At 35.1% G+C, this 288,358-nt stretch overlaps 7 protein-coding genes, 1 long non-coding RNA gene, 1 other non-coding gene and 1 pseudogene across 12 annotated transcripts; 3 read left to right on the forward strand and 7 right to left on the reverse strand.

Moving 5' to 3' along the window:
- Nucleotides 1-15,491: 15,491 nt before the first annotated feature.
- Nucleotides 15,492-44,410, reverse strand: LOC147073129 (uncharacterized). 2 transcript variants are annotated; one of them, XM_085945236.1, is made up of 13 exons: nucleotides 44,138-44,410; nucleotides 41,524-41,573; nucleotides 36,924-37,011; nucleotides 30,023-30,173; nucleotides 29,338-29,435; nucleotides 28,979-29,140; nucleotides 28,300-28,459; nucleotides 27,486-27,667; nucleotides 27,203-27,389; nucleotides 23,048-23,148; nucleotides 20,035-20,202; nucleotides 18,358-18,520; nucleotides 15,492-16,432 (listed from the first exon to the last, which is right to left on the reverse strand). In XM_085945236.1, exons 2-13 carry the CDS (start codon nucleotides 41,541-41,543, stop codon nucleotides 16,194-16,196), a joined length of 1,719 nt encoding a protein of 572 aa, XP_085801362.1. In that variant the 5' UTR covers nucleotides 41,544-41,573; nucleotides 44,138-44,410; the 3' UTR covers nucleotides 15,492-16,193. The 2 variants fall into 2 exon arrangements, with proteins under 2 accessions (XP_085801362.1, XP_085801363.1); XM_085945237.1 differs by having other exon boundaries at nucleotides 44,134-44,246.
- A 5,189-nt stretch (nucleotides 44,411-49,599) lies between these two features.
- LOC147073130 (uncharacterized) lies at nucleotides 49,600-73,457 on the reverse strand. Its single transcript, XM_085945238.1, has 12 exons — nucleotides 73,315-73,457; nucleotides 65,546-65,633; nucleotides 62,388-62,541; nucleotides 61,743-61,840; nucleotides 60,280-60,441; nucleotides 59,335-59,494; nucleotides 57,826-58,007; nucleotides 57,546-57,732; nucleotides 57,347-57,447; nucleotides 54,793-54,960; nucleotides 51,754-51,916; nucleotides 49,600-49,970 (listed from the first exon to the last, which is right to left on the reverse strand). The coding sequence occupies exons 1-12, from the start codon at nucleotides 73,332-73,334 to the stop codon at nucleotides 49,741-49,743; spliced, it is 1,713 nt and encodes a 570-aa protein (XP_085801364.1). The 5' UTR covers nucleotides 73,335-73,457; the 3' UTR covers nucleotides 49,600-49,740.
- A 4,911-nt stretch (nucleotides 73,458-78,368) lies between these two features.
- On the reverse strand, nucleotides 78,369-99,406 carry LOC147073131 (uncharacterized). Its single transcript, XM_085945243.1, has 12 exons — nucleotides 99,293-99,406; nucleotides 96,522-96,609; nucleotides 95,831-95,984; nucleotides 92,069-92,166; nucleotides 90,177-90,338; nucleotides 87,906-88,065; nucleotides 86,791-86,972; nucleotides 85,210-85,396; nucleotides 84,377-84,477; nucleotides 82,561-82,728; nucleotides 81,857-82,019; nucleotides 78,369-79,667 (listed from the first exon to the last, which is right to left on the reverse strand). The coding sequence occupies exons 1-12, from the start codon at nucleotides 99,310-99,312 to the stop codon at nucleotides 79,462-79,464; spliced, it is 1,689 nt and encodes a 562-aa protein (XP_085801369.1). The 5' UTR covers nucleotides 99,313-99,406; the 3' UTR covers nucleotides 78,369-79,461.
- Nucleotides 99,407-104,713: 5,307 nt separating this feature from the next.
- On the forward strand, nucleotides 104,714-127,263 carry LOC147073132 (uncharacterized). 3 transcript variants are annotated; one of them, XM_085945240.1, is made up of 13 exons: nucleotides 104,714-104,775; nucleotides 106,686-106,730; nucleotides 109,992-110,079; nucleotides 112,554-112,707; nucleotides 113,574-113,668; nucleotides 114,185-114,343; nucleotides 115,522-115,681; nucleotides 117,173-117,354; nucleotides 118,437-118,617; nucleotides 119,267-119,367; nucleotides 120,430-120,597; nucleotides 125,485-125,647; nucleotides 126,301-127,263. In XM_085945240.1, exons 2-13 carry the CDS (start codon nucleotides 106,711-106,713, stop codon nucleotides 126,516-126,518), a joined length of 1,689 nt encoding a protein of 562 aa, XP_085801366.1. In that variant the 5' UTR covers nucleotides 104,714-104,775; nucleotides 106,686-106,710; the 3' UTR covers nucleotides 126,519-127,263. The 3 variants fall into 3 exon arrangements, with proteins under 3 accessions (XP_085801366.1, XP_085801368.1, XP_085801367.1); XM_085945241.1 differs by lacking the exon at nucleotides 104,714-104,775 and adding an exon at nucleotides 104,973-105,065; XM_085945242.1 differs by lacking the exon at nucleotides 106,686-106,730 and having other exon boundaries at nucleotides 104,733-104,775.
- A 9,029-nt stretch (nucleotides 127,264-136,292) lies between these two features.
- LOC147073133 (uncharacterized) lies at nucleotides 136,293-170,110 on the reverse strand. The gene is made up of 16 exons (XM_085945234.1): nucleotides 169,923-170,110; nucleotides 169,238-169,411; nucleotides 168,427-168,580; nucleotides 156,180-156,326; nucleotides 147,591-147,922; nucleotides 146,682-146,937; nucleotides 145,633-145,781; nucleotides 144,514-144,711; nucleotides 143,122-143,271; nucleotides 142,425-142,654; nucleotides 141,410-141,511; nucleotides 141,102-141,259; nucleotides 140,237-140,320; nucleotides 139,463-139,641; nucleotides 138,350-138,499; nucleotides 136,293-138,222 (listed from the first exon to the last, which is right to left on the reverse strand). Exons 1-16 carry the CDS (start codon nucleotides 170,082-170,084, stop codon nucleotides 138,172-138,174), a joined length of 2,676 nt encoding a protein of 891 aa, XP_085801360.1. The 5' UTR covers nucleotides 170,085-170,110; the 3' UTR covers nucleotides 136,293-138,171.
- Nucleotides 170,111-171,972: 1,862 nt separating this feature from the next.
- Nucleotides 171,973-172,573, reverse strand: LOC147073134 (cytochrome P450 9e2 pseudogene; annotated as a pseudogene).
- A 26,858-nt stretch (nucleotides 172,574-199,431) lies between these two features.
- On the forward strand, nucleotides 199,432-209,890 carry LOC147073135 (uncharacterized). The gene is made up of 6 exons (XR_015070456.1): nucleotides 199,432-199,576; nucleotides 201,743-201,912; nucleotides 202,392-202,434; nucleotides 206,969-207,015; nucleotides 207,275-207,463; nucleotides 209,173-209,890. It is a non-coding gene; the product is annotated as an uncharacterized LOC147073135 (long non-coding RNA).
- Nucleotides 209,020-209,104, forward strand: LOC147073136 (small nucleolar RNA snR60/Z15/Z230/Z193/J17). Its single transcript, XR_015070493.1, has one exon. It is a non-coding gene; the product is annotated as a small nucleolar RNA snR60/Z15/Z230/Z193/J17 (small nucleolar RNA).
- Nucleotides 209,891-213,891: 4,001 nt separating the features above from the next.
- LOC147073137 (uncharacterized) lies at nucleotides 213,892-215,030 on the reverse strand. The gene is made up of 2 exons (XM_085945259.1): nucleotides 214,816-215,030; nucleotides 213,892-214,149 (listed from the first exon to the last, which is right to left on the reverse strand). The coding sequence occupies exons 1-2, from the start codon at nucleotides 214,904-214,906 to the stop codon at nucleotides 213,902-213,904; spliced, it is 339 nt and encodes a 112-aa protein (XP_085801385.1). The 5' UTR covers nucleotides 214,907-215,030; the 3' UTR covers nucleotides 213,892-213,901.
- A 2,447-nt stretch (nucleotides 215,031-217,477) lies between these two features.
- Nucleotides 217,478-219,899, reverse strand: LOC147073138 (uncharacterized). Its single transcript, XM_085945251.1, has 2 exons — nucleotides 219,674-219,899; nucleotides 217,478-219,450 (listed from the first exon to the last, which is right to left on the reverse strand). Exons 1-2 carry the CDS (start codon nucleotides 219,851-219,853, stop codon nucleotides 218,545-218,547), a joined length of 1,086 nt encoding a protein of 361 aa, XP_085801377.1. The 5' UTR covers nucleotides 219,854-219,899; the 3' UTR covers nucleotides 217,478-218,544.
- Nucleotides 219,900-288,358: the final 68,459 nt, after the last annotated feature.

Consider the following 288,358-nt stretch of genomic DNA (forward strand, 5'->3'; position numbering starts at 1 on the left):
CAACTGACCATAATATGAGTCAGGAATACTATTCCAGGTATTAAAAATCATCATGTTTTTTTTCTCCAGATGTTTCAAAGCAGACTACTAAACTTGTGCTGTGAAACATGTTCACATTTGTTTTTCTCCAATATGTCCATATCAGCACAGAGATGTGTTCAAATTTAGAGCTCCGTAATTCTTTATCCATAAGCTTTATCTACAATAGAGTTGATAATCTTAATCACCAATTCCATAACTTTGCAAATGTCTGCGCACAAAGCTCTTCTTGGCGAATGATGCCATGGTAAGTAAGTATCTCGTGATTTTTTTCCTATCAAAATAGCAACAACCCTTTTCTTACGCCAGTCATACTTAACTGTTGTTGTTATCTGTTGAATTTGACACAATTTTATCGAGTGGAATATGATGTTTTTTCCATACACTCAATTATAGTATTTGCAATATCCTCTCTACGTGTTTGACATTTGAGTCGCAATAATCCTACAAGTTCTTCTTTAGGACCTGTAGATGGAATAAATCGTACAAAACGTGAAACTTGTGCTGTATAATTTATGTCACAAGACTCGTTAACTGCTATTGATAAAGCTGAAACCAATTTAAGATCTTCGATTTGCTGGTTGGTTATATTGGAAGACATTTTGAATGTTCTATCTATCACTGATTTAGCCCGTACGTGGTCATTTGTGGCAGAGCCACACCCAAGGGGCCAATGAGCTATATGTGGCTCGCAAGCCACGGTTCGCCGACCGCTGTATTAGTCTATGGTACTATATTAAACTGAATGATCTGCTGTATTATATTCTGCATAAAATATTTCTTTAAAAATGAACGAGAAAACCGATTATAGCTCAACAGAACGATAAACATAATCATAAAATAATATTTAATACTAAAATGAATGCACATTTATAATGTTTTTTAAATGGTAAGTTTAACACAATGCTTACGGGCCCTTTTAATTAATTTTGTAATTAACGTGTTATTTTGCATTTGAAAAGTAATTAGCAAAACACAATTTTGTGCGGCCCGTAAGCATTGGGTTAAAATAATTGACTTTAAAAACAAATATTTTGTCTTTAAACACGTATTGATAAATTAAAACACTTATAAATGTAATCAATACATGTTTATTCAAATCATAGATACCAGAGACCATTACACGAGGAATTAATACATTTTTTAGACCATGTACGATCACAATAAGATCAATATGGGCCTCTACAGAGTGAAGGATTGTATTAACAGATTTTGTTTTTACGAGAAATGGTTGTTAGCCACATGCTCATCCTATTAGGTCCATACTCTGACTCCAAACACAAATTTAAAAAACAATATGACGTGTATTTGCCAGACATAGGATTCAAACCTGTAACCCATTATAAGCTAACGCTTAACCCGCTCAGCCATCGTGGGCGTCTGACGTACATACAAAAATATTATTTCCCACAAGTTCTACCAGAGTGCTCCCCAAATGGTATTCCGTGGAACCCCAGGGTTCCACGAGGTATAATGAAGGATTTTTGTATTTTTAAATAAATCCACTTGTCATATTGACTTGTCGGCATTCGTCATCATATTACGAAACAATCATCGCGACCCCCTTTTGTACTAGCCAAGTAACACGTCATATTGGAGAAGTAGCCATTTTTTACTCAGGAAACACACTAAACATAAGTATAAAATAAAATTATACTCATGAATTATCTATTAATTATACCGATCATATTATCACAACAAATTGCATCGCACAGCCATGTGCTATGTGGCTATGCGATGCAGGCGACTTTTTTACTATTAGAGAAAATTTCTGGAGTGTGCCTTCTTCTTTTAGTGGCCGTACTCCAGATATTTGCACCAATTCATGATTGCCAAGGGTCTACCAGTGATCACAAGCCTTGCGTGTCGCAGAATACCGAGAGGAGTGAGCCCAGTCCATTGAGATGGCTGTTCGACAGCAAATCATCAGGATCACGATCCTCAGCTGTGAGATATTGCGGAAAAGAAGGGGTAATATTAAATTAGTATTTTTTTTATGTTTCTGGAGAGGGGGGTCTAAACTCTGTTTGTTTGCGGTAGCTGTTATATAATCCAAATTTCGCCAAAGTCAAAGTAGAATGAGAACAGAGAGTAGTTGTGACTGCTTTGATTCCAAGGTTTGAGAAATTATATCACTAGTATTATTAACCTGAGTGTCAATGTGTGTGTTTAGGGCACCAATAAAATCGTTGTATATGTGCCTAAAAGGGCTGTAAGGGCGTCGGTGACGTCCCTGGGCAAAGTTCCACCCTTAAGCAGACTTGCAGAATGCCATCCTCTTTCATTTTCATTTTAATATTCGATGCATTTTTTTAGATGCGTACTTACCTATCTTATTTGTTTTCGGCTTAAATAAGCAAATACACAAAAAATCTTAAATTAACACACAATCTACTAAAATCTTTTAAAAAATAAGTATTTCCACGAAACCTACTCTAAAAACAGTATTGGTGCTAGGTACGTAAAGGTCTGTGATACTGGCAGTAGTACAAAACTTGCTAAAAACCATGGTTTCCTAACCGGTGGTCCACGAAGATTTTTGGGTGGGCCGCAAAAAGTTTCTGCAGTTCAAAAATAGTTAGTACCTATCCAAGTTTAAGTATATTAAATTTCAATTAATAAATATCTTTCAAAACTCGTGCACCTACCTACAAGGGTTCACAATGAATTAACAAGTCATTTTCGGAATGAAGGACACTATTGTATTATTATAATATATAGTCATAAATCGTTTCATAGGACGGGGGCGTGGTTTACCTAGAAACCCAACATTTGAAGTGGGGTTATATTATATTTTGAAAATTGTTTCAAAAATGGTGTAATTTATTTGGGTGATTTATTATTTTATTCCAATGTTGATGGTCCGCAAAATATTTTTTGATTTTTTTGTGGTCCACGGTCGTAAAAAGTTTAAGAAACAATGCTATAACCTAGTAAAAACTACCTTAACAATATATGATATTGCACACAACAAGTATGTTTTGATTATTTTTTTAACTAAGATGTCGTCGATAATTTCTAATGAAGGGACCTTACGTCTGCTTCATATAAAACCGCCACTGCTCTCAAAAGTTGCAATATTTGGATCTGTTCCTTCATTTGCAGCCTTTTACAATGTTCCACCCCAATGCAGCACATGACCTGCCTACCTCCACGGGACGTCACTGAAGGTCGTCGTGAAATGGAGAAGTTTGAAAATCACTGTTGGATAATTTATTTATTTTATACGAAAAAATCAAATAAGTCAAAAAGATTGGAGTACACGAGTACAAACTTATAATAGAGTTTTTTTGACACTTGATGTCAATAATTGTATAATATTTTATTGTGATTGAATTAGGTAGTACTTAACTGTAGACAATTTGACAGAGATCAAATTAATCTAGATTAGGATTTGAGATTGCAAGAAGAACTTTTGAAAACATAAAACATTTCTTTTGAAATCGAGACATAGATCTGGGCACTCGGTGGAGGATGATTAGATCCTACGTCCAGAGACGAGCCACGGGTGGCTGCCGTCCGGGAATGGGACAACTGGACGCCAGGGCAATTGGACGCCCCATTGTCGTAGACACGTAAACAGAACGTAGACGATAAATTTTAACTAGTTTCTACCTACTACTTAGTAGCTTTAATTCATTTTACTCTTAACAAAATGTTTTTTTATTGCGGATTGAGAATTAACATGCCGAAGGCTTTATATAAAATTAAAAAACTCTTTTTTTCGTTGAAACTTAAACATATGCACGATTAAATTATTATTTACGTGTGCATATTTAAATTCTCACCAACTATTAAATCATATTATAATAATTGAAATATACATAGTAATATTAAATATTATTTTTAAAAGTACGTATATATACCTAACGTCTTTTTATTTTCAAATTGCGTGGCGTTCAGTTGTCCGGCGCCAAATCGTCCTAGACCCCTGCCGTCCGGATGCCAGCTCAAAATCCCCCCACCCCAAATTTAATTAATATTTTTTTGTGGAAATATGACAAGTCAATAATTTACTTATAAAACTGAATTACAATGTCTAAAAACATCGGTAATACCGTGGAAAATGTGGATTTGTTGTGTGTTATAAGACAGCAGTCTGAAATGATTGCCATTTTGTTAAAAAAGGTAGAATCAATTGAAAAAATTCTAACTGATCACCAAATTTATAAAAATAAATCAGTGTCATTTAAAAGTGCAATTAAGCCCAGTGCAATTGTAGTAGACGTACCGTTGCCAGCGACATTGCCTACACCCAATGACATTTATATGGACGAATCATGTGGAAAATAAAATGACACTCACTTTGTGTCGGGTCTGCCGGATGGCGAAATTCATATTTTAATATCGGTATCCTTCGCTCAAATGAACATTCCGCTTGCAAGCGGTCTGGCGACACCGCTGGGTCTGCCCATACAAAATATCGATGCAATTCAATGACAGAACAATTTGACAGAAATGGCCGAACATTTTTACGCAGGCAGCGATGATTTCTCCGTTCCTATAAGGGCTCAACGCACAAATGGTGATTTATAAATTTGGTCCGTATTGTAATGACAGTAAGGTATATATTCGTTCAATTTTTCAAATATGGTAGTACTGTTTGCACCGTACTTCAGCTAATTGATTTGCATGAACGGACTGGTAATATTATTTTCAATTTATTATATGTAATTAAACATATTTTTTGACATCGTTTGTTTAATTTAAAATACTTTTTGTCGCGAAATCGATAAATGTATTGTGAAGTATATATTTTTATAATTGAATCGCTACAAATTAAAAAGTGAAATAATGAAGAAGGGAGAATAGTAGTATTATGTCAATGGATTTAGCGGTTTTATTGTCATTATTATCTCTCATTAAATTTTAGAGTTCCTCGCAAAGCAGAAAGGCGATTACATTGGACATATATACTTAGAGTATTAAGATGCGATCCATGTTGGACACCATCGGATGAATGTGTAATATGTTCTGATCATTTTGATAGAAAACATTTCATCACGACAAGGAATGGACTTCGTCGATTAACAAAAGATAATAATCTCATATCATGTGCTCCATTTACTTTTTATGAATATTTCTATTTACTTTCTGTTGTTTTCTCTGTTTGCTTGCTCTCTGAATTATTAAAACATGCACCTATAATATAACGTTAATCGTGTATTTTTTATAACTTCATTCTTGATTTTATTGTCATTTCTTGTTGTGATTCTATAATATTTAAATAAATAGTAATAGAATTGTTATCATTTTCATGCTGAAATAATATTTTCTCCAATAAACTGATACTGGTTTTGTCATTAAAACATTTTCAACGGATCAATTTTCAGTTTCAAAATATTCTTATTAAACGCCGCTTCAAATTATACCAAATTATTATATTGCAATTCAATAACCATCATAATATGTTATTGTTTAATCTCAACCATCTTAAGCAAAGCAATATGATCAAAACGTGAAAATCTAATTACATATTCGTTGATATTTATTTGTACACTGTATGGTTTGTTAGCGCCGTAGCAAAGAATATTTTGTTTAGACAAACAACTTTTCTCAAAACTACGTAATATTCGTATTTCTTCCATAATTTGCCGCCCCTCATAATGTGGCGCCCCTAAGCAACGTTTGGTCTGCTTATCGTGTATTTTTTATAACTTGTTTCTTGATATTTTTTGTTTTGATTGTTTATGTCATAATAATTAAATTAACGATACCATTGTTATCATTACCATGATTTGATAATATACGGGTATCGTTGTTATAACATTTTCCACGGATCAACTTTCAGTTGAAAATGTCGTAATGATGAAACTGGTATCGCCTGTTTGAAAATAAATGTACGAAGATACATAAGTCAAACATACAATAATAATATATTTTTATAACTTGTTTTTATCTCGAATAAATGGCGTTCAATAAAAATTTAATTGTGTTTGACTATTTTTTTTGTTATATTTATCTACCTCCGTTCTCTTGTATTATTATCATAGGTACCTACTTTCTTCTGTATTCATACTTCGAAACTGTGTTATTAATTGATAAAAGGCATGTATTTATTATACACACAACAAAAAGAATAATAATATAAATAACGAGTTACAAAAATATTTAAAGTTATTAATTAAGGGCAGAATTCCCAGTTTGCGTCTGGAATCGTTTCGCTGAATGCCTGGAAGCGTTTCGCTAAATCTCCGGAAGACGTAAGTAACCCGAGAATTCTAACGCGATGACATTAATACGCCGTTACAATAAAGACTATATTACTCTAAATTCTCGAAGCTTGATATCGTATAATGGAAATGCAACGTCATATGATCACGTGATGTCTACCTATACATCTGTGAATAAGTTTCGTGCACTATTTCTCGTGCTCGCCGATATGAAATGAGTTGTCCATTTAATACGTCATTGCCTACACCGGCAGCGCGTGCACTAGCGAACGAGCGAGCGAACGACACTGTTTGCTTCTCGCTCTCGCCTCCTGTGCCGGCACCGAGATCGACACCGCCACCAACTTATGCGAGGACGACACGGTCGCAATCGAAAATCAAAACAAAAATAGAAAATTATCCTGCACTCGGGGTTATTCCAGCAGTCGCCCCAGAAGAGGACTCCTCATCGTCACACGAGGCCTCACAACCGAAACCAGCTGAAGATTTACCTACGCCTAGGAGTGTTGATGGATGGGCCATCGTTGCACGGAAGCGGCGTGTCGCGGTTCGGGGAAACCTCGCTGGACGAGCGAAAACTGTTGTGAAGCAGTATCACATCTGCCCGCTTCACAGAGATACAACAACGGCTGATGTTTTAACCTATTTAAATAAGTTATGTACCGCTGATTTCACAGTCGTGAAAATTAAATCAAGGGGGGACTACGCATCCTTCAAGGTAAGTATCCCTTCTGATGTCACGGACACTGTTTTGAGGGCGGATAACTGGCCACTTCACTCATTCATAAAAGAATGGGTGTCGAGAGTGGAAACTCCACGGTTGCCGGTTAGCTAAAAATTATGTATTAACACTTATTTTATGACATGTCGTGAACGTTTTGAATTTGTAATTTGTTATGTTCATTATATGTAAAATAAATAAATTTGATTTGATTTAAGTCGCAACAACAAAAATTAGAATATTATTTTACCTATTAAATTAATAATATAACATTCTGACTAATGTAGAGCGTCTAAAATCGATCTATATATATCGAATGAAGCACGGAAGCACAATTTATAACGAATATTTAATGATATGGAAGACAATTAAGTTGCTTTTCATTATAAAGATCATTTTATTGTACCTAATTGAATATCATTTTATTATGTTTTATGCAGGATGTTTCGCACCCATCACACCTCCGCTTTACGCGCCCTGGCTACATCATATGCATACTGGTCTACGCAGTCGAACCCTGAATGTAAAGGGAATGGTCAATTTAATATTATGTACCCTTGGTGATTTAAAAAAGTTGTATTGCAAATAAGGTTTCTGACATCATTTATTTTACAAAGTTTTCAGCGCTTGCAAAGGCCTTTTTTCATCCCTGTATTAATTTATTAACTCTTGCGGCAACCCTGTATTATAAACAATTAAAATTGTATCAGAAAACGTTACTTTGACAGAATAAAATCAATAGTGTATTATATTGGGTAGTTAAACGTTTTGTACTGCCAACCGATCGAAACTATCAAATTACAAAGATACTATCGGAAAATTATAATAGTTATCGTGGGAAATTTTAGCCGTGACACAAACCTTTATGACACGGGTCAAGGACAAACAACGATGTATTCCAACAGATGGCACTAAATAATTATTAATGATTTTTATGGTAGAAAATCCACTAAGAAAGTCAGTGTTTGATGATAAGTAACACTTTAAAATGCTTTAAAAATAAGAATAATTTATCATTTCGGCTATTCATGTGAAAACCACATTATTGATTCTAAAATTCATGCAATATAGAAAACAGAAAATCTTTAATTTATTCGTGTATTATGTGGGAACCAACGTCTATTTAAAAATACCAATATAAATAAATTCACTTACCTTTTTATGAATTCCCAAAACATTCTTATTTCGTCAGCCATTTTCACAATAATATTTTAAGAATCACCAGATATATAATAAATTAAAACTATATTTTTATTGGAGAACACAAAAAAAGTTATTGTGATCTGATACAATTATTTTAACTTTTTTATGTCAAAGTTCTAGATAAATGTTAGCGATTTAAAACTTATTATATCACCATTTTATTACTTCTACAAAAACACAATACAACAGTTTATTTATATATTTGAATTTAATTTATTTTCTAACTGCAATTTAGACAATAATTAAGAAAATTTAAAGCTGAAAAATATTTCCCCGATAGCTTTTTCAAATGGCGTGTATTATTTTGATATCAGCGCCATCGTAAACTCAAAGCGTGGAAATGAATAGAACTAAAAAATTAATTCGCGCATGCGTATTGTGTGTTTTTGTCATCACTTTTCTTTGAAATATTAATTTCGTTTGGCGCAACTGTCAATATGTCAAAACGATAAAAAATCTTATTTACCGTAAGAAAGTAAGTAATAAATTGTATTGCCTAATTATATTGGTCTTATCGATTTTCCATTATTATAACGTACTTGACACCGTATTGACGATATTTTTTCTAAATGTATGTACAAGCATATTTTTAAGCTGAAATTGAAGGAATAAAATTATAATATATGTGCACACCCCAAATAATCTGGACTCTAGACAGATATAGGTACCTAGGAGTTTTATGGTTTTGTTTTTATATAACACTCATTCCGTATTAGGACTTGTGAAGGCAGTTCGATTTTCAAATAGTACGATTGTACATGTGGTTGTATTGGTAGAAATTTCATTATTTATTTTCTTCTGTTGGCAGTCCTGAAAATAAAATGGCGGCTCGCGATCTTGTATGAGGTCTGTTGGTTTGTTTAAATAACCTACATAAGCAATTCTTGGTGTTTTGCGTGATTATTTTAGCTGGCTGCATCAAATTAACGAGGAGTATCTGTCCACATGTATTTATAATTAAATTTTGTATTCAAATGTCTGCTTTGATACGGAAACATGTGAAATACGTAAAACGTCACATTAAAGCTGATTTTTTCCTCTAATCTCAAAAAACCTGACGTACATACTTGGTAGAACAGGGGTAAAAACACACATTTTCACTTTACATCTGGCTTACTGGTTTAAAAAAACATTATATATAGACATAAGTAGGGATTCCAATCCCGGGATCCCGAACTATTTTCGATACCTATGAATCCCGGGATTGGTAAACATAATCCCGAAACTTTCGGGATTGAGTTTTTTTATCAATTTTTATGGAAAATAAAATACTTATAACAGAAAAAAATACTTTTAATAACATACAAATACATTATAACACACCCTTAATAGCACGACACAAATCTGGCTAGCTCACTTGTTAGTGCACGTACCATAGGGTGGTTATTAAATGTTTATAGTTTTTTTTTGGAAATGTATACAATGTGAATTAAAGTCTTAAAGAAAATATTAAAATCTGTTTATTTATTTATTTTGTTATAACACGGTTTTTATCATTTAAAACATTTCAGGGTTTATACATCTAATTTTTAACTTTATATAAAAAGGATTATTTATTTAGGAACTTATTTTTTAATATTCAATTGATAATTTTTACTTATTTAGTTATTAACTGGCACGCCATAAAGGAGCGTGGGTTTTATACTATAATCCTATAGGAGCCGAATCGAACTCAACTATCTTGTTAGAAGAGCGAAATCGAACTACATTACTATCTTATTAGAAGGACAGAATCGAACTGATCACACTACTTCTATTTCGGGAGAGGACCTATTTTTAAAGCCTGTCCCCCTTCAGAGGCACCACCTAATTAGCAGTGCGATCGCGCGTATTATTCCTTAACATTTAATTTGTTATAAAATCTTATTCTAATCTATAAACTAGACAAAATTATTCAAAACATAATTACGGAAGAAAGCTACGCAGAAAGTTAAGTATTTAAGAAGTTATTTCAATTTCCAAATTATAAAAACATATCTCCCGCCGAAAATTGTCTCTTTGTTTAGAATCGGTGTGAGCGGTGCACACACACTATCAAAATAGTCCCGATTCACGCATATCGAGTGATTGACAGAATACGCAGTGCAGTGCGTGTATTATTTTAAATTTACAGATTTTATTTAAACACGTTATTTATTTTAAATTATAAAATGCAGCTACTGAATTTAATTATACAAAACAAAACTACTGAGTTTAATAGTAACCCTCTTCGGTAATTTTGCTATACATATTATTATATTTTAATCCTCGCTTACATTTATTTATCTCAATTCTCATTTACTCCGGCATTCATCTCCTTTATAGTATAACAATTTTACATCTTCCTCACATACCAGTATACATATTTATTATTAAGATATTTCTTTATTTAAAACTTACGTGCTATGTACATACCATATTATTTGAAAACATAATTAAACAATTTAAATATTTACTTAATCTATTGACTCCATACGTCACCTCGCATACTTGTTTCAATTTACCAAATTCTTCCCACCTAGTGTACACCAGTGCATACACAGGGCGAGGACTTAAACTGAAATAGAAAGATAGATTGACGATTTTCCAAGGGATTTTAGTTACGAGTTTTATAAAGCCGCCGGGGTAAAGATTAGGTGACGATGTTTGGGCCATCAAATATATATTATATTATCATAGATATTTAAACGGTATTTTATGTTGGTGTTAATTCGCCCCTAATTTTTGATGCACAAACGTCGATCCCAATCTCACGGCCACGTACTTTGTCCTTTGGACGATCGTCAATACATGTTATGGTACATACATTTACATTTTATTTAGTTATACGATTCAAACTTTAAAGTAACTTAAAAGACTTGTATTAGCCTACAATCCTGATAGGTTATTGGGGAATCTGGTTATATGTTTTTGTTAAGCCGGTTATTTTTTTTGATCAGGCGACCTGTACAAACCGTCAGAATTTAGAAAGTGTAGGCACCAGTTAAAGAGCGGGTGTAGGGATCGGCAAAACAAAATGTCCCCCCTTTCAGCGATTTGTACGTTCACCCTGATTTCTCGGCCATATTCCCGATTCCTCAATAATTCGTTCAGTGTATATTTTAATGCTTACATGTTTAAAACCTTATTTATTAAAATTTTCGTTCAACAATTCTCTTTATTACCATCTTTTTTTTTTTTTTTTTTGTTTACCTTATTACCGTTTCATCTTTACATTTTCGCGTTACTTTTTGTTAGATATGACGTAATTGGTTACGTTGTCAAAAGCGTTAGAACTTACTTTCGTTATTTATTTTATTTAGTTAATTGTTTACTTCTAGTCATCTCCTCAAAACGCCGTTGTGCGGGATTATTGAGTGTGCTAGGTATATTTATTTTATTTTCCAGTCATCCACTCAAGACGTCGTTGTGCGAGATCATTGAGTTTTGCTGGGTATATGTTTTTCGTATTGATGTCTAGAATATCAATCGTTTTTAGTTTTCTTTTTATTTTATTTTATTTCTTTTTGAGCGTCGGTCGCGTCTTTTGTCCACGTCGAGCTCATCTTTTCACTGGGTGAATAAGTGTTGTGTCATGAGGGACTGTACCCGTCGGTACAGTGGTTGTCCTCTGGCGAGAGGCGTCTAAGGCAATTTTCACCTCACTAAGCGGTATATCATCGTCAGTCAATCCTTCTACGTCAGGTACCTTTGTCAAGGAGAGATTATGGTTAGTTGTCCCGGTTTCGAACCCGGTTACCTGCCCCTCTTCCCCACAAGATTCCGAGGACGTTTCTGGAGTCCTGATTCTTTTCCAATTTCTCACTACTTTGTCACTTTTTGACGTCGACGCTTCACATGTCCTTCCAGTTGCATCATCATGTCCCAGGGACAAATCATTTGTAGACTCGTCACGATACGGCGACGCAGGCGGGGAGTGTACAGTTCCCTGCGCCATGTCGTGTCCAGTGGTCGTGTCTCGTCTTGCAACGATGTCCTGAGTATCAGGTACTTCCTGAAGGGATGTGTTCGGTGCTTCCGTGTTATCTTCCTCTTCTTCTTCATCGGTATTGACATGTTCCATTTCTGGCACTCCAATATAGGGCTGTTCCTTTGTGTTAGCGTCTTGGTGTGTACCAATACTATTAATTCTGCAATTTATTTGTTTTAGTATTTCTCCGTTGGACGCATATTTATCATTTATTATTGTTACAATATCCTTAGGGGGTACTTCATCGTATTTTATTTTACTACTTGCTATAAGCATTGTAGATAAACTATTATTATTTTCATTCTTATATTTCACACTTTTATTTCCTACATTACTTACATGTACGCCACTGTCGATTTTCTCAATATGTACCAACACTGCTATTATATTAGATTATAATATTATCTATATCAGATGTCGTTGCATCATTCTAGAATAATGTCAAGCACGTTATGTTATTTTATTATCCTTTTCTTGAAACCAGCCGATGGTAACGTAATTGTTTTATTTTTATATTTAACAGTTATATGGCGTCATATACAAAGACAAATTTAATTGTTCTCGACTTGTAATATTTCGTAAGTCACGCATTTCACGCGATGACCCGCCACTAATATCTAGATGCGTAACATTTGTATGCGTTGATTTATCGAACGATGTCATTTTCGATGTTTTGTTTGTAGTCTTGTTATCTTGAATATTTCCACATTTATTATGGACATAACATTTTTTATATACATCTATTTTATTAGAATTTATTACCTGAAAGGTTTTCAAAGGATTATACTTAAAGTATTTATTCAACTTTGCATAAGGCATTATTATATTCTATGTAGGACAAAGGGAATATTTGTTTACAGTTTCGTAAGGCGTTTCAAAATTTTTACGCGCCATAATATGAGATTGTTTTTCTAATTTTATCAGCCCAGTCTCGGGATTTAAACAATAACTTACTGTTTTTCTGTGGGAATTCTCTCCAACGGCCGCATCGCGGAAGTCACGTACACCATTTTTTTCTGACATTCTACATTCATTCAACCTTTCACACTTATTAATATTTTTATCTTTAAGTAACTTATTATTTAAACAAACGTCGGCGAGCAATGCCTGTGATTTTACATCTCTTTCTTTTGAATTTACATTATTATTTTTAAAATAGGTATTGGCATTGTCCGTCGAAGTATTGTTTCTATTTTCTAATATACCACTTAACTTCACAGGCTTTTTAAGAAAGTTACTATGACACTTTACACTAGTAGACTTTGGAAGAAAGTTCTCAAACGTATCGCCGTCATGTGGGGAGACATCAGCAGCGTCCGGGCTCCTAACCTTGACTGGGAGGCGGTGACCAGGCCCTGCGTCGTCTCCTCATTGTTGTGACTGGTCTTCTCGTCTTGATGCTTCCTGGTTCCTTCTCCAGGCTGGATAGTCGGGGCATGTGTAATTTTCGTGGTACCCGTTCCTGCAGATTTGGCACGGCCGGGTACCACACTCGCAAGGCATTCGAGGTCTGCCACTTAAGAATCCCCTTCCTCCAATCTCCATAAATCCTTCGAAATCGGACCAGCCAGATTGGCCCACTCGTAACTGGTCTCCTTCATTTAGAAGCTCGATGGTCTGATGTCCAGTGATAGCGGAACAGTTCCTAATTTTGAAATAGGAGTCAGCACCTCCTCCTCCAAAAGGTTGGGGTCCTCCGAATTATTTTTGGCCATGGTGCGAGTCTTGGAGCGCGTTAGCATTTATACACATGTATTATTATATTTAAAAAAAATTTTTTTTTTTTAATATTTGCGTTTTACCAGGTCATGGTTCCGGAAGAAGCCATGCACTTCCTCAGCCTGCACGTTCTGGGCGCCAAAATAACACACCCTTAATAGCACGACACAAATCTGGCTAGCTCACTTGTTAGTGCACGTACCATAGGGTGGTTATTAAATGTTTATAGTTTTTTTTTGGAAATGTATACAATGTGAATTAAAGTCTTAAAGAAAATATTAAAATCTGTTTATTTATTTATTTTGTTATAACACGGTTTTTATCATTTAAAACATTTCAGGGTTTATACATCTAATTTTTAACTTTATATAAAAAGGATTATTTATTTAGGAACTTATTTTTTAATATTCAATTGATAATTTTTACTTATTTAGTTATTAACTGGCACGCCATAAAGGAGCGTGGGTTTTATACTATAATCCTATAGGAGCCGAATCGAACTCAACTATCTTGTTAGAAGAGCGAAATCGAACTACATTACTATCTTATTAGAAGGACAGAATCGAACTGATCACACTACTTCTATTTCGGGAGAGGACCTATTTTTAAAGCCTGTCCCCCTTCAGAGGCACCACCTAATTAGCAGTGCGATCGCGCGTATTATTCCTTAACATTTAATTTGTTATAAAATCTTATTCTAATCTATAAACTAGACAAAATTATTCAAAACATAATTACGGAAGAAAGCTACGCAGAAAGTTAAGTATTTAAGAAGTTATTTCAATTTCCAAATTATAAAAACATATCTCCCGCCGAAAATTGTCTCTTTGTTTAGAATCGGTGTGAGCGGTGCACACACACTATCAAAATAGTCCCGATTCACGCATATCGAGTGATTGACAGAATACGCAGTGCAGTGCGTGTATTATTTTAAATTTACAGATTTTATTTAAACACGTTATTTATTTTAAATTATAAAATGCAGCTACTGAATTTAATTATACAAAACAAAACTACTGAGTTTAATAGTAACCCTCTTCGGTAATTTTGCTATACATATTATTATATTTTAATCCTCGCTTACATTTATTTATCTCAATTCTCATTTACTCCGGCATTCATCTCCTTTATAGTATAACAATTTTACATCTTCCTCACATACCAGTATACATATTTATTATTAAGATATTTCTTTATTTAAAACTTACGTGCTATGTACATACCATATTATTTGAAAACATAATTAAACAATTTAAATATTTACTTAATCTATTGACTCCATACGTCACCTCGCATACTTGTTTCAATTTACCAAATTCTTCCCACCTAGTGTACACCAGTGCATACACAGGGCGAGGACTTAAACTGAAATAGAAAGATAGATTGACGATTTTCCAAGGGATTTTAGTTACGAGTTTTATAAAGCCGCCGGGGTAAAGATTAGGTGACGATGTTTGGGCCATCAAATATATATTATATTATCATAGATATTTAAACGGTATTTTATGTTGGTGTTAATTAGAAATAAACTAAGTTTGATTAAGATTTATTACCCATGTGTTGCCAATTCATTTTATTTTTTCAAATAAATTAATAAAAATGAGGAAGATTGGAAAAACAATACTTCGCACTTTTAACAAAGTGAATCCACCATGTTTTTTAATGCTTTTGTCATTTTTTTTATTTTAATTGAACTTGTATTTTATTATTACTTATCTATTCATAAATAAACAAAACTGTTTTACTTTCACATTACTATTTATACATATTACAATATTATTTACTCCATTTAACCTATGTATTTCCAAGATTGAACGTACACAATATTAACAATAATTGTCTTAAATCGTATAAATTACACTGAATTTATTTTTGACCGATTTTATCAACGTTGTTTGTATATATAGAAATTTTATATTAATTATTGAAAAAAAATGCCAATCCCGGGACCAGTCCCGGGATCCCGTGATCGTCAAATCGTAGTCCTGAAATTCCGGGATCAAGATTTTGGCTCGGGATTGGATTCACTAGACATAAGTAATAATATCATCTAGGTGCGTAATTATTATTGGTTAATATGATTATTCCTTTTAATAAAGTTGAAGAATAACATTGAAGAATATCTAATTATGTTAGACAATCTTTTTTTTAAATTAGATAGGTAACTACTTCACTGTTTTATTGGGAGGTCACATAAAAACTTTTATATACTTATATAATATTTAATCAGTTACAAAAAGATGGCAAAATTTTCTTTTTACGTAGCCTCTTGCAAATTCTCATGGAACATGGTTAAGAACCATTCCTCTAACTGTCAATAGTCAATTGATTTTGATATGGTCTAATAATTATAAAATTAATACATAAATGGTATCCGCGCAATTCGTGGTCAACGTCCCTTTCGTGGTATCACTTCGACGCTAGTTTCATTCATCTTATTGGCTATCCAATCAGTGTATTTGGCCACATCGGTGTAGACTGTATAATATTTAGGATCGCAGATATTAGCGCCGGTTTTTTTGACAGATACAGAAACAATTCCTCTCAAGAACCTGGTGATTTCATGGTCAGCCTGGGTAATGGGCAGCATCAGACCTCCGCCACTGTCTCCGTTGCAGACTCCACTTCCTAAAAACATAATATGTTACAACACTAATAATTGTTACCAGATATGCCTCCCTTAGTACATCATCGTGATAAATGTAGGTAGTAAACTGTTTTCCATGAATATGGTATTTTATTCTGCGGAGAAAAATAAATGGTAATCTGATAGTGTCAAGTCAGAGAATATGGTACACGTACGTATATATCTTGACTTCCATTTAACACCAGTTCTGTTTTCTTCATCAGTTTTTGGAATGTCTTATGTCGGCAGATTTCTAGCATTATTGTTATGAAAAAGGACACTTATTGTATCGGCTAGGGTTGGCATATTTTCTTCAATTCATTGTCAAATCTGCCAATTTTATTGTCCCGAACTCCCACTATCAGATTTCCATCATATCTTGATTTATTCTCATTATTTCAAATATTAAAGCGCCACAAAATTTAGGAAATACCCTACTTAATACGAAATAAAAACTATTATATCGACTGTAGAAAGGCAAAAGGTTTTAACCCAGAGTTTTTTCAAAATGTGTTTTATTGGATAATAACATTCTACACGACTAGATGCACGATGTGTTCAAATGATTTAAGCTGAAAATGTGTTATGTAAAAACGAATAAAATGAATTGGGAAAAGGGACTTAACGGTCATTTTATTGGTTTTTCTTTAATACCTTGATTTTTTTAATATCAGATTATGAAAATAAAACATAAAATTATTACTTCAAGTTGATCTATATTTTATACGATGACTTTGAACGAAAATGTTTTTGTGCCTTCTGTAAAATTTGATCTGTGTGAGTTAAATCCTTTTGCCCTTTAACAATCGATATATTATATTATTAAAAAAATATATTACACTCCAGGTACATTATCATATTACAGCTTGTCGAAAAAGTAAGTAAGATGACTTATTTTTTTTGAGATTGAAGACAAGTGTTTCTTTACCTAATACGCACCCATTGCATCAAACAAAGCACTGATAAAAGAAGGTTCAAATGACCACCAACATAAATTTATTTACTCTAAGTCTAGCTAGAATGATCTTTCAAAAAATACATTTTTCGTAATTATTAACAGTCCACAGAATGCATACTGTTTTTACAACGTTTTTCTTAGCTCGTATCCTTATTTGCCCGGTACAAATCTTGCAATCGATTTTTAACTAACTTCCCGACTAGCTAGACACGTGAAACATTTAGAATATATCAGAACACGATTCCAATGAATTTTTTAAATACTTTTAGCCATCTTTAAGCAGAATTGAATTTCAGTTAATACTGTTTTGTATGGAAAGTTATTTCAGAAAAATCCGTAAAAAGTAAAAGACTATTATTGGTTGCTATGTGGGTCCTAGCAACTAAATTATTAATATCAATATCGACGTACGTTACTATGGAAATCAATATGAAGTGTCAAAATGACATTACAATATATTTATTCAGTATTTCTATCAAGTACAATTTTTTTTGATTGTTTAAGCTAGTCAAGTCAAGTTTATATGATTCAACAGAAAATTTAAAAACTTTGTATATAAAAAGTTCTTTTTATCTTGTAATTATTATGTATTTTATGAGAAGGTAGTGGTGACTATTTTAATTGAGGAATATTTTGGTTATACGTTTTATAAATTTTACAAACGTGTTGATCTCATTTCATACATAAATTAAAAGATATACTTAATTTATATTTTTTTAAATGTATACAAAATAAAACTATCCGGAAAATTAGCTTCCACTTGCAATCAAAGTATAGTGCACCATAAGTCAGAAAAAATATATTTGAGTAACCATTTCAGACGACTATTATTCTACTGTACATCTTAATTTAGATGTCCGATTCGGGCGTGGCGTAGGCTATTGGGTCAAATCATACAATGCTAGTAGAGTGGGTACATTTTTTAGTTCAGATATTTAACTTAAAAGTGAATAAACAAAACTTTCTTACCGTTCACATTCGGATTTCCAGCGCAGAATGTTTTGTCGTGGAGAAACGTCGTATAAAAGTTTCCATTCGACTGAATACAAATTAAGTCATTTATTACCGGAATGACAGCAACTGTGAGCGTGGGTGACAGGGTTCCATTTTCATTGTAACCCCAACCTACAACCTAAAAGCAAAAGTACACGGTAAAATATGTCTACAAACTATAATAAGATTTTGTGTTGTTTTATTACAACATTTTTATCCGATCTTAACATAACATTCTGATTAATGAGAGTTTTATAGTGTTTCATATGATGTTTGTTTAGTATACCAGGATTCGCTAAGATTCTTCAATGTCTATTTAATTGGGATTGTATTATATTACTGATTTAACTAGTTAAACGATCCTAAATAATAAATTAAGTATTTATAAGTAGGAAAGAAACGATGTGCCTCGGGGGTAGACAAACCATACATTGCTTATTTGCTGCAGATAAAGGAAGGAAAAGTAATAATAATACTATTTTTTACAGTATAAGTATTTCGTAAAAATAATATTTTTCGCCTGCAGCGCTGAAATACATTGCCTATCTCTAAGTATTTGGTATTAGTAGGTATCAGACATCTAGAGATTGTTATTGCGTGTGTCCGTGAAAGGTAGATAAGTATACAAGGTAGGTAGTATATATTAAAAAAACGCGACTTTAATACTTTCGGAAAATTTTCGAGCTCCCCGAACGAAGGATTTTGCTGAAATTGCCGGAAGCCCTGACGTTTTATACATTGAAACGTTAGGTTAGTATTAATTTTATTGAATACACGAAATAAAATAGGAACTATGTGCCAAATATTAAAAAAGTGTTATCCGACAAAAACGTCGTAAACACGTAAAATTCAATAATTGATTATTTTTTTATAATATGAATTCGAATACCATTAACATATAATGTAAAATGGAAATAATGATTAGTGTTCAATTAAAGCAAGTAACATTGCGATTTGGGAAAAACACTAAGTATGTAATTGATAAGTTACCTAAAATATGGGCTAAGTGCCACCTGAATTCCTCTTGGTAGGTACTCATTTCAACAAAAAGGCATGGCACATATTTCCAACATCATCTTTGAAATGTATAACTTTTTTGGATATTTGGCACATAGTTCCTATTTTATTTCATGTAATCAATTTATATATTATTTTATATTAGATGAATACGAATAGCAGTATTTATCCGTTTAAAGTTTTATATACCTACGTATTTAAGGAGCACTGACCTTACTTTGAGTGTTATATATATATTTTTTTAAATCAGTAGCAGTTGTCATTTATACCATTTTTTTGAAAATTTCACAATGTATAACACAGTTAAATCAGCGATCGAAATGAACCGGAGCGTACCGGAGCGCCGTTCCGATTCCTGAAATCGGTAAAATCATCGATCCGTCTCGTGGAAAAAATATGTTGACCGTAGATTGTATAGTAGTAGATTGTATAGATTGTATATTGTAGAATATGTTGACCGTAGATTGAGAGAGTTGAAGGTAGATAGCCCATAAAAACAAAAATATAACACACTTAAATTATAAAATATACATAAATTTAGATAACTATGTAAATATTTTCAAAAAACTGTCGAGCGCTCCGGTTCGTAAACTTTTTCATTTCGAATGCTGATGTTAAATTGTATCATGTGCTTACATTTCCAACCCTATCATATATGCTTTGCTTATTGGTATCCGTCTCATCCCATATACATATCGGCTGGATATATTCATTGTAGACAACGTCTTCAGCCAGCTTCATAAGAGCAATGTCGTTTCGAAGTGTGGTCCAATCCATGTCCTCGTGACGTATAATTTTTGATATCTAGAAAATTATAAAATTTATATAATGGAGCATAACATTACGATTGAAAACGCGGTAATTATTAGTATGCCATTGCAAGTCATAGCAGCTCATGTCTTTACAAAAGATATGAATGCAGATTGTACAGTGATTTCACGCAATGGCGAAGGGTATACGTAGGCTGTGAAGATCTATCATAAAATGTAGTACACACTAAACTTTGTCACTCATTCTTTTTTGTTTTTATTTAACCAAGTATTCAATTTGGAGATGGTGCTGGGTATTTTTTTTAAATTCAATTAAACCCTGCCTCAGTGACGTCCCGTGGGGGTAGGCAGATTGAGCGTCGCTTGGAGGCGGCAGTTACTCGAAGGGCGGTAAATCGAAGAAAATCATTTGGAATATATAGAAATAGCTACATAAACGTAGTAATAACGAAAATATATTTCTATTAAAAAAAAGCTCACTGGTTTTGTCGGGTTCGCGATATCTAGTTTACTTCCGTTGCCCTTCGACGTCCTTGGTGGCCAGAAACGACACGTGCAGATTTGCGAATAATTAGTCTGATATTTTGTTTGTAATGTATCCTTAGTCCTTACAACAAATTTCTTAGATATTGTACTCATGCAAGGATGATAAGAAATGAGGCATCATTTTGGCGTAGCCTAGGGGCAGCAGTTTATCTAGAGACGTCACTGCCCTGCCTAAACCAAACCATAATAGGTTGTAGAGATCCGACAAAAATAGGGTACATTTTATCAGTCATACTTATTCTTTTTCATTGATTTAAATTGCCGATGGTAGGTATAGGTTCATGTTAGCCCAGATCAAACCATAATAGATAAAAATATTCTTCCATCTAAAATTATGTATGATACCTACGTGGTATAATAATAGATATTTTATAGATAAACCAATATTTTTTGTCTATTATGGCTTAATTTACGCAGGGTTTATTTGAATTTTAAAAACTGACCAATAGGCACTATCTGCAATTTGAATTCTTAGTTCAATAAAAACAAATAATTATGACTGAAAAAGTTTAGTGTGCACTATTCATGTGGGATCTCAAGAGCCTAACTCCACCCTTCGCCACTGGGGTTCTGTATTAGTTTAAATTCCCTGGTAAATTATTTATCAGTATTTCTGTATAGAATTATTTCATCTGCTTATTTACTACACTTATGAATGCCATATCGAAAGAAAAATGATCAATACTTACTTATCGATACATATGTACTTATTGAACTGTTAACCATAAGGAAACCACAGGCCTAATTGGAAATAAACTAATTAGTCATTAATGATGCCTCTTCCGATATATTTTAAGCACAGAACAGATAATAAATAGAATACCGATAGGCTATGTTCAATAGGGAATGGGACAACTGGACTCCGGACAATTGGATGCCACACTGTCGTAGACACGTATACAGAACGTAGACCAGGTATTTTAATCCGTTTCTATCTACTATCTACTACACAATAGCTTTACTTCATTTTACTCTTAACATAATGTATTCTTTATTGCGGATTGAGAATTACCATGCCTAAGGCGTTATATAAAATAAAAAAACTCTTTGTTCGTTAGAACTTAAACACATGCACGATTAAATCATTATTTACGTCTGCATATTTACATTCTCATCAACTATTAAATCATAATATAATCATTTAAATATAAATAATAATATTAAATATTTTTTTTAAAGTACCTATAAATACCTAACGTCCATTTATTTTCGAATTCCGTGGCGTCCAGTTGTCCCGGTGCCAAATCGTCCTAGACCCGTTCAATACGTCACATATTGATGCAGGGTTTTGAATGTGTGAGTGTCTTACGAAAATAAAACATGCATTATGCACGTGCAATAGTGTGTATAATACACCAATAAATGAGCGTATATGCATAAAACGAGAGTAGTTTTCAGTATTCGACGTATAACGTATTCTTGACACGTGTTTAAATTTATTCCGTATTCTTGCTTACTCGAGATCAGTTGCCTGCATCGGCTTACCCGTTAGGTAATTCAGTTCCCATTATTTCCGAGTTCCCTGATTTTAAGCAATTCACTGAAGCAGCGTGCCAGCTGCTAACTGACGATGTAACATGTTATATGACAATGGGAGTCTGCTGACAGCGATCGTAATTTTATTGTCAGTACCGGCCGGAACGTAGAAACTTGTAACGCTGTATGTCTTAGCCCTTAGATAAAGTGCATATTTATACTATAAAATGACAAAAACACCCGTAAGTGACGAAGCCCACCAAAAGCGGCGCTCGGGGCGCTCACTACGAAGTAGGCCCCCTCCCACCGCGCATTAACCTTCACCTATGTAATAAGGGGCACGAGAAGCACAAAATAATTATTATTATCAGCGTCTCTCATAACAAAGCAATAAAAATATTATTATATTTCTCAGCGTCTTGTAATTCAGATTCACGATGACGTAATTCTAACAGCGAAATATCGGACACCCAGCAACTAAACAATGAGTTCACTGTTATTAAATAATGCCTACTCGCCCGTCTATCGACAACGTGTCCAGAAGCGGATAAAATAAAACGGCGCGCGCCCCTTTTGCTTGACGTGTTCAATGGGCTTTGTCATATTTAACAACGCAGTATTTTCGTTAATTCGTCCCGCTGAGAAGCCAAACAATGCGTGAATCATGGGGCGAGCGGACACAGTGCTTCGTCAAAACCAATGTGCGCTGCCATATTTGATTACGTTGTATTTTCGATGATTCACATTGAATATGCGCGAGCGCCCCGCACGCCCGATTCTATGTGCACGGCGCCTAAGAAACTGTTTGTAAACTACTGTCAATATTAAAAAAAAAAAAAAAAAACAATCAAACAAACCTCTAATTCCTTTTGACCTTCCTCGAATAGATTACGATTATGTTTCCCCAAGGCAATCAAAAATGTTTCAGGTTTCAAGTCTCGTCCAACACAATGGCCAGCTGGAGAAAATTATGGTATTATAAATAAATAAATAAATTATTAGGTACATATAAACATTGTGTGCACATTTGGCCAAGCTTCTTAAACTGGAGGGCGAAATCGGCTACGTTAAGGTTTTTCCAGGAAGCCGCAGAATATTTCAGAAACACACCCTCTCTATTCGCTCTTATGTTACACCATAAATTATTTACTAGACATCAATGAAGTGTTCCGTAAGTAGAAAGCAGAAATAATGAATGGAGAAAAAACTTACTTATAATTAGTTTTATTGTTTAAAAAAGTCGCATGCGGCGCAAATACATTTAACGTTAATGTGTCCATAAAAAATAGTATTCGGTCATTGTTTATTGATTGTTTAGAACTTTTGTCTCGTTTTATTTATCGGCAAGTGAAGAGTTTCAATAAGATAATTTACGCACTAAATAAATATTGGGAATCCTTGAATTTTTGGTGAAGTTTGTTAATTTTTGCCGTACATTTTTAAACATATATTTCATTAGTTATTTTTCCGTATTATTTAAATATGTTAATGTTAACCGAAAACAGGTTAACTTAATATTTACATAATATACTTTACATAGGTATAAGGTTTGTAAGTATATCATAAATGTAAGGGGCGCATTTTTGTTATTGCTTGGGGCGCTAAAATGCCTTGGTACGCCCCTACCTACACATTTCAAGGTATTTTTAATGAATTATATAATTGACATAATAAATAATTAACAAAATTATAAGGTGACAAACGGTTGAGTTCTGGCCTCAATGAAGTATGCTGATGCCAATAAGCCTACTTCTATAAAATGCTGAGTTGCTACCCATTCACGAACCGACAAATCCTATATCTGGCCTCCCCGCGGCGTCACCCGGGCAATGTGGTAAGACAATGCAGTCAATCCATAGCTGACAGAGAAGGGTGAAAGGCGAATATCTGGCGCCTAAAAACGAGAGACCTTTGGCTATGGGATGGAAACCCAGACAGAAAACCGCACACCAACCTGTCTGGACAGCGTTGTGTGCTATGTCCGAAAACTCCCCGATGAAAACCAACAACAATAAATCTCGGCCCTTATTCTCCGGAGGCCAACCTGATACTGATCACGGCAGCAATCAGCAAAGGAAGGCAGAGGGTGCTAACAATCCCCGGAGCAACGGTAACGGCTGCCTACTGATGACCATAGCCACGTATAACGCCAGAACACTATCCAGCAACGCTAAACTTGAGGAACTTCAGCAAGAACTCAGCGGAATCCACTGGGACGTCGTCGGCCTCAGCGAAGTAAAGATGTAAACGTAAAGATGAAGCTATCATCAACTTACACAGCGGACATGTGCTCTGCTATAAAGGAACTACAAGTGGACGCACTAGCGGTGTCGGATTTATTATTCATAAAGCATGGAAAGACCGCATAGTGGAATTCGAGTGTTTATCTGATAGGGTGGCAAGTCTGATCATCCAAATCAATAGCAGATACCAACTTCGTCTAATACAAGTGTATGCTCCTACACAAGCCTACCGTGATGAAGATGTGGAGGACCTTTACGAAGACATAGATAAATTAAAAAAACAAGCCTAATTGCCACCATAACATCATAATGGGTGACTTTAATGCGCGGATCGGCTCCTACCATCGCGACGATATAGCTGTCGGGCGCTTTGGATACGGCTAGAGGGACACAAGGGGCGACATGCTGGTCGAGTTTGCCGAGAGAAATAACCTCCATGTCATGAACTCCTTCTTCAAAAAGAAGCCTCCTCGCAAATGGACGTGGAGGAGCCCAGCAGGAGGAACCAGTGAAATTGATTACATTCTCACCAACAAAAAGTATATTTTTCAAGACTGCACCGTACTCAACAGATTCAATACAGGCAGTGACCATCGCATAGTGAGATGCAAGATAAGATTTAACACTGATCTCGAAAGATCCAGACTGCTGAAGAAGCCCAAGGGTATTATACACTTGAGAAGCAAAGTCGAATTTCAGACTGAACTGATAAATAGACTTAAATCTTTCCAGGCTGAAAATGATCCTTACTCCCTCTCAAATCCAGAAAATATAACGCGCATAATACTAAAATCTGCAGAACAACCAGACAAAGTCGCATCAGAGCCTGCACCCCCAAAAAAGCTTTTAACCGATACGTTAAATCTAATGAAACAGCGAAGGGAAACAAAGAGTCATATTCAAGTATCAAAAGATCCCGAATAGTCTACTCTTTGCAAAACTCTCCGTAAAAACATACGTGAAGACCTCCGTAGATTTAATATGACGCTGATACAGGCTACTGTGGAAGCAGGGAGAAGTCTGAACAAAAATAAACAACGGTTGGGGATAGGGAGAAGGCAAATCACAGCACTAAAAGCGAAGGACGGCACTACTGTTTTGCGAACCTGGGATGATTTATTGAACAGAGTGGTGGAATTCTACAGTTTGCTCTATAATGACGAAAATGGAAAAAATGCGACTAGTTCAAACCATCTGAGGAGCGATGATGAGGAAAACTGTATTCTTGAAATCACTACCTACGAGGTAGAGCATGCAATAAGAGGCATGAAAAATGGAAAATCTCCAGGAGAAGATGGGCTTACGATCGATATTCTCAAGAGAGCCGGATAGACGGTGAACGAAGTGCTAGCACGGCTGTTCACAACCTGACTGCGCGAAGAAAATGTCCCAGAGGCGTGGAAAAGTGCCTCGATCATCATCATCCATAAAAAGGGATATCAGGTAGACCTGAAAAATTATCAGCCAATCAGCTTATTGCCAATTCTGTACAAAGTCTTTACAAAAATACTCTCCAACCGCCTAGAAACTGCTCTAGATGAGAATCAACCGAGAGAGGAAGCTGGGTTCAGAAGAGGCTATAGCACGATGGACCACATCCAAGTCGTCAAAGAAGTTATAGAACGGTATCAAGAATACAGACTGCCACTATACCTTGGTTTCATTGATTATGAGAAAGCATTTGATTCAATAAAAAAATCTTCTATTATAGACGCCCTTAGCAACCAAGGAATTTCCAGACGCTATATAAACATATTGAACAGTATATACAGTGATGCCACAGCATGCGTGAAACTCCACAAGCGGTCGTGTAAATTCCCCATTAACAAAGGTGTCCGGCAAGGTGTTACCATTTCACCTAAACTATTCACCGCTACTCTTGAGGACATATTTAGGAAACTTGATTGAGAGGAAAAAGGTGTTCCAATTAATGGGGCGCACCTCAGCTACCTGCGCTTTGCAGATGATATAGTTATACTTTCACAAGACCTGAAAGACCTCCAAGATAGAATGCAAGAACTCGCGGATGTCAGTCAAACGGTCAGCCTAAACATAAACGTCTCAAAGACAAAAGTGATGAGGAACTGTTATGATGTTGTGAGATGTTGTAAGAGACCCTGCGATTATCTGTATTAATGGCACCCAACTCGAGCAATTCAGCAGCTACGTCTATCTCAGACAGCAGGTGTCCATAGACGGAAGCATGCACGATGAAATTTCTCGAAGAACAAAGCTAGGATGGAGTGCTTTCGGACGTCTGAACAATATCTTCAAAAGTGACCTAACATTGTGTCTTAAGCGTAGGGTGTTCGACCAATGTATGCTACCCGTGCTCACGTATGGCTGCGAGACGTGGACCCTCAACACGAGAGATGTCCAAAGGCTAAGAGTCGCACAGCGAGACATGGAGAGGTGTATGTTGGGCATCACGCGAAAGGACCGTAAGAGAAACGAATGGGTTAGGAAGCAGACAGGAGTACGCGATGTAATAGATATTGCCAAACAGCTGAAATGGAGATGGGCAGGGCACATTGCTCGCCGAAAGGACGGCCGCTGGATAAATGCCGTCATCCAGTAGTACCCAAGGGGCACAAAACGGTCACAGGGTCGCCCTAAAAGCCGCTGGATTGACGAACTGGTAAAGTTCGACGGAAATACGTGGCAGCGAACGACACAGGATCGAGAGAGTTGGAAGAATCTTGGGAAGGCCTTCATCCAACAGTGGATTGACCCCGGCTGATGATGATGATATAATTCAAGATCTCTCACCTGTCAATATAAATCTTTGAGATATAAGTGATCCACCGCACTGATATAAGTTCGGACCATCTCCTACAGTAGACTTTCGATAGATGGCTGCATGCCATGGCCAGTCACCACGGAGTGCTTCAGTTCCTTGAGTTATCAGTGCTGTGTGTGAAACTACTCGTCTTCCGCATCCAGATTCAACCGAAGACTGAAATCATCAGATAATGGTGATGTGAAACTGGGGTTGCTAAAAAAGAGAATATACATTTTCTGTTATGCTTATATAATTCTGGTATATACTCACTTTGAAATGAGACTCAATCCATGTTCTGTCCTTCGCAATATCGAAAGCTGGTAAATAGTCAGGACCGTTACAGAACCAAGTTCTTTGACTTTGGATTGCACGCAGGTACCAGACGACGGACCCATCATCGGCTAGTCTAGGCATCATCATAGCTGACCCAATGGAATGGCAATCTTTTGGATCTGGAAAATCATATAAGTTACAATGCAACATTGAACAGTACCGACTGTCACCCGTTAAACTTTAAACGATGTGTAAAATGTTTAATATGTCAATGTGTATTTTTTAAATTTCTACTGATAATTAAACTTTCCGCCTAACCTACTATCAAACAGTACTAGTTTGAGGTACGTGGAGGTCTGTGGCGCTGACAGGCTTAGAGGCACCCTTGTGAAAGATTTGCCTCTGCAATAAACCGCCATTAGAATATATATTAAAATGGGCATTATAATACAACAATAGTTATGTCGTCAGGGTTTTTTATGCTTCGATTACTTTTTTAAACTAACATGTCAATACTTCTAATGAAGCGACCGCATCGTCTCTGCTCTTTAAAAATTGTAATATTTTATATTCCTTTCTTCATTAGTTGCCCTTTGTGATGTACCGCCTCCATGCAACGCATGACCTGCCTACCCCCACGGGACGTCACTGACTCTGACAGTAATGACGTCAGCCATTTTGTCGTTGCCAGTGACATAATATTGTGATGTTTACATTTTTTTTCGACATTCGTTATTAGGCGATCACCGGGTAAATAGCTTATAAGGGGTTTGGGACATGTCATGCATCGGGCTCTAAGTGATTTACCCACCTCGTAGATATGCATAGCAGAGCTGTGTACCAAAAAAACTATCCCAATACTGTTCCTCTTTTGTGGCAGCACACTTGTCCATTGGCACAATTCTCACAGGGGCCTGGTAAATTCTTAATCCGTCTATCTTATAAATGTTTTCATGGTCTGTACCGAGCATCTGAAATTTAAAAAAAAAAACAAATTTAAATGTCGTTAAACAAAACATAGCAAGGAGTGCCATTCTCAAATCATTATCCAAGGAAAGATCAACATTAAAAAAGGCAGATGACAGTGCAATAGGGGATGACATGATAAGAAGAAAGTCGGAAATGACAGTTGTCTAGACTTTAGAGACCTCGAATCTATGTAGTGGTTACAAGGGCGCTCAAACTTTTTCCAAATTTTCAAGTTAAAATAGTAATGTTAAACCATTACACTCAAAACATAGTTTAATATAACTTCATGCTATCTGCCGTATAATAACCAGTAACCACTAATGTATGTGTGTCATATAAACGATACAAATACCAACTCGTGTTTTCCTTCAACACTACCCATACAATATCACAATATGTCACTAAAAAAGCAACCGTCTGAATATAAAATAATAACGGGAGTAGTTGACAAACAAATAATAACAACTACTCCCTTATATATCCACCGAACAGATTTGTATTCCCAGGAGACAAATCCTTACCATTCCAACGTGATTAGCAATTTGATTGCTCCATTGGTCGTGTTGCTCCCATAAGCAGATGGGTTGAACCTCAGCACTGATAATGACCGGTCTCGAGAGTCTCATCAACGAAACTGATCGCCATGTATTATAAGATTCGCCACGGAAGTCAATGTTTGTAACCTGGAATGAAAATGATTCATTGATTAAATGTTACGACCTTTCTAACATTATTTTATTTTATTTTAATTATTATTATATCCAGTACTTGCTGCGGAGTGTACCTACCTAATAATAAAACAATACATTGATATTAATTACTATAATGTTACTACATAAAATGTATTCTATAATATATATTTTTAATTAGGTTTATTTACCGATATGTTTTGGAATGTTGGTAGGGCAGGAATAGAAAATGCAACAAATAAGTGTTCTTCTAGTACAACTTCCGGGAGATGTTTTATGCAAAAAACAGCTGAAACACGAAGTAAATAATAAATTAATACAAGTTCATAATAACATCGGTTTGCTGCTAACCATCCATCGTTTGTCGTAAGGCCTAATTACATTGGGAGACGCGCAGATCTAACCAGATCCAACGATCCACGCCGACCGTCGTGACTACCGTCTTTACACTATAAGCAATTACACGCAACGATTCGATCGCGTTGGCCCTTGCTTTTAACTGGTTTAAAACATAGTGTTGCTATTATTAAAAATATGGATTGACCAAAAACTATTATTTCGTAAGATTGGTGGCTACACCGAACAGTTTTCCTGCGCAATTTTACGTCAAAACTCAGCTGTCAAACCTAGCGCGCGCGTGTTCGGATATTTTCATACGTTCTCGGCAATCTTCACTCGCTAATGAATGGATCGTGACAGACGGAAATAGAATTTGTTCCAATTTGCTCGCGATCGCTCATGATCCCGGAAAACCATTTTGGCAATCGTCGCAGACGATCGGGCCAGACGCAATCTACCAATGTAATTTGAGCTTATTATTGGTTCAGTTATTGTTAGTAACCGTAGATTTAAGGTATACAACCTTAATATACTTACTGGATATAGCCACTTGGGGATGAATAAGGATGGCATTACATCTTGTATTGAAGCTATCGTATTGGACCAAACCCAACCATGGCCAAGCTCCCCAGCTTTGCAATCGAAACTCTGGGGAGTATATCTTTGATCTACCGCATTCTGTAGGTAGCTAGAAACAAAAATGGAATACCAATAATAATATGTACCTAAGCCTGTGCAGCTACTGGCGTATGCGGATGATATCGACATCATTGCCATATCAGAATTGGCACTGATAAAGCCATTCACAGCACTAGAAGCCTCTGCCAAAAGAATGGGTTTACAAATAAATGAGGCAAAAACTAAATACATGCCTGTCTATGTCACACCACGAGAAGTCGCACCAAAGTTAGATATTGGCGCATACAAGTTTGATACGGTCGACAGTTTCATATACCTTGGATCTCTTGTAACTCGACATAATGATATTACAGAAGAAATCAACAAGAGAATCATGTCTACGAATAAATGCTACTTTATTAACTTTATTTACTTTACTTTGTTAAGACATTTTAAGTCCCGCATACTATCTCTCCGAACTAAAAGCACTCTTTACAAGACACTTGTAAAGCCAGTGCTCACCTACGCATCGGAAACCTGGATATTAACTCTGCGAAATGAACGAGCCATGAACATCTTTGAAAGAAAAAATCTCCGCCGTATATATGGACCGATCAGGGACGGCACCAATTGGAGGAGAAGATATAATGCTAAGCTCTACGGGCTGTACGAAGATTGCAGCGCAGTTCAATCAGTTAAGATTGGGAGACTGCGATGGCTAGGTCATGTGCACTGTATGAATGACAATGAACCGGCAAAGAGAGTGATGTCCAGCAATCCAATAGGACGTAGAAGAAGAGGGAGGCCAAAGATTCGCTGGTTGGATGGAGCTGCCAGTGACTGCCGTATTCTGGGTGTACCAAATTGGAAAGCGGCCATACTGGATAGGAACAGGTGGAGGAAACTGTTGGAGGAGGCCAGGACCCACACCGGGTTATCGCGCACCTGATGATGATGACCTAAGAGTCAGTTTATCGCATTCGTATGTCCAAAATGAACCCTTTCGGGAAAAAATTATTTAGATTTTTCAGCCAATTATTGATGTTTATTAACTTTCAAGGAATTTCATGTTGTGTTTGAAGATTGGACTCGCAAGATGACGTTTTGAAAGAAACGATGCGTTAGATACAAAATCTGTACCTCATTTTATGAAAAATCATTCATATATAACAACACCGTATCAGCATTTCTTGTCAACACTCGCTGACTGGCACACACTCGCTGACTGGCACTCGCCGCAACCAGTCGCACGTCAAGCGCTCCTGACCGCTCCGTGTGAACTACCTACTTATTCCGACTCGACCGATATTCGCCTCGATCAAGCTGCGATCGCACCATTCTGCAAGCAGCGCTACCAACAAAAAAGAAAAAATCAGCCCGATAAGCCGCTCACACAGCGACTCTACAAAAAGACCATCACTACCAGTGAAGCACCTACCTACCAAGACCAAACACCAGCAGCGAGTTATCACTCACATACATACCATGGATCAAACCAATACCGACATCAAGGCGGAGCTGCGCAAGCTGTCCAGCATAAAAGCGCCACTGCTTCATGAATACCTACCGCTTCATATCTTGTTGCTGACTGCGTTTCAAGAGCATGCGCTGGCAATCTCGAAAGCCCAAGCCTCCGCTCCCGCTCAAGCTGACGACCACAAAACGAACGACGATGATGAGGACCTAAAAGCCCTCAGGGAAATGGCCCTCAAATCAAAAGCGCCAAAATTCCCTTGCAAGGACACACAGACCCAATCTCACCGGTCGGCAGAGAGGAATGCTGACTTTAAACCAAAGAAGGCACCCTCGCTGCCGCCCGCCAAGAAGGAAGCCTACAAGATCCCAGCCCTCCGCAAATCATCAGCTCCGACACCTATGGAAGACAAAATTCTAAAGGTCGTCGTCAGAGGTATCCCGCCACATGTCAGAACAGATGACATCACAGATGACCTCCTCAAACAAGGACTGCCGATAATCACATCGACACGCATGACTCAAGGGCCGAGCAATTATCCAATGCCGCTCGTCCTCGTCAAGCTCTTATCTACCGACAAAGGGCTGAAAATATTTACAACCCGACGTGTGCTGCAGACAAGGGTGACAATTGAAACACCCCGACGCAATTACCCGGACAGACAATGCGCGCGCAGTCAGAATTACAAACACCTGACACGCGACTGCCCAGCCCTACCGAGCCACCAAACCAAGAAAGACCAAGCAGCCCTCACTGCCAAATCTCATCCCAGACCAAAAATCCATTGGAATCAAACCACCCAGACTCCAAGTAAGCCAGACATACTAAAACCATCAGAGGATATCAACCAGACTCAACATCAGTCGACCATCGCCGCTGATCTGGCCAACAAGAAGATGAAAATCTCCCTCGACGAACTACTTGCCAAAGCCAAACAGACTATACAAAAAACCGAAGAGATCTACGAGCGGAACACTCTACGAGAAACCGCCACCAAAAACTCGGAAACCCAAACTAACATAGCAGAGACACCGGAAACGGAAACTCACGTTGCTCCAATAACTGAAGTAACCGAGAGCCCGGATATTGAAACCAGCACAGACGTAATCCGGAAACTACTTAAACAACTAGAAAACCTCCAGGCCACATCCGCACCGGTAAATGAATCAAGCGAGACACCGGAAACGGAACTCAATGAGACTTCAGAAACCGCAACATCTGAAACCCAGGAACCCGAACCCGAAGAAACCTCGGAACCTGAACAGACAAAGACCCCAGAATCGGATGTCGAAGAGATCCCGGAAACTGAAACATCGAATCCCCCGGATTTTGACTCAGATCCCCCGGATTTCGACTACGAAAAATTCTACAAGGAGGAAAGGATCGCACAAGCCAAAAGACTCAGGGAATCGGAATCCGAAAACGATTTTGAAAGACAGATCCGAGCAGCCACCGACGACCTGATACAACACAAAACAAATCACGATGAGGAATACCTGAGACACATTCTCATATATGCAGAAGAAACCAAGGCCGAATTAGGCCCCGAAGACTCTTACTCAGATACAAGAAAATATTTCTTCATGAACGACTATCAAACAGCAGCGATTAACCGTCTACAAGAACTCGGCAAAAACCCGGACGCTACACCAAATCAGAAGACAAAAAAAAACAGAAGAAAGAACAATCGCCGATAAAATGATCACAGATGACTCACCAAATCAAAAGAGAAAATCAAAGGAGAACAATCGCCAATAAACCTGCTACTCACCAAACGAAACAACGACGGACCCCCTTCCCAAAGCCACCATAAACCAAACGGCGGCAAACACATGATGCACGAAAACAGACGATGCAAAGAATGAAAAGGAGGAGCGAGCATCGGCAATCGACGGACGGCCGAAAGGAAAATGTGCTAGCTTTTTTAATCCACAAGAGATAAACATAATCGAGACCACAAATTGGGCCTCGGTCCGGTCGCGAAGCCACCGAGGCCCAAAGAACTCAACAACGGTATTAAAAACAAATACCTCAAGGCAATCTGAGAGACAGTAACTAGAGATAACGGGGATGACTCCCATTGAGTCGGCGCCCCAGTAAAATAATTGCCATTACCCCAAGCATTTCTTGTCAGATCATTTTTGAATAGGCAAAATTCGCATCTTTTTCGAGACCGCAAATTAATAGCATAAAACTTTTAAATTAAAAAATTAATAGAATGAAACGTAATCGTCTTATCTGCATTAATTTTATGACTTATTTTATTAGTTGTAAAACATAAAATTCTTATTCAATGTATGTTGTTGTAAAAACAATGATAATAATTTATTATGACATATTTTTGTGAATGACAGTAAAGTTGTATATTACATCGCCATGTTCGATCCTAGAGACTCATTTAGACGAGTCACTGGGGATGATCATTCGCAGGAAATTGAATCCAGGCGTTCAACTTTTGTTTACACGTGTCACCGAAAGTGAAATACCTACTAAATTCATTCTAAACTGGCGTCAAGTGAAATTGCGGTGCAGGTTGTAATTATATATTGTTAAGTGATTATTTGTTAAATGAATGCATAAATTTCATCGAGAGAAAGCGGAGTAGGAAAGTGAGGTGTTGGTGGATACAACTATGGGTAATGCGATGTAATATCTTGTGACCATGATGACAATACTCAGGGATGCAGTGCGCGTGCGTGGCGTGGGTTCGCATGTGCAGCAGAATGGAATCATCCGTAGTGATCAAAAAGTAGAACCAGCTGAACTCAATTCACTTTTGATTCCGGATGATCACTTTCGATGATTCTTTGATGAATGTGCAATTATACGGGTCACTGGGGATGATTAGTTCGTGATGATCGTCAAAAGTGAATCATGTAAACGGGTTTTAAGATAATTTTAATATTAAGCTCGTGTGGAAGTTTTATTAATAGATTGTTTTGTTTTTACGAGAAATAGATGTTAGTCATTTTCTCTACCTATGAGGTTCATATTCTGAGTCCAACACACACTAAAAAAACCCACAGACGAATTTTCCAGATCCAGTTGATCTCGAGACATACTACATTATAAGCATGCATTAGGTACTAATAAGTACCCACCACCACCCGTCATATATGCACAACCGTGGATATGCACGGCCGCTTTCTATGACGCTTTAAACGTGTCTGAAAGAAGTGATTTTAAGTGCTCATTCCGTCCCGAGACGGAGCCGCACGGGACTGGTGCTGCAACCATGCACCGTAGTGCTTAAAGAAGAAAGTTAAGAAAGAAAATTTTTGTTTTTTGGACTGGCTCTGCTGTCCGCTGACGTTAAGCGCTTTGTGTACCCGCATACTGAGTGTCACGAATTGAAATGGATGAGTCTACAGAAGAGTTGGGACTATCCCGCTCCCCATACGACGCTGCAAATTTCTCAAATGCCGCAAAGTTGGCCTCGGTTGCTACCAGATCTCCATGACCAATTGGGCCCGTGTGAGGACGGACCCTGGCAAACAGCTCCGCTCGTTCGAATTCCATAAGCGGGCAATCCCAGAGGATGTGTTCAACATCTTGGTGGTCATGCCCGCAGGTACAACCCGGCCCATCTACTATCAAGCCAAACTCGTGGAGTCTGGCGGCGAAGTTGCCATGGCCGGTGAGGAACTGGCTAATCCAGTGCGAAGGTTGGAGTCTTCTAGTTTGGTGCCTGCAGAATACGTCTGGAAAAAACGGTAAGTGTGCCGCCCCTTGAGGGAGGCGGTCCACCTCGCCTGCCATGCCGCAAATGCGGTCTTGTACACAATGTCACTTACAGTCTTCCTGTAAGGAACGTCCTCGGATCTCTGCGGTGGTGTCAGATGGACACCGGCGAGTGTTTTGCTGATCCCCCTCAAGAGGAGGGTGATCGATCCTCTGACTTGGACGTGCAGATCGAGGGGTAGCACCCCCGCGAGTACGGCAAGCGCGTCAGTAGAAGTTGTGCGGTAGGCTTTGGTAAGCGAGATCAGCGCAAGTCGCTGCCCGCTTAGTAGTGCGCGTCTCACGAGAGTTAAGGAGTTTACTCGGGAATGCCAAATGCTGGAGGCGTAACCGGCAATTCCCATGAAAATTGCGCCGTATGCAACCTTAAGGGCTCTAGGCTTAAGTCCCCAATTGCTGCCTGCCATTCGGGCCATTCTCTGATAGGCCGAATTGGCCTTAGAGACGGCCGTCTTGGCGTGGTGAACGAAAGACAGCTTGTCATCAAGAATTACTCCCAGATACGTAACCCTTTCGGAGAAACGCACTGAGGTCTGGCCAAAACGAACCGTGGATTATTATTATTATATCTGTCCTAAGTATTTATCTATATGGCTGTAACGCAGCGCAGCACACACACAAGGCCATACACCAGAACATTCGCATTCTTCTTATTCTTCTTCGATGGCGCTACAGCTCAAGTCTAGCCCTGGCATCCACCACTGCCGTCCTCCAGCCGGAACGGTCCTCCGCACGTCGTTTCCAGTTCATGATTTTTAGCAGCTGGATGGCATCTTTTGTAATGTTGTCATCCCATCGTGTGCATGGGCTTTCCCACTGGCTTTTTCCCCCTGGGTTTCCTTCGAGAATCTTCTTCGGTATCCGTGACTCAGACATGCGCTGGACATGTCCTGCCCAGTTCAGCCTCTGGAGTTTTATGGAGGTGGAGAATTTTGAATCTTGGTATAAGCGGTATAGTTCCATGTTCTACCTAATTCTCCTCTCCCCACCATCATTCATGGGTCCGTATATCCGCCTCAGGATCTTTCTCTCAAAGCAATCCACCATTTCAGCTGCTTTCACATTTAGCGTCCATGAGTCGCACCCGTATGCAACGATTGTGCGTATGACGGTTTTATAGAGCTGAGCCTTAGTTTTTCTGTGGACATTTCTGAATTTGAATATGGGCAGCAATAAGAAGTACGATTTATTTGCAGCGGTTATACGGGCTTTTCCAGTTCCTCATTCTCTTTTGTAACATTGGAACCCAGGTATGTGAACCGGCTGACAACCTCAAATTGCATTCGCATTCTACTGCATAGTAATAATGATTTTCTCATGCGACTGTCACTCAGTATAAAACTCACGTAAAATTCACCGGCATTCTCGAAATTGATACAAACTAATCTATATTGGTATTCAAATCGACGCGTTCTTTAGTTATAAATATTGTTATTGTTAGCTATTTTTGTTTTGACAGATGGCGTTGTCACATGATTATTTTTACTAGTCTATAATAATAATTGTATATCTCTGCGATTTATTATATTTAGTTTTTATGAACACATGCAAACAATAAATATTGTATTATCTCACACACATGCAAACATACCTGTATTATCTTACCTTTGAATTTATGGAAAATGAGGATTTATGCCATGCATTTGTATTTGATATTACCAATAACGTACATAAAATGAACGTATGCCATAATCTGTAAAATAAAAATACAAAAGATTAATTAATTTATATAGAAAGAAGAGTAATATGTAATTAAATTATATTATAAAGTCGTCATACGAAAGATCAAAATATGTTCGATGAGAATTTCTATTTTTTCTGACTCAAATGACTTAATCAGTGAGAACGAGACATGAATTTTAATAGACGCAAAGACCTATATTCAAATTTAAGTGACTCGTTTCCATGACTAATAAACATAATTAATATACATCTCCAAACTATCCACGCTGCACCATGCCCGGTACCTATTACACAGGCGTATCACGAGCCCTACTAGTTTTTTTATGCCCGTGAATGATTCAGGGGCAGTTACCCAAGACTGCAGTCACCACGCACTTAAATGTGCTTTAATTGAGTTTGCATGACTTTGGAAAAAATTAAGAGTAAGTACACGTCATGGGATGAAATAATACAAGTTACTGAGATTTTTATATAATATTTTTGTGACATTTTGTCCGGCTATAGGAAAAAACCTGTTCGAACGGTTCGACACATAATATTATTCTGAATTGCAATTAATAGCTGAATGTATGATATTATCTCCAATATCAAGCACTTTGCAAATAATATAATTATGTAGGTGTGTATATTTTTTCAATAGACACAGTGTAATTGAACGTATGTAGCAATATCAATGACATTAATATGGACGAAGCATCTAGAAAATAAAATGACACTCACTTTGTGTCGGGTCTGCCGGATGGCGAAATTCATATTTTAATATCGGTATCCTACGCTCAAATGAACATTCTGCTTGCAAGCGGTCTGGCGACACCGCTGGGTCTGCCCATACAAAATTTCTGACTGTCAAGTTTCGACTCCACCGTTATTATTGTGTTACAAAATGCCAATGTGCCTAGTTACAAATTGTAAAAAAATCTACTAAACACTCAAAGAAAGATGGGATATCACTTTGCATGTGTTAGTATTATTTATTATTTATAAAATGCCATTTTAAGCTATTGATGAATGTTTATTCGATGCAATTGAATGACAGGAACCATTGGACAGTCAGTCGCCTGTGATTCGCTGGGCTCACTTGCGTCTAATCTCCGAGAAGTCGTAAGTAACCGAGAATCTGTTTCTAACGCAATGAGTCATGACACTAATACGCCATTACAATAAAGGTTATATTACTATAAATTCTCGAAGCTTGTATCGCATAATGGAAACGGATACGTCAATGGTCACGTGACATCTACCTATACAACTGTCAATGACTTTCATGCACAATTTCTCGTGCGCGCCGGGTATGAAGTGAGTCGTCCATTTAATATGTCATTGAGCAATATAATCAATTATGTTTATATAAATGTACGTGTGCTATGTATGTGTGAGTTATATGTAGTAATTAGCTAACAGGCGCGCACACAAGGGGGGTTTTTGTGTCCATTTAAATTTTAAAACGTAGCACCTAAAAACCAACCCGCCCAGTTAGTACCATACCCGAGCGTATCACGAGGCCCTATGTTTGGTGTGAAGTTTTCTTCGCCTGAGAATGTCTCACGAATAGATACTTAAGACTGAGGTCGTCACGCACTCAAAGTGTGGTTTAACTGAGTTTACAAAGACTGTCTAATGAAATGTGCCTATGGGAGAGACAAGCTTAATGGTGAGTTAACCAAAATGATTCTAATTAATAAATATATGGAACAAATAAAAAGAAAGATAAAACAATACAGACATACAAAACTTTTTCTTTCTCTTCGACAGCAGTGACCACTGGAAGACCCGTGGCACTCATGAATAATCATCTGGTGCATCCAATATCGATGTAATCGATTCAATCATATAGTGCATTATATATTTTAGGCAAAATAATGGAGACTGTACAAATGGGTACAAACAATCCGAAATATTATAATCGTAAGTGATAAAAGTGCGGAGTATCTGGGTATGATAGTCCACGGTAGAAACGATGAGAAGCTATAAGTAGTTGGCGGAGACAGGGTCTAGGACGATTTGGCGCCGGGACAACTGGGCGCTACGCAATCGAATTAAATTCGAAAATAAATAGACGTTGGTGAATAATAGGTATTTTTACAACGTTTTTATTAGCTCGTATTCTTATTTGTCCGGTACAAATCTTGCAATCGATTTTTAACTAACTTCCCGACTAGAGACATTTTAAACTTTTAGAATATATCAGAACACGATGCCAATGCATTTTTAAAATACTTTTAGCCATCTTTAAGTAGAATTGAATTCATTTTCAGTTAATTCTGTTTTGTATGAAAAGTTATTTCGGAAGAAATCCGTAATCCAATCCACTATTATTGGTTGCTGGGGTTCTGGGTTCATAGCAACTAAATTATTAATATATACGTGCGTTACTATGGAAATTAAAATGACATTTCAGTATTATTTTTATGAAGTACAATTTTTTTTTGATCGTTTAAGCTAGCAAGTCAAGTTTATATTATTCAACAGAAAATTTAAAAACGTTGTGTATAAAAAAGTCTTTTTATCTTGTAATTATTTTAAATATAAATTTAATACTTATATATTATTAAATACTTGATGAGAATTTAAATATTCACACTTAAATAATGATTTGTTCCAACGAGTTTTATTTTTATATGAATTCTAAATCCGCAATAAAAAACATAACGTTAAGAGCAAAATGAATTAAAACTACTAAGCTGTAGATAGAAACGTCTTACACTGCCTTGTATATTTTCTGTATCAGATCGTAACGAACGTATATTTGTTTGATTAATGAACGTTATTTCATTCAACAGTTCTGCGAATAAATGCTACTTTGGTCTGTTAAGACATTTTAAGTCCCGCTTACTATCTCGTCGAACTAAAAGCACTCTTTACAAAACACTTGTAAAGCCAGTGCTCACCTACGCATCGGAAACCTGGACATTAACTCTGCGAAATGAACGAGCCCTGAACATCTTTGAAAGAAAAATTCTCCGCCGTATATATGGACCGATCAGAGATGGCACCAATTGGAGGAGAAGATATAATGCTGAGCTCTACGGACTGTACGAAGATTGCAGCGCAGTTCAATCAATTAAAATTGGGAGACTGCGATGGCTAGGTCATGTGCACCGTATGAATGACAATGAACCGGCAAAGAGAATGATGTCCAGCAATCCAATAGGACATAGAAGAAGAGGGAGGCCAAAGATTCGCTGGTTAGATGGAGCTGCCAGTGACTGCCGTATTCTGGGGGTACCAAATTGGAAAGCGGCCACACTGGATAAGGACAGGTGGAGGGAGCTGTTGGAGGAGGCCAGGACCCACACCGGGTTGTCGCGCCCCTGATGATGATGATGATTTCATTCAACAGTGCGGTGCCCATTTGTCCTGCCGTCCAGTGGTCCCAGTGCCACGGCGACAATTTGGAAGTAAAAGTGGCACCAGTTAGATTTTTTTGACCCCACAATTTAAAATCTTTCTATCTCTCTAAATAAAAAAAATTTCTGTGTGCGCGCCTGATAGCTGAGTGTTTCACAACCATAGTGAACCAAGTCCATTCTGGTTATTTTTGAGTAAGCTAGGTTCGAATATAATACTTGAGTAGGTAAGGTTCTGTAAGGGTATGATTACAATTCTGAGTACATTTATTTTGAGTAAGTAACCTTTGGCTGCTACGATGTTATGCAAAATCCGGTCGAGATTTGCTACCAATAATTGTCGATAAATTAAAGTATTGTATTATTTTTAGACACCTTACCACTCTAATTGATTCTGCGAAATCGGAATATTATGAAAACACGTTTCGTAATTAATTTATCGTTTTGAATAGATAATGAGGCAATTAGATATCCCGAGCTGCATCTACTGTTAAAAGTAAATTAAACTGTTTTTATATAGCACAAATCCACTTTACTTTAAACACTGAGCTGAGTAAAAGACTTTCCCATTGGTTCAAATCCATAAAATAAAATAAAACATTGTCCTTCCACCAAGAATTTGACCGTAAACAAATTTTTATATTGTAAACTGAAAATTGTATTTATTTTTATTATAAAAAGGGTGATGCCATGAAAAAAAATACAATCGTTATAAGTTCTAAACTTACCCAGTCACAAAACATATATGAATCGGGTTATATTACACAACAATAAAACTAAATAGATAAAACAATGTTTCGTACCACTTGTGCAGTAGTATGTTCCCAAATTAACTTAACATTTCAGGCATCAAAAGCAAAACGACGATCGTTGTTAGCATTTCTGGCCATTATCAAAAACAACGATATATCATTGCGTAGCATTCTAAGGGTTAAGTTATTATGTAAGGGTAATCAATAATCATACCCTTACAGAATAATAAAATACTCAAATATTATGTTTGAACCTAGCTTACTCAAAAATAACCAGAATGGATTTGGTTCACTATGGTTGTGAATCACTCAACTCATAGTAGTTTATTGAAAATAAATAAGTTACATCCAAGTTACATCATTCTTTATATTATAGTATGCTATTAATAGTAATTGTTATTATTGTAATGAAAAAATAATTACCTTGTTATTGATTGCTTCATTTCACGAGGAATCAGCTTTGTATAGGTACTCTGTTAGTGATAAAATTAATACGAATAAATTAATTTCTTTATTATGTTTGTTTTCCTTAATACTGTATCGGGTTTTACTAATTATATGTCGAAGATAACCCTTCTCAAAACTATTTACGGTTCATAATTTTAACTTTATACAAACTATATAAATATACAAACGGTCAGCATAATTAATTTAAGTATTACGTTTGTATATTTTTAATATTTATCAATTTGTTTATAAGTGGCACACATATTTATCTTAGAATTAAATTAAGATTTTTTTTTATTACACAATATAGATAAACATATTACAAAATGCGCATAAAATAAACGAATCACTTTATTTTTATATGACTTAAATGGAATAATATCGACAGTAGAAAGAAAAAAGGTTTAACCTTCAGTTTTTTCAAAATAGGTTTTATTGGATAATAACATTGCACATGACTGTGTAGCTAAGCTACAAATACCCAATTATTATGCAAATTTAGCTCGCAATTAACAGAAAAAGAACCTAGTGAAGTGGGAAAAAAGTTTAAACATCATTTTTGTTGGTATTTATTTCATTTAATTCAATAAATAATACCAAATTGGGGACTTAAAACCAAATTATTAATTAGCATGTACTTCAAATTTATGTCTATTTTATACCTATCTGAATTTTTAACGGCAACCGTAACAAAAGCGTTTTTGTATTTGTTTGGGTTAAGTCCTTTTTCCTTTTAATATTCGATATGGAACATTAGTTAGTGCTTTCCAACCTTATTTTTCCCATCACAGCACATTTTTCAAACTATAAAAACTTTGCGCCACACCGAAGAATAATTATGTTGGTATCTATCGCATTAACATAATATTATGGGCACTAGGCTCTAAACGTCTAGACTAGTCTAGCTAGAGGAATGAATTTAGTCTGTTCATAATATATAATATATGTTGTTGTAGGGTAGCTACCAGTGACGTGTGATGAGTGTTTATTTAACGGCCCATATTCCCAACGAACCTAGGTCAAAATGGAGATTTTATGGTATTTTCAAAGCATTAACCTGAACATTCCTTGAACGTTGTAGATAATCTATTTATATAATTTTGAAGCCTTATTGTCATTTATATTTATTTTAAACAATTATTGATGACTGCATAAAGTATTTTTATTATATAAAATAGTATTCTTTTAAACCTATCAATCTAATGTTTTAGAATATAGTTATATTTCAGTACATCCATGTGTAGTGGTGTGAAGATTTTTTACATTTATTAATTTTTAAACGCATTTATAAAACCATTAGTATAATTTATGTCGACATTATTACAGTGAAATATTTACGATAAAAAAATATATTGATAATCTCTGTGATCCCAAATTTGACAAGAATTAGGCATTTTATTATTCAAAAAATGGGCAAGATTACCACATTTGAAGATAATTCTAAAGATACTGATTATAAGCTATGTCTTTGATCATTAAAATGTCCTACGAATAATGATTGTTTTATAATAATTATTGACCTAAGAATAAGGTAGTATTTTTTGGAAATACGCCATTTCTATTGGCATTTCCCAGTGGTTAGGCTACAACATACGGCCGTAGTCGTAATTGACAAATGATAAATGAAGTAGGGAGTAAGATCGTATTAACGCGCGTGTTTGAACATGTAGCGAACCGAAAAAAAATCGTTTTAGAAAACATTAGACATGTAGATATAGAAACTATTGAAATAGAGAGAGAGAGACTCATTGGCATTGAATAATAAATTTATAATATTACAAAATATTTTACCTGTTTTTGTGCGTTTAAATATATTGGTACCCATTAGATTAATATGCACTTAATATACATAATCAACGAACCAATAATTACCTACTACATATTTTGTTACACGAATTATTCAAACTCATTGAAAATATAAAATAAATAATTATATCTGTCTAATTCTTGATAATAAAATAACAAAAGCAATGTATCATTTCATATCATCATCAATGTTCATTGCCGACTCAAGTAGAAAGCCGACACATTCACAACGACTGGTCCTACTTTTTCCGCCCCTCCCGTTGTTGTCTATGTATTAACTGTCATTGCCTGTCATTGTTCTATGGAGTGCTCATACTGACGCGTCTGTCGTGTTCACACAGGGAATGGTTTGATTTGAATAGATAAGTTACATGATAAATAATACACTAGCATTAACACACCTTCTACAGATGTAATGCAATCAATGCTACATATTTTTTGGAAATTGATATCACCACCGGTTTTTGTGTGAAGGACTATTCTGACTTTGACAGCTGATGAATAACAGGAATGTATATAATTTATTAATAACACTGATAGTTAATATATTTGATTTGAGATTTTTTTATAATTCAATTTGAAACGAGAAAGGGCGAATCAATGTGTCAAGCAATCTGGGATCTGATTTTGACAGCTGAAAAGTGGACCACTCATTACTTGTGCAAAAAGTTATGCTCAGGCATTATTAATCTAAAGATGGCGGTGATTAGTTCCATAATAGTAATTAATGTTTTTATATGGCACGAAAAATAAAGAAAAATAAAAGAACGTCACACGTACCCACCCAAATAATGTTATCTATTGCACTACCTGTTAATAGATATTATGTCAAACGCACTTGTAAATCAAAATATAACTCAGGTTATATTTTCACCTGTCACAATATACCCACACATATATTATATTTCGTGGTTTGGATGAAATAATTTTTATCTAAGCACAACAATTTAAACTAGAAGTGATATTATTAAATTTAAATATTGATAAAATGCAACATCGTGAATTATTATTTATCTTGCACGGTCATGTCCGCTAGTGGGAACAGACTTTTAAGACTGAAGAAGTTTCTATGACTCAGTGTGATTTATTTGTTGTTTTTCCTTAACGGCCCACGTGCTCGTCGTAGGTCAAAATTGAGTTTTTATTGTATTTCCAAACCATGATCCTGGACACTCCTTAAACGTTGTAGATAATCTATTTATATAATTTTGAAGCCTTATTATCCTTTATAGTTATTTTAAACATTTTATGACTGAATAAAGTATTTTTGTTACATAAAATAGTATTCTTTTAATCCTCTCGCTCTAATGTAGAACATAGTCATATTTCGGAACATAACTGTGCAGTGGTGTTAAGATTTTTTACGTTCATTAATTTTTAAACGCATTTATGAAACCATTAGTATAATTTATTACGAGATAATTTATTTAAAATATTCACGATAAAAAATTATATTGATAATCTCTGTGATCCCAAATTTGACAAGAATTAGGCATTTTATTATTCAAAAAATCGGCAAGATTAACACATTTGAAGATGATTCTAAAGATACTTATTATAAGCTATGTCTTTGACCATTCAAGTGTGATAAACATCTTATGAATAATGATTGCTTTATAATAATTATTGACTTAAGAATAAGGTAGTGTTTTTTTGAAATACGCCATTTCTTTTGTCATTCCCTAGTGGTTAAGCTACAACATACGGCCGTAGCCATAAATTGACAAACTATAATTAAAGTAGGGAGTAAAATGATGTTAACGCGCGTGTTTGAACATGTACCTAACCGAATTTTTTTTTATTTTTTTTAAACGTGTCCCCCCTTAAGGTGATACATCAGTGAAACGGCAAATAATTTTCAACTATAGGCATGACGAAATTTTGGACTCGCTCGCATTCTGAGAGAGAACGTGGAGCTGGAAACACGTCACTTTGTTTCGAGATGGCGACGGGCGTATTAATTCTTAAATCGTGTAAAGATGACTAAAAACGTTACCCATTTACTTTAAAAAGAAAACAAGTCAATGAATATACTATTATTATTACGAATATAATAATAAACATAACATAAAAACGACGCATGTTGAACTTTTATGACAAATTATATTTCGTTCGGCTTCCGTCATTTGCACCCGCGACCCGCATTCCGCGCATCGCCTAGCCACGATCTTTTTAGACCGTGCCTCAACTGAGGTACAGCCTTAAGGCTATCCCGACCATGTCCGATCCTAATATGATCATATGGGCCTCCACAGAGTGGAGGTTTGTATTAACAGATTTTATTTTTACGAGAAATGGATGTCAACCACTTGCTCAACCTATTAGGTCCATACCCTGACTCACGCACAAATTGAAAAACAATATGTGTACTTGCCAGATTCGATTCGAACCTAGGACCCACGGCTTGATAGTCCAACGCTGAAGCCGCGCGGCCACCGTGGGTGGGTGTAAGGCTATACATGGTCTAAAAAGATCGTAACTAGGCGATGCGCGGATTGTGCAAACGACAAGTAACAAAACATAATTTGTCTTAAAAATTCAACATGCGTCAATTTAATGTTATGTTTATGATTATTTAAGTAATAATTATAATATTCATTGACATGTTTTGTTTTTCGAGTAAATACGTAACGTTTTTAGTCATCTTTACACGATTTAAGAATTAATTGCTCACAGGTCGACTATCGCCGTCCGATTGGCAACGCTTGCGAAATTACGTTCCACCTATTGCTGAAAATTATTTGCCGTTTCACTGAAGTATCCTCTTAATGCCGGGTCCACACTGGCAATATGTCGCCGGCAACCTCGTTAAATTTTACGATAATTATCATAATTTCTTAAGAAATTTTGCGATAATTATCATACTTATCGTAAATTTTAACGAGGTTGCCGGCGACATGTTGCCAGTGTGGACCCGACATAAGAGTCCACAAAACGACGAATTGAAAGAATAATAGATATTTCATTATATAAAATGACCTTCATTAGGTCGCTATCGATGCATATTCAAAAAGTAAATATCAGGGAACTCAGAATAATAACGGGAGCTGAAATACCTAACGGATGTGGAGTAGAGTATATGTTTCATAACTTTGCGCTTCGGCTCTAGGATGGAAATGATGTAGGTAATATATTCTAAAAATATCGTTTTACAAATATTATCTATTGATGCATTACTACATATTATATTAATAAAAGAAAATAGTATTTGATCTAATTTTATGGGAGGTAATCAGGCAAAGAGGCTTAAAGTAAAGAGTGCAAAAAATGCAAAGTTATAAAACGTATACTCTAACAGGCAACCGATATCGATTGTGTAAGAAAATGGGAAATGCTTAAACGCGTGTCGAGAATACGGTAGTCCTTCATTCTGACAACTGCTCTCGGTTTATGCACTGACACTCATTCAGTACTGCTGTATTTGAAGGTTGCAACATACACTATTGCACGTCTATAATGTGTGGTTCATTTTCGTAGGACACTCACACATTCAAGACCCTGCGTCAAAATGTAGTGTATTGGGGTATAGCCTATCGGAATTCCATTAATCAATCTATTCTATGGTAAATATAGTCAATGGGGGTATACCAAAAGATATGTTGTATTTGCAAAGATGGCGCGATTTGACTCGCGCGTAAAAACTCGCGCGCATTCCAGGTGCATGTGACTTCATTGAACCGTTCACATTTAATCGCCGCGTGTCACTTCTCGCGCGCTGTCAAGGTCGAGGTGACTTCATTGAGCCGTCCAAATGCTCCAACACAAGCGGCTTGTCAGACGCGTCGATCGTGAAAAGGATGATGTTCGATCGCATCATAGGCCCATAAAAATTGGGTCATGAAAATATAAAAACCATGTACGTTTAGCTGTATGATTTAATCATTAACCATTGTTATTTATATTTTCTTAAGTGCTTTAAACAGATGCAGTGACGTCCCGTGGGGGTAGGCAGAATGAGCGTCGCTTGGGGGCGGCAGTTACTCGAAAGGCGGCAAATCGAAGAAAATCATTTGGGACATATAGAAATAGCTACCTAAACTTAGTAATAACGAAAATATCTTTCCATTAAAAAATTCAGCTCGCTGGTTTTGTCGGGTCCGCGATATCTAGTTTACTTCCTTTGCCTTTCGACGTCCTTGGTGAGCGGAAGCGACACGTACAGATTTGCGAATAATTTTATGTTATTGATATTTTATTAGTAATGTGTCCGTACAACACATTTCTTAGATATTGGACTCATGCAAGGATGATATAAAAAAAGGGGGCGGCATTTTATCTAGGGACGTCACTGAACCGATGAGTAGTCTATTTTCTGAAGTAGACTTATTAAAAATTTCACTACTGGTACTACTAACATAAATTCCTCAAATCTAGAAGAAAACTCTTCTATGAGAATATCCAATATAATGATGTATAAATAGAGTTTTTAGTACAGTTCGGTTATGAGGAATGCAGCGGAAAATATGGAGACTAATTTTTATAATATTTCACTTCTATACTATTGCGAAGCGCGCTTGGCTATCTCTTGAAAAAATGAAATAAAAGGGTCAAATCATAATGTTGAAATTTGAGGAAAATTTATTTAGAAACTATAATTTTGTTGTTAAACTTGTCTATTTGGTTAAAATAAATCAATGCAAGGACCACTAATGCATCTATTGATTATTTAAAAAGACAACGTGAAGGCATTCATAAAAAAATAGAGTTTTGGAAAATAAAAATTACAAAAAAAAAATAAGTTCGCCATGTTTCCACTTTTAAATGATTTCTGCGCCAGATATATTAAAGCAAACCAAAATTTATTTACTGAGTTCTTGGTTTAGTTTGCTAATGCACTTTCCACATTATTTTATTAATAGTAAAATGGAGAATGTATGGTATTTTCAGAGCATAATCCTGGACATTCCTTAAACGTTGTAGATAATCTATTTATATAATTTTAAAGCCTTATTATCCTTTATATTTATTTTTAACATTTGATGAGACTGCATAAAGTATTTTTATTACATAAAATAGTATTCTTTTAAACCTCTAGATCTAATGTTTTAGAATAATGTTTTGTGCAGTGGTGTTAAGATTTTTTATATTTATTAATTTTTAAACGCATTTATAAAACCATAAGTAAAATTTATGTTAACATTATATAGTGAAATATTTACGATAACAAATTACATTTTATAATCTCTGTGATCCCAAATTTGTCAAGAATTAGGCATTTTATTATTTTTAAAAAATAGGCACAATTAACACATTTTAAGATAATTCTAAAGATACTGATTATAAGCTATGTCTTTGACCGTTCAAATATGATAAAGATTCTACGAATAATGATTGTTTTATAATAATTATTGACCTAATAATAAGGTAGTATTTTTTTTAAATACACCATTTCTTTGGCATTTCCCAGTGGTAAAGCTACAACATACGGCCGTAGCCATAAATTGAATTATTAAATTGAATAAATTAACGGATGATACAATGATACATACAGACCTTTCAGTCACGTCGCTTTGTTTGCACAGGTCGGTCGGCGCTCAGGCTTGCCTCGTTTATTGTATCACGAATTTTTATAAGTCGCAACTAAAATGCCCCCATGAAAAAAACTAGAACTCTAGCTGAGAAACTGAAAATAATTCAAGACGTCGAAAAAAATCCAGGAGAAAAATGAGTTTTTTTGTTTACATATATCCCGCATTTATCGTAGGGCCCCTTGAAAATCGTAGAATCGGAGTTTCACTGTAAATATATTGTGTCCTCGCCGGAATTGAACCCAGAGCTCCCGGATGGAAGGCCAGCGTCTTACACACTGTACTACGAGAGTCGCCTTAGGAACCATTAAAAACAGTTGAAATTGAAGTTGAATTCTGAAATTCAAATCGCTAAAAAATATGTCCTTAATAAAATAACATAATAAAATGTGGCTTGTAGAAATAGGGGAAATGAAAGATCGATATTTAAAAAATATAATTATGTAAGAAAACTTTGATCTATTCATCTGCATGCACCAGGTAAATCCACCCCGAACTATTCATATTATTTATTTCTTTATTCAAATTATTTGATACATATTGTTTGTATTACATTCTTTTTTATTCAATTTAATAAGTATAACACACAAGATTTAAGAATTCAAAATTCGTTGTTGGCATACATAATTTGGAACTATTACACCCCAGAAATAAGTATAACTATTAGAAAAAAAGCCAGATAGGAAGCGCATAGGATTACAATGATTATAGGCGTGGGTTCAGGACTATTTCGGTACAAACATTTTAAATATTATGTTCTCAAATAGTTGCATACGGATCTGAGATTGTTCTATATTACGTATATTATGTTATTTACTATTACATATTATTATGCATTACAATTTTAAATTAAACTTTATTAATTCAAGTCGGTATTAACACTTGTTTCATTCATTTTATTGGCTATCCAATCGGTGTATTTGGCCACGTCGGTGTATATTGTATAGTGTTTAGGATCGCAGATGTTGGCGCCGACTTTTTTGACGGAGACGGAAACGATTCCTCGTAAGAACCAGGAGATTTCGTGGTCGCCCTGAGTGATGGGCAGCGTCAGACCTCCGCCACTGTCTCCGTTGCAAACTCCACTTCCTAAAAATAAATATTGTCACTCAAAATCGTAGTAGATTAAAAGATGTTTTGAACGGCCATTGAGCAGAATTTGAAAAGGCCGCTAATGGGCTGGTTAATGAAGTTTGAAATAGTTATGAGCCAGATTATAGTGATAGTCTCCTTAAATAAAAATTAATTTACCATGCCATATCAAAACATGCACTCTGTGGAAGTCCATAATATGATCTTATTAGAATCGAGACACGGTCTAATAATAATAATTCAAACTCTGATACTGACTGTATCCGATACTGAAGAACATATATGTCCCTGCACAGAGTAGACTGAATAGAGGTTTGTATTAACAGATATTATCAAACTCTACGGCTAAGCCAACATAATCAACAGTCGTTGCATTTGTTCCTACCCTCCATACCCCGCGCAGGCGTACCCCGCCAGATGGTTTCTACATTTCCTATGTCAGAAGTGTTGACAGGCGTGCGGAGAGGTCAAACACAACGACTGGTGGTTTGTGTCGGAGGATAGATTAGGGCGGGCCAATATGATGGTATGTACAATGTGTGGGCTCTTGTTCAAAGCGTACAGCTCGTTATTGTATCTTCGCCGTAACTGTGTGTCATTGATGGGTCCGAAGGGACTACGCAGCACGTTTCATTCAAATGAGCCCAGCACAATATGATAAATCAACGGTACTAGGACTACTAGGTAAAGAATAATAAACATATAATTTAATATTAATGCATTATCGAGGTAGTCAATCCACGCGGCATGTTCCCTCTGGTTTCACCCACCTCTCACAATTCTTAGGTTGTATCTGATATATATGTTTGTTAAAGTTGGCCCTATCGCACATCTAAGCTCGTCTCGACTGGAACACGTCGAATATGTCGATGTAATTTTGTTGGTATTTACAATAAAACATGTAACCTAATGTACCTCCGCACACTGCTCGAATGCGACATATTAGTTTGAATAAAGCAGCTGCTTTCGCAACCAACAAGTTCGCAGGTGTATTTATTCCAAAATCTTGGACTGGCACATGTGCAGAAGTGACTTTTTCAATCGGCGACGTGACGTCACTTATGGTTTCACCTATGCGCAGTTTCATTGAAATAAGACTACAATTTACAGATAGTATTGGTTAGTTTTTATAATTCAATTAAACCCTGCGACAACCAAGCCATAATAGATAATAGTCAAAAAATACTCGTCTATCTATAATATATCTAAAATTATGCAATTAAATCATACATAACTTTGAATATTTTATACTTTGAATGATATTTTTATCTATTATAGTGTAGTTTAGGCAAGGTTTAATGAATTTAAAAAATGAGTCAACAATATAATATGTATTATTAATCCAACGAAAATAAATAATTATGGATAAAAAAGTGTGCACAATTTTTTCGTATCGCCCAAAATATACCTAAACTATTATGGTTTGGTTTAGGCAGGTTTTAAAAACTAACCAATACCATCTGTAAGTTGTGGTCTTAGTTCAATGAAAACAAATACTTATGACTAACAAAGTTTAATGTGGACTATTTATGTCGAATCTTAACAGCCTACCTCCACCCTTCGCTACTGGTATATTGTGCCCAATTTTGATTTATGACTTTATCCCAGACGAGACGATTTTCATTGTACGATAGGGCTTAATCAGTTCTATTGATCAGTTCCGTGTCAAAAATTCTGATAAGCATATTGATTCGAAAAAAAACAATATGGAGAGTCACATAACCCACTGTGTCATTGCCTTATTTGATGTCGGGCATAGATAACTATATAGCCTTCTTACCGTCTCCATTTGGATTTCCAGCACAGAATGTTTTATCGTGGAGGAAAGTGTTATAAAAATTTGGATTTGACTGTATGCAAATTAAGTCATTTGTTATTGGAATATCTGCAACTGCGAGTGTCGGTGACAAAGTGCCATTTTCATTGTAACCCCAACCAACAACCTGAAAGTAAATAATTACAAGATAAAAAGAACTTTTTATATACAACATTTTTAAATTGTCTGTTAAATTATTATGCTCAATATGCTCAATATGCTCAAACTTGTACTTGATATGAAGTAAATAAAAAACAAACAAACAAATATAGTATACTGAAATGTCATTTTGATTACCATAGTAACGAACGTATTAATAATTTAGTTGCTAGGACCACCCCCTTAGCAACCAATAACAGTGGATTATATTACGGATTTCTTCCGAAATAACTTATCATACAAAACAGAATTAACTGAAAATGAATTCAATTATACTTAAAGATGGCTAAGTATTAAAAAAATGCATTGGCATCGTGTTCTGATATATTCTAAAAGTTAAAAATGTCTAGCTAGTCGCGAAGTTAGTTAAAAATCGATTGCAAGATTTGTACTGGATAAAAAACCACCGGACAAACAAGAATACGAGCTAATAAAAACGTTGTAAATACTGCATTAAATACCCTGTGATACTAATAAAAGTGTCACCCCTTAGAGAAATACAGTCGGAATCGTTATTGAGCTGACTCATAGAGATTTGAGCATGGTTGCCTACGAGGCATAGCATATATAAATATTTTTGGTCCAGTTGTAGATATTGTCAGACGGAATTCATGAAGCAGATAATATTATGCAGAGTGAAAGGGAGAGTATTTATTATTGTATATGCTTTAACTAAACTTGTAGATACTCAAATATTTTGGAAAATAAATTACACTGCTTCTCTATGCATACATCCATTGTTGTCAATATTTCGCCGAAGGAGAACCCAGCAAGACGATATCAGCCATTACTCACAATCAAGAGGGAGAAACTTAAGCTCTCACATCCCAGTGTGTCTATTCTATGCTTATCGACCGCTAAAGTGATAAAGTGAAAAATATTATCAAACTTAGGGTAGGTTTGTATCAAAATATTAGCACTTATTGTAACAATTACACGAAGCCGGTTTTTATTGTTGCAATAAGTGTTATATTTTAACAGCACATATCTTGCTGCTGTTAAAATATCGCACTTATTGCAACAATAAAAACCGGCTTCGTGTAATTGTTACAATAAGTGCTAATATTTTGATACAAACCTACCCTAAGTTTGATACTATTTATCAATTTAGTGTTCGATAAGTATAGAATAGACCCACAGGAGTGCGGTTGTCAAATTTCATTTAAAAAATGAGCTAATCTTTTTTATTGGCTACTACTACAGTAAAATCTGATAATGCTGCCTTTTCAAAGTAATTAACATAGAATTATAATTGTTGCTTTTCACTGCAATAGCAATTTATAGGTTGGTTAATTTATAAAATAGAAACACTTCCGGTTTTGGTATTCACGACTCGCTCGAATAAATAACCAGATGAACTTGTCAAAGAATTAGTTCATTTCAGGTATGTATCATATTTGACAACTAGATAACCACACTTAACACAATAAATGGATCCCGATAGTGTAAGGAGCTTAGTTTCAAAATAGAGGACCTGTATGATCAAAAGGGTCAGAGCTAATCAGGCTTGGCTAATTGGCTGTAAGATTGTGAGCAGTGTTGCCATCTTTTCAAAGTGGAATTATAGTACAGAGCCTCCAAAATTATAGTAGACGGGGGAAAAATATAGTACGCATTGTCGTCTGTTGAAAATGTATAGATTTTTTGTTTCTCAGAAAAAAATAACGGAGAATTTGAGAAACTCTGAGACCCCTTTTTATTTAGGTACCTCTTCCGACCAAAAATGCTTACCGAAGAATTCAAGAAATTTCATTTTCAACCAAAGTCAAGGCAGTATAATGTTTGAGGCTTTACGGTTGTTTTTTAACGTAGTATATTATTGGGTTTTCACCGTGTCTCCTTCTTCCTTCTTTACTCGACGTTTCGGGCTCGTTGCAGAGGCCATTATCAAGAGATATGTTTTATGATTAAATGTAGTGTAGGTGTGTGAATGTAAACGTTGCTCTAAGAATGTCAAAAGGAATCCGATTATCTAAGAGCAAACGTGTCTCAGAGTAATCTGTCAATCATTACGACCGGGGATACCGGCTCGAATATTAGATTTTGCTGATAGTGCCGGAAGCCATGACATGTAGGTGGACGTTGTTTTATAAATTCTTAAAATCGGGTCTGCTTAACTCACCCGGTGTACTTCCTTGTACCTATCTAATTTATATATTTTTTGTATTTACACATTTCTACTGTTTAATAACTTATTTCTATACGGAGTCGAGTCGTGGACCCTGAAGGCAAGAGAACGGAAGGCAATTGATGCCTTTTAGATGTGGTGTTGGCGCCGAATGCTTCGCATTTCTTGGACGGAGCACAGGACGAACCAGTCAATCATCGAGATACTGAAGATAAAAGAACGCCTCTCGACGATATGTCTGAGAAGAATTCTGCAGTTTTTTGGACAGATTGTCAGGCGCAGACCGGACAACCTGAAAAGACTGGTAGTTTTTGGTAGCCTCCAGGGAAGGCGAAGCAGAGGAAGAGCGTCTGCGCGATGGAGCGACCAAGTGAAAGAGCTGACTGGGGGCACCATCCATTCTGCCCTGAGAGAAGCGGAAGATCGAGAAGTCTTGGTCGCTCAAAGGATGGCGAAATTTAAATGTGGTCACGATCCTCAGCCATGAGTGCACGACCAAGAAGAAGAGAATAACTTAAGACTGATCTATTTCTTTGTTTCTAAATGTCATGTTGTGAACGTCTTAAACTTATAATTTGTAATGTCCACAATATGTTAAAAATAAATAAATTGATATTGAATACATGCCGCTAGTGGTAAAGGACATGGTATTTTGAGCATATTTCAACATATTATATGTCGCTAGACCTTACTATAAAAGTTTACAATCTACTTACATTTCCAACGCGATCAAATACGCTCTCCTTATTTTTATCAGTCTCATCCCATATACAAATTGGTTGAATATAATCGTTGTAGACAACGTTTTCGGCCATTTTCATAAGCGCAATGTCGTTTCGAAGTGTGGTCCAATCCATGTCCTCGTGACGTATAATTTGTGATACCTACAATACGACGTAATTTTAAAATTAGCAGTGTTTTATTGATTGTAACTAAGCATTAACCTATGTTATATTAAATAATAATATAGAAGTTTGAAATGGATTACCTTTAGATATACAGTCGAACTTGGTTATTACGAGGAAGATGGGACCGACCATTGCCGACTCAAGTAGAAAGCCGATACATTCACAACGACTGGACCTAATTTTTCCGCCCCTCCCGTTGTTGTCTATGGATGACCTGTCATTGTTCTATAGAGTGCTTATACTGACGCGTCGGTTGTGTTCACACAGGGAATGGTTTGATTTGGATAGATGAGTTACATGATAAATAATAGACTAGCATTAACACACCTTCTACAAATGTAATGCATAGATCAATACTACATATTTAAGTCGATATTACCACCGGTTTTTGTGTGAATGACTAGTCTGACGTTGACAGCTTATGAATAACAGGAATGTATATTATTTATAAATAACACTGGTAGTTCATATATTTGATTTGAGATTTTTTTATAATTCAATTTGAAACGAGAAAGGGCGAATCGATACGTCAAGCAATCTGGGATCTGATTTTGACAGCTGAACAGTGGACCACTCGTTGCTTGTGCAAAAAATTATGCTCAGACTTTATTAATCTAAAGATGGCTCTGGACCGACTGAATTTGCTCGTTATAAGCATTACTCGTTATATCGTTATATACAATTTTTTGCGCCACGTTCTATTTAAGCATAGAACATAAAATAATCTGAAAACCATCGCAAAAATCCCCGAAACAAGCATGGCTTTCATAAACTACAAAATAAGTTGTTTATTTTAATGAAGTGCTCAGCTGCCGGCGCTGGTAGGTACCTACTGACTTCAAAAAGCTTGGATTTTTTACAATTTTTGCAATTTCAATCATATGCACTTTTTCAATGTTGTCGGCGAAAACACCAATTAGGTACTTAGACACTTAACTAGTGTCATAAACGTAATCCGATCCCGGCGGCATCGGACTAGTTAACTGCCCGGTCGGATTTAATTGCTTAGGGTCGAAAATGCTGTTTTTAAACAATCGACACATCAACAGTTTTGCTCGGTACACCCGAAAAGTAGTTCGTTATAAAAGTGAATAAATGTATGGAGAAAATCATAAAGTAAAATGTCAACGAATGTTTCCTCATTACATCCGATGTCTCGCTATTACCGTGATCGTAATAACCAAGTTCGACTGTATTATTCATATTATGGTCTCCTAACAGTTAATAGCTTAATGTCCATTGTCCTGTTCATGTGCCCCAAAACACAGCAGTAGGAGTGTTCCAAAAGAAAGAATTATTGATACCTCTCATCCCTTGTTACTAAACATAGCAGTAGAGTGATAAAGTACTACTTCTACTACTAAAGAGAACGAGAGGGGGCAGTGTGGTAGTATCAAATTACCAAGATGGTTAGAAAACATTTTGAGAACACAAAGTTAACTAAACATATCTTGTTTATTTTTACATAACAAATCATAATATGATCTACGACAGAATATTCTTTTACTCACTTGCCCTGGCCACGTTACGAAATTTTTCCAACTCTGTAATCGGGAAAGTATGTTATTGAATTGCAGTAATCGAATCCACGTTTAAAGAGAAAGCACGTCTCCCCTTTTTGAAGATACGTTACTGCCGACACTTTGAAACACATTTGAACTTTTGGCGGCACATCTTCACTTGGTGATAGTATTTACACTAATTATTAATATATAGTTTTCAAATACATATTAGTTGATCAATTAACTGTAGGTACCAACTTCAAAGGTAAATTTTTAACTGGATGCCACCATGGCTTCGCTGGCAGGCTCTTTAAACTAGGTATTGTTACCCGTTCAACATGTCCATGTGGCGGAGAAATACATGATGCAAACCACATCCTCTCGAAATGTCCTAAAATGTGTATGGAAAGGGTAGAGCTGCTCAAGTCGGTTCAACCAGCTGTTGGGCCTATTGGCCGTCCGACCTGGTCGCCACATGGGCCAATTTTATTGCATTTAGAAAATTTTCGGCGTCATACTGCCAACGTGAAGATCTCTTCACTTAGAATGTTTGGCAATTTTTTATTATCTATAATTTGTTACTTACTACAATTTTTAATATTGTCTCTACGTGCTCATCTCTTCCATGGGTAACTTAACTAAAAGTCATGTAAATACAGTCAAAGCACATTTGAGCACATGACGACCTTAGTCTTGGGTAACTGCTCCTGAGACATTCCCAGTCATAAAAAAAATGATGCTTCTCATCCAAACATACGGTTCCGTGATACGCCCGATTAAGACCGGGTCTGGTTTGGTGGGGCCATTATCTTCAATGTAGATAACTTTATTAAAACTATCCATACTTAAAAATGACAAACCTGCATCTCCTTTTGTCCTGCTTCGAACAAATCACGATTATGTTTCCCTAAGACAATCAAAAATCTTTCAGCCTCCAAGTCTTGTCCAACGCAATGACCAGCTGGGGAAAAGTAACAAAATTTTAAATATATATAATTATGAAGATGGACAGACATTTCAAGACTGTTGTCATACATTAGGGAATTCAAAATCGTGCACCTGTTAATATAAATCTCTGGGATATAAGAGATCCACCACACTGGTATAAGTTCTGTCCATCAGCCCCAGCTGGCTTTCGATAAATAGCGGCGTGCCATGGCCAGTCACCACGGAGTGCTTCAGTTCCTCGAGTTACCAGTGCTGTATGTGCCACTACTCTTCTTCCACACCCAGATTCAACAGATGACTGTAAAGACAAAATATTTACCAATCGAGCTATCATTAGTCTTTATAATAATATTTTAATTTACGTTTTGTGGAATGGGTGAAAGATACTGACTTTAAAATGAGACTCGATCCAATCCCTGTTCCTCGCAGTATCGAATGCTGGTAAATAGTCAGGACCAGTACAGTACCAAGTTCTTTGACTTTGGAGTGCACGCAGGTACCATATGACAGATCCATCTTCGGCCAGTCTAGGCATCATCATAGGTGACCCAAGAGAATGGCATTCTTTTGGACCTGGGAAGTCATAAAACTTCAAGTTGGTATTATATTATTATTAACATATTATTCTTGCAAACCGTGCATGGAGGGAGTTCACAATTCACTACCTATCTAATTCAATAATTAGATAGTGAATTCTAATATATATAAATATTTAAAATGCAGCATACTTTTGTATGTGAATTACGAAAATGACTGACATGTGAATACATCGCATGTATTGAACGCGATAATAAAATTTTAAAGCGATAGTTTCGTAATGACTCATTAAATAATAATAAATCACAATATATTATGGTATTTATTTTACATAATTAATTAATCATCAGAGGGTCTATTTCATACACAAAGCGGCTATCGACGGCTAAAGTGATAAATATTATCACTTTATCATGTATATCTATTGAGGCGGTTAATTATTACAATAAGTTAAGTCTAAACTTAGTCCCTAAGACACGCGCCTATTTTTAAGAGGCCATTATCGGCAACTTAAATTTTGTCGCCTACAGTATCCAAGCATAATAATACGCCATATAGCAGGTAACAGATCTATGGGAAAAGAGCAGTGGCCAAGAATGAAACCATTTATGATACAGTCAAGACAGGATTAACTAAGTCAAGCTAAATTAATAACTCTGTATGGTGTTTATGGCCAAATTAATCCTAATGGTTGTGCATCGCGTTCTAATGAATAATGACGATTTTTTAATCTGGGAAGTACGCACTAAGCTCAACATTTTTTATGAACGGTAACCATCATGCCCAATAAATATCACTATTTTACTGTTAAACGTAATGCCAAGATCCCTTACAGGCAATATTTGACAACGGCTGTGTGTTTATATCATTTTCGACCACGTTTTGCTGATGACCATTAGATTCATCGTATCCGGAAATTTTTACGTAAACAGTTCACCGCAGGACATTTATTCGTGCGCCGCAGTACGTGAAACATGAGTTCGTGTAACATTTAATCAAATGACGAGTTCTTCGTTGAACATTTCACCGTGGAGTATATTTGTACATATGCTACAACATGTGGAGATGTCTTTACTAGGTTAGGTTAGGTCAGGTCAGGTTAGGTTAGGTTAGGGTTAATCTAATTGGAACAGTTCTATTTGCAACCTATAGCCGCATTTTGTAAGATACCTACAAATGTATTCCACGGTGAAATGTTCAACGAAGAACTCTTCATTTGATGAAATGTTATTCGAACTCATGGTTCACGTACTGCGGCGCACGAATAAGTGTCCCACGATGAACTGCATACGTACAACTTACATGTAACCTAGATTCATACCGACTTGTGAAACTTTCCATCACCATAATGTTGATTACCCACCTCGTAGATAGGAAAAGCAGAGCTGTGTGGCAAACAATTTCTCCCTGAATTTTTCTTCGATTGAAGCTTGACACTTGTCTATCGGCACAATTCTCACTGGGGCCTGGTAAATTCGCAATCCATCTGTCTTATAAAGGCTCTCGTGGTCAGTGCCGATCATCTAAAATTAAAAGGATTTTTTGGTTAAACTTACGAACGTAACATCACGGCGCTTTTAACAGTAGACTGTATAATTTGAAGGTGATAGTGGCTTACGGAAAACCGCAAAAGCAATACAATTAATTACAAGATAAAAAGAACTTTTTATATACCACTTTTTTAAATTTTCTGTTGAATCATATAAACTTGACAATTCTATTATACATTAATAATTAAGGACAAATAAGGCAATTGTCAACTAATCATTTTTTTGCTATTTTGCAACAAACAAACAAATATAGAATACTGAAATGTCATTTTGATTTCCATAGTAACGCATGTATATATTAATAATTTAGTTGCTAGGACCACCCCCTTAGCAACCAATAATAGTGAATTGGATTACGGATTTCTTCCGAAATAACTTTTCATACAAAACAGAATTAACTGAAAATGAATTCAATTCTGCTTAAAGACTAAACGTATTAAAATAATGCGTTGGCATCGTGTTCTGATGTATTCTAAAAGTTTCAAATGTCTAGATAGTCAGGAAGTTAGTTAAAAATCGATTGCAAGATTTGTACTGGATAAACAAGAATACGAGCTAAGAAAAACGTGGTAAAAAATATGAAGTGTGATAGAAACAGATAAAATAATAATAGTTGTGTGGTTTTGCCTTCCAGCGGTCGATTTAATTGAAATTAAAAAAATATATTATCATAATCATTAAACTTTATTCTACTTATTATCATCTTATTATGAGATGGGTCTTTAATTTGACATATTGATTTTGGAGAAACTCCTTACCATTCCGATGTGATTGGAAATCTGATCGCTCCAATTTTGATGTTGTTCCCACAAACAGATTGGTGTAACTTCAGCACTGATTATAGCCGGCCTAGAGAGCCTCATCAAAGAAATGGATGACCATGTATTGTAAGATTCTCCAAGAAAGTCGATGTTTGTAACCTGAAATGAAAATGATTTATTACGTACGTACATTTATCTAGAATTATGAAGGATAACGAGTCAGAACTGGGTCAACTGTCGCATTCACAGAAAATATTTTCAGTGGAGGCAAAAACGAAATTCTGCGGGTGATTTCTTTCCGTTCTCACAATATTGTGAATGAATATTATATCTGATCATAATAATACCTATATAATACTATGTTTATTTGTCTACCTCTGCTTCGATTGTATTTTTGTTTATTTCACACACAAACAATATTATTATAAAATAAGCTTTATAGCTACAAAGTTGAAATGCGATCGCCAAAAGCTACATCGATGTAGGCGCGAAAATTGCCTCTACGTTGCTTTTTAATAAGTAGGGTTTGGCAAGTCGCCACCCGGACAGTGAAAGGAGTGAGTTCGAATCCCATCCGATCATTGTTTTATTTGATTTCTTCTGATAACCCCTGACAATAACTATAAACAATGGTTGTATCTTACCCGTGATCTAAATATTATTACAAAGTTGACAAGAACTATCTATTTCTTAACGTAATTTAAAACATCTCTAATAGCTTAGTTTCTTATATACGTGCACTCACGCACGTGAAACTAGAATCCCAATATGTCCAACTTGTTTGTATGAATGTATTTAAATGTATACTTTTGATTTCTTTTATTTTGTTAACTGTCAATTCATGGTGGAACTGCATTGTATTGTTGTTTAATTTAATAAAACGCAATTTTTTTTTTGTAGTACATACTTATTCCACTTTTAATCAATAAATTAAGACCGGTTTCCGTCCGTCTCAGAGGGACATTTTCAACTGAATACATTTTTTTAAAAACAATATTTATCAAACAAAATCCAAAGCGACAGAAATAATATAACAATAGGTACATAAATTATCCGTCCAATAATACCTTCCCAATAACAAATTAATTTAAAATTAATGAGGTTGGACATTAATATTTCATACTACATAAGGGGCACTAAACAAATTATTATAAAATATTAACAAAACACAAAATATGAAACAATCAACACTTACAATAACATTTATATCAACAAATATGTATGATTAGTCAAAATTTACAATAAAAATATATAATAAATAAATATTGATAAATAATAATAGACAAATATTGTTTTTAAAAAATGTATTCAGCTGAAAATGTCCCCCTGAGGCGGACGAAACCGTTCCTAATTTATTAAATAAAAGTGGTAAATTTTATTAAATTAAACAACAATAATTAAACTTTTGAGGTTTTTCAAAATTATATAAGTATTTGTTTTACAATAATATATTCACTTACCGATATGTTTTGAAAAGATGGCAGAGCAGGTGAAGAGAATGCAATAAATAAATGATCTTCTAATATGACATCCGGGATATATTTTATGCAAAAAACAGCTGGAAGACAAAGTAAAAATATTATGGCAAATCCTCCATCTACTAGAGGCACCTAGCGGAAAAATACAAAGCTTGCATTTGAGAATTTGCAATTTAAAGTGTATTAATTAATAAATGTGTTTCTGAAACATTAAACTTACAATTTTAAAAATGTAATAAAATGTGAAGTCGTTAAAGGACCCCATCTTATTATTACATCAGAGCTCGAAATGTATTGTTTTACGAACCAGAGCGCTCGATAATTTTCCGAAAATATTAACATAGGTAAGTATTATTATCTAATTATATGTATCTTTTATAAAAAGTAGGTGTTATCGGTCAAACGGTCAAAATATTTTTTCCACGAGGCGGAGCGATAATTTTGGGGATTTCATGAACCGGAACGGCGCTCCGGTACGCTTCGGTCCATTTCAATCCCTGAATTACACATTATAATGTCATGGTCGTGCTTATTATTAAAATTTAGTTTATTAAGTTTTCCCTAATGTACTTTAAAGATTTTTGACTAATTCATAATTTAACTTAGATATTCTGGCATACTACTTACTAGATATAGCTGCTTGGGGATGAATAAGCACGGCATTACATCTTGACATCCCGATGCCATCGTATTGGATCAGACCTAACCATGGCCATGCTCCCCAGCTTTGCAATCGTAACTCTGGAGAATAACTCTTTGACCGGCCACATTCTGTGGGGAGCTGGAAATAAAAAATAGAATTGGACACGTTTGTTAATATTAATAGCATAAACGTTTTGATTTATGCAACAGCAACTCCAAAAGAAAATTGGTTTATCGCCGTTATGGAATATAATATTGATTGTGCCACGCGCTGTGTGACAAGTCACAGTGTCTTGTTAAAAATACGCATTCTCCGTGTGCACATCGTCCAGTTGATGCCACAATAAGTTGCTTTTCACGGAGTGACACCGTTCGCCATGTTTCGTATTTTTAGGGATGCATTGGTACGGCCGCGTTACTAATACTTGAGTTCGTTAGCCAATACGTCAGTCCAGTGACGTCCCGTGGGGGTAGGCAGATCGATCGTCGCTTGGGGGCGGCAGTTACTCGAAGGGCGGCACATCGAGGAAAATCATTTGGAATATATAGAAATAGCTAGGTACCTTAACTCATTTAGTGCTGACAACGCGACTGGCGCGCTTGCATTAGTTGGCCATTAGATATAATTAGCATGATATTTAAATGTGGTAATTAATTAGTAATTATCTGGTCAGCAGTAAATGTGTTAACGAAAATATTTTTTTTATTAACAAATTCTGCTCACTGGTTTTTTCGGGTTCGCGATATCTGGTTTACTGCCATTGCCCTTCGACGTCCTTGATGACCAAAAACGACACGGGTAGATTATTTGCGAATAATTAGTCTAATATTTTGTATGTAATGGATCCATAGAGCACATTTATTATATACTGCACTCATGAAAGGGTGATAAAAACACTGTATAAAAAATGGGGTGGCATTTTGGCGCTGCCTAGGGGCGGCATTTTATCTAGGGACGTCACTGCGTCAGTCAGTGGTGACATATTGTATCGTGAAGCTACGCTTTAAGTGACTGGGACACGTACTCGCGATGCTGATCGAAAATGAGCGCCCATAGGGTGAGAACAGGTTTTTATGAAAATTATACAAAAGCACATAATAATACTCGAAAACACCCACCGTAGCCTAATAATATAATGTTTTATTTTTTCAAGAGATTGTAAATAATTGTCATCATTGAATTATCATCTCAGGACGCGCACATGGATAAATTATATGGGGGTCCTTAATATTTTGATGAGGAAGCATCAACTATTCCTAGTTTTATTTCCTTAGCCAGCTCACGTGAAAGTCGTTTTCAAAATAATAATCAATCATAAAGAACCCCGGGTCCGGGTGGACTCTTCGTAACATTTGATTCATATTGAATCACTCACGATCTACCGCAGGAGTGAGAGAAAGAGGTGAATCCTGCGCTTTATACCAAGGAGTAGTTTTCTTTATCATCGCACAGTAGGCTATTTGTTCAAAAAGGGAATAGTTTGACCATTAATACGATGAGTGCCCAAAAGAAAACCAAGAATGGGAAATTGAGCAGTTCTTTGTAATGGTGAAAGACAGCTGGTGTTGATGTTCAATTATTGTCCTCAGCCAAATATAATATGTTTGTTTAGTTGAAGAATGTCAATATTTGTGGTGAAAAATGTTATCGGGGGGTGCATTTTGAAAACATATCCATAATAATTTGTTATTGATTTTTGGGGTAGTGGAAGGTTCGGAGTTTAAAGACAAGTATAACGTGGCGCTGACTTCCGTGTTTACCTCGCCTTCTAGGTACATATAGCTTCTCGCCGCTTCAACAATGGACCCCTCGCAATTTTCCGATTACATTTCCTATACCCAGACAGTTTGAGTCTAAAAATAAATACATGACATGAATCCGAATATGAATATGTACGAGTAGCGTAACGTGGCATGAAAAGGTGCATGTGAGACATAACGCAGAAAGATCCCAAAAGAAATCAATGTATAAGTAATCAGACAATAGTATGCAATGTTATAGAGGTCAATAAGAAGATTAAATGGCAATAGACTGAACATGTCACTCGGCGAGTGGAAAAACGCTGGAAAAATGCTATCATACAGTGGTACCCTTGAGGCACTAAACGTCCACTAAGCGCCCTAATACCCACTGGACAGACGAACTGATAAAGTTCTGTGGACGTACAAGGCAGCGAAGTACTAAGGACTGTGAGAAGTGAAAAGAGATGCACCAAGCAGTTGATCAAGGCCGGCTGATGATGATGTCATCAAAATATATAATTTATCTCGATTGAATGCCCTATGGCCTATGAAATGATATCATTATTATGTCATGTTATCAACCAACGCCAACTTTGTGGCATTTAAAAAATTTGCTGCATCATATGGAGGACGGAACAATTCCGATCCCTCCTTAGATTCATCATTTTCAACTCCTGACTCCTCCGTTTCGGCAGAGTTTTAGTACACGGGAACAGAGGACACTTCATGTCATTAAATATAAATGACGGCAGAGCAAGTCAAGATTCTTTTTATTTTCTAAGAATCTTTCTTTAAGCACTCAGGTGCATCGTTGCTACATCAGTCCCTTGCAGCTTCGTTTCGAGACAAGTGTGGCACTAAAATCTTTTCATTCTGATACGTTTATATCGTCATGGAAGGCGGCCGTGCACAATAATATATTATACTAATAATAATATACGTGGCGGGTGGAGATGGTTACATGTAAATTGTACGTATGCAGTTCATCGTGAGACACTTATTCGTGCGCCGCAGTACGTGAAACGTGAGTTCGTATAACATTTTATCAAATGACGAGTTCTTCGTTGAACATTTCACCGTGGAATACATTTGTACGTATGTTACAAAATGCGGCGATAGTTTGCAAATAGTATTGTTCCAATTAGATTAACCCTAACCTAGTAAAGACATCTCCACATGTTGTAGCATGCGTACAAATATACTCCACGGTGAAATGTTCAACGAAGAACTCGTCATTTGATTAAATGTTACACGAACTCATGTTTCACGTACTGCTGCGCACGAATAAGTGTCCTGCGGTGAACTGTGTACGTACAAATTTCCGGATACGGGTGGAGATGGGGTAACTCAAATCATTGGCGAAGATTTTAACTGGTTACATAATGATGTAATTTTCTTACCTTAGAATTTATTGAAAAGGATGACTTATACCATGCATTTGTATTTGATATTATTAATATCGTAAATAATATGTAAAAACACCACAATCTGAAAGAAATACATAAATAAATTTTTAATTATTTTAGAAACAACGGATAATTATTATAATAATACTGCTTATAAAATAATATTATTGACCAAAACGTAGATGACGTGTTCAACCCTTATAGCAAGAATAATAATAAGAGGATTTTGTCTGAGTATATTATGTACACAACAGCTATCTAATATATAAAAATTAATATTTGTGTGTTTGTGTGTTTGTTTGTTCGTATTTAATGCGCAGCCATAACGTTCATCCGATTGCGATAAAACTTTGTAAACTTATTGCTTGCACTTGCGGGAAGAGTATAGGCTATACTAATATATAAAAATGAATGTCTGTCTGTCTGTATGTCTGTCTGTCTGTGTGTCTGTCCCGTATGCGTTCCTATACCATTCATCCGATTGCAATGAAATTTTGGTAAGTGGTTGTATGCATACCCATAAAGGTTTCTAAATTAGAAAAATCATCATCTTCTTCTTCTTCTTCATTCTATCTTCTTTTATTCGTATGGTTCCTATACCATTCATCCGATTGCAATGAAATTTTGGCAAGTGGTTGTATGCACACCCATGAAGGTTTCTAAATTAGAAAAATCATCATTTTCTTCTTCTTCTTCATTCTATCTTCTTTTATTCGTATGGTCCCTATACCATTTATCCGATTGCAATGAAACCTTCATCAATTGTTGTGGTAACACCCGCAATGGTTTTTGAATTAGTACAACCATCTTCTTCTTCTTCTTCTTCTTTTTCTTCTATTCTATATTCTTCTATTCGTATGCGTTCCTATTCCATTCATCCGATTGCAATAAAATTTTCGTCAGTAATTGTGCCAACACCCGCAAAGGTTTCTGAATTAGTACAACTATCTTCTTCTTCTTCTTCTTCATCATTCTATCTTCTTTTATTCGTATGGTCCCTATACCATTCATCCGATTGCAATGAAACCTTTGTCAGTTGTTGTGGTAACACCCGCAATGGTTTTTTAATTAGTACAACCATCTTCTTCTTCTTCTTCTTCTATTCTATATTCTTCTATTCGTATGCGTTCCTATTCCATTCATCCGATTGCAATAAAATTTTCGTTAGTAATTGTGCCTACACCCGCGAAGGTTTCTGAATTAGTACAACCATCTTCTTCTTCTTCTTCTTCATTCTATCTTCTTTTATTCGTATGGTCCCTATACCATTTATCCGATTGCGATGAAACCTTTGTCAGTTGTTGTGGTAACACCCGCAATGGTTTTTGAATTAGTACAACTATCTTCTTCTTCTTCTTCTATTCTATATTCTTCTATTCGTATGCGTTTCTATTCCATTCATCCGATTGCAACAAATTTTTCGTCAGTAATTGTGCCAACACCCGCGAAGGTTTCTGAATTGGTACAACCATCTTCTTCTTCTATTCTATCTTCTATTCGTATGCGTTCCTATACCATTCATCCGATTGCAATGAAATTTTGATCAACTGTTGTGCTCACGCCGCAAAGGTCTCTGAATTGTTACAACTATTTTCTTTTTCTTCTATTCTATCTTCTTCTATTTGTATGCGTTCTTATACTATTCATCCGATTGCGATGAAATTTTGACCAGTCGTTGTGAGCACGCCCGCGAAGAGTTCTGAATTAGTACAACCATCTTCTTCTTCTTCTATTCGTATGCGTTCCTATACCATTCATCCGATTGCAATGAAACTTTGGTGAGTTGTTGTGCCCTTGCCCGCAAAGGTTTCTGAATTACTACAATCATCTTTTTATTCTTCTATTTGTATGCGTTCTTATGCCATTCATCCGATTGTGATGAAATTTTGACCAGTTGTTGTGCGCAAGCCCGCGAAGGTTTTTGAATTAGTACAACCATCTTCTTCTTCTTCTATTCGTATGCGTTCCTATACCATTAATCCGATTGCAATGAAACTTTGGTGAGTTGTCATGCGCATGCCCACGAAGGTTTCTGAATTAGAAAATCATCTTCTTCTACTATTCGTATGAGTTCCTATACCATTCATCCGATTGCGATGAAACTTTTGTCAGTTGTGTGCGGTTTCTAAATTATTATTATATAACATACAAAGTTTGTTGTTTGTTTGTTCCATCCAATTTTGATTTTTTTTTTACTACATATTTATAACATTAATAACGTTTTCATATTTTGGATTCGATTTTAATTTAGTGTTCTTATCTTTGACCTTTACTCCTATTATAATTATTTTCATATTGCCATATTGTATTACACAGATATTTTAATATTAAAGAAATAATTACCTCTTATTATTTTTCAAATATCTAAGATAAATATAACCACGAACCGACCCCGTGCGAAGCCGGGTACTTCAGCAAGTATTCTATATAATGTTAATAAATTACTATCAACATGAAGCACAAAAGAACCTCAATTATCCGGACCGATTGGGGATGAAAATTCTCCAAATAATGATAAATTCGAATACCGTAAAACGTTTTTGGGTTGTCACCATGGTGTTCTTTCCCCATGGGGCCCAGCGTGGCAGGTCGATCAGATAAGTGAAATAAACACATATCACGAATTTGCTCTCATAGTTAAAAAAATCGCTTGCGGCGCAATTTTACTTCAAAAATATGTGGTTATGCGTTAAAATTTTCGATTATTGTGTGTCGATTCAAAGATAAGTACAAAAAACAGCTAAAAATACACTGAGTACCCTTAATTTTAGTTCGAAAGCTATTTATAAAACGCTACTGTGGACTCCTTGTGTCCTTAGTGCCTTTAATAATAGTGATAAGTAGGAGGGTCCGTCAAAGATCCTGGCCTAGGGGCCCGCTTCACGATGTGGGGACCATGGGTGTGTTATTTTAGGTCTACGAATGCGAACACCGCTCTAAATGTGTTGAATAGGGATCCCGTTTCGCTGAGAACAAACATTGTTCAGAGTAACAAATGGGTGATAAGTGTGCTGTGAGTTGCAACGATCAGAGATACCGGATATCGGATTTTGCTACAAGTACCGGAAACAATGACGTTTTTAAACGTGGTACATCGTACCGATTAACTTTGTCAGGCTATCTTTGAATTTTGATGGCCTTCTTTATTTACGAAGCATCTTTGACCCACAATTGAACTGAAGATACTAATATCGCTTATTTGCTGCAACAATCAGCGCTCGGAATGGACAGGAACGCACCGGAGCGCCGTTGTGGTTCGTGGAATTCCAAAATATACCGTTCCGGCTCGTGGATTCATTCAAAATTGCGTTGCGGTTCGTTAGATTGAGATAATTATACATGAATGTATCTTTTAAAGTTTTTCTCAAAATTAAAAATTAACGAAGTTATGTTATGCCGGGCGTGCAAGGGTTAAAAATAAAAATTATGACATCCCTAAATTTCTGTCAACCTTCTTATTTTGTGACGATATGTCCATGCCTAAATGCATTGTCTAAATAACAAGAAACAACCAGCTGCAAGCGTAAATTACTTTATTACCCAAAAAAATGTGGCTTGCTGACACTATTTGAAAACTCTTAAAAAATAAAGTATTTATTGTTTAATAATTTCTAAAGGACGAAACATTTCAAATCGCAATACAATCTTGCCTTTGACTATTACGCATTGTTCATTTACTTACCTACTAATTTATTATATTATTTTATTTTGGAGTGACAAAAATTATTACTTCGCCATTTATTTTCGGGTGAATGAATTGTGTTTTCGGTGGTTAAATAAATTAATATAAAAAAGGTTTGATAATTTGACTCGTGCAATCCGCTATAATATTCCTATTAGTTGTCTTTTAAAATATGTTGTATTATTTAAGATATAAATACGTTTCTAAACAAAATTGTTTATATTATTAGTTTGGTGTTTTTTTTTGCTACATTCTAGTAAGTTTTGTGTTTTAATTTTAACTGTGTGTTTAACTTGATTTTTTAATAAAAAATTGTTCTCCTAAAAGTTGGTCAAAAATGTCATCAGGCGAAACGTGTTAACCGAAACTATTGAAAAATATTTTGTCGCAGGTAACGTAACGCTGGCCACATACCTACACAATTTGATCATTTAAAAATGATATTGAGTGGTTATTTATAAAAATAATGAAGGTATAATAAAGTAGTAGGTAATTCGTGTAAATCTGCTAAAACCACATGACATTAGGAATTCACTCCAATAACCATTGAAGTGGCAACAGATGGTATTTATTCATCTCAACAATTGACTTTTGTTAAAAAAAGTTTATGACGTGTCGTAAACCCCTATTTTTACGATGTTTACATTTGTTTTGTAATTTACATTATTGTTGAATTGCGACTATAGTACAATAAATCTTGTGAAATAACTACTACATTCATTCATCTATTTGCCATAGGTCATGATGAGTATACTTTTTTGTAAGTGAATTTTGTTGCTTCTGGTAAGTTTTGTGTTTTAATTTTAACTTTGTGTTGAACATATTTTTTAATAACAATTTGTTCTCTTAAAAGTTGGTTAAAATTCTCAGCAGGCGATACGAATACCTTTATAATTATCGTCGGTGTATTGTAAAAAGGGCGAATTAACCAAAATACTATTTTACAGGAGGAGGATTTTTAACCTTTGACATTTATTTATTAATTACCTGTGGATGAATACTGTCCTTATAATAGGCTTTATAATATAATATTTTAAAAAGTCTATTATGTTAAATTCGCTTTTTATTCGTAACACTAGGTGGATAATCACCCTTACAATTATCGTTTTTAATAAGTACTTTCCTGTGGGATACAAATTCGCCATTTTTACATAATTATATTATTACATAATATATACCTATATACTATTGTCGCTGGTATCCAAACTGATTTAAGATAATTCTGGCCACACGCACAATTTGATAATTTTGTGGATATTTATAAAAATAATGAAGGCTTAATTACATAGTAGGTACTTCGTGTAAATCTGCTAAAACATTAGGAATTCTTTCCGGTGGACAATACAGTGGCAACATCTGTTCTGTGATTCTATAATTATTATCATCTCAACAACTTGACTCGTGTTAAAAAAATATTTATGATAAGTCGTAAACCCCAATTTTTACAATAAATAATGAATGAAGTTTTCTACAAAAATGTGTTTGGGCCATTGACGGTTTGGGCAGAAAAAATATTGAATAGCCTTCTGCAGAGTTTATTTATTTGGGACGTTCCTATTGTATTATAATTATTATTACATGCATTATAGCTTGTGACTTTAAAAATAATAGAAATAATACATAGGTAGTGTGTAGAGAACTTTTACTTAATTTTTGTTTGTAAATTTGTTTAAAAAAAAAATAGGAATATCTTTCAATAAACTATCTAGATTAGTATAAATAATAGATATAATAGATAAATAATAGACAATCATAATATCTGTATTGTATGTAGGTACCTATTATCATTTCCATGGCAATAATAATGTGAGTAGGGAAGGACAAACAACATAGATTGAATCGTTTAGAATAAGTAGGTACTAACAAATTAGGTATTTATGTGTCCAGTGCGGACATCTAATTATTTTAGGTGGTGTTAGTCATAGATTATTAAATAAATACGGTGGTAGATGTATATTACAATAATGGTAACCAAAGCATCACCATTGTAACATAACATGCATACAATACAATATTAGTCCTTATAATGTTGAATATATTAGGTACTAATTAATGACAATTTTATATTATTTTATAAGAATCGCGCTTAGCAACCTGAGTTTCACCTTCCGTCATGTTTTATCTTATATAAATGAAAATGACACACCATTGGTAATTTAATTACAAATAATGATATGTTTACGTTGTTTGGATGACTTGAAACTTGTATTAGATGTAGGTACGGCCTTATGCCCCCTTATAGTGGAGAAGGTTCAAAATAAATCTTTGAGAATCCTTTAAAGCTGTGTGGATAGTGGATACTATCCATGGTTTTATCCGATTGATTTCTCAAGACGTATGCTTACATACTGTATTCTGAAAGTTAAAAGAGAACTAGGTATTTAGGCTACGTACTTTTTTCCAACTTATATCGACCCAGTACAAATGAGAACTCATTATTGGTACTTAGTATTGATTTTATTATATATTATTTTTTAACTTTTTTGATAATCTAAGTTGTTTGTTCTGCCAAGGTGCAATAATTACTAATGATAATTGGGCAGGAAATAACTATGTTCAACCAAATCGCTTCGGATAATCGTATATTCCACCTGCGTGAGAACGAGTTTATGTGAACGTTGTTTTATAAATTCTTGGCATAGGTAGGCACTTACTGTTTTTTCTAATACTATTTCTTTATTTTTTAAACACTATTTTAATACTATTTCTTGATGTTTGATATTCTGTGCTCGTATTTAAATGGAATTCGTAAAATTTTCTATAAGTACGTAAATAAAATTTTAATTTGAATCTATAAGGCACTTATGTGGATATGTTGTTTGTTATGACTAATTAATTAAAAACTTATCTATCTCAAATGAGACAGTAATATAAGTTATAATCAGTGACGAGTGGTGGTAGAGGTAGAGGTATCATGCACTGGTTATAGTGGTAGATAAAGTAAGAATAAAGAATAATACAATTTTTGACGGTATACTTTGTTAAAACAATGTTATTTCGCCTGCGGCGCTGACAATCCTTACCAACCTGCCCAATATAGATCCACGTAAGAAGTTTAAAGTTTATTGTTGCATTTTTATATATCAAAAGTACGTACGTAAAGAAAGGATTAGCATAAGTACTTAGTTTCGGAAAATTATACAGCGTTCCTGTTCGTGAAATTTTCCATTTCGAGCACTGGCAACAATGAATAACACAGAAACATGCATTACAAAAGAACGATTCCTAGATGTACTTTTTACTGGTAGAAGGTCATATCTGAGCTTCTAAAACTCGCCACGAGAGGGCAGATGTGTCACTATTTTGTCTTGTCAGTTTTTCCCAATGCTTGTTGCAACACTAGTGTTGCCAACCATACTATAATTATATTATTTGTACTATAATTTTCGGCTGCGTACTATGTACGATATAAAACAGGTATAGTACGCCCAAAATACTATAATTTTGAATATCGGAAAAAATTTGTAAAAATTACTCAAAATTCTATATTTTAGTTCGATAAGTTAGTACCATAATTTCGCAATATAAGAAGATTTGGAGAACTTGGAAAAAAAATGCTCGAAAAACGTAAAAAAATCCCTTGACTTTGACTTAAAATAAAATTTCTTGAATTCTTCGGTAAGCATTTTCAGTGGCAAGAAGTAGTTACCTTAATAAAAAGGGGTCTCTGAGAAACAAAAAACCTATACATTTTCAACAGATGACAACGCGTAGTATACTTTTCCCCCAAATACTATAATTTTGAAGTCTCTGTACTATAATTCCACTTTTAAAAGATGGCAACACTGCAACACCGTCTTATCTCAGTTCAGTAAAAGTATATTAGTCTATGGTTCAGAGTTTACACTTGTCGTTGATTGAAATGTCAACATTTTACTCTACCAATGTGCCAGTATGGTTTTCTTACATCATTTATTGTTAGTATTTGTTAGTATTTTGGTTCAAAACATTTAAACTCGTTTTCTGAACAATTACTAATTGTGGGTTACCTATGTCATTGTTGCAGCAAATGAGTGTTATGTAGATAGATGCCCATATGCTTGATTGTTAAGGAAAATAATGATATAAAATAAATGATTACCTTGTGAGTGAATGCATCATTAAAATTATTCTCAATTGCTTTTTAAGAATAATAACGAATTCTCTCTCTCTCTCTCTCTCAATAGTATTTATTAAACCAACAATCTAGCACAGGTCCGTCAGTAAGAACAGATATTTAAAACTGAGCGTCATGATTATCTGAATTGGCATAACTGTGTTTAAATTTAATATTTACTTCAATATTCGAAGATCAGTAGGGAAAAAATGGTGGGGAAATCTAGAAAAATTAGTACCTCTACAACAAAAATATAATATACAATCCAGTGCTGAAAATGTAATGTATTATAAACCGGTTTTTCGTATCGGTTATATCATGTTTAATCAAGTATTATGTCACTGCAGGAAAGATAATGTTTTATATTATAAAATGAATTGGTATTTATATACATATAAAAATTCTTTTACGACACATCTAAGTATTGTAATTATTATAGGCAATATTGTGTGGTGGGGTAAAGATGAAGCTTCGCGGCATGGGAAAGGGATAGTTGGCCAAATCCTAAGTTATGCCTAATTGAATAGAAGGGATTGAATTTTTTAATGATGGAACTGTAAGGAGCGGGGAGGATTTCCAAAGGCTTAATAATTATACCAGCAGAGTCGAAGACCCAGCCAGATTCAACGATCGTCGTGAGCAATAATCGTTGACTTTAAATTAAATAATTACAAGATAAAAAGAACTTTTTATAAACTTACCACGTTTTTAAATTTTCTGTTGAATCATATAAACTTGACAATTGTATGTATTAATAATTTAAGACAAATAAGGCAATTGTCAACAAATCATTTGTTTTCTATTTTGCAACAAACAAACAAACAAACAAACAAACAAAATAATCAAATATAGAATACTGAAATGTCATTTTGATTTCCATAGTAACGCACGTATGTGTTAATAATTTAGTTGCTAGGCCCACCTCCTTAGCAACCAATAATAGTGGTATGGATTACGGATTTCTTCCGAAATAACTTTTCATACAAAACAGAATTAACTGAAAATGAATTCAATTCTACTTAAAGATGACTAAAAGTATTAAAATAATGCATTGGCATCGTGTTCTGATATAATATTCTAAAAGTTTCAAATGTCTAGCTAGTCGGGAAGTTAGTTATTAATCGATTGCAAGATTTGTACCGGATAAACAACCACCGGACAAACAAGAGTACGAGCTAAGAAAAACGTGGTAAAATTACCCTGAACGATTCAGCTACCAACTCAATTTTTGATTTGATTTGATTGGGTGACAAAATTTAAAGGTGATCAGTGATCACGATCCTCAGCCAAGAGGATACGACCAAGAAGAATAAATAATTTAATAGTTGCCTTGTGATTATTCGCACATAGTTATTGACATGAAAATGAAATTCCATAATATTGTGAATCTAAGATGGCGTCTCTTATTATGTAAAATGTCAACTGTGTTTATAATAAATAATATAACAACTAACAAGACGTAGGTATTTTAATACTGGTATTCTTTCGGGTTTTCATCTATAATCGATAGGTACTCAAAATGGTTTTGATTTGTCGGAAACAAGTAAATGACATTAAAAACTATTCAGTTAATGAATTATTGCTGACTAAAATATAACATTTTGTCAGATTTCCAGGTTTTTCATTCTATGCGCACATCGGTTTACATTTATAATATTTACTTTAAGACTGAGCTGAACAGGAACAAGGTCATTCATAGTTCATTCAGAGAGTAATCTCAGCGTTGAAAGGACGTCATTTTAATTCAGTCTAACCTCAAAAACCTCTAACCATCGGGGATTTATTTTAAGAAACGCAATAATTATTAATTACAATTCTCGGTCAAATGAATAATCATTATTATTATTATTATTATTATTACCTTCAAACATAACATGTATGCGACGTAACCTGAAGCCGGCCAAACGAATATAGGGCTGTCAAAATAATATCAATCTAATTTTACGTTTTAAAGAGTTACAAATTTTAAGTTAAAAATAGCTTACTGTACAGATGGAATAATTACATACTTCCAATCGCCAAACGGCATACAACATTCATCTAAAATAATTGAGAAAAGACTAGCTGATTATGTTATGTTATTTTTGTATTGTTCTTATTTTTTTGCTTATCAAAATATTTCACATATTATCTGATGATGTGTATTTTGGATATATCGTAATATGTATCTGGTCTCACTAAAATTGCTATTAAGTTGATATAACATAGGAAAATCTGTAAATCATTAAAATGTTAATTTCGTTATAGTTTTTAATTAAACCGGTGCAATTACATATTAGATTTAAACACTGTTGTACTGTGTGACTTTTATAATATCAGATAGCCTTACGCGAGATGGGCAAGATAAAAAATAAAACTGTAGGATGTCAGCAGAAGAGGAAACAAACCCCAGCTCATTGGATAACCGAATGGTAAGCAACTGTATATATTATAATTTTCCACCAAATTGCACACAATTAAAAACAATTTATCATAAAAACAAGTAAGACGTCTTCGACAGCCCTGGGTGATTCGATTCTGCGTCTTGCTCGCTGCGATCCGCTAGCTTTGAATAAAAAATAATCTGTGGGTGACCACGTTAATAATCATTTTTTATAAGTATAAATTATTTCTTGCATTGGCTTTACTTACCAACAAAATACAATAATTATTGTACCTACCAACTAAAAGTAAAGTTGCGTTACTTGTTTGTAAAAGTGTCAGACTAAATTTATTTAAACCAATCGGGTAAGTAATAAAAAGTCACTTTCTTTTTATAATAAATTATATTCCACGTTTTTTTTTAAATATGCATTAGAATTAAACAATATGTACCTATTTTTTTAATAATTATGTAATAGATCTTACACATTCAAAATAAATACTATTCATTAATAATGTTTTTGGATAGCACATGAAATAAAAATGTAGGTAGATATGTACGAGGGTGGGTCAATAATTCCTTAGAAAAAAGCATTAAAACAGGTTTTATTTTTGTATTTTTTTTTTATTTCTCAACATAATTTCCTTGGAGCTCAATACACTTGCTTAGACGTTTCTCAATTTTTTTTAAACCGTCAGAAAAATAAGTTTTCGGAAGGTCCTCAAAATAAGCATTTGTCCGATCGATGACTTCTTCATTTGAAAAAAAACGTTGTCCACTTAGCCATTTTTTTAAGTTTGGGAAAAGGAAAAAGTCACTGGGGGCTAAATCTGGCGAATACGGTGGGTGGTCGACCAATTCGAACTTCAATTCTTCAATTTTAGCCATTGATCGTAAACATGTGTGAACACAGGCATTGTCCTGATGAAAGAGGATTTTTTTCCTGTTTAAATGAGGCCGTTTTTCTTCAATTTTGTTTTTTAGCTGGTCCAATAAAGATGCATAATAATCCCCTGTTATTGTTTTTCCTTTTTCCAAATAGTCAACGAAAATAATTTCACGTGCATCCCAAAATACAGTAGCCATAACCTTACCAGCTGATTTTACGGTTTTCGCCTTCTTTGGACATGGTTTGCCTTCGCAATCCACTGCTTTGACTGTTCTTTCGTCTAGGGAGTATAGTGGTGTATCCATGTTTCATCTACAGTCACAAAGCGACGAAAAAATTCATCCGGATTGCGTTGCATGAGCGACAACAGGGCTTTAGAGGCCACCACCCTACTGCGTTTATTGTCGACTGTGAGCAAACGCGGCACCCATCTTGCAGAAATATTTTTCATGCCCAATTTGTCATGTAAAATAGAAATGACGCTACCTTTTGAGATCCCTGTAACCTCAATTATCTCACTCAACTTTAATCTTCGGTCACTTAACACCATATCGTGGATTTTATTGATCATTTCTGGTGTAGTCACCTCTACAGGACGTCCTGAGCGTGGTTCATCCTTTGTTGATGTACGACCACGTTTAAATTCATTTAACCAGTTATAAATAGTTGCAAGTGAAGGAGCAGATATGCCGTGAACTAAATCCAACTCATTTTTATTTCCTTTGCTGTTAACCCTTTTATATTAAAATGTTTAATAACAACTCTAAACTCAATTTTCTCCATTTTCCATTTTTCCATTTTCCACAAGCAAATTTTTTTTTTAAATGTACGAGAAACACACAACAACCCGACCAATCTGATTGAAACTTCGCAGCATACTGAATCGGTAGTGCCGCTGCATGAAAACAAACCGCTTGTAGTACTAGTCGCGCCACCTGTCGGCTTTTCTAAGGACTTATTGACCCACCCTCGTATTTCAACATCCTTCGTATGTTTAGTTCTCGGACAATTTCAGGTTAAAACGTTATTAATATATTATTAAGTTTATATCGTGGCTATCCATCATATTGGTTGCAATTACTTGCCACCAAACAGCTGATTAACAAATTGAATTTAGTAACATTTACGTATATTAGAAGATATCATTTGTAGGTCACCCCATTCTTTATTCACTTGGACAGTGTTTATGATTTAAATTTAATTAAGATAACATTATTTACTTTAGACCAAAGCATTGTCGGCGACCTTTGAATATTACCAGTAGAGCAACAATTCCGGACCACATGTAAAAAAATCATATTTTCAATTCTCAAGGGCAATTCTGTAGAGCGTCCCCTTCGTTAACCGTTAAGGGCCACATGCTCAGCGTAGGTCAAAATAGAGCTTTTATGATATTTTCAGAGCATAACCCTGGACATTCCTTAAACGTTGTAGATAATCTATTTATATAATTTTGAAGCCTTATTATCCTTTATATTTATTTTAAACATTTGATGACTACATAAAGTATTTTTATTAAATAAAATAGTATTCTTTTAAACCTCTCGATTTAATGTTTTAAAATATAATCATATTTCAGTACGTCCATGTGCAGTGGTGATAAGATTTTTTAGATCTATTAATTTTAAAACGTATTTACAAAACCATTAGTAAAATTAATCTTAACATTATATAGTGACATATTTACGATAAAAAAATATATTTTATAATCTTTAAACTTTTTTTTAAACGGTACATGTTCAAACACGCGCGTTAACATCATCTTACTCCCTACTTCTTTAATCTTTTGTCAATTTATGGCTACCGCCGTATGTTGTAGCTTAACCACTGGGAAATGCCAATAGAAATGGCGTATTTCAAAAAAATACTACATTATTCCTAGGTCAATAATTATTATAAAGCAAACATTATTCGTAGGATGTTTATCACACTTAAATGGTCAAAGACATAGCTTATGATCAGTATCTTTAGAATTATCTTCAAATGTGTTAATCGTGCCCATTTTTGAATAATAAAATGCCTAATTCTTGTCAAATTTGGGATCAAAAAGATTATAAAATATAATTTTTTATCGGAAATATTATGTCACTATATAATGTTAACATTAATTTTACTAATGGTTTTGTAAATGCGTTTAAAAATTAATAAATCTAAAAAATCTTAACACCACTGCACATGGACGTACTGAAATATTACTATATTCTAAAACATTAAAGCGAGAGGTTTAAAAGAATACTATTTTATGTAATAAAAATACTTTATGCAGTCATAAAATGTTTAAAATAAATATAAAGGATAATAAGGCTTCAAAATTATATAAATAGATTATCTACAACGTTTAACGAATGTCCATGGTTATGCTCTGAAAATACCATAAAAACTCCATTTTGACCTACGCTGAGCATGTGGGCCGTTAATCAGTCAGTAAACAACGAAATAGTGGTACGTGATATTCTATGCATCTCGACCTTAAACGGAAATAATTGCATATTCCTATACCCAATACAATATTATTATACACGTGCGATAGTAGTCATAACTCAATAATTAATAATTAAGGTGAATACTCCACTTAGCAGAGGCACCTAGCGGCAAAATACGAAACTTGCAATTTGAGACATATATAATATTGTGATATAAATAAAAAGGATTTCCAATGACAAACATTTTAATTTTTTATAAATATCGTTGTTTTTTGAAGAAATATAAAAATTTATTATTTTAATACGGAGGGTTTAGAGAGGGGGGGAGAGTTTGGGATAGAGATACCTGGAAAACGATTATGCAGTCAGTCAATCTATGTTCATAACATCTTTATAATAAATGTATTTAATTATGTAGGTAATTTTACGTGTTCATTAGAATTATGAATATTACAATTTTAATTCTCAATCTTATTGGCTATCCAGTCAGTGTATTTGGCCACATCCGTGTATACTGCATAATGTTTGGGATCACAGATGCTGGCGCCGGGTTTTTTGATGGCGACAGAAACGATTCCTCGTAAGAACCAGGTGATTTCGTGATCGGCCTGAGTGATGGGCAGCGTGAGACCCCCACCACTGTCTCCGTTACAGACTCCTTTTCCTAAAAAATACACAAGCCAGTGTTACCAGATCTATGACTGCTTAAAAGCCTTAAGGCTATACTTCAGCTGAGGCATGGTCTAAAATATCGTGACTACGCGACGCGCAGATTGTGCAAACGACGCATGACGAACAAAACATAATTTGTCATAAAAATTCAACATGTGTCCATTTAATGTTATGTTTATTGTTCTATTAGTAACAATAATAATATATTGATGGATATGTTTTATTTATCAAGTAAATGGGTAACGTTTTTAGTCATCTTTACACGATTTAAGAATTAATACCCCCGTCGCCATCACAAAACAAATTGACGTGGTCACAGCTCGACGTTCTCTCTCCGAATGCCAGCGAGTCCAAAATTTCGTCGCGCCTATAGTTGAAAATTATTTGCCGTTTCACTGATGTATCGTCTTAAGGCTATACTTCAGCTGAGGCATGGTCTAAAAAGATCGTGACTACGCGACGCGCCGATTGTGCAAGCGACGCATGACGAACAAAACATAATTTGTCATAAAAATTCAACATGCGTCCATTTAATGTTATGTTTATTGTTATTTAAGTAATAATAATTATATATTCATTGACATGTTTTGTTTTTTTTTTTTGAGTAAATAAGTAACGTTTTTTAGTCATCTTTACACGATTTGAGAATTAATTCCTCCGACGCCATCACAAAACAAATTGACGTGCTCACAGGTCAACCATCGCTCTCCGATTGGCAACGCGTGCGAAATTACGTGTCACCTATTATTGAAAACTATTTGCCGTTTCACCGAAGTATGCTCTTAAAAGGTTATTAGATGTTACAACACAAAAGTGTATCTCATTAATAATATAATTTATTTGCATCAAACCCTCCACAACATCCCTGACCAGCACTCAGTACCCAGTTTTCATTAGGCATATCATGAGCAGCGTTGCCGACTGAGCGTTTTAATTGTAAGATCTAACCATTTTATAATAAGCATTTGCTTGCAAAATTTTCATCTGGCGTATAGCGTTAAGTGTAGCATTTTTCGACACCGCAAACAGCTTCAAACTTCTCATAACAAAGCTAGAATATTTTACCAGATTTGATTTAAAACCAACATGCTGGTCTTTTGTACGTAATATTTTAAAAATTAAATCAATGTTATCTACATACAAAATAATGACTAAATTGGCTTTTATCATTATAAATTATTAATGGCTTATTTTATTAGTTTATGGAATTCTACTCCGTATCGTGTCTCTCCAAAGAGATTGGACGGTGCTCAAAGAGAGAACATAATACCATCATTTACGTATGAATACATACGAAGCAGTATGAAACGGGAAAAGACAGTTGGTATTACTGTAAACTATCAACATGCTACCAACTTCTCGATAGCGTACATCATCTCGTATAGCAAACATGGCGGATGTTTTGTGCCAATTCTCCAAAAAGGTTTGATTTTTTATAATATTCGTCAAGTCAAAACCATGGTCTCTTGCAGTGCAATAGGATACCAAACTTTTCACAGGTATTTATAATAATAATATTTCAAAATAATATGTGTTTTTTGTATTGCCATTAAAAATAAAATACTTCCAGTTACATTATTCTTTCTTACCCACAATCCTAATAAAGTTTTTATTGCGGGAACTTTTGCTAATGAAAATACGCTTATCATAAATTGGTTGCAAGCTGAGTATTGATTGAAAAAAATACTCAGCGGAACGTTTTAATCTCCGAGTACGGCCCATTTGCGGCAAAGTGTACCTAATTTCATTATGATGGCATTTGGCCTACAAAAAGTGCTTCAAACTGACATTAAGTGTGTGCTCTCTCTGTGGGCACCGTCCAATCTCTTCATGTCTTTCAGTTCTTGTAAAAACAATGTTAATAATTATGACACATTTTTTTGAAATCCTAGATACTTTTTGAATTTTGAAAAAGTCTACCATTTTTTCCCATCTAGTTTATTTTCTTACCCTATCTGACATTTTTTTTATACACTGACACACGTGATATGAAGAAAAATAATCTCTGACGACAGATGTTGTGTCGACAAGCGGCGTATTATAATAATAATTAATCTGAAGGCAAATAAAAATTAAAGGAAATCACATCAGATCCTCATCTCGCATAATGGATTTCTGACTTCGTGGATAAACGGCCTAAGAAAATGATTAAATGATGGACAGTGAGCAAAGCCTTCTTACCGTCTCCATTTGGATTTCCAGCGCAGAATGTTTTGTCGTGGAGGAAGGTGCTAAAAAAATTGGCATTTGACTGAATGCAGATTAAGTCATTTGTGATTGGAATATCAGCAATTGAGAGTGTCGGCGATAGAGTGCCATTTTCATTGTAACCCCATCCTACAACCTAAAAACAATCAAAAAAATCGTTTACATAATATGTAGAATATACACCCTGAATAATTAATGCGCGAATTCCCCATCAGAAGACAAGTATAAGACAAAATTCGAAATACATAGAAAACAAAATACTTAGTAATGTTTTCTGATTACATTTTTGGATTTTTTTTTAAAACTTTCCATTATAATACATTCCTACTTTACTACATATACGACAGATGTCGAATTAAATTATTTTTATAAAATAAACTGATTACGACTGAGGAACGCCCCCAAGCGAATAATTTCATTTTACGCTCCCGTGGTGTACGGATCTGTCAATTAACGTAATTTGAAGCTTTAAATAATAAAAATACGTCTAACATCGTCAGGAGTTATATTCAAATTATTATTAGTAAACTTTTGGTTTATTGCAAAGAAGAAAAAGAGTCGCATCTAAAAAGAGAACCGATACATTGCTGTTCACTTTCCAATGACATTTTATATATTATATCGCATGGTCTGTACCTAATGAATAACGAGGTCTAATTAATACATAATTTGCTTACATTTCCAACACGATCAAATACGCTCTCCTTCCTTGTATCCGTCTCATCCCATATACAAATCGGTTGAATATATTCATTATACACAACGTCTTCGGCCAGCTTCATAAGCGCAATGTCATTTCGAAGTGTGGTCCAATCCATATCCTCGTGACGTATAATTTGTGAAACCTATAAAATGACATAATCTTTCAATGCATCATAATATTATGTCGATCCCTAACACAAAACACATGTAACTTAATGTACCTCAGTACATAGCTCGAATGTGACATTTTAATTTGAATAAAACGGCCATTATTAACAAATTTCACTCGACATGGGGCGCAGGGTAAAAAATGTCTCATCGGCACGTATGCAGAAGCTATTTATTCATTTGGGCTAACCGCGTGACGTCACTGACCCGGCATGTCCTCGCTTGCGCGCACGGAAGACAGTTGCAACATTGCGCCTAATTTTGTTTTATGACTAAATCCCAGTCGGGACTATTTTCAATATGCAAACCTGGCTACAGGACGTACGTCATCATGTATCGATATTGCGATATTGTCGACATGAGCACTTCAGGACCACACAGCGGCACAATATTTAGCCACCAAATTAAGTAGATATGCCCGTTTCACACTGGACACCGGTGTCTAGACACTGAAGTGTCCAGCCACTCGACTATCTAATGTAGCTAAAAGTACATGGCCACGTTTTTGCACGAGTCTCATTTTTCATTCTATTATTATTTATATAAACGCCTCAGTCGCTGATGATTTAACGGATATTTTCGCGTCCAAAATTAGAAATACAAACAATACAGACATAAAAAACTGGCTAATATATGGCTGTAATAAAAAAAAGTGTTTGTGGCGCGAAACACTGGTCTCTCCGTTTGAACGTGGCCATTCATTTATGTGTAAATGCAGCGTCTCGAGACACTGGTGTATGGACACCGGTTTCTCTTCTGAAACGGACCCAAGTGCAGTTGTGCGCAAAATTTGAATCATACCACAAAATCATTTTGTCAGTTTGCAGATAATTTTATTGGGCTTTTTGTTTTGCCTGTGACCAATGCGAAGTGTACTCATATTGAGTTAATAATATCTAGCAGGAGAAGTGGTATATGTCAACAAAATTCCGAAATGAGTTAAGTACGTACCTAAATGTATGTCTAAAATTTAATCCATCTATTCACGAGAACAACAATATAAGTCATGAAAAAAAAATGCTTATACCCGTTTTCGTTATTTTTAATGTGAAAAATATACAGAACAGCGTCATGTGACTTATACCTCTACTCCCAATTCGCTTTGGCGTATAATTAATACTGCGGTGCTGTTAGAATCGGTGACATATACCCTAACTAAGAGGTTAGACAGTGCCTATAAAGAGAGCATAAAAATGCCAGTCTGATGCACTTTTGTCAACCAAAACTCTATTACAACGAAATTAGTTACACTTGGCCCATTCTCTTGCTGAGCGACGTAATATTTTTGCCGGTAAAATCATAAATTATGAGTGATATTTCAACACGTATATCCATTGCATTTCATTTAGGCTTCGTCATCGCTAAATCTTGGATTGTAACGACTCCAAAAACCGTAAATCGGATAAGGAGTTTGTTTTTATTTTCCCATGAAATTTTGGTCTCCTGATTGGAGTTAAATAATCAATGTTTAATGATATTGACACACCAACTGCAAAATATGACTGTGTTTTCAAAAGAGAAACATTTTCTTGTCAGTAATTTTTCAGCTGGTGTGTTTCAACCATTAAACAGTCTACATCCTTGAATTCGATAATATTATAATAATATTTTAATGAAACAAACCTCCATTTCTTTTTGTCCTGTCTCGAATAGATCACGATTATGTTTCCCTAACATAATTAAAAATTGTTCAGGCTTCGTGTCTCGTCCAACACAATGACCAGCTGTGGAAAAAATAATAACCGTAAGTATTATAATCACGAGGCATATAAAAATGCAGAGACTGCGCTGAATCGGCCGCGTGCATAGAATACCGGAGGATATGTAGGCGAGGCGGGCTATGTACGCAACCCTGATGACAAGAGAAAACCTGGATGGCCGAAATTGAAATGGTTGAACTGTGCCACGGGAGATTAAAAATACTAGGTCAAAATAATTGGAAAGTGTCAGCGCTGGATCGTTCAGGATGGATCAAGTTTTTGAAGGAGGCCAAGACCCACCAATGGCTGTAGTGCCATAAATGACGATGATGATTGTAATTATTATTAAAAAATACAGCGCTCGAAATGGAAAAGTTTACGAACCGGAGCGCTCGACAAATTTTCTGAAGATATTTACATAGTCATCAAATCGTATGTGTATTTTATAAAAATAAGTGTGTCAGATTTTCTGTCTATGGCCTATCTAACTCAGACGGTCAAAATATTTTTTCCACGAGACGGAGCGATAATTTTACAAAATCACGAGCCGGCACGGCGCTCCGGTGCGTTCCGTTCCATTTCGATCCCTGAAAAATATATATATCCTTGTACCCGGTTGAAAAGAACAGTCGTAATCATGCACTACTGAGTATTGATGTACGGCACGGCGGTGTCTCAGGTTTTAATACTCAGTCCATGATTTTCAAAGTTCACTGATGTGTAAATACGGGCATTTGTATTTAAAAGGTCTCTAACCTGTCAATATGAATCTCTGAGATATAAGTGATCCACCGCACTGGTATACGTTCTGTCCATCTCTTCCAGTTGGCTTTTTATAAATGGCTGCATGCCATGGCCAGTCACCGCGGAGTGCTTCAGTTCCTCGAATTATCAGTGATGTATGTGCCACTACCCGTCTTCCGCACCCAGATTCAACCGATGACTGCAAATATATGACAGAGCTCAATTTGCACTGAAATGCATCAGCGGAAACATATGGTAATCCTCGGCCGAACTGTCGCCGGTCGTCATCGTCATAGTCGTGAAAAATAGAAATTATTCTACTTTGGGCACGACTCCAGAGAACAATACAAAGTGACATTTCACGATCAGTACGATCGGGGTGAAAATCTGTCCGTTAGTGCAATTTGAACTTAATAGAATTAGGGTTGCATAGTAGGGGAATATTAGTGGGAATATTAGTACATTATTTTCTTCTGGTTACATGTAAATTGTACATATTAAGCCGGGTACTCATTAGCGAGCCGTAACTGTGACCGTTGCAGATACTTTAACCAGTATGGACGCCAAATAATTAGTTCGCGAGCCTAATAAATAATTATTTCGCATCTAGGGTTGGTTACAGTATATGGAACAGTTACAGTTACGGCTCGCTAATGAGTACCCGGCCTAACATTTCGCTGTATTATTACAGTTCACAGTGGGCAGTCGTACTAGAAAGATATGGCCGAATAACACTGATATCAACAAATAACGCGTTGTTTGTTGAGCATTGGAGACAGTAATGTTTCAATTTTATTAGATTCAATAAGAAAATTATTTTAAACTAATTGTTAGTCAATATCTGATAATAACGCTGTCATTATTATTAGTACACAGGTGCACCTTGATACTTACGAGCGCATACATGCTTACCTACTTTTAAACAGCGCTCGAAATGGGAAAGTTTACGAACCGGAGCGCTCGAATTTCTTTGAAGAAGTTAACAATAGTAAGTTTTTTTAAAATTATTAATTACCATGTGGTTACATGGTAGGTGGTGTTCTTACAAGGTGGTTGTTAGTAATTTTGAACAATCACGAACACCCAGGCTTTGAGAAAAACACATAAATATTGTGTCCTCGGAACTCTCGGGCGGAAGGCCAGTTCCTTACTCACTGCACTACAAGAGCTGCCACCAATAGTAAGTAATCAAATTTTATAAACGTATTTTATAAAAATAGGTGTGTCAGATTTTTTTGTTATATGGCGTACCTATCTAGTTTTGAGGGTCAAATTATTTTTTTCACGAGCCGGAGTGATAATTTTACCGATTTCACGAACCGGAACGGCGCTCCCGTGCGCTCTGGTCCATTTCGAACCCTACTTTTGAATCATTCAGAACTTTAGAGAAATATATAAGTCTTTTCCTTGTATTCCGGTAGTTTTTATTAGGTACTTACGTATAAGTGTTTTTTTTATTTAAACATGAATTTGATCTCAATGCCATACGACCATCGGTTTCCGATACAGAGCTCACGGTAAACTGTGACACGGCGAAATGCATTCGTACAAATTTCCGGATTCGTTTTTTTTGTATGGGTATAAGATACTGACTTTAAAATGAGATTCGATCCAAGTCCTGTCTCTCGCAATATCGAACGCTGTTAAATAGTCAGGACCGTTACAGAACCAAATTCTCTGACTTTGAAGTGCACGCAGATACCAGACGAAGGATCCGTCTTCAGCTAGTCTAGGCATCATCATAGCTGACCCAAGAGAATGGCAGTCTTTCGGATCTGGAAAATGAGAAGAGTTAAATTATTCTAATAGTAGTATTGTACGTAACATATTTCAGAAAAGGTACGAAGTGAATTAACCTAACCTAACCCAACCTAACCTAACTAATACCCATTTTCATACAGTATGTAACGCATGTCGATTTTCTTTCCGAGATAACGAAAAGTAAAACGTCTACTAATTCATTACCGAGCAATGCCTCTAAAACGCGAAATATGTTATGGTGCATGTCGCGGACTATCACGTGACGTCACAGTAAGCTGCCGCTACGGGAAAAAAACTGTATAATGTCGTTTTTCTTGGTGTTTAAAATGTTATCAGACTGATGCCCCCATCCCGTAGCACATTGTGAACCTTTAAACGAACATTGTCAGTTGGCAAAATCTGCCGAAATCAGCAAAACAACAATGAGGTTACCTCACGTTGAATCGCACTGCATCGACACCTGCATGACGTTTTTATCATATTATTCTACATGTTTACACATTTTCGAATCATGTCAAAATCACGTTTTTTGTTTTTTTGTGGTTGGCACTGTATTTTCTAGAAGAATATTGTCTATTACCCATGGTCTGCGGGTTGGGTTCTGTTCAAAATATTATCTATTGATATAATATCGCAAGCAATTTTAACGTACGCACACGTAGGAACTGTTCAAATTAATTGAAATTAGCATGGATAATTATTAATAATTAAAAATACTACTACCCACATTAGAGTTGGCACTCTCTATAATTGAATTTAGAGAAGTGAAATATCGTTCAAAATATTCTGCAAAATGACGAAACCATAGACTAAATTAGTCGCCGTGACATACATCTCAATATAACAACTTAAGCCTCTTGCGAATTCCACACATCACCAAGCTCCTTTCTGTAGACTTATAACAATTTTTTTTAAATTATCCTTTTCCAAATATGTCGATTACCTACCTCTTATATAGGCATAGCAGAGTTGTGTGGCAAAAACAACCTCTCTGAATATCTCTTCCAGTGATGCCGAACATTTATCCATCGGCACAATTCTCACATGAGCCTGGTAAATTCTCAATCCGTCTATTTTATAAAGGTTGTCGTGGTCTGTGCCAATCATCTGAAAGAAGAAAAAAACGTACGTTTTGTGAGACTTATTTCTTCAATAATAGGGATTACGATACCGGTATTTAAATATTTATCAATACCGAAATACCGGTTTTTTTAAATCCAAAATACAGGAATTTTCGGTATTAAGAGAGCACACTCGTTTACGTTTTTGAAAATGAAAGTAATGCGCTGCTAAAATGCAAATGTATTGAGTGAATCCAACAGAGGTGAAAAAATAATAAAACAAATTCCATCAAATATATTTATATAAGTAATTGTCGCGATGAATTATCAAAATATTATTTCTAAATAGAAAACATCCGTGACAAAAATGTTCGATTGTTCTATAATTATTGTTGACTGTACAAGCGTTGAATTTGAGAAGCTTTTCCTGCAGCCGGACTTATTTGCAATCGATGAACTTGTGAGGGCTTTAGTTAAAATTATCAATATTTTCAAATTATTTGTAAAAATTCACTAGTTCTACAATTATGATCAATACATATTTTTAAATGTCAATGGTAATGCAATCCCTATTCAATAATACAATTATGTACATGTTTGATTCTAAGAGGATCACACAGGCCTACACAGAGTAGGGGTTGTATTAAGAGATATTTGTGTTTACGAGATATTTCAATTTATTTTTTAACATATTGTGGACATTACAAATTATAAGTTTAAGACGTTCACAACATGACATGAAACATATTATAAAGAAAAAAGTTATAAAAACGATAAAAATTAAAATATAAAAAGAGAACACAATAAACTACTGAACTATACATACAAAAGCAGTGAAAATACAATTATATATCAATAGAAGTTCAAAGAAGTACACCGAGTTTGCAAAGGAGACCCAATTTTAAGAATTTATAAAATAGCGTCCGCCTAAACTCACCATCACGCAAGTGGAATATATCAACACCCGAAGCAATTTGGTCGAACATAGTTATCGCCCTCCCAAATGGCATTACCAGTGGCAGGTTGGTTCTGAACCTTGGAAGAATAAACAACTGATGCTCTATATTTATAAGATAGTTATCAGGGACACACAGGTCAACACTGCCCAGAATGACAGAGTTCTCATTTATACCTCGTATAAGTCGAAAAAAATTCATAGCTAAATAAAGATATCTTCTAAATTGCAGACTGCATGTATGTACGCATACCTAAGAGACAGTTAGTTGGATAAAGCCACGGATAGTATCGATACAACCACAAGTAAAGGAGTCTCAAGAATTTCTTCTGAACCCTCTCGACCATAAGACCATTCTTCAACTGACGCGATGCCCAAACAATATAAATGTTAGCCACCTACTTAACCTATTAGGTCGATCAGTGGCGAAGGGTGACTTTTGGAAAGGGGTAGGCTGTCACTTGTCACACTTGTCAGGTATACTTACGAGAAATAAGAAGATAATACGATATTACTACTAATGAATGGGCACACACTAATGACAACGACACACTAATTTAATGAAACTTCAAAAACTCACTGACGACATAAAATTAAGCGATCAGTTTAAATTAAGTACGTATTTTTTCAAAACATTTATACACATCAAAAATCATTAGATAAAAGTTCTTTTTATTTTAAAAAACAGTCTATATTAATTAATATTCGATTAAACACCATAGAAATTATTTTTTTAAATCATCTAATTATGAATTATTTAGTTTTAGGCTCTGCGATCGGAGCTTACCTTAGTTCATACAATTCGATAGTCGGGGCTACGTGTCGTAAAGTCCATATGAAAAAAATTGAGAATTATTTGAAACATAATCCGACCTTTATTATACGTCTTTATTATAAATGTCTACTTTATTATTAATGCAAAGTATGGAGCACCTTTTTTCATGCAAGGTTTGCCCAGTAAGCTGCAATTTCGACGAGATCCTACAACCCGAGGAAAATGGTGTTGCCTTCGCCAACTTCTGGGGCGACACATTGTAGCTATTGAAGACCCGACACGACAAAGATCATAAGGTTGCACGGATAGCAGAAAAGTCGCTTTCTTCATATCATTAAAGATTATTTTATAAATTTAAGCTTCCATGCTGCATCGAATGAAATAAAAATAAATTACTAGAATCATGAACCAGGAGACGAATCCTTACCATTGCAATGTGATTGGAGATCTGATTGCTCCATTGTTTATGTTGTTCCCATAAGCAGATAGGCTGGATTTCAGCGCTGATTGTGACTGGCCTTGAGAGTCTCATCAAAGATATTGATGTTCCTGTATTGTACGATTCTCCAAGGAAGTCAATATGGGTAACCTGAAATAAAAAGTATGTAATTTGTAATCATCTAGCTAGAATGTAGAAGAATGATACGAATCATGTGCCAGAGAGATCGACTAGCTGAGGTACTCACAAAAAGCAATATTTTCAATAGAAGTCAAAAACGAAAGTCTGTCATTACTGTATTACTTATAAAGCATTAGGTAGGTATTTACAATTTTAGTATTGTATAATTAAATATCTTTGTCATTATTATTTTTTGTAAACATTCATCTCCGTTGTAAAATAGGGTACGGTTCGGTGCCGCCAACTAGGCACCGAGACAACAGGGCGCGGCACAGATGAATGAAATCAGAATTCAAGCACTGGAGCCACGGAAGTAGTCAACCTTTGGAAACCCAATGTCCGCTGCTACAGAAGCTCTCAACTTTCAAGGCAAGACCATCGTGAACGTTTTACAGTCCGACGTCTTCCCCAGGCAATCTCAACCTTTTGGAGCGTGGCGTACAACCCGGACATTCCGGGGTGAAACTGGACGTTCTTGGTTTTTTTTAGAAACTTGATGTCTACCACCCCTGAGGTTCTCAAATGTTGTTGGTGGACGACCGTTTTCACGACTTTGTTGTATTAAGACGATACATCAGTGAAACGGCAAATAATTTTCAACTATAGGCGCGACGAAATTTTGGACTCGCTGGCAACACGTCAATTTGTTTCGTGATGGCGACGGGGGTATTAATTCTTAAATCGTGTAAAAGTGACTAAAAACGTTACCCATTTACTTGGAAAAAAAAACATGTCAATGAATATATTATTATTGTTACTAATAGAACAATAAACATAACATTAAATGGACGCATGTTGGATTTATATGACAAATTATATTTCGTTGGGCATGCGTCATTTGCACCCACGACCTGCAATCCGCGCATCGCCTAGCCACGATCTTTTTAGACCATGCCTCAACTGAGGTATAGCCTTAACAGATTAAATGTTTACATTTACCTATTTATAATTACACTATAACCTCGCCGGTCAACCGGTGTGTAACCATCATCTGCTAATTTAGATTTCAGATAATTAATATATTTCTTATAACTTCATATGTTATGAAACGTTAAAATAATTAATAAATATAAATACTATTATACAAAAATATCAACTACCTACATCATGGGCCCCACATCCCGAAGCGGGCCCCCTGGCCGCGATGTTTGGCGGGCGCCCCAACCTATCGCTAAGGTTCAGGGCAATTTAGTAGTGTTTTATACATAGCATTCCGTGGAACTCCAGGTTCCGGGTAAATAAAGAGTAATATGTGTTTTTTACGGGATTTTTTTTTTTTTTTTAAATAAATTCACTTGAATTGTCGGCACTCGACGTTCAATTATGAAGCGCGCTATAATATGACCCTTGGCCATATTGGATAAATGGTCATTTTTATTCTTATTTTAGTCAGGAAACACGATAAGAATAATTATAAAATTCAAATTCACTTGTGAAATAGCGCCGCAGGTGACTTTTTTTACTATTAGAGCATTTTTTTGTGTCTTTATCTCACTTAACTGGTCGACCTACCACGCCGGGCCCCTCCCAAGCCCGCCCCCCTATGCTAGAACCCTATCAGTCCCCCTTTGTTGGAGCCATGACCTACATATAAACGTATAATGTGGCGGAATTTAGATAACCTTGAGACACTATTAACATACTAGTATTTAAATACATATTGGGTATGTACGAAGTATTTTATATATGTTTTTACTTACCGATATGTTTTGGAATGACGGTAGGGCAGGAATAGAAAATGCAATAAATAAGTGATCCTCTAATAGAATTTCCGGAACAAGTTTTATGCAAAAAACAGCTGTAAACAAAACGAAAGGCTTAATAATAATGATTTTATATGTTGGGAACGAGCAGAAAAGAGAATCAAAAGAACCTAAGGCGCAATGCAGACAGATATTTGACTCAAAACCAACATAATCCTAACCAACTAAGTCGAAAACTCGCCTGTCAAAATATTCAAGTCAGATAAACTTCAATGTAGATCGTTTTCGTACGACGTTGGTTTTTGCGCATAAGAAAACAACAAATTAGTAGATATTTTGGATAATTGATTGCAAAATTTGTAGCTGTAGTATAGTAGCGATCAAATATCTATTGTTTATCAAATTATTCTGCAATAATATATTCCCAGCGAATCAATTTCCAGTAAACAAACCTTAGCTAGATCAGCAAGTTGATTGGCGATATTAGATACGGTATATTATTACAGCTACATATCACAGCACATTATATCATTACGGTGTATTAGCCGAATAATCATTTTTCATGGTATCATATTTTCTTACGACTATAATAAAAAATAATATTTCACAAACTACTCGATTTAAAACGCTGACTCTATAATTAGTCTAATATGATTATGTACCAGAATTTAATGTTAATGTATTACTTTTTATTGTATAAATAACGAAGAATAATTTATCTAAATGTCACTCGAATCCAAGTACCTAGCTCGTAACTATCTCAGTAGATTATATGTACTATCATTGTATAATATACTATTGTACCGATACGCTGCTAATAAATCTCACCCTGCTACATCGTAGACTTCATTATCATCATCCTCAACCCACACATCGAATACCACAGTAGTGACCCAACAAATTTATGGGGGCTGGTAGCCAGGTCATGAACTTTGCTAAATAAAATACGAAAGGAAAAATCACTTAAGATGATATAGGTTGTTTTTCTACTCAGGTCCCTCAATCAAGTAAGGTCAATTAGAATAAATTATACTGTCCGACAACAAGATCTCGTCAATAACCGGAAGTTGCTGTAGTCGCATTATAGAAGACTTCTCAGTGAGATACCTGTCATGGCGGCAACGCATCTTTAACCTTTCCACGCGGATGGAACACCTGTTGTACACTAATTAATTGGCCATTCGATATAATTATCATGTTATTTAAATGTTGTAATTAAAAAGTAATTAAATGATCCGCATTCAACAAGAACGTATCGGCTCTCTTTTTAGGTACGACTCCTTTTCTTCTTCGCAATAAACAAAAGGGTTACTAATAATAATTTTAATATTTTTCCTGATCGTTTTAGACTCATTTTTATTATAAAAAGCATCAAAATACGTAAATTTATAATTATGTACACCACGGAAGCGTAAAATAAAATGATAAATTTGGGGGCGTTCCTCATTTCTCAATAACTAAACAGGAGGGGCTTGTTAAAGATCTACCATCGTAAGTTGGCAGCCGGTCGAATTTGAAACTAAAATTATCTATCGAGGATAAATTTGTTACAAATGCCATTTAATTTTACAACATGTTTCTCGAATTATGGATTGCATAATATTTGTACAGAAATCTACTACCAATAAAAAAATATAAATTACCATTTTTTGTTAGTTATGGTAATATTCTCAATGTCATACTAGCGCCCTCGCTGAAATGCCAATTTATGATGGTAGATCTATAGTTCACAGTTTTAACACGTGGACAAGAAGTTCTTGTTCGACAGTATCTACTAATGCACAGCGTTTCAATTCTTGAAGGAGATTTCTTATCGTGAAATTTCGTTTCATTATTATCGCCACATTTACGCGATATGGTGGGTCAACGCGGTAATTGATTGCGAATCTCAAGCTGTGAATATCATGAATTCTGTGTGTAGTAGCGGAACTTTTTGAAATACATGCGAAGACCACAAGCAAATAGCATTCTATGACATAGCTGTAATATCATTTTGTATCAAGTTTCAAACTCTAAATAATAATTGTTACAATTAATCTTTTACTATAATTGTTAAATGATTTTTATTTGTTATTAATTATTATATTGCATAACAGGACATTCACTTAAAAATATTATATTACATTTCCTGTTTCTGAAAAAAATCTTTTTCCAGTCAAGTAATTTTTTGTGGGAAAAAATATTCCACGTGCTGTTGTTGTGGTCAGATTACTAAGAGTAAATTTATTATTATAAATCCTAGACTTCTCAATTTGCAGATCAAAATAATAGACAATCATGTCTAGATGTACCTACTTTATTCGAAAAGTGTATTTATACATAAAAAATCGGTGTGTGTACTTCTGTACGCGCCTTAGAAGTTATAATTCTTTGGCGTAACAAAACAAAAACACAACTTGTGATAATCTAGATCCTTCGACTAGCTCTTAATTATTTTGTTAAATTACACACTCAAGAAAAAGGACCGCTTATTGGAACGCCGTTGGTTTATTTCTATACACTTTAACTTATATTACTAAATAATATAATTATTTATCGTTGTTTTTATTTTAAAGTAACAACTGCCACAATAACGTTTAATAGTTTGTTTACGTAAGAAATTGAAAATGGCCGACAACAATAAATTCGCTGCCTAGGCAACGGAACAATTATACTATATAATCGTCATGATTGGAGTATCATACTGTGGCATAATGGTAGTGCGTTCGGCTGATAAGCGAACAATCGGTGGTTCGAATCCAATCGAGTGCGTTTATTTTCGGGTGAAAAAATAAACTATGTGTTACATGTCACACGCCAAAAATACACTCTGATCTGATTTTCCAAACGCGCCCAAAGAAGTATAACTTCAAAAATCTATGTATTATGTGAAGTAAAAAAGTTCACATTGGTCAAATAATGCTATATTAATTCAATTGATTATTCAGTTATTATATTTTATTGAGACACAATATTGTTATTATGGTAAGTACATTAATCTTCATCAATTATTAGGTAACATAAAAATATGATTAATAAACACTACCATTTATTTGAGAATTTTACTCAATTATTGACAAAAATACAATAGGTCATGTTATCCAGTATCCATGCACATGGAATGATCTTTCCCACCTTTATTAGAAACACGTTTTTATAGGACAATGATTTATTTTTCCGAAAAATACGTTAAGAAATTCTCCACAAGATGGCATTAACAGTTCGTTTTATACAAAAAATGGACTTGAAATGATATTTATTTTGCTTGTGGTCTTCAATTCGACTTTGGAAAGGCAAAAGGGCGTAATCCACACAAGTCAAATTTTACAAGAGGCACAAAAACGTTTTTGTTATGGTTTTTGGTCCAAGTTAAAATACAAAATAGACATAAACATATTAATATGTAATTTGGTTTTTATATCCCTACTCTGATATTAATTATTGAGTTAATTAAAAAAAAAACTAACAAACATTATGTTTTTGTCGTTTTTCCCACGTCGTCATTTTTTTTAATTGCTAGCTAAATTTAGATAATAAATCGGCATTTGCAGCTTACATCGTTTGGACATAACGTGTATTTAGTTGTGTACAATGTTTTATGCAATAAAACCTATTTGGAAAAAACTGAGAGTTACGCCCTTTTTCCTTTCTATAGTCGATATGCATTAATTAATTATTTAGCGACATTCATACTGGGAGTTACCAAGTTATGTGTTTTGTGAATACCAACATAACCACGTCGACTTTGCATTTGATTTTTTATAGTTTTTGTATACTTACTGGATATAGCCACTTGGGGGTGAATTAGTACCGCATTACATCTCGCCATCCCGACACCATCGTACTGGATCAAACCCAACCATGGCCAAGCTCCCCAGCTTTGCAATCGAAACTCTGGCGAGTAAATCTTTGACCGGCCGCATTCTGTAGGGAGCTGAAAAAGAAAAATTCTTCTCTTTTGAAAGAACACAAATAGTAGGTAAATTCTTAAATTCTCTGACAAATTATTTATTTAGTACCTATGTCTATATGAGTCGCCTCGAGTCATAACTCACTGTATGCAATTTTTTTCATTTTTAGTTAAATATACTATTTTTTTATTTATTTAGGTCAACCAACAGGATCAATCACAGAGGATAGATATGGATATAATATAGAAAAAAATAATATGTGATGGTCCCAATAACAGGCGGACACAAAAAGCATAATAAAACAAATTAAATTAGATCAAATATTATATACAGCTGTAATGAATATAATTAGAGAGTTATTTAAAATCGTTAACGAAAAATGGAGAGACAAAAACAGAAAAACATAAAAAAAGTATATACTTACATAGATAAGACAGATAATGTAAGAAAAGAAAAATACAATTTTAAAAGAAACTAGAGAATGTTTAGAGCATTAACTACGTGTTACGTTTAATAACGCTAAACATTTAAATTACATGCTATTTAAATACAAAACTTACCTTTGAATTGATGGAAAATGATGACTTATGCCATGCATCTGTGCTTGATATTATTAGTATCGTATATACTATGTAAATGTGCCACAATCTGAAAGATACAAACAAAAATTTAAAAGTTTCTAGGAAAAATATGCATGACAACAGTTGTTCAAAATAATCATTATAATACTCAATATTTGATTGCATACTAGTAATAATTCACTTCGTGTTTGTTGCAATTGGACTTGTTATATGGTTGTTGATTTTGGTTGCTATGGTTTTCAATCTTATATTTTCCGCCTGTCGTCGGTGTTGCCATCTCTGCTCCCATACTTGTCTTGAACTTGTTATTTGGATTGCTATCATGTTTAATTAAATTGTTTTTTTTTTATTTAACGAAAAATTTGTGATCAAATTGAGATGCACGTCGCGTACTATTAAGTCCCACCCACATTGAGGTGCATGTCACGGTCCTTGTCGCCTGCTGTCACGGGCTGCCGCTACGGGAAAAAAGTGTGTAATGTCGTTGTTCTCCCATCCCGTAGCACATGTTGAACCTTTAAACCAAGGGCTGTCAACCTTCTTATACCTACCGCCCACTTTTGTATCTCTCTTAGTAGTACAATTTTCTAACCGCCCACCGGTTTCACAGTAATGGTGATTTATAAATTAGGGAAGTAACTCTACTTCATAAAATTTATAAAGCAAAGTTACAGCAGGTTAACGCATATAATAATAATTACTTACACAAATACGTTATGTCAGACTTTCGCTAAGTTTTTTCAGAATAAATCTTTATGAAACAACTTACTGTAGTTAACTTTATCTTTTTATTTATAATTTGCATACATATAAGCATAAAGTCTGATGAAATTACATTTAATTAATTAAATTTATTAATGAGATCCTTTACATGAGAAACACAATGAAAATGTTTTTATAATCCCTACCGCCCACCATGAAAGCTGAAACGCCCACTAGTGGTCGGTAGGTAGTCCACGACATGCACCATAATAATATACATTCTTCAAACGACTGCTGTCAAATTTTCAGTTAGATCCATTGATATACTACTGGATGAATCATATGCTTCTTAAAATGACGCCCGATTTTCAGCGACTCGGCCAGTGCTAAAACTTACTGTTTTAATATCAGCGGACTTAACTCGATATAAGCTCACTTAATATTTGTATCGAAAATGACCTGGCAATAATTATGAGTAAGCCCGATCTAGCTTGCATCTTACTCTAACTAATAGTCAGCGCATGACGACTTGCTCTGTCCGCTCAGACATGAATTTTTGGTAGCTTGCAAGCTTTATGTTGCAGATACCCTTAGGGTCACTATCCCATGAACGCAAATTTAGTTTTACAGCCAGGGCAATACGGGTGAAATTCGAGAATCCATGTTAACGGTCTTAACGCATTATACCTACAAGGAAATATTATAAGACGAAATTATATTATCTTCTTTTGTGGTACATTTTTAAAATGACACTTGTATGGGAACTCCTCATCTAGTAGTATATCAATGGTTAGATCAGAGTTAAAGTTTTAGAGCTACGGCTGTCAAAATTTAAAAAAAGGCAAGGGACAATAATTTATACACATACCTGTATTTTTTTAAATTTAAAATTTACTTATTTTTTTATATATCCAACATTACAAAATCTAGCAATTACATCTTGCCTCAGTTTACAAATTCACAGTATTCAACAAAAACAATTTTGAAACCTAGTAGGGGCACTTGCAGAGTTTATAATTTTGGATTGTGGCATTCCTTTATATACCTATATATTCAAAATACTTTTATGATTTATTATCGAGGGTTTTTAACGAGTTCAAGTACGCAAACTACTCTATTTGATGCTAGTCAAAAAAAAAATTATACCGGCTGAGGAAGATACCTTATTGAAAACGATTCGTCTACCCGCATCGAGTATTGCTAATTTGAGTTCGGTCAGGGCATATGAAACCACCTTGCTAAAACCCTGGAAAATTCTTTATAGCGCAAGGCAGTGGTGATTCTGGTGAATATTTTTCATTTATCATTCATTATTTTATATTATTAGATTATGACATACTTGTTGGATTAAGTGATCAAGTGAAAGATCTGACACCATTCATTCTGCCCTGAGAGAAGCGGAAGATCGAGAAGGATGATAAGTCTTGGTCGCTCAAAGGATGGAGAATCAAAATTAAAAAGTGGTCACGATCCTCAAGCATGAGTGTACGACCAAGAAGAGAGAGTTGGATTATTACCACACCATAATATGACGTTGAGTTTTGTTTCATTCAGTATAATAATGATAGATACAGTCACATTGTATTGCACGGTGTAATAGATGATGTAGTATTATGGAATTATAGTTGGAAACAAGTCGTCACTGTTCTGGCAGATTGCATATTGGGTTAGTTATACCAAAATGTTCCTTATTTCAAACTTTACCGTCTGGAAACCTTCTTAATAAATAAACAGTCTTTATTTTAAAGTCATCCTTTTTACGATTACTTATTAAACTCACATGATAGACCATTTCAAACATTTTAACAGCTTCAAAGTCAAATTACTCAAAACTAGTATTCTCCAGTTAGGGTGTTCTGCCAGAACAGAGACGAAATATTCACTGGATAGTGATGTTATCACCGTATTTCGCAGAATTCAATAAAAACTATTTTTCAAATAGTATAAACAAATTAGGAAATCATTAGACCAATAATTATTATAAACACTAAAATGGGATTATGTTGAAAAATAAATATCACTAAAAAAATGTAGATTTTTCAAATTACCTTAAAAATAATTGCTTCATCTCTACGATAGCGTCTTTATTCAAATGATTATGGGTACAGTTTATTTAATAAAATTCGGTACACGTGCATCCGCAAAAATAGCTTTTTAAAACTAAACAGGTTTATTCAATTTGATTTAATTAATTTATAATCGCTCAATATCAAATAAAATAAATGGTGGGGAGTCTTAGGCCCGTTTCAGACGGGACACCGGTGTCGCGCTCGGTATACTATAAGAGGCAATTACTATAGGTATTCAAATATGTGGGCCTTTATATTATGTTTATGAATGCCCCAGATCTAATGAGTCAACACGTATTGGTACACTTTTCCGTCAGCCGCTACATTCTCAAGCTGCCGATACACTTGTTTTTATTACCGCAGCCAGTTTTATGTTCTAATTTATAACGTAAAATTATGCGTTGACTCATTAGCTCTGGGCGTTCATAAACATAATACAAAGGTCCCTTTATTCGAATACAAAGGAATCCTATATTATATCGAGCGCGACACCGGTGTCCCGTCTGAAACGGGCCTTACTGATGAAATGACAATGGATAGGTAATTGGATGGGTACCTAAAAAATATTATAATAAACGGTAATATGTGAATGATTGTGAAATCTGGTGAACCGGTTTCCCATATCGATTATCACACATAAAATCCTTGCCTTGTAGCGAAATGTTCAAATTAAAATATTATCTATTAAAAAAATATTAGAATTTGTTATCTTTTTATTCAATACTGAAGGGTTAAGAATGTTAATTTATTGTATATAGTATAGAATGAAATTTTAATAATAATTACAAGATAAAAAGAACTTTTTATATAGAACATTTTTAAATTTTCTATTGAATTATTATGCTCAATATGCTCAAACTTGTACTTGATATGAAGTAAATAAAAAACAAACAAATATAGAATACTGAAATGTCATTTTGACATTTAATTTTGATTTCCATAGTAACGCACGTATATGTTAATAATTGAGTTGCTAGGACCACCCCTTAAGCAACCATTAATAGTCTTTTACTTTTTACGGACTTTTCTGAAATATCTTTCCATACAAAACAGAATTAACTGAAAATGAATTCAATTCTGCTAAAAGTATTAAAAGAATGCATTGGCATCGTGTTCTGATATATTCTAAGTTTCAAATGTCTAGCTAGTCGGGAAGTTAGTTAAAAATCGATTGCAAGATTTGTACTGGACAAACAAGAATACGAGCTAATAAAAACTTTGTAAAAAATCATTATTCTACAGAGAAAACTTAAACTAAATTTTAATAATAAATATGACCATAAAATATAATATGTAATAATAAGATGGGGTCCACTTCAACAAATTCACATTTTTTACAATTGTAAGTCTATCTTTGACATAAAATAAAATATATATTTCTTTTTAATGTTTTCAGATACAGAAATTGTGAATTATCAAAAAAATGTCTCAAATTGCAAGCTTCGTATTTTTCCGCTAGATGCCTCTGCTGGTATAAGGATCGTATATAAGTGTTGTACTCTTGTACTGATACTTGAAAATACATAATAATATGTATACTTTTGACAGCATAGTATTCAAAAGACACTGTTACTGAGTGCTTGGATTATATGATGATAATAACCAATACGAAAAACCGGTTTATAAGATTTTATATTTTTAGCATTACCTGATACCGACAATACTTCGTCATTATTCTCAATATACCTATAATTGTATTATAATATTTTCATCGATATTAAATAGTATTCGTCTCGAGTTCCAGGGCCCCATTTAGGAGTTCAATCGCCTGTGTGTTTTTGTTTGGTGGATCCCTTGAAGCATTTTGTCAAAACTCAAGGAACCGTTTCCCGGCTAACGCGTCATGTTAAGGTCCAGAAAAATAAATTGCAAAATAGACTATCTGTAAAGTAGCAGGCAATGACATACAGAAGAAAAATGGGTACAGTTCGGTTTTGAGGAATACAGCGGAAAGCACATCTTGAAAATACCCGATATACTAGATTATTTGTTAGTTAGGGTTAGTTTAGGTTAGATTAGGTTGGTTTAGGTTAGGTTAGGTTAGGTTAGGTTAGGTTATGTTTGGTTAGCTTAACTTAACAAATAATCCAGTATATCGGGTACATTCAAAATGTGTTTGCCGCTGTATTCCTCATAACCGAACTGTACCGAAAAATGAAACCCTCAGCAGTCTCAAAACGTTACTGTTTACTATTTTTATGTGGATCCTCGAGTCCAGTTGCTAATCACTGAGTGTAGCCAGCTCTCACATTTAAGTTCGCCTCGTCTGCCGCACAGCCATAAATCAAACCTTCTAGGAATGTCGATCCGATGTTGCATATGAAAACCGCGCACATCTACCTAGCGACAGTCACACGCAACCTCTCGAAACGTAGATATATTTGGATGCGGCGACCAGCGAGCCAGTATAGAAATGAAAAAATGAAAAAAAAACTTACCTAATTGACAAAATAATAAGAAGGATTTACTATAATTTTAATGCGATGGACGTGCTTGTTTATTGGCACAAAGTCAAATCTAGGTGTCATTGAGGAGAGTGCCACTCGTAGCTCTTTTTCTACTATTAAACGGATTCGATATTTGGATTTCATTGCAGCTAATGCAGAAAATCCCGTTTCGCATACATATAATATGAATACGTGTATTAATTAAGGCGCTAAGTACCAAAATAATAAAAACTGACATTTTTATAGAAAAATGTTCTACATACCAACGCCAATAACTTCAACTATAGTCTAAGTGCCTCAAGCAAATCAAAAAAATACAGCAAAATAATTAAACCTGTCGACGTTGTAAGTCCGTTGGCGTGTTTTATTTATAATGGTGTAAGTAGCACTGCAGTGGTCAACGGCATTCAATATAAAATAGCTGACGATGGTGTGTTGACTCTTGCGAGTTCTTAATACCTAAAATTATAGAAGCTGCCGTGATTGCTTCACACTGCAAAACTACATTTTTCAAAAGGTCTGCTTCATGAAATTTTACTGCAATGACTCGGTATTTTGTAACTACAGGCAATACTACTTTTTGGTACTTAGAGCCTTAATTAATACACGTATTCATATGATGTTATGAATGGCAGCAGTACGTAGGTACTTGCATTGCTTTGCTTGACAGAGTATTGTACACTTCACTTCGATTCAATCGAAATTGAACTATGGCTTAACTCTGAAACTTTTGTTTCAATGAAGTACCTATCGCAAGATAATTCTATCAATTTTTCTTTATTAGCTTCCATATCTTCACAAAGCTTTGCAAACAAGCTAAATTTTAAAGGACTCTTTTTATACCTAATAATAGTTTCATGTTTAGTTAGTTTTTTGGTTTAGTTAAGTTTTATGAACTATGCACTTGCAAACTGCAAACTTGTGGTTACATTTCTGTTTAACTTTTTGCGCCTCCCTTTGCACTAGCCCACGCCTCCCAGTATGGAAATCGCTGGCTTATAGGGAGGGTTAAAAACAAGTGATATCTAATAATAATTATTCTCATTTTAACGCATTAGTTAAAAGTAACGTAGTTTCGACATATCTGTATCATGCACTAAGCATGTAACGCATTCGATCTGTTAATGGGACCGATACGTAAGTAATATTCGTAAATTACCCATTATTAACGTCGCCCACTTCAATGAACAAAATTTTATTTATATTCAGACTGTCGTCATTATTTTCAAAATCTCTGACATAATTGATTAACTTACGAATTAATCATCCATCAAGATCTCCGAAGCAATAGGCGACCAATGTGCAAAGACAACAGTGACATCCCTAGACAAAATGCCAACCCTGGGCAGCGCTAGAATGCCGCCCCATTTTTTATAAGTACAGTCTTTTTTATCATCCTTTTATGACTCCAATATCTGAGAAAGGTGTTGTATGGATACATTACTTAACAAAATATATACCACTAAATCTAATTGAAATGCCATCTCTACTTTAATGGACAATATTGCGAGTCGAAAAATACTACACCTGACAACTTTCAAAACTCGCGAGTGACTGGATAAAATATTTTGGTAAATTAATTAGGTAAGTATTTACCTACCTATAATTCAAGTATAATTCGTAAATCCGCACGTGCCATTGCTGGTTATCAAAGACGTGACGTCCAAAGACAATGGAAGTAAACTAGACATCGCGAGCCCGATAAAAACGACAGTCCTGTTAAACCTATTATGTTAATTAATACATTTTGTTTCCAACCAGTGAGCTGATTTTTTTAATGGAAAGATATTTCCGTTATTAATAAGTTTAGGTACCTACCTATTTCTTTAAGTATTAGTACCAAATAAACCCCTCCCGAAAAAAAGTCTCCAATTCAATATCAAAAATCTAATCTAATCGCAACATGCAACCCTGCTAATTTACAAGCCCTGCCCACAAAGAAATTTTTCAAATATTATCACAGAAAGTATTTTAATTTTAATTTCTAATAAAACATAACTCTGCGCGGAGTTATCGTATTAAAATCTACGTTATTAATTTTATATTTTTGCCAATATCATAATGTGTAACAAAAATCCCCGCAATGTCTCTCGCCACACACAAAAATGCACGACCAGCGGGTCTTTTCTATACAAAAGGCGACTATCGACCGCTAACGTGCTAACGTGATAATGTGTTAGTATTTGTTACATACATTTTATATTGAAATATTATAATTGTAATTGTATTGTAATCAGTTAATCAGTCGAAACTGTCTCTCTCTCGCTCTCTCTCTCTGTAGCTCATGCTCTAAATTTTAGCACAGGCAGGGGGCATGCCGTTAAAATATATCATTTATTGCAACAATTATTACCGGCTTATTATAATTGTTACAATATGTGTTAATAATTTGATACAAGCATACCCTAGTTAGCGGTTTTAGCGGACGAAAGCAGCCTTTTGTATAGAATAGACCCGCTGAAGAGAATTCATACACCATAGTTTCTTAATCGGAGTAGCAGTATTTATCTAATGATTCTCGTGTCCCCTTCCCTTCATATCCCTTCGAAGGGCAACGGAAGTAAACTAGACATCGCGAACCCGACAAAAATATTACAGCCCTGTTTAACCTTTTATGTTAATTAATACATTTTGTTTCCAACCAGTGAGCTGAATCTTTTAAAGGAAAGATATTTTCGTTATAGGTACTCAGTTTAGCTATTTCTATATATACCAAATGATTCTTCTCAATGTGCCGCCCTTCGAGTAACTGCCGCCCCCAAGCGACGCTCAATCTGCCTACCCCCACGGGACGTCACTGAGAGAAGTATCTAATTATTCTAATTGAAGAGCTGCGGACTGCGAGAAGGCTGTGATCACCCGTGTGCACTGCACATATTGCACATAAGAATGCGACGCCCCTGCCACTGATTAATATAATTCATGATTAAGGAAAAATAACGAAAATTAATAAGTGCGGAAACCACTTTAGTCGTATGTATCTGTCACGGCTAACAGACATAGTAAATGAAAAAGGTAATTCACATCAATATATAAATTTCGTTCCGTTTAATATTTAGTAATTAAAATAATAATAACAACAAATGTATTGTGGTTATCAATGACAACCACTGAATGATAATTATAACAAAATTAATTGTACCCAAGGTCAACCTGAGTTATTGTAAGTGATTAAAAAATATAGATAACTAACAATACTTGACAACTTTATTTTATGTTTCATATTTTGTGACCAGTTGTGATTCTGTTTTTAAAATTGTGACATTAGTGTGTTTATATTATCGATATTTATGTGTGTTATTGAAGTGAGTCTTTTTCAACAATTTCGCCGATAGAAAAAAGCCTTCTGCGGGTCTATTCTATAATATACAAGGCGACTATCGACCGCTAAAGTGATAAAAGTGATAGTATTTATTACATATTTGTATTAAGGTTTATAATAATTGTTACAATAAGTTCGCCGTCTAAACCTAAACAGTCAACACTGACTATCTCGCTCTAAATTTTATCACAGCCAAGAGAGGTGCTGTTAAACTATATCTAGCACTTATTGCAACAATTACAACCAATGTATTGTAATCGTTACAATAAGTGCAAATACTTTGATACAAACCTACCCTAAGTTTGATTATATTTATCACTTTATCACTTTAGCGGTCGATAATAGTATAGAATAGACCCACTGATCTGAAAAAAACCACATTTATAATAATTCTTATTATATGTACCTACCTATGTAATTTAATAAATATTTTTTTTATTTAACAATAATTCACAAGATTCAGAATGTACCATTATTTTATTGAACATGTACGTAATTTGAAAACGCTCCTGAGAAATTTAATATAAAACCAGTTTTAGAAAAAATAGTTTTGAAAAAAATATCCAACTGGGTGTCGTATTTTTTAACAATTTTTTTTTAGTGGTTATGTATTTCACAGCTGTGTTTTCAAATTATGTAAATTCGTATTATACCATACCATATTATTCAATTTGATCACCGGCGAAGTGCACCAAGCTGGCAATTGTATAACCATAGACTAAAATAATGAACATACAAAATTTTGAAAACACTTCTGAGAAAATATATTATAACAGATAAAAAAAATCTTTTTGAAGATAGTAAGGCACTCCGCAGGAATCGAACCTGCATCTCTCTGGTATCGCGTCCACGCACATAGACCACTGTGCTAAAGGAGTAATACTTAATTACGACAAATTTTAACGATTGGTCTTTTTAATACTCATTGAAGCGCTTCCCAAATTGGCTACTATTTAGCGATCGGCTTTTGTATTTTAAATCAAAGTAGATATTACTTTAATTACTAACCAACGTCACGGATCACTCCAAAAAGATTGTTTTCTATTGGTTACAATATATTTTCTCAGAAGTGTTTTCAAAATTATATAATATGTTCAATAATTAGAATGTTACATTCTTAAACCTTGTGAATTATTATTCGTTAAATAAAAAATAGAATTATTAGCAAATTCAAGTAAGTTAAAAACACAAAATCTTCGAGTGATCCGTGACATTATTTTATTATTTTTTTAAATTATGTTTTTTAAAATAAATAGAAAAAATATTAAAACTAAGAATTAGTCAAAAATCTCTTAGGGTCAGCATAGAAATCTTAATAAACTAAATTTTAATAATAAATATGACCATAAAATATATGTAATAAAAAGATGGGGGTCATGTGACATATTTTTCTTTTTAATGTTTTCAGATACATATTTATTTATTATTAATTCAGTTGAAAATTGTAAATTATCAAAAAAAATGTCTCAAATTGCAAGCTTCGTATTTTCCGCTAGGTGCCTCTGGTACGTAAAGACATCGCCTTAAGAAAAGAGTTAATATACTTCGATGTAATATTAATGAAGAAACCATTGAATTTAACAATTTATTGTATCACAAACAGATTAGCAGCCGTGGTTTCTCGTGAAATGAAGCAGACAATTACAAGGTAATCATTTTTTAATGACTTAATAACAATAATAGTCATATTATATTATTATATAAGTATGTATCTTAATTGTTATCAGTTATCACTATCAGCAAGGGCCGGTTCCAACAAGTTCGGGGCCTGATTGGAGTATGTACGCGAGGCTCCTAGGTATAATATTATTTTCCTCTTCAAAAACGGTTGAAGGACGGGTGGGGTGGGGAAGGACGGGACAGTATGAATTAAATATATTTTATGAAAAAACTATTTAAAAATTCTTCATTATTTATAGCTTTATTTTATTTACAATTTACCGGACTCTTCATATTATAAAAAAAAATATGTAAGTAACTGTTTTCATAATTAAGACGATTCTTACGATATATTGTCTATCTATGTCAGGGATGGCGAACCTATGACACGCGAATGAAAAGAAATTACTATTTTATATAAGTACATATTTTAAAAATGTTTTATTTTTTTATAAAAAACGTTTTACAAATACTTATATGAGTACCTACTATTTAAGTAATATTAAAAAATAATTACATAACCATGCGTATTTTCTTCGGTTTTTCATATTACGTTTACCAATCGATGCGCAAACGGAAACGACGAAATTTATGCATAAATAACAAATCGCACTGTATAAAAGAGAGTAGGCATATCCTTTTAAAGAATAATCATTATGTTTAATGTAAATATACAATTACATAGCTCGCTCCTTCGGATCGTGCAATTAAAAATAAAAATATTCAATCAACAAACCTTATGAAATTAATTATCGGCAGTCATTCAAATAAATCCACGATCTCTTTAAAAAATTTAAAACAAGAAACAGAATATTCAAAGAACAAAAGATATGCCTTCAGCTAGAAATACGATGAAAGATAGAATATCAAGAACTCAATTGTAATTATTTTTAAGCTATTTTAATGGAATTCTTAAAAAGTATTTTTTTAGAAAACTTAAAAAAAACTTTTTTTCACCTTGAAAAACTGCTTGGCACGTCAGACAGTCGAAAAATATTATTTGGGAAATTTTGGCACGCGTACGTAAAAAGGTTCGCCAACCATGATCTATGTAGCGGAAGCCAGCGGCAAATAAATTTTGAAAATAGCCGATATACTAGAATATTTGTTAGGTTTGGTCAGGGATATTTAACCTGGTCCCTACCGCCTAATAGTGGGCGTTGCAGCTTTCATGGTGGGTGGTAGAGGCATCAGCCTCAGGGATCTCATTAACAACTGAATTAATTAAATGTAATTTCATCAGACTTCATGCTTCTATGTATGCAAAGTATAAATAAAAAGATAGATTTAACTACAGTGAGTTGTTTTATAAAGATTTATTCTACCAAACTTAGCGAAAATCTGACAAAGTATTTGGGAAGTAATTATTATTATATGCTTTAACTTGCTGTAACTCTGCTTTATAAATTTTATAAATCACCATTACTGTGGAACCGGTGGGCGGTTAGAAAATTTTACTACTAACAGAGATACAAAAGTGGGTGGTAGGTATAAAAAGGTTGACTACCCCTGGGTTAGGTTAGGTTAGGTTATCATTCTTGAATTCATGATTTTTGCCCATCCCTTTAAATCATTTTAAACATCCCTTCTAAATTTTAAGCTACAGTATGTAAGCATACATACCTAAGAGAAAGTCAGTCGGATAGAGCAGTGCTCCGCAACCTTTACTCACCCACGGCACACCAAAGGTCTTCCCAGAATTCCGCGGCACACCACACGTAAAACAATTAATACACCAAAACATGGTATTCCTGAAGGGGGACCCCAGGCCAGGATCTTTGGCGGCCACCCTACCTATCGCTAAGGTTAAAAACAGTGTGATACTCTAAAATAGCGTTTTTCAAATAGTGTGTGAGGTTAGATTAATGGTATTGATTGTATGTTCGGCGATTTTTTTGTGTGGTTATATTATATCAATATAATTAAGGTTAGGTTAGGTTAGGTTAGGAATAATTATTTGTCGTGCATTGACACAATAATAATAAAATGTATCCTACAATTACATGTTTTAAAATATTAATATTAGTGTAGTAAAATAGCGCCGCAGGCGATTTTTTTTATTCGAAAATGGGAGCTGAACTGCGATAAATCCGAGGATATTTTTTATTAACCAAAATCCAGAAAATAGACAATGGAACATCGGCGTAGTTCAGTTTTAGCGTCCCGTCGTATATCAATTCAACAAACTCCTCTCGAATTTATAGGAAAAGCGCTTCTATAGAATTTTCGGCACTCGTTGCAAAAGGGTTTCGTATCAAGTCGCATTGATTGTATGAAAGTAATGATGAAATTTCTTTTGCAGCAAAGTTAAATGTTTTTGAGACGGATCCAAAATTAATTGCCTGTTTTCAATGGTGGTCTGGTAGGTCCTTTGGTATATTTGTAAAGATCTTTGTGTTAACTCCTTCTGCCAAAATTCGAGTTTATTTTTGAACCCTTCTAATTTATCAGAACACGTCAATATATTTTCATTCTGACCTTGCATTGTTTTATTAAGTTCATGAAGGTGCTCAACGATATTACCAGCCATGTACGCAAATTTGGCTATTGCACCGCGACACACCTAGCATCGTCTCGCGGCACACCGGTTGCGGAGCACTGGGATAGAGCCACGGATAATATCCATTCAGCCGAAAGTAAAGGAGTCTCAAAAATTTCTTTTGGACTCTCCACCATATGGCCGTACTTCAACTGATGCGGGGCCCAAACGATAGACCCACTCTCAAGTCTGCTTCTAACTAAGGAGTTATAGAGAACTTTTAGTACCGTAACATCCGAAAAGACCCGGGAAGTACGCAAGACAAAGCCCAACATTTTAGCGCCTTTTTACAAATGGTATCTATATGACCACTAAACGTCAGTTTACTGTCAAACGTAATGCCAAGATCCCTTACAGATGATATTCGCGAGAGAACTCTGCCATGCATCGAATACTGGAAAAACAATACTCGTGAAGCTTTAGTAGGCCAGTAGTATAAACGAGTACATCTCATGTTATATTATTATAATATATTATATTATATTACAAAAGTACAACTACATTAATAGATTGCATAGAAAAATAACTCAATACATATTTTTGAGTATTACACCAATACGAAGTGTTACCACGACATAAATTACGTGTTTTAATAAACGTATATCGAAGCGAAAAAAACTATTTTTGTTGGTATTAACAGGCTATGTAATTCAATTAACTTAAAAAGCAATACATTATAATATTAATATGATAAATGTCTTTATCTTACAGGATGTGGCTTTTTTACACGTTATTTACAATCTTAGTAATATCAAAAATATACGCATGGGACAAATCAACATTTTTCATCAATTCTAAGGTAAGATAACACTTTAGTACGTATTATTCATGAATATATTATGGTATTATGAATGTTTTACAATATATAAAATTATATTTTATTTTTCCGGCCGTGATATTTATCCAATCGCAGCAGAAACGTCTAGCCCAGGGGTGCCCAACCCAAATCGTTTGAAGGGCCAAAAAATATTACTGAGCTTAGGTAGGCCACACATATAAAAAATAAAACAAAAAACTTATTCAAAATATTGTATTACCTTATAATTAATGTGACACTTGTTTTTGTATATTTTTTAATATCTTTTTCATATTGACTGGTAATTTAGCCGACGCGCATCGCTGTTGGTCGTGTTTTCATGCTGCGACACTACATTTAATTTCAAAAAATACGATTCGCAGCGATATGTAGTCCAAATGCTGCTGTAATGCACATTAAGACGATACATCAGTGAAACGGCAAATAATTTTCAACTATAGGCGCGACGAAATTTTGGACTCGCAGGCATTCGGAGAACGAACGTCGAGGTGGTGTGAATGCGTAAATTTGTTTCGTGATGGCAACGGGGGTATTAATTCTTAAATCGTGTAAAGATGACTAAAAACGTTACCCATTTACTTGACAAAGAAAACATGTCAATCAACATGTTACTAATAGAACATACGTTAAAGTGCCCACTACCACCCGTCATATATGCACAACCGTGGATATGCACGGCCACTTTCTATGACGCTTTAAACGTGTCTGAAAGAAGTGATTTTAAGTGCTCATTCCGTCCCGAGACGGAGCCGCACGGGACTGATGCTGCAACCATGCACCGTAGTGCTTAAAGAAGAAAGTTAAGAAAGAAAATGTTTGTTTTTGGACTGGCTCTGCTGTCCGCTGACGTTAGGCGCTTTGTGTACCCACATACTGAGTGTCACGAATTGAAATGGATGAGTCTACAGAAGATTCGGGACTATCCCGCTCCTCATACGACGCTGCAAATTTCTCAAATGCCGAAAAGTTGGCCTCGGTTGCTACCAGATCTCCATGACCAATTGGGCCCGTGTGAGGACGGACCCTGGCAAACAGCTCCGCTCAACAGAACATTAAATGGACGCATGTTGGATTTATATGACAAATTATATTTCGTTCGGCATGCATCATTTGCACCCGCGACCCGCAATCCACGCATCGCCTAGCCACGATCATTTTAGACCATGCCTCAACTGAGGTATAGCCTTAACAGTCGTTTCAACTTTGGAAATTTATCTTCGAGGAAATATTTCTGATGAAAGTCAAGCTTATTCCCTTTGAGCATGCACTTTAACTCTATGGTTGATTGCAGTTCTATTAGCTCCATTTGTAAATTTGGAGGCGCTGATTCCACCTCCACGTTAAATGGAGTTAAGAATATTTTGAATATTTCCTCATACAATATGCATAAATGCGAATCTGGTATCGAATTCTTTAAATAATATTTTGACTTCATTAGAGTATTTAAAAAAATAATATTTACGGTCACCATTAAGTATGGAGTGTGTGGAGCCGGCATAAGCATATAAACAGGTACTAGGACGCAGCACAACAAGAAAGTTATAATTTCACAAAATATAATATAAATGTGGTGAATTTACGAGAATTTTTTTATTGTATGAATACCAAAATGTAAAATACAGAAAGCTGAACAATTCAAGTGGGCCATGGGCTGCGGGTTGGGCATGCCTGGCTAGCCAAATCGGCTCACCATTTTTATTTCCTGTAAATGCGATGTTGTAAACTAATGTTTTGAGTTAATCTCGAGATAATTATAGTAGGTTCACGGCCAAAGTAAAGTCAAGCTTCATCAAGGTTCAAGTTGATGAGCGGTCAATCTCAAAAGGACACCAGCCAAGAAGTTGATTCGATGAAAAAACATATTTTCTTACCAAAATGGTAGTACTGAACTGATCTAAACAAGCAATAACATCTCAAGACGTCAAAAGTTTAAGATGGGCGACCGATTTTTAATTTGAAATATGTGGCAGATGTTGAGAAATACTCCTACCTGTATTATTACAGGTTGCCAGAATATTCCCGTAAAGATATTACGGAAAAAAGCTTAGAATGAAGTAGGAAAGACAATGGGTTTAACAATTTGAGGTTATGAGATTATTAGGTTTCAGTATCTCAGTGTACGAAGCATCAGTCACTGGCCAGTTTATGAGTTCCATCACCTACCAATTCGTCAGATTTTAGTTTCTGCGTAAGCGGATGGCCTTAAACTCCGGATTTCGCAATTTGACGGGTAGATACGTCACCTCGCCTGACAAGAAGAGTAGAATATTATGAAATTTCTTCGACTCGCTACTGTGCGTGGTAATTTTTTTTTTAAATAAGTATCAATAAATAAAGCCAAAATGCGCCGCAGGCGAATTTCATTCAGTAGTTTCAGGTAGCATATTGTGATCAAAGGTTTTTTTATCAGAAATTAAATTGTTGTGGATAAATTATTGTCTTGACATGTGTTACAGCTCCCTAAAGAATGTGGTCGTTCAAAGAGTTATGCCCCAGAGTTCCGATTACAATCCTGGGGAGCTTGGCCATGGTTAGGTTCGGTCCAATACGATGGTTTCAATGATGCAAGATGTAATGCCGTGCTTATTCATCCCCAAGTGGCTATTTCAAGTAAGTACCTATTTTCCGACCTTGCCAGATCCTAATAAAATCATATGGGCCTTCACAAAGTAGAGGTTTGTATTAACAGATTTTGTTTTTACGAGAAATGGATGTCAGCCACTTGCTCAACCTATTAGATCGATACTCTGACTTATACACAAGGCACATACAAATTGAAAAACAATATGTGTACTTACCAGACCCAGGATTCGAACCTGGGACCCACGACGATATAGACCGACGCTTAAGCCGCGCGACCATCGTGGGTACCTATACCTATACCTCATAATATTTTTGATATTATTAATACTTTGATGTCGAATAATTAGGTACCTACTCAACTTTGCTATGATATCTTTCATATTTCGATAACAATTTGTGGGGAGGGGCTACAATTTCAGACTGACACCCGGGCGGCAGCCACTCTTGGCGCGGCCCTGCTCATTGATACAGTCTATGGCCCGTTTCAGACGGGACACCGGTGTCGCGCTCGATATAATATAGGAGGCCTTTGTATTCGAATAAACGGGCCTTTGTATTATGTTTATGGATGCCCCAGAGCTAATGAGTCAACGCATAACTTCGCGTTATAAATTAGAACATAAAACTGGCTGCGGTAATAAAAACAAGTGTATCGGCGGTTTGAGAATGTAGCGGCCGACAGAAAGGTGTACCGAACACGCGTTGACTCATTAGCTCTGGGGCATTCATTAACATAATACAAAGGACCTTTTATTCGAATACAAAGAAAGGTCGAAGAGCGCGACACCGGTGTCCCGTCTGAAACGGGGGTAAATCTGTGATCACTGATCATTCATTAATTAACTATATATTGTATCGTTATTAGTTAAGTAGTGTTAATTTTTTTGTTCTAGCTGTTCTTTGCTCCATATATCTTCCGGAAGACATATCGGATCACTTGTATATTGCATTTTCAATTCCTGCCCTACCGTCGTTCCAAAACATATCGGTAAGTTTAAAAAATATATATTATACATTTGTATGTATAAACTCTATACATATTTAGAATTTAGTTTATACTCTATCCAGGGGTAGTAAACCTTTTTATACCTACCGCCCACTTTTGTATCTCTGTTAGTAGTAAAATTTTCTAACCGCCCACCGGTTCCACAGTAATGGTGATTTATAAAGTAGGTAAGTAACTTAACTTTATAAAATTATTAAGCAGAGTTACTGCAAGTTAAAGCATATAATTATAATTACTTACCAAATACTTTATGTCAGACTTTCGCTAAGTCTGGCAGAATAAATCTTTATAAAACAACTTACTGTAGTTAAATCTATCTTTTTATTTATACTTTGCATACATAGAAGCATGAAGTCTGAGCACCAAACCAATGGGCGGTTAGAAAATTTTACTACTAACAGAGATACAAAAGTGGGCGGTAGGAATAAAAAGGTTGAATACCCCTGGGTTATATTATGTATTTTCATTCATGATATTTCGTTAAATTTTAAATTTCAGGTTACAAATATTGACTTCATCGGAGATTACAATTCATTTAATGCCATTGCATTGATGAAACTCTCGAGGCCTGTCGTAATCAGCACTGAAGTTCAACCCATCTGCTTGTGGGAACAACACGAACAATGGAGTATACAGGTCGCCAGGCACATAGGAATGGTAATGACGTCTCTCCATCTGGCAGCTCCCCAACAGTGGCGAAGACTCCATACTAGACGATTATTTAAAGCCTATCTTCGCAAGAAAAATATTTTTTAAATTTATATTGACATATTAAATAATATAATCACATAATAATAATATATTTAATATGCCCAACGACATCTATCGTATAATTGTCATAATAATTTTACGATCTTTTACCCTATTTCAATAAGCACCATTTATATCATGTCTCGAAAGTTTAAAAAAATAAGCGAAATCTCATTTCGCTTCACATATCGTATGCATTATGCTCGCGTGAATCGATTTTTTTTATATGCAGTTAGTTTCTCATAATTTCAAGACGTCTGGCGCGGCTCATACAAATCGTTAAGCTATTTAAGGAGCGCTTAAATATTACGTAAGTGCACATTTATTTAACTTTAAAAAAATAATTTCCATGGGATTCAATCACATAATATAAATATGATTGTTAATAAAATATTAAATAATTTTTCTCGTGATTTTTATTTATCAGTTAGTTCATTCATAGACTAAGACAATTTATTCATTCAGTTATGTCAGTTGAAATTTGATAATCTACCTACATAAGTCTGTGTTTTAAATATAGAAGTACTTATTTTAAAATGTCTAGTTTTACGGGTTAAGTTATAAATTGTTATGAAACAGATACACAACAGCGGATTTTTTCAAAGATGACAACATATTTTGAGCGTACCTAGCGTTTATAAATGTTTGGGAAAATACATAATTTAAATTAATTGCTTAATTTTATAACATCAGTGAGCTTTTGAAATTCCATCGATTTTTGTGTACCTATTCATCAGTAGTAATGTTGGATTAACTTCTTATTTCCCGTAAATATATCTAACAAGTGTGCTTTCGCCACAGCCTACCTCTTTCCAAAAGTCACCCTTCGCCAATGCTCCCCAACATATTACTAGAGTCTGTATTCTTTATGCTGGCGTGCGGTTTCCACCCCGCTTCAGTATCTAAACACTGCGTTCCCTCTCGTTCCCTCCCATCGCAACAGTCGAACGCGTTGACACAGTGCTTTCCGCCTGCGAACGACGTGACGTGTACGCCAGCATAAAGAATACGGACTCTACGAACGTGAAGATCTCTTCACATAACATGCTTGGTGTACGTTTTACAAAGTTTTCGTTATTTTTCAGATGATCGGCACAGACCGTCAAAATATTTATAAAAGCGACGGATTGAGGATTTACCAAGCCCCAGTGAGAATTGTGGCAAAGGAAAAGTGTTATGCATCAAAGGACGGAAAATCCATATCAGGCTCTACTAGTGAACACGTCTGCTATTCTTATATAAGAGGTAAGTAATCAAAAGGTAAAATGAAAATTTTCAGTGGAGACTCTACGACGAAACGATTTTCTAGGTCAGGGTGGGCGAACCTTTTTACGTACGCGTGGGTAGCGTAGACTTTTTACGTACTTTTTTAGGTATGGAGAAAAATATATTAATAAACTATAATTAAAAAATGATCATGTTATAAATACCATTCACAGAACATTTTTTTGTTCCTTTCAAAGTTTTGCACGTTAAGGCGGTAGGTAGATGAAAGCATTGATGTACCCACTAATTATTTTTTTTATCCCCATTAGTTTCGGACAATGCAGAAATGTGTTAATACAACTTAGGCAATGTGGAATTAGCAGGCACCTACTATTAAAAAGAATACATACTGTTACACCCCCGAATGGTCCCAATTTGGGGCTGTCTCTTTGTATCTGGAGAGGCCCGAGTCAGTATCAAACCAACAAATAGTAAGGGTTGATTACGAAAAACATTAAAAAATGTTAAATATCTGACCGGCAACATTGTCTGAATGCCGTTAAAAAAATACGAACGGCAACGCCGCATCTGTACGGCTCGTAAGCGACCGTTTGTTTCCGACTCGGGCCTCTCCAGATACACAGAGACATCCCCAAATGGGGACCATTCAGGGGTGTAACAATACCTAATACCTTTTTTGAGTATATTCCGTATGTATGACATATGTATCGCCTGCGGCGCAATATAATACATGTTGGTTAATTATTTTACATACGTAGGTGGCATTTTGATAGAATTTTGTAATTTTCTCTTCTGGGCCAACTAAGTAGGGGTACGCGAGAATTCATAAAATGCTTCATGGGTTCCACTATAGAAAAAAAGGTTGGGAATCATAATAATATGCTACTGCCTTAGCATGCGTCGCGAGATTGCAAGAAACGCATTAGCGAAATGGGTGGTGTGTTGTCAAGTCACTCTCTTTACTTTTGCTGGTACGTGAACCACTTTTACACAATTATCAGTGACAAAAACTCTTTGAAATTTTTATTTAGGTAGGTGGTGATCATGACCCTACAAGGAGGGGCTGACAGGGCTCTGACCTGGGGGCCCGGGCTTAGGCGGGGCCTGGCGTGATGGGTCTACCAGATAACTGAGATAAACATTTAATGAAAATTTGCTCTAATAGTAATTTACTTCAAAGATATAAATATTTTAAAATGTGTGGTTATGCGATACAATTTTTGATTATTGTGTTAATATTCGACAATTCCATAATTCAAGTGAGTACCTAAGTAGATTTTTTCAAAAATACAAAGATCGCCAAATAATTTTACCTCGAACATCATTGGAAAATGCCTGTATAGTATCATATTGCCTTTAACCTTAGCGATAGGTAGGGAGGCCGCTAAAAATTCTAGCCTGGGGGCCCGTTTCAGGATGTGGGGGCCATAGGAGTGATTGTTTATATCCAACCGAGAGGTATTCTTTCCCACCTCTAACTATAGTATCTTCAGTTAGCTTTTTTTTCAGATCCAAAGGATTGCCATTCCATTGGATCAGCTTTGATGATACCAAGATTAGCCGAAGACGGATCCGTCGTTTGGTACCTGCGTGCAGTCCTAACTCAACACTTTTGGTATTGTAATGGTCCTGAATATTTACCAGGGTACGACATTGCAAAAGACATAAATTGGATTGAGTCTCATTTTAAAGTAAGTACTAATACCCAGAAGAATGGAGAGGAACTCACATGTATGTCGGTGGTAGAACCTTCTCCAGTATTATTTCGGTTAGAGGGATGTATGGGTTGGGACGAGAAGGCTGTCCGGATAGAGTAGGCGCATCTTTCGTCCGCGTGCAGATATCCGGCTTCTCTTTCTAATCGCCATTTTTCGGGCCTGCCACCCGTAGTCTCGATTCTGGGTCACGTATCCATTACCGGCCGACATATTATATTTAAAAAAAATGCTACTGTTCGTAATAATTATTTAATGAAGTTTTCAGAAGTAGTTGTGCTTGTTTATGTAAGGTTCCTGATAGGGGATCGGCGGCGTCCCTTTGCGAGGGAATTGTGTCTGGTGACAGTACCTATCTACTTTTTAGCTAATATAAGTTTAAATGAAACATTGTATGTGTATGTTTATGGGAGGGGTGTAAATTTACCACCCCGGGTGACACCAACCCTAGTTACGCCACTGCTCAGATGCGTTGATGATCCGCACACACAATAGAAAAAAATAGAGGGAACGTTGCTTCCAACCATTGTATAAATCAGGGGTAGTCAACCTGGTCCCTACCACCCACTAGTGGGCGTTCTAGCTTTCATGGTGGGCGATAAGGGTTTTAAAAATATTTTTATAGCCAGATATCCAGAATTTAGTTTCGCAGCATCAGCCTCAGGGATCTCATTAATGATTTAAATAATTTAATTTAATTTCATCAGACTTAATGCTTCTATGTATGCAAAGTATAAATAAAAAGATAGATTTAACTACAGTATTTTATAAAAAAATATTCTGCCAAACTTAGCGAAAGTCTGACATAAAGTATTTGGCAAGTAATTATTATTATATGTTTTAACTTGCTGTAACTCTGCTATATAAATTTTATAAAATAACTTCCCTAGTTTATAAATCACCATTACTGTGGAACCGGTGGGCGGTTATTTTTTTTTACTTTTAACAGAGATACAAAAGTGGGCGGCAGGTATAAAAAGGTTGACTACCCCTGGTATAAATTAACATTCCCTTACTACTACCCCAATAATTGTATTACCATTTTCGTATCTTTGCAGTCATCGGTTGAATCTGGATGCGGAAGAAGAGTAGTTTCACACACAGCACTGATAACTCAAGGAACTGAAGCACTCCGTGGTGACTGGCCATGGCATGCAGCTATTTATCGAAATCGAGGAGATGGAGCGAACTCGTACCAGTGTGGTGGATCACTCATATCTCAGAGATATGTATTGACAGGTGCAAGATTTTGAATTCCCTAATGCATGAAAACACTCTTAAATATGTGTCCATCTGTTAATATATAATATGTTATTAAGGGGGATCCTATATGCCAACAGAGAACCTAGCGGAAAATTACGAAGCTTGCAATTTGAGATTTTTTTGATAATTTACAATTTCAACTATATTAATTAATAAATATGTATCTGAAAACATTAAAAAGTTTTTTTTAAGTCAAAAATAAACTTTTATGGTCTTATTTATTATTAAAATTTAGTTTATTAAGTTTTATAAGCATCACCTAAGAGATTTTTGACTAATTCATAGTTTTAATTTTTTTTAAGTATATTTATTTTAAAAAACGTCGATTTTTGTAAAAATATAAATGTGTATAACTTAAAATCCTTTTTGTTTATATCAAATTTTATTTTGGTATAGTCCCAATATTGAAACTCGATATTCGATACTCAATTTTGATATAAATAAAAAGGATTTCAAGTTATACACATTTATATTTTTATAAAAATCAATGTTTTTAAAAAAAAAAATATGTCTCAAATTGCAAGCTTCGTATTTTTCCGCTAGGTGCCTCTAGTAGATAAAGACGTCACCTTAAATGTGTGTCCATCTGTTAATATGTTATTAATAATGTGACAATTTTCCCCAGCTGCTCATTGTGTTGGTCAAGCCTTACCGCCTGAAGAATTTTCAGTTCTCTTCGGGAAACATAATCGTAAAGTGTTCGAGGCAGGACAAAAAGAAATGCAGGTGTGTGTTTTTTTTTTTAATATGAATAGGTACATCAATTGTGCACAACCTATTTGAAAGGGCTAATTTATCATTTTATTATGTTTCCCGGACCACAGTAGGTAGAAGACGGGTTGAAAAATAATGATATATTATACTAGACATCACATACGTTTTATTATTTTAAACGTGCACTGGCAAAATTTCTGGAGAACTAAGGCCACCCGCTCACGCAGAAACTAAAATCTGACGAACTGGTTGGTGATGGAACTTATAAACTGTAAATATTCTCATAACCTCAAACTGTCAACCCCATTGTCTTTCCTACTTCATTCTAAGTTTTTTCCGTAATATCTTTACGGGAATATTCTGGCAGCCTGTAATAATACAGGCAGGAGTATTTCTCAACATCTGCCACATATTTTAAATTAAAAATCGGTCGCCCATCTTAAACTTTTGACGTTTTGACTTATTATTGCTTGTTTAGTCCAGTTCAGTACTACCAATTTTGGTAATAAAATATGATTTTTCATCGAATCTAAGTACTGATATTGGTACCACTGTTTATGGATGACTGGAAACTGAGAGACTGGGAGACTAGCATGAACTTCACGTGAGCGGATGGCCTAACACCAAAATTACGCAAAACAATATTCTAAAAATAGACTGCACCTGCATCGCAGACAGAGTGACTCATTTGTAAAAAAAATAATTTGGTGGTGAAGTAGTTGTTATTTTCGGTCGAAAAAAACGCCATTTTGGGCCGCATGTGGCCCACGGGCCGCGGTTTGTGCATCACTGGTATATATGCTTTTACATTATTTACATAAAATATTAGAAAAAACTTACTTTAAAAAAATACGACGAATTGCTATACTTGGGTCTTGTGACTAGTTGTCCGACGTCGCGCGCTGCCATCTGTCAGTGAACGCAGTGTTGCCAACCGAACTATAATTATAGTACATTTTGGTCCGCGTACCATAATTCGATGATAAAAGATTCCAAGGACGGTGGACGACCAGTCACAAGCACCCTATACTTTACTTAATTGAACAATAATAAAATTATTGTATCATTTTGTAGGTATCGCAAGTTATACGTCACGAGAACATTGAATGGACCACACTTCGAAACGACATTGCGCTTATGAAACTGGCCGAAAACATTGCATATAACGAATATATCCAACCGATTTGTATATGGGATGAGACTGATACAAGGAAGGAGAGCATATTTGATCGCATTGGAAATGTAAGTAAATGCTATCATTTTACCATGTTACATAGTAGAGTATCTTCCACCTAACCTTGCCATTTGGAATAGAATTTTTGAATTAAAACGTGAGTAAACAATCAAGTGCCTGGCTTTTACTAATACAATTATACGGTTGCGTATACACACAGATCCTTGTCACTGTGTACAATGGCAATGTTACGTGGAGGATACTCTATTAGCGTTGCCAGACGTCCAGATTTTTGTGGGACGTCTCGCTTTTTAAGCAAAAATAGATTATCCCGCACGGGACAGCTATAGACTGTCGTGTATAAGCTAGCGTGCGGTTTCCCCACCCGCTTCAGCATTCTGCACTGCATTCCCTCTCGTTCCCTCCCATTGAAAACTTGCAACAGTCGAACGTGATGGCACAATTCTCTCCATCCGCGAACGACGTGGCGTGAACGCCAGCTTATAGAATACAGACTCTAAACTCACGATTAGGTATTCAACAAATACAAATAAGACGTTTAGGTTAAGACAAAAAAATACGAAGTTCACATGATGAACAAAATATTTTCTAGCTAATTTCATTTATTTTAAGCATACCATTATTAGTATACCGAACGGGTATTTTCTCAGATGAATTTAAAATGGTCAGATGCAAGAAACAGATGTTTTATTGAGTTAATAAAAACGTAATTACTTGATATCATCGCCTGAGAACTGTAGTGGGATATTTAAAAACATAGTATTGATTTATTGAGGTTTAAAAAAAATCATTATTTTATATTCTTAGTAAAATTAAAACTTGTTAATCATCTCATATTTATAAAGGAAATATTTAAAGAAAATCCGAAGGCATACGACCATATATTTCGTCAGTAACATATTTTTATTAAATTGTAGTAAAACATGTATGTTACCCCAGTTTAACATACTGGGATGATTTATTCAATGTTGTAGTGCACAGGTTCCCAACCTTTTCCGGGTGGCGACCCCTTTTTATAAAAGCCATGTGACCCGCGACCCCGATCCAATTGAAAAAGGCATTTTTAATAAGGTAATTAAAAAAACAACGACAATAGTTTTTTGAGTTTAATTTTTATTTTAAATTATGTTTAATAATTAATTTAATTTGATGGTTGAAATTGCATGTCAACCAGCCTCAAAATTCGCGGGTGAGCTTTTGTTAACGCCAACCTCATGTCATTCTCAACATTTAATTTATTTCTTTCTTTTGTTTTTAAACGAAGTAGAGTTGAAAATCCACTCTCGCAGAGATATGTAGACACAAATGTAAATAACGCTCGAAAGGCAAGCATTGTCATATTTGGGTATGAATGATACTACATACCACACCAGAAATGTGTGAGCAATTTTTCATTAAACAAGTTACGTGCTGAGGAATCATTCTGCAAATCCAAGAATTCATCTTGTAATTCATCGGCTACGCTGGCTACATCAAGGGAAGCAGATAATGGATTTCGTGTCAATGTAGTTTCTTCTTCTTTCAGCTCAGGGAAGTAACGCTGAAGTTCGTTTTCAAGGGATTCGAGATGCCCAGTAATCTCCTCCATCAAATTTTCATTGATTTCACCTTCAGATTCATCTACCACACATCTACCATTCAGTTTCTCAAACATGGCAATGATTATGATAAGTAATGGCAAGAATTATTTTTCTTCGCTAGTTTTGCAGCTTGGATAAAAATGTCCCGAGACTATCGTGAAATGCGATAATATTCGTTTCCTGTCCCTTAAGTTTCAGGTTAAGCCTATTTTGCTGATCTAATATATCTGCTAGATATGCTACTCTTGTTTCAACCAACTGTGACAGAATAGCGTACCTAGATTATTACTCATTTTGTTTTAAAAAAATATATGAAAGTATTAAAACTTCAAGAGACCATTAAAAATGAAAATTGCATTAAAGTGAATATTTTTTTTAGTTGACTGTATAAGTTGGCGACCCCACAGAAAACCCGTCGCGACCCATAGGTTGGGTACCCGTGTTGTAGTGGTATATTTCTCATTCAAAGAAATTTTACTAGTAAGACCAAATATCTCAATACAGCACTCATTATATAATTTTGAAGCCTTATTATCCTTTATATTTATTTTAAACATTTGATGACTGCATAAAGTATTTTTATTACATTAAATAGTATTCTTTTAAACCTCTCGCTCTAATGTTTTAGAATATGTTCATATTTCGGTACATAACTGTGCAGTGGTGTTAAGATTTTTTACATTTATTAATTTTTAAACGCATTTATAAAACCATTAGTATAATTTATGACGAGATAATTTTAGTAAAATATTTACGATAAAAAATTATATTGATAATCTCTGTGATCCCGAATTTGACAAGAATTAGGCATTTTATTATTCAAAAAATCGGCAAGATTAACACATTTGAAGATAATTCTAAAGATACTAATTATAAGCTATGTCTTTGACCATTCAAGTGTGATAAACATCCTATGAATAATGATTGCTTTATAATAATTATTGACCTAAGAATAAGGTAGTGTTTTTTTGAAATACGCCATTTCTTTTGTCATCATCCAGTGGTTAAGCTATAACATACGGCCGTAGCCATAAATTGACAAACTAAAATTGAAGTAGGGAGTAAGATCATGTTAACGCGCGTGTTTGAACATGTACCTAACCGAAAAAAAAATCTTTTTTTTTAAACGGTACATGTTCAAACACGCGCGTTAACATCATTTTACTCCCTACTAGGTGCTAGGTGTGCTAGGCTACAAGCTAGGTGACATATCCTAGCGAACGGACGCACATTATTCTGTATGTAAATGAATTTAAAAATTAATAAATCTAAAAAATCTTAACACTACTGCACAGTTATGTACCGAAATATGACTATATTCTAAAACATTAGAGCGAGAGGTTTAAAAGAATACTATTTTATGTAATAAAAATACTTTATGCAGCATCAAATGTTTAAAATAAATATAAAGGATAATAAGGCTTCAAAATTATACAAATAGATTATCTACAACGTTTAAGGTATGTCCAGGATCATGCTTTGAAAATAGAAAAAAAGCTCCATTTTGACCCACGCTGAGCACGTCCGCCCTTAACCAACAGAAAGAAACTCTCCAGAAAGTAAAATCTTCAGCCAAGTACAAATAGGTGAATGTCGGGAAAATATATTGTTTAATTTATTATTTTGATAGAGACCGACAAGTTTAACGTGAGGCTCCGCTGCATAGCTGCCGCGTTGTAGCGTAGCCTCACGTTAAACGTGTCAGTCTATAGCTCTAGTTAAAAAGTTTTATAGTTTTTTTTTTTTTTTTTTAATAATTATTAATAACCATGTCCTTGCTTTTTCGTACAAGGTGGTTGTTAGTAATTTTGAACAATCACAAACGCCCAGGCTTTGAGAAAAACACATAAATATTGTGTTTCCTGACCGGGAATCGAACCCAGGAACTCTCGGTGGAAGGCAAGCGCCTTACGCACTGCACCACAAGAATCGCCCTGTAGTTTGTGTTTTGTCATTTATGATTGATATTATAGAAATAGGTATTCATTAGTTAATATTGAACGATTCGTTTTTTATGTTGACGTATTAGAAAAGTTAGTAGTTTACATATGTTTTCAAAATAATATTTATTGGTTTAGTGTGAAAATGTTAATGAAATTATAGAGAAACGTGCCAATTTGGTAAGGTTTTACAAGTTTTCATCGTTCTATGTGTATTTAATATTTTTTAAATGATTTATTTCATTCCAAAAATTGCTGGCGTAGATGTATCGCTATCGCTGTCACCGTTCTGTTTCTCCATGTTCTGTTTATTCGTGTTCTGTTGTATCATAATGGAACCCACCCACCTATATGGCCTTAGGCTCGGTCCACACTCCGCAAGTTGTTGCAGTCTGCCGCGTTTATATCGGTAACTTGAAGTGAGTAAGACGTAGTCGTGCGAAATAAGTCACTTAAATAATGGGAACATAAGTCTTCACATCCATTAAATTCCACGACTCGTTTTAACTGACTAATCACTAGGTCATTTGCCTCTCTAATAACCTACACAATTTCCCAGCCTTGTGCATAAACTAAGTACTTACCGTGAAGTAAATTTCTTCTACTCTTGACATTACGCGTCACTTTCCTATATCCTGTAATATCTTTCTGACTCGCTTCTTTCTTCACATAACAATGTGAAGAATTCTGGTTGAATGGATGACGTAGCAGTGGTCATGGTGATCAGTGTGATCACAATTCAGTCATGAAGCATCCGCCTACAGATGATATACAATAGACTACATACGTGGACGAAGTCAGTCGTACATGAACGACGACGGATAATGTAAAGATGTGATGATCATTAGCCATCGACAATTCCCTGCATGATAAAGGCTTCCATTAGCTCCACATACATTTACCTTTACATGTCAATCAACTACATGTCAAATAAATATTTTTTTTATTGGGTTCTGGCATCTAATCGCGTGTCCGGTTGTACGTATGCAGTTCGCCACTTCAGCATGAAATGCTGTAGCGGAAATATATGGCGGTATATTAAAGACCGTCCAACCTCTTTGGGTCGTATAATAGTACTGACATAAAATTATTCTCTAAATAAAACATGATTCTTCTCGGTTTACTCTTAACTTTACAGGATGCCAGCAGTAAACTAATTTTGAAAATAGCCGATATACTGGATTATTCATTAGGTTAGGTTTTCATTTTTGAATTCATGAATTTTGCCAAAATCAGCTACTTATGAAAATTGAATTAATGTTCAGTATTGAATCTAATAAAATTAGAGACCGTATAGTATACCTACGGTCATCTCTTTCCGATAGGAAACCTCACGGTGAACTGTGCCACGGTGAAATGTTTTACGTAGAACGTACATGTAGGTAACCATCTAATCGTTGTTGTTTATTTTTAGGTTGTAGGTTGGGGTTACAACGACAATAGCACTCTGACAGATAAACTCTCTGTTGCTGATATACCAATAACAAATGACTTGATTTGCATTCAGTCGAATCCAAACTTTTATAATACTTTCCTTGACGATAACACATTCTGCGCTGGAAACCCGAATGGAAACGGTAAGAAGGTTTCACGCCCTATTGACTAATGGCGAAGGGTGGAGGTGGGCTGTTAAGATCCGCCATAAATAGTACACACTAAATTTTGTCAGTCATACGTATTTGTTTTCATTGAAATAAGACTGCAATAAATTATTATTTACAAGATGGTGTTGGTTAGTTTTATAAATTCAATTAAGCCCTTCGTAAAACCAAGCCATAATAGATAATAGTCAAAAAATATTCATATATCTATAAAATATTTAAAATTATGCAATTAAATCATACATAACTTTGAATATTTTATAGATGTTATCTATTATAGTTAGGTTTAGGCAGGGATTAATGAATTTAAAAAAAAATAAACCAACAATATGTGTAATATGTCAACGAAAATAGATGTATGAATGGAAAAGTGTGTACAATTTGTCTTACCGTCCAAAATATACCAAAACTATTATGGTTTGGTTAGGTAGGGTTTAATTGATTTTTAAACCCTAACTAATACAAACTGTAAATTGTAGTCTTAGTTCAATAAAAACAAATACGTGTAATTAACAAAGTTTAATGTGCACTATTTATGGCGGATCTTAACGGCCTACCTCCACCCTTCGCTACTGCTATTGACACATATCTACTAACTACTTTGGTTTTATAATACGATATGTTTTCAGGAAGTGGAGTTTGCAACGGAGACAGTGGCGGAGGTCTGACGCTGCCCATCACGCAGGGTGACCAAGAAACCACCTGGTTCTTACGGGGAATCGTTTCTGTCTCAGTCAAAAGGTCCGACGCAAACATATGTGATCCCAAACATTATACAGTATACACCGACGTCGCCAGATACATTGATTGGATTGCCAAAAAGATTAATGAAACCAGTGATAATTGATAGAATCGTTTGTAATATCAATGATTCATATACAGTACACTTTCAGTAATCCGCCGCTCGATTACCCGACAACTACTATAATCCCCCGTTATTTTTACTAGTTGAAGGCACAAAATTAAGCTCTATAATTCGCCGGTATTCGTATATCAAATTCAGTAGTCCGCTGCGTAGTATAATACACCGCACATGAGACGGGTTTATTTCGGAAACTTCTCCCTCGTAAAACATACGTTCATCGTGAAGAAAGTAATGCACCAGGGAGGAAAGGGCCCAAGGACCGCATCACAACAGTTGCTGTTAGTTACTGGGACACACAAACTGAAGCTGTTGGTCATAGGGAACGCCAGGAATCTTAGACTATGCAAGAAATACGTTACCTTACTTTGAAAAGGTTCTAATTGCACTTGACCATGTTTTGAGCTGAGCGTTTGAAATTTGGAATGGTCATATTTTGAATATAAAAATACATACTGCTAATTCCCATATTTGACAATAGATGACTCTGAAATGAACGTATATGATAGAATATAGCTAATGGAACCTTTTCACATCAAAAAGTCATTTTAGACCAAAATGTCAGTTAGAACCTTTTCAAAGTAAGGTAACGAATAACTGCCTCACTGAACAACTGACTGTGTCAAGTGTTTTACTGTTTGATATGTAATTAATAAATTTAGTTTATAAATATGTATAATTTAATACATACATTTTGATGATAAATAAATCCATAAGTTGCTAGTACAAATTTCTCAATAAGCACTACTTTTATGAAATACCTGTTTTAATTTTTACCATATTTTGTATGTATGCACTATAATCCGCCGCTTTCACTAATTGGACACTTGTCTGGTTTTTGGGGTGGCGGATTACTGAGAGAGTACTGTATCACAATATTACAATCAATAATTATAAATAGTACGCCAATTATAGTACTTTCTTCCATTTAGGTAAAATGCCGCGTCAATGCTAAGGCCGAGGCCACACAGGTAGGTGCCTTGCTTGGCGCTTAGTGCTAGGCTACAAGCTAGGTGACATATCCTAGCGAACGGACGCACACTATTCTATCGCTATGGCCACCTGCACGTAAATGCGTTTAAAAATTAATAAATCTAAAAAATCTTAACACCACTACACATGGATGTACTGAAATATGACTACATTCTAAAACATTAGAGCGAGAGGTTTAAAAGAATACTATTTTATGTAACAAAAATACTTCATGCAGTCATCAAATGTTTAAAATAAATATAAAGGATAATAAGGCTTCAAAATTATATAAATAGATTATCTACAATGTTTAAGGAATGTCCAGGGTTATGCTATGAAAAATACCATAAAAGCTCCATTTTGACCTACGCTGAGCATGTGGGCCCTAAAGGACTTCCAATAATATACTGTTACCTCTGCACACACTCGTTGATACAATCTATGCATGTGGTGCCTAGGTTTTGATGACGTTATCTAATATAGCACTTACAAGAGAGATTTTTGGCTTTAATGCTCCACTGTCGCTACGTGTATGCTGCCATGACTAATCGACGCTGCGTCAATGCAGCGTCTAACGTTGACGCATACGCAGCGTTATGACGCTCGTGTGCACCGAGCCCAATGCGAAGCTCATTCATATTGATGATAAAATTTATAACAATCTTAAGATTTTGAACTCAATTAATACTCTTCTTTTCTTGATTGCCTTCACCCAGTGATCATCAAACATACATATTATTAGAACATGATAATTAGGTAGGTAACTATACAAAGGGTTTTTATTACTGTTTTCCCGTTGCCTTCTGCAAAGTAATTAACAAACTAGCTAAGCCAGTTGTCTTGCTAGGTCGTACAGCCAGCTTAGCGTCCTAACAACATATCGTCACTGTTCTGGCAGAAGACACTAATTCGAAAAATGACATATTGAGTTAGTACCAAAATGTTCCTTATTTCAAACTTTACCGTCTGGAAACCTTCTTAATAAATAAACAGTCTTTATTTTAAAGTCATCCTTTTTACGATTACTTAATAAACTCACATGATAGACCATTATTTCAACCTTTTTAACAACTTCAAAGTCAAACTACTCAAAACTAGTATTCTCCAGTTAGTGTGTTCTGCCAGAACAGAGACGATATTATAATATAATTATCAAGTAAATCTAATTAAAATGATCATATTCGATGGTGCGGTGATTTTCCTTCTCGCCTATAAGTCAGTTTGACATTTTGGCTGTTCTGACACTTTTACGATTTGCGAGGATAGTTTTATCAATTTTCGTAAATTAACATTGTTAATAATTTTTTAATGGACTTGTGAACAAACATTCATGACAAATGAACAACTATTTCCCCCACGATGATCGCGCGGCTTAACCCATTGGAGACAATCGGCGCCAATTTGGCGCTGTTGTTGACCAAGTGATTCTGGACAATCGGCATCGATCCGACGCTGCTTGTCCTTGGTAAAAATGTTTTATTTTTTACATTTAGATATTTCCTGAAACCCAACAAATTTACCTACATATTTAAAAAGATGAATTTAAATTGAATTGTTTCAATACTTACACAAGTTTTGAATAAATATTAAAATTAATCATATAACATAAAAGTTGTAGCTGTTTTAGTAAACTCACAAGGTCCGAATCCTGGGTCTGGTAAATACACGTTGTTTTTCGATTTGTGTATGAGTCAAGAGTATAAGATAATAATAAAGTCAAAAAAATTCAAACCTTGAAATCAATTTACAATATTGAAAGAGTTTTATATAAACCACACACAATATGTACCAAACCAATTCAAATGATTTTTTATACAAAAAGTTACATAAAAATTTACAATTTCCCACAATTTACTTTCTTTATTAAGAGTGAAATAGGGGTTTTACTGTGATTAATAATTATTTTTGTGAAGTCATAATATTCCTAAGTAGATGTGAAATTGAATATATGAATATGTGTATTAAATAAGGCTCTAAGAACCAAAAAGTAGTATTGCCTGTAGTTACAAAATACCGAGTTATTGCAATAAAATTTCATGAAGCAGACCTTTTGAAAAATGTAGTTTTACAGTGTGAAGCAATCACAGCAGCTTCTATAATTTTAGGTATTAAGAACTCGCAAGTGTCAACACACCATCGTCAGCTATTTTATATTGAATGCCGTTGACCACTGCAGTGCTACTTACACCATTTTAAATAAAACACGCCAACGGACTTACAACGTCGACAGGTTTAATTATTTTTCTGTATTTTTTTGACTTGCTTGAGGCACTAATAAGGTGTTCATCCAAAATTTTCGAATGCGATTTTACGCCAGATATATAATACGCCGGTATAATTGCGTTCATCCAAATTTAGTACATAAGCATCTCGCCGAACCCGAACACCTAATGCCCCTCTACGATAAGTTTAGCGAGCCGATTGCTAAATTCGGCAGAGTCCATTTTTGACAGATCGCAACTGACAGCCCGCGTTTGTTGATAATTGTCATAGGTACTTGTTTTCTTCCGTATTTCATTATGATTCAGTGTATTATTTTGATTATTGTCTAATGGTACTATCTATTTTACAATTGATTCTATAATTGGTGCTTCGTTTTATTCAATCATGAATTCTTTATTTATAGGTACTAAACTTTGCTTTCGTAGATAAAGCTAATCTACAATGCCGCAAATTTCGTAAAAGCGGCGACGTCTCGATTAGTCTAGTTAACGAGATAGAGTCTCGTTAGTAAATACACATCAGACGCAGATTCATGAAATCAAATAAATACAAGTAATATAATATTTTCAACAACTCAATTCACATGATTATGCTGGAATCGATTTATGCATAATAATTATATGGTAGGTAGGTATACTATCACGATAACCATTTACTTTCATTTGTTTATATTGTAATGATTATTTATTCAATAACGTTTATTCGGCATTCGGATTATCCGGCCATAATGTAGTATTAATCGAAAAATAAAAGAAATAATATGAAAGTAAATGTAATAGCGAGTTCAAAATATATGGACCACTAGGGATATCTAGCGGCAAAATGTGAAAAATTGTCATTTATTTGACAGTTAAGTGCCCATAGACATCAAAAACTGACCATAGAGAAAAAATATTTTTCTGTTTTAATATAAGGAATACTTGTTTCAAATAGACGAGCATGTACAAACACCGTTATTTGAATGGAGCATAATGGAACAGGGCGGCACCCGTATATACAATTCCGAAGATAAGTGGGTGAACACTCGACAAGTTTTATTACGGCAATAAACGGTTTCGGCGTAAGGTGAGACCGTCATAAACCATTCGGTTCGGCTTATTTCCATGGAAACCCTATTAGACTATAGTTGAAGTTATTGACGTTGGTATGTAGAACATTTTTCTATAAAAATGTCAGTTTTTATTTTTTTGGTACTTAGCGCCTTAATTAATACACGTATTCATATTATGTTGATGTACCTATATGTTACGCCGAATGTGCAAAATTGAATATTACATGAAATGAGCAAAATTTTGCCTAAATCATGAAAAATGCAAGCCCGTTGCCTTATTCATGAATTAGACAAAATATCTGGAGAGTGCGTGAAATCGGCAGTAATTTTTCTGCTTACTTCATGTCTTGGACAAATTAGATAGAAGCGCTACGGTGGTATTTTTTGCAACTAAACTAAATGTATCAAATGCTCATGGATTGGTCAAAGTGTACATTTATATTATTATCTATGGTCAAAATAGATGATCGGGCTCCGTGGTGTTTTTTGCAACTAAACAAATGTGTCAAATGTCATTGATTTGAATGACGTTCATATCCATTTACTATGCGCAAAAAAATTCTAGAACTATAATATGATAACGGAAGAATTTTATTGAAAAGTATTTTCGCGATTTGATTCGTGCTTGGGTATCAATTGTGCAATGGTCGATTGAATGTTTGTGATAGTTTGTTGACACTTGATAGCTAACCTCAAAATGGACATTCAGTTGAATAATTTAATTCAGAATTACAAAATCTAACCTAACCTAACATAACCTAATAATAATAATATTATATTATGTCCAATTGTAACTAATAAAACCATCCGTATTAAATTTACTTTTTCTTCTGTCATGTTGACAGTTCAAGAATTCCATACCGTGGCGAATTCATGTACTCAGCAGAAAAATTACCTGATTCATGAATAAGGCAACAGGCTTGACTATTACATGAATTAGCCAAAATTTTGCCCATTTCATGTAATAGTCAATTTCGCACATTCGGTGTAACATATATATTGCAATATTGGGCGATGTCAAATAAACTACAAAAAATGATTCATTTTGTTTATTTTTCTATAAAATTATACTTTTAACAGCATATCTACCTAAATTATCATAATAATATTAGAATACCAACTCATTAACCCTAATCGTAAAATATATTTATATATTATAATATACAATATAAAGTTGTGTCACTTCACTTTGGTAAAAAAAACATTGTGCAACCAAATGTCACTCTTCAATTGAAAAAAAGAAATCAATACACACTGTGGCGGCAAAAGGTTATAAGATACAATTTTTGTCATTTTTTTAAATATTCCTCCCGAGACATGTTCATTAATGGTATATAAAGGGATACACCTGTAAATGAAATATTATTTACCGACCTGAGAAAAGATGTTTCTATATTACATTAAAAAATCCAATGTGTTTGAAAGGGATATAAATCAAAGAATATGGGACTATAAATTAGAAAGAGCCTTATAGTTAGTTATTTCTGTTGACATTTTGTAAAAAATTAGCAAATGGATGGTTAACATCACTCGGTTATCACTCCGATTTTATTACACAAACAATGACTGCCATTTTTTATATGGATTGTAAATGATTTTTAAACTAAATAATAATGCTGAAGTGTAGTATTATTGACTACTTATCTACTCATTGTAATGGATTGTCTTTTCATAAGCCCTGCAAATTAGGAAATAAATATTATAGCAGTAGTGTGAAGTTCTCTGCAAATGAATCAGCAATCCAAAGTCACTTGTAGCTAAGTTAATAAGTATACCAGCGCATCTATTCTATACACAAGACTGCTTAAATGAAGTGTAGTATTATTGACTACTTATCTACTCATTGTAATGGATTGTCTTTTCATAAGCCCTGCAAATTAGCAAATAAATATTATAGCAGTAGTGTGAAGTTCTCTGCAAATGAATCAGCAATCCAAAGTCACTTGTAGCTAAGTTAATAAGTATACCAGCGCATCTATTATATACACAAGACTGCTATCGGCTGCTATGGCAGATATCGAGGGTAGTTTTATATCGAAGTATTAGCACTTATTGTAACAATTACAATAAGTTAGCCATCTAAACAGTCAATACTGTCTATCTCGCTCTAAAATTTAGCACAACCAAGAAAGAGGTGCTGTTAAAACATAAGCACTTATAAGTTAGTTGTAATTATTGTTACAACAAATGCCAATACTTTGATACAAACCTACCCTAGATAGCTGTCGTAGGGGCCGAAAGCAGTCTTGTGCGTAGAATAGATGTGCAGAGGTCCTTTTTTGCTTAATTTTTATACATTTAGGCTCCATCTTTATAGAAGGTTTTTGTCAAAATCATCGATTTAAATAGACATGACATCAATAATAAAAAATACTATATAACTAAAACATTGAAAAAGGATGTTATATATCTTATCCAACCGATTTCAAAACATTGGTTTTGCTCTTCTATAAAATACGAGGGTGGGTCAATAAGTCCTTAGAAAAGCCGACAGGTGGCGCGACTAGTACTGTAAGCGGTTTGTTTTCACGCAGCGGCACTACCGATTCAGTATGCTGCGAAGTTTCAATCAGATTGGTCGGGTTGTTGTGTGTTTCTCGTACATTTAAAAAAAAAATTTGCTTGTGGAAAATGGAAAAATGGAAAATGGAGAAAATTGAGTTTAGAGCTGTTATTAAACATTTTAATATAAAAGGGTTAACAGCAAAGGAAATAAAAAATGAGTTGGATTTAGTTCACGGCATATCTGCTCCTTCACTTGCAACTATTTATAACTGGTTAAATGAATTTAAACGTGGTCGTACATCAACAAAGGATGAACCACGCTCAGGACGTCCTGTAGAGGTGACTACACCAGAAATGATCAATAAAATCCACGATATGGTGTTAAGTGACCGAAGATTAAAGTTGAGTGAGATAATTGAGGTTACAGGGATCTCAAAAGGTAGCGTCATTTCTATTTTACATGACAAATTGGGCATGAAAAATATTTCTGCAAGATGGGTGCCGCGTTTGCTCACAGTCGACAATAAACGCAATAGGGTGGTGGCCTCTAAAGCCCTGTTGTCGCTCATGCAACGCAATCCGGATGAATTTTTTCGTCGCTTTCTGACTGTAGATGAAACATGGATACACCACTATACTCCCGAGACGAAAGAACAGTCAAAGCAGTGGATTGCGAAGGCAAACCATGTCCAAAGAAGGCGAAAACCGTAAAATCAGCTGGTAAGGTTATGGCTACTGTATTTTGGGATGCACGTGAAATTATTTTCATTGACTATTTGGAAAAAGGAAAAACAATAACAGAGGATTATTATGCATCTTTATTGGACCAGCTAAAAAACAAAATTGAAGAAAAACGGCCTCATTTAAACAGGAAAAAAATCCTCTTTCATCAGGACAATGCCCGTGTTCACACATGTTTACGATCAATGGCTAAAATTGAAGAATTGAAGTTCGAATTGGTCGACCACCCACCGTATTCGCCAGATTTAGCCCCCAGTGACTTTTTCCTTTTCCCAAACTTAAAAAAATGGCTAAGTGGACAACGTTTTTTTCAAATGAAGAAGTCATCGATCGGACAAATGCTTATTTTGAGGACCTTCCGAAAACTTATTTTTCTGACGGTTTAAAAAAAATTGAGAAACGTCTAACCAAGTGTATTGAGCTCCAAGGAGATTATGTTGAGAAATAAAAAAAAAATACAAAAATAAAAACTGTTTTAATGCTTTTTTCTAAGGAATTATTGACCCACCCTCGTAGTATCCCAGTCAGATATAATCATCTACCCATCACACTGCCAATATAGATAAAGAAGTACATATATATATATCTCAATATGAAAGTTTTGAGTACCTCTGTAACACTTTTTTAGGTGATAGTAAATGAAAGATATATAATAAATTTTTTAAACACACATTTTACGTGAATTAGTGCCTATTTAAACAGTGAGATGTAAACTGAAGTCATTCATGATAGATAAATTATTATGTGTGATAGCTGCAAAAGGCAAAAAAATCATTACATTATGTGTTTACTTAGTGATAAGAATTCATTGTAAGGATAACAAGTAACAGAATGGATGTACGCATGTGGTACTGGAATGTCAGATTTATTCGTTATAGAGACATCCATGTTTTATATGAGTCGTCGAGTCACAAAACCAACTATGACAACCAAGATGACGACAACTACTCCAATTTGCAAGAAAAGATGCAATTTATAGAATAATGGATTTAAAAAATTTTCAAAGCTTGTTTTGCAAAATTTCTAGAGCGGGTTTTGCGACTTAACGACTCATATTTGTAAAAAAAAACCTTGCAATATTTCAGCAACAGGATAAAATTTTCAAGGATTTAAAGTAAAATAAAAATAACAACATGTCAATAATTCATAGTGTGATATAAAAAATAACCCTAATTAAAAAATAAAACATACAAAACATTGGAATACACGCTTTGTAGTGCCCATGGTAGAGTACTGAGTATCCACCTCCGAAGCTGTGAATCATGGGTTCAAACCGAAATCTTGCAAATTGCATGTTGTTTTTTTTTACTGTCTTGACCCAGAGCAAGAACTTATTAGGTAGACCGAATGGCTAACAATCGTTCTCTGTAAAAAAAGTCTGTTAAGATAACATCTACTACATTATGCATTCGGATACTGTGCTCCGATCGGGAACAAAAATTCGCAATTCAATAGAATAAGATAATTAGTACACATTCAATTGTGCATCTTTTGTGCTCAGTCTGGACATATTCACTCTTGCATACGGTGCGCGTATTTTGTATACAACTGGAGCGGGATTTTACACGCACAAACAAGTTGCGTATACCAAAATTTTAATCCGCACGAACGATCGTACACGTAAACCATTTGTGCGCAAAAAAATGCTCAAATCAGTACCGACCTTTAGATATTGAAATGTTTTGTAGTTATCAGACATTAAATAAAAAACTATAGCATATCAAAAATCAAGAAACCAGGATCATTATTTTTTGAAAACAAATATTTAATTTAAAAATAAATACATAGGCACCCTACCTACCTATAATATGATTCCTTAAAAGACAGACCAAACAATATTTACAAAAAAAAAAAAAAAATTCTAAAAACAAACTAAGTAGTACAATATTGTAGGATGACAAAGAAAATATATTTGAACCTACAATCCTCATCAAAGTATTATATTTTAATAAACAGTCAGCCATTTTATCTTGCCGTTAGCAGGTACCTCTGGTATTAAGACAGAATTTAAAAATTATGACAAGATAAAATTATTATGACCTGCAAATTTATTTAGTTAATATAACTTTAAAAAAAACACATAAAAACCTCATATTAATTGGTACAATATTTTAAGTTTGCATAATATTCACAATACGTCAAAATAATATTCTGAATAATGACAGTTGGGGGAAGAAAAGTTGACAAACGCGTTACAGCGAATCGAAATATGTATGCAAAATATATTAAATAAGATTTTTTTAAAACTAGGTTTATATATTTCTTTTATAAATTCATGTCTGACATTTGTGTTATAACAATAAAGTGTTTTGTTTTAGAAATATCAAAATTTGACACACCACAAAAACGTGTAAAAATTCTAGTACACATAACTTATACGTAACTAACCGTGAATACTTTGTGTCGTTCAACAGGTGCTGAGGATTTAATGGGTACAAGTTACATAATTTAAAAAAATAATTTAAGAGTAATTTTCACATTACCACAATATACTGTTACCGTTATGATATTCCGATGTATTATTGTGGTCTAAATAATTGTTTGACCTAAACAGACCGAATTGAAATTTTAGTTATTTCAATGTTCCCACGTTTTCGGAACAATATTCAAAAACATATTGATAGAGGTGTTGCTATTTGCCTGGCAGCAAAACTTCTACCTACCTGAATGTTGAACCTTGTTTCAAGACAGTCGAGAAGGGACCGGACGAGAGCATGTCATTTTATTATCAATTCATAACAAGAAGTCGTGTTTTAACAAAACGTAATCGAATATTTGTTACTGGGCGGTGATGTCGTCAACGCCTATCCTATAGTGACGTGTTATGTAACCGTGTTTAATATTGTAACTTACTTGTTTAAAATAATAAAATTGTATCCATGTGGTAAATGCAGTTTTTGAATACTACATCAAACCCACCCTCTCTAAGAAATCTCGCTGGATCGTCTGCTGTGTTTTAAAAAGTTAATCTGCAGGCCTATTCTAACATACACCACTTAATATCAAAAAAGAGCTAACTGTGATAAATATATCAAATTTATCACTTTACGTATTCTGGCGGTTGATTATGTAAAAAAGTTAACCGTCTGAACTGTCAAAAGGTGATATCTTTTAATAGCACCTCGCTTAGCTGTGCTAATTTTGAGAATGAGACAGAGGTCAATTTTACATATTGAGACGCAAGATCCAACTGTTTAGCTGCAATCACAATGACATGACTAAGAATATTGTAGGTTATATTGAGTCTAACGTGTCAATACAAAATTCTTGTGTTTGGCTCATTACCAACTAGATGGTGCTCGTTTGGCTTTATCCGCTTGTGTTCAGTCATATCCACTTGGGTTTGGTATTACGAACATATCCGAATTTGACTGACATGTGTACCAACCTAAATTTTCGCCGTATTATGAATAAGAGATAGCTAGCCGTTACTAACCGTTTAATGTAAAGAATACCTTCTGTCCTAATTTGTATGAATGAAAATAGTGGAAACATTATAACCGTTAAGAATAGACCTGCTGAAGTCTTTAGTTTACAATACATTGTTAATAAGTGAAACAGGATTCAAACATTAGACTGCTTTGGATGTGAAGATAATTTATATTATGCATTCTATTCCCAACATTGGAATATATCCCATGGACATGGTGTATAAAATGTAATTAATTTTTTAGCTCGACTTGTCCTCCTTCAAACACTAAAAACATAATATGGAAATATCAATATAATTTGAGAACGAAACATCATTAAATTTACAGAATGTTGAAAACGGTTATGTAAATTTATTTACAATCGCATTATTAAAATTTGAAATCGATTTACACAACTTGATCACTGGTGCACTTGATTAGTTGAATCCTCAGCACCTCAATTCATCATAATTTAAATACTGAAATATACAAAAGAAGAAGAAAATATTTAATAAATGATAATTAAAAACTAATGGTCGTGCGCAGATGCAGATGCTGCGACTTGGAACATTCATTGAAATCGCTGCACTTAAAAATTAATAAAACTAATTCACCAACGCATTACTTTGTGATAGTCTTTGATGCCTGACCCTCGGGAGACGTAAATATTATCAGATATTTAAGAGTCAATTGAAATTTATATGAACAGGTAACTTTGGCAATAATTGTATTGTTTTCAAATCAACGTCGAGGTTAGCCCTTTGAGGTCCGGTAGGAATTCGTGAATCTGTGAACAAATTAATAATACTATTAATCTTGTAAACTTGCATACCGTAATTGAAATAACATTATCCTGAACGGAAATTTTTGGCATAACGTTACGCTACTTTTTTAGGTAGGGGCACAATTATTACCTCCGCTTTGACATGAGTGCCGACTCTGGCAACCCTGTTGGCTCCGTTTTCTCGGCTTGGGTTATTCACTGAGTTGGCGCCAAACGGAGTGGGCTGGTTCACCTCCTCGTAATGACCCTGCATGCGTCTGTGGTTCTGAAGTGCTGTACCCTACAATTTAAAATATCTCAGATTAGCAAAATGATCTTCTGATCTGGACAAAATTGACAATTTGTTTATTTTCAATCAAACATTCTTTCTTCTATCATGTCCACTACTCAGAGGATATGAACACACTTCCAAAACTTCCTATCGTTTGCCAGTCTTTTTCATCATTCCAGGTCATACCAGCATCTAATAATATAATGACAATTAGGTGCAATGTGTTTTTAACGGAAACTTATAATCGAGTGACATGTCCAATCAATTATGACTCGCTATGTGTTGTCCGGCGCACTATGGAATAATAATGTTGAAATGATTACACAATAAATTGCGGATCCGCTTTCTCATAATATTATGAAGTCATATTACATATTATACTGAGTGATTCTACATGAAAATGAATACTATTTAATAAATAATATTATAATTGAAATCTGGGTCACAGGAATCCGATGACAGCCAGAGATACTGTAGAGATTTCTTCACTTTTGTCTTAAATACTATGTTATAGAAGTGACCATAGACAATCAAAAACTCGTTTTGCTTTTATGTGACATACACTCCGTAAGCACCTTGAATCTTTGGTGGAAAGCTGTAATACTTATTAAGGCTATACCTCAGTTGAGGCATGGTCTAAAAAGATCGTAGCTAGGCGATGCGCGGATTGCGGGTCGCGGGTGCAAAGGACGCATGCCGACCGAAATATAATTTGTCATATAAATCCAACATGCGTCTATTTAATGTTCTGTTTATTGTTCTATTAGTAACAATAATAACATATTCATTGACATGTTTTCTTTTTCAAGTAAATGGATAACGTTTTTAGTCATCTATACACGATTTAAGAATTAATACCCCTGTCGCCATCACGAAACAAATTGACGTATTCACACCTCGACGTTCGTTCTCCGAATGCCAGCGAGTCCAAAATTTCGTCACGCCTATAGATGTATCGTCTTAAGAGATTACCTGAATAAACCGATCCCCGCATATCCCGCAGACATAAGGCTTGTCTCCCGTATGCCTCCTAACGTGGAGAGTGAGATCATTGGACTGTGTGAAGGCTCGGTCACAGAACGTGCATTTATAGGGGCGCTGACCGGTGTGAATCCGCATGTGCCGCACCAGTTTATTGGAACGGGAGAAACCTAGGAAAATTAAAAAAATAATTATAATTTAATTACCACGTTATACAAAAATAGCAGATTGGAAAAATCGAAAGAGTTAATATTATACTTCATGGCAAAATTATATCCGTAACTAACTCCTTTATAGAATATTAGTAGAAACTTAACATTTCGAACATGGGTCAATAAGAAATGGGACCAGTCACAGGAAATAATAACAAGGAGTGGCTTCCTTAGCAATCCAAGACATTAACCTAAATCTGAGCCCGTATGAATCAGTGTTATGTTCCCTCAATAAGGAGTTATAAATACTAAACCAGGAGGATTTCAAGATGAGGTTGTATAGACGAATCCTCAAAATAAGACTGACCGGGTGACAAATGTCGATGTTCTCAATCAAATGAGAAGTTCTGCGTACGAGTGTAGCTCCACCGAACTGTTCTGGGTACCAGATGATAAAGCAAAAATTGCGCTGACGGTGGCCGACCTTCATTAGCGGATGGCACGATAAGACCATTTCGCAAGTAGAGGAGTCTTAAAACTTTTACATTTTATCTTTTGCCATACCATCAAAGAACTGTGGTTAGTATTACATATAGACAAGTCGAGTAAATACCTTTCCCGCAAATCGTACATAAGCAGGGTTTTTCTCCCGTATGTGTCCTTCGATGACATTGTAAATCAGAAGATCTCGGAAAACCTATAAAAATAATAAATATATTTTAATTCAACAATCATTATTTAGGGCCAAATGCAAAGCTGTCAAAATTATGTAAATCTACTTAATTATGAACCCTATGCATAGTTGAAAGTTTAGCAAAACAATAAATAACATGGCAACACCATTTTAGGAGATCGAAAGTGGTGCTATTTTTTAAATTCCAATGTTCTGCAAAATTTAAAAAATATTTTTAATTGATATACAATGGTAACATTATGAAAACTACAAAATATAAATTGAATATTTAATTTATCTGTTGTTTATTTGGATAAATGCACGAAACCTGAATACAGTGTCAGCATTTGGACAGTAAATACTGCGCAAATTGGAGGTATACATCAGTTACGATTGTTTAATAGTTTGAATAATACAATGACATTTTCGATTTTTCGTGTTTGCGTAGATAATTGGTGCTCAGTACAATTTTGGTTTGTCGGAAATGAATAAACAACATTCAATACTATATTTGCTTAATTTCTGTTTACAATAAGCATTCAATTGATAGGTATCACTCGTTATGTGTTATGCACCCGAAAATTGACATTACACATGAGCCCAATTATTTGCATAAGTATGACTATGTATAGGACTCTTAGGCTTAATCATTATAGACAAATTTTACTAATTGAAATTAATAATTAGAAATTTGTTGCAATTCGAATTTTTCATAAAATTATATAATTCGTAATTTGAATTTCTTTCAAAAGTTTAACCTCCTTAATTTTAAATCAATGCAGTATCAGTCTGTGTAGTTTTGTACCTTTTTGACAGATATCACATTTGTATGGTTTTTCTCCAGTGTGTCTCCGCATGTGAACAATCAGATTCGAAGAATTGGAGAAGGAGCGTCCGCAGTAGACGCATAAACAGTGCGACTCCAAGTCTTCTCTCTTGGGCTCATGAATTCGGGAATGCGTTCTGAAACAAGTAAATCTGTTTACAATGCATTCTTATATGCCATAAATATAATAAAAATATAAATTATGATTTTTACAAATTAGAGCAATGGCTTGTGCAGGTAATAAAATTGTTATTTTTTAATGTAATGTAATAATGGTATGGTGTCACCTTAAATTGTCTTTTCGAAGGAATTTCTTCTGGCAAATGGGGCATTCGAATTTCTTCTCATGAGGCATATGCGTTTTCGCATGTTTATCCAGATTCTCTTGTCTGTGAATACAGATGCAACAATATTAATTAACACTTAAAACATAGGACCATATTACATATATCGACTGTGGAAAGGAAAAAGGGCATAATCCACACAATACAGGAGTCACAAAAACGTTTTTGTTATGGCTGTAGATCAAAGTTAAAATACAAAATAAACGTAACCTTGAAGTGCATGATAATAATTAATAATTTGGTTTGTATAATCTTTAATCTGATATTAATTATTGAGTAAATTAAAAAAAAAATGATGTTTAAGTCGTTTTTCCATCACTTCCCTTTTTTTTTAATTGCTAGCTAAATTTAGATAATTCTACATTTGCAGCTTACATCCTTTGGACACATCGTGTATTTAGTCGTGTACAACGTTATTATGCTATAAAATCCGTTTTAAAAAAACCGAGGGTTACGTCCTTTTTTCTTTCTACAGTCGATATATAGGTAGATAATAGAACAAATGGATTATACATACAAATTGAACCAAGCAATAATAATTATTATTGGACTCCGTTATTGCTGAGTATCAAAAGTAGAAAGACTCAAATGTAGAAGGACTGAGACGGATGAACAGGAAAAGTGATAAAAGGCGCACCCAAATGTCGTCTATCTCATTGATTAGAAAATTTTTCTCTATATCTGTCGGTATTTCACGCATACAACATCAAGGGCTATCGCTATTCATGGGATACACCATTGGTAAGATTTGCTTAAAGGAATTTTAATGGCAAAACTCATTCACAATTGACTCTTTTTTAGGATAGCCTTTAGCAATGTAAAGTTATTCAATATAGAATCCAAACTGCTACGAGGAGTGGAACAATAAAGAGAAGGAGAAATTTTTGATCACTGATGGTTTAGATATTGAAAAACACTTCACAGCAGCTGAGGCATACCGAGAAGTATAAAAATATACCTGTAAAACCCTTTGTTGCACTTGGGGCATATGAAGGTCTTCTCCCTCTTGTCCATGGTGTCATGGAAGTTGATGAGCACGGATTCCCCCTTGTGATATCGCAGGATGTGCCGGTTTAGCGACATCTCGTAGGTGAACTTCATGTCGCATGTCCCGCACTGGTACGCCTTGCTGTTGTTCTCGCACTGCATCCGCTTGTGCTTCTGGAGAATCTCATCGTTGGGGAACACCTGAAACAATTTGATTTTACATATTAACAATTCCAGTACTCGCCGACTAGAAGGCAAGGCGCGAAGAGAGTCCGTACACCTGCATGCCTGATAGGAATGGGACAATTTAGCTCAGGAACGCCATCTGGCCAATTGCCATCTTGATGACAGTATAAATTAATGAATTGCATGAAGAAATACATGTAAGTCAAATGCATTCTGTGTGTTTATTTGGAAAATAAGTAATCACTGTGAATGTTCCTGTATATTACACAACACATAAAACATGTACGGACAATTTTACAAATGTTCTTTTTGCTTCCACTGCCCCTTATCTGTATTCATCGACCCCTAATTGCCTCTGAAGCTATTACCGCCCCCCTGAATTGCACCAATGCCCATAGGGGGCCGATAATGCCCACTTTAGGAAACACTGCCCTAGGCCACCCAAACACAAAATATGTGCTGTATTGTTGACAATATTTTACCTTTTTACAAGTCTCGCATTTATAGGGGTAGTCATAGTTGTGAGTCGCCATATGTCTGATGATGTGATTGGTCCTCGAGAAGCTCTGTTCGCACAGCGCACACTTGTGCATTTTATATTTGCGGGTGGCATGACGGCCATTCTTCCTTTTCTAGAAATAAGAAATATTCTTAATACATATACAGATACACTAAAACCTCATTAGTAAGAACACTGATAATTCGAAATTCGCAGTAATTTGAAATTTTCGCGAAAAAAAAGTCCCTTCAACATTATTTTCATATAAAACCATACCTTTAATTCGAATTTCGTAATTCGAAATGATTTCAGAGTCCCTGGCATATAAAAATATTCAATAAATCGTAATAAAGTACACTATTTCATGAGCCAGTCATTGAAAATTGTGATAGACTTTTCTTAAAACATCAAAAATTACTTATTTGATGAAGGTAATAAAAATAATTCTGACATTTTATGACCAATTTCGGTAGGCACATCTATGATCGGAAACGAAATTAATGAAAATCAAAAAAAAAAAAAATTCAAAATTTTTATATTTTTCCCCATACATTTCATATTTCGTTATTCGATTTTTTTTTTCGATTTTCGGTCCCATGGAATTCGTATTAACGAGGTTTTACTGTATCTATGTACATACATAATATTATTAATTATACAATACTGAAAGACGTAGAACTAACCAAGTAGCTCCTATTATATCCCAACACTTTACTTACCACAAGGACCTACTCAAAGTAGGTAAGTCGAATACCACCAACGTTTAATAAATACCATCAAACTCCAATGGGAAAATAAAAAATTAAATAACTTTTGAACCTACTGATATGTTTCAATCAAATTTTCAGATAATATTTAAAAATCTATTTATCCACTGTACGAAACGTATTGGTACAAGTGACCCTCATTTATTGCGACCATGGTGAATGCAAATTCGTTATATCGTGATAAATCTTTAATAATATTTTTTTGTCCCGCACTTATTTTGACATTTGTAAACTGCCAGGATTTGTTATAATGAAATCTGTTAGGTTGCATCATAGAACTGTATGTGTCACTCTCTAGGGCGGCATCTAGAACACATGAGCCCCGAGCGTGATGTGTTTCTTTAGTTATAACGCCACGTTTTCATTCTCAATCTGAAATGTCTATGTGACATGGTCATACCATTAAATCATGAATGCATATCAATAATTCATAAATGGATACCCCATGTAACATTAAGATATATCACTTATTCCAACGTTAATACAAATTGATAATATTCATTATATAACATGCGCAATTTACAGGGAAAGCATTATAAACTATGTATGCTATTTACCTAACCTAACAGCACAAAATATGCCACTATGTATATACAAAAATTTGAAACCTTTTTCAATTCTGAATCGCTGTCTCCGTTGTCTATTCCTGTGTCGGAGTCATTCTCCACATCATTCAGAATGTGGAGCTCATCGTGGTCGATCTTGATTTCATTGATGTACCTGTCCACTTTCCCCGACTTGATATCGTCCAAGATCACTTGAGTAAGGAAATCGTCGGTGAGGGCTTCCGGTGCAATGCCCAACACCTATGAAAATATTTAATATAGGTACATGAGATATCTATTACAAAAAACTCTGCAAAAATTATGTTGCGTGATGATTTTAAATTTGTTGTTGGGATTGGGAGAGGAATTTAAAAAAATGTTTTCAATTCTTTAGTTTAAGTTTGAAGCAAAATTAATATTTTGGTGGTTGTTTTCAGTTTACTATATAATTAAATAAACAACAGACCATATTATAAAGCGCTGGATTGCTTAAATATTTTTTAATGAAGCACACCATAAAGTGGTGAAGTTCCAACGATGGCATCATGAAGAGAACTATAGCGATAGGATTACAACCTATTTCACAAGCAGTTAGTTCTTTGCACCAACGATACATAGGTTACCAATACAATAATGCAACATCAAAGCACGTGAGACTATGTATTATTGTGTATGGAAATAATTTGACCTAAACATCCCCAGACAATTTTTCTGAAATATTATATTTTACGCGGGGCTTTTTCATTTTCTACACGGTGTTGGTTAGACGGCAGCTGTCACGTAAAACTTGTATTTATAAAATGTAAACCTACCATTTTGTTTGTTTTATAGGGTAGGAGGTATATGTAACACTCCTCCCCCGTTTTGTAATTAAGTTCCTGTTTAATTTAAAAAGATTCAAAATAAAATCAATACATTTGGTGAGAACTTTACTGTATTATTTCTTGGAATCAAATCCCAAAATATAGATCTCGGTCGTCCATTGGAAAGTAATCACCGGTATAAGTTGTCCGCTGGGTGAGGGCGCCACATGCTAACATTTGACATATCATTCAATAGTTTTTATACTGGGACGAGCTTAGTTCTAAATTTGAACACCGGACGATTTATGATGGTACATCTATAGTCGAAAAGTTACAATAGATTTTCTCTACTCGCACTGACATTTAAATTCATTCTCACCTTCTCATGGTTGGTTAGCAGCGCTGATTTATATTTAATGTCAATATCTTTCAAACAGTCCGGGGTATTGTGAATTTGTAAGTGTTTCTTTAATAAATTCATTCGGGTGAAAGTCGTATCGCATATCCTACAGATTGACGGCTTTTCACCTGAAATAAATAACAAAATACAATAATTTATTAAATTGATCTTAAAAATGAATGTTAAAGTAAAAATATAATAAATCCTTAACCTGTCGAGAGTCAATGTGAAGGTGATAGGAGGGTTGTTTTCCTCATCAATATACTTTCTCAAATATGGTAAGTGTTCTAAATACAAATTGCCTATAATTGTTTTAATAAGCTGTTCTATTCATTGTAACTTTGAAAGGTGAATCCATGCTTTGGTGAAACTGCTGATTCTTGATTCTTCAATTTGCACAGTAAAAATCTAAATTAGTTTATGTAAAAAAGCTCAGTAATCCGGCAGTTTAATGTGAAACCTGCCGGATAATAGAGCAGGAGTGCTGAGTTGCAAAATGCCAGACTATTGGACGTACCGAGCGCCTACTGTATATAATTTGAAAACACTTCGAATCAGGTTCATCACACAGGTTCGGATCCTGGTGGGTGTGGTTTTTTATATAAAAGAAGATTCTTGCTACTCGTTATATATTTCTCATAAGTGTTTTTTAATTAAATGTTCAATAAAAAGAATGTTACATTCTTAAATCTTGTGAATTATTTGTTGAATAAAAAAAATAGCTAATTTATTTTTGCTTTGTTACGTTGCGCTCTGTTTATTTTGACACGTCTCTCAGTAATGTACTGTGTTGGACACTTTTCAGTTACTAAATCGTTTAGTGGTAACTAAATCACTTGCCACTCGACTAAACTACTTGACTAATCCGAACCGGCCTTCACAGCTCCATAATGCAACCTCACAGATTCTGTTATTGAGGCTGACCATCTCTCGACTTGCGACATGAAGACATTTTCTAATTGTGGCCAGGACCAATTTAGGTCGTAGCGCCGATGATGGCAGTCAACAAAGGGAATAAAGATTCTCACCTAAATGCCGCCTTAAATGCTTCTCGAGTTGCTGGAAGGAGTCAAACGATTTGCAGCACATATTGCAGTAGTGATGGTCGGACGTCTTTTCTCTGAAAATCTCCATTCCCATCTCCATCTGGATGTTCACAACAGGTCCCGAGGCCAGTTCATCCAATACTCCCTTGGGATCCCCGGAGAAGGAATCTTCCTCATGCTCTTGCTCATGGTCAAATTCCTCCGTGGGTTCGTCTTCTACTTCCGTTTTGATCTTCATCTAAAATAAGATAAAATAAAAATTGTTGAAGAAAAAGCTAAAAGAAATTGAAGCGAATGACTCATTTGTGGCAAATTGACACTTGTTCTGTAAGATTTATATTCACTGAGATAAATGTTAACTAAAAAAAAGTTTTTTGTACAATAAACCAGTGATTCCCAACTTTTTTTCATTTGGCGAAATCTTTGAAACATTTTGATAAAGGTAGATAAAAGAGCGGATCATGCGGCCTCTCGTCACATCGAAAAGTGAAGATGCGATGTTAAATCTAACTTGGTCACAATATGCTACGAATGCCCCAAAACTCAACCTGGCCTACGTTTTCTTCAAGCCAACCAGATTTTGGTATCCGGGAAGGCTGCTAGATATCATCCACAGTGTATATCGCAGGGCTTTGGGATGTTGCCTTGACCTAGAAAGAGGTAAGAAGACTGGCAAAAAAGGAAGAGCAACAGGGATTCTTCGAGGTGCCATGTCGGGTTCATATGTTCCACTTTAGCAGAGGTGGACTAAGAAAATAAGAAGAGGAAAAAATTTGTAAAACATAAAAGTTGTAGGTTCTAGTAATGAATTCATATCACGTTCGGGTTGATGTCATTAATTTTCGTATATTGATTTTGCTACAAATTTTACCAGCTAAAAGTATCACATACTGTTTCCAATATCCCCTTCAGCCTGAGCTTCTTGGCAATGATGTCCTTCTTTGAGGGGCGTCCCCGCTTTTTTGGACCGCACTTCTCGTCGTGGGAGAGCGTGATGTGCGTGACGAGCTGCTCCTCCCGCTGGAACACGTACCCGCAGAACTTGCAGACAAACGGACCCACGTGCTCCGGACTCTTCTCCCGCGCCGCCAGCATCATTCTCTTCTCATAGGAGCGTTTCTGCTTCAACGCCTTTGAATGGGTGGCCGCCACGTGTCGCTCTAGATAAGTCTCCTTGGTGAAACTACGGCTGCAGAATTCGCACCGGAGATGTGCGCCTGCGTCTGCAAATGAGTAAATCAAAAACGTTAAAGAAAAACATTTTTGTGAGGTGATGGAACCTTGATAATATAATAAATGAAGGTATATCTTGTAATAAGGTTTCGTGGAAAATTGACTAGGTACTGCGAAAAATTGACTGCAAATAAATACCTAAATTATACATTCAATTTTTGCTTACTGGACGCTTCTTATACAGAATTTCAAATTATAAATTCAATTTATGAAATTTTTAATACTAAAATTAGGCATTTGACAAGATAACAATGAATTAAGCCTCATATTCAGTATTCACTAGGGGACAAAATGTCCCACAACATGACGCGCAACATAAAGTGTAAAGCCTTGAATTCACTAGGGGACAAATCGTGCAACATGACGCACAACATCTACGTCGATGTTTCGGGAATGAAGCCGCGGAACATGTTTCTTGTTCAAAATACGTACACACTACGCAACGTCGCAGAATATGTTGTACTTGTCGCAGAAATGCGATACCCGCCAAAGTGACTCTTATTGCAATATCATTAGAGAACATTTTTGTCTTTCAGGCCTTGTCATGTGATGGTGTCTAGACAATTTTTATTATTCTTTTTACCGACAAGCCGTTGGAGCCAGTGGCACCTTTTTAAATGTATATATTGTAATATATTTAATGAAATTGAGAACCTGCACAGAGTTGTTTGGATTATAACCAGAAGATATTATGGTATGATCTTTTTGTAGAATACCCACTCCATAATAAGATAATCTGCTCGCAAATAAGTTATATAATTGTTTGTGAACTTATATCACTTCACAAATGCACGTTTCAAACATTTGAAACTCTACGCACGTCCTGAATTGCAAACATTGTCATCAATTTAAATGTAGTCTGGGCAGTCCATATCATACAAATTTGCGAGATTTAATCAAAACAACATTCGCCGAGACCACACGGCGTTACTTTTAGTGAAACAAAATATTTGTAAACACGTCCACACGTGCGTTTTCATACGTTTTCCATCCGTCAGAAATACAAAAAACGTGCACATTTGCTTAAAATACTAAGTATATTTTTTTTATACAAATATTTGCAAACAATTGCAAATGCAACTTTAAAACAGTGTTTAAAATGTTTATTTATTTACGAGGAGACTTATCTTGATTTGGGACTTGGCATAACACTTGATGGCGATTCCACAACGTTTTTAGTGTAAGTAAATTTACATGATGTATGCCTGTTGAAAGATCTTGACTACACACGCCTACGTAAACGAGTGTAAATTTATAAAATGTTCATTGTATTATAGGTACACGCGAAGTTAAATAACGAAAATATTATGCAATTCAACATAAATAATACGTAACCCGACAAATAAGATCTATATAATTTCCTACTCTGGATTTTTTTTTTCATTTTACAATACGTAAAAATTCCGTATTTCACAAAAACAGTGAATTTTCAACATAAAAAATGAACGTTTAAAAAACTACTAAAAAAAACAATAATCGAAAACTTTTAAATGTTTAGTAACGCACAACCGCATTTTTTTTGAAATATTAATTATAATATTATATACATCCACGTATTAAAAAATATGATAAAAGTTTATTATATATTATTTTTTTCAGATATTCCATGATTATTAAACATATTAAAAGGTTTCAAAGCACTGATCGGGTATGTGATTTTGAAAAAAAAACACCAAGCAGTAGGTAGGCGCCGTAAGAACATATTATAATATGATGTAAGCTATTGTTGAGTGATTTTGAAAAAAAAACACCAAGCAGTAGGTAGGCGCCGCCGTAAGAACATATTATAATATGACGTAAGCTATTGTTGAGTCAAGCTGCGAAGCTGGAATGTATTATTTATGGCGACAAAATAATTTTGTCGTAAATATAATAATATTTAATTACGATATTCAAAATTAGTATTTTGGATGTGCTATGGCTATACCTACCAATTTACATTTTTTTATATCGTACATTGTACGCGGACCACATATTGCCACATTATATAGAATATATTAAGAAACTCGGTTTTCTACGAGGAATGGTTATCATCCATTCGCCGAATTCATTGGAACCTTGCTGTATTACATGTTTTACCTTGTTCATAAATATTTAAGTTATTAGCAGTCAACTATTTTTCGTTTTATTTCTCTCAGAATAAGTAATGTTTTCGGAGATGTGAACGAACGACATTTATTTTTAATTTACCACCAATTTCACCCGATATTTGAAAACGGGTCTCAAACTAACATTTTATTTTGTTGTTTTTCAAGAAAATATTTAAAAGTTTTAATACCTTGGTCCTTGATATTATCGACACTTGCAAGTATCGATATAGATACCAAGCAATAAGCATCTATATTCTATACCTGATGAAATGGTTTCTTTCTTATGTTAGATGACGTCCCTATTATGTATGTATGTATTGTATGTACCTATTTAAAAAAGTGAGGTAGTATTTAACAGACACTGTACGAAATATTGAAGTTAATATTAACGAGAAATGGTTGTTAGCCATTCGCCTAATCTACTAGATCCTTGTACTTGATCAAACATTGAAAAAACACAATGCTAACTAGGCTATGGTGGGTGCCATATATAAATATATAGGTAGGTATCTATATAAGAATGGAAATAACCATTTCCACCCCTACGCATATGGGCTTCCACTGAGGTGTAATTATATAGACAGTTTATAACAGATATATAACAGTTTTTAAGAGGAATGGTTAGCCATTCACCCATCTCATTCTGTTTAACGGTAAAGCTGAGTTGTGTAGGTAACGTCGTCATTACCATAGAAAATAGTAAGCTTATCCTCTTTCGTCCTGAGGTCGTCGTGTGAGGACGTTATTTAAATATTTTTTACTACTGATTTGAAGTGATACTTGGACCACATTTGACTTTAGTGGTCTTGTTAATACATTTTTCTGCCACTAGAGCAAGACACTAGCCCATGACATTTTAAAATAAGGATTCAATTTGACTTCAAACATACGCAAATCGACACTTCGTGAAAATGGCCGCCGAACGCACACCTCGCACATGTAAGTGTTCATTATTAAATATTAATACTTATTTATTAAATAAATTATATTTTTTTTGAGGTTCACAATGAATCATAGCTATTTTCCATATGCTTTAATTATGTGTATGTGTTTTTAGTAACGCGTAATTGTGAATTGAAAATTCGGTACACACACGCGTCAGTCAGGTCTGAGTTAATACGTTTCACACGAGTATCCAATTGTAATTAGGTTATGTTTTTTGTTTACATTTAGACGAATTCCTGAATGCTGCCCAAATTGATGAGGTTTTGGAAGACAGCGATTTTGAAGTTGAGGATGGATACGATTCGGACGATGGAAACGACTTCTACATCTTGCACGTGGAGGCAGACCACGTACTGGAACCAGACCAAGAATTGGAACCAGAGCAAGAAGTCGCATCCGAGCCCGACATCTATTCTCAACCTTCGACATCGCAGTCCAGGGTTCTTCCCTGGCTCACAAAATCGTAAGTTTACAATGTTCATAATATATAAATTTGTTTCATCTATCATCTAGTGATAAGTTATGTAATAGTTTCTCTTTCATTACATGCTTTTTCAAAAGAATCAATACATGAATTAATTACTTGTAAAAACATAGTTTTGCTTGTGGTCTGAAGATTTGACGAATGGAAAATTAAACTGAATACCTACATTGTTTCATAATTAAATTTTTCTATTGTTTCAGTATGCCGAGTGTTGGACCACAGCTGGACGAAGACCTGGCCACTGTGGGGCATGGCGTCGATAATGTGCTGGAGACCTTTTTCGACTACTTCAGCGTTAGTCTCTTTTCTGCGATAGCAGAAGAAACAAATCTTTATTCTGCCCAGAAAAGGGATTTACGGTCGGTGAATACTAGCACAAAAGAGTTGATAGTATTCACCGGCATCCAAATAATGATGGGCACGCTGAAGTATCCGCAGACTCGAATGTACTGGTCGTATGATATGAGCCTTCCGATCATAAATCAGGCGATGCCTAGAGACCGGTTCTTCGAACTGCGGAACCATCTGCATTTTGCCGACAATACTGCTGACCGTTCAGGCTCCACAGACAAATTGTGGAAGGTAAGCCCGTTTTTAAACGAGGTCCTGAAACAATGCCACACATTGCCCAGACCTGCTCATAACTCCATCGATGAACAAATGATACCGTTCACTGGCCGCTGTGAACATAGACAATTTGTTCCAAATAAGCCCAACCCGGTTGGGCTTAAAAATTTTGTTCTAGCGGCCAGAGATGGATTAGTTTTAGACTTCCACATTTATGTTGGGAAAGGAACGGTATCAGATGGAGATATGAAGCAGTTCGGTCTGGGTGCTAGTGTGGTAAAGTTGCTCTGTCGGACTCTCCCCAATGACTCCTCCCGCATCATTTACACGGATCGATTTTTTACGAGTTTGAAGCTAGCCGATTCGTTACTTCAGGACATGATATTCCTTACTGGAACCGTCCGAAGTAACAGAATCGGCGATGTCATAAAAAAGTTAAAAATAGATAAAGATATGCGCAGAGGAGATTGGGATGAGAAGGTTCGACAGGACGACAAAGTCTGTGTTGTCAAGTGGAAAGACAATAAGTCAGTCTTATTGCTTTCCACTGCGGTCGGCAGTAGCCCTGTTGGCACCTGCACGAGGTGGTCGAAAGAGGCCAAAAGGAGGATCAATGTCACTCAGCCGGCTATTGTAAACCATTACAATAAGTCAATGGGTGGCATTGATCTTTGCGATCGGATGATCGCATATTATCGAACGTCAATGCGAACCTGCAAGTGGCCGGTAAGGGTTTTTAACCACTTCGTGGACTTGGCGGTGGTAAATTGCTGGCTCATGTATATGCGAAATTGTCGACAGGATAATGTCCCCCGAAGGGACACTATGGGCCTGTTATCATACCGAATTCGGTTAGCTAAAGCTATGATTCGGTATGAAGGTCACGTAGCCAGCATTTTAACACCGCCAACACGTGGTCGGCCAAGAAATGTGCCAAACCAGCCAGCTTCGTCATCGCTGGATGATCCTCAAGGACCACCTCGCAAACAAAGGAAGGTTATCCCGGCACCGATCCCTGAAGTCCGCTTGGACACCGTCGGGCACCTTCCTCGCTTCCAGGATGCTAAATCGGCATCAAAGTGCCGATATCCTGGATGCAAGTCACGGACCAGGTACATATGCATTAAATGCAGTATGTACTTGTGTCCTAAATTCTGCTTTGAGTTGTACCACACTGTGTAAGGTACAGCTCAAAGCAGTTTTCTATTATGTCTTGTTTATTTGTAATTAATTTAAGTGTAAATAAATTTAATTAGGCTATTTTTATTGTATTGTATTGTTTTTTTCATTTTAATTGTATTATTTTCTAATAAAAATGTCTTAATTCTTATCAATGTTTTACTTTTCTGTATTATTTTCATGTATGTAGTATATCTAAGCTTTATCTGTATAGTGACCTGGGTTGCACATATGTGCACGTAGTATATTTTACTTAGTATAAAATAAAAAAATCTAAAAAAAATTTTTTTGTTGTTTTGATGATGTTCCTTTCACATAAAATCATTAAAAAAAAATTTCTGATGGCTGGTTCTTCCTCGGGTCTCAAGAGGTTATGAAAATTGGTGTTTTAATTTCTTTATTTTACGGAGATAAAAATAACATCGCAAGTTATTGCAATCCAAATAATTATAGGTACCTACCTAAAGATGGTGTTATCACTCTGAAATGAATAAAGAAGTTAGACTTGCACTCGAGTATCACGGAGTTATGTTGATCACTATATTTTTTTGAATAATATTATCTATCAAGTAAATATTTTTATGTTCTAAAATTAAAAATAGTAAATTTTATAAATATCAAATTAAATAATGGACATGTTAATTTTCGAATATACAGATCGATAATATTTTATTTATTAACAAATATGAATCAAAATAATTCATAAAAAATCGAAATAAAAATAAACGTTTTTTTGTATTGATTTTTTTTCTCGGCAACAAAAATAATATAAATAACATAATTATTTTTATCGTTAGAGTTTCGATATATTTTAATATTGTTATTAAATTAATTTTATTATTTCACTTTTTGTGTTATCACGCAGTTTGGACCATACCATCGCACTTGCCAATTCCTACGCACGAATGACGATGGGTTGCCCCCTTGCGCTCGCTCGTGGAGCGTTCATATGCAACATGTCGCGGATCACGTAGAAAAGCCTCGCTATGTTGCGTACAACGTACGGAACAGTTTGCAACGTTGGGGCAGCTCGTAGACTCAATGCTGCGCGCCATGTTGCGAGACATTTTGTCCCCTAGTGAGTACAAGGCACAAGCGAAGCGACATCGTGTAACATGTCTCGCGTCACGTAGAAAAGCCGCATATGTTGCGTGCAACGATGGGCGACAGAGCGCAACGTTGCGCCGGCACGTAGACTCAATGTTGTGCGTCATGTTGCGATACATTTTGTCCCCTAGTGAATTCAAGGCTTAATACATACAACAATACGACCTTCTCAGGCGACATTTCTGCAACTACTGATGAGAGTCCTGGTGTGTACAAGCAAAATGTTCCCGAGACATCAACGTAGATGTTGACCATTATTTTGCTCTATTTATTCCCTAGTGAATACATGGCTTTAGACACACCCCCCCCCCCCACTCTAGCAGTTTATATAATGGTTTTTGGTACATGGTTAGTTAGAGCATAAAACAAAACAAAAACATTGAAAACAGCAGTTGGGCCAAAGATTACCAAAAATATACGAAAATATCCAAAATAAGCGTGCACTTCCTAGACAGAACACAAGTTTGATGTTTATGTAACGAAGATCAACTGATTTATTCCTTATTTTAACAGACAATAATAGCAAGAAACAAAAAAAATATAATCGCGCATGTACACGTGCATGGATTTACTGCCAGCAACAGTGCGTATTTTAAACTATCGTGACACACATTAAAGTGCTGACTGCCTCTCCAATCTCATTCTTCAAGAGTAAGCGAGACGCAATGTTGTCATTTTATAGTACTATTTGACAGGTAGAGAAAATCGGTTAACCTCAAAGTGAGTATAGTTCGTTTTATGCCGGCAGGTTCGCCACTATCGTTCTACAGCGCAGGTGCAGATCGAAAAAATCCCTACTGTCGCATGAAAATTCAGAAGCTTCCAAACTTTTTTGATTCATGCATGCAATCTTTCCAACTGCAGGATAATACATGTTTACCCATACATTTTCTTGTTATGTTAATATCTTCTTGTTCTGCTTGTTAACGCTCCGCCGAACGCGCCTACGCTGGACAGCGCCTTAACACTACTTCGTTATGAACCAATCAAATCAAGCGTCAACAGTCAACACGATGGAGCTGATAACTGAATCGTTCCACGTAACTGTTACTTCACGTTGATAATCTTATTATTGCTCATGACGATCAACGTGAGTCGTCGAATCAGTTGGAGTAACTTAAGTGGGGACATGCTCAGCATAGGTCAAAATGGAACTTTTATTGCATTTTCAAACCATGATCCTCGACATTCCTTAAACGTTGTAGATAATCTATTTATATAATTTTGAAGCCTTGTTATGCTTTATATTTATTTTAAACATTTGATGACTGCAAAAAGTATTTTTATTACATAAAATAGTGTTCTTTTACACCTCTCGCTCTAATGTTTTAGAATATAGTCATATTTCAGTACATGAACGTGCAGCGGTGTTAAGATTTTTTTTAGTTTTATTAATTTTTAAACGCATTTATAAAACCATTAGTATAATTTATGGCGAGATTATTTTTGTAAAACATTTACGATAAAAATTATATTGATAGTATAAGGTAGTGTTTTTTTGAAATACTCCATTTCTTTTGTCATTCCCCAGTGGTTAAGCTACAACATACGGCCATCAATCGGTGTCATCAAATGTTTAAAATAAATATAAAGGATAACAAGGCTTCAAAATTATATAAATAGATTATCTACAACGTTTAAGGAATGTCCAGGATCATGGTTTGAAAATGCAATAAAAGCTCTATTTTGACCTAGGCTGAGCATGTCCGCCCTTAACAAATGCCTCATAAGCTGACACAAGACAAATACAACAAGACACATCCGTCGTGGAATAAGGTTGTCTCTGTGTCAAATGCATCTATGAACTCACATAAGTTATTTTGTTATAAAAGTTTAACAACATAAATCAGATACCATTTAACAATATAGTATTACCTGGATGTCTCTTATGCTTGTGGGCGTCTAGTGTCAAAGACGTGTGAAACACTTTACTGCACACCAAACACGAAAATCCTGATGATTCACTTTGCGAAATTGACAAATCGTTTAGTAATTTCTTCCCCTCCATTTCTTTTTTGAACGCTAGAAAAGACAAAACACAGTGCATGATTTTAACACACATAGAATATGTTTTGAATACGGATCAAACCCCGCCTGTCTCTCAATAAAACATTCTTATATTACATACATTATCTGAAATTATTGTGGATTTTAAGAGGAAATGAGACAATTTGTAGGCGCCTTCAGTTCGTGAACATCTAGGTACCATACAGATGAATTAAATGTGCGAATAAATACACATATGTTACGTCTTGAGCACTGGCGGCTCCCTGCTTAGGTCATTCGGTCATTGACCTGCCATAATAAATACCTTACAATCGACATAATAATATTAATAATATCGTCGTTGAAACTAGAAAATTGTGTAACTCCGTTTTAATCGAAAATTGACTTTGAATGCCATCTAGTGGCCGTTGATAATATCTATCCGTCTTGCAAATTTTGTAATTCCAGAAAAATTGTATCATTGTTAAATCATGGATGATTTCACTCCAAAACCATACATTTGTATAGGAAACCATAATGTTTTTTGTCTCTCCTGTAAAGTAGTGTTTTTGGAGTTACACAATTTTCTAGTTTCAACGACGATATGTACAATGTCATATATAATAATATTAATAATAATCGGTGGATTTGAAATTATAGGGCGCGCGATATTGTGTCGACCCAGTCTATTGGGCTTTTTTTTGTTTGGGCGATAATTCCCCGAACAAAAATATTGTGTTCGCCGGCAGTCTGAAAATTGACCCAAATTGAATATTTTTATAAAATTTTCTCTCTCGTTTCTCATACATAAGACAGAGATCGATATAACACAAAATACGAGATCGAAGCTTGTAACGGTGCGTGAATTACTGTAATATCGGCAATGCCCGAGTGTGAGACAAAAGATTTTTTCACCTAATTAAATGAAACAGAATGATAACACTGACTAGATAATTGGTCTCAAGACGCAACTGTGTATGCGGTTCGGATTCGTTGACAGGTTTTGACGAATGCCTTTGGTTATTTTAATCATATGTAAGGAGTTTTTGGTGCAGTTATTGCATATACACACAACGTTTGGTTTTTAGTGATTTATAACATTTTTGTGAAGCAGTTAGTACGCACGCAGTAGCAATTGAAGTCTGTGATACAATTATAATGGAAATGGAAGCACGATTCGCATCCAACGATCATCTCATTATATCCGATTTGTTCAATAAAGAAAATTACACTGATTTTAAAAATATTTTTTCCACACGTCAAGTAAATTTGGTAAAACTGTTGGAAGAAATAAACATAATCAAGTTAAAAAATGAATTATTGGTGTTTTATCAACGAGATGATTTGCATGGCGCTAATAGTGCAGTTTCTTTTCTACATTTTTTACTCAGCAATAATTTCAACGAAACATTTTCCGAGTCGATCAAAGTTCTCCAATTTATTTGCGTCATACCAATGACAACAGTTGAAAGTGAAAGATGTTTTTCCACTCTCAAAAGAATAGAAACCTTTCTACGCAATAGGGCCAGGATAGACTGACCGCTCTTGCAATGCTCAGTATTGAAAAAAAATATGTGGGAAAAATAGACAATTTTTATAATCGTGTGATTGATGATTTTTCAAAAAGCAAAGAAAGAAAAGTGGACCTAATTTACAAAAAATTATAACGCGTTGTGTGCAATTTCGGTTAACGATGGGTTGGCGTTATGAAAAACGGACATTTTTTGAAGGGTAAGTAGGTACCTACCTATAACAATTTCTAGCACTTATTCTATAATGTATAAAAAGTCAATTTGCAATACGTCTTTTCAGTATACAACGAAAAGGCAAATTAAAATAATATATTCAAAATTGACCTGCTAGCTTTTTCCGGATTAAGCCGCCAATGGTCTTGAGTCAACAAATAGATGGCCTTGGAACTACAGCATAAAAGGACCGTATACAGGAGGGATGGCGAACCTATAGCACGCGAGATGATTTTGCATGGTACACGAATGTTTCATTTTGAAGAGAAAAGAAATACCTATTTGATACACCCCTGTTACAGGCGGGCTTCTCCCGGTGTAAAATAATCATTTAGTAGCTCAAGTCGAAACGTAACCCTGACCTCTAGAAACGGCTTCATAAAACATCTAATCTGATTCCTTGCTCAACCACGTAAGTATTTTTTTTAATTTAAAAAGTAAAAATGATGATGGATGAAAGAGATAATTTTAAGACTAAATATAAGGATTTAAAAATAATAAATTTTGCCGCGCTTGTCGGCAACGTCCAAATTTCGACGCGCCTGCGCCAGGGTGGTCCTCGTGATTCGCCGAATCAAAGATCACGCGATAAAATTTGGCCAATCACGAGAGTCCTTTTTGCTGGAATGGCGTGGGTACGCGAAGTTTGAAAAAGAAAAAAGGAATTAGTAAGCGTCCCCTTTCCGATAGGACGGGACCTGCGAAACTTATTGTTAAAACAAAATATGTAAACGTTTAAAGAAAATGTAAAATATAAGAAGACCACGTTACGAGCACGAAAGACCGTGTTTTATTTATACTCCAACCGTTTGAATTTCTTTTTTTGTGAATCCGGGGTTCGATGGACACCTGAGCAAGCCGCAGGAACCCCGGGGATCTCAATGGCGCCTTGGCAACGTGAAGCTCGAAGAATCGCATGGATTCTTCCGAACCCGCGAAATAAAATTTACGCCCGCGAACGCTAAATAAAAGTTTATGATCCAGGAGCCGGAACAACCAAGAAATGGTTAACTAAAAAGTGGACTCCAACGTGACCCTTATCAAAGAAGAAGTGCTGTTTCCAACATCAAACCGGGAGAGCCCTCTGGTGTTCGAAGACAGTCCACATACGGAGCTGACCGCGCCTAGCGTCGTGCTGGAGACCGTAGCACCAGCGCGTCTCCAGTACGACGAATGGCTGCACAAATCCCACCTATGGAGACCAGACACATCATCGACGGTATCCAGCGAGGAGGGCTCGTAGAGGCCACGGCCCACTCGCGACGAAAAACGGGGAGCAAAATGCCGATTTTCCTAGGGTATCACTAACATGTTGTGTACCCTATTCGACCACGGGATATTCGGTGAGGAGAGAAAAAGGAAACGGGAGGCCAGGGAGCCTCAAAAGAGGGCTGAGAAGGCGCGCAAGCTGAGAGGAATCAAAGAAGCTGTGCGGGCGCAGGCTCGACCACGAGGAGATGAAGCAGGACCAGTCGCCAACCCTCGAGTCAAGGGTGAACGCCGAGTTCCTGTTGGAAGTGAAATGTGTAGATTATACGAATAAAACATCCGGAAATTCTTCTAATTACGGATATAAAGTTAATTAAGGACCAACTTTCTGAGCCTTGTAATCTTAAGTTCATTAGTACGAAAAATGTACATTCTAGTTTTAAAAATAACACTTCGCAAAGCGACGCCAATTCTTTCCGTTCAAATAAAGTAAATATGAATGAATTCGAAAACATTAACATTGAAAATCGCAAACAATTTTATAAACGGGAAAGAGGATATTCTACAGTAGCGCGAAACCTGTTTCAAAGTTACGCCGTATTAATAATTTGAATTCAAAGAGAAACGAGGAAAATAGTATACGACCGTCACTATTATTTCTTTACAAATTACCAATCGTAAATTTAACACAGCGAAAACGGAACGGGAATAATACGGCATCACTCGACGAAGTGTATAATATTATAGTTGATAAGTGAAATTTTAATAATACGTTAAAATTAGGTATAAGAGGATGAAAGTAGAGATTGTATGCTTGTGATAAAAAAAAAAATGAGTCAATAAGCCGTAAATTTCTCAACGGGGTTTCAATAATAAAAAAAATAATAATAATAACAAAACGTGAGAGGCACCGCAAATCGGCGCGGCGCGCCTTTGGAATAGGATGTCGGGCGCGTAAAACGAAACAACAATTTTTTTTTTTAAATAAAACGGGTTTCACTAAAAATAAAGTTAATTACACAGTTTTAAGTTTACTGATTCAGTAAATAAATATAATGAGAGGGTGGAATATTTCAATTTTTAATATCAATGTTATTTATACAGTCAATACAATGTTGCAAAATATTTATGGGTATTAGGGTAAAATATTAAATGTGATAGTAAGTACCATAAGTACAATGGGAAGATTTTATATAAAATTAGTAGCTATTTAATGTATGGGGTAGGAGTAATTAATAAAGTAAATTCGAATAAATTTAAAGTACAGGAAGTCTAATGAACGAATAAATGACTAAAGAAAGAAAAAGAATAAATACAGATGAAGACAATTTGGAAGCACAAAGGGAGCCACCTCTCGAAGTAAGCGCATCCAAAGGCAGCGTAGCCGAAAATTCATGATACCAAAGCTTGATGGTGTGGAGAGTGCGCACTCTCCTTTCTCGCGCAGGTTCATGGAGAGACTAGGGACGTGACGCCTGAAAGATATCGTGAAACAACAAGAGGTGCCTCCGAAGTGTAACCATCTACAAAAAAAAGAAAGGGAAAAGGATACTTATTGTGAAAATCCATCCTAATACCTGTGGGAAAGCCGTGCCGCCGTCAACGAGCCTGGCCGTTGTACCGCTATACGATGCCTTGCCCGCAGTAATAGGAACAGATGGAGACACAGTACCTGTCCATCTATGAGGTGATACTCCAGAGACCAGCAGATCAGTGGAAAACTTTCCACAGGAAGATATCCGCTGCTCGGAACGAGCCTGGCTCAATAGTAACGCCACTACCACGCCCTGGTTGCAAAGGCAGACGACGCCAAACGAGGTACGCTCCTATTGCACCAGAAGAAGAAAAACGTAACACGAAATAATAATTCCGAACGAGGGCCAAACGTCTACAAATGTAGCCTCTCGGAATACAAAAAAACTGGACAGCCCAAGAGTCAAAGACTGCAGCTCCACGACCCCTCCGCTGACTAGTATAAAAGAACGAGAAGAATAACAAAAACATTACGAAAACAAAATAAACGCACGACATTACAGGAGAAAAATAAAATAATAATAAATTATGACAAATGATAATAAGAAAGGAAAATAAATCAAACTCTGACTTATTCAGGAGCATTGCTTTGAGCAGGAAAATAGTAATCAAAATAAATATCGAAACAATACGTAAAGTTAGTTGTTTTTTTTTTTTTGTTAGAATAGTTAGATTGTAGTTGAATTTTTTTATAAACTGTTATCATGCCATGTATTTAACGGATGAACAAGGAATTGGATGGGTGGCCGATGAGATCAGGGCGTACCTTTCGACTTTAATCCAGATGGGGCGAATGATACACCCCTGTTACAGGCGGGCTTCTCCCGGTGTAAAATAATCATTTAGTAGCTCAAGTCGAAACGTAACCCTGACCTCTAGAAACGGCTTCATAAAACATCTAATCTGATTCCTTGCTCAACCACGTAAGTATTTTTTTTAATTTAAAAAGTAAAAATGATGATGGATGAAAGAGATAATTTTAAGACTAAATATAAGGATTTAAAAATAATAAATTTTGCCGCGCTTGTCGGCAACGTCCAAATTTCGACGCGCCTGCGCCAGGGTGGTCCTCGTGATTCGCCGAATCAAAGATCACGCGATAAAATTTGGCCAATCACGAGAGTCCTTTTTGCTGGAATGGCGTGGGTACGCGAAGTTTGAAAAAGAAAAAAGGAATTAGTAAGCGTCCCCTTTCCGATAGGATGGGACCTGCGAAACTTATTGTTAAAACAAAATATGTAAACGTTTAAAGAAAATGTAAAATATAAGAAGACCACGTTACGAGCACGAAAGACCGTGTTTTATTTATACTCCAACCGTTTGAATTTCTTTTTTTTGTGAATCCGGGGTTCGATGGACACCTGAGCTAGCCGCTGGAACCCCGGGGATCTCATATTACTATTTTATTATTAAGTATATTTAAAAAATGTTTTTTTTTATAAAAAAGTTTTACAAATAAATATAAGTATACTTAACCTTATAGCGGCCCGTGACGTACGACGAGCGTCATAGTAGATCGCGCGATACACGCCCGTGACGTACGAAATACGCATTCATATTTTCGCGCCTTTTTAAATGTCAAATCGACTTTTTTTCAATTTTGGTGTTGCTAGTGACATCTATTGAAATAATTCGAAACAAAAATTGATTCAAATCTTGGGTAAAACCGTGACTACAGACATATTTCAATTCTACGAAATTAGGGCTGCCAAAATTGGGAAATCCCAAACTATCGGCCGCCATTCTGCCCATATTTTTAGTGTTGAACGCGCGCGCTCGGAATATTTCATTGATGTGTATTATTTCACATGCGATTGATCATTTTTCGGTTATTTTAATTTTGTTTCCAATATATAAGTTCTATAACCACGTTTTATCAAAAAATCTGACATTTATTGTGTACTTTAGTGTTATTTTAATTTGTAACGAAGTTTTTTACGTGATATTTTAGTAGAACTTTGTGAGATTGCTTCGATGTATTTAGTTTTGTTATAAATATACAACATTTCATTGAATATTAGTGTATTCTTAGTGTTTTTGTGATTTTAAGTTATTTTACACGTGTTTTTTGACGATTTGTGATCAAAATGGATGAGCATTTGATGCAGCATTCGGATGATGATTTGATTGAAGTGCTCGTGGAAACAATCGAATCTGAAGACGAACCGAGTGACGACGAAAACGATATTGAAGATTGTGATGACGATATTCCTGCAGACATTTTAAATGGTATCGAAAGACCATCGTTTTCATGGCAATCGGACCCATTTGATCCTCGTATCTTTTCATTCGATTCAAATATTTCGGGAGGCAAATCAGATTTGCCTTCTAATGCTCGTGAATCGGATTATTTCAAATTATTTGTTAGTGTATCATTTGTGGAGATGATAGTTCGTGAAACGAATAGACAATTTGTGTTTGCCACCAAAAACATGCGTGTACTGAGTGACCGTTTGAAGCGATGGGTAGACTGTACCACCGATGATTTTTATACCTTTTTGGGAATTTGTTTATTGATGTCGCGGAATTCTCGAAATAAAATAACAGAACACTGGTCAACAAAACGATGCTTATTTTCACCGTATTTTTCGGAGTCTATGTCAAGAAATCGTTTTGAAATGTTGCTTCGTATGCTCCACTTTTGCGATAACGAAGCACAGGTTTCAGGAGATCGTTTATTTAAAATTCGACAGGTTTTAACTTCATTGAAAGACACTTTTCAAAATCTATTGTACCCTCATCAAAATATATGTATTGACGAAAGTCTTCTTTTATTCAAAGGTAGACTTTCGTTTCGACAATTTATCCGAACAAAGGCTAGTCGATTTGGGATAAAAATATTTGTAATGGCCGATTGCCATACTGGTTTTGTTTTAGATATAATTATATATACGGGCAAACAAACGGAGATCGACAAGCTAAACTATATTGGCATATCAGGAAATGTTGTGGCCACTTTACTGAAGCCATATTTGAACATGGGCCACACGTTATATATCGATAACTGGTATAGTAGTCCAACACTGTTCAAATTTTTGCATGAAAATGGCACAAATGCTTGCGGAACAGTAAGACGGAATAGACTCGGGATGCCAAATTTCACCACCAAATTAAAAAAAGGTGAAACCGAATCGTTTCACACGGACGATATGATGGCTCTTTCTTGGAAAGATAAAAAAGATGTGACAATGTTGACCACTCTGCATACCAATGTTACTAAGCCGACAGGAAAAGTCGATTACAAATCGAAAGAACCGATTGTGAAACCCGAGTGCATAGTAGAGTATAACAAAAACATGGGTGCAGTGGATCATGGTGACATGGTCATTTCTTCCGTCACATGTGCCAGAAAAACGATCAAGTGGTACAAAAAGGTATTTTTTCACCTTATTGATCTGTGTCTACTGAATGCCCACGTCATCCACCAAGAAAAAACTGGCAAGAAGCAACCCTTGGGAGATTTTCAAATACATGTCCTGACACAGTTGATCGAAGATCATAAGACTGAACCACGGCAGAATTTGAAACGGAAGGCTCCATTGCCAGCTAGGCTTACCGAACGCCATTTTTTGGGCAAAATTCCGTCGACAATAAAAAAAACCAATGCTACTCGACGATGTTATGTGTGTTTCAATTCCAAAACTGATAAAAAACGTAAAGAAACTAGATATTTATGTAAACAATGTGACATTGCTCTATGTTTCGAGCCTTGTTTTGAAATTTTCCATACGGAAGAAAATTTTTAGTGTTTTTTTTTTGTTTATATGTGTAAATATAGTATAAATATAGTGTAGTAAATATATTTATAAACTTTCTTTATTGTACATATTTATCGTTGTCTGTTTGGTGAAGTTATTTTATTCGTGAAACTATTTTTTTTTAAAGTGAAGTGGTTTGTGGCAACCCTAATTCTAGTGCAAATGTGATGACAGATTTATGAGATTTCGTATGAATAATTTGTTTTTGGAGCTTTTCATGACATCATATCAATGTGAGTGCTATATTTTTATATTTTTATGTAGAATTTTTTATTTTATTGAAATATATAATTCTTGGGCCCTGTTAGTATAAACTCTGTATATCGGCCGGGCAGCTGAAAGGTTAAGTACTTACATACTTATATTTAAAAAAAAAAATGAAGACAGCCATGCGTATTTTCTTCGGTTTTTCATATTATGTTCAGATGCCTACCAATCGATGCGGAAACGGAAACGACGAAATTTATGCATAAATAATGACAAATCGCATTGTATAAAAAATTGCAGGCAAATCATTTTAAAGAATAATCATTACGTTTAATGTAAATATATGATTGCATAGGTCGGTCCTTAGGATCGGGGAATTAAAAATAAAAATCAACAAACATTATGAAATTAATTATCGGCAGTCATTCAAATATAATAACTGCTTGTTATTTTACCTCAAACATAATCTCCAAAAATGGAAAACCGCTCGGTAATGGAAAATATAGTATGAAAGAAGAGTGATTTAATTAAATGCTTCCACTATCTCTTTGAGTAATTTGAAAATAAGGAATAGAATATTGAAAGAACAAAACATGCCTTCGGCTAGAAATACGGCGAAAGATAGAATATCAATAACTCAATTGTAATGTTTAAACCTTTTTAATAGGATTCTTAACCTTTTAACAGCCCAGCTGAAAGTACTAGGTATACTCCCCAGGGCCCAGAAATTAATTATATTATAAAAAAATTAAAAGAATAGTGAAAAGTCCAATATAATGCACTTACATATATGAGACCTCAATTGAAGTTCGGCGAAAAAGTTTTTCATACACAATTTCGTGAAAATGTCTGAAAATTTTCAGGTATGGTAGGGTTGTCACAACACTGCACTTACAAGAGTTAGTTGATTTTTTTTTTTTTTTTTAATATAAGTATTTTGAAAAATAAATTTTATAGTATTTTTGTAAAATGTCACCATAAATACTTATAGCACTAAGAAGTATACTAAACACATTAAAATCACTAAAAACTTTCTTGTGTATGGAAAATTTCGAAGCACGGTTCAAAACACAGAGCAATGTCGCACTGCTTGCACAAATACCTAGTTTCTTTCCGTCTTTTCTGATTTTTTGTATTGGCACATACATAACATCTTCTTGCCGCATTAATTTTATTGTTAGTAGGTGGTATTTTACCCAAAAAATGTCTTTCTGTTAGCCTAGAGGGTAAGGGTGCTTTTCGCTTCAAAAGAGTTTTTGGTTCTAACTTATGTTTTTCGATCAGTTGTCCGATGACTTTCAATTGAAATTCACCCAGCGGTTGTTTTTTTCCAGTTTTTTGTTGGAACAATACATGGGCATTCAGCAGAGATAAATCTATCAAATGGAAAAAAAGTTTTTTGTACCATTTGACAGTTTTTCTTGTCGAATTTACAGAAGAAATTATCATATCACTACGATCCACAGCACCCATGTTTTTATTGTAATCAACAATGCATTCCGGCTTGGAAATCGGAATTTTAGTCTTATAGTCTACTTTTCCAGTAGGTTTGAAAGTATTGTTGTGAATTGTGGACAACATTGTAACATCCTTTTTATCCTTCCACGCCAAAGCCATAATTTCGTCATTATGGAATGTATCGGTTTCCCCTTTTTTCAATTTCTTAGTAAATTTGGGCATCCCAATTCTGTTTCTCCTTACGGTTCCACAGGCATTCGTCCGGTGATCATAAAGATACTTGAATAACGTTGGGCTGCTGTACCAGTTGTCAATGTACAATGTATGCCCTAGTTCCAAGTATGGTCCAAGCATCGTTACCACCACGTTGCCCGATATACCGATGTAATTATTTTTCTCAATTTCAGTTTGTTTTCCGGTATAAATGATTACATCTAAGACAAAACCAGTTTTGCAATCAGCCATTACAAAAATTTTTATTCCGAAACGACTAGCCTTCGTCCTGATGAATTGGCGGAATAAAAGTCTGCCTTTGAAAAGGAGAAGACTCTCATCAATACATATGTTCTGATATGGACACATGTACTGCTTGAAAGAAATTTTCAGTTCCTTCAGGACCTGTCTAATTTTATATAGTCGATCTCCGGGAACCTGCGTTTCATTGTCACAAAAATGCAACATTCGATGCATCAGTTCGAAACGATTCCTGGACATGGTTTCGGAATAACATGGTGAAAATAACAATCTGTGGATAGACCAGTGTTCAGATATTTTATTCCGTGAATTCCTTGACATTAGCATACACAGCCCCAAAAATGTGTACATATCATCAATTGTGCAGTCTACCCATCGCCGTAGACGATCACTCAAAACTGTGATATTTTTTGTGGCAAATACAAATTGTCTGTTGGTCTCTCGGACTAACATTTCAACAAAAGAAATATCGATGAAACATTTGAAATAGTCCATTTCGAGTGCATCCGAAGTCAAATTATCAGCTTTGCATCCCGAAACGTTAGCATCGAAGGAAAATGCGCGTGGCTCAAACATATCCGATTTCCACTCAAATGTCGGTCTTTCAGTGGATTCCGGTGTGATAATTTCACTTTCATCGACTTCCAAAGTTTCCTCAAGTTCGACATCCGAATCATCACTTCCATCGTCTTCAGATTCAACTGTTTCGATAAGGTTATCGATTTCACCAACTTCGTCGATCTCATCCATTTTGAATAATAAAATTTGTAAAACTAAACTCGTAAATAAAACACTTTGTATACGCAAATCGAATCCGAAATACAAATGAAAAATAGTCACAACACTTAGTTCTTTGTCAATTTCTATCTAAAAACATCGAAAATCTTTCTTTTCATTCAAGTTTAGTAGGTAAAATCTAAAACAAAACTCGTAAATATAACACTTTTTTATACGCAAATTGTATATGAAATATAAATAAAAACACTTGGTCACTCAATAGAAATTAAATTTCAATGTAAAAACATTGAAAACATTCCAATTATAACGCAAATCTGAATAAGAAAGCATTCCGAATTAGCATCCCGACTAAATGATATTCCGGCGACAACTGACTCATCACTATCGAATCATACCAACTGCCTATTGTACAAGATATCCCAGTGTGCAGGGGAATTTTGAGCTAACCCTGATTTGGCCTCTCGGGAAATTCCCTTATTCTCGCGATGTATGCGCCGTACAAATGTTTTTTGCTTGCAAGGTCTGATCAGAAATGTAGTTACACGTTTTAAAATTAAATAAATAAATATTTGACTCATACAAGCGCGTAGAACGGCTCGGCGTATATCGTACGGTACGGGCGCCTGAATCGCCGCTGTGCATGACGTAAACGTTACGTTACGGGCAGCTATCAGGTTAAAAACGACCTATTTTTTCAGAAAAATAAAAAAAAAAATTCGCCATAAAAAAACTGCTTGGCACGTCACAGTCGAAAAATATTTGGGAAATTTTGGCACGCGTACGTAAAAAAGTTCACCATCCCTGGTATACAGATTAAATATGCAGTTATGTTTGTAGCCGGCTTTAGAACGGTTCTTCATTGGTAATTATTGTGGTGCGATATTTTCGCTCATTTATTTATCTTTTTAGTTATGGAATCCACATTATGTAACATTATTTAACCAATAATAATTACAAATCTAATCTAAATAAATAGGTAAAAGAGCAGCGAGGGTAATATGCAAGAATCCTCACCATTGAGAGGTTTGATATCATCTTCAGAATCGTCAGAATCATCGAAATGGTCCAGCAAATTGCCATCGTCGAAGGCTATTTCATTGTAGATTGCCTCCGCATTCTTCGTTTCCGTTTTCACGTCTACGTCGATCTCGATGCATTCCTGAGAACGCTGCAAAACAAATTTTAAAAAGATCAATGTATTAGTGATTTTTAAAGTGAATAACTCCAAGAAGCGCTGTACATCTGGGCAATCTTAACTCAGAACACGCAACTGTATCACACTGTGATACGCATACAGTAAAATACCTGTTTCAACGTCTGTACGCGAATGTTTACTAGTCATTAATGTAAGAAATACAATGTGGACGATTTTAAAAATCCGACCATAATTTACCTAGTTTTTTTTACCATATGTCAAATATATCTTGTCTCAGTACTAAAAACTTTGATATTTAATGTCCTTTCGACAGTAGATAGATATACCATCATAAATTGTCAGGTGTTCAAATTTAAAACTAAGCTTATCACAGTATAAAAAGCATTAAATGATATGTCAAATGTTAGCATGTGGCGTCTTCGCTCAGCGGACAACTTTTACTGGTGGATCTCTATACCTAATGTCACTAAATGTTTTGAGTCGAAGAATAAATAAAATATGTCTGGGAGAAGGTTGTATGTGCCACTAATGTACATACTGCCTTATGCCATTTACTTAATATATTTTATCCCATATTCAAGACAAACCTGAAAAATACACAATAGAAAAATTGGAAGGAATATTGATATACAGTTGTTTAGCCTTCATGATGATGTATGATGCGCTCACCTCTTGCTTGACTTCTGTATGTGGTGCTAATCTGATATCGGGGTGTTTCCTGACGATGTAGTCCCTCAGTGTGGCATCCGCCCTCTGCGCCTGCTGCTTGAAAGCGAACGCCATCGTCACGCTCTGAACGCACTTTAGACAAACGTGAACTGGCAATCCGTCACCTTCAATTACCTACAAAAGAATTATGAGTAATTATAATATAAACAACTAATTTATTGCATCAAATCTGTGAATAAGCCAAATGCCATACACAAAAATATTTATCTGATAACAAATTGAATGTTATCAGAATTAGGCCATGGGTAAAATTTTAAAAATTTCGTCAAAAAGGCATCGTTCGCAAGCAATTTATCGTAATTCTTGCACTATAGCTTGTGTAAAACTGCAAAGGGTAAATTCTTATCAAATGAAGTACCAAATACTGTTAGTTAACAATAAAATAAAATAGAAAAGTGAATGTTGTTTACACACAAGATGTCATTGGGAGATGTCATTTTATGACACTCAATTACGTTGTCAAAATCTTTGACAATCAGAGCAAGTCTCATTGATGTTGCATGATAGACTTTACGGCAACAATCTGACACTGTTATGATTCCATATCACAACAAAACCACACAAATACGAGCAAAACTAGAAAGACAGTTACGACATCATGTTATGTACGCGAAGGTAAACATACCCTGAGTTGCGTGCAAGAAGTAACTACGCTACTGAAGCAGGCATTTCCAATAGTATCGTCGTTAAAAAACACCGATCGCATATCTCCGTTTTCTGTTAAACACGTACGACATACTGTTTCTAAGTTTATTTCTGTTTCTATTGCATCTTCAGGCTCTGCCATTTTGGCGATTTGTGAAATTTGTGATTAATCTAAGGAATTGTTGCAAGTTAAAAATAACATTATTTTCCGATATTTAAATTATTAAAAACATTTTGTTTTTACTATTTTATTACTACCTATTCATTGTATGTATGCTTTTTAATTAGTTCAAAACCCTTAGGTATTTATCAAACAAAGATTCAAATGAAGGTTTTTTATCAAAATCGCTCAAACATTGTCGTATTTTTAAGGCATACAATTAAAAACCTATTCTAACAAACCACAGATAATAAATCATGCCAGAAAACAAAATAGCTCAAATATTAAATATTTTAAAACTTGAAAAAACATAATTTATTTTATATTAAATATAATTATTATTTGTTTAATAATTTTATTGAAGTTTATCAGGGTGCGACTATGGTCTAAGGGCAGTTGTGGTATGTATTTTGTTTTTAGTATTGGCTCAGAATATTTTTACGTTACACTATTTAAGTTATGCACAAAATTATTTTATATTGAGGAAAATATTTTTACAGTGCATTATAAAACAATCAAGTTTTCCTAAAATAGGATTATTGTGATGAAATTTGTTTTGGTAAGCTACTGTTGCATTATTTTTTGTCTCCATGATACTATTTTGCCGGATCAATTTTGGCTATTTGCAAGGTCCAATCAATAAACGTCTGAATAAAGTGTTTTTTGAATTAAAACTTTTGTACTTATGCGCGTTGCGGTACCTAAAGCAATTTCCCCGGTAGAGTGAATCCGAATGATGTGTAAAGAAAAACCGTCATAGCTGATTCATATTATTGTGTATTTTTCTCCAACCTCTTTTTCAATCAATAGCTGGTGTGCACCATCGGATCACTTTATGACTAATGTACAGCAATTAAAAACTTCATTAAATTTCATTTAGTTAAGTATGTTTTTTTATATAATGATAGGTACAGTAAAAACAAAACAATGAATCGGTTGGTCGATGGTGTGCGTGCGGATGGGGAGCCATACTAAACACGTCCTGCCAGCCAATGAGCGCGTACTCGTAGGCATTCGTACACATACAATTCACAAACCGAATCATCAGGTACCTATGTGAAGAAAAAATTAAATATACAATATTTTCTTATAAGTATGGGTGAATTTTCAAAACATTCACAAATTTTGCAATACTTAATGTTTTATTACAAGGTTTGATTCAATATTGTGTTACAAAACTCGGTAGGTAAATAATATAGCAGATATTGTATAGTCAGGTACCTAGGTAATAAGGACCTAACAAAAAATAATTATTTATTAAGTATTACAAAATTAAGAATAATTTTATTTTTATAAAACTTTGGATTACAATAAATCGTTGGTTTCCCGAATAGACCAAAAAATGTTCAGGAGACGAAAAACAAATTTCATAATCCTATATTTAAATACATGGAGATATTTAAATTGTTATTTTTACAGCATATGAATGATGTATTCATTACCATTACAAAGTAATTTAAAGAAAGGGATGGTTCTCGTTCAATTAGATACAAAAAAACATTCTGCATTAAGAGGTCGATTTCGACAAAAACGGATATTCAGGAAACCAATCCTATAGCGACGAAATGTCTACTTTACAAACAATTCACATAATTTTGAAAACACTTATAAGAAAATGTAGCCAATAGAAAAAATCTTTTTTGAGAAAAGTAAGACGCCCGGCATGAATCGCGATGCGTCTCTTGGGTAACGCGTCCAGTGTTTTCCCTGTTTATTTTCAAAATTATGTATGTTCAATAATTAAAATGGGACTTTCTAAAAATCCTGTAAATTATTCGTTGAATAAAAGAAATAGTTAATAATATAAATGATTTATTAATGTCATTTTTAATGCTGGTTATAAAAAATTCCCTTTTTTAATTTCCTATTATCATGCTTCAAAAAGAGAATTGAAGGTAATCAATAATCCTTTGACTGGTCTCATCAAAAAGTTATTCGGATCGATGGACAATGGCCTCGACTCCGCATCAGGAGAAAGTTTTATGTCAAAGTTCAGCACGAGTCCCGCAATTGCCATTTTGGATTCAAGTAATCCCAGACGGCGACCTAAAATATATATTAAAAACATGTTATAAAACCTCAGAGTAATAATATATAGAGAGTGGGTATTGTTTGGTAAAATGAAGCCATATTTCTTGTGTATAACGCACAGCAGAACCTCAATATTATTATTATTAACTTAACTATGAAACGTTATCTGTTGTTAAACTCTAAATACATTGACTTACCAACTTTTGGCAGCAACCTCACGAAAAGTGTAACACAAAAAAATCACAGCAGCAGTAAGTGTCCGTAAACATGATAAAATTCTCACCAATACATATCCTCGGTCCATCTCCGAAAGGAAGGTAAGAAAATTTGGGTATATTGTCTTTATTCTCAGGTGAAAATCTCTCAGGGTCAAACTTCTCCGGGTTCGGGTAGAGGTTCGGATCCATTTGAAGCGCGTAATTTGGAATCGTGACAGCCATTCCTGGTGCGACATCTACTTTATAATCACCCGATTCCAATGTACAAGGCTTTGTGCACAATCGCACTAAGTTCAAGAGCGGTGGATACAATCTTAGAGTTTCTGATGAAATCGAAAACAATAAAATTACAAAAATAACCACTACATAATATTATAAATTTCTCGTTCTATGCCTCATTTTTATTTATTCCTCTATTTTTATTATGGCATTTTCATTAACATTAATCCAGCCTAAGAGCAAGGTATTAGCGTATGCTAAACAGCATTACAATTATTGTTTTAATCAAATACAAGGTAGGTATAAACAGGATGAAGTTGTATTATTCAAAATTAATAATGTGTGGATTTACTACTGGCAGTACAAATTGTTGCAACCATAAAAATAAAAGCCGCACATATTGTCGTGCAAGTGGCAACACTACATACGTGATCGAAAAAGTTTAGTTGCTTCTGAATTTTCACGTGATAGTTGCAAGACATGTGCGCATACGCAGTAGAACAATTAATAGTGGCGACCCTAACGACGAAATATATACGAAATACACTGTCACCTCCGAAAGGAGGGGGGAGGGGGGCGTAAGTGCAGTTGCGCTAATTTTTCAAGCATAAGCAATAAGCGTTATTGTCATTGTATGGTGCTCATTTGACAGGTTGTGAAAATTGGTAAACGTCAAAATGCTCTGTGCGGTGTACTTCATATTTTTTTCTGGCAGGTTTGCTACTATCATTCTATATGTATACGTAATGCAGGTTGTAACTACCTCGTGAAAATCCAGAAGCCGATAAACTTTTTTGATCCATGCATGCAGTCTTGGAGCATGCACGGTAATATGTGTTTACATTTGCATTTTATCATTATGGTCCTGACAATACATACTGCCTCCAGTAAATCCATGCACATGTAAACGGGCTATAAACATAACACACAACAACAACAAATTCGTCTCGTTGACACTTAAAAAATGAAATCAACTTTGCTGTGTGTAAATAGTTATCGTCGCAAAAATTTTATTTGCATGTTATTGCTAGCAGTTGTAGACTAAATAATATACTATACCGTCTATGTAAGTTCAATACCGTATGTATTTTTGGCGCTCTCGGTTAAACGGCACAAACCGCATTGATTGGTGCATTCAATTTTGAAATTGACCAATAGAATACTTCAAATTAATACCTCGCATGAATTATCCATACTAAAGAAGTAAGCAAGACCGCGTATACCCCTAGATCATTTTCATAGATCCTAGAACCTTTTGACAAACGGTTCTTCCGCGGTATTGGACATACATAGACGATATACTATTAGCAGTAAATCCATGCACGTGGACAGGTTTATGGTTGCTGTCTAAAAAGAAATATGGATTATCAAAAGATGCTCTTAAATGAAACAGTTCATGTTTATACCTCAAGTTCAGTAGGAGTCCAATAAAGTTGATAAGTTCAAATAAAGAACATTAGAAAACAAAATTGATTTTGTTTAGAAACATATTGTCAGTTTGACATTTCGCTTAAAATTAATTTTGTAGGATTTTAAAATGCATTTTAATCTCCCATGAAAAGATTACTTAATCATTTAATTTGGTGAATTGGATTAATTACCTGAAGTTACCATATCCAAATAGGGAGTCTTAGAAATATCATCAAATGAAATTTGGCCATCATCTCCAAGTATGCCATGTATTTCTGTCCTCAATTTTTTTTGAACATCCGGATGACAAGCAATCTTTAACAAAAATAAAACTTCTACATATTAAAAGTAAATAGTGATTTACTTCACCCTTCCGGGAACTCTTCAAAGTGAAGGAAACACAGGCATATGAGAGAAACAGAATGCCTGAAAGAGTTCGTATGGATGCCTGAAAAAATGTCACAACAAAAATTCTAATCTGAACACACAGTGACATTATGGGTTATGTGACGAGGCACCCAGTATCAAAGTGGGCCAAAGTACCATGATGTTTTTTTTACAGGAAGGGCGAAAAACTGTAGTTGAGGCGTCTGATTACAAAAAGCGACAAGTCCACAATTCATTCTTTTCGGGAAACAACGTTTTTATGTTTCAAGATTCAATTATTTGTTTTAATGTGAGATTATTTTTTTCGATGTATTCTATGTCAAAATTAGAACCAAATGGCAATTTGTTTTAGCCGATAAACTCTTAAATGTAATAAATATAGGCAAAATAAAATTGGACGTAACGCTATTTGTAGCTCACTTTTTAATTTACTCCGCATAAGCCACATATTTCCGTGGCACTGTCATGAGTTTACCAGATGCTACAGCATGGGAGACGCCCTTTTCAATATTGAACGTTCCCTTATTGGTTGACTTAAACACGCGCGAAATCAACCAAGCTTTAAATAATATGAAACACGGACTTGGCGCTTTTTGTAATAAATCGAGACTTAAAATATTTTTTTTCGTAGGGTAATGTCGGGTTTTGGAATTTATAGATCAATACATATTGTGTAAAATTACCAAATGTGGACTTATCGCTTTTTGGAATTAGACGCCTCAGTTATACTTTTGACAATGTAGGTAGGTATATTATAGTATTATATTTTTCTTAAGGGCGGACGTGCTCAGCGTGGGTCAAAATGGAACTTTTATTCTATTTTCAAAGCATGATCCTGGACATTCCTTAAACGTTGTAGATAATCTATTTATATAATTTTGAAGCCTTATTATCCTTTATATTTATTTTAAACATTTGATGACTGCATAAAGTATTTTTATTACATAAAATAGTATTCTTTTATACCTCTCGCTCTAATGTTTTAGAATATAGTCATATTTCAGTACATAAATTTGCAGTAGTGTTAAGATTTTTTACGTTTATTAATTTTTAAATGCATTTATAAAACCATCAGTATAATTTATGTCGACATTATTATAGTGAAATATTAACGATAAAAAATGATATTGATAATCTCTGTGATCCCAAATTTGACAAGAATTAGGCATTTTATTATTCAAAAAATGGGCAAGATTACATTTGAAGATAATTCTAAAGATACTAATAGTAAGCTAAGTAACAATTACAATAAAACTGTCTATCTCACTCTAAAATGTATCACAGCCAAGAGAGGTGCTGTTAAAACATAGCACTTATTGTAACAATAAATTACAACTAACTTATTGTAATTGTTACAATAAGTGCTAATACTGGATACTTTCCAACTCTAGATAGTGACCGAAAGCAGTCTTGTGTATAGAATAGATGCGCTGAATACTTTCAAATTGTCAATTATATAATTAAATAATTAAATTAAATTAATTATAAAAAATAATTATATATAAGAGTAACTTTATTAATAAAGCTCAATTTGACATCTAAAATAATATGCTCTCAGCCACTTTTGATACTGACCATTCAGCTTGGACGTTTTTGATAATAAGTAAATAAAAATTGAAGCATGACAGATCTTGCAGATGAAAGATGTGTTATGGCGACCATATTGGATTTTGTATATTTTTAGGCTCGTCAATCCTTTGACTGTTTTTGATATTCATACTGTCATTTTCTGTGTTGTTGTTTCGGATGTTGATATATTCCATCTACGTGAGAATGAGAATAGGTGGACGTTATTTTATAAATTCTTAAAATAGGGTCTGCTTAACTCATCCGGTGTACTTCCTTGTACCTATATACTTCATATTTTTTGTATTTACACATTTATACTATAGAATAACTTAATATTGCATAATTACAATATTACATAATACTTTTTTAATAATATTTATTTGTTTCTAAATGTCATGTTGTGAACGTCTTAAACTTATAATTTGTAATGTCCACAATATGTAAAATAAATTAAAATTGAAATTGAAATTAAATTAAAATTGAAAATTTCCTCCGTCTTCGAAAGTGAAAAGATGCTGTCACTTTGTTTCTTTGTATGGTTTTTCGTCTGGATTCGGGACTTGGAGGTGAACAAATAACACACCGGAATTGGGGTCAGAAACGACGAGTTTTAATTGTGTTAATATCTACTAGGTTACTACATTTATATCATTTTTTCACGGAGGACGAAATGTATATGTTTACGATTTGGCTGTCTGCCGCATTCTGCCCGCCATTTTTTTTTGCTCCCAGTGAGAAGCGTTGTCGAAAAGGCGACAACGTTGCAGATATTTTTAAACGGCCGGGATTTACAGCATTGCCGGCTTTATTATTATTTATTTTCGTGATCAACCCTTACTATTTGTTGGTTTGGTACCAGTTTGGGCCTCTCCAGATTCACAGAGACATCCCCAAATAGGGACCATTTGGGAATGTAACAATACACATTTTATAAGTCGATTTAGCATACTTAGGTTCTGGCCGTTTTTGATGCACGAAAATTATAAGAGTGGTAGATAATGATATAAAGAATTTTTCGGCATTAAAATGTAAAAAACGCTGAAAAGTGCATTTGGCCCACTTTGATACTGGGCGCCTCAGTCACCGTAGAGACAAGGATGGGTTAATATGGTAATAAGAGAAAGTATGTTGAAGCTTTGGCCCCATATTAATAAATCTATTTTTAGTTGCTTTGAAACTGGACCAAGAACGCACGCCCACTACAGCAATTAGACGTTGCGTCCTTACCCAGCTATACACCGTACAAATCTCACATCAACTGTCTCCCCAACTTCCTGCGGGTACGGTCTGTACATGGTGAGTGCGCGCTGTAAAACTCGATGCTCTTACCTCAAATAAGGCATATCCGAGAAGTCCACTAGATGTTTCTGCTCCATCCAACAACATTCCAAATATTTTTCCTGCTAAATCCAACTGGGAGAAACCTGAAATATAAAATATTTAAAATGCTAATGATGGATGCTGAGGATTCAAACATGATATAACTAAGCATTTTATTCCTAATATTGCATTATATCCCTTAGACATGGTGTATACCAGGGTTGGCGAACCTTTTTACGTACGCGTGCCAAAATTTTCCATATATTATTTGTTGACTGTCTGACGTGCCGAGTAGTTTTACATTGGAAAAAAATAGTAAGAATTCTATTAAAAAGTTCAAAAATTGTTAAGAATTGCTCCGATCAGATGAGGCATTCTCTTGCTATAATGGTCTCAAGCATTTTAAATGGTTGTAAAATCGATCAAAATCAGAGGTAGAGTGAGAGAGGACCCCCGCCGCCTGTTGAGGTCAGTGCGATAATATTATGTGGGACGCAGAAAACCTAAGGACCGACCTATGCAATTTAAATTAAACGTGATGCTTATTCTTGAAGAGCCTGCCTGCCTGCCTGCAATTTTTAATACAATGTGATGTATCATTTATGCATGAATTTCGTCGTTTCCATTTGCGCATCGATTGGTAAATATTATAAAAAACAGGAAAAAATACGCATGGCTATGTCGTCATTATTTTTTAATATATATTTACAGTATAACCTCGTTTTTACGTGCCCGGAATTCACGTTTTCCCGGCAATTGCGTGTTTTTTTTTCAGTCCCGATGTATTTCAGTACATTTAATACCCGCATTTACGTTTTTCTTTCCCGCGATTTACGTCGGAAATATTTAAAATATGCGAGTTACGCGCGTTTATCCAGTGTGATGTTATAGAAGGCTGGGAAAGGATTTCAGACCAACCCCTGGAGGATTATGTAAACCTTGGTGGAAGTTGATGACATTGTTGACAGTCATTTAACACCAGCAGACTTGTCTGCTGAAGAACTGTCTGATGAAGAAGAGGTTGATATTCCAACAAAAGAAGAAGCAATGAGGTTCATCGAGGGTTTAAAAACCTACTTTACAAGCTTTGCTGTGGGTCTATTCTATACTTATCGACCGCTAAAGTGAGAAAGTAATAAATATTATCATAGGTACTTAGGGTAGGTTTGTATCAAAATATTAGCACTTATTGTAACAATTACACGAAATTGGTTTTTATTGTTGCAATAAGTGCTATATTTTAACAGCACCTATCTTGCTGCTGTTGAAATATCGCACTTATTGCAACAATAAAAACCAACTTCGTGTAATTGTTACAATAAGTGCTAATATTTTGATACAAATCTACCCTAAGTTTGATACAATTTATCACTTTAGTGTTCGATAAGTATAGAATAGACCCACTGATATTCAAGATGACACTTTTAAATGTTTATATAGTCTTGAAAGAGAATTACATAACAAAAAAACAAAAATGCAACAAACATGATTTTTTTAATAAAAAAATAAAAAAAAATTCATTAAAAATTTTAATTGAATGTTGTTTTTTAATAAAACGTTTTTTTTTAGAAACATAAAATTTAAATGTTTTTTTTTTCAATACCCCCCTTTTACATTTTCCCTCCAATTAGGTTTTTTTTTCAGTCCCTTAAAAAACATAAAATAGGGGTTATACTGTACATTATTTATTATTTCCATTATTAATCATTTATTAATAGTAATTATCTATTACTTCCATTTTATTATTGCAAACAAACAGTTACGCACCAACATAATATGATAGCGCCTGTACATGTGCATGGATTTTCTGGCAGCAATAGTGTGTATTTAAAACTATCGTGACAATAAATTGCTGTTTACACGAGCTGACTATCTCTCCAATCTCATTCTTCAAGAGGAAGCGAGACGCGATGTTGTCATTTTATGGTACTATTTGACAGGTCGTAAAATCGCTTAACCTTTCTCTCAGCGTTGTAGTTCGTTTTATTGCCAGCAGGTTCGCCACCATCGTTCTACAATTCAGAAGCTTCTGAACTTTTTTGATTCATGCATGCAATCTTGCAACTGCAGGATAATACATGTTCACACGTACATTTTCTTGCTATGGTCGCGATAATACGTACTGTCAGCAGTAAATCCATACACATGTAAATAGAGAATTAATAAATCATATTATACCTAGCAAAATCAAATATTTAATACTAGGTATTTATTTATTTATATTTAACACAAAGTGTATTCATGAATTTCTTGAACAGAAGCTCTACTGCTGGTGTGCCCGAATGAAGGTATTGAACATGGTGATGGAAGAACTATTTGAGATAATATACATATCATTGTAAAAGGGCGTTAAAAATGTTGGACTTCGTCTTAGGTATAGGTAAATCATTCTACAGTGGCACCATAGGCGATTCGCGCATGTATTGAATTGCTTGCGACAATGCCTGTTTCAATGCTAGCAAACAATACCACTACAACTGCAAGCCGCATTTGCCGTACCCATGGTGCCTCTGTAAAACGATTTACCTATACTTCCCGGGTCTTTTCGGATGGTACTGTATTAAAAATATTTTATAATTTCTTAGTTAGAAGCAGGCTTGAGAGTGGGTTAATTGTTTGGGTCCCGCATCAGTTGAAATACGACCTTATGGTGGAGCGGTTCAATATAAATTTTTGAGACTCCTTTATTTGAGGTTATATGGATACTATCCGTGGCGTTATCCAACTGGCTTTCTCTTAAGTATGCTTATATACTGTAGTTTAAGTGTTAGAAGATATCAATATTTGGCCACGTATTTTTTTCGACGTGATGAGAATTCTACTATTCTTGGTAGTATTGACTTGTGTGTCCCTGATCTTAGAAATCGGAAGCATCAGTTTTTTGTTCTCCCAAGGTGCAGAAATAACCTGCCATTGGTAGGGCAATAACTCTGTTCAACCAAATCTCTTCGGATGTTGATATATTCCACCTACGTGAGAATGAGTATACCTAGGTGGGCGTTGTTTTATAAATTCTTAAAATACGGTCTACTTAGCTCATTCGGTGTGCTTCCATGCTTTATAATTTTTATAATTTTAGTACCTACCTATTTACTTTTTATAGGTACTGTTTTTTGTGATATTGCATATATTTCTTTCTTCTTTAAGCTGTTTTAATATCTTTTTTTTTTTGCTTTAAAATGTGTACTTCCTTGTATCTAATTTATAATTTGTAATGTTCACTAAGTATATGTAAAAATAAATAAATTTGAATTTGAATTTATCATTAAGGAACGCATGGAAAAGTTTGATTACGTTTTTTCAAATGTTAATTGGGGACATAAAACTGTATCATAGCTATAACATCAAGCAGCTGAATTAATAAAATTACATGTTTGTCTCATTTTATTGTTAAAAACAAAAAATATATTCTACGCATGATGTTTCAATAAAAACTGTATTTTTTTCTGTTAGATGTGACATTATTATAGTAAATTGTGGACGTGTCAGTTTTTGGTAATATGACACTTTGGAGACGTATGTTAAAATATTAAACAGTAATACCAACCTTAGAGACAATAACTTCGCTAACCATGGAGCCATCATAATGATTATAAATTTTAAACCTTCCCAGAATGATGGGATGAATAACAATTGGGTTATTTTACAGAATGGGTTATCATTTTTAATAAACGAATTTGTCCTTACACCAAAAAATCCATAAACAATATTGTCGGTGAAAAAATTAACAGCCAGCTGTAACAAAAGAAAACAAGAAAAACATAGACGTTTGTAAATAGTTTTTATAGATTGTTTATTTTGTTTGCAAACAAACGTATGTCGTTTTGAACAATTAGAATAAAATTTTCCATGAGAACATTATACTTAATGACGAGGGATTGTTCAATGCAATCAAAAAGCAGATGCCGTCCATGTACTGCCCGTGTTAGTAGTGAAGTAGTGAAATTTTTATCTTTCATTATCTCAGAAAAGAAGCCGATAAGCATAATATATTTTTCTTTACTTTTTTTATCTCGAAACCAATCATGAAGAATAGATTGGTGAAAATATCAGATCGAATGTACCAATGACAAAAAAGATGAGTGAGTGGTGGCAATGTAAATTGAGCAATCCGCATGGACCTTCTGCCTCGTCATACTGAATGGGCTCTGCAGTTCATATTGTATTTTAGTTGAGTGGTCGAATCACTCGAATAAATAACTCGCACGCCTTTGGATCGCTGCCTCCTGAAGCTTTATGATTTTTGGTTTAAAAGTTAATTTACCTACCTCTCTTGCGTCATAATGTGCGTTTGGTAGAGTCTTGATGCATTCTTTGAAATGGTTAACCATTACTTGACAGTTCTCCTGCATTCTATTGTAGGCGTTCTTTAGTTTTCCTTGCGTCATGGTGGAGGTCCACTATCCTCGGTATACTTTCCACTCGTCACCTCGAGCACCAAATGGATTGGTCGCCCATATCGGATCTGTCTTCGGATCCACCTGATAAATATTTTTGTAAATTAATAAATATCATAATAAATAATAAAAAATCAGAATGGCTTACCATATCACAGAATTTTATTACATCACCCTATTTGCCTACAGATTTTCCAATATCGTAGTTACAACGCCCAATGAAATCTACATCTCTGAATGACCGCAGGGCTATAAAACAGGTATGTATAGGGGTTACATGTAAATTTAACTGAAAAATTTCACCGTAGCACAGTTTGCCATGAGCTTTCAATCAGAAAGAGATGACCGTATACTATACTGTCTCCAATTTTATTAGATTAAATATGAACATTTATTCAATTTTCATGGCTGATTTAATCCGAAAAATATTTAACATAATTTGATATTTTTGAATGATTATTCAGCGCTCCGGTTCGTAAGATTTTCTATTTCGAGCACTGGTTGAAACTCTTTCTACTTTTAATTGTCTAACATTCGAGTCAATTGGATGTCTGTAACAACTTCCATCGGCACGTCAAAGTTGTCTTGACTTGCACACATTAACACTGTTTAGTTTTTAAATGTCATTTTTGGTACTTTACAGAGACACAAGTAACAAATTTGACACCATCTTGATTATTTGACTGTGTTTATGACTATGTGTTAAACTTAAATTGACACATGAGAACATTCTTTTCAATTTCTTATTCAATATTCAACAAAAATCGCCTCATGAGAATGCAGCATATTATGTTACCTAGCATAAGAATTGATAAATAACACCACTGCGCTGCAAGTTTCATCATAATTCAAGCTTCACATTTTAGGACATTAGGAAATGGGGTTATCGAATCGAGACACAGGGGCTTTTTCTTTAAATTTATTTATTCTCCCAATAAATCTTTCACCATTTAGATATTATGTCGTTAAGTAAATTGGATAACACAAAAATACGCAACAAGCTGAAGATATGAAGAATCTGAGCCATCGGCATGGCCCCCACAAGGGAAGGCTGACAGGGGTCTAGCCAAGGGGTCCGGGCTCAGGAGGGGCCCGGTAGGGATTGCAATACCGAATGAAAATGTCAATACCGGTTTTTCGGTATTTCTTATTGAATACCGGTATTTCTTAAACATTAGAAAAAACCGAAGTAGGTGCTTATCATAATGTGCTTATTAATAAATAAATCTATTAAAATCTTTTTAAAATATCATTTTATAGCAAAAACCTACATACATACATTTAAAAATATGTATTGATCATAATTCTAGAACTAGTGATTTTTTACAAATAATTTGAATATATTGATAATTTTAATTAAAGCCCTCAAAAGTTCATCGAGGGCAAATAAGTCCGGCTGCAGGAAAACCTTCTTAAATTCAACGCTTGTACAGTCATCAATAATTATTATAGAATAATTATTGAACATTTTTGTCACGGATGTTTTCAATTTCGAAATAATATTATGATAATTCATTGCGACAATTAGGTACTTATAATATGATGATGAGACGAAATTGAAGATGAGAGGATAAAATTTGTTTTATTATTTTTTCACCTCTGTTGGATTCACTCAATATATTTGCATTTTAGCAGCACATAACTTATAATTCATTTTCAAAAACGCAAACGAGTGTGCTTGCTTTCTTAATACCGAAAATTCCGGTATTTTGGATTTTTAAAACCGGTATTTCGGTATTGGTAAATACTGGAATCACGGTTTTGAAATACCGGTATTGCAATCCCTAGGGCCTGGCATGGTTTGTCAACTCGATAAGTGAGATAAACACACATCACAAATTGACCCTAATAGTAAAAAAGTCGCCTGCGGCACTAATTTACTTAAAATGTTAATGTTGGTTATGGTTTTAAAACATGTAAGTAGTTATGCGATGCAATTTTTGATGTGTGTCGATACTCAACAATTCAATAATTCAAGTGGATGTATTTAAAAAATACTAAAAATTGCTAAAAAATATACTAAATACTCTTAATTTTACCTCGAACACCATTTGGAAAATGTCATTGTAGAGCGCCATACTGACTTTAATCTTAGTGATAGTAGGGAGGCCTACAGAAGATCCTGGCCTGGGGGCTTGCTTTAGGTGTGGGGGCCATGGCCATCGCAGTCGAGAGCCACTGAGGAAGTGACTCAGGCTGGTGTTGATATGCAGCGAGGGCTCGAAATGGACCGGAACGCACCGGAGCGCTGTTCCGGTTCGTGAAATATCGCTCCGTCTCACGGACAAAATAATTTGACCGTCTGAGCTAGATATGCCATAGATATAACAAAAAATCTAGCACACTTAATATGTTTATAATATACACATAAAATTTGATAACCTTGTTAATATCCTCAGAAAATTTTCGAACGCTCCAGTTCGTAAACTTTTCCATTTCGCTGTATGCTGCGTGTTGTTTTCTGTTGGAAATATTCATTACCAACACAAAATAACATAAAGATAATACACATACACTTCTGTTGTGTTTCATTGATGGAGCTTGAGTTAATAAAGGGGAACGGAAAGTGATAAAATGTACTATGAACGACCCCGAGAAATGGCGTGAGAAGCTTTTTTATAAATAGGAAATGTTAATTAATAGTCATTAAATAATTATACCTGGAAATCATTATCCCTGAAGCAAGAGAATTTGTTGACAAGAACATCGCCGACAAGTCCTCGGTCTCTGATCAAAAGTACCGGTTCTTGAAATTTGAAACATCCTACAAACGGATGTTCCTGGAACTTTCTGGAAGTATTACAATTATTATGGTTCTTAAAAAAATATAGTAATTATTGATTCTACCGGCTAGACGTCTCTAAATTATGTCTCATGCCACTGTACCCTAAAAATTTTACTGAATGAATGAATGTTGAACCAACATCAACCGCAATCTGTAAGGCGAACTTCAACATTTAACACACAGTGAAACCTTGATTTCATGTTTTTCATCTTTTAGAGAATGTTCCTTTTTTTAGAACTGAAAAAATGTGGAAAAGAAACAATACAGTACAACAAAAACTTGACGTAAAAGTAAAAGAATGAAATATGTCAGCAATAAGCAATTATAACATATGAGTCGTAACACAAAATGATAAACATTACCATGTGCCCATTCCTAATTGACTAAAGTAAAAGATCAGGTTGTGCAACCTTGGCCTTAGACACTGCAGACGTGTCTATAAATAGAAATGTACATCTTACTATCCATGTCATGCAATGCATTTCATTTTAATAATAAGTTTTGAATTCAGACGTAAATTGCGGCAAATAGAAATGTAAAACTGGGTATTAAATGTACTAAATTAAAACGGAACTGCAGAAACTGCAAGTAGATAGAAGGAAAATGTTAATTTCCGAAGACGTAAAATCAGGGTTCCATTGTAATAATTCCTAATCATATGGAAATTTTCCAACAACTATGCATTTGAGGTTTACTTATTTCAAATTCTATTAATGTTGTTTTGATTATTATATTTTTTTGATGTTTTTTTTCAAGATACGTTCCTTGGAAGTTGACCATAAAACAAAATACATACCGTATAGGTAACTATTTATTATTTCAACTTGTTGTGTAACAAATAATAGTTGTGTAATTTAATAATCTTACTTTATTTAAAATATTAACACCTGTAATTACCTGTATATATCTGTATACACCATCCCAAGATGCCTTTTAGCTGTAAGGGCATCTTTAAAATTACCAACTAGGATAAGCGGTTTTTCATAAGGGATACCCCTTGACCTTCCAGTAATCATTATTACTAGTTAAATAATAGTAAATTAAACACAAGGAAAGAGCCCCAGCAAGTAATTCGATAATCATTTTGTAAATTACAGCCGCACTTTTGTACAAATAAACCTCAAATCGAACTGTCTATAAAATAATATGTAAGTAACTGATTAGTTAGTTATGTAATATGGATTAATAGATATCTACGTAGGTATACAATATTTTGCAGTGATATCTTATACTACTTATAACAATCGATCATTAAAGGAGTTTCACATTTTCATAATAAATTGTTATGACTTATATTTTATTTATAATCATTATTATCAATCGCAAATCGCTCGTTTATCAAAACCAAAACAAAATTCACTAATATTTCAGAAGTATGTAAATTAAATAAAAATTTTAATTACTTATATTAAAAAAGCGGTTACATGTAATTTGTACGTATTACATTTCACCGTAGTACAGTTCGTCGTGGGCTTTCTTATCGGTATACCAAACGGTCGTCTCTATAGTACCGAGACGAAAAAATTATGCGTTGTTCGTAGACCATTTTCATAACCGATTTTGGCAAAATTCATGAATTCAAGAATGAAAACCTAACCTAACCTAACAAATAATCCAGTATATCGGCTATTTTCAAAATTCGTTTGCCGCTGGCTTCCTGTAAACCGACAAGAACCGTGTTTTATTTAGACATGAATTTTATCTCAGTACTATACGACCCAATGAGGTTGGACAGTTTTTAATATACGACCATATATTTCCCATACAAGATTATTTCACTGTGAAGTGTGATTCGGCGAACTGCATACGTACAAATTTCCGGACACGGGCTTACACAGGGATAATATTATAATATATCTCAGCCACTTTTGACCCATTGCTGGACGAAGCTCTCTCCTTGCTGTCTCCATTCTTCTTGGCAGTTAGTCTTTTGTTGCCACTTACTTTTGCTAAACCTGATTATTACTTTTTAATATTTTGTTAATACCTACCACAGGATAATGAAATTTATACAGTGATGACCTGTTCTTCAAGTAATGTGTCTTTACACTTTGTAGTATATCCAATGCCGTTGTTTGCTCCCTTACCCATTTATTTATTTGTCGATCTCTGCATGTTATTCCCAGCATACATTTCTCCATACCTCACTGTTTTACTCCCAATTTTCTTCTTAGGGTCCATAATTTGCAGAAAATTGGTGCGGAGCTCGGAGCAGGAGCACGGAGCACGGAGCAGTGGGATTTTACTTGGATGAGGAGCGGGACCGGAGCACAGAAAACTTGTAATGCTCCACTGCTCCGGATGTTTTTTTTATTATTAAATTTTCTTCCTAAAATCCAATTAAAATAGTATATTTTGACACTTTGCAACACTGAAATTGACAAAAGAGGCAAATAATGAGAGACGATTTGCTGGCTTTGCGTTTTTGTTCCAAAATACTTACTAGTATTTGGAATACTATATAAGTAGAGCGTTTGGCGTGCGTATACGACATAAGTTTCATACTCAACTGGAACTGGAACTGAAACTAACTTCATATCAGTATTTGAAATACTATCGGCTCCAATAGAATCGCTACAAATATACTGAGCTGGGCTTTTTGAAATGTTTTGAGCTGTCATCATAATAAACCTGTTCCGTCACCATATTCCCCAAGGAATATTTGGTCCATTAATTACACAAAATTTATCACCTATTGTTTAAACATAAGCGAGTCGCGGTGTCCGCGGCGATGATGTCATACACACGTACCAATAGTACCAACTATCTAGCGAACGGCGAGATCTCATAGCATGCGTCGAACTTCTAAGTATTTTGTAACAAGTATATTGGGCCACACGTTCTCACTTAGTTAGTTAATAGCCTAATTATTACATAATTATAAGTTGATAAAATAAAAATCAGTACGTCATGATTGATAAAAAGAGAATTATTCGATTGTAAGTTTTCGACCGAAGCACATCGCTCTGTGCTGTGATTCACATTATTGTAACAATTATTGTACACCTGTACTTATGCAATTTAAATAAACTCACACCCTTCCTAATCACGACAACGACTTCTCATCTCTCCTCGTCACAACTGCATTGGCCCTCACATCGACGGCCCACTACAATGGTGAACCCGACGTTCCACGCAACCGCAAATTCAACATATTCAAGACAATGCCGAGAGGATACGACGACACCCACAGCCCCGCCGCAACCAGTAACAGCGAACTTTCAAAGGCCGTCGGAGATGTCAAAAGGGTCGCTGTACGAATCCTACCCTTCCGCCCAGAGGATCCAGAGATGTGGTTCTGCATGGCAAAAAGGAGTTTTACAGCATCAGGAGTCTTAACAGAGGAGACCAGGTTCGGGTACATCCTGGGAGCATTGGACCTACGGTATGCGTCCGAAGTGCGCGACATCATATTACGCCCACCAGACGAGGGAGCATAGTAGCTCTTGAAAAAGGAATTGATTCGCCGCCTCAGCTCCACAAAAACAAGACGTCTTCTAGAGCACGAAGAGATGAGGGATCGGAAACCGTCACAGTTCTTACGGCATTTAAGGACGCTTGCCGGTACCGCCATCTCCGACGAAGTCCTGAGAACCTTGTGGATGGGTAGGTTGCCACACACCATGCAGGTAGTGCTCGCCACCCAAAAGGACACAGATCTGGACAAAGTTGCGGACCTTGCTGATGCCATGGTGGAAGCTACAGCCAGGCCGTCAATCTCGGAGGCAACAATGGAAGCGCTGATTGAGACCAGTATGCGGAAACTTACATTGTCATTGCAGGAACAAATGACAAGCATCCGAGATGAATTCGCCGGCATCCACAGCCGGGACTCACGCCTACGGGCAAAGAACCACGACCGGAGGTTCAACAGCCGCTCACGAAGCCGTACAAGAGGAACGTTTATCCAGCTGCAACAGAGAAGATACCCAAGGCAAATGCTGGTACCACCATATGTTCGGAGCAGCCGCACACAAGTTCAGACAACCCTGCAGCCATCAAGAGGGAAACGCTCCGGGCAATCACTGATAGCGGCCAGCGAATACAGCCCAATGCCAAGCCGCCTATTTGTCACCGACCGCAACACGAAAATACAGTTTCTAGTCGACACAGGCGCCGATCTCTGTATGTATCCACGTTCTAATGTTCCGGGACGTCTAACAAAAACAACATACGAGCTGTCAGCGGCAAACGGTACGGTAATCACTACATACCGGAACCTTCCGTTGACATTAAACTTGGGCCTACGACGAGACTTCACATAGAGGTTCGTCATTGCCGATGTTAATAAGCGCATAATTGGAATTGATTTTTAATCCATTTTGGATTGTTAGTCGACGCCAAGAATAGACGTCTGTTAGACTAAACCACTCATCTCACCACTTCCGGAAACCGCAGTACGGGAGAGGTCCTGTCGATCAAAACCGTTTCAGGCAGGTCTGCGTATCATGACCTGTTGCAACAGTTTCCAGATATCACACGTCCCGATGGCACAGTCAAAACGCCGCACCGCACAACGAAACATCATATCAATAAAACACCGGGACCACCAGTGGCTGCGCGCCAAAGGCGACTCGCTCCGGACAAACTACAGATTCCGAAGAGGGAGTTTCAAGATATGATGAGACTTGGGATCGCTCGACCGTCAGGTAGCAGTTGGGCATCGCCGTTACACCTGGTCGCCAAATCGAACGAACAATGGCGTCCGTGTGGTGACTACCGAGGTCTGAACGCCAGATCTATACCAGATCGGTATCCGGTACGTCACATCCAAGATTTTGCCCAAGCTCTCCGCGGGAGGAAGGTATTCTCCACCATCGACTTGGTTCGAGCATACAATCAAATCCCAGTCGCCGAAGAAGACATACCGAAGACTGCCATTACGACACCTTTTGGCCTCTTCGAGTTTCCATATATGTCGTTTGGTCTCCGTAATGCGGCGCAAACCTTCCAAAGATTCATCGACGAAGTACTACAAGGCATGGACTTCTGCTACGCCTACATCGATGATATCTTGATCGCTTCAAGCTCAGAAGAGGAACATCTCCAACACCTGAAAACGCTCTTTACACGTTTGCAGGAGTAAGGAGTCGTGGTAAACTCGAGGAAATGCGACTTCGGCACCTCAACGGTCAAGTTCCTCGGATACCTCGTATCTTCGGATGGCATCTGTCCACTACCCGACAAGGTAGAAGCCATTCGGGAGTACAGCCGCCCAGAGAATATCAAGGGCATACGCCGGTTTTTGGGTATTTTGAACTTCTATAGAAGGTTCATACCCAATGCTGCAGGTACTCAAGCACCTCTGCACACACTTCTCCAGGGCAACATGAAAGGCAAGCAGCCTATTCAATGGACTACCGAGACTATCAGAGCATTTGAAGCATGCAAGAAAAGTTTGGCTGACGGAACACTGCTAGCTCATCCGAAAAATGATGCACCGCTAGCTATCATCAGTGACGCCTCAGACACCACTGTTGGCGCAGCACTCCACCAATTGGTCGACGATCAATGGGAACCACTTGCGTTTTTCTCCAAGAAACTCAACCCAGCCGCGCAGAAGACGTATGGAGCTTACGACCGTGAACTTCTAGCGATCTACATGGCAGTCAAGTATTTCCGACACATGGTAGAGCCCGATGTTTCGTCATATTATACAAGGACCACAAGCTCATCACTTTTGCTTTCAGGCAGAAAGCCGAGAAGTGTTCTCCACGACAGTTTCGGACAAATTTCCACCGACATCCGTCACATCTCTGGCAAGGACAACGTTGTTGCTGACGCTCTTTCTAGAGTGGAAGCGATTGCTGAAAATCCACTCGATTACGCAAGTCTGGCAGCTGATCAACAAAAAGATGAAGAGCTGAAGATATTCCTACGTGACGGATCCTCCTTACAACTGAAACAGGTGCAGATTCTGGAAGTTAACGTAGCTATCTTTTGTGACGTGTCTACTGCATACGCAAGACCCTTCACCACCAAGCCGTTCCGTGAAGCTGCATTCAACGCAATACACCGACTTTCACATCCTGGCATTACCGCGACCACAAAACTCGCAACACAGCGTTTCGTGTGGCCTTCTATCGAAAAGGACTGCAAACGATGGGCTCGCAGTTGCATTCAATGTCATAAAAATAAAGTTACACGCCATGTCTCAGCACCATTAGGCGCGCTTGTGCCTCCGTCAACTCGATTTGAGCACGTCCACATCGATATTGTCATCCTACCACCATCGGAGGGATATCGATACTGTTTAACATGTGTAGATCGCTTTACTAGATGGCCAGAAGCCTTCCCGTTGAAAGACCAAGAAGCAGAGACTGTGGCACGAGCATTTTACTCCGGATGGATCACGCGGCTTGGAACTCCAGTCCGAATCACCACGGACCAAGGAAGACAGTTTGAGTCACAGCTGTTCAGACAACTAAATCGTCTGGCAGGTACAACTCACATTCATACCACCGCCTACCATCCCGCAGCAAATGGCATGGTTGAGAGATTACATCGCCAAATGAAAGCAGCTATCAAATGCCATCAAAACACGCGTCGGACAGAGACACTACCCACAGTCTTGATGGGAATCAGGGCAGCTTGGCAAGAAGACCTCAAAACTACCTCAGCCGAGCTGGTCTATGGCAAACCTCTACGGTTACCGGGCGAAAAGGGTCAAAGCAACCCAACGACTGCGAACCAGCCAATTTCGTCAAATATCTCCGACAACATTTTTATGAGTTGCAACCCGCCGAAACAACGCACCACGGCGGGAAGCACTCATTCATGTTCAAGGATTTGGATAAGACCTCGCATGTGCTACTCCGAGATGACACGGTCAAAGGACCTTTGCAGTCGCCATACACTGGCCCACACAAAGTTATCCGCCGGAATACTCCCGGAAAATCCGCCACTGTAGTGGGCCGTCGATGTGAGGGCCAATGCAGTTGTGACGAGGAGATGAGAAGTCGTTGTTGTGATTATGAAGGGTGTGAGTTTATTTAAATTGCATAAGTACAGGTGTAAAATTGTTACAATAATGTGAATCACAGCACAGAGCGATGTGCTTCGGTCGAAAACTTACAATCGAATAATTCTCTTTTTATCAATCATGACGTACTGATTATTATTTTATCAACTTATAATTATGTAATGATTAGGCTATTAACTAACTAAGTGAGAACAGATATACAAAGATTATTGTCGCGGTCATTGATTTACAAAGTTAGCTATGACTTGACAGTGGCGCACCCAGGATTTAATATTGGGGGGGTCCAAGGAGGAGAATGTAAATTAGTCCCATCGGCTCTTTTTCTTCTTCACTACCTAATTTCTCGTTGTCTATTGCACTCGGTGTACCTACACCATGGTCCCCACATCCTGAAACGGGCCCTCAGGCTAGGATATTTGGCGGGCGCCCTACCTACCGCTAAGTTTAAAGGCAGTGTGAAACACTACATTAACGTTTTTCAAATTGTGTTTTAGTTCAAATTAAGGGTACTTATACAGTGAATTATTGGCGATTTTCAATACATCCACTTTAATAATGGAGCTGTCGAGTATCGACACATAATAATCAAAAAATATATTACACAATTATTTAAGTAACTGAAAATGTTCATGGTCATGCAGTATAATAGCGCCGCAGGCGACTTTTTTTACTATTAAAGCTAATTTATGATGTGTGTTTATCTCACTTATCTGGTCAACCCGACACGCCGGGCCCCCCACAGCCCGGGCCCCCAAGCTAGAGCCCTGTCAGCCCTCCCCAGCCATGACCTACACCACTCCGGAATTCGGGTGGACACCGAGAATTTTTTGACAGTTCCATTAGGGATTGGGTTTCTAAAAAAACCTGACATTAGTGTTTCGAATTTTTTTGTGTTATAAATTAAAATCTAAGAAATTGTTCTAAAAAGGGTGCTGGAGAATTACAAATCATTTTTTTCCCAGTGTTTTTATTTGTCTAAGCCCAAAGGTTTATTGGCTTTCAATTTCAATGGTTAAATTCATTCTGATAATTTTCATGTTTGGGGGGGGGTTGGGCCCCTTGACCCCCCCCCCCCTGGGTGCGCCACTGTAACCACCTCACTTCAGTGTGAAAAAGCAAACATTCGTACTTAGCTTCCATAGAAATGCAAAGTTTTTTTTAAAAATGCCTGTTTTTAAAGGTCTGGATTTGATGAAATTTACCATATTGGTCTAGTACAGGTTTAAGCACTGCGGTAATGTTTTCGAAGCTATAGATTCTCTGTGTAAATAAAACAGTGCGTAGATATAATGTTAGGGTTTCTTGTCTTTGCGAGGGTAACAAATCCTTTAAATGAGCCTAACATTGACGGAGCACCATCCATACAAATTCCTCCATGATATGTTAGATTGTTCTAAATATGAATAAATAGAATCAAAAACATCTCGTCATGTCGTGCGCTTGGTGAGTTTATTTATTTATTTATTTATTTAAGAATACAAAACATTGTGGACATAACTAATCTAAATTCAAGACGTACACAACATGAGACTTACATTATAAGTCAAACATTACCCTCACAAGAGGGAAGAGAATATAGAAAAAGAAATATATAAATAATAACAATAATAATAACAAAAAAAAATAATCAAAACATACTTAAGTACAATTTAATAAAGAAAAATATAATTTTTGAGAACGAAAAATATACAATTTTATACAGAAAAATACAGTTTCAAAAATAAAATGCAAAGTACATCTTTGCAGCATAGATATTGATCCACTATTTTGTTTTCATTTATGAAACGAAAACCTGTGAGGCCAACGGTAGACGCGTGCGATCGATTCGGCAACATCGAAATCACATTAGATCTTTCATCGACTTTCATAATTTCACGAAGGACTTTTTTTTCGGTTTTCGCTATTTCGCGGATTTTTCTGCTTTTATCATTATTTTCGCGGTGCACTTGCAACAAGCCAGCGGTGCACCGGTTAAGAACCACTGATCTAGAGCCACAATATTTATGCTGAATTCCACCGAAAAAAATGTTTTTTTTTTAAATTTACACCACCACCGACTGTGGTGGGCATGGCCCCCACATCATGAATGTTTGGCGGGCCCCCTTACCTATCACCAGGGTTAAGGGGAATGTGATGTTCTACAGTAGTGTTCCCAAATGGTATTCCGTGGATTTATCTATATTGTTAAATAATTCCCTTGAATTCTTGATTTGTCGGACCTCATAAATCATATTATCGATCGTTATCATACTATGAACCACTGGTCGCGACCCCTCTTGTGGTAGCCAAGTAGCATTCGACCCTTCGATATTGGATAAATAGCCATTTTTATTTTTCTAGAAACACTAAAAATAATTGTAATATAAAATGATACACGTGAATTATTATCATATAGTTACGTATATCATATTTTCATCATATTTCATATTTTTTATGTTAATTTTGATGAATTTTTTTATAATATAACAAATTTCTGGTGTGTGTTTATCTCACAAATAGACCAGCCGCCACGCCGGGCCCTCTTAAGCCCGGGCCCCCAGGCTGTAGCCCTGTCAGCCCATGGTGGTGGACGTAGTCGTACTTTTCGCCGAATTATTATCGTCGATTTTAGGTTTTTTAATAGTGAAGTTCCAAAATATCAATTGAAAATGGAAAAAAGTATTATTGCATTTAACTTATAGGTACACAAACCTACCTAACAGAACACAGCCTAATTTCTCGTTTATCGGACTTTTGTCTATTGCACTCGGTGTACACCACTCCGGAATTTGGGTGGACACCGAGAATTTTTTGACATTTCCATTAGAGATTGAGTTTCTAAAAAAACCCGACATTAGTGTTTCGAAATTTTTGTGTTAGAAATTAAAATCTAAGAATTTTTTCTAGCGGGTGCTGGAGAATTACAAATCATTTTTTTTATCGTGTTTTTATTTGTCTAATCTATTGGCTTTCAATTTCAATGTTTTTGGGGGGGCCAAGGCCCCTTGCCCCCCCACCCCTGGATGCGCCACTGTGACTTGATACCTACATGGAAATGTCTATTAATTCTATTTGTAACGGACGATCCATAGACTAATGGCAATCTGTCAAAGTGTTGATAAGCATTATTCGGCATTTATATATCGTGAGGTGTTCATATTAATATGTTAGGCCTTGCGCAGACAGAGAGCGGTCGGAGTTCTGCGTTCAACCGACCGTTGACCGCTAACGTTCAGGGACAGCAGACAGGTGGCGGTCAACAATAAGCGTTCCATTTGTTTACAAACGTTGTACTGACACAAGCGCTGCATAATGCGAGACCGCTATATTCCGACTGCGAGTGGAAGTGAGAAAGCACCGCTGTTGCGTACTCACTCCCCCGTGTGGTTTCGCTCTATGTTGTGTGACTGCTCAAATTCCTATGACGGGACTGGACGGGAGGTACGGCGTTCTTTGTAATTCCGGGCATAGAACTCCAGAACTATAGCGTTCCAATTGACCGGCGCGGTCTGAACGCCGGCTGTGTACCCATACAGTATGAAGTCCATACAGTACAAAGAACGCCGAACTCCGAACGCGGAACGCAGACCGCCTGACCGCGCTCTGTCTGCGCAAGCCCTTAGATATTTACACCATAGGAGTTCACTTGAATTATGTATATTGTAGATTAATAATTAATACCTATTATTCATAAGTAACCATACGCTAACAAGACGCCGCTTTTGGTCTTATTATCTCAAAATCCAGCCATATTTTCTATGCAAAGAGTTCGATTTAATATCATTACTATAATTATTATGTCAGACAAAGAATTTATTTTCATTTTATTTATATTTTGTAACGGAGATTCTAAACTACAAACTGTGTTAAATCAACCCGGAATGATCTTTATTATTTAACTAAATAATCTAATAACCTAACGAATTTAATATATTTTGTTCGATTGTCGTCTAAGTCACAATATCATACTGTCGACATGAACAAGTCGTCAATTATGAAAAGCTCTAATCAAAAGTAATTTTTAAAAACTCGTCATACCTATAAATCTTATAAATTAACTAAATGGCTACCTATTTATGAAGCATTCTTTATATTTTGTGTATTTAAAACAAAGAGACCACGATAGGAGGTTAGAATTTCGTAACAAGTTGTCAGAAAAGCGTTTCCGTGGACATTCTACCAAACGGTTCCAAATCAAATAAATCCAACGGTGCCATTTGATTCGTTCAGTTCAGGTTCAATGATACGAACTATAATATTTAATTATGGGGAATATATATTCGCACAATTGAATAGACTGTTTTCACAAAGCGCTGACAACATTTAAAAAGATGTTCGTCACATCGGAAATGGATGATATTCACAAATCAACTACAACACTCAAATGATCGATTTGCACTAAGGAAAAAGTAGTCTTCACGTATCAATATACTATTGTAACCAATTAATCGTAAAAGAATACAAACACTATGAAAATTAGGTTTAATGATTTTAAACAATATTTTGGCAAAACATAAGTGTGTATTAGGCACCTACTTTCAGATTCAAATAATACTATACATACCTATTTAGAAAGTGACGTTAATTAAAAGTTAGGTAATTGTGCCGCAGATGCCGTCATGAGCTTTTATGATTTTTTTTACGAAAACAGTTTATTCCAGTAGACAATTATAATAAATAACTTTTTCTGTCGGCACATAGATTTTTCGATCCAATAATTGTTAATTTAAAATTTTAAATGCTCATAGATTTTGATACTTCATTATCACAATCTAAGATTATATTATTAGGTACCTAATATTAGGTTGGGGTAGGTTAGGTTAGGTTAGGTCAGGTCAGGTTAGGTTGGGTTAGGTTAAGTTAAGTTGGGTTAGGTTAGGTTAAGTTATATTAGGTTAGATTACGTTAGAATAGGTTAGGTTAGGTTTAGTTCAAAAATGATACTTATACAATCTCATGACGGCATCTGCGCCACATTTACCAAAATTTATATCGATGGACCGAAAAAGATATACCTAGGTGGTGTTATTTGGTTGTAGATTTACATCAAATAATATATGAACGATAGCAGCACGAATATACACATATTTATATTACTGCGTTAAACATTAATTATATTGACACCTAAGCATCATTTTTGCGATTGCCTTCTAATAAATTGTATTGCTGCTACAATTATTAGTTTGACATTATTTGTGAATTTCTACCTTTTCTTTGTGATGAACAATTTTACAAATGTGTGCAGTTGTCAAAATTGAGTGAACTTATATTTACAATGAGTGACTTATGATTTTTGTTTTGTGAAACAAACTATTTTATGTGATTTCATCTATTTATTTGTGAAATCATTTAATATATGTGAAAACCACTTTCCAAATGTTAAAGTTATTTTTTTTTTTTGTGAATTTTGATTATTGCATTGTGCGATTAATTCCCACCCTTTAATTATATTAATTGAGAAAATAAATAAAGAATATGATATTTATTAAATACAAATTATTTCACAATGTCAATTATTAATCTTTGAAAAACGACAAAAAATAAACGACATTTTTTGAGCATGTATCCACAATAACGTGACATAATAGAGAGATGGATAGATACCAATGTGAAATATCGCTGAAAAATGTTTGTCTTCTTCCGATTTCCTTTTCCGGTTTTAGGGATGTGTATTTTAGTTAATGATATGAATCAATACAAGATTTATTATTTGTAGAAGAGTATTGATATCGATACTAGCGTCATCACTCATCAGTGTGAACACAATCATTATCGAGATATCGACGCACATTGGTTTATACAAACTACAGAATTAATATGTCTACCTAGTTTCAGACCAAAGTGGTAGGTACATAATATTTATGTTCGCTGAACAAAATGAACATACTATAGAAACTGAACAATAGATTACTGAGCGAAACTTCAATCAACGCTTTTTACGAACATTTATTTATCTATGAACATTTAATATGTTCTCATAAAAATGTTCATGTATTTTTGTTTACTGCCACAAAGGGAAAACGTTATCCATTCGTGATTATTTATATAATAAAATTTTAACGTTAAATAACACATTAAAAATATAGGTCAAACACATTACCGTGAATTTGCATTGTAGATAGCCACTGTCATTATTCCCTCCATTTTCGAAAGTGAGAAGCACGCTGTCACTTTTATTTTTGTATGGTTTTTCGTCTGGATTCGGGATGTGGACAATTATTAACACACCGGAATTGTGATGGAAGTGGCGAGGTTTATTTAAGTTAATATTATATAATAGTTACATTTTTAATAATTTATTTTACGGAGGACGAAATGTGCGTGTTTACTGTTTGGCTGTTTGCAGCGTATTACCCAATACCCGCCATCTTGTTTCGCTTTCAACGAGAGCGTTGTCGAAAAACGGCGATGTTGCAAATATTTTTCAACGGTCGTAATCTGCGGCATTGCCGGCTCTATTATTATTTATTTTCGTAATCAGCCCTTACTATTTGTTGGATTTGAAACCGACTCGGGCCTCTCCAGATACACAGAAACATCCGCAAATGGGGACCATTCGGGGGTGTAACAGTACCTACCTGCCTAGAATCCATTTTTAAACCAGACAGGTACTATAATAGGTAGGTATTAGGATTAGGTTTGTAAATGGAAATAATATGTATTAGAATACATTGCTGTAAAGACACACATCTGACTTTGGCAACTATGCCAAATATATAACGATGATGATAAAATTAATTTTTAACCACACTCGCCTGTATTCATCTGTTTGCGAATGGAATTTGTATGGGTAGATCTAGATCCAGTATAAAGTAATCGTTTATGAGGCCTTTTTTATCTTTAAATCTCTGTACCTACATCAGTCCGTTTATTAATGTCGACAGTACAACACGTCACTGCGTTTAGTTATCAATAAAATATTAAAATTGTCCGTCGTTTATAATAGTAGTTACCTACCTGTAAATTATTATTTGTTATAAAACCTATATTATGTCAGTGTTTTTTTAATTTTTCTGTTTACGGCGTCATTATACAAAAATGCCTTCTTGGAGCTTAAAAATGTCGTACCTATGTCCTGAGCAACTAATTGAAAATGTTAGCTCTTAAAGTAAATATCTAGGTACGTTCAAAATCTTTCAGAAAATGTGTACCTAAATATTATATCCCGTTTACACGGTGCATGGATTTACTGTGCACAGTAAGAACATGTATGGGTAAACATGTATTATCCTGCAGTTGGCAAGATTGCGTGCATGAATCAAACAAGTTTGGGAGCTTCTGAATTTTAACGTGCAATTAAGATTTGCGCCTGCGCAGTAGAACGATTATGGCGAACCTGCCGGTAAAACAACGGACTACTCATTTTGAGGTTAACCGATTTTCAATACAACCTGTCAAATAATAGTACCATAAAATTACATGATCACGTCTCGCTCAATCTTGAAGAATGAGATTGGAGAGACAGTCAGCACTTTTACGTGTAAACAGTTATTGTCACGATAGTGTAAAATAAGCACTATTGCCAACAAATCCATGCACGTGTATAGGTGCTTTAAGAAACAATTACTGCGTACCTATAATAAACAGGAGATATTTACCTATGAAGCATTTAATCTTTTGACATTTAGTTGAAGAAATCTATTGTTTATTTCGCTCGTTTAGCTTATTTCAACTTTTTATTGTTCGATTCACGATTGAGAAAATTTGAGCACAATTGAAAATAATATGGTAGGTAATTGAAAAAATAACAGAAATATAATTTGTTAATACGATAGGAATCGAATTTTGAGTTGTGTATTATTTAAAACATAAAAATTAGGAGACCATGAAACGCCGAAATCTACAAAAAACCTTAAGAATAAAAATTAAAGTACCTAGCAATCTTATAATACCTAATGTATTGTAAACTGTTAAGTATTGATGCAGTGTAAAAGTATTGAAAAAATAAATATTGAAATAAAGTAGGAAAGTCGCAGCCCATCACTACCTTCATGTTTTCGTAATTCAAAATTTGAAAAACATTTTTCATTTCAATCAAAATGGCGATGCCGTGTGGACGTGTTCTGCGGCAACGTTTTCATTCAGTTGATACCAATTTCGACATCTTGGAGCACACCACGAAGTCTCCCTATTTGATGATCAAGACACAAGTATCTTCGGTGACCGTTATTAATCATGTAAGTTACAATCAAACATTAAAAAAAAACCCGATTAGCGTGTTCTCCACGTGGTGCGGGGTTAACCAAATAACCTCAACTCGCCGGTTCGTTTGCCGTTTGATAATGCCTTTGTATTTTTAGTGGTCTTCATTATATTATATATTGAATTGTAATCTATTTGATGGTAATATTATGGGTTTATAATATTTTCTTCGGGTTACTGTTTGCTTTGGCTTCGCTAGCATTTATTTAATTAATGAAATCGGTTTCTTTTGTTGAACTCTATTTGCTGTGTATCCACGTAAGCTTATCCACTAAGCTTGGATTAATATCAATGGCACACGCGTGAGGCAAGGTGTTGTAGTTTTTCATCATGTAGGTATCTTGATTTTGAATATTAGAAAACACGTTTTTCGGTTCCACGCGCTTTCTCGAGTAAACGCACTAAAAAGGCATGATGGGTATTCGGGCATTTTTGGAGTGGATACCTTTAAGCATTAGCTCAATAGTCACACCCTGTTTTTAGAGGGAATGCCAAATTTGATAAGATGTAGCGAGTACTTCATAAATCGTCCCTTTGGTTTATGTATTCCAAAGACCAAACCACAACCTACTTATTTTTGAGTTTCAGTCGGTTTGGCTTTTGGTATCGAAATACCTTGATCACAAAACGTATGGAGCACTAGGTAGGTATATCTTAGGGCTTGCGCAGACAGAGCGGTCGGAGTTCTGCGTTCAACCGACCGTTGACCGCTAACGTTCAGGGACAGCAGACAGGTGGCGGTCAACAATAAGCGTTCCATTTGTTTACAAACGTTGTACTGACACAAGCGCTGCATAATGCGAGACCGCTATATTCCGACTGCGAGTGGAAGTGAGAAAGCACCGTTGTTGCGTACTCACTCCCCCGTGTGGTTTCGCTCTATGTTGTGTGACTGCTCAAATTCCTATGACGGGACTGGACGGGAGGTACGGCGTTCTTTGTAATTCCGGGCATAGAACTCCAGAACTGTAGTGTTCCAATTGACCGGCGCGGTCTGACCGCCGGCTGTGTACCCATACAGTATGAAGTCCATACAGTACAAAGAACGCCGAACTCCGAATGCGGAACGCAGACCGCCTGACCGCGCTCTGTCTGCGCAAGCCCTTAACACTAAAATGCAGTGTTTGTGTTTTGATTGTCGCTTCGATTTCGATTGTCGGATTAAATCTGTGTGCTCATTAGAAGGCTGGCCGGTGCAACTCGTGCAATGTGCCGGTCGTTGTCGATGCACAGTGATCACGCTTGGCCTGTGTGTACCTTAAGCCGCGTTGACACGGTCCAAGTACGATCCAAGTACACTTGGACGGAGTGCCATCCAAGTGCACTCGTATGAGAGATCTTCATACTAATTATTCCTATCCAAGCTACTTGGACCGCGTCCTACTCATCCAAGTTAACTTGGATAGGAATAATTAGTATGAAACTGTCACTTGTATAGCACTCGATCGAGACAGCTTCATACTAAATACTCCTATACGAGCTAGCTCGGAAGAGTAGAATGCGGTCAGAGTTCGATAAAATTGAACGCCGTCATCCGAGTGCACTTGAATTACCGGTTGTCACGATACAAGTAGCGTCCGAGTGTACTCGAATCATGTCAACGCAGTTATACCTGGTCTCATTACTTCCTCACTGCCTTATCTCCCTATATTCGAACTACACAATCCACTCGTGTGGTTATGCTCAGCCCACGGGCTGGTCGGTTAATGTCCGCACAGGTCAAACAAGCCAACATAATCCCTGGTGCCTTCAATTTTCTATTTTTACCTTACCACATAACAATTATTTATATCTTCCGATGACTTTCATTTGTCGCGTTGGTTTTATATCAGCGCGGCAGTCTGAAGAAGTAGATTGAAAACCTTTCTAGGTGAGATAAAAGGACTTATTAGTGCCTGCCATCTCAATCCAGAATGGGACAAGCTCAGGTGATGCCTAATAAACCTATGCCAAAGGATTCAGATATGCCGAGGGTACTTGGATTCATCTGTTCCACCATGTCACATGTTAAAAATCATAGGTGTCTATTACTATGATTATTAATGTCTGCATCCATACATAACACGTTTCATTTGTTTTTTTCTTTTTGAATATTTGTTTTAAGTTTGAAATATTTATTTTATTTAAAATTTTGTCGATAGATTGGTGTCACGGCAGCAGACCAACTGATGATCCCCATGACTGACATACCCTGAAATGACTCTTGACTGGACAAGAATCAATCCATGAGATGTAACACGTTTGAAGAGGACTGCAGCCAGCAGTTTACGGACGCAGAAATAATGCGATGAAATCCTTTGTTTCACGAGAGGTGAATAATTTTTAGATGATCTTTGGATGTTATTGGATCTTATTGAAGTTGGAAAATAATTTCTTACATTGATGTACATATTTAGGTTCATCTATGTGCCCATTTACACATTCAATCTAGATCGCAGACATGCATTAATTATACTGATTCGATAGCAGTTTAGATTGAATGCGTACACTTCGTGCAATGGTAATTTAGGCCACATGCAGGCAAAACTGTTTAGCTTGATATATATTTCCATCATGTCACATTAACCCATGTGCTAAACCGGCGACACACAAAAAATCAATTATGTAATATTAAATCATAAATGGGATTTAATAGAAATGGATCCTTACAAGTGATGATACACATATTCATGCTGCTTTCCTCTGAGAAACTCATGCTGATTACCAATGCGTCTGAACATTCTCAAAAAACACTAACTCTGTGTAATGTTTTATGGATTTTATACTAATATAGTGAATTTTCTTTTTTAGGTCAAACATGTTTTACATTACCGATGATGGTCTTTGGAATACGGTGAGACAATCCAATATTTCATTTTTATTCAGCACTTTCACAAATTTATTCTTGATTTGGCTCACCGGAAGAGTTAATTTTTGGGCCAAAGCACATCACGAGGGGCTGTGTGATAGGCGTGTGGCGGAAACAGCACTTGTTTTCGACACGCCGTAGTGTGCAAAGCAAGTGCTGTTTAGGCGGCATCGAATTGCAGTGTGCTCTGCCACTTTTGCACAATCCATACTGAAATTCGACTCAGCATCAACGTCATAAACCAGAATTACCAACAAGTGTTCCACTTTCTCACACACAGACATGACTAGTCAAAATCTCAAAAACTATCTAAACAATATTCAAGTTGGTTGAATGTCATTGTACCTACATCCTGACAATGTAACAGTTTTTCTTTTAAATTAATTTTTAGGAATTATGCACTAGGGACAATAGTTGTCAATTGGAAATACAGTCATATGTACTTAGTTATTACGAGGAAGATGGGACTGACTGAACTTGCTCGATATATCAGCGAATAGGTTTTTTTTTTAAATGTGCGGTCACAAACACAAAAAGTCACAATTCAAACAAAAATACATAATTAGAATTTTTCCCCGAAACAAGCATGGCATTCATAAACTACAAAAGAAGTTTATTGTAAAGAACGCTGGTAGGTACCTACTGACTTAAGCTTGGATTTTTCTACATAAAATTTCAACCATATGCGTGGATACTTTTCCAAGGTTGTCGGCGAAAACACCAATTAAACGTAATCCTATCCCGGCGCGGCATCGGTGTACGGTTGGATTTTATTGCTTCGAAAATGTTATTACACGGTCGGCACATTGACAGTATTAACACATTTTGCGCGGGCCTCAGTACAAATTCACAGGTACACGCAGCGGGCGAAAACCAGCGGCAATTGAAATAAAATCGTATTTTACAAAAATCGCTCTATCTTCCAAACTATCAGTTATTTTTAAATGAAATTTGGAATTCACACTCACCATATATTGCTCCTCAGTGCTGTGTTTCTTTTTAGAACAAATTGTTTAAAATAACATAAGTACATGGTGCTAATCACATATTTACAGGAAGGTTTCGTAAAAAATATTCCATTCACTATAAATAAATTCCCGCACAAAAATTATTATTCTAATATTCGGATAAAGTATGATATTTATGAAAATACTCACCCCTGTGTAGGGGGACGTCACAAAATGTACACATATAACTAGTCAAACTTTTCTTTTTGTGCACCGAACACACTCGACACTGTCTTTGTGGGTATTTTTTTTTACCATCTGTAACAATTTTTATCATTCGATGCTTCTTCATATCGAGTGATAACCTACCAGGATGATCACTTTTACCCACTCTTCTTGGTAATCGTGATGTAGATGGCCCTGCTTCTTCCAAAATTGCGTCGGTTTCAACGATATGGTCGGCTATCCAAAATTTGCTTATACTATGTAAAAACTGTTTGTAAGTTAGCCTTTTGGTCGGATTTAATACTTTATAAACTTTAAAAGAATTAAAAAAAAGCACAATTTAACAAATACATGACAACTCTCTTTGTCCATTTTTTTGTTCTTCGTATGATCGAGTAGTAAGAGAGATACTGATCCGCACGGTCAACCCCTTTCATATATTTATTATATTCGATAACACATAGCGGTTTCCAAATGTGTAGTCTCGTATTCCAATCGGTGTTGTGACTCTCTAAAATGGTAGATGGATGTATTGTTGAAATCATTCGAACATCTCTCTTTGATTTCCAGAGTTGTAACAATACATCCTTTCGCCGACGGAAAATACTCTGTCCTGCACTAAGATTGACGTGTTTAAAACATTCTGGGAAGCCTCGGTTTATTCGCATTGTTCCGCACGTCCTAATTTTATTTTCTAAAAGTGCTTCACTGGTTTTTACACTATTATAATAATTGTCCATATAGACATGATGCCACAAATTTAAATACGGACCAAGAAGCAATTGGATGGTGTCTAATAGTGGTCTTCCTTGCCCACTGTAAATGAGCATATTACAGATGTATCCCGTAGTGGCTTCGCTGACCATGCGCACTAGGATACCGTATTTTATTATCTTAGATGCATTATATACTTTAAATACAAGTCTTCCCCACCACGGTATAATACCTTCATCTAAAGGTCGTCTCATCGTCGTTCATCTAAATCGTCTATTTCAGACCATTCCATGACTTCCTCTTCCTCCACTTCACTGTCTTCAGAATCACTGATTTGTAACGGTATCACTGGTATCCTTCTTGTGCGAGGGAACTCTTCACTATCGCTGTCGCTATCACTGTCGCTGCCTAATTCTGGTAAATCTTCACCAGAATAGGCAGACAAATTATCGGCAAATATTTCGTCATCGCTTTCATAATTGTCTGAAGCCATTTTTTAAAGATTAAATAAAATATAGATTACTTAAATATATTTCACTTGTAAAAACACACCCGTTCTATAGCGCCGTATTTCAAGACTGAAAATTCAATACTGATATTCAATATAGATCGTAGTAGATTACAGACATCTAAATAACATTGGTTTCCACTTATGTTATAATTTATTGCTCCGCTCGCATACCAGCGTTATCGCACCGCACAATATCACTTACAACAAGTGCGAAGAATGCATTCCGTCTATCACAAATTGTCGTCTTTTCACTCGCTCACAAAGGGTAATATTATAGTATGAAAAGGAGGCCTATGTATTTATCACACATCATAAAAATATACATATCGTCACCGTTCAGGCAAAAGTCACCAACCCTAAAAACATAGTTTTGAGATATCGCAATTTGAAAGTTTGAAAATGCAGGAAAAATCAGATTTAAATTTTTTTAAGGTTTTATCTACATTACATTATTTTCTCATGTGTTCTTAATAATTTCTTTAAGGTACTTTTACTTTTTGATGCTAATTAAAACATCTAGAAGGTTTTGAAGGAGGTAAGGTAGCTCAATTATGGTTTGGTGACTTTTGCTTGTTAATAATCTGACCAAAGCGATCTTATTATAACAAGCTAAGGTAAACTATTCCTGTTTGGTTATTTTTGCGTATTTCAGACAAGTGTTAGAAGTTTTCAAATGACAAATCAGTAAAACTCACCATCCATAGTATAGTGACTTTTGCTTGTATATTTATAACGAAGGATTTATTTTTTTAGAGTCAATAATGTCTATTCACCTATAATGACTTTTGCTTGTTAAGATTTTATCGAAAGTCACTTAGTGGAAAACAAATAATTCGGATTTAAGCAACATTTTACTAACTAATATACCGTGGTGACTTTTGCATCTTAAAGAACATAATTTTACGCTTCGTGTGACATACTCAACTCAAAACTGCCATTTTCAGGGTTGGTGACTTTTGCCTGAACGGTGACGATATAATCGCATTCACAGTACAGCGAACAAACCATGTTTAAAGAATACATCGATATTTCACAAAATGTTGTTTCCTGCTCACCCATCAAAAAATAAACAAGTGTAAAAAGAAGACGCATATAGTTTTAGCATTCTTATCGTCTACAGAAATATAGTTCGCTGATTTAGTGACTCTAAACAAATTTCCTGATTACGCACAAGCTCTCATTTGGGCTGCGCAAGAGTGTGTGTGTAAGTAAATGAATCGACGGTAAATTATTTTTTTTTGTAGATGTGTGTGTAGTTTGAAACATTTTCAAACCGTTGACATAAAATATTCGTATGCAATAATCGGGTAGAAATACCTTTCCCGCACTTCAAGTGGAGCCGGCGTAAAAGGTATTTCTACCCGTCCCGCCGACGAACACCGGTACGACGCGCGGGTAGAAATACCCTTCCCGCTCAAGATGTGTTAAGAAAATTTTTGACAATATTTTTGCTCGTTATATCTGATAATTAGCTTGTTATAAAAGTGTATAACATGCAAAGTGTATATATATAAAATGCATGGAGAAAATCATTAACTAAAATAATGAATGTTTCCGCACTACATCCGAGATCTTGCTGTGTCCGTGATGGTAATAACGGAGTTTGACTGTATAACAATGCAGTTTTCCAATCTTTCGAATAGAATTTTTATTAACCTTGAAATGTCATTTCGCTATGATTACTGGCATTATCATTTTTGATAACTTCGACAGAGTGATGCGCTGTACGCTGTGATTGTTTAAACTAGTTTGTAAAGCATGGTCCCCTGTAGTGGTTGGCGGAAGTTCATGCAAAGTGCTTTCAACTTATATTTTTCATGCAACAATTTTTTTTAACAAAGTTGCATCAAGGTTTTGTGAATAGGAACAAAATCACACTCACAGTTTGGCAGTCGAGATAAGTTTGTCTGTGCGACTCACATCCAAGGAAGGGTAAACCCTTTTTTTTTGCAAACACGAAATTTTAATGATGATCTTGCCTTTTGGCTCCCTCTGCTGAGAGAACCCAAATAAAAAGCCATGCTGCTAATTCTTTTTATTCTGAAAATTAATTTTAATTTGTAGAATACATATTTTCCCTCAATTATGTTATTTGAAATATTTTCTTTTCCTATGATTGCAGGTTGCACGTGTGAGGCAATTGGTTGAAAGCAAATGCATTCTTTACAGGTAATTAATATATTATAATATAATGCGACAGACAAAACTTACTGAATCAATTTCAAGTGTGAATATTTTAAAAGTTCTCTTTGGTTATAAACATTTCTTTAATGATGATTCAGCCTGTAGGCTCCCTCTTCTGAGCGAACCCAAAAACAAAACCATGCTGACAAACTCTACATTGTAATCTGAAAATAAAATCTTTATTATAAGTATATTTTTTTGTAATTTTTCGGCAGTTGACATTTATTTTTTAAATTTTTCACAGATTGCTCGTGTGACATGGAGGAATATCGTCATGTTCTTCTTTCTCGAAAGCAAGCGTGACATTCGGTAACGCGGTTTCAATCTCGGGTGATAATAAAGGTGCTCTGCCGTGAAGATCAATTTCTTCTCCAGCATTGTCACAAAGAGAAAAGGCATCATCGACTGACCAGCCATCACATCATAATCCATGGTAAAAATTTAATTTAATATTTTTATAATCCTACTAATTAAAATGTTTCATTGACGCACAACAAAATTTGATAAAACATTGAAATTCAACATAAAGGTGAAACCCAAGGCCCCGAACAAAGAGTATGATACAATTTCTATGGCTGAATTAAATATTTTTTTGAATGATTACATTCATTTGAAAATTGCGAGCACGTGTTGCTGGAATTTGTTGTTTTTGTATTTGATATAAAGTTAGTGGTAATTATTTTTAGTTAATTTAGTAGAAAATATGGTTAACTAGGTACCTATGTTGTAAATTTGGTAGCCGTACTGAGAAGCAACATGATGGTATGTAGTGTACTTTATTACGATTTATTGAATATTTTTTATATGCCAGGACTCTAAATAATTTCGAATTACGAAATTCGAATTAAAGGTACAGTTTTATATGAAAATAATGTTCAAGGGACTTTTTTCGCGAAAATTTCGAATTGTTAGTGTTCTTAGGGCTTGTGCAGACAGAGCGCGGTCAGGCGGTCTGCGTTCCGCGTTCGGAGTTCGGCGTTCTTTGTACTGTATGGACTTCATACTGTATGGGTACACAGCCGGCGGTCAGACCGCGCCGGTCAATTGGAACGCTAGAGGAATTACAAAGAACGCCGTACCTCCCGTCCAGTCCCGTCATAGGAATTTGAGCAGTCACACAACATAGAGCGAAACCACACGGGGGAGTGAGTACGCAACAGCGGTGCTTTCTCACTTCCACTCGCAGTCGGAATATAGCGGTCTCGCATTATGCAGCGCCTGTGTCACAACGACGTTTGTATACAAATGGAACGCTTATTGTTGACGCCACCTGTCTGCTGTCCCTGAACGTTAGCGGTCAACGGTCGGTTGAACGCAGAACTCCGACCGCTCTCTGTCTGCGCAAGCCCTTAGTAACGAGGTTTTACTGTATAACGTTTTGTAGTTAAGTTTAAAATTGAATTTCTTTTGGTCTTCTTTCTGTTGGTCCATTTTTGTTTCCTTTTAAAGCTGTTTTCAGTGGATTTAAATAACTTGTCCAGTTGACTTCTAAGCTTTGTTTTTGCTCTCCTGTACGATTGTGTCGACAGCAGGTTTTAACGTTGCTATCACAGTGTTACCAATCTAATCTTGTCGATACCAAGGGTTTGGTATGTGGTCATTTGTAATTAGTGACCAGACCTGTCTTCAGGTTGTTATAACAACTTGTTTTTAAAAAACATGCTGGTATTGACTAGGGGTAGGATTTTGAGTTTAATTTGTTCCATATCTTTTCTCTGCCCTTTGTGTACTAAAAAGATGTATGTATTTTTAATTTATCCATGTTATTAATGAATATTTCACTAGTCTGTGTACAGTTTATCAAGGTGTAAATGGAGACAGTAACGATATGTGTCAAATTTTATTTTAATGGCATCAACAAACTACATTGTATGTTATGATTTGTCAGTGTTGGCTAAGCTAAACTTCATTGAAATATCTTTGATATCAAAGATTTATAGGCTTGTTTTGTAATCTGTATGTAGGTATATTGAATGACTCCTCTGCGTTTTGATTTTTATGATGATACCATAGTTCAGCAGACATTACTCTGATGAATACTAGCAATGTCTTTCGCTCCTATCTGATGATTTAATTGCCAGTTCAAACAGAATTGTAATCTAATAAACGTGATACTGATTCATGTGTTTTAATTTTTTCCAGATCATCTGTTGCCAGGGTGAATAATGAAGAACCTGACGCAATTACCGCAGTACATTTGAAGTTATTGACATCTCTGTCCAAGTCGTGAGCGAGAAGAGGCATTCATCTCCTTGCTCAGTTTGTTGGTGTTTTTGTCTGCTCAGGGATGAACAAAATACACCAGAATTGTTGTCGGAAAGCGGGATTTTATTTTAAATATTACAGCTAGTATTACTACACTTACTACACTTTCATAAATTTGTTTTCGGAGCGTGTCAAAATTACGATCTTTTCTGTTACGATGACAGAATCTTTCTGCCGTGTTTTCTCAAAATGGCTGCTCAACCTCCTCCTCTTCTGCGCATGGGCGCCAAGATCTTTGCTTTTCGATCTCTCCGCTGCAATAATTTAGCGCTACCTGCAGTCCGCCACCGCTTTTTAGCGATAATTTTACGCTCGAAGGATAAGATTGTGATGTTGCTCTTTATTAAATTTTGGCGCTCAAACAGCATTGCCGGTTTTATTATTATTTATTTTCGCAATCAACCCTTACTATTTGTCGTAGGTCATGTCATGTGTGATGATGGTTCGGGCCTCTAGAACCACAGACATCCCCAAATGGGGACCATTCGGAGGTGTAGCAGCAATTACCGCAGTACATTTTAAGTTATCTATGAAATATCAAAATGTAATAATTAATGTTTTGTTTAACAATAAACTTGATGCTAATGACGTATAATTGTTTTTTAATTCCTGTCATTTTTACTTTTTTAATACATTGGACGCTAAAGACGCACCTAGCGCGTAACGATTAGGTTACATCTATAAATACAAAAAATCACTAAACATACAATGAATACCATTGATTTTACCTCGAACACCATCTGGAATATGCTACTTTAGAGTATTACACTGTCTTTGCCTTGAGCGATAGGTAGGGGCCCTGCTTTTGGGTATATAAATGGTTTTATGTGTGGTGTGCCGCGGAATTCTGGGAAGATCTTTGGTGCGCCGTGGGTAAGAAAAGGTTGCCGAGCACTGTGTTATAAGACCAGCGTTCTACATCAACAGGATGAAAGCTAGCATAACATAAAAATATTTTTAACAATCTAATATTGATCCACATCAGTGGCAAAGGGTAGGCTGTTTACATATAACATAAATAGTGCACAAAAAACTTTTGTCAGTCAAATGTATTTGTTTTCATTGAACTGAAACGACAATGTGTGGATGGTGTTTTGTTAGATTTTAAAATTCAATTAAACCTGCCTAATCCAAGCCATAGACAATAGTCAAAAATATTCGTTATAAAATATCTAAAATTGTGCTATAATTGAGCCCTTGCCCGGAATAACGTTGTATCCAACAATATTCTTGTTTTGAGAAAAATGGAAAAAACTAAACCAGTCGTGTTTTTTTACATTTTATATTTGAAATACAATAAACAAACAATTATTAAGAGTTTTTAAATATAAAGTGTGAAGAAAGGCCATTAAATTTGAATTTATTACAAAAAAATATAGTGAATTAATGGAAAAATGTTGTATATGAAAATTTCACATACAACATTATTCCGCAAAATGCTTTTTATTTATTCTACTTCACTCAATAGTGCCTTATAGAAAGCAGCATGCTCATCTAGCATGAATTCACACATATCATTGAGGTCTTTGAGCTTAGCAGCCTTGATTGGCAGCGGATTAGAGTACATTGGGGTGAGTTCCAAGCTCCCTAACTGCATGAAATTTCTCCGTATGTTAGCCAATCTTCCCTGTCCTCCACGAAGAGGTGGTAGAAGACTGTAAGAGGTCCATGATTCCAGTTCATTGTGGGAGGTTCGAGCTTTGATTGTCGTGGGATCATCAGCAGAGAGCTGAAGCCAAATGGCACCAGTGATCTTCATTTTTGTCGGTCTCTGCATTGCATTTTCAACATCTGTGAAATTTTTGAAGTCAATGCGATCCATACTCTATACGAAAGGGGTTGTTTGGACGGCTTTCTTTAATAACTTGACGCCACTGATCCGGCACCATTACCTTCGAAACCAGTTTCCTTTGCTCTATTAAAGCAAATTCACGGTCACAAGGCATAAAGCTGTGTCCCGTTGTTAAGAATTTTTGTTCAATAACGGTAAATAACTTATTTTGAATTGGGTATAACCAAAGGCACACCAGAGTCCAGTTATTGTTCTGGCCAATACATCTGTCTGACCATAAAATCAGTTTTCTTTCTTAATTGATTTCAAGTCGTGAAAATTTTCCTTTGATGTATTTTAGCAGACATGAGGCAATTTCAAGCGAGCCTCTTCTTGCGATTGACTCATTCCACAGACACATCGTTCCATCTCCTGTAGACATTTCATGGATACCGTACACAGAAAAGAAAATAAATAGAACTCCGATCTTCTATTCTCCAAACGTTTGAAAGTGAAGCAGGATTTTATTAGTGTGAGTAAATGTGTGGACGCATAAAAAATGACCTTCGCATCATGCACAGAGCCGCATTATTGATATTTATCATTAGACAGACTTAAGGGTAAGCTCTACAGAATTGCCCTTGAGAATTGAAAATATGATTTTTTTATATGTGGTCCGGAATTGTTGGTCTACTAGCAATATACAAAGGTCGCCGACAATGCTTGTGTCAAATGTAAATGGTCTCTAAATTAAATTTAAATCATAAACACGGTCGACGTGAAGACAGAATGGGGTGACCAAAAAATAATATCTTCTAATATAGGTAGGTACGTAAATGTTACTAAATTCAATTTGTTAATCAACTGTTTGGGAGAAAGTATTGCAACCAATATGATGGTGACATTTTCAATTATGTGGTTGCCACAATATAAACTTAATAATATATTAATAACTTTTTAACCTGAAATTGTCCGAGAATTAAACATACGAAGGATGTTGAAATGCATATCTACCTACATTTTTATTTCATGTGCTATCCAAAAAACATTAATAATGAATAGTGTTTATTTGTAATGTTTAGGACCTACGTATTAAAAATAATAGGTATTGTTTAATTCTAATGCATATTTTTTAAAACGTAGAATTTAGTGTCTGCCTATTATAAAAAGAAAGTGACTTTTTATTGACTGCGCAACTTCACTTTTATACTAGTGAAACAAGTGGTAGGTAGAACCATTATTGCATGTAAAGGCAATGGGCGAAATAATTTATATCATGAGTGCCTAAAAATAATTATTAACATACAGTCACTAGATACATTATTTTTTTATTAGTCCATCCGACTGGCGGGCGACGCCAGGGCTGTCGACGCAATTAATTATATTGTACTTTTTAAATTTTATTTATAATATATTTTATTCAAGTTTTATGCATCTAATGCCGGGTCTACACTGGCAACATGTCGCGCGACAACCTCGATAAATTTTACGATAATTATCATACGAGGTTGCCGGCGACATGTTGCCAATGTGGACCCTGGATAATATCCACTGTGGTTCACGTAGTGGAATGGACCTGTTGCTTCTGGGGTCAACTAATTCAAGAAGTAAACACCCATGATAGAATTTTTCTAGTATTAGTTACATTATATTCCAAAACTCATTTTGGATTTTATAAATGGAAATTTCTTGGTGTACATAGTAAACAAACCTACGAATAAAAAAAGACAGGAAGGAACATACTGATTCATCGCCATAAAAACTGGCAACCAAATTCGCCATTTTGGAAAGCGATGACTTTGCGAAAACAAATATCGTGTGGTCTGCACGTGTGCGGTAAACTTAAATAGGTAATTTTGTGTATTTTATGTTTGTGTATCATGCATTGTTGGCCATATTTTCCGGTCTTTCTTGATTGCCGTGACACAATATGTTCCTTCCAGTCTTTTTTATTCATAGTAGTTGTATTAGTTATATAACGTATTATGAATCTGTAATAAAATAATACACAATTAAAATATTTTCAAATTGAAAAAAACACATTTTCATAGCTTTGAGCCGTGCTCACTCATGAATGTCGAATATTATTCATTTAGGTAAGTATATACAAATTTTGATGTTATCTTGCAAATTAAACAGGTATCTGACCTTTTCACTATATTATACATGTACCTACATGCAAATGTATTGTTTTCAAATAATTGATATGGATTATATCTGTGTGCGAAAGGAAGAGGGCGATGAGTCGAAAATCGGTACTTTTCAGGAGAGGCAAAACAAAATTAGCGTCTTTGAGAATATTCTTAAAATTGTAATTAAACCGAAAATATTCATTTTTTTGGAAATATTTTTTTGCACTTGTCTATTAAAATTGATATACTATGGCATAAATTTATCAGATTTTTAATAGTTATGGATTTTACTATATTTTTTTGACATATCCCTTTCTTCCTTTCGTATTTTTTAACAAAGAATATAAATTAACAACTTATCTCTTTTGACATGTAGGTACAAAAGGTGTGATTTTATTATTTTTTTTATCACTTAGTGACAATTTAAATTATTTTTCCTCTCCAGACGGAGCATATGGATTATTATAATGTCAATAATGTAATCTGGCATTTATTATTGCAGATGTAAGATGTAATAGTTTAGTACTTTCATAAGATATAGGTAGCTGGATTAAAGTTATTATTTAATAAAAAAAATAGTTTTATTTTAATACATTTATATTTGAAACAATATGTATAAATTTGATAGATAGTTAAAAATAAAACCAAAGGATATATCATTTTATTTTAATACATTTACATAGTAAATCTTCTTCTTCTTCTTTCAACCTGTCACGACCCAGCGTTGGGAAACAAGGCAAGCACAAGATCGCGCCACTTCCCTCGATCCATCGCCAACTCTTGCGCTTCCCGCCATTCCAGACCTGCAGCGCGTAGATCGCTTTTCTAGCACCGCTGCAGGGTGAGGGAGGACCGGCCACGACGACGGAACTCTTGAGGCTGCGCCACAAGGGTACGAAGTGTCGCACTCTTTTGCGGCATTACATATTTGACAGCAGTTAGAAATAATAACTAGAACATAATATGATTTTATATTATTTTTTACTTTATATTGTAAATTAGAGTTACGTATTTGACACAGTTAGACATAATACTACTTGTCAAGTCTTTCATGAAAATTATCCGGATTTATATATGGTACATTTATCTGGGATTGACAAGCAAAACTCATGAGTCTTTATCGATTAAATATGTAGAATACTGAGATCTTTTTTCTTCTCGTTATTAATTTTCACTGGACCACTGTAACATTTAGGAGGTTCAAGGATAACATGCCTTCCTCGGCGACTAAAAGATATTGAATGGAATTGTTGCAAATCATCCAGGCTATTTTTAAAGAGGATGTTAGCCTCGGCACTTTTTTTTTAAATTGAAACCACTTCACCTGCTGGATGGACCCTTCAAGAGACTGGCAAAATCTAAAAACATGTCGTTGTACATTACTTTAACTACAAAATTATTATCTTTTTTCGTACAATTTTTAACTAGATTGTACTAGTCTCTCGGTCTCTCGAACTTTCATTAGGTAGAAGTGCTTGTGTTTTGGTCGATGTACTAAGAAATCATTTATCTGTTGATAGTGAATACAAATCTTCGCAACTTAAACAATTGAATAATCCTCAAGTAGTCTTGATATTTCTCTAAAATAGCATAGTTGTTTAATACCATTAAATTTACCTTCATTATTATCTTTTGAATCAGGAAATGGCATCATGGCTTCTATTTCTTGGGCTATTTTCCACTGTTCTTCTCTCCGAGAAGCATTCATTATAATATCATAATTAGTACCCAACTCTTGACCTGCAATTTACAATCAATAGTAAATAAATATATATAAAGCAATCTTCCTCGAAATACTCTTACACAGGTACTTAAAAAATCAATTCCTTTCACCCATTGCATGTCATTTACTACTAATGGAATATAATATTGTAATTTAAAACAATATAATAATGCTAAATTATTATCTCCTGAATCAGAAAATGGCATCGTAGCTTCTATTTCTTGGGCTACTTTCAACTGTTCTTCAGTAAGACTACTGGTCCGAGAAGCATTCAGTATATCATCATTAGTAGCCAAATTAGTAACTGCAATAACACAAACATAATCAATAGTAAACAAAGATAAATATAGGTACCTAAAATAATCTTCCTTGTAATACTATCACTTCAAAAATCAATTCATTATGACTGTACTAATGGAAGATGATAATGTAATTTGAAACTATAAAATAATGCTGATGATAATATGTGCAGCACTGTTGAGTAAATTGAAATATTCGTTGAAATTGTTGATTTAAAGAATTATCATCACTTTAATGATTGCAATAATATCGAGGTTATGTTATGACGTTTACTTACCTGTATTATTTTGAGACATTTCCTTCGCACGCCTCATGATTAATTCGATTCTTTCACGAGACATAGTAATAAGTATATTATTACTATCAAAAATGAACTGTAGATAGAACAATAACCAACTTTAACGTTTGACAGCCTAAAAGCGGGAACAGCAAATAGCGATGACTCGATGACGTTTAACTCGAACTGGTGTGAACAGAGCCAATGGTCGAAAGCAATACGGCGTTGTCGCGACTCAACGTTGTCTTCCTTTCGGCGTGTGACAAAAACTAAAGTTTCCCTGCGAGATGATTACATTCAACGCATTTATGCTTTCGAAATATTACGAAAAATAAATCATCGCATATTGTCAATATACAAAATTTACTTACATAGCGGCGTTAATTCGACTGGTCCCTTTTCTGCTTTACGCATATATGCATTAAGGTTAGTTTTGCATACTCAACTCATTTTACCAAATTTCAGACTTATCGCCCTCTTCCTTTCGCACACAGATATATCATCGTATTATTTTCTCGAAATCATAAACATACTATAATAGTATTTGAGTATCAACCTACGCTCAATTTGAATTAGGTAATAATAATACTATGACGAAATTAACATTTAAAAAATATTAATGCATATAATATTTTGACAGCCCTGTTTTCTGATCGGCGGACACGTGCAGTTGTTTATCAAATAATAATGTGTAAGACGGCCGACAATGCCAATAATATTTTTTTTTTTTTAAATAAAATCTCCGATGATTAGTGATTTTTGCGAAAATATCGATTTAAATTAACGTCCTAACGACGCCGATGTCCTTTTGATACTAGATTATATTTCAATCTCCTCCTCTTGAGCCCCCTCTTAATACGAAACATATTTTAAATACTTACATATTACTAATATTTGTGTTTTAACACGTTTTTTAAATTAACATAGGTACATAGTTATTAATTTCACACACAATTAGTTAGGAATATGCTTTCTAGAAATTGAAAAAGGATATTAATTTGGTTTTTTAGAAAGTATATTTATATGAAATGAATGAACATAAATAACACATTGTACAGAATAATTATAAAAAATATTAAATATAATTATAAAAATCCCATTCAACTTATACCTACGTCACATAATATATAAGATTAAGTAATAACAAGATAAGTACAGCAATATTTACATACAACAGATAATTCTAAATAAGTATAACATTAATCGCATTTATAATAATATATTAACAGAAAGTATATATTTTTGTCTTATACCTAACTTACTGTCATCCATCAAATACACATTTTATTAATGGTGTGAGTTAAAAAAATCAATCTAATAAACAAAAATGATGGGACCCATGTAGGGCTTCTAATTATTATTAACCTGAGGAAAATTACTTACTATCCGGTTAGCGGTTAGGTTGCTTATTTACAATATATTTTTATAGAAACAAAATTATTTACGGGCAAGACAAGACGTGTACCTACTCAATTTAGGGGATAAGCAAAAAACCCAATTCAGTTGTCGATATCCTACAGATTTGCCGTGGGATATCGGAGCCCCGCGTAATCCTTAAAGACCGCCGCGCTATTATTTATTCTATGGAATTTGACTAACACTATATCAATAACAATAAAAGTAAGCCATTTAAAGGGTAAGTAAGTAATAGAGTAATTTAGGCAGGCGATTTTATTACTTGTTACGACGCAACGTTTATGAAAAAGCGCTCACGAGCTATTTTCGCTGTTTGTCTCTTTAGTTGTTCATATACATACTAATAATTTTACCCGGTTTTTGGTTAGTTTACATATCCACGGTTACCAAGTTATCAGGTTTCAGTAAAAACAGGGTTGGAAGCTCTAGATCTATTTACACGCTATTCATTTTTCGTATACAAATATGAAAAACGACGGTACGGACATAAATAAGAAAATATTATACACGATTTATTCAATCGAGACAGGGAGAAAAAACCAAATATCAAGTTTTTTGACTATTCTGTCGCATGTGTAATGGAAGATCGTTCTAAACATGGCATTTTCACTTCTATAATATACTAAATATAGATAGGTACACAATACATTAACGGTGAGGAATAATTCATAATTGAAACATTTAATGACTTCAAAATAAATTGATAGTCAGCGATTACAAGGTGTTGTGTGTGCTTATGGTGGTCAAGATGGGTATCCAAAACAAGGTACCTATTTGAAAAGATACAAAGATCATGGCTATGTCAAAATGCCGATGAAGATTAGGTATGTCGACGTAGTTTTAAAATTTGGAATAATATAGCTAGCCATGTTTTTTAATTCATAATCGGCGGCTCTCGTGGTGCAGTGCGTAAGACACTGGCCTTCCATCCCTGATGATGAGTTCCAAGTCCAAGTCGTACGCCGTACTTGGTCCCGTGGAAATCTGTTATGCCAAAAGCCAATAGTATAATATCATTAATTATTCACTAAATATTTGAAATCGTTTAACTTTGTACTATGTAATTAGTGTGTTTGTCTCTTCATTTTATGATTAAAATGAATATTGACAGTAAATAAATGCACATTTACCTATGCATATTGCATACGCAACTGTATAAATCATTATTATAAACAAAACAGTTATAATTGATTATAATAAATATTATCTAATATTCCCTGTCTGAAATGCGGCCCTGTTATTCAAACAAAACACACGTATTATATGCATACAATGGTGTGCGTCGCACTTTCCAAATACACCCAACATTGTTTGTGCGTCGTCAAATACCACGCGTAAAATTAATTTTAATTCATGTTAAGATATTGACATATATATTCAAAATAACAACAAAAATATGCTTTCTTGTGAAATGTAGTTGCGCTATTTGTTTTATTTTTCATATTTGTATCGCTACTACAACCTTTTACTGAACATATTGCCATTTTCAATTTTAAATTAACATAAAACCGAGAGCACTGAGGCAGTTGTCAGACCGACGCACAAGTTTAGAGTGACGTTTTCTGAACACGCGGTTTAAGTTTACCTTACTCGAGATCGGTTGCTTGCGTAGCCTTACCGGTTGGGTATTTCAGTTCCCATTATTTCTGAGTTCCCTGATACCGTAGTTGTAACAAGAGAATTGACGCTGATAAAAAATATTTCCATGAGTCAATTGAGGCGTAAACAATACTTGCTGTAAATCACCACATATAACATGCAAATTTGGATTGTTTCTGGCCGCTTCTCCGTCATTCTTTAAAACTACATAGCCTTTTTCGGCTTTACGATGATGAAGTTCGCTTTTATTTATTATAGTTTGCTTCAATGCTTCAGTTTGTGCATTTTGCAATTGCATCTGAAATTGATCACAAGTGCGACACGTATCTGAACGTGGTTGAACAAAACGCAGCTTGAATTTAGTATTAAATATATCTCGGTAAAACCAATACTTTACATTACTTGTCGGATGCGTTTCTATGAACAAGCGGTGCATTATTTTGATATTTATGTCTGGATTTAAATATTCCCTGAGCGCATCTCCACGGTCTCGCGAATAGTGGTTTTCATATTTTGGGAAGCTGTTAATATGATTGCATACTAATACACTTATATCAGGTTTAATCGCATGCGGTCTGTTCATATGTTGACCTCGTCCATCATCAACTCCTGATCCTGACTTAAGTTTAATTTGTATCACCTGGATACGTCTACGCGTTACTCCAAGAATGTCACATAATGTACGTTGGCACACTGGATATGGAAAAGTACAAATTTTACGGAAAGATAAGTCAATCGGTGAGTGATTATCATAATTAGCACTATCTTCGTCTGCTCTCTTAACACGGCGTCCGACATTCAATTTCTCGATACATGAGACGAGATAATGACTCTGTCCATTGTGATTTAGTAACCTGAATGCTGATTGTATCTCTGTCTTAATATTAAAATCGAGAACACGTCCGCGATTCAAACATTTTTCTGCACAAACGCGACCCTGCGAAAAAGAGAAGGAATCGATTAAAAAATTTGAAACGGTATTATATTAAGTAACAATATAAAGAGTACTATGATGCAAGCATTATTATCAAATAACAATATGGATAAATCATTTGAATACAATCGATTAGCGTTCGACGTGTAATAATATGTCGAATATAGTAATTTAATTCGTGACACCAATAGAACTGTCAAATCGTATACAACATTATTCCACAAACCTGTTTCGGTGGCTCAATTGCAGGTTTAATAATATTTTTTCTGGATAAATATTCTTTTCCTGCATCCTTCAACTTTTTGGCTTTATTATCTCTCCAGTTTAATACATTGGATGTCCGTTTTCTTCCTTTATTTACATGAATTAAACCACGCTCCGTGATATTGACGGACGGCGACGCCATTTTGACAACTGCTATAACTTTAAAATGCTGCCACAAGCTTAAATATTTTTTCCTGGTCATAATATATACCTTAAACGATGCATAATAACATACCCAACATTATTCCATCAATAACTCAACATTGACCATTTTGTTGGATACAACATTATTCCGGGCAACAGCTCAATTATAGATATTAAATATCAATATAAATTTTTTAAATGGAAGAATATTTTTTATCTATTACGGTTTCCTTTAGGCAGGAAACTAACCCCATTATCTGTATGACTGAAAAAGTAGTGTATACTATTTTTGTCAGATCTTTAGTTATGTAGTAATTAAATAGTTATGATTTCGTTAGGCAGGGTTTGATTGAATTTTAAAAACTAACCAGCACCATCTGCAAAATGTATGTATTAGTTTGATGAAAACAAGACTTATGACTAATTTGAATAATAAAATTTGAGGCTAAATACTTTAATAAAAACAACCTGTCAACCATCAATTTCACCGCAGTATTTACTGATGGATTGTGTATTTACGAAATAGGTATATACAGTATAACCCCTATTTTACGTTTTTTAAGGGACTGGAAAAAAAAACCTAATTGGAGGGAAAATGTAAAAGGAGGGTATTGAAAAAAAGAACATTAAAATTTTATGTTTCTAAAAAAATAACGTTTTATTAAAAAACAACATTCAATTTAAATTTTTATTGAAAAAATCATGTACATATGTATATTAGTTTGTTGCATTTTTGTTTTTTTGTTATGTCATTCTCTTTCAAGACTATATAAACATTTAAAAGTGTCATCTTGGATATCAGCAAAGTTTGTAAAGTAGGTTTTTAAACCCTCGGTGAACCTCATTGCTTCTTCTTTTGTTGGAATATCAACCTCGTCTTCATCAGACAGTTCTTCAGAAGCGCGCGTAACTTGCATATTTTAAATATTTCCGACGTAAATCGCGGGAAAGAAAAACGTAAATGCGGGTATTAAATGTACTGAAATACATCGGGACCGAAAAAATTACACGCAATTGCCGGGAAAACGTGAATACCGGGCACGTAAAAACGAGGTTATACTGTATTTTAATTAGCAAACAAAGAGTATTAACCGGTTCTATGCCTTCAGTGAGTTATCTCGCTCTATGAGGCCGTGATCAAAAGACTGCACAGAAATTTTGGGTTATCTCGTTGGACGTTAAACTCAAACTACTAGCCACTGTCGATTGATTTGTCTCAAAAGTAACAGTTAAAGGCCAGAGGAGGCCTCGGCATAAATTTTCGACTCTTATAAAAATGCACAGCTTGATCGCAATACATATATAACAAATCTATATGTATCTATCTGTCAGCACAACAAATTTCGTTTTGGTTTTTTTATACATGCATGTGGAAGAAGGAAACCAGGGAACTCAGAAATAATGGGAACTGAAATATATAACGGGTAAGGCGATAGCAGGTAACCGACTCGAGTAAGGTAGAATCCGGGTTAAACTTACACACGTGTCAAGAATACGTTTTACATCGAATACTGAAAGCTGCTCTCGGTTTATGCATTTACGCTCAATTAATGTTGGTGTATTACACACACTATTGCACGTGCATAATACGTGCTTCATTTTTGTAGGACACACTCAAAACCCTGCATCAAGATGCGGCGTATTGAATATAGCCTATCGGTATTCTATTTATTATCTGTTCTGTGAAGGAAACATTATTTAGTGTAGGTACCTAGCTACTGAAAAGAATTAATAATTTTCTTTTTATCAACAATGAGTAATATCCCGTTTACACGTGCATGGATTTACTGCTGACGGCCATATCAAAAAATGTTCATGCAATCACGTATAATTGTGCAAATTGCAAAATTGCATTCATGGATCAAAAAACTTCAGTAGCTTCTGAATTTTCACGCAACAATTGAACTGTGCGATATCTGGCCTGCGATTTCCTAACTATCGACTCGTGTGTCACCCGACGACTTGACGTAATTGTGACGTAAGCCAATACACACTCGAGGCAAGCTGCCCAACGCACATAGCTCACCATAGATATTATTATGCTGAAACACCTATTTGTGTATGGGGACAATGGATAATGCCAGTGTTTGAGTAGCGTTAATTTTTCGAATGCTATTATCTCTCCCATAGTACGTCACAATGATGTCATATGACGTCATGTCGACCGGGCGACTTCAACATAAGGCCCCTGTGCCTGTGTAGTAGAACGATAGTGGCGAACCTGCCGGTAAAAAAATGAACTACACCGCGCTGGCTCATTTTGAGGTTAATCGATTTTAAGGACCTGTCAAATAGTACCATACAATGACAACGTCGCGTCTCGCCTACTTTTGAAGAATGAGATTGGCGAGATAGTCAGCACTTACGTGTAAACAGTTCAAATAAAAAAAATCAAATCAAATTTACTTATTTTTCATATAAGTGGGCGGGTGCTGACAGGGCTCTAGCTTGGGGGCCCAGCGTTGCAGGTCGAGTCCGGTCGAGTGGATGGTAAACAAACTACAAATTTGTTTTAACAGTAAAAAAAGGTGCTATTTTGCTTGAAAAATATATTGCTATGCGATGCAACTTGATGTGAAGTGAGGATTGATATTGACGTGTAGAATTTTATGTTATAATTGTTTTTAATGTGTTTCCTGACTAATAAAAATAGTTATTTATCCAATATGGCAAAGGGTCGCATGTTATTTGACTACCACAAAAGGGTTGCAATCAGTGCTTCATAATAATATTATGATGACGAATGCCGACCATTATATTCAAGTGAATTTATTTAACAATACAAAAAAAGCACTAAAAACACTCTTCATTTCACCTCGTGGAACCGTGGGTTCTGTGGAATACAATTTTGGTACACTATTGTAGAACATCACACTACCCTTAAACCTTAGAGATAGGTAGGGGCCCCGTCAAACATCCTGGCATAGGGGCCCACTTCAGAATGTGGGGGCCATGGATTCGCTTATACCAGAACCATAAAAAATCTAAATATTAAAATGGGTGCGTAAGCAGAATACTTGAAAGAATTCGATGCAAATTTGTAATTGCATTATACATACAGAGACCATCCGTTCCAACTCTCGATTTGGAAGCTGTATGAAATTTGTTAAATTCCTGGGTGAAATTTTGGCCGGTCTGCTATGAAAACAACAATTATACTTAGATAAGTGTTTATTTTTAACCATATTATAAATTGATGTTTATCTGTACGCAAAATTATGACAATTATTTGACTCACTTCCATACATACCTAATTATTATTATCATAATTTTCTGAGCTGTCTTATTTTTCATATGCTGCTACCAACTTAGCATTTATGTAACAATAGTTGCCTATACATTATAAATTAGGCGCAGAGTCTATATTTTTTTCAAGCTACCAGGCACTTTAATTATTACTTAATTATATTATTTTATAATAATATCAATAATCAATATAATCATATATATATATACATATATATTATGTATAATAAATATCAAGCAAAACTTTTGTAAAACAATGATAGCTCTACAGCAGTGGTTCTCCCGTTAAATTTAACTGTGGTCACACAATTGACATTGGCAGTTCTATGAAAACGTCTGGTGGCCGCACCAAATTTAACTTTTGTTGTGATTGAAAAAATTAAAGCTAAATTTTATTTACTAAAAAATGGATCAATTTATTTATAGACAAGTCCATTCAATAATAGAAATTTGAACATTTTAGTATTTATTTAAAAATAATGCAAATGGAAATTCCTCAATACTCCTTTTTTCCAATGCGAGCCGCATGACTGCTTCTAAGTTTACATCTGTCAACTGGCTTCGATATTTGTTTTTTATGAAGTGCTGTACGCTGAATGATCTTTCACAGTATACAGTAGTAGGAAAAACGACAATATTAATAAAGCAATTATTGTTGGTATATTTGGTCGCACATTTAAACAAATACATGAAATTGTATACCGGCGGAAAATTAGGTCAGAAACGGACTATTTCACATAATGATGACATCAAAGGAACATATTATGGATCATTTGAGCGTGGAAAAAAAATAAGACAAGTCGATGTGTATTCAATCAATTTCACAATTTTATAAATTATTTTTTGAAATTTTATTCTGTAAAGCGCTGGTGGCCGCAGCAAAATCCTCTGGTGGCCGTACATGAGAACCACTGGTCTACAGCAATGTTTCTTAACCTTTTTAGATCCGCGGACTACAAAAAAATCAAAAAATGTTTTGCGGACCGTCAACATTGGAATACAATAATAAATATTTATATTTACATTATTTTTTAAACAATTGTCGAAATATAATACAACCCACTTCAAATATTGGGTTTAAAGGTAAACCACGCCCCCGTCCTTCTATGAAACGATTTATGACTATATAAAATAGTGTCAATCATTCCGGAAATGACTTGTTAATCCATTGTGAACCCTTGTAGGTGCACGTGTTCTGAAAGATATTTATTACCTACTTGAAATTTAATATTAGCTTTTAAAAATGGATACTAACTATTTTTGAACTGCAGAAAATTTTTGCGGCCCACCCAAAAATCTTCGCAGACCACCGGTTAAGAAACTATGGTCTGCAGAATATACCGGCGACTTTCTTTGACGAAAATAATGTAATCGATTCATCAGACAATTTAAAAAGGGTCCACAAAGCAGGTCAAACCAGTCATATTGTAATATTGAATTATACCAAAATCTTAAAAGATGCGTATTTCTCACAAATTGGGACCCCATAACAAAACCTTTCAAACAGATATGTAGGTACATACTTTTTACACAAAGGTTTTTCTTTTATTTTTTAACGTGTAGGCACTCAAAACCAACCAGTTCGTCGGGCCTCCACGTCCCCACACCCGCCACTGTTACAGACAAGTTCTGTTACATTTGAGTAGAATAATTTTGTGTGAAAAATGTACGGATATAATCTTTCGGCACGAAAAATAGTTGAAGGGGGGGGGGTGTTATTTTGAATAATATATTTTTATTGATTGTTAAGGTGGCGGGAGTACGTGGGGTTAAGAAGATCTATCAGCTGCCACTGACTTCCATATTTACGCCGCCTACTACCAGTGCTACCTATTCCTATGACTTCTCGTCGCTTCAACGGTGGAATGAATACCAAACTTTTCCAGATACATTCCCTATACCCTGGCACTCCGCACTTCGAGTCTAGCGATAAATACCTGCCTGCAAGTATACCAAATGGTGTTCACCCAGTGACAGATTGGGGGGGGGGGGGGGGGGGGTAAGCAGATTGAGCGTCGCTTGGGGCGGCAGTTACTCGAAGGGTACCTAATGTATCTATACAACACATTTCTTAGATATTGGAGTTATAAAAGGATGATAAAAAATAATATATAAAAAATTGAACGGCATTTTGGCGCTTCCTAGGGGCGGCATTTTGTCTATGGACGTCACTGTGTTCACCTATGAGTTGATGCGGGATGTCGCATCCAAAATGATGGTTATCGAATGCGCATGGTTTAACGGTCATACTTATTATTAAGATCGTTAGTGTCGCATGTCGCATCGGAATGTTAAAACAATCATTATAGGTACTAGTCCAGTCAATCTGTACTTTTTGGTTGGAAAAGGTGGGGTAGAAGATTTTTTTTCCCTACTTGTATATTATATAATAATGAGTAAGAAAAAAACAAGTTTGACAATTCGGATGACTTCGGCACAACTTTTGGCGGGCAAAAAATCCCAAAATTTGGCGGTTTTTTGCCCGCCAAAAGTTGTGCCGAAGTCATCCGAATTGGAAAACTCGTTTTTTTTCTTACTCATTATCATATAGGTATACAAATAGGAAAAAAAATCTTCTACCCCACCTTTTGCAACCATAACGTATTTTTCGGTCTAATTTGACTGGACTATACCCCGTTTATACGTGCATGGTTTTACTATTGAGTCAATAGTAAAACCATGCACGTAGTATTGACAGTAAGTATTATCGCGGCCATAACAAGAAAATGTATGGGTAAAGATGTATTATCTTGCAGTTGGCAAGATTGCATGTAGGAATCAAAAAAGTTTGGAAGCTTCTGAATAGCGCCTGTACACGTGCATGGATTTACTGGCGGCAATAGTGCTTATTTTAAACTATCATGACAAAAAAAGTGCTGACTGTCTCTTCAATTGTTTTAAATGCCCCGATCAGTTTTTGAACGTTTTGTGTTTTCTGTCCACTTTTTTCATACACTGTGTGACACACTCGAACTCAAATTTTGTTAATTTATTTCAATTAAAAAAAATCGTATTTTCAAATAATGTTTGATAATAAAGAAATCCCGAATCCCGAGAAAAGATTCTCGAGATCCGCGATTTCCCGAAATATTAACAATTTCAATTCTCGAGATTCGGGATGGAAAATCGCAAAAATTTCTCGAGAATTCCCGTAACCCAACTCTAGGCTACACATAATAAATCATCCGTTCACAAATTTTGTATAACCATACCCAGTATTTTATTCTTCTGATTTAGTGTCAAGATATCAGGATAGGAAGGTATCTTAAAACTGCCATACTAATCTATATTTCTCCAAAATCTCATATGATTACTGCATCACAATATTCTGTTTTGCATTATGGAGCCAGTACCCAATATTATTATGTAGCGTTTATTGATGACCAAATTCCAATTTAAAAAACAATATTACTTTTAATCGATCCATATTTAAATTTAGAACGTCGTTACAACAACATTAAGGATGTACGAACATTGTTCACGATCGCAAAAAAGTATATCGTAATTTATTCCCTCCCTAGTTATCGATAAAGTCGATTAATTTCGTGGTGCAACAATTTCGCTGCAATATATTTCGGACCTCCATAAATCGATTCGCTTAATAACATGCCACATTTTTGGACGAAGGATAATAGTGTTTTTCTTTTTTGTCTACACGCAATATTATGTTAACTGCGTGTTCATGAATCATCGGATACATTTTTAATTAAAATTCGAGATTGATAACACCTTAGAACAGTGATGTAGAATCTTTTTATAAGTAAAATTTTCCGTTCTCCATTTGATATGATGAGATTTTTCATTGCCGACTCAAGTAGAAAGCCGATACATTCACAACGACTGGTCCTACCTTTTCCGCCCATCTCGTTGTTGTCTATGGATGACCTGTCATTGTTCTATAGAGTGCACATACTGATGCGTCTGTCGTGTTCGATTTGGATAGATGAGTTACATGATAAATAATACACTAGTATTAACACAACTTCAACTATAATGTAATGCATAGATCAATGCTACATATTTTTTGGAAATAGATATTACCACCGGTTTTTGTGTGAAGGACTAGTCTGACTTTGACAGCTGATGAATAACAGGAATGTATAGTATTTATAAATAACACTGCTAGTTAATATATATGATTTGAGATTTTTTTATAATTCAATTTAAAACGAGAAAAGGCGAATCAATATGTCAAGCAATCTAGGATCTGATTTTGACAACTGAACAGTGGACCACTCGTTGCTTGTGCAAAAAGATATGCTCAGGCTTTTTTAATCTAAAGATGGCGCTGGATTTTTACAAATTTCAATTATATCTCTCATCGCGCTAAGATTGCAGAGGCGACGTTGGACTTGGACATGGCTCGTCCACGTGCTGCGGATGCCTGAAGAGAATTTTAACTTCAAGGCAATCGGATTCTGACGATCTAAAGAATGCACTAAATACTATATACATAGTGTAATTGAATATATTTGTTCATATGGACTTTACGACACGTAACCTCAGTCAGTCTATCGAATTGTATGAAATACGGTAGGCTCCTAACGCAGAGCCTAAAACTTTCGCACATAATATTGTTGTCATGACTGCACTTTGTCCAAAATAATTAATAATAATTAGATAATTTAAAAAAATATTTCTATGGCGTTTAATGGCATATTAATAAAATAAATATAGATTGTTTTTTTATAAATAAAAAGAAATTTTATCTGTGTAATCATTTTTGATGTGTATACATGATTTAAAAATACGTAATTTAAACTAATCAAGTTTCATTGGATTAGTGTGTCGTTGTCAATATGTGTACATATTCATTAGTTGTAATATTGAATTATCTTCTTATTTCTCGTAAGTATACCTGAAAATTATGCTTTTTTTGTCAGATCTCCACAGCCTACCTCTTACCAAAAGTCACCCATTATAATTACCTTACTCCATTACTACATTATTTCTACGATATTATTAATCATATTATTATAATCCGGTATTCTCTATGAATATAAAATTAATATAGTCATACCAATGCAGTTCAAAAATAGTTATCCTTCGGTATATCAAATTGCCTCGATTTATTCGTTTCCTTTATTTCGCTCAATGTTTAATAGGGAAATTTGTTGCAATGGCATGCTCACGATTTGGTGGGTTTGGACTTTCCATATTATTGGACTCACATTGATAATGTACTCCTACAAGATGAGTAACGGTCTCTATTATTTTAAAACTAGGCAATGCGCGAAGAGTAAGTGATATTCGAGGTGAGCTGATGTTAACTCTTTAAATGCAGTAGAACGGTAATTACTATGAATTGCAATTCCGGGAATTTGTAATGGTAATGTAATAAGTTGTAAAATCCGCTTTATTTCCTTAACTCATTCAATGCGGACCAGTTAATTAATATTTAATTACCACATTTAAATAACATGCTAATTATATCTAATGGTCATCTAATGCTGACACGGCAGCCGTGTCGTCAGCACTGTATGAGTTTTGATTGTCCATCCTCTAATAATCTGACACCCTTCTAAGCTTTAATGTAGGTACCGATTTTAAAGTCTTGCGAAAAGTAAATTGGCAGTTTAACGGACAGATATAATTATTGAATGAGTATATATAATTTGAAAACATCTCATGCATATGCACACTAGAAAAATCATTTTGTAGAAAAAAATACGACACCTGACGGGACTTGAACCTGTATCTGCTGGATTCGCAGCAGTACTATGGGCATCTTACTAAATCACGACGATTTTAACTAATAGTTGTTACATAAAATGCTTATCGAATTGCGTTATCATGTTGGCTATCGGTTTCGGTATATTAAATTAAGGTATGTATCAATTAATTCCTTAACACATTGACTGATAATTAATTTTTAATTGCCACATTTAAACAGCATGCTAATTATATCAAATGGTCACCTGATACGCTAGGCGCGTCGTTAGCGTCCAATGACTTATTACAGGCGTATGCATATAACAGCAAACTGCGTTCAAGCTATTTACTGCAAATTTGCATGCATAAACCTAAATGTATCTGACGGATAGTGACGTCACGTCGCGGACGTAATACGCGTCATGCCATGGATAATGTTACCTAATTTTAAATTTAAATTTCCCGAAAATTAATTTAAAATTTTGAAATTGTGAATCGGTGTAAAAATGTGCAAACGGTACCATATAAATTTAATAATTATAAATAAATAATTATCATGACCTTTAAATAATTTATTTTTTATAAAATCATATTTATTTCATACATTATACACATATGTGTAACTTTTTGCAGGTCACTTCTCACCATCGGGAATATCGCGTTTCGAACGACATCTTTCGAAAATCGAAACTTGTTTCGAAATTCCACCGCACTATACCTTGAGTATGGGTTGTCCATATCTCTGATGTATCTTTTTTGCAGTCGCAAGCGTCTCCTCCTTTCTGTTTCACACACATTTTCGCAATAATTTATAAAACCTACGAAGGTTTCAAGCCTCCTACTAAACGTTTGTTGTGATGAAGTCATTGTGTATTAAAGTGACACTGACAGCTCGCGCAGATCGCCGCCATTTTAAGTTTGGTGCGCATTTCTGTGCGCATCTCGTGACGTATGCATTTTTTATAGTTTCCTTAATCGGCCGATAAACGGCTTACTACGTTGAACGCAGTTCAAATGTATATGAATACGGCAGTTAATTACTAACCGATGTCGCGGATCACTCCATTATTTAGTTTTTATAACATACTTATACTTGCTAATAATTTTTGAAATGTTTTCAAATTATGTATAATATTAAGTACCTAGGTATATAGAATGTTACATTCTGAAATCTCGTGTTTCATTCGTTGAATAAAAGAAATAGTTTATTTGATATGATTATGATGTATGTATATAAGAATATGTTTTAATTTACTGCTTACATACTTCCCTAATTTTAAATTTATCCAAATATTTTTGACAGTCACTCGCGAGTTTTAGAAGTTGCCAGGTGTATTTTTTAATTTATCTGAAATCGTGGTTAAATTTGATTCTGTTCGTTTGTATAAACATTAGTGGCAAATATTTCATGATTAAATGATAATGATACACTATAATGGACTATTCTGTGCTTAATTTTTGATGTTTATCTACTAAAGAGTAGCTTATACAATAAATTAATATATTTATTTTTAACAAAAAAGTGAGCAATAATAAAGTGTTTGGTTTTACTTCTTACGGGATAAAAGTTAAGCAATTTGTAAGTCTAAAGAGTGAAATAAACTAATAAAGTATTAGAGGGAATTACCAGTGGAGCACATACAGATCTTAGAACACTTTATAATAATAAATAAATTTATTAAAATATCATACGAAGAAGAAAGTGAAAATAGATCAATTACGAGGTATTTGTAAACATCAGCATCTCTACCAGTATTCCCAACTGTCATTGACAAAAACATGCTAGACAGGTTAAAAAACAAGGTATTTTATTTGGCAGGAAAAAACGCGAGATTTTGTGAAAATAAAATTTTAATAAGTACCTATTTTTGCCGATTGAAAAAAAATCACATCACATTAACCCAGAAACTCATTTCAAAATTGACAAAAAATAATTAATGAATCTAACAACCTACGATAAGTAATAATTAGGTGATACCAGAGGAATCACCGATAATCGTCAATGCGATGTCATATGCCTAAGCACACATTAAATAATTATAATATCTGCTACGATTATATCACTATAACGCCAAGAATGCTCCTATTGTTTCATTGTGTTGTTTTATTTCTCAAGTACTGACCTACCTTCATTAAATATCTGAATAAATAAATTAAATATTTAGCTTATTTTCAGCACATTTAAAGCTGTTGAAGGCAACAAATAACGCCAATAAAAACGCCATAAGCTAGATGCATTTTTTTGCAAACTGGATGCCTATCGAAAAATTCTAGGTATGGAAAAAAACGCCAAGTTGGCAACGCTGAACTCTACCATATTGTACATTTACCTATTAATGATTTGCATATTTAGATATTTTTTGCTATAAAATATTAATATTTTGAAGAGATTTTTATAAAATTATTATAATTATTGGTAGATTCATCTGTTTTTATATATTTCACGAATACCGGTAGGTAATAATACTGGTATGTGTTAGTAAATGGAGTCGGAGTCGCGCCAGGGTGGTTTACCCTATTAAGCCAGGTGAGTCCTATCTAATTGCGACAAAATTAAGTACCTAGTAGTTTTTACATTTTGAAGTTATCCACAAATTGCGTTTTATTTTTGTCGATCGGATTTTGTAGCTTAAATTAAGGTATCAATTACCTCAATTACGAACTGACGTCAGGATTTTTCCAAATTTTAGTTATAACGTACTCGCACTTGCTAAAAATTTAATAATTCGTTGAATAAAAAAATAGTTTATTAAATAAATATATATTAAGGGTTTAACATGCTCAGCGTAGGTCAAAATGGAACTTTTGTTCTATTTTCAAAGGATGATCCTGGAAATATCTTAAACATTGTAGATAATCTATTTATATAATTTTGAAGCCTTATTATCCTTTATATTTATTTTAAACATTTGATGACTACATAAAGTATTTTTATTACATAAAATAGTATTCTTTTAAACCTCTCGCTCTAATGTTTTAGAATATAGTCATATTTCAGTACATAAATGTGCAGTGGTGCTAAGATTTTTTACATTTATAAATTTTTAAACGCATTTATAAAACCATCAGTATAATTTATATCGACATTATTATAGTGAACTATTTACGATAAAAAAATATATTGATAATCTCTGTGATCCTAAATTTGACAAGAATTAGGCATTTTATTATTCAAAAAATGGGCAAGATTAACACATTTGAAGATAATTCTAAAGATACTTATTATAAGCTATGTTTTTGACCATTCAAGTGTGATAAACATCATACGAATAATGATTGCTTTATAATAATTATTGACCTAAGAATAAGGTAGTGTATTTTTGAAATATGCCATTTCTTTTGGCATTCCCCAGTGGTTAAGCTACAACACATACGGCAGTAGACATAAATTGACAAACTATAATTGAAGTTGGGAATAAAATTATGTTTGCGTGCGTGAGTGAGACGCTATACAGAATACCTACTTTTCTAAATGTTGTTTCAGGTCAAATTAAGGGTGTTCGGGTATTTTTAGCGATTTTTGTATTGTTGAATAAATCCACTTAACGTATGGATTTTTTCCGATTAGAGTAAATTTATGATGTCTGTTTATCTCACTTATCAGGTCGACCCGGCACGCCGCCCCCCAGAGCCCTGTCAGCCAGTCATCACTACAAATAGATTTTTGAGAATGTGCCTAATATTAAAATTTGAAGCACTATTGTCGTAAAATCATTTTCCGGGGTATTCTGAATACTGTATTCTCTACTCGAGGAATGCCACTGTGGGACGTGGGTTGATGCGGATAACGAGTTAAAAATGCATTTTTATCGTAATCCAAGATGGCGGATGATGCGAGCATCTGGTGGCTTCATTCGCCATCACGACCTGACTCTTTTGGCGCGGGTCATCCCCGTTGATACGTTATTATTGCTGTGCGCACAATGCAACCGACGAGTACGACAGAATGCATGGGCCAGAGGTTCAGAAGCGCTGTCATCTATCTATGTAGTCGAAATGTACATAATTATTTACGTAAAACTTCAATTGATATAAATAGAAGACTAAAGTTATGATCAAATTGAGATCCGTGTCACGTCTCCATTACGCTGTCACGGCGACAATTTAGTCTGTGGTTTCATCATTTTGCAGAATATTTTGAACGATCGAGTGTGGAACAATATGGGATAAACTTAAACACGCGGAAATAATACGCTTGTCCTTCGTTCTGACGACTGCTTATTTAATATTGGTGTATTTGAAAGTTGTACGTCTATAATGTGTGGTTCATTTTTGTAGGACACTCACACATTCAAAACGTTCTGTATTGGGGAATAGCCTATCGGAATCATCATCATAATCATCAGGGGCGCGACAATCCGGTGTGGGTCTTGACCAACAACAGCTCCCTCCAGCTGTCCCTATCCAGTGTGGCCGCTTTCCAATTCGGTACCCCCAGAATACGGCAGTCACTGGCAGCTCCATCCAACCACCGAATCTTTGGCCTGCCTTTTCTTCTACGCCCTATTAGATTGCCGTACATCACTCTTTTTGCCGGTTCATTGTCATTCATACGGTGCACATGACCGTCTATCGGAATGCTATTTATTAAACTGTTCTGTGCATATTACCCTATATTTGTATTTTAATATTGTTAACACTTATTTTTTATGTCATGTCGTGAACGCTTTAAATTTATAATTTGTTGTGTTCATTATATAAAATTTCAATCTGTGCCCTTAAATAAAAATACCGTGATCACGTGAGAACTTTTAAATACACCAAACTCCCACATTGAAATCTCGATTGATTCTCTGTCGTCTCTAAGAATATAACGGGAAGTTTTAAGCAGAGCGTTTGAGCGGACCCTTTTTTGAGTTGCTCCGCTCCAGCTCCGCTCCAGCTCCGCTCCAGCTCCGCCCCAGCTCCGCTCCGGGAACTAATTGCTCTGGCTCCGCTCCAGGTAAAAAGTTTTAATCAGTATTATATTATGTATACAAATAGTAGCAGTGGTAGTAGTAAATAATATGTAATCGTCATTTTCATTATTAACCGGCAGCAAATCATCTCTCATTATTTGCCTCTTCTGTCAAAAAAGTGAGGTTATTTATCACTCGGCAGCGTTGCCATATTTCAAATAATTCCAGTGTTGCAAAGTGTCAAAATATACTATTTTCCTTGGATTTTAGCACGAAAGTTTAATACGTAATAAAAAAAGCATCCGGAGCAGTGGAGCACTACAAATTTTCGATGCTCCGGGTAAAATCCCAAAATCCGTGGTCCTGCTCCGAGCTCCACTGACAAAAGACACAACATTTAAAAGTTATAATTTAATTCAAACGCCAGTTGTCGACTTCTGCATCTTTCAACGTGCAGTTAGTATTTGCTAAAATATTATACACAAATTACAGTAGGCAGTTCTTGTGCATGCGGGATGCATTAGAAATAAATTGGCTGAGCTCGGATATTAGAATGTTTGACCCACTCACCGATCAATCAAGAAGTCGGCCTATGAACCTGGCATCGTCTGGGAGGAATACGAAACAGAAGCACAATGCAGGCTATTGAGATATTATTGATATAGTTCTTGTTGATCTATGTTCACATTCATTCGTTTTGTTTATACAATGTTGCGTTCGATATTTAAAATGTAATATGGATCAAGAAGAAAACTTGACGAGATTTCTTCTTGAATCTAATATGTTTTGTGGATCCCTTGAAACATTTTTACATGTAAATTGTACGTAAAACATTTCACCGTTGCACAGTTTGCCGTGAGCTTTCTTATAAGAAAGAGATGACCGTATAATATACGGTCTCCAATATTATTAGATTCAATATGAACATTAATTCAATTTTCATAGCTGATTTTGACAAAATTCATGAATTCAAGAATGAAAACCTAACCTAACCTAAACAAAAAAATAATTATATCGGCTATTTTCAAAATTTGTTTGCTGCTGGCTTTCTGTAAATTGTAAACCGACAAGAACCGTGTTTTATTTAGACATGAATTTTATGTCAGTGTCAATACAATACGACTCAAAGAGGTTGGACGGTCTTTAATATACAGCCATACGTACAAGTTTCCTGACACGCCTCGTCATAGGCAATATGGCTAACACACACGCGTAAATTATTAAGAGAATCCTATTTATTATATACCTACATACATTAAGAGCGCACACTTTGTTTGGATCCCAGGAACAAAAAATACAAATTATTTAGGTGAATGGATAATGCTTATCTTCATATTCGACAGCACCTCATGACTGAGGATCGTGACCCGGATGATTTGACAGCCTTCTCAAAAGGTTGGTCCCGCTTCTACTGGCATTTTAAGAAAGTATAACGTGCTTAAAAATATTAACTTAACAATTATCATTATAGACTTACCATTATCGGCTTTGAACAATGAAATAAGTACAAAAATCTTTTTTTACTCATATCGGGGATATTTGTATTATGTATTTGGGTATGCGTATACTAACGCTAATGGTTTCGCATCCATAGAACGAGATTTGTACCGCGACGATGGGGTGGAACCGAGTCATCCCGGTCAGCGAAAAATAGACGCCATAGCTTTCTTAATTTATACAAAGGTATCACCGAGGAATGGTTGGTATTTATTTTAATTAATTATACTATTACCTCGTAATGATTATGTTATTACATCTTGCTTTACTTTTATTTGTATAATAATAAATTAAATATTACATTAAATTTATTCATGTAATAAAGTAGGTATATTATGTCTAATAATAAAAATATTAGACGTGTATTTTTGACATAATAGAGATGTGGGGATGGTCCCTTTAAACCCTTAAGGTAGAGCCGCCCCTGCTGACATAGGTATTTCAAAGAAACATCTATAGCACCAGATTCAGACGTCGTATCAGTGCTGATGATACTAGTAGATAATATGGCTTCCACGCGAATCTAGGCGATCGAAAGAAGCGTGTGGGAAATCCTTCATGTCAGAGGTCACCCCGCCGACAGGAAGAGATAGTACTCGCCGGGTTTCCGCCAGCCGTGCGGAATTCACACAGCAAGTACCCACTTCAGGAGTTGTTCTCGCGCAAGTGGAACAAAGGTCCACGAGAGACGAGAAGAGTGTGGCATTCGCTGACCGGAACTGTCACGAGTGACGCGATTTATTGGATAACGGCGACATCTCTGATTATCAGCGGGAATTTGAGAAGCAAATATTGAATTGAATACGTTTCACCATACACCAGCTTCTCAAACTTTATAAAAAATCATGAATTATCGATTGATTAGATTTTCTTTTTCTTCTTCCTAGCGCTACGAGTCTTGGCCTCCTCTAGCATTTACTTCCCTCCAGTTTTGGATGGCAAAGGTATTTAAATCCAACTTGAACCCAACTTGTAGGAGGTTGATTAGCAGGTCTTGAATGTCAGTTTCTTTAATTTGTGTGATATATCCAGCCTGGACATCATGGACTATTGGATATCTAATCAGTGACGTCCCTGCGCAAAGTGCCGCTCGTAAGTAGAATTAAAATGCCGTCACCCCTTTTTTAGTTTCATATAGTCTGCAAATTTGTTAGGTACCTACCTACGTACTATGTTATTATTTATTTTCGTCTATCTTAAACAGACAAATACATCAAACATCATCATCACATATCTATTGATAATTAGAGCATTTCCGCGAAACCTACTCTCAAATAGTGGTGATCTTATAGACGAAGAGTACCGTCTTTCTAATACAATGATTGCATCATCTTCTTCACGAAAAACTGCCGCCGCTTTCAAAAGTTGTAGTACATATTTGTATTCATTCCTTCATCCGCCCTTTATCATGTGCTGCCGCTATGCAGTGTATGATCTGCCTACTCTCACGGGACAACACTGTATCTAATTGACCAAGCACAAAGCGTACAGCTCTTTATTGCATATCCGTTTCCACCATACTAATAATAAAATTGAAGTGTATATTGATAATTTACTAATATTTGTCCTTTATTAGCACAACATAATAATATGTATGTATAGATTATTAAAAATGTTGACTGCCTGTATATTTGTTGTTATAACTCAATATATATGTACATCATGGCCCCCACAAGGGGGGGGGGTGGGGGGCTGACAGGGCTCTAGCCTGGGGGCCCGGGCTCAGGAAGGGCCCGGCGTGGCAAGTCGACCAAATAAGTGAGATAAACACACATCACAAATTTGCTCTAATAGTAAAAAAGTCGCCTGCGGTGCTATTTACTTTCATTAATGTTATTATTGAAAATTATGTGGTTGGAAAATTCAATTTTTAATTGCGTATCGATACCCGACAACTCCATAATTCAAATGGATGTAGGTAATAAAATATACAAAAAAAAAACACTAAATATATTAATTTACCGCTACTGTAGAGCGTCACACTGCCTTTATCCTTAGCGATAGGTAGGAGGGCCCGCCAAAGATCCTAGCCTGGGGCCCGCTTCAGGATATGGGGGGCATGATGTACCTACTAATATTTATGAAACTAGCACAACTTATAGAGTAAATCGTTGGCATCAATTCAATAGATTTGCATCTTGGCATTTCAAAAAAAATAAAAAAGCTCATAGAAAATAGGCCAGTAAACGAAAATTCAAAATTGATCACTGCAGATATTCATATTTATCTCCATATCTTCTTCATTTTAATATCTTCTTGGAAGTAATTTTGTGACCAGTTCTTAAGTTGAGATACGTTTCGTTAAAAAAACAATTTTTATATCATACAAGGAAACATTAAAGCCCATTAACTTGTGCAACAGTGACAATAGTGACATCTACCCACGTGACCGAGAATCAGCACATTACATTTAAATTTAGATTAGGGCTCGCTCACGACTCACATTTTGAATATTACTGGCGAAATCACGATTATTCTTTCAATGTGAATTTATCGAAATATAGGTCCAAGATAATACGGCGCTGTGGGTTAAAATTAGACAATTTTAATTAAAATTTCCAGCAAATACGATTTACCATACCACCACGAAGAACTTAGTATAAATCCTATCTTTACTCGTGACTAATTAATTGTGATACTAGTTACTAAGAAAATAAGCAGGATTCCAGAATACTAAATATTTTCTCTCTACGGTTGATTGCAGACAATATGCACTGCATTAATTCTTATCTTCTCCACACTCTGGGATACTTTATTTATATGGAAAGGATATGTCTTGTAATCTAAGACCGTTGAAAATTATCTATCGGGAACTGATTATAGTAAATTAAATGTTTAATGTGCAGAGAATATATTTACATACCGATATTGTCTGATATATAATATAATATATGTAATTCCCACACTTTTGATTCAAATATTGGGTGATCCTCTATAGCAGCGCTGTTCAACTGGCGGCCCGCCAAAGTTTTTTTGCGGCCCGTGAGCTGTACATCAAACATTGGGGAGAGAATTACCCATCAAAACATTTCATTATAAAGAAGTTGGACAGCGCTGTATTAGAGTAAACTTAGTAAATTGAGTCAAAGCTCACTTAGAGCGTGGCAACCTCAGTCTTGGGTATCTGCTCCCGGGACATTACCAGGCGTAAACAACTGCACAGATGCCTCACATCACAAACGTAATGTGCCTCGTGATACGCTCGATTAAGACCGAGTATGCTGCGAGGTGGGGACTCATTAATCGTTTGGCCTTCCATGAAGCTCTAAGCGTCCACCTCCAGCACCATATTTTCAATTTGTCTAGCTTCTGTCTATCATCCTAACCGTTGAAGTCTTCGAGGCGTACATTCAACTTGGGAAGACAAAAGATCTTATTAGATGCCAGTGGCGAAGGGTGGAGGTAGGCTGTTAAGATCCGATATAAATATTGCACACTAAACTTTATCAGTCATACGTATTTTTTTCATTGAACTAAGACTACGAATTACAGATGGTGTTGTTTAGTTTTTAAAATTCAATTACACCCTTCGAAGACTAAGCCATAATAGATAATAGTCAAAAAATACTCGTCCATCTATAAAACATCTAAAATTATGCCATTTCTTCATACACCATTTTGGATATTTTATAGATAGAATAATATATTTTACTTATTATGGTTTGGTTTGGGCAGGGCTTAATTAATTTAAAAAAAAAACCAACAGCATGTGTAATAATAGGTATGCATTCTTAATTCAACGAAAAGAAATAAGTATGAATAAAAAAGTGTGCACTATTTTGTCGGATCGCCCATAGCATACCAAAACTATTAAGGTTTGGCTTTGGCAGGGTTTAATTGATTTTTAAAAACTAACCAACACCAACTGTAAATTGTAGTCTTAGTTCAATAAAAACGAAAACGTATGACTGACAACATTTAGTGTCCACTATTTATGTCTGCTGTATTCTTGCTAGATGCATATATATCGCTTTGGTGACGTGTTTATTGTTTAAAATTATTTGCAGTTTCGACGAATCATTTTTTCCTCTTGATATCAACCTCGCATCCACCTTCGAATCAAACCAGTAGGTCAACATCTCGGAAATACCTTCTAAACCACGTTATTAGGGTTCAGTTTGGCGTGTTTTATTTGCTCGGGTAATAAATAAGTATTGTATGACAATACGTAATTGTATGGGAAATATCACTTTGACCTATTCGCAAAAAAATAGTAAAATCCTGCGGTCGCCGTGCGGTTTACACACTCTGCGGCTTTTGACGGAAAGGTCGAAAGGTCGAATCTTGGTTGATTACTGATCATTATGTGTGTCTAGTACCAATTCACTGCTGGATTAAGCTTTCACAAAATGATTTATTCATTTCAATGTTAATACTGTGCTATCAAATAACACATTCAGCGTTGTCAGCAGACGAATTTTCTTGCCAGATGTAGTATATTTACCTTGTAAAAAAGGCGTATGCTGTTAAATCTTACGTTTTTTGATACCTACGCTAAAACATATTCGCACCCTCGCAACTAAACCAAACCAAATTTACGTGTTTTGAGTTAATTAGTACGTTTCATTCTCTATAGTTCATAGTATATGTACAGAAAATTTCATATCTCTAAGTCATCAAATTGAAGTCAAAACTTCATTCAATATCTAAACATATTTCAAAAACACAGCACAAAAATGCAAAAGGTAAAAACTTCAAAGCTGATTTTCTCTGTTTGACGTTTTTTGGATTGTGGCAGTTTAGTTGCGAGGGTGCGATTATAATGAAATAAAGGGTTATCAAAGAAGATATATATACTGAACTTTTCTCTCAATAAGTTGATTATATCACAAGCTGTATGTCATATTGTACCTTGTTGAAACCTCATATCGTCCAGATCAAAATCATTTAATTCATGCCAGAAAAATCAGTGACCGGACAAAACATAACATGACAAAACAGAACAGCCAGGGGAAAAATAAAACATTATTTTTGTCGAATCTATTTATTAATTAAATTTTAAACGAAATACATATACCTACTTATATATAAATATTTAATATTAAAATATTTTTTTTTTAAGTGAAATCATCAAGGTATAATACCTATATACTTTCAATTTTTCTACAATACCGTTATTTTGAAAATAATGCATTTTTTTTTATATATAGACTATAGAGTATATAAAAATGTACAATGTACCTAATCACTGCATGTTGGCCATTCGGCGTAAATACCTCAATTTATCTGAAAGCCCACTGCAGTAATCTCGATTGACATTTTGGCAATTATGCAGCTGCTAGATTTACCGTAGGTTAACACTATTTATCGCGAAACCATTTAAATAATTAAATTAAGGAAAATACAAGATATGGAACGGATTATAAAATGCATTTATTTTATGGCGCTTTGGAAATAATTTATATCCGCAAACTATGTATAATTGTATAGAATTATCTTGTTTGTCCATATTCAACGGAAACCCTGATAAGGATTAAATTATCCATCCCTTTTTAATCCTGACATCCTAATGTTGCTAATAGATAGATTACAATACATATTCAAATAGCTAAAATTCCGTTTTTTATCTCTGCAGAATTATTAAACTGATTATTTCGTTGTACCTAGTCACCCAAGAATTTTGAACACATTATATTGATTAAGATGAGATATCCTAAGCTTGCTGGCAACACCGAGTTAAGTTTATTTGAGGCTTTCTAGCGATTAGTAATGCAGAAGTTAGGTACGTATATAATTTGATTTATTATGACGTATTGAAAATCTGTGCTATTAAAAATCTATCAACATAATAGAGATAGAACAATTTCAATATTAAATTTATATTTTCCCTGAAAGGTCATAGTTATATTTATCGTTGTTCTGTTTTGTCCCTGTTCTATTTTGTCGTGTTCTGTTTTGTCACTGTTCTGTTTTGTCATAGAACCGAAAAATCAGTAATCATGTTTCCGTTCTCCGTTGACACTTGACAGTAACTGCATTGCCATTTTCGTTTTCAAAAACATGCGATCTAATCACACTTCTAGACCATACACCATACCAAACTGTTAATTTTTGTGGATGTAAAGGGGTTTAAGAATAGCATGTAGATTTTCATTATTCCAAAACGACAATATTATTGTGCTTATTTACGAAGATATTTTTAAACATACATAATTTTGAAAAAACTTCTGAGAAAATGTATTATAACCAATAGAAAAAAAATGTAAGACACCCCGCGAGAATCGAACCTGCATCTCTCGGGTATCGCGTCCACGCACATTGACCACAATGCTAAAGGAGTCATACTTAATTACTACAAATTTAAACTAATGGCTTTTAATACTCACTGAAGCGCTTTTTAAATTGAACTACATTGGCGATCGGCTTTATCGGGAATTTAGAAAGCGCTTCAGAGAGTATTAAAAGGAATTAATTAAAATTTTTCGTAATTAAGTTTGACTCCTTTAGCACTATGGTCAATGTGCGTGGGCGCGATACCCGTTAACGAATGTTACATTCTCAAACCTTGTAAATTATTCGTTGAATAAAAAAAAATTTAACGAAAGGTTTAGTTTACTTTAAAGTAAAATTAATTGTCAAACGCTGGGTTAAAGTAATGAGTTCGCTGCGAAATGTAAGCAGAAAATGACCTCAATTAACAAAAAAAATATTGTAAAGTTGTGCCGTGATAGCAGACGGTATTTTGTTACCCAAGGCACGATTCTTGATTTTTCAGTGATTAATTTAATAATACGAAATATCCACTGAAAAACTGCATTTTGTAAAAATGCTCGATTCAAAAGTTGACATTTCCAAACCGTCTACGTTCGGCACGATGTACGCGCCGTCTCACACTGACGGCCGGTTCATCGATCTATAAATGAAACCAATAAAATAACAAAAAAGCACATAATAAAAAAAAACTGTATAAATTAAACTCACGTTCCACCATTCAGGTGCCACCTTCAACTCGAATTCACATAATTGAAAATGGACGATAAAAACATTTCGGTACGTGTACGTCGAATGCCAATTTCACGGTGCCAATGTGTAAGTCCCTATACGTAAATTGGATCAATTTATCCATTAGATATTGTATCCTCGATTTTTTTACGCTCAAAGGAAAATAACCTATTAGGCTCTTTGAAAGGAATGTAAAGTGTGTCTTTTTTATACAAGTTTGCCAATTTTCGATACATACCTACTTAGGAGAATAATGGCACGTGTATATTATCTGTTGTAAGTATTTTATAAAGTTTACAGGACAACACTTTTTAAAAATAAGCAACAGGCGGTGGTTTTTAGTGGACTGTAATAGGAAGGGGATGATATGAATGCTGGGTGGGGGGGGGGGGGGGGGGTTAAACAGGGATTCCAGGCACTTAACCTTAATGTTAATTCAAATTTCAAATTTTATTTATTTTTACATATACTTAGTGAAGATTAGTACATTGGTGAACGTAGTATTAAAACCAGGCAACTACAGTACCTCGGCCACATTATGAGAGGACAAAAGTACAGCATTCCCCAACTTGTCATTCAAGGAAAGATCAATGATAAGCGTAGCAGAGGACGGCGCCGCATTTCGTGGCTTAACCCAATGCTTACGGGCCGCACAAAATTGTGTTTTTGCTAATTGCTTTTCAAATGCAAATTAACACGTTAATTACAAATATAATTAAAAGGGCCCGTAAGCATTGGGTTATTAAGAACCTCCGTGATTGGTACGAGTGCAGCTCCACTGAACTGTTCCGGGTAACAGACGACAAAGCTAAGATCGCCTTGATGGTGGTTACTAAGTAAGTAAGTAAGTTCTAAAGAAGAAGTGCACATTACAAATAATTAATTTAAGACGTTCACAACATGACATTTAGAAACAAAGAAATATTATTAAAATAGTAGATATTATATAAAAACTGTGTTAAGTTATTAAACAGTAGAAAAGTGTAAATACAAAAAATATAAATTAGATAGGTAAGTACAACCGAATGAGCTAAGCAGACCCTATTTTAAGAATAATTTATAAAACAACGTCCGCCTAAATCATCCTCACGTATGTGGAATATATCAACATCCGAAGCGATTTGGTTGAATAGAGTTATTGCCCTCCCAATTGGCATCACCAATTGCAGGTTAGTTCTGGTCCTTGGGAGAACAAACAACTGATGCTCCCGATTTATAAGATAGTTATCAGGGACACACAGGTCAATACTACCAAGAATAGCAGAGTTCTCATATATACCTTGTATGAGTAGAATGGGTTATGGCTGGCCCAATATGTACATAATGCAATTTTATTACCAATCTTTGAAGAATAATCATTATTCTCCCAAAGTTCAGAACCAACCTGCCACTGGTGATTCCAATTGCGAGGGTGGTAACTGTGTTCAACTAAATTGCTTCGGGTGTTGATATATTCCACTTGCGTGAGTGAGTTTAGGTGGATGCTATTTTATAAATTCTTAAAATATGGGCTCATTAGCAAACTCGGTGTACTTCTTTGAACTTTTATTTATAGATGTATAATTTTATTTTCACTGCTTTTGTATGTATATAATAATTATTATGTTCCCTTTTTACCACGTTTTTCTTAGCTCGTATTCTTGTTTGTCCGGTGGTTCTTTGTCCGGTAAAAATCTTGCAATCGATTTTTAACTAACTTCCCGACTAGCTAGACATTTTAAACTTTTAGAATATATCAAAACACGGTGCCAATGCATTTTTAATACTTTTAGCCATCTTTAAGTAGAATTAAATTCATTTTCAGTTAATTCTGTTTTGTATGAAAAGTTATTTCGGAAGAAATCCGTAATCCAATCCACTATTATTGGTTGCTAAGGGGGTGGTCCTAGCAACTAAATTATTAATATATACGTGCGTTACTATGGAAATCAAAATGACATTTCGGTATTCTATGTTTGTTTGTTTGTTTGTTGCAAAATAGCAAAAAATGATTTGTTGACAAGTCCTAAATTATTAATACATAGAATTGTCAAGTTTATATGATTCAACAGAAAATTTAAAAACGTGGTATATAAAAAGTTATTTTTATCGTTTTTCTTTATAATAATGTTTCATGTCATGTTGTGAACGTCTTAAACTTATAATTTGTAATGTACACAATATGTTAAAAAATAAATTGAAATCGAAATTACTTGTCGCTAAGTTGTATTTAATTTAATGTCTCGTAAGTCTGGCACGCGCTGTCATTAGCTACTATTATGCTCCCAGCTACACTATAATATTTTATTTACATAGGATATTGTTCCTGATTCTCTCTTCACGAGTGTGAAAACAGTTTCATACAGTTAATTCCCTCTTAAACGTTTTCCGCCGTGAAAGCCTATTCGGCTGGGCTTAGTATAAATGCTAAGTAGGTTCTTTGTTGTTGGTCCTAGTCAGGAGTGGACTCGGAACCGAGAGTTACGTTATTGCCTTCACAACTTTAACAGCTGCAATGAGGGAGAACGTTTTGCATATACCATTTAGGGGAACGTCAACTGCAGTACGTCTCATGACAATTTTCACAAATTAATTAAGTCACACCAAAATAATTAATTATTAAAACACTATTTTGCTTTAATCTTTTCAATCCGACTATGCAGTTTGATACAGTACAGTTTTTTTTGTATGGCTAACTAGAGTTTTTTTTATTGTGTTTATCCGCATATCACAGAGTTTGGTTTATTGATCAACCAAATCGCTTCGAATATTGATCGTTGATTAGACCAGGTGCGCACACAAGTGGGGGGGGGGTGAAACGATTTAGGCTCTGGACGCCCCCTAGGAATGTAAAATATATAAATTATTAAGGTCAATGGAATAGTATTATGTCAGGACCTCATGACAGCGGATCGTGACCCAAGTCCAACCATCTGGGGAGGAGAGGGGGGGGGGATGACTACTTGTGGATGCGATAGGTCATGATAACTCGTTGGTGAGCAGTCACAGTTATAGCTGCAGTCCAGGTGTCTATCGTGAGACTCAACGTGTAGAGTGTCTGAGTATGGGGAATGTGGTTAAAGCGATGAGAAGCTATACGCAGTGGGCGGGGTAATTAATGTGGAAATCAGTTCAATCTGTCAGGACTTATTAACTCCGCCTTTTCCTGCCTCGTCAAATCAATAATAGATTACGGATATTATTTCGAAAAGGACCCCCCCTAAAACTCTTTTTAGTGTGCGCGCGCTTTAGACTGCTTGGACACACTACTGTACAAGAGCTTATAATTATATACTGACTGTTTAGTACATGTCTAATAGAGTGTGCTTATTGGTTAATGAAATTGCTATAAACTTATAAACAATACTACTTATATAAGATTACTTGTTATATAATACTATATATCTATATACCTACTTAATAAAATGAATTTTAAAAAATTAGACATGTATATACTTTAAAAATATTTATTGGCATGGTTTCATTTACAAGTGAAATGTTTTTTGTGCAATTTTAAAATGACAATAATTAAGTAAGTACAATCAATCAGACAGCTATTTTTTTGGATCGAATTAATGCCCAGCGTCTGCACTGCACTAATCATCACTGGCGAAAATTGGAGGAATCTTGAGAATAAATCTACAGGAGTAAATAGTTCCATTGCAATAAAACGATAGGAATTTTACCTAAATCAACGAAATTCTGTTCAATTAATAATACAACATTTCATAATACTATAATGCTAGTGGTATGAATTGTTAGTGAACCGGAATATACAAGAGCGGTACACTTCAAATGGCCATCTAGCTAAATAAGATTACTTTTTTTCAGTAGCAACAGAAATAAACAGGACACATTCGCCATTCTACATAGTGTTTTACAGGGGTTATATTGTCAGTATTGTACAATGTAATGTGTGATGCCACTTAGACGTCGATTTGAATGACACATAATCCCTTTTCTCCGATGTAATCATCATCATCAGACTGAGTCAATTATTTCTTGTTGGACGAAGGATTTCGATTGCTCCTTCTACTTTTTCGGTTCTAGTTATTCATTACCACGGTTCATGGACATGATGATATTGTATATATCCAGCAGAGTTTAGGACGGTTGTGTGGTTATTTAGTGCCCCTTCAAGATTGTATTTGCCCAGCGGTTATTCACCCACCGAACGATATGCCGGTCCATTGTCGTGACACTCTCGATTATGACCGAATCGGGTGCGGGATGTTTTGGAGGGGTCTAAGTTTGTCTAAACAGTCAAAACTATCTTTCTCGCTCTAAAAGTTAGCATAGCCAAGAGAGGTGCTGTTAAAATATAGCACTTATTGTAACAATTACAACTAATTTATTGAAAAAATTATAATACCTCAATACAGAAATATGAAAATCTACCATCGATAGCAGCCTTGTTATCCCCAGTAATATATTCCCAGGTGTAAAAAAACTGCTCATGCTTCACATACAATGTAGGACATCGTGTTACACTTGATTAAGACCGGGTGTGGTGCGGGGCAGGTTGGTTAGGTTTGTGTTGGTCCATTGTCATTTGGTGACTTCTATGTGTCTGTTTATCGTACATTCTTACTGTCCCACGATGGCCGCGAGGCTTAAAGCGTCGGCCTATGGCGTCGTAGGTTCCAGGTTCGAATCGTGAGTCTGGAAAGTAAACATATTGTTTTTCAATTTGTGTATGAGTCAGAGTACCTATGGACCTAATAGGTTGAGCAAGTGGCTGACATCCATTTCTCGTAAAAACAAAATCTTTTAAAACCTCCATTCGGTGGAGGGGCATATGATCCTATTATTTAGGATCGGACATGATCGAAAAAAAATATTAAGTAGGTAGATAATATATTAACGTTTTGTAATTTGGATGAGTGATGCATGATTCCGGATAATATATGAATTCGCCAGCTATCTTGAATTTATAGTCATTGAGTTTGAGGAAGCCTCTACTATTCTTCATCCAATAAACTAAGTTACCTACCTACCTAATGTTCCTGATTTTTAATATAAACTCTGTAGGTAATACAGAAATCTGCATTATCACATAATCACAAATCCGTCACAGCGCTGAGATAACGATATGTAATTCCGTGCTGTTTCCGCGCTTGAAGGGTTAACTCGGAGAACAATGTGTTATTTTAAAACCGTAAAATGCGGGGGATGAGAATCGCGTGGGAGGAATCGCAGTACCCCGGAGCCGGTTAAATATTTTGCAATAAATTCTAATCGATCGGACTGATTTTAGAGCTGTTTTCGATAGAATGCTATTGGTTTTAGTGCCGGCATTTGCATACATTTTAGAAGGCCCTATATCTTTCCGCCTGTCGTATATAACGAATGACTTGCACAATTGAAAATCAAGACAATGTTTATTGCAATATTTTATATTTTCTCTGTGTTGGTATTATTATTGTGTAGGCCTTTTCAGTTGGTATAATATTATATTTCAAACAATTCAAATTAACTGAAATTATTATTTGATGTACCTATCATTTATTTCGAATAGTTTATAGGTAGTACCTACTCATTTTACTCAGGACATGAGGTTTACACAACTGACCAGGGTACAGACCTACAAACTTATCTGAAGAATGGGATGGGGGAGCCACTGTCGAAAACTACCCAATCAAGACTCGTAACTGGACAAAATCTGACATTTGAATGAAATTTTTTAAATGGGGTCCTATGGCAGTTTGTAGTTCCATTTTTTGCCATTCTACAGAGATAAGTTTGTAGGTCTGTACTTATTGTGATTAAAATTATTCTTTCTCTATACCCTTTTCCTTATTACCTATGAGGAGTAGCAAAGATTCCATACTAGGCGATTATTTAAAGCTTACCTTCTCAAGAAAAATATTTTAAATTGCATACTGACATATTTATAATATTCTAATCACTTGATTATTTTTCATAATCTATAAAAATAATTTAATTTGCCAACAAAAAATTTCGTATAAGTAGGAATGTATTATACTGCTTACAAAACAATCTGAAAACGCGCCACCTGTTTTGACGTAAATAAAGGTTGTATTATGTGTGAAGGAATTGTGATGTATTTTCGTATGGACGTTACGTCACGTAACCTCAGTCAGTCTATCGAATTGCATGTAATATGGTAGGCTCCTATCGCAGAGCCTAAAACCTTCGCGCATAATATTGTTGTCATGGCTGTACTTTGTCCAAAATAAATAATAATTAGATAATATAAAAAAAATGACATGAAAAGTGTGTTATTTAGACATGAATTTTATGTCAGTACTATGCGACCCCAAAGAGGTTGGACGGTCTTTAATATACGACCGTATATTTCTGATACAGCATTTCACGGTGAAGTGTGATACGGCGAACTGCATACGTACAAGTTTCCGGACACGAATTAATACACACTCGTATACATAATATGCACGATTGCATTTCTTCTTAAGGAACAGAAAATGATTTCTAATAATTTCTGACGTTTGATGGCTTCATAATGTATTTAAAAAACATTTTTGTATTAAAAAAAACCTGACTATACCTACTTAATTTTACTACAACTTCATATTTTTTAAATTTAATTAACGACATCTTTTGATTTCTTTGCTAAGCTTTATACCCAAATACGGATAGGCATTTAAAACAGATGCGAATTGGATAAAGATCTTTCGCTCTAACATTCCACGACATTATTATAATATTATAGAATAAGTGCGCATTTGTGCGGACATTAAGTGACAGTTGCGCCTGGCTGGGTACATGGAAAACACGCTGTTAACTTCTCCTGCTATAAAGCAAACAAAGGCCAAATTTGCATATCTAAACAGATGAGATAATCCTTTAATGTTCTTCTACTGACCACCTCCCACGTGACCACACCAATATTATTCATAGAAACCTACATACTAACATTTAAAAAAAAAAAAAAAAAACTATGAATAAATTGTGAATTTTCTTTTACATAAATATTCCAAATAGCAGAAGAAAATACTATGCATAGAGTACCTATCGACATTATGTAAAACTAACTTACTGCGATCATAATGCATAGATGCATTGCCGACTCAAGTAGAAAGCCGATACATTCACAACGACTGGTCTTACTTTTTTCCGCCCCTCCCGTTGTTGTCTATGGATGACCTGTCATTGCCTGTCATTGTTCTATAGAGTGTTCATACTGACGCGTCTGTCGTGTTCACACGGGGAATTGTTTGATTTGGATAGATGAGTTACATGATAAATAATACACTTGCATTAACACACCTTTTACAAAATAAATGTAATGCATATATCAATGCTACATATTTTTTGGAAATAGATATTACCACCGGTTTTTGTGTGAAGGAATAGTCTGACTTTGACAGCTGATGAATAACAGGAATGTATATTATTATTTATAAATAACACTGATAGTTAATAAATATATTATATTTGATTTGAGATTTTTTTATAATTTAATTTGAAACGAGAAAGGGCGAATCAATATGTCAAGTAATCTGGGATCCGATTTTGACAGCAACTTTTATTTATTTAGACTGAACAGTGGACCACTCGTTGCTTGTGCAATAAGATATGCTCAGGCTTTATTAATATAAAGATGGCGCTGATAGATGACATTTCATCAAACAATAAATAACATGACAACGCCGCTTTCCATGGCATTTTGTAATGTACGACATTCACCTAAATCATTAAATTAATTTTAATCGACGTTCAATGTTACAAATTTGAAAGCTTCCCATTATAAAATATTAGTTAATTTAAATAACTGATTTATTAGTTAGTGGTCAATTGAATGATTTTATTTTAAATGCGCATTTGTATCTACAATATGAGTAAGTATTTAGTTTGAATAATCAAATACGATATGCTAAATACTGATAGGTTTTCGTATCTGCGATGATAATCGGTGCTAAATTTGTCTGAGATAAGTAAACAAAATTAAAATATAAATTTAATATTTTCTGAATCGCAAATATTGCAACACCAGTCAGTTGACGCATGCGGACAATATAAGTGAATCTGGTTTCCACTTCCACCATTTAAATAATGTCATAAAATATGTGAAGTACTGATGTATTTCGTATTTGCTTAGATAATCGGTAGGTACACAAAATAATTTTGCTTTGTCGGATACAAATAAATAGCATTCAAAACTATATAGGTACTTAAATATATCGTCACCTCAATACTACAACTAGATAACTTGATTTTCACTGTTTTTGAGATAGCTATTGAATGTGATTCTACATTTTCTTCTCTACAAAATGAAAAAACTAGGTAAGTCAGAAGTTAATGGGAACTGTATTAATTTTGTTTTTGAAAATATCAGATAACTTTAAAACCATAAATGCATTAAATAAATAAAATAATATATCTAGAATATTTTGTCAATACAATTGAACATTATTTAATTGTTCCCAATTAGACAAGCATAATTTTCCATTTTTATTTTAAATACTTATTATAACCTAGATTTATGTTAATCAAGTAAAGTTTAAATTTCATTTTCCCAACAATGACCAAATCAGAGTTATCTAGTTGTAGTATTGAGGTGACGAATGTATTTGATTTCTGCTTGGAATACGTAATTATATTCTTGTTTCAATATTTTATTATTTCTCTTTAGGTGCATGGGTCTAGAAAATTTCTTCGCCAACAATTCTTCGATAGGAAAATATTATATTGATGAAATTTTCAATTGTAACGGCATTTCGTGCACATTTCTACTTCTAAATCTAGCGTGTACTCTGTATTGAAAAATATTGTTTTTTGGCGAAGACGTCATTAATAAATTAGTTTAACACGGAACACCATTTATAATTATTTTAGTAATGTCATCATCTACCTTGGCTTAATAACAAAGCTGGTTTTTATTTTATTGGTGGACTTTGAAATAACTCCGATGCAAAAATTAATTCGCATAACTTATGGATTAGTTTAAATCCCACGCAGTCCAACATGTTTCTAATACACCCAATCCTCTTTTTGCTCGGTTTCGAAATAACACGGTTTAAAAAAGTAGCGATTATCTTTTATTTACACTGATTTTTTTGCTTTAACACGGCTTAAAAAAACTAAAAAGTATAAAAATACGTATGTATGTACCTACAAAATTTATCAAAAAATTGCGTTGCAATGGACCGCACGCCACTGGTGCATACATATGTTGTCACTGGATGCCGCCTAGATATACCTACATACGTACATACATGGCGTAAATACACGGTTTTGTTTTTCACGGTAGTCTTTGGAACGTATCCCCCGTGCAAAAAGAGGATCGAGTGTATATACCATAGAGGTATTAAATTAAAAGAGGGGCAAGGAATCGGCTTTCTCATACAGCTGAATGAAACAGGCCAACAATAGCCGACAACTTACGAGAAATAGCGACGCGATAAAAAAAAATCAGGGCATCACAGAGAATTTACTTTGGTCATTATAACATACCCATATAATATAATGTTAACGTTCAAATTTTGCCACAAATTGATTACCAGCCCGCCCAACCATACTTTTTCGCCGTACTAGCCTGCTTCACCATACTTTCATATAACCTGCCGCCTCTAGGTATATATACACAATATGTTTCTGAGATTTTTCAAAATAATGTAATATACAAGTATATTGACGAACAAAAATGTTTGAATGTGTTTCCTGTTAACATTAAGTACATAACTAGTAACTACAATTATATTCATACGAACTTCTTAGAGAATTACCATAAGCTTGGTTTAGATTAGACAAATGAAATGTCTTGATACCATCTGATATTCATAATGCATTCGCCGAGTTGCAGTGGCGTTGGTACAAATACATTTTTGAGGGGATAACATTGTAAAGCAACACTATTTTGTCCTTTCGAGATAAAAATATATTTTACAACGTTTTTCTTAGCTCGTATTCTTATTTGTCCGGTGGTTGTTTGTCCGGTAAAAATCTTGCAATTGATTTTTAACTAACTTCCCGACTAGCTAGACATTTGAAACTTTTAAAATATATCAGAACACGATGCCAATGATTTTTTTGAATACTTTTAGTCATCTTTAAGTAGAATTGATTTCATTTTCAGTTAATTCTGTTTTTTATGAAAAGTTATTTCGGAAGAAATCCGTAAAAAGTAAAACTATTATTGGTTGCTAAGTGGGTCCTAGCAACTAAATTATTAATATTAATATATACGTGCGTTACTATGGAAATCAATATGACATTTCAGTATTATTTCTATCAAGTACAATTTTTTTTGATCGTTTAAAGTCAAGTTTCTATGATTCAACAGAAAATTTAAAAACGTTGTATATAAAAAGTTCTGTTTATCTTGTAATTATTGTATACATTAGCTTTCGTTGCTCTTGCATGCTTGGTCACTAAGGATACCCCATTTCACCATAATGCATCAATTTTTTATGGTTCCATGTTTGGTACTGGAGACTGTCTCTGTGTGGAGTTAGCTTTACCTAGAGTCTTCTAGTTCCTCTGAGCTAAGGACGCTATCTCTAATTCATAATACGGCGAAACTTTAGGTTGGTAGACATGCCGGTTAAATTCGGATATGTTCGTACTACCGAACCCAAGCGGATAAGACAGAACACAAGCGGATAAAGCCGAACCAGCGCCATCTAGTCGGTAATGAGCTGAACACAATAATTTTGCATTGACACGTCAGATGTAACCTATAATTTTATTAGTCATGTCATTGCGATTGCAGCAAAACAGTCGGATCTTGCATCTCAATTCTCAGTATGTAAAATTGACATACTCTGTCTTGTTCTCAAAGTTTGCCCGGCTAAGTGAAGGGCTGTTAAAAGATATCACCTTTTGACAATTTAGACGGTTGACTTTTCTACATAATTAACCGCCAGAATACGTATAGTGATAAATGTGATATATTAATCACAATTAGTTCTTTTTGATGTTAAGTTTCTCTGCTATTCATATAAATATTCCAAAGTCATGCCGTTAGGACAGGATATTCCTCTACGCCATTCATTTAGCTTTCAATGGAGTGAATATTCAGTGATCATTTTCTTACATTGAGTAGCAAATAAATCATCTAATATAAAATAATTCCTCCAGAGTTAGACGCTACTGCAAATGCTGTTAAGTACCACATTACACCCGTTATACACAAAGTCCTGAAATGCTAGCATAACGGCGTCCTTAGAGCTTAAAGCTCGCCGCGAGTCGTTGTGAGTCCAAGGAACGGTCCTTCGAGGTGATGAGGTCATGCTACGAGCATTAAGATGCTAAACCCCTCATCTTACTTTGAAATTTTTACAGGGCTGAACAGGGAAACATTTTGACCCTATATAGTAGATTTCTATTAATGGTTCCATAGGAAGGGGAAAAATAAAACATTATTTTTTGTGGAATCTATTTATTAATTAAATACTTATAAAGCTTAAATTCACAAACGAAATATATATAAATATTTAATATTTTAAAAATTTTAAGTGAAATCATCAACTGTTTATTAGGTATACATATATACATTATTTTACAAAAGATTTTTTTAATATAAGTATAAAGAGTATATTAATAAATTATTAAATTATTAAAAAGTGTCGTTCGGGTGAGTATCTGAGGTAGTGGAAAATCAAAGAAGGAAAACAGTTTTTGTCCTGAGTACATTAGATGCCGGAAGGGAGTAGAGATAAACCTACAATGCTAAATGCAAAAATATTGGAATAAATAAAATGTGCAAGAAAAAGCAACGTAGATACATTTATTTTTTATGGTTTAATCATATTATTATAACAATTATCATATTTTACCTATATTTACACTATATATTATATTTACATGTACAAAACACTTCTGAGAAAATAAATATATAACCACTAGAAAACATCTTTTTGAATAAAATACGACACCCAGCAGTTCACATCGATGTGCTCTAACCACTTGAATAAAATAAATAGTTTACTAAATGTTTTATTTAAAATAATTGTATGTACACATAACATAGAACTAACCTGCCATTGACAATGCCAATTGGGAGGGCAATAACTCTGTTCAACCAAATCCCTTCGGATATTGACATATTACACATACGTGAGGATGAGTATAGGTTGGCGTTGTTTTATATATTCTTAAAATAGCGCATTCGGTGTACTTTCTTGTATCTAATTTGTATTTTATGTATTTACACTTTCTACTGTTTAATAACTAATAAATACTGATCATTTTTTTTTTACAAATACCTATTTATACTGTTTAAATAATTTTTCTTCTTTCTTTGTTTTTAAATCTCATGTTGTTAACGTCTTCGATTATTAATTTGTAATGTTCACTATGTGTAAAATAAATCAAATTTGATTTGATGTTTGATTGATCACAATAAATACTGCGATTTTCGCCTTTAATTAAATCTTACTGTAAAGAAATATCTCTTAATCCAGCCCTGTTGTGTTGTCTATGCATTAAGATGCTAAGAGTCTCATCTTACTTTAAAATGGGGCATGGGGAAGCCGATCACAGCGCTTTGAGCGGACTTGCCGCGTACCATTGCGTGACTTCTGAATCTTCAAATCTAAGCAAATGACTTTATTTTCCGATGGTTTTGGTTCTAACGCTTTGGCGTGGCTTCCGACCAACACGACGCTATCAGATCTTTAGATGGTCGATAAAGCCAATTGCTGCTTTATCCTTTTACAGCTCTGCTTTTCAATGGCATTTCGCATTTAGCATAATATTACAATCTTTACACAAGATCTTCCCATAATTTTACATATTTCATGTCGGATTACATTTATTGTTTATTTTAATACAATAATACCACAGACATTTTGAAAATTTACTATAAATTACGTTACATCGCCATGTTCAATCCGAAGATATGGAAGAGGACCATATAGACCTCCAAAGGAGTTAAATAGATGTTAGCTACATGCTAAATCTATTAAGTTCAAACACAAATTAAAAAACAATAGTATGTGTATTTGCCAGACCCAGGATTCGAAGCCGGGAATTATGACCTTATAAGCCGACATGTTACCTCTTAGTCAACGTGAGTGATAACTTAAGACTAAAGTTTAGAAAGATCCTGACGCCAGTTATAAATCAAGTTAACCTAGAGTATAAGCTTCAAAACTTTGCACTCTGACGACTGACAACAACTCTGGGGCAACTGGACGCCTGGACAATTGGACGCCGCACTGTCGTAGACACGTAAACAGAACGCAGACGATAAATTTTAATCAGTTTCTATCTACCACTAAGTAGTTTTAATTCATTTAACACATAATGTGTTTTTATTTCGGATTGAGAATTACCATGTCTAAGGCTTTATATAAAAATAAAAAACTCTTTCTTCGTTGGAACTTAAATATATGCACGATTAAATCATTATTTACGTGTGAATTTTAAATTCTCACCAACAATTAAATAATTAAATCATAATATAATAATTTAAATATAAAAGATAATATTAAATATTAAAAAAAAAGTATCTCCGTATAAGTACCTAACGTCTGTTTATTTTCGAATTGCGTGGCATCCAGTTGTCTCGGCGCCGAATCATCCTAGACCCTTGCACTCGGGCTCTAGGATGAAAATGATGTAATATATTCTAAAAATATTTTTAAAATTTATATTATCTTTTTATTTATTTATTACTACATATTATATTATTAATACGAGTGAATATCATCAAATTCTGATCTAATTATATACAAGGCAAAGAGGCGTATCAGTGTAGTAAAAAGAGCGAAGTTATAAAACATACACCTACCTATTATTTGTATTTTGATTCAAATTACAAAAGCCGATAGCCAATTTTATCGGAATTTGAGAAACGCTTTAATTGTACGATTAATAGTTAATTAAGCCGTAGTTAAGTATGTAGGGTGCAGGTGGTTAAATTGAAAAACCACCCTGATCCCACTCAGCACCACATTTGTTTCAACATTTTTTCTAATAGTTATGATTTTGAGGTGTTTCGGAATTATGTATATTAACATTAATTAATAAACGAGGTGAAATTATTGATTGATATCACCATAAGGTAGATAGATCAGTATACGTTTATAATATATTATAAACGTGACATTTCCTCAGATACTATATTATGTAGCTCCCGGTTCCTAGTACCGTAAATAATCTACAATAGAGGAAACTTTGTGTACAATTTAGATAGATGGATCTTGTACGCATAGTTAATGCGTTATCTTACTGCAGTGAACACATTCAGGCTACGATCGATGAGTACAACTGGTCGTTATGGTCACTGTAATACGGGTTGCGTGAGGAAACCCAGTTTTATTTGAATTGTCGATATTATGTTTATAATTCGCCATACATGGTCGGATTTTGTAAGGTGATTCGATTTTTAGTAGATACCAGTGGCGAAGACTCCATACTAGGCAATTATTGTAAGTCTAGCTTCTTAAGAAAAATATTTTTTAATTGCATATTGACTTATTTATATAATCACTTGATTATATATTCTATAAAATAATTTATTTTGCCAATGAGAGATGCCGTATGTGTAGGAATGTATTACACACATATAATTACAAAACGATTTGCAAAGGTTTTAAAAAATATACCGCAGCGCGATCTGTCTTGACGTAAATAAAGGTCGGATTATGTTTTAAATAATTCTCTTTTTTTTCATATGGACTTTACGTCACGTAGTCCCGCCCAGTCTATCGAATTGTATTGACTAAGGCAGGGCTCGAAATGGTCCGGAACGCACCGGAGCGCCGTTCCGGTTCGTGACATCGATAAAATTATGGCTCCGTCTCGTGGAAAAATATTTTGATCGTCTGAGCTAGATAAGCCATGTAATAGAAAATGTAACACATTTATTTTTATGAAGTACACATAAAATTTGATAACTATGTAATATCTTCAGAAAATTGTCGAGCGTTCCGGTTCGTGAACTTTTCCATTTCGAGCGCTGGACTAAGGTAAGCTCCGATCGCAGAGCCTAAAACTAAATAAATTAAAAAAAAATAATTTCTATGGTGTTTCATCGAATATTAATAAATATAGACTGTCTTTAAAAATAAAAAGAACTTTTATCTAATGATTTTTGATGTGTATAAATGTTTTGAAAAATACGTAATTTAAACAGCTGATCGCTTAATTTTATGTCGTCAGTGAGTTTTTGAAGTTTCATTTAATTAGTGTGTCGTTGTCATTAGTGTGTAGGTACCTATTCATTAGTAGTAATATCGTATTATCTTCTTATTTCTCGTAAGTATACCTGACAAGTGTGTTATTTTTATCAGATCTCCACAGCCTACCTCTTTCCAAAAGTCACCCTTCGCTACTGGTAGATACTATTTGTTAAAAAAGGAAAATACAAATATTTATTGTCTATATTTGTAATAGTAGGAAGTAGGAAGAAGTATCACATTATTATTGAAAGATGCATATATATAGATACTATATATAGACATTTCGTGATAAATTACGATACTGGAAAGTAATTAAACACATACATAATTTGAAAATGTTTCATGCATATACACACTAGAGAAAATCATTTTGTAGAAAAAATACGACACCCGACGGGACTTGAACCTGTTTCTGCTGGATTCGCGTCAGTATGCTTTTTCAATTAAGCTACTAAATTACGACGATTTAAACACGTAGCCGAGTGCGTAGGGCGCTGGCTTTCATACCAGGCTCCGGGTTCAATCTCGGTGAGGTTACAATATATTTACATATTATGTGTTTTTTTCAAAGATTGGGTATTTGATTGTTTCACTTTTAATACTACATAACCGTTTCTCTACACTACTGACACTACTGTCATTGGGCATCATGGTTTGATATAGTGTAAACAACGAATATATATATATTAAATTTTAACGTAATTCCCAACAGGCAGAACGAAACGATAATGTATAATGACATCTTGAGACATTTTTGCCTGCTATCACGAGGGATAGTTTCCAATTCTGTGGTCCTAAAGATTTAAAATTTATATACGCCTGTCAATTACCTATGTATTGGGTTAGAATTGTTTCCTTGAGTCAAGCCTATCAGACAGCATTAGCGAAGTGTGCAAGACTATTGAATGCGCTTCCCAAAAACATATTCATTATCAGTGATGTCCTGTGAATTTTGTTTTTGAAACTTTTTTATTTCTTTTTCTTCTCTCTTGTGAAGGTAATATTTGTAAATTTCATGTTGTGAACTTCCTGAATTTTGATTTGTTATGTCCACAATGTTTTGTTTTCTTAAATAAATAAATAAATAAATAATAGACGACATACGTTATCTTTTCTAAGATTACACAAAATCCTATTCGGTAGGATGTTTGTCATTCTTGTTACAATATAGATAATATACCATTTCGTAACCTAAGTTTAGTTTAGTAATGTTAACCCACGCACTGCCGTTGCACGGTGCATCGTATCGCTAGCCGATAGTCTCCATACGCGGAGAACGTCCCCCGTTGCGAGCAAGTCATATTGGCGCCTTTGTAGACACATTGCCTTTCAGTACGATTCTGAACCACGTGGGGTGACCACGTCAATAATAGACATTTAATAATATTACATGCTTTAGAGATAAAAAATGCACTATTATGAATTATTATTTTATTTAATTTTAAATTGATGTGAAGTGAAATACAATGAGGTATATTAACGTCATACTTTTTACGAAGATTGGTGGATAATCATTCCGCAACGGCTCGTTACTTAATTTTATTTAAAAAAGGATACCACTAAATTCAATGAGTGAGAAATACGTGGTATTGACAGGTTTGGAGGACCCCTTGGAAGAAAATTGGACGCGGACTATACGGCTGCCGTGTCCCCGTTAACCGGCCATTAGATGCAATTAGCATGTTATTTAAATGTGGTAATTAAAATTTAATTAAAAGGTACGCAGTGATCGTGTTAAGATGTTTTTATAAACATACATTGATTGTATTTTTTATTTTTGTATACAAATACATTTTTTAAATGTTTACCTATGTAGTTTTTGACAAAGCAATTGCTTCATATACCTCATGGCAAATCACCACTGTCAGGCCCGTAACAAGGGGGGTTCTCGGGTAGCACAGACCCCCACTCAGGAATGAAAAAATATGAAATATTTTGCTCAATAGTACTACTTCTTCTTCTTTTTCACCGGAATCTCATGAGTCATATTGACCTGGATGATTCGGCCGTCGAGCAGCCTTAATCGCATAGTACCTACATAAGTATAAGTCTCAAATTTTAATAATTGATCTATGCTTTAAACCACCCTGTCGCCTGCGGCGCATTTTTGTATAGTGATAATAATTAATATAACATTTATAATAAATAAAAATACAATCACAGTGATAAAATATAATGGTGTTTTATCTAAGTGGCTCTTAGGGCTGGTTACATGGTTAGATATCACTGCTTTATATCGTGCCATTGAGTGTAGAATGTGTAAAACTCGTAGGTGAGTACCCGTAGTTAGAGCTATAAGCATGCCGTGAATAAATTATTAAATGTGAAGTGATAGAGTGTCTAGATATGAAGAATGTGGCTGGAAGTCAGTGAAGGGTAGCAAATTGATTTTGTTAACCTTCTTTCCTTCTTATTATTTTGAAATGGACCCATCTCAAATAATTGTTTTGCATGCACGCCCGGCTACTCTTCAAATTAATTAAATTATATTATTCTCCAATATAATGGTTGAGTAAGCTGGATTGCACATCTATACGTGTCTTGACTGCAACACGTCGAATTTGTAGACGTGATTTTGTTGGTATTTACAAAATACATGTAACCTAATGTACCTCCGCACACTGCTCGATTACAAAATTTTAGTTTGAAAAAAAAACAGCTAGTGTCACAAGCGATAAATTACACCGATATTTGGCGGACATATAATACCAAAATGTCGTACTTCATCATTCATTTTGGCTATGCTTACATATTATGCGCACGGAAGAAAGATGAAACATTGTGCCCAGTTTTGATTTATGGCTATATCCAAGTCGAGACAGTCTACAACTCTACAATGTGCGACTGGGCTAAAGAGTCCTCGCTACAAGGTCGATTATATTTACTGTAATAAAGGTATATTTATTATATTAAAGTAAGTCACTAGATGGGGTGATATGGTCACCCTATTCGAACGGCTGGATCATAATCTATCTTCCAGTCGAGTGAAATGCTACGGCTTCTATTGTCATAGCTAAAATATTGACGATATCATTTTGATAAACACGACCAACTTCTTCAAGTTGTGTAAAGGAAACTTACCATCATAGCAGTCAATAGGTTTAAATCTTACCTTGAATGAAGTCATATTGAATTTAATTCGACTATGGCACGAGAATTTATATATTTTTTTAAAGTTACCCGAAATTAAATCGTCAATAACTTAAAAAATAAGCATATACGAGCTTGTCCGGATGACGCGTGTTTCGCTGTGGTACGCCGCGAGTGCATGTGGATGGCTCAATGAGGTCACATACACCTGGAATGCGCGCGAGTCAAATCGCGCCACCTGGACATGGCCTAAGCTGACATGATGTTCACGTTTTAATAATCTGCAGAAAATTGTTTTTAATTATTTAACCACTTCACTTCTAGGTTCATAAGATATACATGTAAAAACCAGTCACCATGGAAATATTTTGGAGCCGGGTTCGGCTTATTATTTTATGATGGTCAGGACATAATGACACTAAGCGCGAAGTGTCCTCAAATATTCTTCTTCTTTGACCATGTCTGATTCTAATAGGATCATATGGGCCTCCACAGAGTTGAGGTTTGTTTTAACAAATTTAGTTTTTACGAGAAATGGATGTCAGCCACTTGCTCAACCTAGTATTAGGTCCATACACAAATTGGAAAACAATATGTGTACTTGTCAGACCCAGGATTCGAACCTGGGACCCACGACACTATAGGCCGATGCTTAAGCCGCGCGGCAAACGTGGGTATAAATATTACCAAGATTGAATGCGCGTTTCGTTTACGTGACCGTGTCTGAAAATTTGTACATATGCAATTGGCCGTAATACATACCACCGTGAGATGTTATATCCGTAATAGATGGCCGTGTCATATTGACATCAAATTTATGTCTAAATATAACACTTAAAAATACGCAATAAAAACCACCAACATACAAGGGAAAGGCAGAAGAGAATATGTGGGGAGGCCAGGTTGAGGTTCTCTTCTGGCATCCGCAGCACGTGGTCGAGCCAGGTACTGGCTTGTCTGTTCTTCAAGCCGACCGGATTCCGGTGTCCTGGAAGGCCGCTAAATACTATGTCCAGAGTGTATACGGCGGAGCTACGGGATGCTGGTTTGACCTGGAACGGAGCAAGAAGACTGGCAATCGACAGGGATTCTCGGAGGCGCCGCGTGGTGTCCATATGCTCCAATCAAGGGGCTGATATGGCCAAAGAAGAAGAAGAATAAATAAACTAGATAGACAATAATATCGTATACATATTTATATCAAATCGTAGGTAGTACATATCAAGTATGAAATTGAATTTAATAAAACTGGAACAATATTGTCTGTAATGCTAAATGAACAATGCATATATTTTGTTATTTCAATGCTATACGGCCATCTCGTTCCGGTAAAACTCATGGTAAACTCTGCTACGGCAAAATGTAATACGTACAAATTTATACGTAACCTTACGTGACAACTAACACATTGAGAATAACATATTCTCTAACACATTTTTAAGTAGGTATATCCCATATTTCTCCCCATTTGAGATTTAAACCTTGTCACAGCCTTACACAGAGAAGGAAACCCAATTTATATTATTTATGCATAGCGTATGAATATATCCAACGGCGAAACTCGGGTTGAAAGAAAAATACACAAATTAAAATGTTAAGAATTAGTATAGGAATTAGTACCTACCCTCGCCAGTTTAATGTATTCTCGCGTCGGCCTATAACGTCGTGGATCCCAGGATCTAATCCTGAAGTACACATATTGTTTTTCAATTTGTGACATAGAGTCAGAGTATGGACCTAATAGGTTGAGCAAGTGGCTGACATCCATTTCTCGTAAAAATAAAATCTGTTAATACAAACTTTCACTCTGTGGAGGTCCATATAAGTCCTTAAGTTCATTTCAATGAATCAACACTGATTTTGTTTTTTATTTCTACGACATGAGTCACTTTTAACATCGCACATGTGACATTTTTCTCATTCGCGGTGCATTGATGGGAAATTGGAAGCGATGTAGACGGAATAGCATCACGGCGTGAGAATCAGCACATCAATCGTCGTGGTGCAAGTCGATCAATATTTAGTTCGAGTTATAAAAGAGGCGAACAATTTATTTTATTCGCCAATGCTCTCGCTAGAAGGTCGCTCTATAAAATATAAGAAAGCTTCCCAACCTTTGTGTCGCGACACGCCACAAGTTGTCACGCGTGATATTTTACTAGAAAAGTTTTAAACAGTAATTTGAACAGGAACGGAGTGCTAAATTCGTACTAGTCTCTAAGATTTGAAAGCCAGCACATTATTTTCCTAAAATTCTGTAGAACTTCGTTAACTGTAAATAATTGTGGTTACATGTAAATTGTACGTAAACATTTCTCCATGGCACAGTTCGCCGTGAGCTTTCTTATCGGAAAGGGATGACCGAATACTATACGGTCTCCAATTTTATTAAGATTCAATATTTTTTATAGCTTATTTTGGCAAAATTCATGAATTCAAGAATGAAAACCTAGCATAACCTAACAAATAATCCAGTATATCGGCTGTTTTCAAAATTTGTTTGCTGCTGGCTTCCTGTAAAGTGTAAACCGACAAGAAACGTGTTTTATTCAGACATGAATTTTATGTCAGTACTGTACGACTCAAAGAGTTTGGACGGTCTTTAATATACGGCCATATATTTCCGATTGATATTCCAATTTGATATTGATAGGCACGAATTGATACTTACGAGCTCTTACTTGCTAAGCTACTTTTGTATCATTAAAAATTCTGTATACGATTTATTCCGGTGTGGATCTTGGCAGCCGGTTTCGTAACATTATTTTTTACGAGAAATGGATGTTATCCACCTGCTCAACCTATTAGTTCCATGCTCTGGATTCAAACACATATTGAAAAATAATATGGGAGTTTTGCCATGGATTTGAACCCGAAATCTTCGACTTATCCAGCGGATTCGATTCCATGATTGTCTTTAAAATTTACACCTTCTTATTTTATTCTATCTACCTTGTATTCTAATAGTTCTTATCAAGTATTTTTTAAGATTTAGACATGAATTTGATTGCTATACGATAGAGCCATTTGTTTCCGATACAACAGTTCACGGCGAATTGCATACATACAGTTTTTCGGACACGGCAGAACTTAAAATCTCTCGAGAAGCCGCATGAAATTCACCAAATTTTTAGTTTTTACTTTTCTGATTATTTTATTTAGTCTTTCTCATCCTTATATTTTTGGCTTATAAGGAGCAATATAAGTAATAGTAAACAGCACCAATATTTGTGGTGAGGTTTCTCTACAGTGTCATTTTATTGACGTATAGACCCGACGCACTGACTGACCACATTAAAATAAAATTAAACATGTCTGATTTAACTGTTTCGAGGCCGCTTTTTAAATATTCTGAAGAATCAGTTGCGTTATTTGCGTCAAAGAAAAGTACGCCGCTGTTCGCGCGCAACAGTTTGATATGCGTCGTTTGATAGGAACCCACACGTAGTCTCAAAATAACATTGTTATTCGTGCCAATGATAAATGCATAGCAATTGCACGCGGGCTGTGTCATACATTTCCTGAGGGAACAACCATTACACGTACTCCACGAGGTCATAAATCACAATGCTCGGAATGACTTTATAAAGGACCCGAAAGGGAAAATGCATTTATTCTGCCCTCTTAATATAAACCATCTAACTCCGTATTAGGTGGTTACGTTACGAGGTTTTATAGATACAAATACTCACTGTACTGCAACAGTAAGTATGTGATTAAATGAGGTATAAATTAAATAAAACAGTGTAGGTATCAGACATATCCAACGCGTCATCAATTGCGATCGTGGGATGGGTTTTGGTTGATCGCACTGTAGCCAAGTAACGAAGGGTGGAGGTAGGCTGTTAAGATTCAACATAATAGTGTCAGCCATACTCATTTGTTTTTATTTTCAATACAGTTTACAGATGGCTCTGGTTAGTTTTTAAAATTCAATTAAACCCTGTCTAAACCAAACCACGATAATTTAGTAGTAAAAATTCTGCACACTTTTTCAGTCATACTTATTTGTTTTCGTTGAATTAAAAATACATATTACAGATGGTGTTGGTCAGTTTTTTTTAATTCATTAAACCCTGCCCAACCAAACCATACTCGATGAAAATATTATTCAATCTATAAATTATTTAAAATTATATATGGTTTAATGGCAGAGTTTTAGATATTTTATAGATAAACTAATATTTTTTTAACTATGTACTATCTACTATGGCTTAGATTAGACAGGGTTTAATTGAATTTTAGAAACTAACAAACTTTAAGTACCTACACATTGTAGTCTTATGCGTAAAACCCACTTAACGCAGCGAGTGGGGCACTCGCGCAAAATTTCACAAGTGGCGCGTAAATCATCGAAAATACAACGTAATCAAATACGCCAGCGCCTTGTGACGACGCATTGTGCCCGCCCGCCCCATGATTCACCGTTGTGTGGCTTCTCAGCAGCACGAATTAACGAAAATACAACGTAGTCCATTCATTGAACACGGCAAGCAAAATAACGCTTCTGGAAGCGTCGTCGATAGACGGGCGAGAAGGCATTATTTAATAACAGTGAACTCATTGTTTAGTTATTGCGTGTCCGATATTTCGCTGGTAGAATGATGTCATCTTGAATATTAATTACACGCCCCGAGAAATTTAATAACATTTTTATTGCTTTGTTATGAGAGACGCTGATAATAATAATTATTTTGTGCTTCTTGTGCCCCTTATTACATAGGTGAAGGGTAATGCGCGGGATGGGAGGGGGTCTACTTCGTAGAGAGCGCACCGAGCGCCGCTTTGGTGGGCTTTATGCATTAGATCAATCAAAACAAACACGTTTGACTGATAAAGTTTCGTGTGCACTATTTATGTCGGATCTTAACGGCCTGTCTCCACATTTCGCCACTGCTGTAGGCCCATAGGAATTGAGTCATAAAAATGTAAAACACGTCCACATTCAGTTGTAATATAATATGATGTCATTATGGTTTTAAAGGGGATACATTAACCACTCCTATTTTTATTTCGTTAACCAACTTACGTGGAAGTCGTTTTACCAAATGTTGTTTGTTATAACATATGATTAGCACCCGAAGACATAAATCATTTACTGCAGAGGAAAATTCAAGATTTTCCTGCTTCATTGATTTGCATTAAGAAAAAACTTCGAAAAATCTTCTTTTTTTCCTTTCGACCATGTCCGATCCTAATGGGATCATATGGGCCTCCACAGAGTAGAGGTCTGTGTTGACAGATTTTGTTTTTTACGAGAAATGGATGTCAGCCACTTGCTCAACCTACTAGGACATCTACAAATTGAAAAACAATATGTCTACTTGCCAGACCCAGGATTCGAACCTGGGACCCACGGCGTGATAGTCCAACGCTTAAGCCGCGCGGCCACCGTGGATGTTACATTTATATAGTATGTATATGTTTTACATTTATATAATATTTTACTAATGAGCAGGTATTAATAAAAACCAATAGTTAAAATTTGTCGCAATTAAGCATGGCAGTCGTAGCATAGTGGTAATGCACAGGGCGCGATACCCAAGAGACGCAGGTTCAATTCCTGCCGGGTTTCTTACTTTTTTCGAAAAAAGATTATTTCTATTGGCTATATTTTCTCATGAGTGTTTTCAGAATTATGTATGTAAAATAATGTTCTTTTATATACTTATTTTCATGTATGTACGTAGCTTAATATAGTAATTGAGAGATAACTGTGTTTCTAAGTGTTTGATGTTTACTGATGGTAAACATTCAACACATTGAGTAACTAGCTACATGATAAGATAATGACCAATTTATGCAATAGTTTGTTGCGATTTAAGACCCTGATGATTTCCTACAGATGCGGTCGCTTGACTTTGAAGATCTCGGCAGGTCGTTTGGAGATAATTCAAAACAATTGCGGAAATTTATTGATGCCATTATTCTGAAAGTGCTAGACCTTAATGTGTTAATCATGCTTTCGGCTCTGCATTGCCTTCCTCAATCTCAATACGAGTTGGTTATTTTGATATAAATCATAACTATGCGTGAATAATTTATTGAGTCCTATGATTTCAAAGTTGCTTTTTCATAGTTAAGAGAGAATGCGAGAAATCTACTGTTACTACTGCGTGAGTACTAGAATCCATAGCCTCCACAAAGAGGGGCTGGCAGGGCTCTAGCCTGGGGGCCCGAGCTCATGAGGGGCCTGACGAAGCGAGTCGACCAATTAAGTGAGATAAACAACGTCACAAATTTGCTTTAATTGTAAAAAAAGCTATTTCCCTTCAATTATATTATTTTTTAAATTATGTGGTAGTGCGATAAAAATTCTAATTGTGTATCGACACTCAACAACTCCATAATTCAAATGGATGTATTAAAATATACAAAAAAACACTAAATATATCTACACATTAATATTACCGCGTACACCATTTGGAAAACGTTACTATAGACGAGGGTATATAGAGGACATATTATGTGAGAACACTGCTTTTATCCCTAGCGATAGGTAGGGGAGCCCGCCAAAGATCCTAGCCTGGGGGCTCGCTGCAGAATGTGGGGGCCATGCTAGAATCTAATCCTTCGTGGTCCTGTACGTAAGGAACTGGGTTCTCACTTGGGAGCTCTGGGCTTGATTTCCGGTGAGGTCACAATATATTATTTTATGTGGTTTTATCAAAGCTTGGGTGATGTAATCGTTTCGCTTCTACTACTACACTACTTTCATTGGACCTCATGGCTTGTTGCAGTGTTAAAAAGAATCCACATATATATTTTTTAAATAATAAAAAACTACTTACTTAATTACTATTTTTTGTAATTAAAAAATTGTATTGAGCTCCCATGAATATTAATTCTATGTTTTTTTTATTATTGTTTATTTAAATTAGATTATATAACTTTAGAGCATCCAAACCGGTTTAAACCGAAATCAGTTAACCACGTATTTATAAACTAACCGAAAACCGGGTAATTTTACACGGTTAACCGACCGATTTTTAGTAGGTATTTGAAGAACAAAACAATAGAATTATATAGAAAACATCAACAACTAACTGCACAATTTACATGACAAAATATCAAATATTACCTACCTTCCACACTAGAATAATTACTGTCAATCCTAATTGCTTAGAGCCAAACTTGCGCAGTAGCCACTAATGAGACACTAGAATTTCCTAAAATCTCACCTACGTCTAAAATACTTTTAAAAATTCTGACGGCTTAAACCCGTTAACTGGTTGGTTATTCGTTAAAAAACCCGGGTAGTATTTTTCCCCGGTTAATTGGATGCCCTAATCATGACCCCACATTCTGAAGCGGGCTTCCGGGCTAGAATCTGTAGCGGGGCCACTTACCTATCGCAAAGGTTAATATCAAAGACAGTGTGACGATCTACATTTGCGTATTCCAAATGGTGATCGAAATAAATTGCGATTTTTTTTGTATTCTTCAATGCACTCACTTGAATTATTATGGTGTCATCAAATATCGACAAACGATAACCAAAAAATGCATTGAAAAATCACATATTTTTAAATGTCAATACGCTTGAAGTGAAATAGCGCCGTAGGCGAAATTTTTTAATATTTTAATACTGCAATTTTGTGATTTGCCGCCCCCCCCTAGCCCGGGCCCCCAGGCTAGAGCCCTGTCAGTCCCCCCTTGTGGGGGCCATGGCCATAATCTTCTCTCTCTTCAACGGCGCTACATCCCGGGGTGGGATTTGGCCTCCTCCACAACCGCTCTCCACTCACTCCAGTCTCTCGCCACACTTCTCCAGTTACCGGGTCTTCCTAGATGAAGCCAGTCCACTTCTACGGCGTCTTCTTGGTCGGCCTCTGGGTCTCTCCCGTTGGGGTAGTCATGATCCTTGGCGCTCTAACTTCAAGCATTCTCTCCACATGTCCTCCTCCATGGCCCTAATACTATCTTCAATATATATATTTATACATCAAGTTTCTTAAAATGTTAAATTACGTACTGCATCATAACCAGATAACTACAAAAAGTTAATTTATTCACATGTAATAATAAAAAATTATTAAATAGTAGATAAATATTAAGTCATAGTATTAATCCTAACAATAATACAGTTTTGTAAGTATGAAGGTCTATTGAATGTTATACAATTGATATCATAGCAAATCTGTGACTGATTTTGACCGAATGAAAAGATTACTACGCATTGACGCAATTCTAACAAAATAACAATTACGGCATTTGAATGATGAACAAAAATATTAAATATTTTTATTTTTAATGCATCGAATCGCCGTTATTTTCTATTATTACAATACATATTATATTATTGAAAAGGACCGAAGACAACAGTTAAAATCCAATTTATAAATTTGAGTAGAATAGAAAACAGAGTATTATTTAAATCCGCCCTGGGAAAATATGTGCGGGATTTGAAGGTAGAGATAAACGGGATTATATTTTTTGATAAATAAGTTCAGATTTTTACTTATGCGGATGATTTAAATAGATCATTGTCAGTTATATATGTGCTCTAGCAGAAAACTGTATTTATCTACAAGCACAAAGGCTTATTTGTACATAATATTATATTATCATATTATGGAAATACTAAAACAAAAAAATGGGGGAAAAAAATAAAGAAAGGAGTGGTGGATTACAACTAATGCCCATGAGCTAGCACTCAAAAAAGAAAACATGTACATATATGAATATACATAACTTCTCATACAAAACATCTCAGATTTATACGATGGTCGACGGGATTGTTTTTTTCAAAAACGATTTTGTCTAGTGGGTATTATATAATCTGAGGTGTTTTCAAGTTATGTATGTTCATAAAAATCATTCAAAAAACGTTTTTTGCCCCTCCTGTAAAATTTATTCTGTGAGGATTACGCCCTCTTTCCTAAACACGGTCGATATGGAATGTTACATTCTCAAAATCTTGTGAATTATTCGTTTTGACACTACACCAGGCTATGACGGTGGCCATATTATAAGTGAAATAATCACAAACGCCCAGGCTTTTAGAAAATCACACAAATATATTGTGACCTCACAGGAATTCGAGCCCGGAGGTCCAAGGTGAGAACCTAGTGCTCTACGCACTGGACTACGAGGGATTAGATTCTAGTACTCACACAATAGTCACAGCGGATTTCTCGCATTCTTCCCAGAGCCCCGGATGATATGGACCTTTACTAGAAGTAGAAAAATGGCGTAAACGATTTAACTTTAAGTTCTACAACTACATTCATTAAATTTGGTAGACTTCGATTTACGAGATATGTAGCATAAATGAATTCTGGATAGCAGGCAGACGATTGCAGGTGTTAGACGATAATGGCCGGTGCAGACACCTGGAGGACACTGGCCCACGATAGCGGTTAGAGAAAGTTCTTGGAGGACGTTACGAGGACCACTGACATCGATGATGATTTTTTGACCAACCCATTAAACAGGAAATGATAACTCTGCCATTCTTAGTAATATTGACCTGTGTTCCGGTGACCTGATAACTATCTTAGAAATAGAGAGCATCAGTAATTTGTTCTCCCAAGGTACAGAACTATCTTGCTATTGTTGATTCCAAGTATCAGGGCAATTACTCTTTTCAAACAAATCGTATTGGAAAGTGATATATTCCTAACTACGCAAAGATGAGTTTAGTTGGGCGCTGTTTTACAAATTCTTAAAGTACTATAGTATAATTATGATTATACAATTAATATTTTTAATTATTTAAAACATCACCTTACTCTTCATTAACATCAATTTCCCTGAAAAGGTGGTTTTTATCCATATGCACAAACTATGCATGTACCTTTGGACATTGATTGTACCTGTGGACACGCTCAATAAAAACAGGTTAAAGGCGGTAATATAACAAAGAATTAATATGAATATCACATTGTATTATAAATTATTATTTATTGGTACCTACACTTTAAAAAGATAATTTAAATATATGTTTTAGTATCCAACATTCAACTCGATGCGGAATGTATGAGACTCACGATTGTACTCGGTCAAAACCAAATGCCGCCTATTCAACGCTTGCATTCTGACGGTGTTGCTTTACGATGGCGAATCATGGCACCTTACGAAGGCTCAGAGTAACCGTATACTGAGCTTCGAAAACAGAAGATGTTTGCGACGGATACTGGGTGTGTGGTGGGGTATGACTTTAGGAGCAACGAGGAGATAAGAGAACGCGCTAAGCAGCCTCTCATCATGCTGAGAGTGAAGAGGCGACGTTGGACCTGGCTCGGCCATGTGCAGTGGATGCCAGAAGAGAACCTCAAACTGGCTTGCCTGTTCTTCAAGCCGACCGGATTCCAGCATCCTGGAAGACCGCTAAATACTATGTACAGAGTGTATACGGCGGAGCTACGGGATGCTGGATTGACCTGGAATGAAGCAAGAATACTGGCGAGCGACAGAGATTCTTGGAGGCGCCGCTTGGTGTTCATATGCTCCAATTAAGGGGCGAATATGGCCAAAGAAGAATATTAATATATCATAGGTACATACGTTAAAATTATTATTGTTATTAATCTTTATTTTGTTTGAATTATACAATACTATGTCGATGTTGATTTATTGATATATTTGTTCTGTTAATCAGAAATTATAAACTTTATAAATCCACTACCTATAATAATAGTGGTATATTATATTTAATGTATTTAATATTATTTGCATGTTAAATCTCTATTGCCCGAAGCTCGTATGGTAGGTTTCTAAATAGATCCATAGATAAAAATTAGTCAATAATCTGGCTTACACTCAGCCATATGGTCGTTACACGTTATTGCCTCAAACAACACTGGTTTTGCATCACGAGTAAGTTAATTTTAATTCCACTGATTTAAATCTAATCGTCTGATTGAATCCTTCCGGAAAAAGGGTAACTACTAAAAATCTTAATTATTAAATAATTACAAGATAAAAATAACTTTTTATATACTTACAACGTTTTAAAATTTTCTGTTAAATTATTATGCTCAATATGCTCAAACTTATACTTGATAATATGAAGTAAATAAAAAACGAACAAATATAGAATACTGAAATGTCATTTTGACATTTCATTTTGATTTCCATAGTAACGCACGTATATATTAATAATTTAGTTGCTAGGACCACCCTCTTAGCAACCAATAATAGTTTTTTTACTTTTTACTGATGTTTCTGAAATAACTTTCCATACAAAACAGATTTAACTGAACATGAATTCAAGTCTGTTTAAAGATGGCTAAAAGTATTAAAAGAATGCATTGGCATCGTGTTCTGATATATTCTAAAAGTTTCAAATGTCTAGCTAGTCGGGAAGTTAGTTAAAAATCGATTGCAAGATTTGTACTTGACAAACAACCACCGGACAAACAAGAATACGAGCTAATAAAAACGTTGTAAAATATAGCAGTTACAATTATTGCAATGTTGAAAGATATCTGATGATAAGCCAATTCATTATCTATCACACATCGCATAGAGGTGTCCTCCATGAGGTCACGTCGTTATATGTAATCTTTTGAAGAGAAACTTTTTTATGCGCTAAAATGTAACGCAAAAACAATCACTACAATCGAATGACTTTTAATCGTAGAGTCGATAAAGTCGCAATGATTATGCCGAAATCAGCCACTCAACGGTCAAAAGAGTGTCGCCAAAGAGATCTTAGTAATTTAGAACATGATCCCAGACGACAAAGGGCCAAAACATATGAACTTTTGGAAAACACTTTAATTGAAATGAAACGAAAATATCATTTTTTATACCAATCCTTAGAAGATCATATGGGCCTCCACAGAGTGAAGATTGTACTAACAGATGTTTTTACAAGAAATGCATGTTAGTCACTTGCTGCACCTACCAATTCGGTCCATACTATAGTCCAAACTCATATTGGAAAACAATATGTGAATTTGGCAGAGCCGGGATTCGAAACCAGGACCGACCACATTTTAAGTCGACGTCATTATTCATCAACAAATTGCTGTTACTATGTTTTCCCTTTATTTTAAATTTGATACCATGTCACTGGACGCAACTAGTTCACATTTTGATTGAGAGGGTAGAACGCTGGGTATGCCAGGCAATATGTATCTCAAATGAGATTATGGACAGGCCACATTTGTTATAAATTAATATTGCACGCCACTGCACTTATTAAAATATTAATAAATCAGTCACAGCCTTTGGCCTACGGAAGCATAACTTAGTTAGTTATATTGATTACTATATCTGTACCTCAGAGCCAATGTGCCAAATTTTCACCTAAAGTACCATATCTTTCAGAGCCAATTTACCTTTTGATTATATTCATAACTATAAGTTGAAACCTAGAATTGAGTAAACATTATTCAAAAACGGGTCTAGGACGATTTGGCACCGGACAACTGGACGCCACGGAATTTGAAAATAAATATACGTTAGGTACTTACAGGTACAGAAATGAAAATATAATTAATATTAAATTCTACAGGTTTTTAAAAAAAGGTTTGTCGATAGCTATTTCGGTTGTAACACCATTATCAAGACTATTCAGATAGGCCGCTTGCCCTTGCTTAAATACTACACGTGTATAGATAGAGACAGAATACATTCTCTTACTCGTTCCAGCAATATTATGAATTTGTACACTTATTATTAATTGTAATATTATTAATACTTTGAAAACCCTAAGTGGGTTTTCTAAATGGATATCAAAATTTATCAAAATTACAGTGTTCGAGATTGACATTATTAATCAATTAAAATATTATTAGTATAATTGTATTATTCGTGTGTTTAAATTATATTTAATAGTGGCGACGAATGCATTACAATTAATGAAAATTTGGTAATGGAAAGAAAATTTGGTAATGCACTAATGCATTTTTTATACGGACACTAAAAGTTACTAAAACTATAAAGCCATTTTTTATGAGAATAACAATATAAAATATAACTGGTAAGTTAACAATGTTACGTAATTTCAACAGGGTAAACATTACAATAAAATATAATACTATAATCATAATAATACAGTTATCAAAAAAATACAAATCCATACTTAATAATTTATTTGACTTCCGAATTTCCCTCATACCCAGACATTCTTTTTAATTCTAGTGACGAACACCTGACTTGTAGCTATAACTAAAATATAAGCTTACCTACGAGTAATTATGAGGATCAATAGTGGCCATTTGTGTCGTCCGCACTGTCTTGTCTTTTACGCATGCCACGTCAGAATGCCAAGAGGAGAAGGGTCAAATCATCTTGGTCACGATTTTGGGTGTTGTCCTTCTGATGATGGAGAGGTCGAAGATGTATGCAGGAGCGAGTTTTATTTGCAGCGTAATGGTTGGTACAATAGTCTGTTAAAGCAGTTATGTTACAATACTAAACTTATGATAGGTACGGATCCGAGGTCCGCATCTCGGTACAATCAGATGTTGGGCGAAGCGATATAGAGACTGCGATGGTAACAGACTGGAAACGCATCTTCGAGTGACATTTTGATAAATCATTATTCGTAATTTATACAGTCGAAACTAATATTCTATTCTAGTACATAATTATCTTGAACGAGTCAGCGGTTTAAATTCGAGTACCTGTGAATGTTATTTATTATTACAGTCATAATATAATATGAGACTATGGGAATGGATATTCGACTAATTTTCCATTGCAATAGCGTATTTAATATCGCCATTCAATATGCTGATACAGGTAAAAGTTGTTTACTGGAATATGATTCGCTGGGAATACATTATTGCGGTCGGATAATTTGATACATTAAAAATAGATATTTGATCGCTAATATACTGACAGCTACACGATCCTCAGTTATGAGGTCCTGACGAAAAAAAGTACTATTCCATTAACCTGAACAATTTGTATCTAACTCCCCTCTTAGAGTGCTCATCTGCAATGCAAAAAAAGGTATTATTAGTGTATGAGTATATAATACGGAAATAAAAATTATATTACGAGCATGTAATAAATTTAAATTTTCCTAATTGGAAAAACAAAATGCACGATACTTACTACATACTAATTAATTATACTAGGTATTTTTTTCTTTTTAAATTAAGTAAAGTGGTTATAGTATGGTAACTCTATGTAGTTCACTGGTCAATACAAAATGGGTATATTTAATAATGTTTCTGTGTATTAAATAATAATCAGGCTATCCTCTTCGATGAGCTAGTTAAACTGGCTGTACCACAGGCTTCATGCATAGTATACTCGTATCATAAGCAAATTTCATGGTGCGTAGATAACTAATGCTAATTGAGAATATTATGTAATTAATGTAAATAAGATTAAATTTAAATATTAATTAAAATTTACCTGTCAGCTGTATGAATGATTATTTTATAGAGACTTTTTTATCGCAATAATTTTAGACATGTAAATATGTATAAGTATAATATCTTCTTTGGCGCTACAAATCTATGAGGATATTAGCCTTCTCTTGCATCTGCTTTAATCCAGGTCTGTCTAAAACCACTTCTTTTCGGTTTAAATCGGACTCAACACTATCCCTCCAACTTAAACGAAGTCTTTGTTTGTCGTTAGACTTCCTGAATGTCTGTTTATTTGTCATGCGTGAGACTTTATCATATGTAGGTACATGGCGCAGCCATCTAATAGGGACCAATTTGAATAATATATAGGTACCCTGGAAGAATAAAAGACTGATGCTTCCGATTCCTTCATATCCTTTCTGGTTAAATTTAAAATATGAAAAAAAGAGACAAATAACTGCAATTTTATTTCAAGGGTATGGAGTGGTAAATAATAACAACATTTTGTACGGCTGATAACTCATCGAATATATTTATTTTATTTTGAAGATTTCTACATTAAACATGGATTTAATTACGGAGGGGAATGAGACAATTGGGCGCAGCACTGTCGAATGAAATAAATATACGTTTTACACAGAAAGTAGATGAAGCATTTAATACAGTTTCTATCTACTACTTAGTAGTTTTAAAATTTTTGCTCGTAACATAATATTTTTTATTGCGGATTGAGAATTATCACGCCTGAGGCTTTATATGAACTCTCTTCTCGTTAGAACTTGAACATAATATGCACAATTAAATCATTATTTACGTGCATAGATATAAATAATTATATAATTTAAATGTAAACAATAATATTAAATGTATATTTTAAAAGTAATTACCTATAGTTCACGAACGTCTATTTATTTTCGAATATTATTTGATTGCGTGGCGCCCAGTTGTCCCAACACTGAATCGTCCTAGATCCTTACGGAGAGGGGGCTAGGGTGTGTATGAAATTTTATTCAACTTTAAACAGCAAAAATTGCATGGTATACTTTATAATAAAATAAATCTACGTTATAGTGTATATTGAAAATCGTATGGGTAAATATTAGCCAAGACATTCTCAGTTGTCATTTTTCGAACCGCCACTCTGCACTCTGAGACGTATATTGATTTTTTATCGAACCTCATTTCTCTCAAAACCGCGATAAATGTAAAATTTTAAATCGAGCTATCTGTACTCCCCCAACATATCAAGAATTAGTTAGCATGTTATGTTTTCCTTTTTCCTTAAACTTTATTAGAAGCCGCGATCAATTTTTACTTTGCACGATTAATTTAAAAGCGATAGTAAAATAATAGCAAGAGGAAAGCAGATTAACGATCAACAGTGATACGATCTATGGGAATAACGAAAGCACGGTGTTATCTTCACTTCTATTTTGCATCCGTCTAATTCTATAATTTCGTGATTATATTCGTGCATGTTCCCACGCGTGGAGAGGAAACAAAAGTGCACTAAGTACAGTGCGATCACAAAATTTAATTATTTAATTTCTATTAAAAATAACGCAGGAATATGTCGTTATAATTTAAAGATAATTTTAATAAAAGTATAGTAGGCACCTACTGTTTGTATAACTATATTAATTTAAATATTCAAAACTAACCTAAGTGTGCTCATTTATATATTATATATATTATAAAAAAAATATATCTCTTTTTATCAGTAGGCAACACAGGTCGATGATAAATGAGATATATTTATTGAACATGCATAAATTGAATACACCTCAGATACTATAAAAAATTACTCGAAACCGCATGCACTGGATTCGCGTAAATAAACTTTACCATTTGATATACGTGCGTCTTCTGAGTCTTGCGCAAGACTCAGAAGACCTCCAAAGCAGAATGCAGGAACTCGCTGAAGTAAGCAACAAAGTAGGTTTGAAAATAAATGTAACAAAGACGAAAGTCATGTTCAACTGCTTTGCGGGCCAAAAAGAGATCCTCGTCAATGGCACTCAGCTCGAACAGGTGAAAAGCTACATCTATCTGGGACAACAAGTGACTATAGATGGATGTATATTTGATGAAATTGTTCGCAGAGTAAAGCTAGGCTGGAGTGCTTTTAGCCGCCTGAATAATGTCTTCAAAAGTGACCTTCCACGGTGCTTAAAGCGCAAAGTGTTCAACCGTGTGTGCTTCCCGTGATCACATATGCGTGTGAAACATGGACCCTAAGTAAAAGAGAGATCCAGAAACTTTTGAGTAGCACAACGTGGTATGGAGAGGTGCATGCTGGGCATAACGCGAAAAGACAAAAGGAGGAATGAGTGGATAAGGAAGCAGACAAGGATTTGCGATGTAATAGAGTTTATTAAAAGCCTTAAATGGAGATGGGATGGACACTTAGCTCGAAGAAGAGACAGTCGTTGGACAAATCTAGTCATCCAGTGGTATCCAAGAAGTACAAAACGTCCGCAAGGTAGACCTAGAGGCCGCTGGATCGATGAAATGATAAAGTTCTGCGGAAGTACGTGGCAACGCAATGCACAGCACCGAGAGAAGTGGAAGCAGCTTGAAGAGGCCTTCATCCAGCAGTGGATAGACTCAGGCTGATGATGATGATGATACGTGCTTAATACTTAATTACAACGAAATTAACTAGTAGTATATACATAATATTATGAAGTGCTTAATAAATAGTATCAATTTTGATAATCGGATTTAGTGAATTAGTAAAGCAGCATCGTCAGAGTGCAAGTGCTGCAGTGCAATACAATGTTATTAAACATACATAACTTGAAAACACCTCAGATACATACCCTTTAGAAAAAAATACGAAACTCGACGGGATTTGAGCCCGTATAAACAATTATGCTACGAGTCTCTTATGTAATTACGACAATTTAAACGATTTAGGCATACATGAAATGCTTATCAAATTGCGTTATTATTAACTATTGGTTTTTGTGCATTAAATCAAGGTATATTAATTACCTTAATTACTAACCGACGACCGGGCTTTCGCCTAATATTTTAGTTATAACGTCTATTTGAACTTGCTGACAATTTTTAATATACCATTTCTTTTATTCAATGAATACTTCACAAGATTTTGAGAATGTAACATACATAACTTTTCTAGTGGGTATATACCTGAGGTGTTTTAAAGTTATGTATGTTCAATATATGGAATGTTACATTCTCAAAATCTTGTGAATTATTCATTGAATAAAAGAAATGGTTTATTAAAAACTATTGTTATTAGATTAATACAGCAGTCAGTAATGTGGTGTTTTACAATTTTGTTTGTTAATTGATTGTTACTGAATAAACAAGAGTTTTTGAATATTTACTAATAATTATTCATCAATTACTAAGCAAACTCTGACCGTTGATTCACACTGAAATCAATTGGAATTTCTTCTTGACAACAAAATTACTTGTTGAACATACATAATCTTGAAAACACTTCTGAGAAAATATATTATAACCAATAGAAAAAATCTTTTTTAAACAAGTAAGACAACCTGCAGGAATCGAACCTGCATCTCTCACGCACATTCATTGAATAAAAAAAATAGTTAATTAAAAATTATTAGCAAGTTCAAGTAAGTTACAGCAAAAAGTCTTGGAGTGATCCGTGGCGCCGGTTAGTAATTAAAATAATACCTACTTTGATTTAAAATACAAAAGCCGATCGCACAATGTAGTTCAATTTAGAAAGCGATTCAGTTAGTATTAAAAAGTCATTAGTTACAATTTGTCGTAATTAAGTATGACTCCTTTAGCATTGTGGTCAATGTGCGTGGGTGCGATACCCGAGAGATATTACTTGTGTATTACTTCTTTCAATAAGATTTTTCTATTTGTTATAATATATTTTCTCAGAAGTGTTTTCAAAATTATGTATGCTCAATAATTAGAATGTTACATTCTTAAATCATGTGAATTATTCGTTAATTAAAAAAATCGATAATTAAAAATTACTTCTAGTGCGTAAAATTAATTGTATGCGTAAAATTTCTTCTGGAACAGTGAACTAATAAGACAGGTAGCAAATTGCTCCATGATTTAATGACCTCATACTTAGTTAGAAAAATGAGAAAAAAGATTTACCGTTTATTAAATTATTATTTGTTGTAGGGCTATGTTATTATCATTAGTAATGTACACATTAATGAATGCGCATTAATTTTGCGGCGCGATTTATTTTACATAGGGCATGCTGTACTTACTGCAGTGAAAGCAAACAATTCGCGGTGAAAACTAAAATTAAATACGATTAAATGGTTCAGAATTATTATAGGCTAGAACCACAGAACAGATATTTCTGAGTTCCCTGGATAGAACCGATACGTCCCTGGGGTGTCCGCCAGTTGAAGGCCCTCAATCATTTTTTTTTTGCTGAAAACAACAAGTGTTCGTTAACATCAGGTCACCTGTCACCACAAGGGGGTAGTTGTTATTTGTTTGGTCAACTTCATCGGCCATTCCGCCCGTTAGTCGGAGCATATGGATACCATGAGGCGCCTCCAAGAATCCCTGTCGCTCGCCAGTCTTCTTGCATTGTTCCATGTCAAACCACCATCCCGTAGTCCCGCCGTATACACTGTATAGATAGTATTTAGCGGCCTTCCAGAATGCCGGAATCATCTGTTTTCGAAGCTTAGTATACGTTACTACCCCCGTTATAATTTAATATTCAAACGGTTGCTTTTGTATGTGAGATGTGATATTGTAATTCAAGGAAAACACGTATTGGTATTTATATCGTTTTGTCTTTTATTTATATGGCACTAATACACTTGTGGTATTACACGGCATATATTATCATGAAGTTATATTAAACTATGTTTTACGTGTAAGGCATAAAGCCCACCAAAAAAGCGTTCGGTGCGCTCATTACTGAGTAGGCCCCCTCCCACCCGCGCATTACCCTTCACCTATATAATACGGGGCTCAAGGAGCACAAAATAATTATTATTATCAGCGTCTCTCATAACAAAGCAATAAAAATATTATTAAATTTCTCGGGGCTTGTAATTAATATCGGACACGCAATAACTAAACACAGAGTTCACTGTTCTTAAATAATGGCTTCTCGCCCGTCTATCGGCGACGCTTCGAGGAGCGTGATTTTGCTTGCCGTGTTCAATGAATGGACTACGTTGTATTTTCATTAATTCGTATCGCTGAGAAGCCAAAAACGGTGACTCATGGGGCAGGCGGGCACAAAGCGTCGTCAAATCCAGTGTGCGCTGGCGTATTTGATTACGTTGTATTTTCGATGATTCTCATAGAAAATGCGCGAGCGCCCCGTAAGCCTGCTTTAGTGGACTTTATGCCTAAGTACACTATGTACTCTGCAGAGAACTGTAAGTTATTTAAAAATAAGTTTTCATTCACAAAAAATATATATGATGAACAATATACTACATAGTGTGATGCAAAAATAGAACACACTTAACAAAAGAGTTTTAATTAAATTCTGTTACTATAAATAGATAGCGAAAACTTTTTGGCAATTAGTTTCCAATCACTCTCATATAGTGTTCACGGGCGACTGCTAATTCTAAATAAATAGGAGAATGCAGTTGCCATGAGAGGTAAGCACAGGGCTCCAGAGAATATGTTGCGCAGGCGCACTGCCCGGCAGTCAGGAAGATTGCGGTGTTCCGCACAGTGGAACTCGCGAACTGAATATTAATCGTCGACCAATGAACGTTACTGCTAATGAATACTCACAATAATCAGATGCCTGCAAACTTCCTGTATTTGTTTCCTAGGTGCAGGGGAAACCAACTCTTCACCCTGAATCTAATAAATTAAGTTTTTGAATAAATAGCCTTCTAGAAATTGATTCTGCAACTTTGTTAAGAATTATCCAAGTGCACGTGAGATAATATAATTAAAAAATATGAGTTAGGTTTAAGGCGATACCTCTACCTACCAGAGGCACTTAGCGGAAACTTACGAAACTTGCAATTTGAGATAATTTACAATTTGTTCGGACCATGTCCGATCCTAGATCATATTATGGGCCTCCGTGGAGTAGACGTTTACATTGACAGATTTTGTTTTTTTTTATGAGAAATGGATGTCAGCCACTTGCTCAACCTATTAGGTCCATACTCTGACTCATACATAAATTGAAAAACAATATGTGTACTTGCCAGACCCAGGATTCGAACCTGGGACCCACGACGTTATAGGCCGACGCTTAAGCCACGCGGCTATTGTGGGTAGAGGTGGGTTTCGGAAATTTCCCGACGGGAATTCTCGAGAAATTTTCGAGATTTTCCATTCCGAATCTCAAGAATTGAAATGTTTAATATTTCGGGAAATCCCGGATCTCGGAGATCTTTTGATTTCTTTATTATCAAATATTAATTGAAAAAACAATTTTCTATATGAAAAAAGTGGACAAAAAATACTAAACGTTCAAAGACTAATCGGGGCATTTAACACAATTAAGCCAACGTCGACTCAAAATGAGCGCAATTTTTGCGAGACGCAGCCATTGACAGTCTGTGTTTTTTGAAATTCCATTTTAATAAGTAATGTTTTGAATTATTTTTGTTTTCCTACTTTTTAAACAAAAAAAAATCATATTTTTTTGGAATATGTCTGTCTTTAGACTGATTATAGGATTTTTACAGGTTTTTTTAAATTTCCCGATATCTCGAGAATTCTCGTGAATTCTTTTCTGGAAATCCCGAATCTCGAGATTGAGATTTTCTCGGGAAATACCCAACTCTAATCGTGGGTGACTTTGTCATTATTATCAGATAGAATTACTCTGTCATAATTATCCGATAGGTGGTTTGACACTGAATATATATAATATGATTGCATTATAATGCACTTACCTACCTATTATTTTCTGTCTTTTCATTGTATTATGGTAGTTTTTATTTATTTTGAAGGGTTTTATTGAGATATGAATTTAATTTAAATATTATACGGTTCACTATGAACTCTGACCAAATTCATACGTACAAATTTCCGGACACGCAATAATCGTCTATTATTGGTATATATGTAATTAAGCAATACGTCCCCAACCTTTTGAGTGAACATTCCCTGCTAGTTGTTTTCCAGCCGCCCATATGTAAATGATGGCCAGTGTAAAAGGGTAAATCACGATTTCACATCCAAGATATGCTATCACCCGAAAGATTAAAACCGCACACTATAGCTCTCAGCTTTCAACAAACAACCAAGTGTCGGCAAATTTATAAAGCACTGCAGCTTATGTGCAATATATAATGCAAGTGCCCAAAGGTGATTGACCACTGGATGTGTAGTATCGGGTGTAAGCAAGGAAAATCGGATAACTACATACGAATATACATCATTTGAAAACATCTCATGCATATACACACTAGAAAAAATCATGTAGATAAACATACGACACCCGATGGGAATTGAACCTGTATCTCGCGCCAGTCGGAAACTGTGACACCTAAACTGGCTCGCACATCAAAACTCGTCTCGTCTGCAACGTGTCAAATATGTCAATGTGACGTCATCGTTATTCACAAAACACACTTTGCCAAATAGAGCTCCGCAGATTGGTCGAATGCGACTTTTTAGTTTGAAAAAAAAACATCTAGTGCTGCTATCAATAAATTTCATGCATTTCGGGCTGCGAGTCGAAGACGCCAGAACGTATATACACACCTACGAATTGGTCACTGTACCGGCTCGCCGGTCACCGCATCCAAATGTGTATACGTTTCGAGAGGTTACGCGCGACAGTCGATAGGTAGGTGTGAGTGGTCTTCATATGCAACATCGGAACGACGTTGCTAGAAGGTTTGATTTATGGCTGTGCAGCAGACGAGGCGAGTTTGGATGTGAGAGCCGGCTTAGTGTGTGAACTTCTCACCACGGACGGGCAGACCGGAAACCCACTCAGGATTGTCGGCATCAATGCATGCAGCACTGCACATGGATTTGGTAACCATCAACCGTTATAATATGAGAAGTATGTAGGTATATTTAATAATTAATGTGTAAATTTCACTACCTAAAAATCCATAGTACCGCTACTGTTTATAATTAATGTTAATATTGACAAATAAATTAAAATAGTGAGGGGTATGTAACGTGAGAGTAATACATACATATAAAAATGCGTGTCCGGAAACTTGTACTTATTCAGTTCGCCGTATGACACTTCACCGTGAAATGTTGTATTGGAAATATATGGCCGTAGACCGTCCAACCCTTTGGGATGTATAGTAACTACTGACATAAAATTCATGTCTAAATAAAACACTGTTTTTGTCGGTTTACACTTTACAGAAAGCCAGCAGCATACAAATTTTGAAAATAACCGATATACTGGATTATTTATAATGTTAGAATGGGTTAGGTTAGGTTTTCATTCTTGAATTCAAGAAATTTGCCAAAATCAGCCATGGAAATTGAATCTAATGAAATTGGAGACCGTATAGTATACAGTCATCTCTTTCCATAAGAAAGCTCACGGTGAACTGAGCCACGGTGAAATGTTTTACGTGCAATAATTGAAATGATATAGCCTGAAACCACGACATTCCAATATTTTTATTTAAAAACTCGAGAAACTCAGTAAGAGAGTATCTGTCTATTACTATCTATCTATTTGTGTGTTATACCTTTATTGCGAACCATAAAATAAAAAGAATGTGTTTAAATTGAAATTAACGTCTAGGAATGCGATGATAGATCGTGACAAATGAATCACGCTCTAAAGTGGCCACCGTGGCAAAAAAATGGCCATTCAATGGCCCGATCTTCTGTGTGGGGCCATTAACTGTATTTTATTTTTAATCGCGACACTTGACCGGTGCCTTCGCCAACACCGGTAGCAAGTTATCATTGAAATTAATGGTTTTCAAACTATTGCAAAAAGAAAGTCTCACGACTTGCGTGCACGGAAAATTCACAAGCTTATTCTAAAAACTATTCTGTGTGCGAAAGGAAAATGGAGATCTTATTAATAATTGAAAGTAAGATGAATATACCAAATTAACCAAATTGCACTTAACATAATATATCTCAATTCATTAAATATAATAATTATGTATTATTATTCTACGTTAAAAAAGTAAAATATAAATATAAAATATAAAAATACTAACTTTAGGTATAAATGAGAACTCTGCCATTCTGGGAAGTGTTGACCTGTGTGTCCCTGATAACTATCTAATAAATAGAGAGCATCAGTTGTTTATTTTCCCAAGGGGCTGAACCAACCTGCCACTGGTAATACCAATTGGGATATTCCACTTGCGTGAGGATGAGTTTAGGTGGACGCTATTTTATGAATTCTTAAAATAAGGCTTCTTTAGCAAACTCGGTGTACTTCTTTGAACTTCTATAAATGTATAATTGTATTTTCACTGCTTTTTTATGTTTTTATTATGTTTTCTTTATATTTTCATTTTTATCGCTTTTATTACTTTTTTTCTTCTTTATAATAATGTTTCGTGTCATGTTGTGAACGTCTTAAACTCATAATTTGTAATGTCGACAATACGTTAAAAAAATTGAAAATTGAAAGTTATACTATCTATTTGCGAGATAGAGTAATCTATAGTACCTATAACTTTACAGAATATGCGAGCACACAAGGGGTGCAAACCCCCCCAGGAACGAAAAAAATACAAATTACTTAGGATAATGGAATATTACTTCTCCCTTATGCCTCACGATTGTGACACGATGATTTGGCTATCGGTTTCTCAACGAGTTGGTTAGTCTCCTCTCGGTATTATATGGCAGTGAAACGCAAGGCCTGTATCAGACTATTACCCGGGATACTCATAACTGCGATGTATGTTTTAATATTTTGACGCGGCATGTCTAAAACACAAGATAGAGCAGATGATACAAACGGACACTGACGATCCTAATAATTATGATTGTCGCGATAACTTCATAACATATAACTTCAAGCCAGATCTTCATAGCTATACTCAAAATGCAGAGTAGCTGTGTATATGTATGGCTTGTGGCGTTTTTACTAGTATTTTTTGATACCTGCAACAGCTTTAAATGTTTTTAAAAAACGCTAGATATTTAGTTTATTTATTTTCATGCGCATCAAATCTCTGTCTATCAGATACTTAAAGCTGGTAAGTCGGTACAAAATATGATGAAACAATTATTTTATTCATTATTTAACGTTTTTGTATCTTATTCCTAGTCTCTGCGTATGTAAAATAATAACTTAACAATAATTATTTATTTAAAAGGTATGTTCTTTGATTCTCTACGTCCGTAATACAAGAAAGAAGCGCTGGTATTCAAACATGAAACGAAACTTGAACGCCGTTGACACAATTCTTCTTCTTATTATGCCATCGTCGGCCACCATCAAGGCGATCTTATCTTTGTCGTCTGCTACCCGGAACAGTTCAGTGGAGCTGCCCTCGTACCAATCACGGAGGTTCTTAAGCCACGAAATGCGGCGCTGTCCTCTGCTACGCTTACCGTTGATCTTTCCTTGGTACAGCTTACATTTAGATAACTGAAGGCATGGTCGCAACGGCTTTAATGGCTTTGACACTGCGATGCGGAAAGCAGCGGGAAACTACCACATTAACTACTTGTAATCATCATGGCTGGAAAATCAAATTTACACAATATAAGTAAGTATTTATTGCCAATTTTGAAATATATTTCTCTTAAAATGTGTGGTTTTTACTCGTATCAACATTTTTTCGATACGCGAAAGCAAATGTACTGGCTTCGTTCTTAGCAGAATAAATAAATTTACTTGCAATTTTATCTTTACAAAATAGCTTGTTTTCATACCCTGTCTGGAATGTTTTTGTCAACGCAGTTGGCAACACTGTTCCCAACTCAACCTGTCGAGTCCTTGCACTGGACCAAACACAGATAAATAATAACATGCACTTTTTATTAAAATGTTATTTCACAATATAGTTTTTAGAAGCGTAGCTCTCAATAAATGCAGAGGTTTTGATTGAAACACGGAATTGACTTTGCTATAGGTACGTACAGACATCGTAAATGTTTTCGCTACTGTCATTTTCTCATTACTTTGTAGTATTTGATCGAGTGTATTATAATTATTATGACTTATGGCATGTTATAACTTGTAATACTGACCTCAAATGACTATGAAATCTTAGTATAAACTATGGTGATTGAGTTCAACTCATAATAGACCTATGGGTCACATTTTAAAAAGTTAATTCGGTTAACCGATTTATCCACACATTGCGTATTAACTATTGCAGACTTAACATAATTATCTTTTTTACGAACCGGGACAAAATAAAATAAAATAGAAACTAAATGCTTTATTAATTGACAAAAAATAAACACAATTAAAATTGAAAACAATTATGAATGGATTTTTATAGTTTATATACCGACCTAGAAAGGAAAAAAGGCGTAATACTCACAAATCAAATTTTACAGAAGGCACAAAAACGTTTTTGTTATGGTTTTCGGTCAAAGTTAAAATACAAAATAGACATAACCTTGAAGTGCACGATAATTAATAATTTAGTTTTTATATCTTTAATCTAATATTAATTATTGAGTTAAAAAATCCAACAGACTCTAGCTAACTTTAGATAATAATTAGGAATTTTTAGCTTACGTCCTTTGGACACAACTTGTATTTGGTCGTGTATAACGTTATTATGCAATAACACCTATTTTGAAAAGAAAAACTGAAGGTTACGCTCTTTTTCCTTTCTAAAGTCGATTATTACTTATTACATTTATATAATTTAAATAATTTTAACTCCCTCATGAGATACTGTTGAAAACTCTGGAAGAAAAGCTCAGAAAAGCATTGTAGAGCATTAAAAATGGATATTCTTTCATTAAATATAATATATAGGCGCGCACACGAGCAGGGGGGTTTATAAAACATGTACCTATTATAATATTATAAACCAGGACAAAATGACATACTGGCCCTTCCATTCCAGATATATGGCAAGCCTAACTATAAAACGGCCCACATGCTCAGCGTAGATCAAAATGGAGCTTTTATGCTATTTACAAAGCATGATCCTGGACATTCCTTAAACGATGTAGATAATCTATTTACATAATTTTGAAGCCTTTTTATCCTTTATATTTATTTTAAACATTTTATGACTGCATAAAGTTTTTTTGTTACATAAAATAGTATTCTTTTAAACCTCTCGCTCTAATGTTTTAGAATATCGTCATATTTCAGTACGTCCATGTGAAGTGGTGTTAAGATTTTTATATTTATTAATTTTTAAAAGCATTTATAAAACCATTAGTAAAATTTATGTCGACATAATTAGAGTGAAATATTTACAATAAAAAATTATATTGATAATCTCTGTGATCCCAAATTTGACAAGAATTAAGCATTTTATTATTCAAAAAATGGGCAAGATTTACACATTTAAAGATAATTTTAAAGATACTGATTATAAGCTATGTCTTTGACCATTCAAATGTGATAAACATTCTACGAATAATGTTTGCTTTATAATAATTATTGACCTAAGAATAAGGTAGTATTTTTTTGAAATACGCCATTTCTATTGGCTAAGCTACAACATACGGCCGTAGCCATAAATTGACAAACGATAAATGAAATACGGAGTAAGATCATGTTAACGCGCGTGTTTCAGACGGTTAACTTATTGTAACGATTAACCACTTCTATACATAAATACGATAAACTACCCTCGATAGCCGCCGATATCCGCTGATAGCAGCCTTGTGTACAGAATAGATACGCTGTAGCTGGCCCCACTCAGTTTTCATATAGCCATACGGCTTGTATAAAATGCATAGTCAGTGACGTCCCGTGGGGTAGGCAGATTGAGCGTCGCTTGGGGGTGGCAGTTACCCGAAGGGCGGCAAATTGAGGAAAATTATTAGGTTTATATAGAAATAGCTACCTAAAATAAGTAATAACGGAAATATCTTTCCTTTAAAAAAAATCGGCTCACTGGTTGGAAACAAAATGTATTAATTACTACTTATAAAAGGTTTAACAGGACTGTATTTTTTGTCGGGTTCGCGATTTCTAGTTTACTTCCATTGTCCTTGGACATCGCGTCCTTGGTGATCAGCAATTACATGTGCACATTTGCGGATTACATTTAAATTATAGGTAGGTACATACTATCTAATTTAAATTTATAAAATATTTTTACCAGTCACTCGCGAGTTTTGGAAGTTGTTAGGTGTATTTTTAAATGTATCTGAAACCGTGGACTCGCAATATTGTCTATTGAAGCAGATATGGCATTTAAATTAGATTTAGTGGTATATATCTTGTTAGTAAAACATTTCTTAGATATTGGTGTCATGATAGGATGGTTATACATACGGTATAAATAAGCGGGCGGCATTTCGGCGCTACGTAGGGGCGGCATTTAGTCTTGGGACGTCACTGTGTGTATTTTATACCTAACAACTCATTTATCTAATAGTTTGTATTTTAACAAAGAAGTGAATTGGTACTCGTAGCTGTTGATGTAAGTATATGAATAAACATATTTTAAATAGTTTGGATTATTAAAGCGGCATTGATCTAAAACGCATCCAAAGTGCCGTTATAATAATTTAAGGCGTACCTATGTAATACCCTTCGTCCAATATTCAATCAATTCCCATTTATTGAAATCAATTGTTAGTGCCACTATTCTGGGAAACTTAGCATTGAGGCGTATTTCAACATCTTCTGACTTCTTAAGAAGCATTGTGCATATGAAAGTCAGTGAGCACAACCTTTTTTGCCATGGAGCCAATTGTCCATCACATTATTGTCAGAATTTTA

The sequence above is a fragment of the Rhyacophila brunnea genome, unplaced genomic scaffold, assembly GCF_057557595.1.
Source record: "Rhyacophila brunnea isolate RB1 unplaced genomic scaffold, BYU_Rbru_1.0 scaffold_18, whole genome shotgun sequence".
NCBI lineage: Eukaryota > Metazoa > Arthropoda > Insecta > Trichoptera > Rhyacophilidae > Rhyacophila > Rhyacophila brunnea.

Bases quoted from the DNA above. Each gene is read 5' to 3' on its own strand.
- LOC147073129 (XM_085945236.1), bottom strand. From the start codon at position 41,543: ATGAAGCAATCAATAACAAG. The intron at 37,012-41,523 runs GTAATTATTTTT...TTTATTTTACAG, and splicing joins ATGAAGCAATCAATAACAAG to ATTATGGCATACGTTCATTT. The intron at 29,141-29,337 runs GTAAATAAACCT...TTTTCATTCCAG, and splicing joins CAACATTCCAAAACATATCG to GTTACAAACATTGACTTCCG.
- LOC147073130 (XM_085945238.1), bottom strand. From the start codon at position 73,334: ATGATGCATTCACTCACAAG. The intron at 58,008-59,334 runs GTGGGTAATCAA...ATGACTTCCCAG, and splicing joins CTGCTTTTCCTATCTACGAG to GTCCAAAAGAATGCCATTCT. The intron at 57,733-57,825 runs GTCAGTATCTTT...TTGTCTTTACAG, and splicing joins GGATCGAGTCTCATTTTAAA to TCATCTGTTGAATCTGGGTG.
- LOC147073131 (XM_085945243.1), bottom strand. From the start codon at position 99,312: ATGAAGCAATTATTTTTAAG. The intron at 90,339-92,068 runs GTAAGTAAAAAC...TTTTTATTTCAG, and splicing joins CGTCATTCCAAAACATATCG to GTTACCCATATTGACTTCCT. The intron at 79,668-81,856 runs GTAAGAAGGCTT...TGTATTTTTTAG, and splicing joins TGGAAATCCAAATGGAGACG to GAAAAGGAGTCTGTAACGGA.
- LOC147073132 (XM_085945240.1), top strand. From the start codon at position 106,711: ATGAAGCAGACAATTACAAG. The intron at 114,344-115,521 runs GTAATGACGTCT...GTTATTTTTCAG, and splicing joins TCGCCAGGCACATAGGAATG to ATGATCGGCACAGACCGTCA. The intron at 115,682-117,172 runs GTAAGTAATCAA...CTTTTTTTTCAG, and splicing joins CTGCTATTCTTATATAAGAG to ATCCAAAGGATTGCCATTCC.
- LOC147073133 (XM_085945234.1), bottom strand. From the start codon at position 170,084: ATGGCAGAGCCTGAAGATGCAATAGAAACAGAAATAAACTTAGAAACA. The intron at 143,272-144,513 runs GTTTCAAATTTT...TCTTATTTCTAG, and splicing joins GCGATTCAGAATTGAAAAAG to AAAAGGAAGAATGGCCGTCA. The intron at 141,260-141,409 runs GTGACACCATAC...TACTTGTTTCAG, and splicing joins CTTCGAAAAGACAATTTAAG to AACGCATTCCCGAATTCATG.
- LOC147073137 (XM_085945259.1), bottom strand. From the start codon at position 214,906: ATGAATGCTTCTCGGAGAGAAGAACAGTGGAAAATAGCCCAAGAAATA. The intron at 214,150-214,815 runs GTAAATTTAATG...ATTATGTTCTAG, and splicing joins TTCAAAAGATAATAATGAAG to TTATTATTTCTAACTGCTGT.
- LOC147073138 (XM_085945251.1), bottom strand. From the start codon at position 219,853: ATGGCGTCGCCGTCCGTCAATATCACGGAGCGTGGTTTAATTCATGTA. The intron at 219,451-219,673 runs GTTTGTGGAATA...TCTTTTTCGCAG, and splicing joins CAATTGAGCCACCGAAACAG to GGTCGCGTTTGTGCAGAAAA.